Below are 266,144 nucleotides of genomic sequence, written 5' to 3' on the forward strand. Positions count from 1 at the left end.
ATCGATGATTTCTGTGTTGTTTACTAGGATTTCTCTGGCGATGGTTTGGTTGTGGGAAGAGATTATATGTTCCTTAATGGAGCCTTGTTGTTTATGCATCGTTAAACGCCTAGAAAGAGATGTTGTTGTCTTGCCTATATACTGGTTTTTTTGGAGCTTACAGTCCCCAAGTGGGCATTTGAAGGCATAGACGACGTTGGTCTCTTTTAAAGCGTTCTGCTTTGTGTCTGGAGAGTTTCTCATGAGTAGGCTGGCCGTTTTTCTGGTTTTATAGTAAATCGTCAGTTGTATCCTCTGATTTTTGTCTGTAGGAATAACGTTTCTATTAACAATATCTTTCAGGACCCTTTCCTCTGTTTTATGAGCTGTGGAAAAGAAGTTCCTGTAAAATAGTCTAATAGGGGGTATAGGTGTTGTGTTAGTTGTCTCTTCAGAGGTTGCATGGCGCTTCACATTCCTTCTTATGATGTCTTCGACGAAACCATTGGAGAAGCCGTTGTTGACTAGGACCTGCCTTACCCTACAGAGTTCTTCGTCGACTTGCTTCCATTCTGAGCTGTGGCTTTGAGCACGGTCGACATATGCGTTAACAACACTAGTGTTGTTAACGCATATGTCGACCATATGTCGCATATGTCGACGCATATGTCGCATATATGGGTAGCTGGTGGTGGTGGTGGTGGTGGTGGTGGTACCTCAAGGAGCACGGGTGTACTCATGTGGGATGATGGTGGTGGTGGTGGTGGTGGTGGTGGTGGTGGTGCTGGCACCATCACCACCACCACACTGCCACCCCTGGCACCACCACCACCACACTGCCACCCCTGGCACCACCACCACCTCACTGCCATCCCTGGCACCACCACCACCACCACACCGCCTCCCCTGGCACCACCACCATAACGACACTGCCCCCCATGGCACCACCATGACACTGCTACCCCTGGCACCACCACCCCACTGCCACCCATGGCACCACCATAACACTGCCACCGCTGGCACCACCACCACCACCAAACTGCCACCCATGGCACCACCACCACCACGACACTGCCCCCCATGGCACCACCTTGACACTGCCACCCTTGGCACCACCACCACCTCCACACCGCCACCCATGGCACCACCATGACACTGCCACCCCTGGCACCACCACTACCACCACCTCACTGCCACCCCAGGCACCTTCACAACCACACTGCCACCCATTGTACCACCACCACCACCACCACACGGCAACCCCTGTGACCACCAATCCACCACACAGCCACCCCTGGTAACACCACCACCACACTGGCACCCCTGGCACCACCACCATCACGACACTGCCACCCCTGGCCTCACCACCACCACCACCACACTGCCACCCCTGGCACCACCACGACACTGCCACCCCTGGCACCAATACGACACTACCACCCCTGGCACCACCACCACTACTCTGACGCCCCTGGCACCACCAACACCACACTGCTACCACTGGCACCACCACACTGCCACCTCTGGCACAACCACCACCACACTGCCACCACTGGCACTACCACCTAAACCACCACACTGCCACTCCTGGCACCACCACCACCACCACCACGACACTGCCACCCCTGGGACCACCACGACACTGCCCCCCTAGCACCAACCACACTGCCACCCCTGCACCACCACCACCACACTGACGCCCCTGGCACCACCAACACCACACTGCCACCACTGGCACCACCACACTGCCACCTCTGGCACCAGCAACACCACACTGCCACAAATGGCACCACCACACTGCCACCTCTGGCACCACCACCACACTGCCACCACTGGCACCACCACCCCCACACCCCCACCACCACACTGCCACCCCTGGCACCACCACCTCATTGCCACCCCGGCCACCACCACCACCTCACTGCCATCCCTGGCACCACCACCACCACCACACTGACTCCCCTATCACCACCACCACAACGACACTGCTCCCCATGGCACCACCATGACACTGCCACCCATTGGCACCACCACCACCACCACACTGCCACCCATGGAACCACCATAACACTGCCACCCCTGGCACCACCACCACCACCACACTGCCACCCATGGAACCACCACCACCACGACACTGCCCCCCATGGCACCACCAAGACACTGCCACCCTTGGCACCACCACCACCTCCACACTGCCACCCATGGCACCACCATGACACTGCCACCCCTGGCACCACCACTACCACCACCTCACGGCCACCCCTGGCACTTCCACCACCACACTGCCACCCATGGTACCATCACCACCACCACCACACTGTCACCACTGGCACCACCACCACACGGCAACCCCTGTGACCACCACTCCACCACACAGCCACCCCTGGTAACACCACCACCACACTGGCACCCCTGGCACCACCACCATCACGACACTGCCTCCCCTGGCACCACCACCATAACGACACTGCCATCCCTGGGACCACCACGACACTGCCACCCCTGGTACCACCACCATAACGACACTGCCACCTCTGGCACCAACCACACTGCCACTCCTGGCACCACCACCAACACAACACTGCCACCACTGGTACCACCACACTGCCACCTCTGGCACAACCACCACCACACTGCCACCACTGGCACCACCACCCCAACCACCACACTGCCACCCCTGGCACCACCACCACCACGACACTACCACCCCTGGCACCATGACCACCACACTGCCACCTCAGGCAAAACCACCACCACACTGCTACCACTGGCACCACCACCCCAACCACCACACTGCCACCCCTGGCACCACCACCTCACTGCCACCCCGGCCACCACCACCACCTCACTGCCATCCCTGGCACCACCACCACCACCACACTGCCTCCCCTATCACCACCACCACAACGACACCGCCCCCCATGGCACCACCATGACACTGCCACCCCTGGCACCACCACCACACTGCCACCTCTGGCACCACCACCACACTGCCACCCATGGAACCACCATAACACTGCCACCCCTGGCACCACCACCACCACCACACTGCCACCCATGGCACCACCACCACCACGACTCTGCCCCCATGGCACCACCATGACACTGCCACCCTTGGCACCACCACCACCTCCACACTGCCACCCATGGCACCACCATGACACTGCCACCCCTGGCACTTCCACCACCACACTGCCACACATGGTACCACCACCACCACCACCACCACACTGCCACCACTGGCACCACCACCATCACCACCACACGGCAACCCCTGTGACCACCACTCCACCACACAGCCACCCCTGGTAACACCACCACCACACTGTCACCCCTGGCACAACCACGACACTGCCACCCCTGGCACCACCACCATAACGACACTGCCCCCCTGGGACCACCACGACACTGCCACCCCTGGCACCAACCACACTGCCACCCCTGGCACCCCCACCATAACGACACTGCCACCCCTGGCACCAACCACACTGCCACTCCTGGCACCACCACCATAACGACACTGCCACCCCTGGGACCACCACGACACTGCCACCCCTGGCACCAACCACACTGCCACTCCTGGCACCACCACCACCACTCTAACGCCCCTGGCACCACCAACACCACACTGCCACCACTGGCACCACCACACTGCCACCTCTGGCACAACCACCACCACACTGCCACCACTGGCACCACCACACTGCCACCTCTGGCACAACCACCACCACACTGCTACCACTGGCACCACCACCCCAACCACCACACTGCCACCCCTGGCACCACCACCACCACGACACTACCACCCCTGGCACCATCACCACCACACTGCCACCCCTGGCACCACCACCACCACAATGCCACCCCTGGCACCATCACCACCACCACACTGCCACCCCTGGCACCACCACCACCACACTGCCACCCCTGGCACCACCACCTCACTGCCACCTCTGCCACCACCACCACCTCACTGCCATCCCTGGCACCACCACCACCACCACACTGCCACCCTTGGGACCACCACCACCACCACAATGCCACCCCTGGCACCATCACCACCACCACACTGCCACCACTGGCACCACCATCACCACACTGCCACCCCTGGCACCACCACCACCACCACAATGCCACCCCTGGCACCATCACCACCACCACACTGCCACCCCTGGCACCACCATCACCACACTGCCACCCCTGGCACCACCACCTCACTGCCACCCCGGCCACCACCACCACCTCACTGCCATCCCTGGCACCACCACCACCACCACACTGCCTCCCCTATCACCACCACAACAACGACACTGCCCCTAATGGCACCACCATGACACTGCCACCCCTGGAACCACCACCACCACCACCACACTGCCACCACCACCACCACTACCACACTGCCACCCCTGGCACCACCACCAAACTGCCACCCATGGAACCACCATAACACTGTCACCCTTGGCACCACCACCACCACTACACTGCCACCCATGGCACCACCACGACACTGCCCCCCATGGCACCACCATGACACTGCCACCCTTGGCACCACCACCACCTCCACACTGCCACCCATGGCACCACCATGACACTGCCACCCCTGGCACTTCCACCACCACACTGCCACCCATGGTACCACCACCACCACCACCACCACACTGCCACCACTGGCACCACCACCATCACCACCACACGGCAACCCCTGTGACCACCACTCCACCACACAGCCACCCCTGGTAACACCACCACCACACTGTCACCCCTGGCACCACCACGACACTGCCACCCCTGGCACCACCACCATAACGACACTGCCACCCCTGGGACCACCACGACACTGCCACCCCTGGCACCAACCACACTGCCACCCCTGGCACCACCACCATAACGACACTGCCACCCCTGGCACCAACCACACTGCCACCCCTGGCACCACCACCATAACGACACTGCCACCCCTGGGACCACCACGACACTGCCACCCCTGGCACCAACCACACTGCCACCCCTGGCACCACCACCACACTGCCACCCCTGGCACCACCACCTCACTGCCACCCTTGCCACCACCACCACCTCACTGCCATCCCTGGCACCACCACCACCACCACACTGCCACCCCTGACACCACCACCACAACGACACTGCCCCCCCATGGCACCACCATGACACTCCCACCCCTGGCACCACCACCACCACCACACTGCCACCTATGGCACCACCATGACACTGCCACCCCTGACACCACCACCACCACCACACTGCCACCCATGGCACCACCATGACACTGCCACCCCTGGCACCACCACTACCACCACCTAACTGCCACCCCCGGGCACCTCCACCACCACTCTGCCACCCATGGTACCACCACCACCACCACGACACTGTCACACCTGGCACCACCACTACCACGACACTTCCACCCCTGGCACCACCACACCGCCACCCCTGGCACCATCACCACCACACTGCCACCCCTGGCACCATCACCACCACACTGCCACCCCTGGGTCCACCACCACCACCACCACACTGCCACCCCTGGCATCACCACCACCACCACACTGCCACCCTTGGATCCACCACCACCACCACCACACTGCCACCCCTGGCATCACCACCACCACCACACTGCAACCTCTGTGACCACCATCACACAGCCACCCCTGGCACCACCACCACACAGCCACCCCTGGCACCATCACCACCACACTGCCACCCCTGGCACCACCACCACCACACTGCCACCCCTGGCACCACCACGAGACTGCCACCCCTGGCACCACCACCACCACCACGACACTGCCACCCCTGGGACCACCACGATACTGCCACCCCTGGGACCACCACCAGCACACTGCCACCCCTGGAACCACCACACTGCCACCCCTAGCATAACCACCATCAAACTGCCACCCCTGGATCCACCACCACTACCACCAAACTGCCACCCCTGGATCCACCACAACACTGCCACCCCTGGCCCCACCACCACAATGCCACCCCTGGCACCATCACTACCACCACACTGCCACCCCTGGCACCACCACCAAAACGACACTGCCACCCCTCGCACCACCACCACCCCCACCAAACTGCCACCCCTGGCACCACCACGACCACCACCACACTGCCACCAATGGCACCACCACCACCACGACACTGCCACACCTGGCACCACCACACTGCCACCCCTGGCACCACCACCACCACGACACTGCCACACCTGGCACCACCACCACCACGACACTGCCACTCCTGGCACCACCACACTGCCACCCCTGGCACCAGCACGGCCACCCCTGGCACCACCACGGCCACCCCTGGCACCACCACCACTAACACTGCCACCCCTGGCAACACCACAACGCCACCCCTGGCACCACCATCAAACTGCCACCCCTTGAACCACAACAATGCCACCCATGGCACCACAACCACACTGCCAACCCTGGCACCACCACAAATGACATCAACACCATCAAACTGCCACCCCTGACACCACACTGTCACCCCTAGTATCACACCACCACCGCTGGCACCACCACCACCATGCTGTCACCCCTGGCACCACCACCACCACACTGCCACCGCGGGCACCACCACCACCACACTGCCACCGCTGGCACCACCACCACCACACCGCCACCCCTAGCACCACCACCACCACACTGCCACCCCTGGCACCACCACCACCACACTGCCACCCCTGGCACCACCACCACACTGCCACCCCTAGCACCACCACCACCACACTGCCACCCCTGGCACCACCACCACAACCACCACACTGCCACCCCTGGCACCACCACCACCACATTGCCACCCTTGGCACCACCACCACCACACTGCCACCCCTGGCACCACCACCACCACACTGCGAATTCTGGCACCACCACCAACACCTCACTGCCAGCCGTAGCACCACCACCACCACCACCGCACTGCCACCCCTGGCACCACCAACACCACGACACTGCCACCCCCTGGCACAACCACCATCACGACACTGCCACCCCTGGCACAACCACCACTACCATCACCACCTTGCTACCCCTGGCACCACTACCACCTCGACACTGCCAACCCTGGCACCAACACCACCACGACACTGCCACCCCTGGCACCACCACCAACACGACACTGCCACCCCTGGCACCACCACACTGCCACCCCCTGGCACCATCACCACCACCACCACACTGCAACCCCTGGAACCATCACCACCACCACCACACTGCCACCCCTGGCACCACCCCCCACACAGCGACCACTGGCACCGCCACACTGCCACCCCTGGCACCACCACCACCGCCACACTGCCACCCATGGCACCACCACCACCACGACACTGCCCCCCTGGCACCACCACCACCACACTGCCACCCCTGGCACCACCCCCCACACAGCGACCACTGGCACCGCCACACTACCACCCCTGACACCACCACCACTACCACACTGCCACCCATGGCACCACCATGACACTGCCACCCCTGGCACAACCACTACCACCCCTGGCACCACCACTACCACCACCTCACTGCCACACCTGGCACCTCCACCATCACACTGCCACCCATGGTACCACCACCACCACCACCACCACACTGCCACCACTGGCACCACCACCACCACACGGCAACCCGCGTGACCACCACCACCACCACCACACAGCCACCCCTGGTACCACCACCATCACATTGCCACCCCTGGCACCACCACCATAACGACACTGCCACCCCTGGCCTCAACACCACCACCACCATACTACCACCCCTGACACCACCACGACACTGCCACCCCTGGCACCACCACCACCACGACACTGCCACCCCTGGGACCACCACGATACTGCCACCCCTGGGACCACCACGACACTGCCACCCCTGGGACCACCACGACACTGCCACCCCTGGGACCACCACGACACTGCCACCCCTGGGACCACCACGACACTGCCACCCCTGGCACCAACCACACTGCCAGTCCTGGCACCACCAACTCCACACTGCTACCACTGGCACCACCACACTGCCACCACTGGCACCACCACCACCACACTGCCACCACTGGCACCACCACCACCACACTGCCACCACTGGCACCACCACCCCCACCACCACACTGCCACCCCTGGCACCACCACCACCACACTGCCACCTCTGGCACCACCACCACCACACTGCCACCACTGGCACCACCACCCCAACCACCACACTGCCACCCCTGGCACCACCACCACCACAATGCCAACCCTGGCACCACCACCTTACTGCCTCCCCTGCCACCACCACCACCTCACTGCCATCCCTGGCACCACCACCACCACAACACTGCCACCCCTGGCACCACCACCACAACGACACTGCCCCCCATGGCACCACGATGACACTGCAACCCCTGGCACCACCACCACCACACTGCCAACCATGGCCCCACCATGACACTGCCACCCCTGGCACCACCACTACCACCACCTCACTGCCACCCCTGGCACCTCCACCACCACATTGCCACCCATGGTACCACCACCACCACCACGACACTGTCACACCTGGCACCACCACTACCACGACACTTCCACCCCTGGAACCATCACCACCACACTGCCACCCCTGGATCCACCACCACCACCACCACACTGCAACCCCTGGCACCACCACCACCACCACACTGCCACTCCTGGATTCACCACCACCACCACACAGCCACCCCTGGCACCACTACCACACAGCCACCCCTGGTACCACCACCACCACACTGCCACCCCTGGCACCACCACCACCACACTGCGAATTCTGGCACCACCACCAACACCTCACTGCCAGCCGTAGCACCACCACCACCACCACCACCGCACTGCCACCCCTGGCACCACCAACACCACGACACTGCCACCCCCTGGCACAACCACCATCACGACACTGCCACCCCTGGCACAACCACCACTACCATCACCACCTTGCTACCCCTGGCACCACTACCACCTCGACACTGCCAACCCTGGCACCAACACCACCACGACACTGCCACCCCTGGCACCACCACACTGCCACCCCTGGCACCACCACCAACACGACACTGCCACCCCTGGCACCACCACACTGCCACCCCCTGGCACCATCACCACCACCACCACACTGCAACCCCTGGAACCATCACCACCACCACCACACTGCCACCCCTGGCACCACCCCCCACACAGCGACCACTGGCATCGCCACACTGCCACCCCTGGCACCACCACCACCGCCACACTGCCACCCATGGCACCACCACCACCACGACACTGCCCCCCTGGCACCACCACCACCACACTGCCACCCCTGGCACCACCCCCCACACAGCGACCACTGGCACCGCCACACTACCACCCCTGACACCACAACCACCACCACACTGCCACCCATGGCACCACCATGACACTGCCACCCCTGGCACAACCACTACCACCCCTGGCACCACCACTACCACCACCTCACTGCCACACCTGGCTCCTCCACCATCACACTGCCACCCATGGTACCACCACCACCACCACCACCACACTGCCACCACTGGCACCACCACCACCACACGGCAACCCGCGTGACCACCACCACCACCACCACACAGCCACCCCTGGTACCACCACCATCACACTGCCACCCCTGGCACCACCACCATAACGACACTGCCACCCCTGGCCTCAACACCACCACCACCATACTACCACCCCTGACACCACCACGACACTGCCACCCCTGGCACCACCACCACCACGACACTGCCACCCCTGGGACCACCACGATACTGCCACCCCTGGGACCACCACGACACTGCCACCCCTGGGACCACCACGACACTGCCACCCCTGGGACCACCACGACACTGCCACCCCTGGGACCACCACGACACTGCCACCCCTGGCACCAACCACACTGCCAGTCCTGGCACCACCAACTCCACACTGCTACCACTGGCACCACCACACTGCCACCACTGGCACCACCACCACCACACTGCCACCACTGGCACCACCACCACCACACTGCCACCACTGGCACCACCACCCCCACCACCACACTGCCACCCCTGGCACCACCACCACCACACTGCCACCTCTGGCACCACCACCACCACACTGCCACCACTGGCACCACCACCCCAACCACCACACTGCCACCCCTGGCACCACCACCACCACAATGCCAACCCTGGCACCACCACCTTACTGCCTCCCCTGCCACCACCACCACCTCACTGCCATCCCTGGCACCACCACCACCACAACACTGCCACCCCTGGCACCACCACCACAACGACACTGCCCCCCATGGCACCACGATGACACTGCAACCCCTGGCACCACCACCACCACACTGCCAACCATGGCCCCACCATGACACTGCCACCCCTGGCACCACCACTACCACCACCTCACTGCCACCCCTGGCACCTCCACCACCACATTGCCACCCATGGTACCACCACCACCACCACGACACTGTCACACCTGGCACCACCACTACCACGACACTTCCACCCCTGGAACCATCACCACCACACTGCCACCCCTGGATCCACCACCACCACCACCACACTGCAACCCCTGGCACCACCACCACCACCACACTGCCACTCCTGGATTCACCACCACCACCACACAGCCACCCCTGGCACCACTACCACACAGCCACCCCTGGTACCACCACCACCACACTGCCACCCTTTGGCACCACCAGCATCACGACACTGCCACCCCTGGCACCACCACACTGCCACCCCTGGCACCACCACCACCACAACCACCACCACCACACTGCCACCCCTGGCACCACCACGACACTGCCAACCCTGGCACCACCATCACCACCACGACACTGCCACACCTGGGACCACCACGACACTGCCACCCCTGGCACCACCACCATCACACTGCCACCCCTGGCACGACCACCACCACACTGCCACTTCTGGCACCATCACCACCACACTGCCACCCCTGGAACCACCATCGCCAGACTGCCACCCCTGGCACCACCACACTGCCACCCTTGGCACCACCACACTGCCACCCTTGGCACCACCACTACCACACTGCCACCCTTGGCACCACCACACTGCCACCCCTGGCACCAGCACCACCACACTGCCACCCCTGGAACCACCACCACCACACTGCCACCCCTGGAACCACCACCACCACACTGCCACCACTGGAACGACCACCCCCACCACCACACTGCCACCCCTGGCACCACCACACTGCCACCCCTGGCACCACCACCACACTGCCACCACTGGCACCACCACCACCACACTACAACCCCTGTGACCACCACCACCACCACTCAGCCACATCTAGTACTACCACCACCACACTGCCACCACTAGCACCACCACCATCACGACACTGCCTCCCCTGGCATCACCACCACCACCACCACACTGCCACCCCTGGCACCACCACGACACTGCCACCCCTGACACCACCACCACTACCACCACGACACTGTCACCCCTGGGACAACCACGACTCTGCCATCCCTGGCACCACCACTACCACCACCTCACTGCCACCCCAGGCACCTCCACCACCACACTGCCACCCATGGTACCACCACCACCACCACCACCACACTGCCACCACTGGCACCACCACCACCACACGTTAACCCCTGTGACCACCACTCCACCACACAGCCACACCTGGTAACACCACCACCACACTGGCAACCCTGGCACCACCACCATCACGACACTGCCACCCCTGCCCTCACCACCACCACCACCACACTGCCACCCCTGGCACCACCACGACACTGCCACCCCTGGCACCAACCACACTGCCACTCCTGGCACCACCACCACCACCACTCTGACGCCTCTGGCACCACCAACACCACACTGCCACCACTGGCACCACCACCCCAACCACCACACTGCCACCCCTGGCACCACCACCACAACGACACTGCCACTCCTGGGACCACCACGACACTGCCACTCCTGGGACCACCACGACACTGCCCCCCCTAGCACCAACCACACTGCCACCCCTGGCACCACCACGACACTGCCACCCCTGGCACCAACCACACTGCCACTCCTGGCACCACCACACTGACGCCCCTGGCACCACCAACACCACACTGCCACCACTGGCACCACCACACTGCCACCTCTGGCACCAGCAACACCACACTGCCACCACCACCACCACACTGCCACCTCTGGCACTACCACCACAACACTTCCACCACTGGCTCCACCACTCCCACCACCACACTGCCACCCCTGGCACCACCACCACCACGTCACTACCACCCTTGGCACCACCACCACCACCACAATGCCATACCTGGCACCATCATCACCACCACACTGCCACCCCATGCACCACCACCACCACCACACTGCCACCCCTGGCACCATCACCACCACCTCACTGCCACCCCTGCCACCACCACCACCTCCCTGCCATCCCTGGCACCACCACCACCACACTGCCTCCCCTGGCACCACCACCACAACGACACTGCCCCCCATGGCACCACCATGACACTGCCACCCCTGGCACCACCACCACACTGCCACCCATGGCACCACCATAACACTGCCACCCCTGCCGCCACCACCACCACCACCATGAAACTGCCACCCCTGGCACCACCACTACCACCACCTCACTGCCACCCCTGGCACCTCCACCACCACACTGCCACCCCTGGCACCACCACACTGCCACCCCTGGCACCACCACTACCACCACCACACGGCAACCCCTGTGACCACCACTCTACCACACAGCCACCGCTGGTAACACCACCACCACACTGGCACCCCTGGCACCACCATCATCACGACACTGCCACCCCTGGCCTCACCACCACCACAACGACACTGCCACCCCTGGCACCACCACTAACACTGCCACCCCTGGCACCACCACGACACTGCCACCCCTGGCACCACCACGACACTGCCACCCCTGGCACCACCACGACACTGCCACCCCTGGCACCACCACCACCACGACACTGCCACCCCTGGCACCACCACGGCCACCCCTGGCACCACCACCACTAACACTGCCACCCCTGGCAACACCACGGCCACCCCTGGCACCACCACCACTAACACTGCCACCCCTGGCAACACCACAACGCCACCCCTGGCACCACCATCAAACTGCCACCCCTTGAACCACAACAATGCCACCCAAGGCACCACTACCACACTGCCAACCCTGGCACCACCACAAATGACATCAACACCATGAAACTGCTACCCCTGACACCACACTGTCACCCCTAGTATCACACCACCACCGCTGGCACCACCACCACCATGCTGTCACCCCTGGCACCACAACCACCATACTGCCACCGCGGGCACCACCACCACCACACTGCCACCCCTGGCTCGATCACCACCACACTGCTACTTCTGGCACGACCACCACCACACTGCCACCCCTGGCACCACCACCACTACCACACTGCCAGCCGTAGCACCACCTCCACCACCACCACCACCGCACTGCCACCCCTGGCACCACCACGACCACGACACTGCCACCCCTGGCACACCACCACCACGACACTGCCACCCCTGGCACCACCACCACCACACTGCCACCCCTGGCACCACCACCACCACGACACTGCCACCCCTGGCACCATCACCACTACCACCACACTGCAACCCCTGGCACCATCACCACCACCACCACACTGCAACCCCTGACACCACCCCCCACACTGCGACCACTGGCACCGCCACACTGCCACCCCTGGCACCACCACCCCCACCATCACCATACTGCCACCGCTGGCATCACCACCACCACAATGCCACCCCTGGCACGTGTCGTGACGCTGAACCCCGGTTCATTCCGAACACAGCGATTATACGACACATAACACCTTGCCTCAGCAACCGTTACTACCACCTATACTCCTACACACACCAGACCCTTGAGGCGTACCACTAGGTTTGTACTGGAACACAATGAGTGAACATATGGAAGGTATTTAAAGACCGTCGGGTTTTGTCATTTAATTACAAAGAATTGAATCTGACAAATAATAACATATTAACATTATTAGGTCAATACACTGCCAATACCCATAGACCACTCGACCTCCGTGATCACCACACACACTCGTAACTTCCGCCTAAGTCCCTAATACGGAATGATTACTACAACGCTCCACACCCGGTTAGTCTTACATTCAATACTCACATACTGCAGACTTAACTTGGTCACTAAGATCACAACAGGCTCTCGCATAGCTGTCTGCTACACTTCGCTGCTGCCACAAACGGAGACCTCGGAGGACTTGCTAGTTCAACTTCCACAACCAGACTGACTCCAGCCAACCATGGCCTCAATCATTTCACCACGCCTCTCGAGGAAGGTATAATCCGATTAACCTTATCCCTAGAGCGGTAATCTTGTTCCTAGAAGCCTGACGAAGAATAATTCCTCTTTCCAGAAATTATTAATTTGGCTAAACAGCTTCGGTCTTAATCCATTGACCTTTCTTAGATATGTGATCCATAGTCTGTCTACTTACATGTACTTCCAATCATCATTCGTTAAGTGTTGTAGTAATGATCCTCTAGCTAATAATTCCTACTAACTTGTTGATTACAACACACGACCACCACCACACTGCCACCCCTGGAACCACCATCGCCACACTGCCACGCCTGGCACCACCACACTTCCACCCTTGGCACCACCACCACCACACTGCCACCCTTGGCACCACCACTACCACACTGCCACCCTTGGCACCACCACACAGCCACCCCTGGCACCACCACCACCACACTGCCACCCCTGGAACCACCATCGCCACACTGCCACGCCTGGCACCACCACACTTCCACCCTTGGCACCACCACCACCACACTGCCACCCTTGGCACCACCACTACCACACTGCCACCCTTGGCACCACCACACTGCCACCCCTGGCACCACCACCACCACACTGCCACCCCTGGAACCACCACCACCACACTGCCACCCCTGGCACCACCACACTGCCACCCCTGGCACCACCACTACCACACTGGCACCACTGGCACCACCACCCCCACCACAACACTGCCACCACTGTGACCACCACCACCACCACTCAGCCACCCCTAGTACCACCACCACCACACTGCCACCCCTAGCACCACCACCATCACGACACTGCCACCCCTGGCATCACCACTACCACCACCTCACTGCCACCCCTGGCACCTCCACCACCACACTGCCACCCATGGTACCACCACACTGCCACCACTGGCACCACCACCACTACCACCACACGGCAACCCCAGTGACCACCACTCCACCACACTGCCACCCCTGGCACCACCACTACACTGCCACCCCTGGGACCACCACGACACTGCCACCTCTGGCACCAACCACACTGCCGCTCCTGGCACCACCACCACCACTCTGACGCCCCTGGCACCACCAACACCACACTGCCACCACTGGCCCCACCACACTGCCACCTCTGGCACAACCACCACAACACTGCCACCACTGGCACCACCACCCCAACCACCACACTGCCACCCCTGGCACCACCACCACCACCATCACGACACTGCCACCCCTGGGACCACCACGACACTGCCACCCCTGGCACCAACCACACTGCCACCCCTGGCACCACCACCACCACACTGACGCCCCTGGCACCACCAACACCACACTGCCACCTCTGGCACCAGCAACACCACACTGCCACCACCACCACCACACTGCCACCTCTGGCACCACCACCACCACACTTCCACCACTGGCACCACCACCCCCACCACCACACTGCCACCCTTGGCACCACCACCACCACACTGCCACCCTTGGCACCACCACTACCACACTGCCACCCTTGGCACCACCACACTGCCACCCATGGCACCACCACCACCACCACAATGCCACCCCTGGCACCACCACCACCACCACAATGCCACCCCTGGCTCCATTACCACCACCACACTGCCACCTTTGGCACCACCACCACCACACTGCCATCCCTGGCACCACCACCTCACTGCCACCCTTGCCACCACCACCACCTCACTGCCATCCCTGGCACCACTACCACCACCACACTGCCTTCCCTGGCACCACCACCACAGCGACACTGCCCCCCCATGGCACCACCATGACACTGCCACTTCTGCCACCACCACCACACTGCCACCCATGGAATCCACCACCACAACGACACTGCCCCCATGGCACCACCATGACACTGCCACCCTTGGCACCACCACTATTACCACCTCACTGCCACCCCTGGCACCACCACGACACTGCCACCCCTGGCATCACCACCACCACTACCACACTGCCACCCCTGGCACCACCACGACACTGCCACCCCTGGCATCACCACCACCACTACCACACTGCCACCCCTGGCACCACCACGACACTGCCACCCCTAGCACCACCACTACCACCACCGCACTGTCACCCCTGGCACCTCCACCACCACACTGCCACCCATGGAACCACCACCACCACCACCACACTGCCACCACTGGCACCACCACCACCACCACCACACGGCAACCCCTGTGACCACCACTCCACCACACAGCCACCTTTGGTAACACCACCACCACACTGGCACCCCTGGCACTACCACCATCACGACACAGCCACCCCTGGCCTCACCACCACCACAACGACATTGCCACTCCTGGGACCACCACGACACTGCCACCCCTGGCACCAACCACACTGCCACTCCTGGCACCACCACCACCACTCCGACGCCCCTGGCACCACCAACACCACACTGCCACCACTGGCACCACCACACTGCCACCTCTGGCACAACCACCACCACACTGCCACTTCTGGCACCACCACCACCACGACACTGCCACCCCTGGCACCACCACCACGACACTGCCACCCCTGGCACCACCACCATCACACTGCCACCCCTGGCACCTTGATCACCACCACTACAATGCCACCCCTGGCACCATCACCACCACCACACTGCCACCCCTGGAACCACCACCACCACACTGCCACCCGTGGCACCACCACCTCACTGCCAACCCTGCCACCACCACCACCTCACTGCCATCCCTGGCACCACCACCACCACCACACTGCCACTACTGGCACCACCACCACAACGACACTGCCCCCCATGGCACCACCATGACACTGCCACCCCTGGCACCACCACTATTACCACCTCACTGCCACCCCTGGCACCACCACGACACTGCCACCCCTGGCATCACCACCACCACTACCACACTGCCACCCCTGGCACCACCACGACACTGCCACCCCTAGCACCACCACCACCACCACCACGACACTGCCACCCCTGGGACAACCACGACACTGCCACCCCTGGCACCAACCACACTGCCACCCCTGGCACCACCACCACCACACTGACGCCCCTGGCACCACCAACACCACACTGCCACCACTGGCACCACCACACTGCCACCTCTGGCACCAGCAACTCCACACTGCCACCACTGGCACCACCACACTGCCACCTCTTGCACCACCACCACCACACTGCCACCACTGGCACCACCCCCCCACCACCAAACTGCCACCCCTGGCACCACCACCACCACGACACTACCACCCCTGGCACCACCACCACCATAACACTGCCACCCCTGGCACCAAAACCACCACAACAATGCCACCCCTGGCACCACCACCACCACCACAATGCTACCCCTGGCACCATCACCACCACCACACTGCCACCCCTGGCACCACCATTACCACACTGCCACCCCTGGCACCACCATTACCACACTGCCACCCCTGGCACCACCACCACCACCACACTGCAAATTCTGGCACCACCACCACCACCTCACTGCCAGCCGTAGCACCACCACCACCACCACCGCACTGCCACCCCTGGCACCACCACGACCACGACACTGACACCCCTGGCACACCACCACCACGACACTGCCACCCCTGGATCCACCACCACCATACTGCCACCCCTGGCACCACCACCACCACGACACTGCCACCCCAGGCACCACCACACTGCCCCCCCTGGCACAACCACCACCACGACACTGCCCCCCCTGGCACCATCACCACCATCGCGACACTGCCACCCCTGGCATCACCACCACCACCACCACACTGCCACCCCTGGCACCACCACGACACTGCCACCCCTGGCACCACCACGACATGCCACCCCTGGCACCACCACCACTACAACCACCACACTGCCACCCCTGGGACAACCACGACTCTGCCACCCCTGTCACCACCACTACCACCACCTCACTGCCACCCCTGGCACCTCCACCACCACACTGCCACCCATGGTACCACCACACTGCCACCACTGGCACCACCACCACTACCACCACACGGCAACCCCAGTGACCACCACTCCACCACACTGCCACCCCTGGCACCACCACTACACTGCCACCACCGGGAACACCACGACACTGCCACCTCTGGCACCAACCACACTGCCGCTCCTGGCACCACCACCACCACTCTGACGCCCCTGGCACCACCAACACCACACTGCCACCACTGGCCCCACCACACTGCCACCTCTGGCACAACCACCACCACACTGCCACCACTGGCACCACCACCCCAACCACCACACTGCCACCCCTGGCACCAACACCACCACCATCACGACACTGCCACTCCTGGGACCACCACGACACTGCCACCCCTGGCACCAACCACACTGCCACCCCTGGCACCACCACCACCACACTGACGCCCCTGGCACCACCAACACCGCACTGCCACCTCTGGCACCAGCAACACCACACTGCCACCACCACCACCACACTGCCACCTCTGGCACCACCACCACCACACTTCCACCACTGGCACCACCACCCCCACCACCACACTGCCACCCTTGGCACCACCACCACCACACTGCCACCCTTGGCACCACCACTACCACACTGCCACCCTTGGCACCACCACACTGCCACCCCTGGCACCACCACCACCACCACAATGCCACCCCTGGCACCACCACCACCACCACAATGCCACCCCTGGCACCATTACCACCACCACACTGCCACCCTTGGCACCACCACCACCACACTGCCATCCCTGGCACCACCACCTCACTGCCACCCTTGCCACCACCACCACCTAACTGCCATCCCTGGCACCACTACCACCACCACACTGCCTTCCCTGGCACCACCACCACAACGACACTGCCCCCCCATGGCACCACCATGACACTGCCACTTCTGCCACTACCACCACACTGCCACCCATGGTACCACCACCACAACGACACTGCCCCCATGGCACCACCATGACACTGCCACCCTTGGCACCACCACCACCTCTACACTGCCACCCATGGCACCACCATGACACTGCCACCCCTGGCACCACCACTACCACCACCGCACTGTCACCCCTGGCACCTCCACCACCACACTGCCACCCATGGTACCACCACCACCACACTGCCACCACTGGCACCACCACCACCACCACCACACGGCAACCCCTGTGACCACCACTCCACCACACAGCCACCCCTGGTAACACCACCACAACGACATTGCCACCCCTGGCACCACCACGACACTGCCACCCCTGGCACCACCACCACCACGACACTGCCACCCCTGGGACCACCACGACACTGCCACCCCTGGCACCAACCACACTGCCACTCCTGGCACCACCACCACCACTCCGACGCCCCTGGCACCACCAACACCACACTGCCACCACTGGCACCACCACAGTGCCACCTCTGGCACAACCACCACCACACTGCCACCACTGGCACCACCACCCCAACCACCACACTGCCACCCCTGGCACCACCACCACCACGACACTACCACTTCTGGCACCACCACCACCACGACACTGCCACCCCTGGCACCACCACCACGACACTGCCACCCCTGGCACCACCACACTGCCACCCCTGGCACCTTCACCACCACTACAATGCCACCCCTGGCACCATCACCACCACCACACTGCCACCCCTGGAACCACCACCACCACACTGCCACCCGTGGCACCACCACCTCACTGCCAACCCTGCCACCACCACCACCTCACTGCCATCCCTGGCACCACCACCACCACCACACTGCCACTCCTGGCACCACCACCACAACGACACTGCCCCCCATGGCACCACCATGACACTGCCACCCCTGGCACCACCACTATTACCACCTCACTGCCACCCCTGGCACCTCCACCACCACCACGACACTGTCACACCTGGCACCACCACTACCACGACACTTCCACCCCTGGCACCACCACACTGCCACCCCTGGCACCATCACCACCACACTGCCACCCCTGGATCCACCACCACCACCACCACACTGCAACCCCTGGCATCACCACCACCACCACACTGCCACCCCAGTATCCACCACCACCACCACACTGCAACCCCTGGCACCACCACCACACAGCCATCCCTGGTACCACCACCACCACACTGCCACCCTTTGGCACCACCACCATCACGACACTGCTTTTCCTGCACCACCACACTGCCACCCCTGGCACCACCTCCACCACCACCACCACCACCATACTGCCACCCCTGGCACCACCACGACACTGCCACCCCTGGCACCACCACCACCACACTGCCACCCCTGGAACCACCCATGGCACCACCACACTGCCACCCCTAGCATAACCACCACCACACTGCCACCCCTGGATCCACCACCACCACCACCAAGCTGCCACCCCTTGATCCACCACAACACTGCCACCCCTGGCCCCACCACCACAATGCCACCCCTGGCACCATCACTACCACGACACTGCCACCCCTGGCACCACCACCACCACGACACTGCCACCCCTCGCACCACCAAAACCCCCACCAAACTGCCACCCCTGGCGCCACCACGACCACCACCACACTGCCACCCCTGGGACCACCACCACCACCACGACACTGCCACACCTGGCACCACCACCACCACGACACTGCCACCTCTGGCACCACCACACTGCCACCCCTGGCACCACCACGGCCACCCCTGGCACCACCACCACTAACACTGCCACCCCTGGCACCACCACACGGCCACCCCTGGCACCACCACGGCCACCCCTGGCACCACCACCACTAACACTGCCACCCCTGGCAACACCACGGCCACCCCTGGCACCACCACCACTAACACTGCCACCCCTGGCAACACCACGGCCACCCCTGGCACCACCACCACTAACACTGCCACCCCTGGCAAGACCACAACGCCACCCCTGGCACCACCACACTGCCACCCCTGGCACCACCACGGCCACCCCTGGCACCACCACCACTAACACTGCCACCCCTGGCAACACCACGGCCACCCCTGGCACCACCATCACTAACACTGCCACCCCTGGGAAGACCACAACGCCACCCCTGGCACCACCATCAAACTGCCACCCCTTGAACCACAACAATGCCACCCATGTCACCACTACCACACTGCCAACCCTGGCACCACCACAAATGACATCAACACCATCAAACTGCCACCCCTGACACCACACTGTCATCCCTAGTATCACACCACCACCGCTGGCACCATCACCACCAGACTGCCACCCCTGGCACCACCACCACCACGACACTGCCCCACATGGCACCACCATGACACTGCAACCCCTGGCACCACCACCACACTGCCACCCATGGCACCACCATGACACTGCCAACCCTGGCACCACCACTACCACCACCTCACTGCCACCCCTGGCACCTCCACCACCACATTGCCACCCATGGTTCCACCACCACCACCACATTGCCACCCATGGTACCACCACCACCACCACGACACTGTCACACCTGGCACCACCACTACCACGACACTTCCACCCCTGGCACCACGACACTTCCTCCCTTGGCACCACCACACTGCCACCCCTGGCACCATCACCACCACACTGCCACCCCTGGATCCACCACCACCACCACCACACTGCAACCCCTTGGCACCACCACCACCACCACACTGCCACTCCTGTATTCACCACCACCACCACACTGCAACCTCTGTGACCACCACCACCACACTGCAACCCCTGGCACCACCACCACCACCACACTGCCACCCCTGGATTCACCACCACCACCACACTGCAACCTCTGTGACCACCACCACCACACTGCCACCCTTTGGCACCACCACCATCACGACACTGCCCCCCCTGGCACCACCACACTGCCACCCCTGGCACCACCACCACCACGACACTGCCACCCCTGGCACCACCACCACCACGACACTGCCACCCCTGGGACCACCACGACACTGCCACCCCTGGCACCAACCACACTGCCACTCCTGGCACCACCACCACTACTCTGAAGCCCCTGGCACTACCAACACCACACTGCCACCACTGGCACCACCACACTGCCAACTCTAGCACAACCACCACCACACTTCCACCACTGGCACCACCACCACAACCACCACACTGCCACCCCTGGCACCACCACCACCACCACCACGACACTGCCACCCCTGGGACCACCACGACACTGCCACCCCTGGCACCAACCACACTGCCACCCCTGGCTCCACCACCACCACACTGACGCCCCTGGCACCACCTACACCACGCTGCCACCACTGGCACCACCACACTGCCACCTCTGGCACAACCACCACCACACTGCCACCACTGGCACTACCACCCCAACCACCACACTGCCACCCCTGGCCCCACCACCACGACACTGCCACCCCTGGGACCACCACGACACTGCCACCCCTAGCACCAACCACACTGCCACCCCTGGCTCCACCACCACCACAGTGACGCCCCTGGCACCACCAACACCACACTGCCACAACTGGCACCACCACACTGCCACCTCTGGCACCACCACCACCACACTGCAACCACTGGCACCACCACCCCCACCACCACACTGCCACCCCTGGCACCACCACCACCACGACACTACCACCCCTGGCACCACCACCACCACAACACTGCCACCCCTGGCACCACCACCACAATGCCACCCCTGGCACCACCACCACCACCACAATGCCACCCCTGGTACCATCACCACCACCACACTGCCACCCTTGGCACCACCACCACCACACTGCCACTCCTGACACCACCACCTCACTGCCACCCCTGCCACCACCACCACCTCTCTGCAACCCCTGGCATCACCACCACCACCACACTGCCACCCCTGTATCCACCACCACCACCACACTGCCCCCCATGGCACCACCATGACACTGCCACCCCTGGCACCACCACCACCACCACACTGCCACCCATGGCACCACCATAACACTGCCACCCCTGGCACCACCACCACCACACTGCCACCCATGGCACCACCACCACCACGACACTGCCCCCCATGGCACCACCATGACACTGCCACCCTTGGCACCACCACCACCTCTACACTGCCACCCATGGCACCACCGTGACACTGCCACCCCTGGCACCACCACTACCACCACCTCACTGCCACCCCTGGCACCTCCACCACCACACTGCCACCCATGGTACCACCACCACCACCACCACACTGCCACCACTGGCACCACCACCACCACCACCACATGGCAACCCCTGTGACCACCACTCCACCACACAGCCACTCCTGGTAACACCACCACCACACTGGCACCCCTGGCACCACCACCATCACGACACTGCCACCCCTGGCCTCACCACCACCACCACGACACTGCCACCCCTGGCACCACCACGACACTGCCACCCCTGGCACCACCACCACCACGACACTGCCACCCCTGGGACCACCACGACACTGCCACCCCTGGAACCAACCACACTGCCACTCCTGGCACCACCACCACCACTCTGACGCCCCTGGCACCACCAACACCACACTGCCACCACTGGCACCACCACACTGCCACCTCTGGCACAACCACCACCACACTGCCACCACTGGCACCACCACCCTAACCACCACACTGCCACCCCTGGCACCACCACCACCACGACACTACCATCCCTGGCACCACCACCACCACGACACTGCCACCCCTGGCACCACCACCACCACACTGCCACCCCTGGCACCACCACCACCGCCACAATGCCATCCCTGGCACCATCACCACCACCACACTGCCACTCCTGGCACCACCACCACCACACTGCCACCCTTGGCACCACCACCTCACTGCCACCCCTGCCACCACCACCACCTCACTGCCATCCCTGGCACCACCACCACCACCACACTGCCACTCCTGGCACCACCACCACAACGACACTGCCCCCCATGGCACCACCATGACACTGCCACTTCTGGCACCACCACCACCACACTGCCACCCCTGGCACCACCACCTCACTGCCACCCCTGCCACCACCACCACGACACTGTCACCCCTGGCACCACCACCACCTCACTGTCATCCCTGGCACCACCACCCCCACCACACTGCCACTCCTGGCACCACCACCACAACGACACTGCCCCCTATGGCACCACCATAACACTGCCACCCCTGGCACCACCACCACCAACACACTGCCACCCCTGGCACCACCACCACCACGACACTGCCTCCCATGGCACCACCATGACAATGCCACCCCTGGCACCACCACTACCACTACCTCACTGCCACCCCTGGCACCTCCACCACCACACTGCCACCCATGGTACCACCACCACCACCACCACACTGCCTCCACTGGCACCACCACCACCACCACCACCACATGGCAACCCCTGTGACCACCACTCCACCACACAGCCACCCCTGGTAACACCACCACCACACTGGCACCCCTGGCACCACCACCATCACGACACTGCCACCCCTGGCCTCACCACCACCACCACGACACTGCCACCCCTGGCACCACCACGACACTGCCACCCCTGGCACCACCACCACCACGACACTGCCACCCCTGGGACCACCACGACACTGCCACCCCTTGCACCAACCACACTGCCACTCCTGGCACCACCACCACCACTCTGACGCCCCTGGCACCACCAACACCACACTGCCACCACTGGCACCACCACACTGCCACCTCTGGCACAACCACCACCACACTGCCACCACTGGCACCACCACCCTAACCACCACACTGCCACCCCTGGCACCACCACCACCACGACACTACCATCCCTGGCACCACCACCACCACGACACTGCCACCCCTGGCACCACCACCACCACACTGCCACCTCTGGCACCACCACCACCGCCACAATGCCATCCCTGGCACCATCACCACCACCACACTGCCACTCCTGGCACCACCACCACCACCACCACACTGCCACCCTTGGCACCACCACCTCACTGCCACCCCTGCCACCACCACCACCTCACTGCCATCCCTGGCACCACCACCACCACCACACTGCCACTCCTGGCACCACCACCACAACGACACTGCCCCCCATGGCACCACCATGACACTGCCACTTCTGGCACCACCACCACCACACTGCCACCCCTGGCACCACCACCTCACTGTCACCCCTGCCACCACCACCACGACACTTCCACCCCTGGCACCACCACCACCTCACTGCCATCCCTGGCACCACCACCCCCACCACACTGCCACTCCTGGCACCACCACCACAACGACACTGCCCCCTATGGCACCACCATAACACAGCCACCCCTGGCACCACCACCACCAACACACTGCCACCCCTGGCACCACCACCACCACGACACTGCCTCCCATGGCACCACCATGACAATGCCACCCCTGGCACCACCACTACCACCACCTCACTGCCACCCCTGGCACCTCCACCACCACACTGCCACCCATGGTACCACCACCACCACCACGACACTGTCACACCTGGCACCACCACTACCACGACACTTCCACCCCTGGCACCACCACACTGCCACCCCTGGCACCATCACCACCACACTGCCACCCCTGGATCCACCACCACCACCACCACCCTGCAACCCCTGGCATCACCACCACCACCACACTGCCACCCCTGTATCCACCACCACCACCACACTGCAACCCCTGGCACCACCACCACACAGCCACCCCTGGAACTAAAACCACCACACTGCCCCCCTTTGGCACCACCACCATCACGACACTGCCTTTCCTGGCACCACCACACTGTCATCCCTGGCACTACCACCACCACCACTACCACGACACTGCCACCCCTGGGACCACCACGACACTGCCACCCCTGGCACCACCACCACCACACTGCCACCCCTGGAACCACCATCGCCACACTGCCACCCCTGGCACCACTACATTGCCACCCCTAGCATAACCACCACCACACTGCCACCCCTTGATCCACCACCACCACCACCAAACTGCCACCCCTGGATCCACCACAACACTGCCACCCCTGGCCGCACCACCACAATGCCACCCCTGGCACCATTACTACCACCACACTGCCACCCCTGACACCACCACCACCACGACACTGCCACCCCTCGCACCACCACCACCCCCACCAAACTGCCACCCCTGGCACCACCACGACCACCACCACACTGCTACCCCTGGCACCTCCACCACCACGACACTGCCACACCTGCCACCACCACCACCACGACACTGCCACCCCTGGCACCACCACACTGCCACCCCTGGCACCACCACGGCCACCCCTGGCACCACCACGGCCACCCCTGGCACCACCACCACTAACACTGCCACCCCTGGCAACACCACAACGCCACCCCTGGCACCACCATCAAACTGCCACCCCTTGAACCACAACAATGCCACCCATGGCACCACTACCACACTGCCAACCCTGGCACCACCACAAATGACATCAACACCATCAAACTGCCACCCCTGACACCACACTGTCACCCCTAGTATCACACCACCACCGCTGGCACCACCACCACCACACTGCCACCCCTGGCACCACCACCACCAACACACTGCCACCCCTGGCACCACCACCACAACCACCACACTGCCACCCCTGGCACCACCTCCACCACACTGCCACCCCTGGCACCACCACCACCATACTGCCACCTATGGCACCACCATGACACTACCACCCCTGGCACCACCACTACCACCACCACACTGCCACCCCTGGCACCTCCACCACCACATTGCCACCCATGGTACCACCACCACCACCACGACACTGTCACACCTGGCACCACCACTACCACGACACTTCCACCCCTGGCACCTTCCCTGAGTATCGTATAGTAACAGAAGGTCGAAATTGTATGTTCTTTGGCTGCTATGGGGTCCGTAAGTTCGTGCATGACGTTATCATTCCCTGTTCGCCCGTGGCGTACGCCCCAGGGGCCAGTAGGGCTCACGGGGCAGGATGCGCGAGTTGCGGCAAATATATTTTTGTTCAATTTCTGTGCACAGTTCCAAATACATTTTATATGTTTTTACGTGCCAATCCTATGTATAATGAACATGTACACAATATTATGGCAGTAGAACATCCGTACTGTTCGAAGACACTGTGTTACGTGCATGAGACGTGTACACATATCCGACACATATTTCCATTGTATCACGCTAATTTATGTATATATACAGGTTATTTATACACTATCACACACTATATACATTCACCATCAACACACTCAGAACTCTGCGAGTGTCAGCTACCACACCCTCACTCCTCCAGCATCCAGTCTCTCCCTCTCTCCTCTAACATCTTACTCGCCAACATTGCTCCTCCCACCATACTGTTATTGTTTGTATTACACTATTTACACATGTTATGTATACCTATCTACATATTTTATTCATCAGAACAATGCAAGTAAGCCGGCATTGTGCTCAAACTTTATGGTGGCCACCATACACTGCATGAGAAATCACTCAGCAGCCAGCAGACGACGCTATGATTATGTCACCTCCCTCACCAAAATAGCTCCTCCTAACATACTCCTGTTGCTGTTACTGAACTATATACACACATTGTATATACCTATGTACAAAAGTGTTCACCATAGCAAACCACTAAGCTAGTATGATGAGCAAAACCGAGTGGCTGCCACATAGCGAAGCTACCTCGATTCTCTCTCTCGCTCCCTCACCACAATTCCTCCTCCAACAATACTATGCACAGTGCGTATTATCACAACAATCTTGCTGTTATCACAATACTGGACACTAAATCCTGTAAATACATAATTGACCACAAATTTATTTTGTAAAGGAACCTAAGAAATCGTTTGAAGATTCCTAGATGGACGAAATAATGCTGTGGCTAGTGCTGTGAACATCGTAAATAGCATTGAATCACTAATATTTGAACATTGTACACAGTCATTATCACACTCTGGCTCTTCTGAAATACTATCGTGGCTAAATAATGCAAGTTATATATATATATTTTGACATTATTAAGCGATGCTATGGTCACAAGCTGAACAGCAGTGCTGTGAGATCATGCTGCATGCGCAGGCCTTGGTTGCTCACTCACTACTGAGGCTCTCACATCCAGGAATGTGGACCACGATTTTTTTAAAGATGGCATCTGTTTACAAGAGCCCTGAGGAAGCTGATGTGAACCCCATGTAGCCGTGGAGGTTTTGAATGGAACGTGAAAAATACAAATACCCGGGGCACGTAGCGCACCGCAAACATGGGTCTGCAGGTAAGTTGAGCAGTTAAAGGGTGAATGATTGCCTGTAAACTGGGCCTTTTCTAACTCAAAGACTACAAGATGTTTTGTTACGGTTTCGCTCTGGAATTTACGCTTACTCATCTGACATGAGTAAGGCCTCTTTGAGAGTAGGTTTACTAGGTAGGAAGACTGATTTTTACAAAATTTTTCTGGGTAAAAGAACCTCAGGATCCTAACAGTGAAATCATCACGTATTATTGGTTTGCGTCATTTCTATTCGGAGCCACATCTTCACCATTTTTGCTCCAAGCAACTTTGGATACTCATTTGAAGAAATCTAATAGCCCCTACACGACTGAAACTAGCAAAAACCTATATGTCGATAACTTCCAGGGAACCACTAATGATGAAAACAAATTAATGGAAATTTATCATGAGGCTAACCGCAAATTACTGGGAGCCAATATGCCTTTCCAGTTGTGCGCCTCTAATCATCAACTGAATAAAATCTTCAAGAAAGAATTTCCCGAGTATCAAGTATCCCTTAAGTTGAAAGTTCTAGGTATGGAATGGAATACTTCCACTGACGAAGTTAAATATTAAGTCTGTGGAAACTAATAATTATCCCTTAACCATGAGAAAGTTACTCTCATATGTCAGTAAACCCTTTGACCCTTTAGGCTTGCTTAGTCCAATTTTAATTAAGGGCAGACTCCTCATGCAGGAGTGCCTGCAGATTTATCTGGGTTGGGATGATCCGTTGCCATATGATATACAAGACAAATGCAGCAATTAACTACAGATTTTAACAAATTTAGTATTCTAAAATTCCCTCGTAATGCTTTAGGACAAAATTTACCCACAAATTTGAATGTGTTCTGCGATGCCTCAGGCAAAGCATATGGCGCAGTATCCTCTTTAGTTAACACTCGTCAATCATTTCTACTTACTTCTAAGGCTAGAGTGGCCCCAATTAAAAAGAGGTCTTTACCCCAAATGGAGTTAACTGCTTTATTAGTAGGCGTAAGACTGGCTCATTGCCTGATCAAGACACTCAGTAATATTCACTTTGGTATGATAGTAGTGTGGTCAGACAATGAGGCAATCTTGCAATGGGTAAAAAACAATGACAACAAAACTCCCTATGTCAGTAACAGAGTTAGGGAAATACGAGAACTAGCAGCTGACTACAAATTGATACATGTCCCTACCAAGCACAATCCAGCTGACTATTTATAGGTTTAACGTTAAAACAACTAGTTAAAATGGAGAGAGAGGCGCCCTAGCTCCGTGGGTGAGGACGTGTTGCCTGACCTCTCTGGTAGTTGGTGGTTACTTGCTGATTTGATCGTCAAGGGTTGTGGGCGTCTCTGCCCTCCCTGCAGTTGCCGCTTGGCTGGTGTTGACGTGGCACGTTTTGCAATGGGTGGCCATCTTTCCCTTGTTGTGAGAGTGAACTCCGTGTGCCTAGAGTTTACTGGCCGTGCTGCTAAACTAAGTGCTTAAGAATTCCTGCAGTTGAACTTGGCATGTGTGACATGCTCCATGTCCCGGTGGATTACATCTATGGTGTTGAGCTGGTGACTGCTCACTGTGTCATTATCAAGTTTGTAGGGATGGCGCAGTACCGTGCATTTCTCTGGCTATACGAGGGGCGTACCTTGCAGCTGCAGGATGGTGCCGGCTCTGTGACCATTACAGACCGTAGTGGTGCCCTGACGTATGTGAGTATACATGGGGCGCCCTTGGAGTTTTCCAAGGACCTGCTCCGGAGGTACTTCCAGTGGTATGGAGCTGTCGTCAGTGTGCGACTGCACATGCTGTGCTTGGGAAAGTTTATGGATATGCGGACCAACATTCATACCCTCGGGATGCGCCTGCGGACAGACATTCCATCTTCAGTCCGGCTTCTGGGATTCTATGTCTGGATGTATTATGCCTGGCAATCACGGACATGTTTTCAGTGTGGCCTGTTTGGGCATCAGGATGCTGGGTGCTCTGAGGCTGTGGTCGCTCCAGTAAACCTGTTCCGAGAAAAGGATTTCCCGCCGCTCCCTTGTGGAGGGAGACTCCGTGGGTGAGGCTGTGGACGTCCCATTCGCTGATGTGGCTACCCCTGCGTTGCCTGACGCATCTCCTGATGTTGCGGACCCTCCTCCGGGTGTTGTGGTGCCATCTGCTGATCTTCTTGCTCCGGTCACTGTCCCAACTGCTCCCGTGGGTCTTATGGGTGGTCTCTTCTTCGTCGGCGCCCTCCTCTTCCTCGTCTCCTGCTGCTGTGCCTGGCTCTGGGCCCTCACCTTTTGTCCCGACTGTGCTGGACACTGGGGTGGCGGCGGAGTCTCCTGCTGTGTGTGGCCCGGTTTCCCCTGCGGTTGAAGCTGCAGCAGTTCTGCGTCGAGCATCGGTTCGCCTGGCTTGTGAGGCCCGTGTTTCTGGGTCCACCTCCGGCTCTGATGATGTATGGCCGGGAGCCCAAGCACTCCCAGCGTTCATCTTCTGCCTAGGCGGATGTCGGTGACTCCAGTGACTGTGAGTCTTCGGGTGTCGATGGGGTGGTTCTGGGTGCGTCGCATTCTCCGCCGTTGGTGGTGGCGGAGGTCCATGTTTCCGCTGATACCGGTGCCTGTGTATCTGATGTGTCTTATGTTTTTTCTCCACCAGGAGGCTCTTCTCAGTGGGGGGGTGGTGGCTTTACCTGCTGCGGATGGTGCTGCTGCTGGTGCGGGCTGTGTCCTGGTGGTGAAGTTAAAGAAGGATGCTCACCGACAAGGGTCCCTGCAGGTGCCTGGTTGTGTGGACGTTGCCGTGGGAGCCCCTGTGGTGTTGCCCTCTGCCCCGAGGGTGTACGTTGAGGTTCTGGAGAATGTGTTGCCGGCATCTGTGATGCCGCCGGATCACTGGTGTAGGATTGCCCGGTTTCCAGTGGCAAAGACTGTGGAGGCCTTTCGTGCTCCGAGGCTTCACTTAGTGAGGGGGCATGTGGGATCCACTCGCCTTATCCGTAGCACCATTTGGGTCCCCTGATTGCAGGTGTTTGTTTCTGAGGTTCCGGATGCTATGCAATCCCCAGTAGATACGAACGAATGTTCGGAGTGGTTGATCTGGGAGGCGTTCAATGTGAGATTTCCGAGGGACCAGTTTCCGGTAATGTACGTGCGTTGATGTACTGTCTCTGTGCTTGTTTGTGTGGTGTTAAGTGTCCCTCTGGCTGCTTGCCTGACCCTGCCTGTTTTTGTTCCTATTATTATGTATTGCTGTTTGTTGTTTTTATCCATGTTTATGTGTTTCCTTTATTGTTTCATTTCCTGCTATTTATTCATGTGTTTTATTGTCATTTTGTGCTCGTGCCTTTCTTATTGTTCATTACAGGGCCGGTAGATTTTCTATGCATTGTCTTGTTCATGTGCTTAGGTTGTTTGGTTGGGGATTTGGGTGTTTTGTCTTGCAATTTTGTCTTGTAATTTTGTATTGTGCATTTGTGTTGTCTGTATCCATTTGTATATACAGCATTTGTATACTGTATGTCTTGCTTTGTGCTTGTCATGTATGTTGTTGTCTTGATGGCCGGTGCCTTTGTGTATTGTTCTGTTTAGTGTCTGGGCATTTGGTTTGATTCAGATAATTACAACATACTAAGGTGTGGAGGACGTCTGCCTCATGCAGAAATTGACTTAGAAACAAAGAATCCTATACTTCTACCACATCACAACTAAACATATAGTTTTACATCACCATACTCATGGTACATTGCACCGTGGAGTGATAAACACTCTCACTGATCTACGACAGAAATTCTGGCTTCCTCAAGGTTGTCAAACTGTCAAATCCCTTAATAAATCTTGTGTCATCTGCATGAGGTATGATGGTCGAGTGTGTTCTTACCCAGGACCTCCACCACTTCCTAAAGAACGAGTTGTCCACCTTCGTCCCTTTGAGACCACAGGTGTAGATAATACAGCAGCACTTATTTTAACAGGCACCCCAAATAAAATTCAGGTGAAAGCCTATGTATGCCTCTTCACATGTGCAACCACATGAGGCCTATACTTAGAAGTAACTTCTGACACGAGTGCAGAAGTGTTCCTACAAGCCTTTCATAGCGTTGCTGCACGTCGATCCTTCCCAAAACAAATGATCTCTGATAATGGATCTAATTTTGTGGCAGGAGAAGCATGTTTAAGAGACAATGCCACTGGAAATTCATACCTAACGAGCACCGCGGCAAGGAGGATTTTATGAGCGCATGGTAGGCACTGGGAAGAAATGCTTAAGGAAAACTCTACACAGACAGAAAATTTGCCTAATCGAGTTGCAAACCCTTGTCACAGAAATAGAGGCACGTGTCAACAACAGACCATTAACCTATCTTTCAGATGATTTCTCCCAGAGAGAACCCCTGAGTCCCTCTCATCTTATTTATGGTAGACTTCTGAGTCCCTTAATGTCTCTAGAGGATGAGGATCCAGAAGACCCTTCATGTGTTGGAGGAAGTGACTTAGTGGAAAGTTACAAACATCTTTCATGAGTGATAGGAAAGTGGAATGACGTGATGACTCGTGAATATCTCACTGCTCTGAGAGAGTATCATTATGGAGCTGCAAGCCCATATAATAAGCTTCAACTAAAACCAGGTGATCTAGTCCTAGTTGACAGTGATGGACCCAGGTCAGATTGGCCTTTAGGCAAAATTGTTGATGTTCATCCTGATTACAAAGGCACCTTAAGAATAGTTAGGGTACAATATCGAGGCACTACCACCCTAAAAACTTTAGAAAAATCTAGTACCCCTAGATTTAGTAGAACATGAATGTTCTACAGAGATAACTTTACCCCAAGTTTCAGAGGACAGTGCTTATGTCCACCAGAGCAAACGTCCATCTAGAGTGGCAGCTCAACAATGTAAGTGCTCTTCGTCTCCTGCTTTCTCATTGTCAATCTTCCTTTGTAGTTGTCCTTGACTCTCATAGTGCCCTCATGGTTCTCAGGTCCTTTAATCAGTTTCACCCAGTGGTTGTCGAGAATCAGCATTGGCTGTTTCTTATTCACAGTAAATTTAAGTCAGTTGGGTTTTGCTGAGATACTAGCCATATTGGTGTCTGGATGCTGCCGCTAGGGAAGCTGCCCGCTCTTGTACCATCTCTCGAAAAGGTATTGCTTATTCCGACTTTTACCCAGTTATTCATTCTTCCATCCTTTCCCGTTGGCAGGCTTGTTGGTCTTCTGTTACTGGTAACAAACTGCGTACTCTTTAGAGTTGTGTTTCTTCATGGCCGTCCTCCTACCACCGTAACCGGCGATGGGAAATGGCTCTGGCAAAATTGTGTATTAGCCATACTCGCTTAATTCATGGTCACTTAATGGAGCGCCGCCCTGCTCCTTATTTTCCAAATTGCATTGTCCCTCTTACGGTTGTGCATATCCTTGTTGAATGTCCTGACTTCCAGGACGAGCGTGTGTCTTGTGTGACCGTCCCCCTGCGATCGCTTGTCCCCTCGATAGAATTCTTGGTGATTCGGATACTTTTGATATCGTTCGCCTTATGAGTTTCTGTTCTCGAATTGCCATCCTTGGTGATATTTAGCGCCCTCTGAATATTCCGCACAATTGATGGTGCTACATAGCCTTTCTGGTTTGGTGCCTTGTTTTGATAATTACTTACTTACTCAACAATGTAAGGTAAAGCTTAAACAGTACTTTGATTCAGCCTAAGTGCAGACAATTCATCATTTGTGTTTGAGGTGATCATGATGATTCAGTGATGAGTAATGTCTAGTAACTCAACAGTTACAAGTCATAGTGACCCTATCTTGAGATGATTTCGGGGCTTTTAGTGTCCCCGCGGCCCGGTCCTCGACCAGGCCTCCACCCCCAGGAAGCAGCCCGTGACAGCTGACTAACACCCAGGTACCTATTTTACTGCTAGGTAACAGGGGCATAGGGTGAAAGAAACTCTGCCCATTGTTTCTCGCCGGCGCCTGGGATCGAACCCAGGACCACAGGATCACAAGTCCAGCGTGCTGTCCGCTCGGCCGACCGGCTCCCTAGACAGAGACCTCACTATGGATTCGAAGTCTCCTTGATCTTGAATGACATAACAATTTTATATTCTCAACAGTTATTTCATGTTCCCTAAAGACTTAGTCACATCTGTTCAACAGATACGGGACATCCGTTATGTGCATACTAACGTAATAACCTACTAACCCCATGAATATAACTTCAGGGTAGAGAGACAGGTACATCAGTACTAAGACATGAACTGCGACCCGAGTTCTCCCCCCCCCCCCTGGAGTTATGTTGGAAATATCCAACACTTATTTCTCATATTTAGTACTTCGATAAATGATCCTTGTACTAACAATTATAATTTACTAATAATTTAATCAATAGAGTATCAATATTAATTCCTTTCCTACTGTATAATAACTGTGCCAAATATTTCCTACTTCGCATGGTGATGTCATGTCAGCCAGCTCACTGAGAGAAAGATAACGTCTACATTTCAGAGAATTATGTTAAATTTTTCCTTCATTTCAGCATTCTTCCTTAAGAATTTTTAGCTGATACTATATTTACCAGAGATCGAATAATATAGTGTTTTTAGCTAAGGATCACTATATAACAGTATCTACTGTTATCACCTAGATTCATTGAGAAAGGAATTCTCCTATCATCTTTTCATTTATATGAACTTCGTTTCATATTTATTCCCATGCTGCGAGAATTCAATTAATATTAACTCTTTTAATAATTAACCCTATCCTTATAATTTTGCATGGTTGAAGAAATAATAGGAGTAAAATTCTCCATATCAACTCTCCGTGCTATTGCACATGCGTTTTACACCAGCCTGTATTTATGTCATCCTTGCAGCTGCAGATGGCTCGGCTCCCACATCAATCAGACACTCTGCTCGGCGAGAATTATAACAACAAGTCTTACTAATAGTTACTAATAGCACACATGGACTCGGAATAAAAATTTAGTCCCATGCTAGATCGAATCCTCGTTTTCATTCAGATATAGGTGCTAAATAACATTGGAATAGGCCAATCTTAAATTGAATCCGTCTTTCAGCTTGTGCCATAGTGCCAAGAAGAGAGATAGCCTATGCCCCAACGCATGATCCAGGACAGCCTGTTTCGACAAGTATTTTGGACGTGACTGCCCAAACACTTACATCTATTTCAGCCATACAGCTAAGCTGTTCTTTATGTTAAATATTAGTAGATTACTAACATTTATTTAGTTATTGATCTTCAATATAACGTCAGATATTTACTAACACTTCTCAAATTTAAAAGGTGATTTATTACTATACATGAATATTTTTATCTCATAAATTTGCTATGTAGTAGTATTGAATTTATGGTGCTTTTAACGCATTAGTTAATTTGCACTACATTAACCCCCAAAGAATGTGGAGAGAGTCGACTCAATATTTTAATGTTATCTACAGTTCACTTAATGTTCTCATACTATATTATTAATTATGAGGTGATCCATAAGCACTGGTTCTCAGATTCATTTTCAATCTTTCTTTATTTTATTTTCCCCTTTTATTAAAAAAATGGTGGACCTTCACAGCTATCGAAATCTCATTTTATTATTAGTAATTACTGAGTCAGATTTTCCCACAGATGGAGGTGTGAAGGTGGAGGGTAGTGGGAGGGGGGGGGGAATGGTTTGGAGGTGTACAGGAGCAACCCGTTCTCACACTTTCGTATAGTCAATATTGACTTATTAAATCGTGCATATGTGACATACTAAACATACTAGTTTACCTTGAAAAGCTTCATAGAAAACACCGACCTTACCTAACCTTCTTAGTATGTTAAAATAAGCATCTTATTGCTTTGTAATTACAATTATTACTTAACCTATACCTATAATAGGTTAAGTAATAATTGTAATTACGAAGCAATAAGATACTTATCTTAACATACTAAGAAAGTTAGGTAAGGTCTGTGTTTTCTATGTAGCTTTTCAAGGTAAACTAGTATGTTTAGTATGTCACATATGCACGTATTTAATCAGTCAATAATGACTGTAAGAAAGTGCGAGAACGGGTTGACAGGAGTGGGGGATGGTGGTTGGTAGTTTGAAAGTGGTGGGTAGTGGAGGGTGGTGGTGGTTGGTGGTTTGAATGTGGAGGAAAGTGGATGTTGGTAGTTGGTGGTGTGAGGTGGGGGTATGGGGGGATAGTGGCTGGTGGTGTGAAGATGGAGGGTAGGGGGGGGGTGATTTGTAGTGGGAAGGTGGAGGGTAATGTAGGGTAGTGGTTGGTGGTGAGAAGGTGTAAGGTATTGGTTGATGATGGCTGGTGGTGTGAAGGTGGTGGTTGGTGATATGAAGGTGGAGGTTGGTGGTGTGACGGTAGAGGATAGTAGAGGGTGGTGGCTGGTTGAGTGAAGGTGGAGGGTAGTGGGGGATGGTGGGTTAAGGTGGAGGGTAGGGGAGGGTGATGACTGGGAGTGTGAAGGTGTAGTGTAGTGGTGTGAAAGTAGAGGGAAGTGGGGGATGGTGGTTGGTGGTGTGAAGGTGGTGGGTAAAAGGGGATGGTGGTTGGTGGTGTGAAAGTGGTGGGTAGTGAGGGATGATGGTTTGTGGTGTGAAAGTGAAAGGTATTGGGGGATGGTGGTAGGTGGTGTGAAGGTGGAGAGTGGTGGTTAGTGGTGTCAGTAACGCTAGCCGTGCACTGCAGCGCGGGTGCACTTGGACTAGATTTGGCAACCCGTATCTGAAACATTCCATGTTTGGGCTCACTGGAAAGCCTAAGTCATCAGCCTTCGGAATATGTTACAATGGTAGCACATCTGTAAATTTGTGGAAAGAGTTAAGAGCGAGGAGAAGCTTTATTGTGAAGAGTTGAGCAAGACAGAGAAGTGGGCGAGAAGGCATGAGGTGTGAGGTACCCACCAACCGTTGCCCGCTCTGTTAACATTGCAATGCAAGCGGCCATCTTAGAAGTCGCCCTGCTGGCCATACAACCTCGCCTGTGATTGGCCAAGGAGGTTTGCCGCTGTATGCCTTTCTGTGATATGTTCGTTTGAGGAAGACCAGGAAGCCGGTCCTCCTCAAACGAACCAGTGGGGAGTGGGGGGGGGGGTGAATTGTTTGAATCCTGGCCCGGTTCCACATGTGAGCCATTCTACTTCCAGCCTCCGCCTGTGTTCGACAAATTCTTTGCTCAGTTGGCGAGCTGAGTAAAGGCGTCGTGGCGGTAGCTGATAGTACATCTCCACTTCTCGATCAACTATGATGTGGATCTGTGGCCGAGCAGAATCCGGGAACTCGTCGAAGTTGCATGGGAGAGAGACAGGGAGTGTATTGGAAAGAATCATGGGAAGTGGGTAAAATTTCATACGAGTAGGCAATGGACTCGTAAATCCCCATCCCATTGATATATCAGACGGTCTGATCTCCTGCTAGTGTTTTGCAGCGGAAGTATGAATGGGAGAATATTTTGCCAGTGATCAGGGGCAATTTTCCTATAGAAATTCATGGGAATTTCGAGAGAAAGATGTACATTAGTGTTTGCCGCCATCTTGTTCGAACGCCACGCTTAACCCGGTGGTGGTACGAAGCCGCCGTATGTGAGAGAGGGAACGAAATGCGCCAAACCACGTGAAACTCCATTGTGCGGGGCTACACCTAGCCAGCTTTGCTGCCTTGAGGGGTGACCAGCCACCTGCAAGCTTGTATGGGTCGTATTCTAGTAGGTTAGAGCACCGAGAGTGTTATTTACGAGTGTTCTGCAGTAATTGTCATTGCAACTGGCATGTATTGTAAATTACCATGAGCTGTGATTTATTATTGTCGTGGGTGAACTCGTCATTGAGACGAGTACTTGGTGTTATATTGTCCTGTATATTTGATGGTCATCGTAGTCCAGTATTCAGTGAGGTGATTGTGAGTCAATTAATGGAACGTAACCAAGGGAACACCCATTGCATATAGAGAAATTGTTCTATGACAATTTGAGTAATGTCAGATACGTTTGGGTTAATTATTTTCCAAGGAACAGCTATTTTGGTCTGTCAGGGAGCCTAGCCAAGCCAGACAAGAATTGTATGAATTCCGGGAGGGCAGAATTTTGCGTCTTAGTACTGTCTGTTGCATATTATCTGTCAGTTGGACAGGTAATTAAAGGGTTCCAGGAAGTAAAGGTAATTAACGCTGATCAGGATTGCAGAAGGCCTATTGGCCCATACGAGGCAGCTCCTATTTATAACCACCCAATCCCACTCATATACTTGTCCAACCCGCTCTTGAAACAATCGAGGGACCCCACCTCCACCACGTTACGCGGTAATTGGTTCCACAAATCAACAACCCTGTTACTGAACCAGTATTTACCCAAGTCTTTCCTAAATCTAAACTTATCCAATTTATACCCATTGTTTCGTGTTCTGTCTTGTGTTGATACTTTTAATACCCTATTAATATCCCCTGTGTTATGTCCATTCATCCACTTGTAAACCTCTATCATGTCACCCCTAACTCTTCGCCTTTCTAGTGAATGCAACTTAAGCTTTGTTAATCTTTCTTCATATGAAAGATTTCTAATTTGGGGAATTAACTTAGTCATCCTACGCTGGACACGTTCAAGTGAATTTATATCCATTCTATAATATGGCGACCAAAACTGAACTGCATAATCTAAATGGGGCCTAGCTAGAGCAAGACATAGCTTGAGAACCACACCAGGTGTCTTGTTACTAACGCTGCGATTAATAAATCCAAGTGTCCGATTTGCCTTATTACGAACATTTATGCATTGATCCTTTTGTTTTAAATTCTTGCTAATCATAACTCCCAGATCCCTTTCGCAATCCGACTTCGCAATCTCAACACCATCTAGCTCGTATCTTGTAACTCTATCATCATTACCTAGCCTCAGAACTTTACATTTATCAGCATTAATCTGCATTTGCCAATCATTTGACCATTTCAAAATCCTATCTAGATCAACTTGAAGTGATAGTGAGTCCTCCTCCGAATTAATTTCCCTACCGATTTTCGTATCATCGGCAAATTTGCAAATGTTGCTACTCAAACCTGAATCTAAATCATTTATATATATTATAAACAACAGAGGTCCCAGGACAGAGCCCTGAGGTACTCCACTAACAACATTATCCCACTCTGACTTAACCCCATTTATACTAACTCTCTGTTTCCTTTGGAATAGCCATGCTCTAATCCAAGTTAATATAGCACCCCCAATATCATGAGCTTCTATTTTTTTAATTAGTCTTTCATCTGGCACTGTATCAAAAGCTTTGCTAAATCAAGGTACACAACATCACAATCCTTACCACTATCAACTGCCTCAACTATGCTGGAATAAAAAGTTAGCAAATTTGTTAAACATGAACGGCCATTTGTAAAACCATGTTGCGACTCATTTATTAATTTATGTTTTTCAAGATGGAGATGAATTGTATTTGCAATTATTGATTCGAGTAACTTTCCCACAATAGACGTTAGGCTAATTGGCCGATAGTTTGACGCAAGTGATCTATCTCCTTTCTTAAAAATTGGTACCACATTAGCTACCTTCCATGACTCTGACACTCTGCCTGACTATTGATTTATTAAATATGGAAGACAGTGGCTCGGAAAGCTCCTCTTTGCATTCTTTAAACACGCTGGCAAACACTTCATCCGGCCCTGGGGATTTGTTTGGTTTTAGTTTTTCTAATTCTTTAATTACATCCTCCCTGGTAACTGCTAAACTAGTCAACCTGTCCTCATCCCCACCAACATAGACTTGTTCGGCTGAAGGCATATTGTTAAGTTCTTCTTTAGTAAATACAGATATAAAATATTTGTTAAAAATACTACTCATCTCTTTGTCATTATCCGTTATTTGACCTGTCTCAGATTTTAATGGACCTATCCTTTCCCTAGTCTTAGTTCGATATAACTGAAAAACCCTTTAGGATTTGACTTTGCTTGCTCTGCTATGCGAACTTCATAGTTTCTTTTTGCTTTCCTAATCTCTTTTTTAACAATTCTAACCAGTTGTATGAATTCCTGTTCTAACCTGACTTCCCCATTCTTAATCTTTTTGTACCAAGCTCTCTTTTTACCTATAAGATTCTTTAAATTATTTGTTATCCACTTTGGGTCATTAGTATTCGATCTATTCAATTTGTATGGTATACTACGTTCCTGTGCTTTGTTTAGAATATTCTTAAATAAGTTATATATTAAATCCACATCGAAATCCCCTTTTACGTCACCTGTCGCTGGGTTCCCATACCCCATACCCAAGACTTTCCAATCTATTTGACCCAAAAAATTTCTTAGGCTATTAAAATCAGCTTTTCGAAAATCTGGCACTTTAACAGAATTTTCTCCTACAGGTCTATTCCATTCTATGCTAAATCTGATTACTTTGTGATCACTGTTCCCTAGCTCACTCCCTATTTCGATGTCATTAATTTGTGTTTCCCTGTTAGTTAACACTAAATCTAAAATATTATTTTCCCGCGTTGGTTCCTTAATGTGTTGCGTAAGAAAGCAATCGTCATTTAATTCTTGAAAATCTTCTGCTTCACTATTCCCTGTTTTGTTCACCCAGTTTATTCCACTAAAATTAAAGTCACCCATGACATAAATACTGTTAGATCTGTCGTGACGCTGAACCCCGGTTCATTCCGAACACAGCGATTACACAACACATAACACCTTGCCTCAGCAACCGTTACTACCACCTATACTCCTACACACACCAGACCCTTGAGGCGTACCACTCGGTTTGTACTGGAACACAATGAATGAACATATGGAAGGTATTTAAAGGCCGTCGGGTTTTGTCATTTAATTACAAAGAATAGACTCTGACAAATAAATACATATTAACATACTCTATTAGGTCAATACACTTCCAATACCCATAGACCACTTGACCTCCGCGATCACCACCCACACTTGTAACTTCCGCCTAAGTCCCTAATACGGAATGATTACTAAAACGCTCCACTCCCGGTTAGTCTTTCATTCAATACTCACATACTGCAGACTTAACTTCGTCACTAAGATCACAACAGGCTCTCGCATAGCTGTCTGCTACACTTCGCTGCTGCCGCAAACGGAGACCTCGGAGGACTTGCCAGTTCAACTCCCACAACAAGACTGACTCCAGTCAGCCATGGCTGCAAACATTTCACCCTGCCTCTCAAGGAAGGTATAATCCGATTAACTAGAGAGGTAACCTTGATCCTAGAAGCCTGACGAAGAATAATTCCTCTTTCCAGGAATTATTAATTTGGCTAAACAGCTTCGGTCTTAATCCATTGACCTTTCTTAGATATGTGATCCATAGTCTGTCTACTTACATGTACTTCCAATCATCATTCGTTAAGTGTTGTAGTAATGATCCTCTAGCTAATAATTCCTACTAACTTGTGGATTACAACACCACTCCCCTCCTTAAACACGCATATGTCCCCATATGCATCTTGCACTAATGGAACCATTGCAATGGTTCCATTAGTGCAAGGACCTGGAGGATGCACCCACCATATGTGTACAACTAAAAAATCATCCAAAAAGTTCATCATACACACGATGAAATAAATTAAAAATTTTCCCAGACATGGCTCACAACACTTCTCCAACATATACATTATATTCACATCATAGCACAGGTAAAATAGTCTGTAATAATTTTTCGCATCTCCAACAATGCACATATACCTAAACTGCTGACATATAATTACATACAAACATAACCATAAAATTACATTGACCAGAATGCTGGCACTTAAACAGAAATGACACTAGTCATTAATATATACACAACACATAAATATCTAAGGTTCTTCATCCTTAGTAACAAGTTAATTATAATTTAACATCTTGCCCTGTACTGTTGACATAAGGGCTTACAATGATCACACAATGTTTCACTGGCCTCCTCCACAATTGGCAGCATCACTTCTCTTGTCTTCGTGTCCCATGGTTGCTAGGTCATAGATCCTCCATGACCCAGATAAAACCCAGGCTGTCCAGCCTGGTGAATGTTGTCAATGTCCCATCGTTGCTCTGAGCTAACGTGATCCTGGCCTCCAGAGGAACGGAGATTCCTACCCCAGGGTCATGTTCCCTTGGGTCTGTGCTGACGTCTCGTTCCAGGGCACCAATCCCAGAACGCTGTAGATACCCTACAGCTCTCTGGTCATCCTTCCTTGCTGTGCTCACCACAGCTGTAGCACATTACTCTAGGCCCATCTGCCCAGAGTGTGTCCACCTGTATTCACACCTTCCCGACCGCTGTACCTGCAAAATATTCCCTCGGAGCCCCCTGGCTCGATCCCATTATTACATAACCCCCTCGGCTCCTTACTCTCTCCCCGTATATAGCCTGAGCGCAGCTGCAAAACCATTGCAGCTGGCCCTTATCCCTGCTTTGATGTCAGGGGGCGAATTTCGCCTATAACGTCACGTTGGCTTCCCTTCCTCCCCCTTTTTTTCTAGAATTACTGAGTGTAGCCTCATGGCTTCCCTTCTACTCTACCTGAAGCTCTGTGACATGATCCCGGGGGACCTTCTCAAGCCTAACACTCAGTAATGGTGCCAATGAGGTAATATACAGTATGCACATGCACATACATTATCACAATAAATACCTCATTAAAATAATTTCCAACTAATGTCACTAAAGCATCATACTGCCACTGGCTCGCCTCTAGCGAGATTCCTGTAACAACTTAATTAATGAGAAATTAGTATATCTACTTGGCTCGCCCACTGCAACCACCAACACCTGAAATTTTTAAATTCTACATTGTAATCTTATCCATAAGACTTATCCACTCCGACTTAATTAATGAAAATTTTAATGAAAAAAATGAAATTTTTATTAGTCTTTTATGAGTCTTGCTAGATGTATCGGCTTGGCTCGCCTACTGCAGCCACCAACTCGGCAATTATCCACATTTCATCTTATCCATAAGACTTACCCACTCCGACACACCATCACCTCTGGTCATCCCAACCACTGATGACCTCATTATAACGCCACACATCCCCACAACCACTTCCTGCGTCCTAACGCACCGACCTTGCTACGCCAATACTCACCTTACCGACCACTACCTGGCGCCCCTGCGCCACCATATACTCCACAACACCACACTCCATACCAGGCGTCCAAACGCCACTACACTACACCACCCAATGGCGTCCCCAACGCCCTCAACACAACACCCGGCGTCCCCAACGCCCTCAACACAACACACGGCGTCCCCAACGCCCTCAACACAACACACGGCGTCCCCAACGCCATCAACACAACACACGGCGTCCCCAACGCCATCAACACAACACACGGCGTCCCCAACGCCATCAACACAACACACGGCGTCCCCAACGCCATCAACACAACACACGGCGTCCCCAACGCCATCAACACAACACACGGCGTCCCCAACGCCATCAACACACGGCGTTAAAATTACCAGTAATGCTACACCTAATCGCTACAATGCCAACAATGTCATGCACTATACTACATCCATAATATCAACAGTCAAAACATGCACAATTCACTACAGTAAATACTATGCATTACGCTGGCGTTTAATAAGCCACTACACGTGCATTACACTACAAAACCCGGCGTACTAATGCCAATACACAACCGTGCACTACACTCGGCGTACAAACGCCAATACACAACCATGCACTACTCCCGGCGTCCAAACGCCAATACACACTGCGTCGCCACCTCTGGACGCCACACACCCCCACCGACGGGACACGCTCCCCGTGTCCCAGGTAACACTCTCCATAATGCTACCTGCACCCACTAAAAATCTCCATGGCCCTCTCCAGGGTACACTAGACGGCGAACCCCAGACGTCAAATTATGCGTCGCTCGCTATGCCTAGGAGTTCACAATTCACTGCGCTTATTTTCTGTATCTACACCTGACAACGCCGGAACTCGCACAGTAATTTAGGTAATATTTCATTATCCTTAAAATATTCGATTTACACGTTACATGAAATTTAATTAACTTTAAATTACGTAGTTTTCACGCTTAATTTCACCTTAGCAACGGTTTCTCACTATTTCTGCCTTACCAACGATATAAAACAAGCTCCAAGGTGCGGCTTGCTTGGCCCGCACATGGCCGCACATGGCCCACGCTGGCCCACATTCACCCGCGCTAGTTTACCTCGCCACGCTGTACAATCCGCACTACGAACACTGTATAATCTGCACTACGAACACTGTATAATCCGCACTACGAACACTGTATAATCCGCACTACGAACACTGTATAATCCGCACTACGAACACTGTATAATCCGCACTATGAACACTGTATAATCCGCACTACGAACACTGTATAATCCGCACTACAAACACTGTATAATCTGCACTACGAACACTGCACTTGTTTTGGATCCCGATGCTTCAGTGGTCCAGACTTGCCTCTTAGCCGTCTCTCGTTGCGGGAATCTGGAAAGAAAGAAATAAACCCCACATGTGCCCCATAATGGCCTAGTCCCTTTAATTAACTAACTCCTCTGACCTGGTCTCACCTGACCCTTCTTTCCTCCGTCTAGTAACCACCATTCTCACCACAACCCGACGTCTACCATTTCCCGAACATTCCCTCACCAACTAAACCAGAACCACACTTCCTTCATCTCGCACAGTGTTCCAAAACCTGTTTGCGCTGCCACCAAATATGTCGTCTAACAATTCCCTAACATTCCCTCATCAACCTAACCAGGAACACTATGAGAGGATATATCGAAGTTATTTAAAGGCCGTCGGATTTTGTCATTTAATTACAAAGAATAGACTCTGACAAATAAATACATATTAACATACTCTATTAGGTCAATACACTTCCAATACCCATAGACCACTTGTCCTCCGCGATCACCACCCACACTCGTAACTTCCGCCTAAGTCCCTAAAACGAAATAATTACTAAAACGCTCCACTCCCGGTTAGTCTTTCATTCAATACTCACATACTGCAGACTTAACTTCGTCACTAAGATCACAACAGGCTCTCGCATAGTTGTCTGCTACACTTCACTGCTGCCACAAACGGAGACCTCGGAGGACTTGCCAGTTACATCCCACAACAAGACTGACTCCAGTCAGCCATGGCCGCAAACATTTCACTCCGCCTCTCAAGGAAGGTATAATCCGATTAACCTTATCCCTAGAGCGGTAACCTTGATCCTAGAAGCCTGACGAAGAATAATTCCTCTTTCCAGGAATTATTAATTTGGCTAAACAGCTTCGGTCTTAATCCATTGACCTTTCTTAGATATGTGATCCATAGTCTGTCTACTTACATGTACTTCCAATCATCATTCGTTAAGTGTTGTAGTAATGATCCTCTAGCTAATAATTCCTACTAACTTGTGGATTACAACAGATCTAGATGCTCTAGATATTTCATTCCATAGATGCTTTGCTTCTATTCTGTCTAAATTTGGTGGCCTATATATAACTCCTATTATAATATTATTTGCTTTTTCGTTTAATTCTATCCAAATAGTTTCTGTGTGTGGCTCAGTTTTGATTCCCTCTTTGAGGCTACATTTCAAATTGTCCCTAACATATATGGCTACTCCCCCTCCTCGTCTAATATATCTATCTGTGTGAAATAGTTTAAATCCATTTATCTGATATTCAGCTAATAGTTCTCTATTTTCTACATTCATCCACGTTTCGGTAAGTGCAATAATATCTATTTTTTCTGTGCAGACAAGAGCATTTAATTCATTAATTTTATTTCTTAGACTTCTACTGTTAGTGTAATATATCCTAAGTGAATTGTTATTTTGAGGCCCTTTTCTTTCCCTGATCATTTTGCCAATTCTTTTCTCCCACGAACACATACTTTTATTACCTCCTTCCTCCAAATCAATTCCCATACCACTATCTACTAACAGTTTAAACCCAAACAAACACCTCTAACCACTGGTTCCAACGAGTTCGCAACAGCAACAACCCCAGTCCTCGATAGATGCACCCCATCACGAGCATACATTTCATTTCTTCCATAGAAGTGTTCCCAGTTGTCTATGAAAGATATTGCATTTGATTTGCAATATCTTTCCAGCCGGCAATTGACACCAAGTGCCCTCGACATCCATTCATTTCCCACTCCCTTTCTTGGAAGAATGCCACATATGATCGGGATTCCTCCCTTGCTCCTAACTAATTCAATGGCTGTCCTGAATCTCTGTATTAGTTCCTCACTCCTAACTCGCCCAACAACATTAAAACAAATTATACCCCCATATCTATGTAGAATTTTCCAAAGCTGCAATCAGCTGATTCCGGCTGAATAAAAGTCAAGAAACTGAACAATTATTTACGCATATGTGTTCCTTCTGCAATGACACTTTGATTCAATAATATAAACAGTGGAAACCCATATGTCGATGTCTGAAGTGTACTATTAAGACGTAAAATAACGTCGGTAACGTCTTATTAGATAATATGACAGAGGAGGATATCGTGACTTGTATGCCGAGATTATGCATCGATAGGAAGGTAGACGGCACGCGCGTCACATGCTCTGCTTGAACCATACTGAGAACGTCCCGAGAAGCTCGCCACTTAGCATCGCGACAATTTGGGATCATCCGTGCAATAATGAATCCCAGACGTTGCTGCCTGCTTCATCTAGCATTGGGACACCCCATCCGGTCGGATTAGCTTTAATCTAATTGTTTTTATGGCAATAATAACATTCCCTATGTCCGACCGTTAGGACATAGGAACATCAAACAAACCTAGTAAGTTTAATTCTGTATATCAGTTGATCCCTTCTATTGAAATTAGTAGTGATGTGTAAAATTCAATAGAAATTACATAATATGTTCTTCACAGCGTGGAGGTATATCTACGAGGGCGGTCATCTGAACCTGTGAATCATGTGTCCACGACGCCATCCCGATGAGACAGGATCTAACTAATTTCGGGAGGCTGTCAGATGCACTTTCCATTACCTGCTCGATAGCTAAGCAGATGAACGTTTAGTTATGATAATGTAGTTAGTTTACTAAATCCATAACCATTATTTACTTATACAATTTATTATTGAAATTATGCAAACATTAAGTTCACTTGGAAGATTTAGCAGTATTAAATCTACTGCCCAAATTTTGTGAAAGTGGAAATATCCAACTAACCATTAAACTTCATACAGTCCACTCATTGAATATATAATTAATTTATGACTACAATAAGCTATATGTGGAAACATTTTCCACACACACGAACAGTCCATCACAGACACGTAAACAGAGCAAAATACAATGTACAAACAGGAAACAAATTATACAAATATGTTACACAAAATACAAAAGCATAATACAACCTCAAAACAAAGGCACAAAACCATAAACCTGAAGGGCCCACAACAAATATTGTAAACAAAGAAAACCCAAACACAAAGATACATAAAAAAAGAAACACAGCAAACACATAATAGACGCCATGTTCAACACGGACATGCAAACAGAGCATAGGACAATTAAAACACATAAAATACATATGATTTAAAAAACAGTACAATACCAAGACAAACGTACAAAACTACAACCCTTAAGGGCCTCAGCAGAGACAAAAAGGAGAGGTGGAAGCAAGGACGCCACGCCAACCCCTTTTTTCTATAGCCCATACTTCTCCGGAAAGTCTGCCACCGGAAACGCTTTCTGCCACAGTACGCTTCCCAAAAGAGCCACCTATCCGGATGAACAGGTTCACGTGGGCATGACATATAATCCGGAACATTGGACATAAAGGCACTATGTGGATCTCGTTAGAGATCCACATGGTAAAGGAGCACACAGGGACCGGCTTCACCCGGCCCACAGACAGGGTGTCAGGGCAACAGTACAAAGCATGGCACCTGCTGACGACGCAACCTCATTGCTCCCCCAGAGGGGGGTCGGCAATATGGGAGGCTGCACCACAAGGGGCAACACCACAGTGGACACAACATGCACATCATCCACGGGTCCGTGCACAGGCACAGATCACCTATGGTGTGTTTCCTTCTTAAAGACCACCCCAAGCTCAGAGCCGCACTATCCACCGCACCATCTGCCACAGGAGGAGGGACCACCTCCCACTGCAGGGGGACCTACCGCAGGAGAAGACAAAGAGGCCAACCCGGAGCCACCCGCATCGGCGCCAGCAGCAGTATGTGAACCTCTGCCACCACCATCGTAGTCCGCACCTCATCCCCAGGAACTGCAGAACTACAATCATCAAAGTCCCCCACATCTGCCTAGGCAGAAGGAGAGGAATGCCACGAGTGCTTGGGATCTGACATGACGACGTCAGAGCCGGAGGCAGAACCAAAAGCATGGGAAGCACAGGGAGGGCGAACTTACACACGGCACAAGACCGCAGCTGCTGCAACGACATGGGTAACTGGCCCTCAGCTCAGCATGAGGCCCCGACTGCACACCAGCACCCAGCACGGGAGGTGAAAGCAGCAGGGACACAAAAACAGGATCCACAGGACAACACACATTGGGGAAGGCGCTCAAGACTTATCCATAGCAGCATTGGCAACATCATCAGCAGCAGCACACACAACTTCCGACTGCACACCAGCCGCCGAACACACACACCAGGCAACAGCATAGCATCCTGAGCTCGAACCTCGTCAGGAGCAGGTCCGCCAACCGACACCCGGTGAGGCACGAAATTCCCGGGCACTTGCTCAGCGCCATGCACTGGACCCTCATTGTCAACTTGCGACGGAAATCCTCCTCACGAAAGAGATTCACGAGCTTGACAAAATCCGCTGAGCATCCAGCAGCCAGGTCTCCCGCCAATCCGCAGCAGAAGCACGTGGAAGGCTGCCGTGCATAGTACACATGGATATAATAGTCCAAAAACTTCACGGAAGATGGGATGTCTGAATTCAGCCGCATCCCCAGTCTGGATACTAGTTCATAAACCCTGGAGCTTCCCAGAGGAATCAGATTCAATCGCACACTCATGATACTGCCAAACTGCCCAAAGTACCGCTTCAGCAGCTCCTCCAGGAATTCAAGCGGCGCACCATGAACACTGACGTAGGTGATTGCACCACTCCGGTTGGAGATAACCACCGAACCAGTAGCGTCTGGCAGTTGAAACGACCGCCCCTCATAGCGGCGTTCAAACACCCTGTAATCTTCTGCGGCAGCAAATTTCATGTTTTCATGCAATTTGATTTCATTTCATGGTGTGTTTTTAATTTCATGTTTTCCATGGTATGCATATTGCTATATACAGTTGTTTTTTGTTTCGTGCTATGTTATAATAAAATTGTTTGTTCCTGTATGTGCTTCTGTGTGTTATGTTTTGTTTTAGTCACTTACCCTATTTTGTTTTGTCAAGATTATTGTTCAAATTTGGTGCTTTGGCGCCTTATTTTATATTGAACTTATTCTCTCTTCTATTAATAAAAAGAAAAACAACTAGATGAGCAGGTTGTGAACCTCCCCCCACTACAGCCTGTGCCAACACCCAGTAGGGGTGGTGGGTGGTGCTGTGAAGGTGGAAAGTTGTGGGGGATGATGGTATGTGTGTGAAGGTGGTGAGTAGTGGGGGATGGTGGTTGGTGATGTGAAGGTGGAGGGTGGTGGTTGGTGGTGTGAAGGTGGAGGGAGGTGTTAAGGGGTAGGGTAGAGGTGCGAGGTGTGAAAGTGGGGGGATGGTGGTGGTGTGAAGGTAGAGGGGTAGTTGGGATGGTGGTTGGTGGTTTCATGATGGAGGGTAGTAGAGGATGGTGGCTGGTGGTGTGAAGGTGGGAGATAGTGGAGGGTGGTGGTTTGTGGTGTGAAGGTGGAGGGTAGTGGGGGTGGTGGGTTGGTGGTGTGAAGGTGAAGGGTAGTAGGGGATGGTGGATGGTAGTGTGAAGGTGGAGAGTAGTGGACGGTGGTGGTTAGTGGTGTGAAAGTGGAAGGATGTGGGCGATGGTGATTGGTGGAGGGTAGGTGGGATGGTGGTTGGTAGTGTGGAGGGAGGAGGGTAGAGGAGGGTGGTGGTTGGTGGTGTGAAGGTGAAGGGATGTGGGGGATGGTGGTTGGTGGTGTGAAGGTGGAGGGTAGTAGCGGTGGTGGTTGGTGTTGTAAAGGTGGAAGGTAATGGGTGATGATGGGTGATGGTTTGAAGGTGGAGGATGGTGGTTGAGAGTCGACGGTGGAGGGTAGCTGTGGATGGTGGTTGTTGGGGTAAATGTAGAGGGTAGTGGGTGATGGTTGGTAGTGTGAAGGTGGAGGATAGTGGAAGATGGTAGTTGGTGGTGTGAAGGTGGATTGTAGTGGTGGTTGGTGGTGTGAGTGTGGAGGGTAGTGGATGGTAGTGGTTGGTGTGAAAGTGGATGGTAGTGGAGGGTGGTAAGGAGGAGGTGTGAGGGTGGAGGGTGGTGTGAAGGTGGAGGGTAGTGGTTAGTGGTGTGAAAGTGGAGGTATAGAGGGATGGTGGCTGGAGGTGTGAAGGTGGAGTGTAGTTGGGATGGTTGTGTGTGGGTTAAGATGGAGGGTGGTGGTTGGTGGTTTGAAAGTGGAGGGTAATACGGGATGGTGGTTGATGGTGTGAAGTTGGAGGGTAGTGGATGGTGGTGGTTGGGGGAAAAACTCTCCAACAAATAATCTGATATAATAGTAAAGTAAATAAGTGGTTTAAATAAATATTAGAGAAGTGGACTGTAAAAACTTCTAAACGTTATGTGGATTATTTCCCCTGCCCCCCTCCGTGGTGCCTCCTTGCCGTGGTGAGGGGCTCAGGTACACCTCCCTGGGACCGGTGTGGGTTGCCTTTGCCCCCTCTTTGGGTGGTGTACGTGCAGAAGGACACCACGTAGGGGCCTTGTGAGCCATCGGACCACCGCTGGAGTAGTCGCCTGTGAGGAGCCGCCCTGAGTGGATGGTTGGGTGTCCAGGGGTCTTAGCATTAGTGTGGGATAATGGAAGATGTAGTAGGACTCCCCTGTTGAAAAGGGGGAGCACCGCTGGGGACGACGCACCCTTCCTGCACTGGCCTGCGCTCGGCCTCCCTGGCTGCCCTGGTAAGTGGTATCCCTTGGTTCCAGGCCCCATTCTTTGGATATTGATTTGCTGCATGGATAACGACTCGACTTCTCTTACCCAGGCTCATGGGGTGGGCGACCAGGCCCCTGAGTCCGACCGTCCTGGAAGACCGGGATCTGTAGCTCCTACTACAGGACCCGGTTTAGGCCCAGACCGTACTCTTCCTCCCTGCTCCCATCCCTCCTCAGTGGTTGGGGCGAGCCCCAAGCCTGCTGTGGTGACCGCCTCGTCCCCTTGCACGGCTCCATCTCTTATTGTGACTATTGCACCTTTTGACCCATCTCTCTCTAAAGGTTCTCATCGCTGTCCCTGCCACAGCCACTCTTGTATGCTCCCTTCCCATACTAATTCGTCCCATGCTTTGTTTGGTCCTGCTACGTGGACTAAGTACTTTGACCTCCATCCTTTAGATTCAACTCCTCCTGACGATTTTTCCCTTCTTAGGCGTCTTGGCGATTCCGTAGATGCCTCTGTTACCTTCAGCCCCACCCGTCTTGGTATCCGTGTCGTTGCTGCTCATTCTCAGGATGCGGCCACCCATTTGGCCGCCTTATCCTGCCTTGGCAAGACCCCTGTTCGGGTCTCAAGGAACGCTCAGTTGAATGCCAGTGTTGGCACTGTTCTCCTTCCGCACCCTGTTGCGACCGGTGTTAGGAATCTAAAGTACTGCCATGAGGATATCAAGCATATCCTCGAGGCCCAGGGTTATTCTGTCCTCCAGGTGGATACGTTTACTCGTCCCCCTCGTGGTCATCGCCGTCTGCCCCTTCGGGTTGTGAAGGATACCTTTGATGGTAGGACCCTTCCGCCCTCTGTCATTCTTGCTGGTGACAGATGCTCTGTTCAGGAGTATATTCCATCTCCTCGGCTCTGCAATAAGTACTGGAGGTTTGGGCATGGTGCCCTCAAATGCTCTAGTCCTGTCTCTCTCTGTCCCATGTGTGGGGGCGAGTGTCACTCTAAGTTGGAATGCACTTCTCTCCAGGCCCGCTACCTCAATTGCGGTGAGGCGCACCCTACCTTCTCTAGCGCGTGTATAAGCTACAAACTTGAGGCAGCCATCCTCAACTTGAAGCACCGGGACCGTTTTTCTTTTACTGAGGCTCGGCACCAAGTTCATTGTCTCCCCTCTTTCGCTTGCGTCTCCTATGCTCGCGTCGTGCGCTCTTCCTCTCCTCGTCCTTCCCGCTTTCCTCAGACTCACAACCGTTTCCAAGTCATAGACCTGGACATGCCCACCACCACCTCCCCTGTTTCCCTCCGTTCTGTCCCATAGGGTCCCCCCCTCCTGGATCTCTGTCTAAGGCTCCCCTTATTTCTACCCAGTCTGTCATGTCTCCTGTGTCTACTTACTCCTCTCCCTCTGGTCCTCCTTCCCGTCATTCTCCTCCATCTCTTGGCTTTCCACGCCGCCTGACTGTGCGGGCTGATGTCCATCGCTCTCCTGGTGGTAGTGTTGTTCGCTCTCGCTCTTCTTCTCCTATCGAGAAGCTAGAGTCTGTTGCCCAGTACATTGCTGCTGGGACGCCTGTCTCTTTGAGTCAGAAGAGGAAACCTGACTCCCCTCTTTCCTCCTCCCTGGTAGGTAAGAAGGCTTCTCTTTCTTCTTTGCCCCCTATCTCTGATTCTATCATTTCTTCCCCTCCCGCTTCGATGGTGGAGCCCCTTGTTCCAACTGTGGGGGTTTCTTTAGCCCCCGGTTCCATCTCGGTTACTGCCCTTGCTGAGGTGCACTCCCCTCTTTCTGCCCCTCTTCCTCTTCCTCCTCCTCCTCTTCCTTCTCCTCCTCCAGACCCTGCTCGTCCACCTCTGGTCTGTCCTCCCGCTTCTTTCCCTCCTTCTCTACTCAGTTTACCCATGCCGGTCGGCCAAGCGGACAGCACACTGGACTTGTGATCCTGTGGTCTCGGGTTCGATCCCGGGCGCCGGCGAGAAACAATGGGCAGAGTTTCTTTCACCCTATGCCCCTGTTACCTAGCAGTAAAATAGGTACCTGGTTGTTAGTCAGCTGTCAAGAGCTGCTTCCTGGGGGTGGAGGTCTGGTCGAGGACCGGGCCGCGGGGACACTAAAGCCCCGAAATCATCTCAAGATAACCTCAAGATAACGAGTATATCCACTAACATTCATTGAAAGGGGTCGACTCATTAGGGGGAAACACACTTACTGGAGTTTTTTGATGGATCTAGCGTCTTAATAATTGGAAACACAGGATTACAGCCATAAAACGTGAAAAATGGTTACTCATCGAACTGGGCACGGTGTCCTCAATGACAGATGAAGCCAGCAGGAAAATCTGGAAATGATAATGCTTGGATGATCCGTATAATAGACGATGATAATTTCTAGCTTTGGGACACCAATCAAAGATGGCTTCTCCTCGGCCAAGTCTCTAGGCAAGTGGCAAGTGGCGCGCGCACCACCAGGTTCCCTGACTGTGCAAGAGCTCGGCATATAAGTCACTAGATTTTATTCTGGTTTACCATCTGATTAAAACATTGCCGACGTTATTTAACGTCATAATAACGCACTCTAAGTGTCAACAGATGATTTTTCGCAGTATGTATTATTGAACCGAAGTGTCGTTAGATAAACAACGAATATATATAGATAATATTCCGTTCATGACTTGTACCGAGCTGGAATCCTATGATCGCAGCTATGGATAACTTTAACTAGAAACAGAGATATAATTTGCTCTAATGAATTAAATCAAATTCCAATCGATATTACTTAGTAATTCCGGGACATCCATAATGGATGTCCCGGATCTGCGTAACAAGCATGAACATAAGTCATTAATCTATCATCGTTGGTACATCTGTTTAGTGGTTAAAGTATTAATCATCATGTCCTTTAAGATCAAGGAGACTCCTAGTTCTTCAGTGAGGTCAGGGTCTAGGGGTCGCTGTGAATTGTAACTGGTCGAGTTACTAGACACTAACTCATCATTGGGGGAATCATAAGATCAAATCAATCCCAGACGAGGAATTGTCTGCACTGATGCAGAATGAAATATTAACAAAGTTTGTACTGTTGTGCAGTAGTCCTTACGGACGGTAATTTTAGATAACTTCTTAATATTACTAAGCTTCTAGCATAATAAATTTATTTTATCTTACTAGGGGGTTAGTATTTGGGGTGTCGGAATTTTCCGACAGTGGTTGGTTGTGTGAAGGTGGGGGATAGTGGAGGGTGGTGGTTGGTGGCGTGAAGGTGGAGAGTAGGGGGATGGTGGTTGGTGGTGTGAAGGGGGTGGGTAGTGGAGGGGGGCGCTGACGACTTTTGTTTGAACCACAAAGCCGTAAATGCTTTACCTACTTACTGCAAATACAAATAATCGCTAACAGAACCTAAACATCTAACCTAACCTAACCAATGCCTAAATATGCATAATTTAATAAATTATATATTAATTTATATATGAGAAAATTTATGTTTAGAATGAACAGAATGTAAAATAATTATGAATGCATCTTTGGGGTCGATCTCTGGAATGAATGGACTTAGTCTGAGAATGGGTTTCTAAGGGGAAGTGAAGCCTAGCTCTTTAATCCTCGCCTTTTCGGGGCTTGTTGCACTTGTTCCATTACTGTTTAACTATTCTCACGTTCACATTATTTGTCGGATCTTGTCTTGATCCTGTTTGAATAGAGGCGGCCTCTGTAATTTCTTCTTCTTTTAGTCCATTCCACATGTTGCCAACACATACAGGGTATGAGTAAGACCTTATCTTTCTTCTACTAATTTGTCTTTTCAACTTCAACTTATGTCCTCTTGGTCTTTCTCTTGATTTTTACTCTTTGAAAAAGCATGTGTAAGAAGAACTGAGCATGTTTAAAGATAGCTTCTAGTGGTTCAATATATTTATCAATGTGGGCGTTGAGCGCGGGTGTACTTAGTGCATGGTGGCCAGCCAGCCAGCCAGCAGTCATGCTGGGCGTTGGTTAGTGTGTAGTGTGATTGTAGCGGAGAGAGTCATGTCTGTCTATCTGCTGCCTCTCCTCTGTGTCCTGGTGGGCTGGTCGGCCGCCTTCCCGGAGGTCACCATGCACCACACAGAGGAGTTGGACTTGACACCTAACGTCATCCTCCCGGAGGCCACCATGGGCTACACGGAGGAGTTGGACTTGACAACTAACGTCATCCTCCCGGAGGCCACCATGGGCCACACGGAGGAGTTGGACTTGACAGCTAACGTCATATTTAACCAGATTGCTATACACCAGCTGCAGGAGGAGCAGCGAGGCGTCCAGGAAGGTGAGAATAAGAGCAAAGTTATGTACACAGTTCCTTATCACTTAATTAATGAGTAAGTAAACCAAATATCTGCTGCTTATATAAAAACATCACCATAAGGCACCAGTATACAAGCTCTAGGGCTGAATACATCATAGAAACACACGTAAGGATATGATCTTAATAGTAGCAATTGTTTACAGGTGTGAGAAGTATGCTGATGGTGATAGCCAACATGACTGAAGGTAAGGAGTCATATATAGAGTAAACGTGTCGATGTTTCTATGTCTATCAGTTTCGTCACTCGATTCAAGTCTGTTTGACTTCACTCAAGATTTTAGGCACAGAAAAGTGTACAATAAGATAATTGTTTAAATAATATTCTCTAGTTCCTGGTGCCATTATATCTCCATTTTGTTGAAGAATCTTGGGAATTAAACACTTTCATGCATTAGTCGCGATCCTGGTCGTCAATTCTTTTTCTTACGGTTACGCGACAGTGACTACTCATGGAGTCGCGAGAAAAAATATTTGTATAAAATCCAGTTATTATCCGATCAACTTGGGGATAGTTTACAAATGTTTGCCATGAAATTTACGTTTTCTCTAATAGCCGAACAGCTTATTAAAGAGAACGGCGTGGCAGTGAATCATCGTGGTAAAACAATTGTATTATTGACACCACGAGTATAATCGACGTAGTTTTTATATATGTTGCCGGTCGAACGCATCCTTATGTGACCTTTAATACTTATGTTCTTATAGAACATTCTTTTGTGAACATATTGGAACAAAAATGAAATACATACATCGAAAAATAATGTCAGGACAGTGAATTGAATATACATATAGGTATGTTCTTATAGACAATTCTATTGCGAACACAGTGATACCAAATTTAAATACGTACGCCTACAATTAGTGTCAGGACAGTCAAAAGAGTATACACTTTTCGGTCTTACCGCTTAGGCGCGCGAAACGCCGATAGCACATAGGGTAAGTTTTTTTCAGAACTCAGTGGGCACGAAAGTGTATTAAGTAGTCAGTCTTGTCGCCTTCAGCATCAAGCACAGCCTGTCATTCACAGACGATAGTACCTATAGTCACTACAGATGGACGTACACAGTACCTATAGTCACTATGGAAGGACAAGCATTGTACCAATAGTCACTATGGATGGACGAGCACCGTACCTACTGTCCCTCTATATGGATGTACATAGTACCTATAGTCATTATGAATGGACGTACATAGTATCCATAGTCACTATGGATGGACAAGCATAGTACCTATAGTCACTATGAATGGACGAGCACCGTACCTATTGTCACTATGGATGGGCGACCATAGCACAATCTTCCTCCCATCTGTTGTCAGAATTCCATGTATGAAGCTTGTGCTCTCATTAGTAACCCGATTTCCCAGGTCTTCAAACTTCCATTTCCGCCTTATTAGGAGTGCCACTCCCCCTCCCTGTCTGCGTCCTTTCTTTTCTTATCACCTGGTAGCCCTCTGGAAAGATTGCATCCGAGATCATGTCATTTATTTTAGTTTCCACTATTGCAACTATGTCAGGATCTGCCACACTCACTCTTTCTTTTATCTCTTCTGCTTCATTACATACCCCATCAACATTGGTGCACCAAACCTTGAGATTCTTCATGGAAACTCTGGTACCAGAGGTCGCCCTTTCTCTGGGATCTGGGGAGATCTGGGGGGTGAATGGGGGCTGGGGGGGATCTGGGAGGTGTCTGGGGAGTGAATCGGCTCTGGAGGGGCGCTTAGCATTGATGAAGGTAGGTAGGAAAGTCTGGGGTAGGGCCTAGGTAGGTAGGTCTGGAGTAATAAAGGCATGCTGGGTTTGAAGATTAGGGAGGGTCTGAGAGGCATAGAGGGGTTGAGAGGGAGCAAAAGGTTGAGAGTTAAATAGAGGTTGAGAGGTTGGGGGGGGAGAAGGATAGAGGGGGTGGGGGAAGAGGGGCGGATGGAACATGGATAATGACAGTGGGAGGGAGGTTGTATTAGTCAGGGGGGAACTCAGGGGTAGATGTGGGCATTGGAGCAGAAGGGGGGAAAAGGGAAATGAAGGAATTGTGGGTTGTCCCCCGTCCCCCACGGGGGGGGGGGTGTCCCCTGTCCCCCACGGGGGGGGGTGTCCATGTGTCCCCCTCGCAAGGGTAAGGCGGTCACATGGTAGAAGAGGGGATGAGGAGGGGTGAGGGTTGGGCGGGTTTTGGGGGTTGACGGGATGAGGGCTGGGCAGGTTTTGGGGGTTGAGGGGATGAGGGCTGGGCAGGTTTTGGGGGTTGAGGGGATGAGGGCTGGGCAGGTTTTGGGGGTTGAGGGGATGAGGGCTGGGCGGGTTTTGGGAGTTGAGGAGATGAGGGGGTCCTTGGAATGTAGGATGAAGCAGATGGATTCGAATACAATGGGGTCAGAGGGGTCTGGGGAGGTGTTTGGGAGATAAGCAGTGGGAGGGAGGGCTGATTTGGGGAGGGTGTGACCTGGGAAGCAGGCGTCGGCTCGTTAGCACGGGGTGAGGCACAGGGTTGGTTAGCTCTGGGGTGGGTAACTACGCTCAAATTTGACGAGGTGTGTTGAGGACGGCTCGCCTTGTGAGCTATGTGCTCATCTTTGGTCATGTATTTGTCAATATATATGTTGTACTAGTTTTTGCTATTTCTGATTAAGTGCCTGTGTTGCAGTATGTAGTCCACAGCCTCCTTGGTAGTGAACTGTACCAGGACAGGTAGTTTCATGTTACAGTTGTACGCCCCCATGCGGAAGTGGATTCCCACCTCATTCCCTGCCACTTCGGCTCTGATATCGCTCAAGATACCCTGTTACTCAAAATCTTCAATCTCCATCCTTTCCTTCCTTGATGATGCCTTGGCTTCAAGTAATCCATGGATTATGATTGACCTCCTCCTCAGTGAAGGGTCGTGCTGGTGGCCCCGCTCTTGCTTACCCCCACCCCTCCCACACTCACTACTCCATTCCCCTTCACTCCCCCTTCCCTTGCCATGCTACCCTTATTCCTGCCAAATTCAGTTGTAAGCCTAGTTATCTCACTTTCCCATGCTACTCTGCTCTTACTGATTTCTTCTTGAATATAGTCCATAAATTCTCGTTTTTGTCTCTGAACCTCATCCTGTATCTTATTAAAGATTTCACTTTTAATCCCCTGGATTAGATCATCTATCCAAACATCCCTCTTCTCTACAAATTTCCCAATCATTTTCTCCACAAACATATCCTCTTCTTCAATCATAATACTTCTGGACCTAGACACCCTTCCTGACCTAGATATTGATATAATCTAACCTTACTCACAGGGGGTTCCAATTACCTTACCGACCTGCTAAACACAAAATAGGTGAGTTAGTCTCCAAGCGTCTTACCACGTGGTGAAGGAAGGGTTGCCGCCAGGGGTGAGGTCACTGTCGGTCACAAGTTGAGGCTGTGAGGTCACAGTCAGTGTGAGGTCAGCTCCACTCTTAACACTGCCAATATTCGTTCAACAACTATTTTCAATTAAGCTAATTCTACTATATTTCTTCACTACCTTATAGTTTTAGTAAAAAAAAGGTTTTTCATTCACTCGTATATACTTTTCCACTTCGAAGTAGCCTGGTCACCCCTCCCACTGCACTAGTGACCAAAGAGGTCCCATACCCACGTCCGCTAGAACGACGGTCACAACACAACACGTGTGTGTGTGTGTGTGTGTGTGTGTATGTGTGCAGGTGTACAGGTTCCTGAGCCTACTGTGCTCTATCATATCTACACTTGAAACTGTGTATGGAGTCAGCCTCCACCACATCACTTCCTAATGCATTCCATTTGTCAACCACTCTGACACTAAAAAAGTTCTTTCTAATATCTCTGTGGCTCATTTGGGAACTCAGTTTTCACTTGTGTTCCCTAGTGTGTGTGCCTCTTGTGTTAAAAGCCTGTCTTTATCTACCCTGTCGATTCCCTTGAGAATCTTGAATGTGGTGATCATGTCCCCCCTAACTCTTCTGTCTTCCAACGAAGTGAGGTTTAATTCCCGTAGTCTCTCCTCGTAGCTCATACCTCTCAGCTCGGGTACTAGTCTGGTGGCAAACCTTTGAACCTTTTCCAGTTTAATCTTATGCTTGACTAGATATGGACTCCATGCTGGAGCCGCATACTCTAGGATTGGTCTGACATATGTGGTATATAATGTTCTGAAAGATTCCTTACACAAGTTTCTAAAGGCCGTTCTTAAGTTAGCCAACCTGCCATATGCTGCTGATGTTATCCTCTTGATATGAGCTTCAGGAGACAGGTCTGGCATGATATCAACCCCCAGGTCTTTCTCTCTCTCTGACTATTGAAGTATTTCATCTCCCAAATGATACCTTGTATCTGGTCTCCTGCTTCCTACCCCTATCTTCATTACATTACATTTGCTTGGGTTAAACACTAACAACCATTTGTTCGACCATTCCTGCAGCTTGTCCAGGTCTTCTTGACGCCTCAAGCTGTCCTCCTCTGTCTTAATCCTTCTCATAATTTTGGCGTCGTCAGCAAACATTGAGAGGAATGAGTCTATACACTCTGGGAGATCATTTACGAATATCAGAAACAGGATAGGTCCGAGTACAGAGCCCTGTGGGACTCAACTGGTGACTTCACGCCAATCTGAGGTCTCACCCCTCTGGTGTGTGTGTGTGTGTGTGTGCAGGTGTACAGGTTCCTGAGCCTACTGTGCTCTATCATATCTACACTTGAAACTGTGTATGGAGTCAGCCTCCACCACATCACTTCCTGATGCATTCCATTTGTCAACCACTCTGACACTAAAAAAGTTCTTTCTAATATCTCTGTGGCTCATTTGGGCACTCAGTTTTCACCTGTGTTCCCTAGTGCGTGTGCCTCTTGTGTTAAAAGCCTGTCTTTATCTACCCTGTCGATTCCCTTGAGAATCTTGAATGTGGTGATCATGTCCCCCCTAACTCTTCTGTCTTCCAACGAAGTGAGGTTTAATTCCCGTAGTCTCTCCTCGTAGCTCATACCTCTCAGCTTGGGTACTAGTCTGGTGGCAAACCTTTGAACCTTTTCCAGTTTAATCTTATGCTTGACTAGATATGGACTCCATGCTGGAGCCGCATACTCTAGGATTGGTCTGACATATGTGGTATATAATGTTCTGAAAGATTCCTTACACAAGTTTCTAAAGGCCGTTCTTAAGTTAGCCAACCTGCCATATGCTGTTGATGTTATCCTCTTGATATGAGCTTCAGGAGACAGGTCTGGCATGATATCAACCCCCAGGTCTTTCTCTCTCTCTGACTATTGAAGTATTTCATCTCCCAAATGATACCTTGTATCTGGTCTCCTGCTTCCTACCCCTATCTTCATTACATTACATTTGCTTGGGTTAAACACTAACAACCATTTGTTCGACCATTCCTGCAGCTTGTCCAGGTCTTCTTGACGCCTCAAGCTGTCCTCCTCTGTCTTAATCCTTCTCATAATTTTGGCGTCGTCAGCAAACATTGAGAGGAATGAGTCTATACACTCTGGGAGATCATTTACGTATATCAGAAACAGGATAGGTCCGAGTGCAGAGCCCTGTGGGACTCAACTGGTGACTTCACGCCAATCTGAGGTCTCACCCCTCTGGTGTGTGTGTGTGTGTGTGTGTGTGTGTGTGTGTGTGTGTGTGTGTGTGTGTGTGTGTGTGTGTGTGTGTGTACTCACCTAGTTGTACTCACCTAGTTGTGTTTGGGGGGTTGAGCTCTGGCTCTTTGGTCCCGCCTTTCAACTGTCAATCAACAGGTGTACAGATTCCTGAGCCAATTGGGCTCTATGATATCTACACTTGAAACTGTGTATGGAGTCAGCCTCCACCACATCACTTCCTAATGCATTCCATTTGTCAACCACTCTGACACTAAAAAAGTTTTCTTTCTAATATCTCTGTGGCTCATTTGGGCGCTTAGTTTCCACCTGTGTCCCCTTGTGCGTGTGCCCCTTGTGTTAAATAGCCTGTCTTCATCTACGCAATCAATTCCCTTCAGAATCTTGAATGTGGTGATCATGTCCCCCCCAACTCTTCTGTCTTCCAGCGAAGTGAGGTTTAATTCCCGTAGTCTCTCTTCGTAGCTCATACCTCTCAGCTCGGGTACTAGTCTGGTGGCAAACCATTGAGCCTTTTCCAGTTGTCTTATCCTTGACTAGATATGGACTCCATGCTGGGGCTCCATACTCCAGGATTGGCCTGACATATATGGTATACAAAGTTCTGAATAATTCTTTACACAAGTTTCTGAATGCCGTTCGTATGTTGGCCAGCCTGGCATATGCCACTGATGTTAAGCTCTTGATATGGCCTGCAGGAGACAGGTCTGGCGTGAAATCAACTCCCAAGTCTTTTTCTTTCTCTGACTCCTGAAGAATTTCCTCTCCAAGATGATACCTTGTATCTGGTCTCCTGCTCCCTACACTTATCTTCATTACATTACATTTGGTTGGGTTAAACTCTTACAACCATTTGTTCGACCATTCCTTCAGTTTGTCTAGGTCTTCTTGAAGCCTCAAACAGTCCTCTTCTGTCTTAATCCTTCTCATAATTTTGGCATCGTCAGCAAACATTGAGAGAAATGAGTCTATACCCTCCGGGAGATCATTTGCATATATCAGAAACAGGATAGAACCGAGTACAGAGCCCTGTGGGACTCCACTGGCGATTTTACGCCAATCTGAGGACTCACCCCCTGACCGAAATTCTCCGCTTCCTATTGCTTAGGTACTCCCTCATCCACTGGAGTTCCTTACCAGATACTCCTGCCTGTCTCTCCAGCTAATGTACCAGCCTCTTATGCGGAACTGTGTCAAAGGCTTTCTGGCAATCTAAGAAAATGCAGTCCGCCCAGCCCTCTCTTTCTAGCTTAATCTTTGTCACCTGGTAGTAGAATTCTATTAAGTCTGTCAGACAAGATTTACCCTCACTGAACCCATGTTGGCGATTTGTCATGAAGTCCCTTCTATCCATATGTGCTACCAGGTTTTTTCTCACGATCTTCTCCATCACCTTGCATGGTACACAAGTCAAGGACACTGGTCTGTAGTTCAGTGCCTCTTGCCTGTCGCCCTTTTTGTATATTGGGACCACATTCGCCGTCTTCCATATTTCTGGTAGGTCTCCCGTCTCCAGTGACCTACTTTACACCATGGAGAGTGGCAAGCAAAGTGCCTCTGCACACTCTTTCAGTACCCATGGCGAGATCTCGTCTGGACAAACGGCCTTTCTAACATCCAGATCCAGCAGGTGTCTCTTGACCTCCTCTCTCGTAATTTCAAACTCTTCTAAGGTCGCCTGGTTTACTTCCCTTTCTCCTAGCACAGTGACCTCACCTTGTTCTGATGTGAAGACCTCTTGGAACCTCTTGTTGAGTTCATCACACACCTCTTTGTCATTCTCTGTATACCTGTCCTCGCCTGTTCTAAGTTTCACTACCTGTTCTTTCACTGTTGTTTTCCTCCTGATGTTACTGTGGAGTAGGTTTAGTTTGGTCTTGGCTTTGTTTGCTATATCATTTTCATAACTTTTCTCTGCTTCTCTTCTCTTTCTTGTCTGGTGATCTGTTATTCCAGAAGTTCCTCCACGCCCTTTTGTACAGTTACTTTGCTTTCAAACATGCCCTATTAAACCCTTGGATTCTCTTATTGCTTCTCGGATTGCGTGCATAGGTTGAGCTCTGGTGCTTCCGGCCTGCCTCCCAACTGTAAATCATTTGTTACTAATCACAAACTAATTTTTTTTTCTCCACACACACACACACACACACACACACACACACACACACACACACACACACACACACACACACACACACACACACACACACACACACACACACAATTGGGAATCAAGGAATCCCCATAGAGGGGACGAAACGTGGGGAGCAAAATTAGTAGATGTTATAGACAGGAATTTCCTGACACAACATGTGAAGGAAGACACAAGGGAAAGAGGAGGAGATGCACCGAGCCTATTAGACCTGATTTTCACCCAGAACGTAGAAGATATCGAGAATTTAGAGCATGAAATACCTCTAGGGGCCAGTGACCATTGTGTCCTAGTCTTTGACTACATGATGGAATTCAAACTTATGACCATGGGACAAGAGATCTGGGAAAGGAGAGCTGACTACAGGAAAGGGGACTATATGAGGATAAGGGACTATCTGGGTGAAGTGCAGTGGGAGGAAGAAATTAGAGGAAAAACAGTCCAAGATATGATGGACCTAGTCATACAGAAATGCCAGGAGGCCGAAGAGAGATTTATACCAACGGTAAAGGGAAAAAATAAGAAGGAATATAATAACCCATGGTTTAATAGACAGTGTCAGGAAGCAAAAATGGCCAGCAGACGGGAGTGGAGGAAGTACAGAAGACAAAGAACAGAGGACAACAGAAGCAGATACAACAGAGCTAGGAACGATTACATTAACATAAGACGAACATCGGAAAGGGACTATGAGAACGATATTGCAATCAAAGCGAAAAAACAACCTAAGTTACTACACAGTCATATAAGAAGAAAAATGTCGGTGAACGACCAAGTGACAAGACTAAGGAAGACAGAGGGGGCATATACTGAAAGTGACAAGGAAATCTGCGAGGCACTGAATGCCAGTTTCCATGGAGTGTTCACTACCGAGCCTGAGCAGCTCCCATTGTTGGAAGGGGTTACCCTAGATGAAAGACTATCAGATATAGAGGTGACAGCAGAGGAGGTAATGAAACAGTTGACAACTCTAGATGCAACTAAAGCAGTTGGACCAGACAAAGTATCACCGTGGATACTAAAAGAAGCAGCACAGGCCCTCAGCGTGCCTCTGGCAATGATCTTTAATGAGTCACTTATGTCAGGAGAATTGCCCAGTTGCTGGAAGAAGGCAAATGTCGTTCCGATCTTCAAGAAAGGAGATAGGGAGGAGGCACTTAACTACAGACCTGTATCACTGACAAGCATCCCCTGTAAAATACTGGAAAGAATAATTAGGCTGCGACTGGTTGCACACCTGGAGAACATTAGGTTTGTGAACAAACATCAACATGGGTTCTGGACAGAGAAATCGTGCCTAACAAACCTTCTGGAATTCTATGATAAAATAACGAGGATAAGACAGGACAGAGATGGTTGGGCAGACTGCATATTTCTGGACTGCCAAAAAGCCTTTGATACAGTACCGCACATGAGACTGCTGTTCAAGCTCGAGAGGCAGGCGGGGGTGGGGGGAAAGGTCCTAGAATGGATAAGGAACTATCTAACAGGAAGGAGCCAAAGAGTTACGGTAAGGGGCGAGAAGTCGGACTGGCGAACAGTAACAAGTGGAGTACCACAAGGATCGGTGCTGGGACCAATTCTATTTCTTGTATATGTTAACGACATGTTTACAGGCGTAGAGTCCTACATGTCGATGTTTGCGGATGATGCAAAGTTGATGAGAAGAGTTGTGACAGATGAGGATTGCAGGATCCTCCAAGAGGACCTGAACAGATTGCAGAGATGGTCAGAGAAATGGCTACTAGAATTCAACACGAGCAAATGTAAAGTTATGGAAATGGGACTAGGAGATAGGAGACCAAAGGGACAGTACACAATGAAGGGGAACAGCCTACCTGTAACGACGCGTGAAAGAGACCTGAGGGTGGACGTAACACCTAATCTATCTCCTGAGGCACATATTAATAGGATAACGACAGCAGCGTACTCTACACTGGAAAAAGTTAGAACATCATTCAGAAACCTAAGTAAGGAGGCATTTAGGGCGCTTTACACTGCCTACGTAAGGCCAGTCTTAGAGTATGCCGCCTCATCATGGAGTCCCCATCTGAAGAAGCATATAATGAAACTGGAAAAGGTTCAGAGGTTTGCAACGAGACTCGTCCCAGAGCTACGAGGGATGGGGTATGAAGAGCGCCTGAGGGAACTGTGCCTTACGACACTAGAAAGAAGAAGGGAGAGGGGGGACATGATAGGAACGTATAAGATACTCAGAGGAATTGACAGAGTGGACATAGAAAAAATGTTCACACGGAATAGTAACAGAACGAGAGGACATGGATGGAAGCTTCAAACTCAGATGAGTCACAGAGATGTTAGGAAGTTTTCTTTTAGCGTGAGAGTAGTGGGGAAATGGAATGCACTTCAGGAACAGGTTGTGGAAGCAAATACTATTCATAATTTTAAAACCAGGTATGATAGGGAAATAGGACAGGAGTCATTGCTGTAAACAACCGATGCTCGAAAGGCGGGATCCAAGAGTCAATGCTCGATCCTGCAGACACAACTAGGTGAGTACAACTAGGTGAGTACACACACACACACACACACACACACACACAGCGCCTCCCTCCTCTGCATAGAAAACCCCCCTACCCCAAACCCTCCCTGCCCCCACTCAAATGTTCAGCCAAATCTCCCTCCCCCCACACCCAATCCCCACCCTTCTACCCTTCCCCTCCTCCCGAGTCCTCCCTCCCCCCCTTTCCTTCCCGTCCTCCCTCCCCTTTCACCCCATACCCTCCCTGTCCCTCCCCCTTCACTGGATCCCCCGCCCCTCATCCTTGTATCCTCTGAGACCCTGTTATCCACCTCACAGGTCCTCACACCCATGGAACAGCCTCCCCCACCAGCAGAACACTCACCAAGGAGGCGATTTGAGAAGGGACAGAAAAAAGTGAGCCTCAAAGCGATGTACACTAACATAGATGGAATTACAAATAAAGCAAATGAGCTTGGAGAACTGGTACTAGAGGAAAACCCAGACATAATAGCCCTCACAGAAACAAAGATCACGAAAACGATAACAAATGCAGTGTTCCCACAGGACTATTATGTTATGAGGAAAGAGAGGGAAGGAAGAGGTGGGGGTGGTGTAGCTCTGCTGGTAAGAAAAGGCTGGGATTTTGAGGAGATGGATATTCAGGGCTGTGAAGGTTTCAGTGACTACATAGCAGGTACTGTAACAAATGGAGGGAAAAAAATTATAGTCGCAGTCATATATAATCCACCACCAAATGACAGAAGACCTAGACAGGAATATGATAGAAACAACATGGCCACCATTAACATAATAGAAAGAGCAGCTTCTGTTGCTAGCAGGAATGGATCTGGACTACTAATTATGGGAGACTTCAACCATGGGAAGATAGATTGGAGGAACAGAGACCCGCATGGAGGACCAGAAACATGGAGAGCTAAGCTGCTGGACGTGGCAACAAGAAACTTTCTAAGCCAGCACACCAAAGAACCAACAAGAATGAGAGGAGAAGATGAACCAGCAATGCTTGATTTGATATTTACCCTAAATGAATGGGATATAAGGGAAGTTAAGATGGAAGCGCCCTTGGGAATGAGTGACCACAGTGTATTGAACTTTGAGTACCTGGTAGAGCTAGGACTTATCTCCCCCCAAAAAAGAACTAGGAATAAAAAGGCTGGCATACCGAAAGGGGAATTATGAACAGATGAGAAGTTTCCTAAGTGAAATACCTTGGGACACAGACCCCAGAGACAAGTCTGTACAGGGTATGATGGACTATGTTACCCAAAAGTGTCAGGAGGCAGTAAACAGGTTCATCCCGGCCCAAAGGGAAAAATCCGAGAAGCAACAGAAGAATCCATGGTATAATAGGGCATGTATGGAAGCGAAGAAACTGAACAAAAAGGCGTGGAGGAACTTCCGGAATAACAGAACACCAGAAAGCAGAGAGAGATACCAGAGAACCAGGAATGAGTACGTCAGGGTGAGAAGAGAAGCAGAGAAAAATTTTAAAAATGATATAGCAAACAAAGCCAAGACCGAACCAAAGCTACTCCACAGTCACATCAGAAGGAAAACAACAGTGAAAGAACAGGTATTGAAACTTAGAACAGGCGAGGACAGGTATACAGAGAATGACAGAGAGGTGTGTGAGGAACTCAACAAGAGGTTCCAGGAGGTCTTCACAATAGAACATGGTGAGGTCACTGTGCTAGGAGAAAGGGAGGTAAACAGGCCGCCTTGGAGGAGTTCGAAATTATGAGAGAGGAGGTCAAGAGACACCTGCTGGATCTGGATGTTAGAAAGGCTGTTGGTCCAGATGGGATCTCACCATGGGTACTGAAAGACTGTGCAGAGGCACTTTGCTTGCCACTCTCCATAGTGTATAGTAAGTCACTAGAGATGGGAGACCTACCAGAAATATGGAAGACGGCGAATGTGGTCCCAATATACAAAAAGGGCGACAGACAAGAGGCACTGAACTACAGGCCAGTGTCCTTGACTTGTATACCATGCAAGGTGATGGAGAAGATCGTGAGAAAAAACCTGGTAACACATCTGGAGAGAAGGGACTTCGTGACAAATCGCCAACATGGATTCAGGGAGGGTAAATCTTACCTTACAGGCTTGATAGAATTCTACGATCAGGTGACACAGATTAAGCAAGAAAGAGAGGGCTGGGCGGACGGCATTTTCTTGGATTGTCGGAAAGCCTTTGACACAGTACCGCATAAGAGGCTGGTACATAAGCTGGAGAGACAGGCAGGTGTAGCTGGTAAGGTGCTCCAGTGGATAAGGGAGTATCTAAGCAATAGGAAGCAGAGAGTTACGGTGAGGGGTGAGACCTCCGATTGGCGTGAAGTCACCAGTGGAGTCCCACAGGGCTCTGTACTCGGTCCTATCTTGTTTCTGATATATGTAAATGATCTCCCGGAGGGTATCGATTCATTTCTCTCAATGTTTGCGGACGATGCTAAAATTATGAGAAGGATTAAAACAGAAGAGGACTTTTTGAGGCTTCAAGAAGACCTAGACAAGCTGAAGGAATGGTCGATCAAATGGTTGTTAGAGTTTAACCCAACCAAATGTAATGTAATGAAGATAGGTGTAGGGAGCAGGAGGCCAGATACAAGGTATCATCTGGGAGAGGAAATTCTTCAGGAGTCAGAGAAGGAAAATGACTTGGGGGTTGATATCACGCCAGACCTGTCTCCTGCAGCACATATCAAGCGGATAACATCAGCGGCATATGCCAGGCTGGCCAACATACGAACGGCATTCAGAAACTTGTGTAAAGAATCATTCAGAACTTTGTATACCACATATGTCAGGCCAATCCTGGAGTATGCAGCCCCAGCATGGAGTCCATATCTAGTCAAGGATAAGACTAAACTGGAAAAGGTTCAAAGGTTTGCCACCAGACTAGTACCCGAGCTTAGAGGTATGAGCTACGAGGAGAGACTACGGGAATTAAACCTCACTTCGCTGGAAGACAGAAGAGTTAGGGGGGACATGATCACCACATTCAAGATTCTGAAGGGGATTGATAGGGTAGATAAAGACAGTCTATTTAACACAAGGGGAACACGCACAAGGGGACACAGGTGGAAACTGAGTGCCCAAATGAGCCACAGAGATATTAGAAAGAACTTTTTTAGTGTCAGAGTGGTTGACAAATGGAATGCATTAGGAAGTAATGTGGTGGAGGCTGACTCCATACACAGTTTCAAGTGTAGATATGACAGAGCCCGATAGGCTCAGGAATCTGTACACCTGTTGATTGACGGTTGAGAGGCGGGACCAAAGAGCCAGAGCTCAACCCCCGCAAACACAACTAGGTGAGTACAACTAGGTGAGTACACACACACACACCTGGAGCACCTGGCGCGAAAGAACTTTGTAACACAGCATCAACATGGATTCAGGGATGGCAGGTCCTGCCTCACAGGGTTACTTGAATTCTACGACCAGGCAACAAAAATAAGGCAAGAAAGAGAAGGGTGGGCAGACTGCATATTTTTGGATTGTCAGAAAGCCTTTGACACAGTGCCACACAAGAGGCTAGTGAAAAAACTGGAGATGCAGGCTGGAGTGAAAGGGAAGGTACTCCATTGGATACAGGAGTACCTAAGTAACAGGAGACAACGAGTCAGTGTGAGGGGTGAGGTCTCAGATTGGCGAGACGTTACGAGTGGAGTACCGCAGGGGTCAGTCCTTGGACCTATACTGTTTCTGATATATGTAAATGATCTTCCAGAGGGTATAGAATCGTTTCTCTCAATGTTTGCCAATGATCAAAAATTATGAGGAGGATTGAAACTGAGGACGATAGTAGGAGGCTACAAGATGACCTAGACAGACTGAGTGAATGGTCCAACAAATGGCTGTTGAAGTTCAACCCGGGTAAATGCAAAGTAATGAAAGTAGGTGGTGGAAATAGGAGGCCAAACACAGGATACAGAATAGGAGATGAAGTACTTAATGAAACGAACAGAGATAAAGATCTTGGAGATGATATCACACCAAACCTGTCTCCTGAAGCCCACATAAAAAGAATAACGTCTGCGGCATATGCGAGGCTGGCTAACATCAGAACAGCGTTCAGGATCCTGTGTAAGGAATCATTCAGAATCTTGTACACCACATATGTAAGACCAATCCTGGAGTATGCGGGCCCAGCATGGAGCCCGTACCTTGTCAAGCACAAGACGAAGCTGGAAAAAGTCCAAAGGTATGCCACTAGACTAGTCCCAGAACTAAGAGGCATGAGTTACGAGGAAAGGCTGCGGGAAATGCGCCTTACGACACTGGAAGACAGACGAGTAAGAGGAGACATGATCACAACCTACAAAATCCTCAGAGGAATCGACCGGGTAAACAAGGATAAACTATTCAACACTGGTGGGACGCGAACAAGGGGACACAGGTGGAAACTGGGTACCCACATGAGCCACAGAGACGTTAGAAGGAACTTTTTCAGTATCAGAGTAGTTAACGGATGGAATGCATTAGGCAGTGATGTGGTGGAGGCTGACTCCATACACAGTTTTAAATGTAGATATGATAGAGCCCAGTAGGCTCAGGAATCTGTACACCAGTTGATTGACAGTTGACAGGCGGGACCAAAGAGCCAAAGCTCAACCCCCGCAAGCACAAATAGGTGAGTACAAATAGGTGAGTACACACACACACACATTAGACTCATTCCTCTCAATGTTTGCTGACGACGCCAAAATTATGAGAAGGATTAAGACAGAGGAGGACAGCTTGAGGCTTCAAGAAGACCTGGACAAGCTGCAGGAATGGTCGAACAAATGGATGTTAGAGTTTAACCCAAGCAAATGTAATGTAATGAAGATAGGAGTAGGAAGCAGGAGACCAGATACAAGGTATCACTTGGGAGATGAAATACTTCAAGAGTCAGAGAGAGAGAAAGACCTGGGGGTTGATATCACGCCAGACCTGTCCCCTGAAGCTCATATCAAGAGGATAACATCAGCAGCATATGCCAGGTTGGCTAACATAAGAACGGCCTTTGGAAACTTGTGTAAGGAATCTTTCAGAACATTATATACCACATCTGTCAGACCAATCCTGGAGTATGCGGCTCCAGCATGGAGTCCATATCTAGTCAAGCATAAGAGCAAACTGGAAAAGGTTCAAAGGTTTGCCACCAGACTAGTACCCGAGCTGAGAGGTATGAGCTACGAGGAGAGACTACGGGAATTGAACCTCACTTCGTTGGAAGACAGAAGAGTTAGGGGGGACATGATCACCACATTCAAGATTCTCAAGGGAATCGACAGGGTTGATAAAGATAGGCTATTTAACACAAGGGGCACACGCACTAGGGGACACAGGTGGAAACTGAGTGCCCAAATGAGCCACAGAGATATTAGAAAGAACTTTTTTAGTGTCAGAGTGGTTGACAAATGTAATACATTAGGAAGCAATGTGGTGGAGGCTGACTCCATACACAGTTTCAAGTGTAGATATGATAGAGCCCAATAGGCTCAGGAACCTGTACACCTGTTGATTGACGGTTGAGAGGCGGGACCAAAGAGCCAGAGCTCAACCCCCGCAAGCACAACTAGGTGAGTACAACTAGGTGAGTACATGGGGCCTCGTAGCCTGGTGGATAGCGCGCAGGATTCGTAATTCTGTGGCGCGGGTTCGATTCCCGCACGAGGCAGAAACAAATAGGCAAAGTTTCTTTCACCCTGAATGCCCCTGTTACCTAGCAGTAAATAGGTACCTGGGAGTTAGTCAGCTGTCACGGGCTGCTTCCTGGGGTGTGTGTGTGTGTGTGTGTGTGGTGTGGAGAAAAAAAAAAAAGTAGTTAGTAAACAGTTGATTGACAGTTGAGAGGCGGGCCGAAAGAGCAAAGCTCAACCCCCGTAAAAACACAACTAGTAAACACAAAACACAACTAGTAAACACATATACACTCACACACACAATTCCAATCTACTAAAGTGGAAGCAGGGAAGACCCCCTTAATTATAGACCTGTATCATTGACAAGTGTAATAGTCAAAATATTGGAAAAAATAATTAAAACTAAATGGGTTTTAGTTTTTGGGATCTTTGTCTAGATCTTCAAGAAGATCTAGACAAACTGAAAGAATGGTCGAACAAATGGTTGTTAGAGTTTAACCAAAGCAAATGAAATGTAATGAAGATAGGTGTAGGGAGCAGGACGGCAGATACAAGGTATCATCTAGGAGATGAAATTCTTCAAGAGTCAGAGAGAGAAAAAGACTTGGGGGTTGATATCATGCCAGACCTGTCTCCTGCAGCCCATATCAAGAGGAAAACATCAGAGGTATATGCCAGGCTGGCCAACTTAAGAACGGCATTCAGAAACTTGTGTAAGGAATCATTCAGAACTTTGTATACCACATATGTTAGGCCAATCCTGGAGTATGCAGCCCCAGCATGGAGTCCATATCTAGTCAAGGATAAAACCAAACTGGAAAAGGTTCAAAGGTTTGCCACCAGACTAGTACCCGAGTTGAGAGGTATGAGCTACGGGGAGAGACTACGGGAATTAAACCTCACTTTGCCGGAAGACAGAAGAGTTAGGGGAGACATGATTACCACATTCAAGATTCTCAAAGGAATTGATAGGGTAGATAAAGACATTCTATTTAATACAAGGGGCACATGCACTTGGGGACACAGGTAGAAACTGAGTGCCCAAATGAGCCACAGAGAAATTGGAAAGAACTTTTTTTTAGTGTCAGAATGGTTGACAAATGGAATGCATTAGGGAGTGATGTGGTGGAGGCTGACTCCATACACAGTTTCAAGTGTAAATATGACATAGCCCAATAGGCTCAGGAACCTGTAGACCTTTTTAATGACGGTTGAGAGGTTGGACCAAAGAGCTAAAGCTCAACCCCCGCAAGCAAAACTAGGTGAGTACAACTAGGTGAGTACACACACACACACACACACACACACACACACACACACACACACACACACACACACACACACACACACACACACACACACACACACACAGAGGCGGGACCAAAGAGCCAGAGCTCAACCCCCGCAAGCACAATTAGGTGAGTACAATTAGGTGAGTACACACGCACGCACACACACACACAAGGCAGGCAAGCAGGAAGGTCAGCACCCACTACTCCTGCCCCCCCCCCCTTCACACACACACTCAAGTACGCACACACATTGTCCACCATAGGGCTTTTGACACCTATGTAACTAGATTGACTAGTGATCAGAGTATATACGAAACCTCTCTCTCACCCTCCTCCTCCCAATTCTCCTACCTGTTCTCTCCCTTCTTCCTCTCTGGACAGACTCCTTTCCTCCCTCTCTCTCTTCCTATCTGTTTCTCCCTAACTTCCCTCCCTCTCTCTTTCCCTCCTCTGTTCCATCTTTTCCTCCCCCCCTCCCACCTCCCTAATATACACACACAAATACACAGACACTCATACTCCTACCCCTCTCTTACCTTTTCCCTCCCCCCCATCTCACTCTCTAATAACACTCCAACCACTTTTCCACACATATATATATATATATATATATATATATATATATATATATATATATATATATATATATATATATATATATATATATATATATATATTTATATATATATATATATATATATATATATATATATATATATATATATATATATATATATATATATATATATATATATATATATATATATATATATATATATATATATATACCACCTTTGGCTGGAAGAAGGGGGACCCATAGCCTCGGAGGAAACCACACATAACGCATTGGAGGGAATGTAGGTCCCCTCCAATACAGTTTCTGTGTGCTTTTCTCCTACCACCCCCTTCCTTTTTTTTTTTCCTTTATTGTGTATTTAAAGGTTACAAAACATACAAGACAAATGCCTAAAGGTTATGGATCTCTTGAAGCTCCTCCGCTTCTGGACAGGAACCGAGGACGCAGCAAGCATTTCCCCTCTGGATCGCCACACTGAGACGCTGAAATAAAAAACTGGAAGCCCTTGGGTCTCTGGTGACGTCAATGAGCTTGGAACCCAATTCCTTGAGAAATCCCAAGGCACTCTTGCCCCAGGGGCCATGCGTCTCAGACGCTATGGGAACAAAGAGGTATTGACCTTCCAGTCGCCTGTACTTGAGTGATTTTGCTGTTTCCCTGTGGTTGGCCGCCCCACCTGCTTGATCAGCTCCGAAGTGTACATAGGTGTCAGCCAGGGTGGATACACATGTGTAGTCCCACACCAACTGTCTACCCTCCTTCCATGGGCATATGGTGATGCCATCAGGGCGAAGTGCGGGGAAATCCGGGTTTTGGACCCCTAGGATGCGAGGTTCTCTCTCCGCTGGGCACCCAGCTGAGACGAGGCTTCTCTTGATGATGTCATTGACCTCGTTGTGTCTTGCATGCCAGCCCTTTGTGCTTCCGCAATGCAACCCATGCAGTCCGTATTGGTCTGCTTCCACCCTGTTGCAAATACACTTGTATTCAGTGTGAATTGGGGCACCAAGGCGGAGGGCCACTGCTACACGAAGGGATTCTGGATCTAGGCGCGTGCCCATTGCTGACATGGGTACTGCCAGGAGGAAGTCTCCTGCATGGGGGGCACGCACTGCTCTGAGGCGGGCTTTCTCCTTGTCTGATGTTGCGACGCTGAGCATGGCATCAGCTACTTTTTCCACTAGAGGGTGGTCCCAGCCGGACTGTTTGTGTTGTTTTGTTGGCTCTATAATGGTTGCTGGGGCTGCAAGAACATCCCACTGATTTGAACATTCAGTGAAAGCAGGATCGTGTATTCCTGCTGAATCTCTCAGGGTTGCAGGTAAAATATCTCTGATGAGGTCGTGCGATGCATGAGAGGAGGAAAGGAAGGCTGGTAGAGCAATTTGGGAGGCTGTGCGGACACCAAGGCCGCCGAGTCTTACAGGAAGGGTTGCTTGCTCCCACTGAGAGTCGTCCAATGGCAGGTTCAGGACTTTCACCAGCATGGACCTCAGAAGGGTGTCATACACATTTAACTTAGGGCTGCTGTAGGATGGAGAACATCTCAGAAAGTAGGTCAACTTAGGGAGAGACAGGCATCTTGTAAGGAGAAAGAGAGCATCATGGGCATCAATCTTGTCAATCCTGTCCTGCATTCTCTTTAGGTCAGTGATTTTTGCAACCAGGACCTCCTCGATTGCTCGTGGGCCAATGGGGGCACCCAGGAGAGTGCAGTCCGGTGGCTCGACAACGAGAATGTCTGGAAGAACATTTTGTATTTGCCCAGTGATGTCTGGGTTGCGGGAGATTATTTCACATTTGGATGCATAATTGAGAATGAGGCCTAAGGCTGCTCCCTGCTCCTGGATTTTCCTTATATCCTCCAAAATGGTTTCCGGAGTTCCAGCTAGAGTGCCATCATCCAGGTACCAGATGTTTAGCTCGCTTGTCAGACTATCAGTGACCTCTTTGATAGCTAGGCAGAAAAGGAGGGGGGCTAAGGGGTCACCTTGTTGGACACCTTCACAGGAGTTTATTTCATGCTCCCCAAAAAGAAGCTTAGAGTCCCCACTGTAGCACGATCGGATGAATGGGTAAAGGGGACGGAAATGGTTGTGTACAGCCCTGAGGACAGCGTCTCGTCTGACTTGATTGAAGGCATTTTTGAAGTCAAGCTTTACTAGTGCCTTCTGGTCCGGGAAATCAACAATGTAAGCCCGCGCTGCATGTGCTGCAGCTTCACAACCTAGGGGAATCCCAAACCCGAGCTGATGAGGTTTCAGCAAGGTGGCTGCTTCCTGGCTGATAGATCTCACTGCAGCCTTAGCTACAAGGCGTCGGATATATATATGTATATATATATATATATATATATATATATATATATATATATATATATATATATATATATATATATATATATATATATATATATATATATATATATATATATATATATATATATATATATATATATATATATATATATATTATTAAATATGACCGAAAAAGTAAGATTAATAATTCTAACACGAATTTTCTCTATCTTTCGTACATTTCTTTTCACTGTTGGTGGTAAGTTAAAAATCAATTCTCCAAAATTCATTTTTATTTCTAGTCTGACGCGACACTTGAGCTCGTTTCGTAAAACTTATTACATTTTCAAAGACTTTAGTTTACACATACACAACTGAATAGAACTTACACATCTCCGATTTGTTTATATCTACATTTAAGTGAGGTGGATGGGGTGAGGTGGCATTAATAGGGTATTAATTTCATCAACACAAGACAGAACACGAAACAATGGGTATTGAATGGAAGTAATTATAGAAAGCCTATTGGTCCATATTTCTTGATGCTTCTATATTGGAGCGGAGTATTGAAGTGGGTAGAATATAGTTGTGCATTAATTGGCTGTTGATTGCTGGTGTTGACTTCTTGATGTGTAGTGCCTCGCAGACGTCAAGCCGCCTGCTATCGCTGTATCTATCGATGATTTCTGTGTTGTTTGCTAAGATTTCTCTGGTGATGGTTTGTTTGTGGAAAGAGATTATATGTTCCTTAATGGAGCCCTGTTGCTTATGCATCGTTAAACGCCTGGAAAGAGATGTTGTTGTCCTGCCTATATACTGTTTTTTTAGGCTTACACTCCCCAAGAGGGCATTTGAAGGCATAGACGACGTTGGTCTCTTTTAAAGCGTTCCGCTTTGTGTCTGGAGAGTTTCTCATGAGTAGGCTGGCCGTTTTCCTGGTTTTATAGTAAATCGTCAGTTGTATCTTCTGATTTTTGTCTGTAGGGATAACGTTTCTACTGACAATATCTTTCAGGACCCTTTCCTCCGTTTTATGGACTGTGGAAAAGAAGTTCCTGTAAAATAGTCTAATAGGGGGTATAGGTGTTGTGTTAGTTGTCTCTTCAGAGGTTGCATGGCGTTTGACTTTCCTTCTTATGATGTCTTCCACGAAACCATTGGAGAAGCTGTTGTTAACTAGGACCTGCCTTACCCTACAGAGTTCTTCGTCGACTTGCTTCCATTCTGAGCTGTGGCTGAGGGCACGGTCGACATAAGCGTTAACAACACTCCTCTTGTACCTGTCCGGGCAGTCACTGTTGGCATTTAGGCACATTCCTATGTTTGTTTCCTTAGTGTAGACTGCAGTGTGGAAATCTCCGCTCCTTTCCATGACTGTTACATCTAGAAAGGGCAGCTTCCCATCCTTCTCCATCTCGTAAGTGAAACGCAAAACAGAATTCTGCTCAAATGCCTCCTTCAGCTCCTGCAGATGTCTGACATCAGGTACCTGTGTAAAAATGTCGTCAACATACCTGCAGTATATGGCCGGTTTCAATTTCATGTCGACTAAGACTTTTTGCTCCATGGTACCCATGTAGAAGTTTGCAAACAGGACACCTAGGGGAGAACCCATGGCGACCCCATCTACTTGCTTATACATGTGTCCATCAGGGCTCAAGAAGGGTGCCTCTTTAGTACAAGCTTGGAGTAGTTTCCTTAGACTGTTTTCTGGTATGTCAAGAGGAGTACAGGCCGGATCATGGTACACTCTGTCGGCTATCATCCCGATTGTTTCATCCACAGGTACGTTGGTAAACAGAGATTCTACATCCAACGAGGCTCTTATCCCTGTGGCCCGTGTACCCCGCAGCAAGACAACAAATTCCTTTGGAGACTTCAGGCTGAAGGCGCAAGGGACATAAGGAGTCAGCAAGCCGTTGAGTCGTTTCGCCAGTCTGTACGTGGGTGTGGGTATCTGGCTGATGATTGGCCGAAGTGGGTTTCCAGGCTTGTGTGTCTTGACATTTCCATACGCATATCCAGGTTTATATTCCCAATTATCATTGGCAGGTGGAGTCCAGATTTCGCGCAGTTGTGGCTAAAATGCTTTGATAAAGACTGGGTTATAATTCTAGGGAGCTAAATATTATTACTTTCTTGTCTTACGATGATAAACGAGAAATGGAGATGATTTTAGTTCTCTCCATGGAATTCACGCGTGACGTTAAATTTATTACTGGATAACAGTTGTTACTGGAAACTCTCGATTTGGCATTATTTGGGAGTTATGTTATCGGTAAATAATTATCACACGGAATACTGCTGATTTTAGAGAATCACACTCAATTCTCTAACACACTGGATATAAATGTGTTGAACTTGGTAGAATCTGACGCAATACTGGCGTTTGGTTACGTAAGAATTCCAGCATTATTGTACAGATACAATTATTAGTTCATGTGAACACTACTGTTAGTTAATTTTAGTTACTACAGTAATTAGTATATTTTAGTAATAGTTAATAATAATACAACAGTATTGTATTAGTGTTGGAAATTTCCAACAATGAGGGATAGTAGTGTACATAAGGGCCAGTAGTATACATTAGGGCCTGTAGTGTACATGAGAGCCATGAGTGTACATGAGGGTCTGTAGTGTACACGAGAACCTGTAGTGTACACGAAGGCCAGTAATGTACATGAGGGCCAGTAATGTACATGAGGGCACGTAGTGTACTTGAGGGTTTGTAGTGAACATGAGGGCCTTTAGTGTACATGTGGGCCTGTAGTGTACATGAGGGCCAGAAGTGTACATGAGGGCCAGTAGTGTACTTGAGGGTCTGTAGTGTACATGAGGGCCTGTAGTGTACATCAGGGCAAGTAGTGTACATGATAGCCAGTAGTGTACATGAGACCCAGTAGTGTACATGAGGGTCTGTAGTGTATATGAGAGCCTGCAGTGTATATGAGGACCAGTCCTGTACAACAGAGTCAATAAAGTATATGTAGGCTATTAATTTACACCTGCGCCAGTAATGTACATGAGGGCCAGAAGTGTAAATGAGGGCCAGTTGTGTACATGAGGGCCAGTAGTGTACATAAGGGCAAGTAGTGTACATGAGGGCCTGTGGTGTACATGAGGGCCATTAGTGAACGTGAGAGCCTGTAGTGTACGTGAGGGCCAGTAGTGTACATGAGGGCCAGTAGTGTGCATGAGGGTCTGTAGTCTACACGAGAGCCAGTAGTGTACACGAAGGCCAGTAGTGTACATGAGGGCCTGTAGTGTACACGATGGCCTGCAATGTACATGAGGGCCGGTAATGTACATGATGGTCTCTAGTGTATATGATGGTTTGTAGTGTTCATGAGGGCCAATAGTGTACATGAGGGCCTGTAGTGTACATGAGGGTACGTAGTGTACACGTGTGCCAGTAGTGTACTTAAGGGTCAATAGTGTACATGAGGGCCAGTAGTGTACATGAGGGCTTTTAGGGTACATGAGGGCCTGTAGTGTACATGACGGCCAGAAGTGTACATGAGTGCCAGGAGTGTACATGAGGGTCTGTAGTGTACATGAGATCCAGTTGTGTACATGAGGGCCAATAGCGTACATGAGGGCCAGTAGTGTAAATGAAGGTCTGTAGTGTACACGAGGACCTGTAGTGTACATGAAAGCATGTAGTGCACATGTGGGCAAGTAGTGTACTTGAGGGTCTGTAGTGTGCACGAGGGCTAGTAGTATACATGAGGGCTAGTTGTGTACATGAGAGCCTGTAGTGTACATGAGGGACTGTAGTGTTCATGAACGCCAGTAGTGTACATGAGGGTCTGTAGTGTACATAGGGCCAGTAGTGTACATGAGGACCCGAAGTGTACATGAAGCCCTATAGTGTACATGAGGGCCAGTAATGTACATGAGGACCAGCAGTGTACATGAGGGACTGTAGTGTATATGAGGGACTGTAGTGTACATGAGGGCCAGTAATGTACATTAGGGCCAGTAGTGTACATGAGGACCATAAGTGTACATGTGGGCCATTAGTGTACATAAGAGTTTGTAGTGTACATTTGGGCCAGGAGTGTACATGAAGGCAAGTAATGTACAGGAGGGTCTGTAGTGTTCATTATGGCCTGTAGTGTACATGAGGACCAGTAGTGTACATGAAGGTCTTTAGTGTACATGAGGGCCGGTAGTGTACACTAGGGCCAGAAGTGTACATGAGGGCCTGAAGGGTACACGTGGGCCTGTAGTGTACATGAGGACCAGTAGTGTACATGAGGGCCAGTAGTGTATATTAGTGCCAGTAGTGAACATCAGGCCTGTAGTATGCATGACGCCCAGTAGTGTACATGAGGACCTGTAGCATACCCGAGGATCAGAAGTGTACATGAAGGCCAGTAGAGTACATGAGGGCCAGCAGTGTACATGAGGGCCTGTAGTGTACAGTAGTGTTCATGAGGGCCAGTAGTGTACATGAAAGCACGTAGTGTAAATGAGGGCCAGTTGTGTACATGACGGCCAGTAGTGTAAATGAGGGAATGTAGTGTACAAAAGGGCCTGTAGTGATCATAAGGGCCAGTAGTGTACATAAGGGTCAGTAATGTTCATGAAGGCTTGTAGTGTATATGAAGGCTAGTAGTGAACATGTGGGCCAAAAGTGTACATGAGGGTCTGTAGTGTCTATAAGGGCCAGAAGTGTACATGAGGGCCTGTAGTGTACATGAGGACAAATAGTGAACATGAGAGCCTGTATTGTACACTAGGACTTGTAGTGTACCTGGGGACTTGTAGTGTACATGAGGGCCTGTAGTGTACATAAGGGCCTGTAGTGTACATGAGGGCCAGAAGTGTACTTGAGGGCCAGTAGTCTACTTGAGGGTCTGTAGTGTACATGAGGGCCTGTAGTGTACATGAGGGCCAGTAGTGTACATGATAGCCAGTAGTGTACATGAGGGCCAGTAGTGTACATGAGGGACTATAGTGTATATGAGTGCCTGCCTTGTATATGAGGTCCAGTACTCTGCAACAGGGTCAATAAAGTACCTGAGGGCCATTAATTTACACCAGCGCCAGTAATGTACATGAGGGCCAGACGTTTAAATGAGGGCCAGTAGTGTACATGAGTACATGAGGGCCTGTAGTGTACATGAGGGCCAGGAGCATATATTTGGGCCTGTAGTGTACATGAGGGTCAATAGTGTACATGAGGGCCAGTAATAGTGTACATGAGGGCCAGTAGTGTATATGAGGGGCCAATAGTGTAAATGAAGACCTGTAGTGTAAATGAGGGCCTGTCGTGTGCATGAGGGCCAGTAGAATAAATGAGGGTGTGTAGTGAACATGAAGGCCAGTAGTGTACATGAGGGCCCGTAGCGAACATGAGGCCTGAAGTGTACATGAGGGCCAGAAGTGTACATGAAGGTCTGTAGTGAACATTAGAGTCTGAAGTGTACACGAGGTCTAGTTGTGTACATGAGGGTCTGCGGTGTAAATGAGGCCTGTAGTGTACATGAGGGTCTGTTGTGTGCATGAGGGCCAGTAATGTACATTAGAGCCTGTAGTGTAAGTGAGGGACAGTAGTGTACTTGAGTGCCTGTAGTGTACATGAGGGTCTGCAGAGTACATATGGGCCAGTAGTGTACAATTGGGTCTGTAGTGTACATGAGAGTCAATAGTGTACAGAAGGGCCAGTAGTGTACATGAGGGTCAGAAGTGTTCAAGAGGGCCTGTAGTGTACTTAAGAGTCAAAAGTGTACAAGAAGGCCAGAAGTGTTGTCGGAAAATCCGACACCAACTACTAATATCAATGCAATTGCAGATAATATTGCTGCATTGTATACACAAGTTAACCCATAGAAAATGTAGCTTGTAGTGGAATTTTCCGTCAATAGAAAACAGGATATCATTGCCACATACTATTATAAATTCACCAGCTATTCTGCTGGGAATTATTCTTAAATACATTAGCCTTTGGACTTTACCATCATAAAAACATCTCATTTTAATTAACTTAATTATTAGTATCAAATTAAAGTAAATGTGACCCTTCTATCAGTTACTGACATCTGGACAAAGTAAGTCAGTAGCGTCAGTAGTAAGGGAGTGGTCAGCCATTGTTGTTAAGACCAGAGGCGCACGGGAGTAAACGGCTCCTATCATTTCTCTTGGACGAAGTGTAGTGGAGATCATATTAGTGCTCTGCCATCATCAACACGCTGTCAACAATAATCAAGGGAAGTGTTCTGCCGAAACCCGTTTATCTAATCATTTTTGGCCATTAATGTCAGTAGATAGGGCGCACCGGTTAGAATGTGAACAGCCTCTTAATAAAAGGTAATTAAGCTTTGGTCTTTATTTTATCAATTATACAGTGTTTTCTCTGATATAGCTGTCATATATTAGGATTCTGGCTTTATAGCTAGCGTCCTTTGACAGGTCAAGAGGAGGAAGCGAGCTTTGTGTATCAGTTACTGGGTGACGGAAGCTGCCTCACACGAGGAAATTTGGTGTCTACATCCTAGTTATATCTGGTGGACTAAGCCTGCTGTATAATAAGATAAGGAACCTCCACAATGTATACTAATATATGTAGTTTAATACTGCAGTGGATTGGCTGCATATATATAAATTCAATATAACCCCCCCCCCTAACGTGTAGTGGATCGATTTGTGAGATTATTGCAGAAATACAGTCCACTTAACATCATACAAATTGCTATCGAAATATATAAATTAACGTAATATAAATTCATATAAATTAAATAAATATAAATCTCACAGGTCAGTTCCCACATTATTTGGTCCTTCGAACCTAGATTATTTGGTCCTTTGAACCAATACATAGTACAGAACCGTTTCGAATCTTCCCACATTATTTGGTCATCTTCGAGCCGGATGACAGGTTATTTGGTCATCTTAGTACCAGTTGAACCAGCTAACCAGTAGATTCATTAAATACACTGGTACTAGTGCAGTGTGATTTATACAATTACAATTCAAAGCCAGTCAAAGCTCGAGCTAGCCCACGAACCCCTCAGCTGAGTCCAGCTTCATCAGCAGTTTCAAGGTCACCTACAGATTTGGTGGGTTCTTATTCCATAACAGCGCATATATTGAAGCCAGCCAAATTAGTGGTTGTGTCCTCGCAAGATTTCGTGGTGTTAATTTCGCGAGAGATTATCCACGAATTTTGTGGAGTTAATTTCGCGAGGTCACTAATAATATTTAATACTTCTTGATAATATTAGAAGTTTCATAGAGGCTAATTAATAAGAGGCTATTATCAATAATTGTGTATATTATTTCTCCAAAATAGAGAATTATTTAATATATATTGCACTAGTGTTCACAATATAATATTTACCAATTGCCAACCCACAACAGGGTAGGATATACATTGACTAGTGTTTATAGATAACCTAGTCCCCTATTACCATTGACTAGTTGACCTATTTATTATTCATCCTAGTCCCATTATTACCATAGTCTAGTTGTACTATATTAAACAACCTAGCACCATTAATGAATGGTGCAGACCCTATTTTGGGTGTAATTTTTATCAACTCGAGTTGAGTTGTGTATATATAATAATTTACTTATGATCATTACACCTTTGAGTAATTAATTAGTGTCTATACCATCCTAGGGTGATATAGAAGAGCTAACCTAAAGGTACTTCCAGTGACACTGGTTTATCACTCAAATCATTAGTGTGTATGATTGTATATATATAATGTGTATTAATTTTAATTGCTAACCTCTAGTAGAGGTAGGATTACAGCCTAGTGATAGCAGAATTTTACCCTAGGCTACCATCAGTACTTGTTCAGTATCATGAGCAACCCAAGTACAAGCCCCACAAGGCTTAACCAACTAGCCAGTATGGATAATGCAGGGAGAATGAAAAGAACCCTTGCAGGTCTTAAAGGCCACTTAAGAAGACAGATCAAGAAATGTGAAGATTTGTCACAACAATCTCAAGTTGATTATGCTGACCTGGAAAGCTATTATCAAGCAGCTGCAGGTAAATGTGAGGAAATCAAATGCCAAATAGCTCTCCGTGTGGGGACAGACTACTACCATCGATTCATCGGTAGCCCTACTAAATATCAGGGCATAACCATGTTAAATTCTGCAGGAGGCAAATTACTCTCAGGCCCAGTATCAACCTTGAAGAGACCTATAGCTGCAGATAAATAATACCAGTAGAAATCTAAATTTGTCAGCTGATTATATTTCTCCAGTAGCATTATACTAAGGAGATTACAGCTGACTATAGTAACAGAGGTTGATGTTAATATCATCATTTAAAGCTGAAGATGTGTTCATGAGGCCTCAGTGGCAAATCAGTGAACAGTAGCCTAAACAGCTACAAATCACTGCGACCAATGTCACTGAACCCACTGCAGTCTCAGAACCATTCTTTAATGATGGGCTATTCAATCCTCTAAATCAATTAACTAAATTAAACCCCAATAAATCTGACGACTGATTTTTATACATTTATTATTTAATCAAGATGAATTCCATGGGCCTCAATGTATATATATCAGTGACCAGTTACCTGAACAAGCTTCAAGTTATATCTAATGTCACTGATTTCACTGCAGTCCCTGAATCATACCTGACTGTAGTCCTTGATCACATCCAATCTTTTGGGTTGAATAATATGTATTTAGGCTTGGATTTTAGCCTTTCAAGAATTAACAGGGAAATTAAATCGCATTAGACTTCTAACCCCTGCAACTCTAGTACGGGACATCTGTCCTGTATGAACAGACACACAAATGTGTGATTACTAACTACTAACATCAAATTAGTAGCTTGTAGTGGAATTTTCCATCAATACAAAAAATGGGATATCATTGCCACATACTATTATAAATTCACCAGCTGTTCTGCTGGTTCTTAAATACATTAGTCTTTGGACTTTACCATTGTTACGTACCCTTATAAGATACGAAAGTGAATATATTAATATGTACATTTATAATTGTATGTAAATTACAAGCATGTATATTATTATACTTATGTTCTATACAAATGCACATTCATGTTACAGTGTTGGCGTTAGGCCCAGCGTATCGTGGGAATGATTGTTTATTTCTTTGTGTGATCAGTTTTCCCACGGGAACTAATAATTTATATGTGATCATAAGTGGGTAACAGTGAAATAATAATTGAGTGAACTGTATCTGGCAAATTGTCGTGGGATCGTCCGTTGCTGGGGTGTGCATGCCATTATGCTATTCTGTATGCATATTTTAATTACTATGTAAAGAACTATTACCTTTTGTTTGTGTATATAAAAATGTACTAATTATTCCTTAAGTTAGTTTAAGATTACTCTTGTCACAATGTAGTGCTCCATTGTTGAGATATTAATAATTGTAACTTTGGCAATTTATTCGCGGGGCGAGGCAATCTCTTTTGATTCTCGCGTGATCTTGTTTAGTAGCTGAGCAGAAGCCAGGGAGAGAACAACATTTTGGAGATAAGTCATTCTTTTGTTCTATAATAGCCATACTTATATATTATTAATTTAATGTCTGGAAGTACAGTGATATTTTTAATGTGATATATATTGTGACCATATAATCATCTGTTTGCTTTTGAGATTTATTTAATATAATATTATATATGTATCTTAGTCTTTATTCTTCAGTCCTATGAAGATTCTACTTTATGCTCATTACCTGTCAAGGGGTTATACTGGGGATTCGCTATTGAGAACAGCAGTTGCGTCGTATCCCTAGACTTATTAAAGTTGGCTGCTGTAGGATCACGAGCCTTAACGTACGATAGGTAACAAAGAGTTATGGGGGCCTGTCCGGGAGATATTGTCCCATTTTTAACTTAACTATGCTAATCTAACCTTGCCTTCCTAGGTACCAGTGTCAAGTGTCTCTGTGTGTTTATTAAGAACTATTCCATGTGCCAAGCAAGCCTTCCTGTGTGTCAAGTAACAACGTTTCACGATTTTGAGGTAAGTCATCCTATATATTTTGTTTGTGCAGTGAGGCCAAGCGAATTTTCAGTGTGGTGACAATTTTACAGTGAAGTGTAGTGCAGTGCCATTGTGTTTAATTATTGTTGTGAATTAAGTGCCAAGTGTTAGTAACGATGGAGGAGAAAGTTGCAGCGTTGGTGGCTCACCCAGACTTTGAAGGGATTCAGAACCTTAAAAAGACTGAGTTAATACAAATGGCAAATCATTTGGATTTGACCGCCAGCAATAGAATGGTTAAAGCCCAAATATTGAAAGTCATTGTGACGCATTTTGTTGAGAATGGGGAGTTAGATGACGAAATTCTAGAGGAGTTAAGAGAGGAGTCGAGTGATCAGATGACGTTAAAGCGTCTTGAGTTAGAAGCTCGCCAATTAGAGCTTGAAGCTCAAAAAGAACAGAAAATATTAGAGGCTGAAGCTCAGCAAAGGGAGCTGGAGACTAGGCGTTTAGAAATTGCGGCACAAAACCAGAGAGGTTTAATTGAGTTGCAACTTGAAGCCACAAAGAAGCAACAAGCCGAGGAACAAACTAGGCAATTAGAGATTCAACAACAAATGGCTAACACTAACTTCAGGCTTGAATCACAGCGTATGGCAGCTGGGCATGGAAATACTAGTAATGTTTCAACAAATAGTGATAATAATCCCATCAGGATGAATAAGTATATAGAGTTGCCCAAGTTCAATGAGGAAGATCCTGAGGTTTTCTTTGCACATTTTAATAAAATTGCCATCAGTATGAACTGGCCAAGGGATCAGTGGGTAGCCATTATGCAGTCTCAATTCAAGGGGCGTAGTCAGGAGGTTTTCACATCCTTACCTGACTCTCATAGTTTTGATTATGACTTTGTAAAGAAAAGCATCCTCAATGCATACCAACTAAATCCAGAGGCACACAGGCAAAAGTTCAGGAACCTAAGGAGAATCAAGGATCAGACAATAGCCGATTTTACTCGTCAGAAGACGAATTTTTGCAACAGATGGTTAAAGTCACTTGCAGTCACTGATTTTGATGCTCTAAAGAATCTTCTCATAATGGAAGAAGTATTGTCCTGTCTTCCAGACCAGTTGTCTATTTTTATGGCGGAACAAAAGAATGTAACCGATATTGATGAGCTGTCAAAGCTCGCGGATGAGCATGAGTTGCTGACTAAGGCCCCGTTTATGGCCACTTCACCTAAGTCTAGTCGTAGAGTAAATTTCAATGCTCACCGTACTCCTTATCAGTATAAGTCTCCTCCTGGTGCGACAGTTACTCCCGTGAACTCTTCTCTTACTAACCCTAAGATGGTTACTCCATTGCCCGGATCATCTAAGCCTAGTAATGCTAATTCTAAACCGGCAGTTGGTTATACCAGTGTGTCCACTGTCAAACATTGTACCCATTGTAAGAGAAGGGGGCATGTGATTTCTTCATGTTTTAGTTTGCATCCTGAACTCCGACCAACTGGTCTTATTATGAGTAAAGGAGTGCAACCTATTAATTCTTCATGTATTACAGTCAGTCCCAATTGGATGGCTGAATTCAAACCCTATATGTCCACAGGTACCTTATTATGTACTAATGGTAGACATAAGACTGTTCAATTACTCCGTGATACTGGAGCTTCACAGTCTCTTATTACCCAGAAGGTACTTGATGATGTTGACACCCGAGATCTGGGTGAAGTTGTGCTTCTCCAGGGTATTGCCGGTAGTGTGCAACCAGTGTCCTTATTGCAAGTTAACCTTGATTCTAAATATACTTCAGGATGGTGTAATGTTGGTGTAAGTAAACAACTGCCCATTCCTGGGGTAGACATTATTCTAGGTAATGATTTTGGCAACCAAATGGTTGTAGGGCCCAAGTGTCCCATCATGTTAACTAAACCCCATAATGTATTAGCTCAACCGGAAGCAGATGATGATATTATTTACCCTGCTTGTGTTGTTACTAGATCAATGGGAAAAACAGGTGAGAGTAATCCTGTCTTCACTAAGGTTGCTGATCCCAAGACCAGGACCCCTTCAGTAAAGGAGTGGGAGGTGGATCTTGAGGATTCTTTTATGACTCGACTGGATGATGAGAGTGAGGCCGTAGTAGAAGCCCCGCCGAACCTAAATCACAAGGAAAGTGAAGGTGAGGAGGCTGAACTATCTGTACCTTGCCCGCTTGTCTCCAGTGTGCCAGTTGTCGAGAGTGAGGCCGAAGTAGCTATGACTCCATTTTATTCTGATCAATCGGGAAAAGAGATCAAGCTACTAGGTTCTTGCCCGCTCGCTGCTGAGTCTGAGTCATTGCCCTTAAGTGTTGTACAGACTACTGATCCTAGTTTAAATAAGTGTATTTCTGAGGCTCCTGATAATATTGATGCATTGGAGGAAGGGACGGGTTTCTTCTTCAAGGATCGACTTCTGATGAGAAGGTGGAGACCAAAGGGAACTCCCTCTTCAGAGGATTGTGAGATTAGAACCCAACTCGTTGTCCCCAATGATTATCGTAGGCAGGTCCTGCAGGCTGCACATGATGACCCCATGGGAGGTCATCAAGGTATCACGAATATGTACCATAAGATAAGTAAATATTTTTTCTGGCCAAAGTTAAAGAAAGACGTGGTCAGATATTGTCATAACTGTATACCCTGTCAAATTGTTGGTAAACCAAATCAATCTGTACCTAGAGCACCATTGCAACCTATTGTAGTTCCTGATGAACCATTTACTCATGTTGTAATTGATTGTGTGGGTCCTTTACCTAAGACTAAATCGGGTAACATGTTTTTGTTCACTCTCATGTGTATGACTACTAGATTTCCTGAAGCTTATGCTCTACGGAATACCAAGGCTCATAATCTCATCAAGTGTCTTGAAAGATTCTTTTCGTTGTTTGGAATGCCTAGAGTTATTCAGAGTGATAATGGGGGAAATTTTGTTTCTAAAGTTTTCAGAACTTTTTGCGAATCCCGAGGGATTCGGCACAAATTGTCCAGTCCATATCATCCACAAAGCCAAGGTGGACTTGAACGTTTCCACCAGACTTTGAAACAAATGCTAAAGACAACCGGAGAAACTCATCCACGTAATTGGGATGAGAATCTCCCCTTTGTGTTGTTTGCTGCTAGAGAAGGGCTACAAGAGTCATTGGGCTGTTCACCCTTTGAACTAGTGTTTGGTCACCCAGTAAGAGGTCCTCTTAAAATGCTACAAGAAAAGTTGTTGGGAGATGTCTCTGTTCATCAGAGCGGATTGTACTTGAGCGAGGTCAAGGCTAAGTTGTGTCGGGCTCGTGAGTTGGCGAAAGAACATCTGGGAAGGACTCAACAAGCCATGAAAGTACGATATGACAAGAAGTTCAAAGCTAAGCTAAGGTCGTTTGATGTCGGAGATTTGGTGTTGGTGTTGAAACCTCGTATGGGGACTTCCATGTCCCATAAGTTCGCAGGACCCTACCAAGTGGTAGACAAGGTGGGAGACCTAACTTATAAACTAATTAACCCTAATCTTTCAGAACCCCAAATGACTGTGCACATTAACAGATTAAAAGCTTATGTTGGACCTGGTGTAGTAGCTTGTTTTAGTCGGGAAGAGTTACCACCTGAGGATAATTGTAGTGAGGGACATGTTGTTAATATCCCACTTCTCAGTTCCAGTTCCAATGGCAGGGAGATGCTATGTCATTTACAGGAGGAACAACGTGATGAGTTCCAGGTTCTGCTGGACAACCATACATCTCTGTTTGGGGAGGTTCCTACCCAGACCCACCTCATCACACACGACATTCAGCTCCTGGACAGCCCCCCCATTCGACAACATCCGTACCGAGTGAATCCCGAAAAGAGGAAAATTATGCAAGCAGAAGTGGAATATCTGCTCCAGCATGATTTCATTCGGCCAAGTCAAAGTACTTGGAGTTCTCCGTGTTTGTTAGTGCCAAAACCAGATGGAACCTGGAGATTGTGCGTGGATTACAGGAAACTGAACAAGAACACTACAGTGGACGTTTTTCCTTTACCCTTGTTGGAAGAATGTATAGAGTCCATAGGTCATGCCGAATATGTAAGTAAGCTTGATTTGTCAAAAGGGTATTATCAAATTCCATTAACAGAGTATGCTAGAGAGGTTACTGCTTTTGTTACACCTGATGGTGCGTATGAATTTAATGTCATGCCATTCGGTTTGAGAAATGCACCTGCTACTTTTCAAAGACTTATGAATTTCTTACTCAAGGATGTGCCAGATTGTAGGGCCTACCTTGATGACATTGTTTTGTACAGTAAGAATTGGGCCGATCATCTCTTAGGCCTTAAGAACTTGTTTACAGTGTTAGAAAACGCAAAGTTAACCATAAATATGAATAAGTGTAGTTGGGCAAAAGGTACGATAACTTATCTTGGCCACGAGGTAGGCCAAGGTAAGATTATCCCCTTACAAGATAAGATTCAAGCCATTGTGGACTACCCAGTGTTGACCAATAAGAAAGGAGTCCAACGGTTTATTGGTATGTGTGCATACTATAGGCGTTATTGTAGGAATTTTTCAACAGTAGCTGCTCCTTTGACAAACTTGTTACGCAAGCAAGTAAAGTTTCAGTGGACACAAGATTGTCAGAATGCTTTTCAGAACCTAAAGGGCATATTGTCCACCTCACCTATTCTTGCTAGTCCCCAATTTGATAAACCATTTATATTACACATTGATGCGTCAGATGTTGGAATAGGTGCTGTGCTTATTCAAGTTGGTTTAGACCAGATTGAGCATCCTGTGTATTACTATTCCAGAAAATTTAATGCAGCTCAGAGAAATTATTCCGTGGTAGAAAAGGAGGCGTTGGGTCTTATATTGTCAATCAAGAAGTTTGAGATTTACTTATCAGGAAATAAAGTGTTAGTATTTACAGACCACAACCCCCTTATCTTTATAAATATGATGAAAGTCAAGAACCAACGAATTCTGCGCTGGTCATTGTTTTTGCAGGAATTTAATGTAGAAATCAAACATATTCCAGGCAGACAAAATGTTATTGCTGATGCTTTGTCAAGAAGTTTTGATGTACCATAAATGAAATGTTTCTTTTTACCTAACATTTTTACTTCTGAAAAAATGCCATTGATCTTCAATCCATTGCATTTTTTTTTCTTGGAGGTGGAAGTGTTACGTACCCTTATAAGATACGAAAGTGAATATATTAATATGTACATTTATAATTGTATGTAAATTACAAGCATGTATATTATTATACTTATGTTCTATACAAATGCACATTCATGTTACAGTGTTGGCGTTAGGCCCAGCGTATCGTGGGAATGATTGTTTATTTCTTTGTGTGATCAGTTTTCCCACGGGAACTAATAATTTATATGTGATCATAAGTGGGTAACAGTGAAATAATAATTGAGTGAACTGTATCTGGCAAATTGTCGTGGGATCGTCCGTTGCTGGGGTGTGCATGCCATTATGCTATTCTGTATGCATATTTTAATTACTATGTAAAGAACTATTACCTTTTGTTTGTGTATATAAAAATGTACTAATTATTCCTTAAGTTAGTTTAAGATTACTCTTGTCACAATGTAGTGCTCCATTGTTGAGATATTAATAATTGTAACTTTGGCAATTTATTCGCGGGGCGAGGCAATCTCTTTTGATTCTCGCGTGATCTTGTTTAGTAGCTGAGCAGAAGCCAGGGAGAGAACAACATTTTGGAGATAAGTCATTCTTTTGTTCTATAATAGCCATACTTATATATTATTAATTTAATGTCTGGAAGTACAGTGATATTTTTAATGTGATATATATTGTGACCATATAATCATCTGTTTGCTTTTGAGATTTATTTAATATAATATTATATATGTATCTTAGTCTTTATTCTTCAGTCCTATGAAGATTCTACTTTATGCTCATTACCTGTCAAGGGGTTATACTGGGGATTCGCTATTGAGAACAGCAGTTGCGTCGTATCCCTAGACTTATTAAAGTTGGCTGCTGTAGGATCACGAGCCTTAACGTACGATAGGTAACAACCATCATAAAAACATCTCATTCTAATTAACTTAATTAATAGTATCAAATTAAAGTAAATGTGACCCTTCTATCAGTTACTGACATCTGGACAAAGTAGGCCAGTAGCGTCAGTAGTGAGGGAGTGGTCAGCCATTGTTGTTAAGACCAGAGGCGCATGGGAGTAAACAGCTCCTATCATTTCTCTTGGACGAAGTGTAGTGGAGATCATATTAGTGCTCTGCCATCATCAACACGCTGTCACCAATAATCATGGGAAGTGTTCTGCCGAAACCCGTTTATCTAATCATTTTTGGCCATTAATGTCAGTAGATAGGGCGCACCGGTTAGAATGTGAACAGCCTCTTAATAAAAGATAATTAAGCCTTGGTCTATATTTTATCAATTATACAGTGTTTTCTCTGATAAAGCTGTCATATATTAGGATTCTAACTTTATAGCTAGCGCCCTTTGACAGGTCAAGAGGAGGAAGCAAGCTTTGTGTATGAGTTACTGGGTGACGGAAGCTGCCTCAAACGAGGAAATTTGGTGTCTACATCCTAGTTATATCTGGTGGACTAAGCCTGCTGTATAATAAGATAAGGAACCTCCTCAATGTATACTAATATATGTAGTTTAATACTGTAGTGGATTGGCTGCATATATATAAATTCAATATAACCCCCCCCCCCTAATGTGTAGTGGATCGATTTGTGAGATTATTGCAGAAATACAGTCCACTTAACATCATACAAATTGCTATCGAAATATATAAATTAACGTCAATATAAATTCTATATAAATTCATAAAAATTAAATAAATATAAAACTCACAGGTCGGTTCCCACAAGTGTACATGAGGGTCGATAGTGTTCATGTAGGCCTGTAATGCACATGAGGGCCAGGTGTGTACATGAGGGCCAGTAGTGTACATGAGGGCCTGTAGTGTTCAAGAGGCCCTATAGTGAACATGAGGGTCTGTAGAGAACATGAGGGTCAGTAGTGTACATGATGGCCAGTAGTGTACATGAGGGTCAGTAGTATACATGAGGGCCTGAAGTGTACATGAGGGACACTAGTGTAAATGAGGGCCCCGTAGTGTACATGACGGCCATTAGTGTATATGATGGACCAGTAGTGTACATGCGGGCCTGTGTTGTGCATAAGGGCCAGAAGTGTACATGAGGGCCTCTAGTGTACATGAGAGCCAGTAGTGTACATTAGGGTCTGTAGTTTACATGAGGGTCTTTAGCGTACATGAGGGCTTGTAGTGTAAATGAGGGTCTGCAGTGTACATGAGGGCTGGTAGTGTACATGCGGTCTGTAGTGTAGATGAGGGCCAGTAGTGCACATGAGGGCCTAAAGTCTACATGACGGCAGATAGTGTACATGAGAGCCAGTAGTGTACATGAAGGTCTGTGGTGTACATGAGGGCCTTAATGTATATTAGGGGCCAGTATTGTACCTGAATGTCTGTAGTGAACATGAGGGTCAATAGTGTACATGAGGGTCTTTAGTGTAAATGAGGGTCAGTGGTATTCATGAGGGACTGTAGTGTATATGAGGGCCAGTAGTGAACATGAGGGTCTGTAGAGTACATGCGGGTCAGTAGTGTTCATGAGAGTCCGTAGTGTACATGAGGGCCTGTAGTGTATACGAGGGTCTGTGGCATACACAGGGCCAATTGTGTACATGTGGACCTATAGCGTACACGAGGGCCAGTAGTGTATATGCGGGCCAGTATTGTACATGAGGGCCTGAAGTGTACATGAGGGTCTGTAGTGTACATAGAGCCAGTAGTGTACATGAGGACCTGTAGTGTACCTGAAGCCCTGTAGTGTACATGAGGCCCAGTAGTGTACATGAGGCCCAGTAGTGTACATGAGGACGTGAAGGGTACACGAGGATCAGATGTTTACATGAAGGCCAGTAGAGTACATGAGGACCAGAAATGAACATGAGGGCCTGTAGTGTACACTAGTGCCTTTAGTGTACATGAGAGCCGGAAGTGTTCATGAGGGCCAGAAGTGTACATAAAGGCCCGTAGGTTACATAAGGGCCAGTTGTGTTCATGATGGCCAGTAGTGTAAATGAGGGCCTGAAGTGTACATAAGGGCCTATAGTGTACACGAGGGCCAGTAGTGTACAAAAGGGCCAGTAATGTTCATGAATGTTTGTAGTGTACATGAAGGCCAGTAGTGAACATGAGGGCCAGAAGTGTACATGAGGGTCTGTAGTGTACATAAGGGTCAGTAGTGTACATGAGAGCTTGTAGTGTACATGAGGAACAGCAGTGTCTATGAGGACCAGTAGTGACGTTGAGGATCTGTAGGGTACATGAGGGCCAGTAATGTACATGAGGGCTTATAGTATATATGAGGCCCAATAGTGTACATGAGTGCCAGTAGTGTAAATGAGGGCCTGTGGTGTACATGAGGGCCAATAGTGATCATGAGAGCCTGAAGTGTTCAAGAGGACCTGTAGTGTACATGAGGGACAATAGTGTGCATGAGAGCCAGTAATGTATATGAGGGCCAGTAGTGTAAATGAAGACCTGTACTGTACAAATAAAGGTCTGTAGTGTACACGAGAGCCAGTAGTGTACACGAAGGCCAGGAGAGTATATGAGGGCCAATAGTGTACATGAGGGTCTGTATTGTCCACGAGGGCCTGTAGTGTACATGGGGGCCCGTAGTGTACATGAGGGTCTGTAGTGTGCATGAAGGTTTGTAGTGTTCATGAGGGCCAGTATTGTACATGAGGGTTTTTAGGGTACATTAGGGCCCGTAGTGTGCATGAGGGCCAGTAGTGTACATGAGGGTCTGTAGTGTACATGAGAGTCAGTAGTGAACATGAGGGCCAGTAGTGTACATGAGGGCCAGTAGTGTACATGAGGGTCTGTAGTGTACACGTGGACCTGTAGTGTACATGAGGGCCAGTACTGTACAAGCGGGACAGTAGTGTATATTAGGGCCAGTAGTGAACATGAAGCCTGTAGTGTACATAGGGGCCTGTAGTGTACATGAGGGCCAGTAGTGTATGTAAGGGTCAGTAATGTTTATGAAGGTTTATAGCCAGTAGTGTACATGAGGGGCCTGTAATGAATATGTGGGGGTGTGGCGTACGTGAGGGTCAGTACTGAACATGAGGGCCAGTAGTATACATGAGGGCCAGTAGTGTACATGAGTGCCAGTATTGTATATGAGGGACTGTAGTGTACATAAGGGCCAGTAGTGTACATAAGGGCCAGTAGTATACATGAGAGCCAGTAGTGTAAATGAGTGCCAGTATTGTATATGAGGGCCTGTAGTGTATATAAGGGCCAGCAGTGTACATGAGGGCCTGTGGTGTACATGATGGCCAATAGTGAACATGAGAGCCTGTAGTGTACACGAAGACCTGTAGTGTACCTGAGGGCTAGTACTGTACATGAGGGCCAGTAGTGTATAAGAGGCTCTGTAATGTACACGAGAGCCAGTAGTGTACACGAAGGCCAGTACTGTACATGAGGGCCTGTAGTGTACACAAGGGCCTGTAGTGCACATGAGGGCCAGTAGTGTACATGAGGGCCTGCAGTGTACATGAGGGCAAATTGTGTACATGAGGGCCAGTAGTGTATATGAGGGCCAATAGTGAACATGAAGGCCTGTAGTGTACATGAGGGCCTGTATTGTACATGAGGGCCAGTAGCGTACATGAGGGCCAGTATTGTAAATAAGAGCCTGTAGTGTACATGATGACATGTAGTGTATAAGAGGGCAAGTAGTGAATTTGAGGGGCCAATAGTGTACATGAAGACCTGTAGTGTATATGAGGGCCAGTAGTGTACTTGAGGGCCAGTAGTGTACCTGAGGGACAGTAGTGTACATAAGGGCCAATAGTGTACATGAGGGCCTGTAGTGTATACGAGGGCCTGTTATGTGCCTGAGGGTCAGTAGTGTACATAAGGTCCAGTAGTGTACATAAGGGTCTGTTGTGTACATGAGGGATAGTAGTGTACACGAGGGCCAGTAGTGTATATGAGAGCCTGTGATGTACCCGGGGGCAGTAGTGTACATGAGAGCTAGTAGTGTACATGAATGCCAGTAGTGTACATTAAAGTCTGAAGTATACATAAGAGCCTGTAGTGTAAATGAAGGTCTGTAGTCTACATGTGGCCCAATAGTGTACGTGAGAGCCAGTAGTGTCCATGAGAACCTGTAGTGTACATGTGGGCCTGTAGCGTACGTGAGGGCCAGTGTACATGAAGGGCTGTAGTGTATATGAGGTCCTATCGAGAACATGTGGGGCAATAGTGCATATGAGGGGCAATAGTGTACCTGAAGGCCTGTATTGTACGGACCTGTAGTGTACATGATGGTCAGTAGTGTACATGAGGGCCAGTAGTGTACATTAGGGTGTGTAGTGTACACGAGGGCCCGTAGTGTACATGAGGGTCTGTAGTGTACATGATGGCCAGTAATATACATAAGGCCAGTTGTGTACATGAGAGTCTGTAGTGTACATAAGAACCAATAGCGTACATGAAGGTCAGTAGTGTACATGAGGACCAGTAGTGTACATTAGGGTCTGTAGTGTATACAAAATGGTTTATAATGTACATGAGGGCTAGTAATGTACATGAGGGCCGTAAGTGTAAATGAGGGCCAGTAGTGTACATGAATGCCAGTAGTGTACAATAAAGTCTGAAGTATACATAAGGGCCTGTAGTGTAAACGAAGGTCTGTAGTCTACATGTGGCCCAATAGTGTACGTGAGGGCCAGTAGTGTCCATGAAAACCTGTAGTGTACATGTGGGCCTGTAGCGTACGTGAGGGCCAGTGTACATGAAGGTCTGTAGTGAATATGAGGGCCTATCGAGAACATGAGGGCCAATAGTGTATATGAGGGCCAATAGTGTATATGAGGGCCAATAGTGTACCTGAAAGCCTGTATTGTACGGACCTGTAGTGTACATGAGGATCAGTAATGTACATGAGGGCCAGTAGTGTACATGAGGGACCTATAGTGTACGTGAGGGTCTGTAGTGTACAAGAGGTTCTGTAGTGTACATGAGGGCCTATGGTGTACATGAGGGCTTGTTGAGTACATGACGGTTTGTAGTGTACATGAGGACCAGTAGTGTACATGAGGGCCAGTAGTGTACATGAGGGCCAATAGTGTACATGAGGGACAGTAGTGTACATAAGGGTCTGTAGTGTACACGATTACCTGTAGTGTATATGATCGCCAGTAGTGCATATGAAGGTCTGTAGTGTATATGAGGGTCAGTAGCGTACGTGAGGGGCAGTAGTGTACATGAGTGCCAGTGGTGTACATGAGGGCCAGTAGTGTACTTGAGGGTCTGTATTGTACACGAGCGCCTGTAGTGTACACGAGGGCTAGTAGTGCATATGAGGGTATGTAGTGTTCAAAAGGGGCAGTATTGTATATGAGGGCCATTTGTGGGCATGAGGGTTGAAGTGTACATGAGAGTCTGTAGTGTACATGAGAACCAGTAGTGACAGGAGGGCCTTTAGTGTATATAAGGGCCAGTAGTCTAAATGAGGGCCAGTAGTGTACATGAGAACCAGTAGTGACATGAGGGCCAGTAGTGTACATGAGGGCCAGTAGTGTACATGAGAACCAGTAGTGACATGAGGGCCAGTAGTGTACATGAGGGCCAGTAGTGTACATTAGGGTCTGTAGTGTACATGAGGGCCAGTAGTGTACATTAGGGTCTGTAGTGTACATGAGGGCCAGTAGTGTACATTAGGGTCGGTAGTGTACATAAAGGGCAATATTGGATATGAGTGGCAGTAGTGAACATGAGGTCCTGTAGTGTACTTGAGGGCCTGTAGTTTGCTTGTTTTGCAGTAAAGTACAGGAAGGCCAGAAGTGTACATGAGGGCGAGTAGTGTACATGAGGGCCTGTAATGTACATGAGGGCTAGTAGTGTTAATGAAGGCCAGTAGTATATATGAGGGCCTGTAGTGTACATGAGGGCCTGTAATGTACATGAGGGCTAGTAGTGTTAATGAAGGCCAGTAGTATATATGAGGGCCTGTAGTGTACATGAGGGCCAGGTGCTTACATGATGGCTTGTTGTGAACATGAGGGCCTGTAGTGTACATGAAGGTTTGTAATATACATGAGAGTCTGTAGTGTTCACGAAGGCAAGTAGTGTACATGAGGGCCTGTAGTGTACATAAGAGCCAGTAGCATACGTGAGCGTCAGTAGTGTACATGAGGGCCTGTAGTGTACATGAGGGCTTAAAGTATATTTGAGGGCCAGTAGTGTAAATGAGGGCCTATAGTGTACATGAGAATCAGAAGTGTTCATGAAGGCCAGTAGAGTACATTAGGACCAGTAGTCTACATGAGGGTCTGTAGTGTACACTAAGGCCTTTAGTGTACATGAGGGCCCGTAGTGTACATGAGGGTGTGTAGTGTACATGAGGGCCTGTAGTGTACATGAGGGCCAGTAGTGTATATGTGGGCGAGTGTACTTAAGGGTCTATAGTGTACATGCGGGCCAGAAGTGTACATGACGGCTTTTAGGGTACATGAGGGCCTGTAGTGTACATGAGGGCCTGTATTGTAATGACCTGTAGTGTACATGAGGGTCAGTAGTGTACATGAGGGCCAGTAGTGTACATTAGGGTGTGTAGTGTACACGAGGGCCTGTACTGTACGTGAGGGCCCGCAGCGTACATGAGGGTCAGTAGTGTACATGAGAACCAATAGTGTACATGAAGGTCAGTAGTGTACATGAGGACCAGTATTATACATGAGGGTCTGTAGTGTACACGAGGGCCTGCAGTGTTCATGAGGGCAAGTAGTGTACATGAGGGTCTGTAGTGTACATGAGGGCCAGTAGTGTACATGAGGGCCTTTAGTGTAAATAAAGGCCTGTAGTCTACATGTTGCCCAATAGTGTACGTGAGATCCTGTAGTGTACATGTTGGCCTGAAGCGTACGTGAGGGCCAGTAGTGTATATGAGGGCCAATAGTGTACATGAAGGCATGTAGTGTATACGAGGGCGTTTTGTGTGCCTGAGGGCTAGTAGTGTACATAAAGGCCAGTAGTGTACATGAGGGTCTGTTGTGTACATAAGGGCCAGTAGTGTACACGAGGGCCAGTTGTGTATATGAGGGCCTGTGATGTACACGGGGGCAGTATTGTACATGAGAGCCAGTAGTGTACATGAGGGCCGGTAGAGTACATGAGGGCCAGTAGTGTTCATGAGGGGCCTCTAGTGTACATGAGGGTCTGTAGTGTACAACAGGGCCGTTAATGTACATGAGGGCCTGTTGTGTACATGAAGGCATTTTGTGTCCATGAAGGCCAGTAATGTACATGAGGGCCAGTTGTGTACATGAGGGTGTGTAGTGTACATGAGAGCCAGTAGCGTACATGATGGCTAGTTGTGTACATGAGGACCAGTAGAATCCTTGAGGGTCTGTAGTGTACACGAGGGCCTGTAGTGTACATGAGGGCCAGTAGTGTACATGAGGGTCTGTAGTGTACATGAGGGTCTGAAGAGTACATGAGGGCCAGTAGTGTACATGAGGTTGTGTAGTGTACATGAGGGCTAGTATTATACTTGAGGGTCTGTAGGGAGAATGAGAGGCAGCAGTGTACATGAGGGCTAGTAGTATACATGAGGGTCTGGAGTGTATATGAGGGCCTGAATTGTATATCAATACCTGTAGTGTAAAAGAGCACCAGTGGTATACAAAAGGGTTTGTAATGTACATGAGGGACAGTAATGTACATGAGGGCCATAAGTGTAAATGAGGGCCAGTAGTGTACATGAAGGCCAGTAGTGTACATTATTGTCTGAAGTGTACATAACGGCCTTTAGTGTAAATGAAGGCCTGTAGTCTACATGTTGCCCAATAGTGTACGTGAGGGCCAGTAGTGTACATGAGAACCTGTAGTGTACATGTGGGCTTGTAGCGTACGTGAGGGCCAGTGTACATGTAGGCCTGTAGTAAATATGAGCGTCTATAGAGTACATGAGGGCCAGTAGTGTTTATGAGGGCCAATAGTGTACATGAAGGCTTGTAGTGTACATGAGGGCCCGTATTGTACAAGAGGGCCAGTAGTGTACATGAGGGCCAGTATTGTAAATGAGAGCCTGTAGTGTACTTGATGACATGTAGTGTATAAGAGGGCCAGTAGTGAATTTGAGGGCCAATAGTGTACATGAAGACCTGTAGTGTATATGAGGGCCAGTAGTGTACTTGAGGGCCAGTAGTGTACATGAGGGCCAATAGTGTACATGAGGGCCTGTAGTGTATACAAGGGCCTGTTGTGTGCCTGAGGGTCAGTAGCGTACATAAGGGCCAGTAGTGTACATGAAGGTCTGTAGTGTACACGAGAGCCAGTAGTGTACACGAAGGCCAGTAGTGTATATGAAGGCCAATAAAGTACATGAGGGTCTGAATTGTACACGAGGGCCTGTAGTGTACATGAGGGCCCGTAGGGTACATGAGGGTGTGTAGTGTACATGAGGGTCTGTAGTGTTCATGAAGGGCAGTAGTGTACATGAGACCCTGTAGTGTAAATGAGGGCCAGTAGTGTATATGTGGGCCAGTGTATTTAAGGGTCTATAGTGTACATGCGGGCCAGTAGTTTTCATGAGGGCTTTAGGGTACATGAGGCCCTGTAGTGTACATGAGGGCCAGTAGTGTGCATGAGGGCCAGTATTGTACAGGAGGGTCTGTAGTGTACATGAGAGTCAGTAATGTGCTTGAGGGCCAGTAGTGTACATGAGGGCCAGTAGTGTACATGAGGGATCTAGTGTACACGTGGACCTGTAGTGTACATGAGGACCAGTACTGTACATGAGGGACAGTAGTTTATATTAGGGCCAGTAGTGAACATGAGGCCTGTAGTGTACATGAGGCCCTTACATTAGGACATGTAAGGTACACGAGGATCAGAAGTGTACATGAAGGCCAGTAGAGTACATGAGGACCAGTAGTGTACATGAAGGTTTGTAGTGTACACTAGGGCCTTTAGTGTACATGAGGGCCTTTCGTGTACATGATGGCCAGTAGGTTAAATGAGGGCCTGTCGTGTACATAGGGGCCTGTTGTGTACATGACGGCCCGTACAGTGTACATAAGGACCCGTAATGTTTATGAAGGCTTGTAGTGTACATGAAGGCCAATGTTGAACATGAGGGCCAGATGTGTACATGCGGGGCAGGAGTGTCCATGAGGGCCAGTAGTGACCTTGAGTGTCTGTAGTGTACATGAGTGCCAGTAATGTACATGCTGGCCAGTAGTGTACATGAGGGGCCTGTAATAAATATGTGGGCCTGTAGCGTACGTGAGGGTCAGTACTGAACATGAGGGCCTGTAGTATACATGAGGGCCAGTAGTGTACATAAGTGCCGGTATTGTATATGAGGGCCTGTAGTGTACATAAGGGCCAGTAGTGTACATGAGGGCCTGTGGTGTACATGATGGCCAATAGTGAACATGAAAGCCCGTATTGTACACGAAGACCTATAGTGTACCTGAGGGGTAGTAGTAGTGTACATGTGGGCCAGTAGTGTATAAGAGGGTCTGTAATGTACACGAGAGCGTACACGTAGGCCAGTAGTGTACATGAGGGCCTGTAGTGTACACGAAGGCCTGTAGTGCACATGAGGGCCAGTAGTGTACATGAGGGCCTGAAGTGTACATGAGGGCAAATTGTGTACATGAGGGGCAGTAGTGTATATGAGGGCCAAAAGTGTACATTAGGGTGTGTAGTGTACACGAGGGCCTGTATTGTACGTGAGGGCCTGTAGTGTACATGAGGGTCTGTAGTGTACATTAGGGTGTGTAGTGTACACGAGGGCCTGTATTGTACGTGAGGGCCTGTAGTGTACATGAGGGTCTGTAGTGTACATGAGGGCCAGTAATGTACATGAGGGCCAGTTGTGTACATGAGAGTCTGTAGTATACATGAGAACCAGTAGTGTAAATGAAGGCAATGAGGGCAAGTAGTGTACATGAGGGTCTGTAGTGTATATGAGGGTCTGTAGTGTACATGAGGGCTAGTAGTATACTTGAGGGCCTGTAGGGAAAATGAGGGGCAGCAGTGTACATGAGGGCTAGTAGTATACAAGAGGGTCTGTAGTGTGCATGAGGGCCAGTAGTGTTCATGAGGGCCAGTAGTGTACATGAGGGTTTGGAGTGTATATGAGGGCCTGAATTGTATATGAGAACCTGTAGTGTAAAAAAGGACCAGTGGTATACAAAAGGGTTTGTAATGTACATGAGGGCCTGAAATGTACATAAGGGCCAGTAGTGTCAATGAGGGCCAAACGTGTACGTGAAGGCCCGTAGTGTACATGAGGGCCTGTAGCATGAGAGCTACAGGCCTTTTAGCACTCATGGCCTACAGGCCTACCGGCATGAGTGCATGTACACTCATGCCAGTAGTGTACATGAGGATCTTTGGTGTACATGAGTGCCAATAGTGAACCTGAGAGCCTGTAGTGTACATTAGGACCTGTAGTGTACCTGAGGGCCAGTAGCGTACATGAGGGCCAGTAGTGTACATGAAGGTCTGTAGTGTACACGAGAGCCAGAAGTGTACACGAAAGCCAGTAGTGTATATGAGGGCCAATAGTGTACATGAGGGTCTGTATTGTATTCGAGGGCCTGTAGTGTACGTGAGGGTTCGTAGTGTACATGAGGGTGTGTAGTGTACAAGAGGGTCTGTAGTGTTCATGAGGGCCAGTAATGCACATGAGGGCTTGTAGTGTACATGAGGGCTAGTAGTGCATATGTGGTCCAATGTACTTAAGGGTCTATAGTGTACATGCGGGCCAGAAGTGTACATGAGGGCTTTTAGGGTGCATGAGGGCCTGTAGTGTACATGAGGGCCAGTAGTGTACATGAGGGCCAGTAGTGTACATGAGGGTCTGTAGCGTACACGTGGACCTGTAGTGTACATGAGGGCCAGTACTGTACATGAGGGACAGTAGTGTATATTAGGGCCAGTAGTGAACATGAGGCGTGTAGTGTACATGAGGCCCAGAAGTGTACATTAGGACATGTAAGGTACACGAGGATCAGAAGTGTACATGAAGGCCAGTAGAGTACATGAGGATAAGTAGTGTTCAAGAGAGCCAGCAGTGTACATGAGAGTCTTTTGTGTACATGATGGCCAGTAGTGTAAATAAGGGCCTGTAGTGTACATAGGAGCCTGTAGTGTACATGAGGGGCATTAGTGTACATAAGGGCCAGTATTGTTTATGAAGGCTTGTAGTGTACATGAAGGCCAGTAGTGAACATGAGGGCCAGATGTGTACATGAGGGGCAAGAGTGTCCATGAAGGCCAGTAGTGACCTTGAGTGTCTGTAGTGTACATGAGTGCCAGTAATGTACATGCTGGCCATTAGTGTACATGAGGGCCCTGTAATAAATATGTGGGCCTGTAGCGTACGTGAGGGTCAGTACTGTACATGAGGGCCAGTAGTATACATGAGGGCCAGTAGTGTACATGAGTGCCAGTATTGTAAATGACGGCCTGTAGTGAACATAAGGGCCAGTAGTGTACATGAGGGCCTGTGGTGTACATGATGGCCAATAGTGAACATGGGAGCCTATAGTGTACACGAAGACCTGTAGTGTATCTGAGGGGTAATAGTATACATGAGGGCCAGTAGTGTATAAGAGGATCTGTAATGTACACGAGAGCCAGTAGTGTAAACGTAGGCCAGTAGTGTACATGAGAGCCTGCAGTGTACACGAGCGCCTGTAGTGCACATGAGGGCCAGTAGTGTACATGAGGGCCTGCAGTGTACGATAGGTTGTGCAGTGTACACGAGGGCCTGTATTGTACGTGAGGGCCCGTAGTGTACATGAGGGCCAGTTATGTACATGAGGGCCAGTTGTGTACATGAGAGTCTGTAGTGTACATGAGAACCAGTAGTGTACATGAAGGCCAGTAGTGTACATGATGACCAGTAGTGTACATGAGGGTCTGTAGTGTACATGAGGGCTAGTAGTATACTTGAGGGTCTGTATGGAAAATGAGGGGCAGCAGTGTACATGAGGGCTAGTAGTATACAAGAGGGTCTGTAGTATGTATGAGGGCCAGTAGTGTTCATGAGGGCCAGTAGTGTACATGAGCGTCTGGAGTGTATATGAGGACCAGAATTGTATATGAGAACCTGTAATGTAAAGGAGGACCAGTGGTATACAAAAGGGTTTGTAATGTACATGAGGGACAGCAATGTACATGAGGGCCATATGTGTAAATGAGGGCCATATGTGTACATGAAGGCCAGTAGTGTACATTAAAGTCTGAAGTGTACATAAGGGCCTTTAGTGTAAATGAAGGCCTGTAGTCTACATGTTGCCCAGTAGTGTACGTGAGCGCCAGTAGTGTACATGAGAACCTTGAGTACACATGTGGGCCTGTAGCGTACGTGAGGGCCAGTGTACATGAAGGCCTGTAGTAAACATGAGGGTCTATAGAGTACATGAGGGCCAGTAGTATATATGAGGGCCAATAGTGTACATGAAGGCCTGTAGTCTACATGAGGGCCTTTATTGTACATGGGGGCCAGTAGTGTACATGAGGGCCAGCATTGTAAATGAGAGCCTGTAGTGTACATGATGACATGTAGTATATAAGAGGGCCAGTAGTGAATTTGAGGGCCAATAGTGTACATGAAGACCTGTAGTGTATATGAGGGCCAGTAGTGTACTTGAGGGCCAGTAGTGTACATGAGGGCCAATAGTGTACATGAGGGCCTGTAGTGTATACGACGGTCTGTTGTGTACCTGAGGGCCAGTAGTGTACATAAGGGCCAGTAGTGAACATGAGGGTCTGTTGTATACATGAGGGCCAGTAGTGTAGAATAGGGCCAGTAGTGTATATGAGGCCTGTGATGTACACGAGAGCCTGTAGTGTACATGAGAGCCAGTAGTGTACATGAGAGCCGGTAGTGAACATGAGAGCCAGCAGTGTACATGAGGGGCCTCTAGTGTACATGAGGGTCTATAGTGTACAACAGGGCCATAAATGTACATGAGAGCCTGTTGAGTACATGAGAGCTTGTTGTGTCCATGAAGCCCAGTAATGTACATGAGGGCCAGTTGTGTACATGAGGGTGTGTAGTGTACATGACAGCCAGTAGTGTACATGAAGGCCAGTTGTGTACATGGGGACCAAAAGTATACATGAGGGTCTGTAGTGTACACGAGGGTCTGTAGTGTACATGAGGGCCAGTAGTGTACTTGAGGGCCTGTAAGAAAAATGAGGGGCAGCAGTGTACATGAGGGCTAGTAGTATACTTGAGGGCATGTAGGGAAAATGAGGGGCAGCAGTGTACATGAGGGCTAGTAGTATACTTGAGGGTCTGGAGTGTATATGAGGGCCTGAGTTGCATATGAGAACCAGCAGTGTAAAAAAGACCAGTGGTATTCAAAAGAGTTAGTAATGTACATGAGGGCCAGTAATGTACATGAGGGCCGTAAGTGTAAATGAGGGCCAGTAGTGTACATTAAAGTCTGAAGTGTACATAAGGGCCTGTAGTGTAAATGAAGGTCTGTAGTCTACATGTGGCCCAATAGTGTACGTAAGGGCCAGTAGTGTCCATGAGAACCTGTAGTGTACATGTGGGCCTGCAGCGTACGTGAGGGCCAGTTTACATGAAGGCCTGTAGTGTATATGAGGGCCTATCGAGTACATGAGGGCCAGTAGTGTATATGAGGGCCAATAGTGTACATGAAGGCCTGTATTGTAGATGAGGGCCTGTATTGTACATTAGGGCTAGTAGTGTTCATGAGGGCCAGTATTGTAAATGAGGGCCTGTAGTGTCCATGATGACATGTAGTGTATAAGAGGTCCAGCAGTGTACATTAGGGTCTGTAGTGTACAAGAGGGCCTGTAGTGTATAATAGGGCATGTAGTGTATACGAGGGCCAGTAGTGAATTTGAAATCCAATAGTGTACATGAAGGCCTGTAGTGTATAAGAGGGCCAGTAGTGTACTTGAGGGTCTGTAGTGTATACGAGGGCCTGTTGTGTGCCTGAGGGCCAGTAGTGTACATGAGGGTCTGTTGTGTACATGAGGGTCTGTTGTGTACATGAGGGCCAATAGTGTACACGAGGGCCAGTAGTTTATATGAGGGCCGGTATTGTACACGAGGGCCTGTAATGTACATGAGAGCTAGTAGTGTACATTAGGGCCGGTAGTGTACATGAGGGCCAGTAGTGTACATAAGGGGCCTCTAGTGTACATGAGGGCTTGTTGTGTCTATGAGGGCCAGTTGTGTACATGAGAGTCTGTAGTGTACATGAGAGTTAGTAGTGTACATGAAGGCCAGTAGTGTACATGAGGATCAGTAGTGTACTTGAGGGTCTGTAGTGTACATGAGGGCCAGTAGTGCATATAAGTGCCAGTGTTGTACATGAGGGCCAGTAGTGTACATGAGGGTCTGTATTGTACATGAGGGCCAGCAGTGTGCATGAGGGCCTGTAGTGTTCATGAGGGTCTGTAGTGTACATGAGGGACCTGAAAAGAACATGAAGGCCTGTATTGTACATGAGGGCCTGTATTGTATATGAGGGCTTGTAGTGTACATGAGGGCCAGTATTGTAAATGAGGGCCTGTAGTGTACATGATGATATGTAGTGTACATTAGCGTCTGTAGTGTACATGAGGGCCAGTATTTATATAAGGGCCAGTAGTGTATATAGGGGCATGTAGTGTTAATGAGGGCCAGTGGTGTACGTGAGGGATCTGTAGTGTACATGAGGGTCAGTAGTGTACATGAGGGCCAGTAGTGTACATGAGTGACCTGTAGTGTACGTGAGGATGTGTAGTGTACAAGAGGTTATGTTATGTACAAGAAAGCCTATGGTGTACATGAGGGCTTTTTGTGTACATGAGGGTTTGTAGTGTGTATGAGGGCCAGTAGTGTACATGAGGGCCAGTAGTGTACATGAGGGTCTGTTTTGTACATGAGGGCCAACTAGTGTACATGAGAGCCAATAGTGTACATGAGGGCCAGTAGTGTACATGAGGGTCTGTAGTGTACATGAGTGTCAGTAGCTTACATGAGGGGCAGTAGTGTACATGAGTGCCAGTGTTGTACATGAGGGCCAGTAGTGTACTTGTGGGTCTGTATTGTACATGAAGGCCTGTAATGTACATGAGGATCTGTATTGTACACTAGTGCCTGTAGTGTACATGAGGGCCAGTAGTGTATATGAGGGTGTGTAGTGTTCATGAGGGGCAGTATTGTATATGAGGGCCTTTTGTGGGCATGAGGGTTGAAGTGTACATGAGAGTCTGTAGTGTACATGAGGACCAGTAGTGAAATGAGGGCCTTTAATGCACATAAGGGCCAGTTGTGTACATGGGGGCCAGTAGTGTACATGAGAACCAGTAGTGACATGAGGGCCTTTAGTATTCATAAGCGCCAGTAGTATACATGAGATTCAGTAGTGTTCATGAGGGCCAGTAGTGTACATGAGAATCTGTAGTGTACATGAGGGCAAGTAGTGAACATCAGGGTCTGTAGTGTACATGAAGGGCAGTATTGGATATGAGTGACAGTAGTAGTCTGTAGTGTACATGAGGGCCAAGTAGTGAACATGAGGGCCTGTAGTGTACATGAGGGCCTGTAGTTTGCATGTTTTCCAATAGTGTACAAGAAGGCCAGAAGTGTACATGAGTGAGAGTAGTGTACATGAGGGCCTGTAATGTACATGAGGGCTAGTAGTATTCATGAGTGCCAGTAGTATATATGAGGGCCAGTAGTGTAAATGAGTGCCAGTAGTGTACATCAGGGCCTGTAGTGTACATAAAAGCCTGTAGTGCACATGAGGTCCAGTAGTGTTCATGAGAGCTTGAATTCTACATGAGGGCCAGTAGTGAACATGAGGGCAGGAAGTGTACATGAGGGTCTGTAGAGTACATAAAGGCCAGTAGTGTACATGAGGGTCTGTAGAGTACATAAAGGCCAGTAGTGTACATGAGGGTCTGTAGGGAAAATGAGGGGCAGTAGTGTACATGAGGGCCTGTAGTGTACATCAGAGCCTGTAGTGTCCATGAGGGCCAGTAGTGTACATGAGGGTCTGGAGTGTATATGAGGGCCTGTAGTGTATGTGAGAACCAGAAGTGTACATGAGGACCAGTGGTGTACAAAAGGGTTTGAAATGTACATGTCGGCCAGTAATGTACATGAGGGTAAGAAGTGTAAATGAGGCCCAGTAGTGTACATGATGGTCAGTAGGGTACATTATGGTCTGTAGTGTACATGAGGGCCAGTAGTGTACATGAGGGGCCAATGGTATACATTGAGGGCCTGTAGTGTACACGAGGGCCTGTAGTGTACATGAGGGCTAGAAGTGTACATGAGGGTCTTAAGTGTTTACGAGGGCCAGTAGTGTACACGATCGCCAGTAGTGTACATGAGGGCTTGTAGAGTACACAAGGGCCAGTAGTGTACATGAGAGCCTGTGGTGTATATGAGGGCTTGTTGTGTACCTGACGGTCTGTAGTGTACATGAGGGCCAAAGGTGTACATTGAAGGCCTGTAGTCTACACGAGGGCCTGTAGTGTACATGAGGGCTAGTAGTGTACATGAGGGTCTGAAGTGAACACGAGGGCCAGTAGTGTACACGATCGTCAGTAGTGTACATGAGGGTCTGTAGTGGCCACAAGGGCCAGTAGTGTACATGAGGGCCTGTGGTGTACATAAGGGCTTGTTGTGTACATGACTGTCTGCAGTGTACATGAGGGCCTGTAGATTACATGAGGGCCAGTAGTGTATATGAGGGTCTGTAGATGCACATGAGGGCCAGCTAGTAGTGTACATGAGGGTCAGTAGTGTACATGCATGAGAGCCAGTGGTATACATGCAGGCCAGTAGTGTACTTGACGATCTGTATGGTACATGTGGGCCTGTATTGTACATGAGGGTCTGTAGTGTGCACGAGTGCCTGTAGTGTACATTATTGCCAGTAGTGTATATGAGGGTGCATAGGTTTCATGAGGGCTGTAGTGTACATGAAAGTCTGTAGTGTACACGAGAGGCCTGTATTGTACATGAGGGCCAGTAGTGTAATTGAGGGCCAGTAATGTACATGAGGGCCTGTAGTATACATGTGAGCCAGTAGTGTACATGAGAGTCTCTAGTGTTCATGAGGCCCTGTAATATACATGAGGGCCAGTAGTGTAAATGAGGGCCAGTAGTGTACATGATGGTCTGTAGTGTACATGAAGGTCAATAGTGTACATGAGGGCCAGTAGTGTACATGAGGGTCTGTGGTGTACATAAGGGCCAATAGTGTAGATTAGGGCTAGTAGTGTACATTATGGTCAGTGGTATACACGAGGGCCTGTAGTATGCATGAGAGCCAATAGTGTACATGTGGCCCTGTAGTGTACATGAGGGCCATTAGTGTACATGAGAGGCCAGTAGTGTACATAAGGACCAGTAGTATACATTAAGGCAAGTATTGTACATGAAGGACAATAGTGTTCATGAGGGCCAGTAGTGTACATGAGGGCCAGTAATGTACATGAGGGCTTGGAGTGTACGTAAGGACCTGTAGTGTACATGAGGGTCAGTAGTGTACATGAGGGTTTGTAATGTACATGAGGGCCAGTAGTGAACAGGAGGGCCAGAAGTGTACATGATGGCCTGTAGTGTACTTGAGGGCTAGTAGTTTACATGAGGGCCTGCAGTGTACATGAGGGCCTGTAGTGTACATGAGGGTCTGTAGTGCACATGAGGGCTAGTAGCGTATATGAAGGCCTGTAATGTACATGAGGGTCTGTAGTATACATGAGGGTCTGTAGTGTTCATGAGGGCTAGTAGCGTATATGAGGGCCAGTAGTGTACATGAGGGCCAGTAGTGTACATGAGGGCCAGTAGTGTACATGAGGGCCAGTAGCGTACATGAGGGCCTGTAGTGTACATAAGGGCCTGTAGTGTACATTAGGTCCAGTAGTGTACATGAGGGCTTGTAATGTACATGAGGGCCAGTAGTGAACATGAGGGCCAGAAGTGTACATGAGGGTCTGGAGTGTATATGAGAGCCTGTAGTGTATATGAGAACCAGAAGTGTACATGAGGACCAGTGGTGTACAAAAGGGATTGTAATGTACATGAGGGCCAATAATGTACATGAGGGCCAATAATGTACATGAGGGCCAATAATGTACATGAGGGCCAATAATGTACATGAGGGCCAGAAGTGTAAATGAGGGCCAGTAGTGTACATGATGGCCAGTAGTGTACATTAAGGTATGTAATGTACATGACGGCCAGTTGTGTACCTTAAGGTATGTAGTGTACATGACGGCCAGTTGTGTACATGAGGGCCTGTAGTGGAAGTGAAGGCTTGTAGTGTACATGAGGCCCAGTAGTGTACATGAGGGCCTGTAGTGTACATGTCTGCCTGTAGCGTACGTGAGGGCCAGTAGTGTACATGTGGAACTGTAGTGTATATGAGGGCCAATAGTGTACATGAGGGTCAGTAGTGTAAATTAGGGCCGGTAGTGTATAAGAGGGCCAAGAGTATACTTGAGGGCCAATAGTTTACATGAAGGCTTGTAGTGTATAGAAGCGCCAGTAGTGTACATGAGGGCCAATGGTGTACATTGAGGGCCTGTAGTGTACACGAGGGCCTGTAGTGTACATGAAGGCCAGTGGTGTACATGAGGGTCTGAAGTGTACACGAGGGTAACTTGTGCTCACGATGGCCAGTAGTGTACATGAGGGCCTGTAGTGTACACGAGGGCCTGTAATGTACTTGAGGGCCAGTAGTATACATTAGGACCAGTAGTGTTCATGAGGGCGAGTAGTGTACATGAGGGCCAGTAGTGTACATGAGGGCCAGTAGTGTACATGAGGGCCTGTAGTGTTTATGAGGGCATGTAGTGTACATGAGTGCCAGTAGTGTACATGTAGGCCTGTTGTGTTCATGAGGGCCAGTAGTGTATTTGAGGGCCAGTAGTGTATTTGAGGGCCTGTAATAATTGCCCTCTAGATCACCTCAGAATCTGTTATGTACTTCAGAGTCTCTTGAGCATCTTCGCACCCTTAGAGCACTTCAGTGTCTGAAGTGTACTTTACAGCCTGCAAAGCACTTCAGATTTTGGTGAATAGCTTACAGTCTGAAGAGTACAACAGGGTCTGAACCGAGTATCAGGACTTGTATATCACTTCATGTTATGCAGAGTATATCAGGGCATAGCTTGTACTTTAGTCTGTAGAACATCTTTGGTTCACTGTCTGGCGAGAACTTCAGATTCAGGAGAGCTCTTCAATCTGGAGTGCACTTTTGGGTATGGATTGTGTTTTATGGTCTAAAGAGCACTTCAAGGTCAGTGGAGCATTTCACGATCTGGAGATCTCTTCGGGGTCTCTTGCGTACTTCTGGGCTTTTAGAGCACTTTATGGTCTGCTGTGCATATTAGGGTTTGGTGTGTTCTTTAGAGTCTGTAGAGCACTTCATGGTCTGAAGAGCACTTCAGGGTTTGGAGTGTATTTCAAGGCCTCTAGAGTATTTAAGGGTCTGAAGATTACTTCATGGTTTTGTCAGAACTTCAGGGTCTGGAGCATACTTCGTGGCGTGTTGAGCACTTAAGGGTCTGGAGAGAACTTCAATGTCCTGAGCTCACTTCAGGGCCTGTAGACTACTTCAGGGTCAGCAGAGCACTGCAGGGTTTGGAGAGTATGTTAGGACCTGTAAAGTACTTAAGGGTCTTGAGAGTACTTCAGGGCTTGGATTGCACTGCAGGGTCTGGAGAACCCTTCACTGCCAGACGTGCACTCATTAAAAATGTAAACATGGTAAAATTGGATTGTTTCGAGATAAATAATTGTTCTATAAATGCTGAAAAAGTGCCTGATAATTCAGTATTAAGACGTGAAGCAATATCAGTGTAGCTGCAAGTTTTTATGTTCAGAATTTATGTATAAAATTTTAGGATGATTAGATTTTCAAAATTTAGAACTGATATTAAAAAATTATAGCTAATATTTGATGTGTTGGCAGGTGTGAAGGAGAGGGAGAACGCCACCCGCCGCCTCCTGGACACTCTGGACCAGCTGGAGTGGGTCAACAAGGCTCACCAAGCTGACAACCTCAAGCTGGAGGAGGAAAACACTCGCCTAAATACAGCGATTCATTTGCTCGAGGAGGACAACAGAAAGACTAAGAACGAAGTGCAGCTTGCTCAGGAGGAGATTGTTCTATTAAAGTCCCAGATCCGTCAAGTGGAGGAGGACTCCAGGCTGGTCAAGGAGGATAACATTAAGACTAAGAACGAAGTGCGCCTTGCTCAGGAGGAAAATATTCAATTAAAATCCCAGATCCGTCAAGTGGAAGAGGACTCGAGGCTGGTCAAGGAGGAGATCATTCTGGTCGAGGAGGAAAACAGGAAGACTAAGAATGATGTTCGTTTATCACAGGAGGAGAATCGCCTCGTAAGGGCCGAGCTACGCCAAGTGGAGGAGGACGCGAGGCAGGTCAAGGAGAGGATCCGAGAGTTGGAGTTAGCGGAGACCCAAGCCCAGGATATGAACAATGCGGCAAAGACCAGGGTAGCTGAGCTAGAGAGGGAGATCAAACTACTGCAAGAGACGAATAATAAGACAGAGGGAGAGAAGAGACATGTTGAGGACCAACTTTCACTCTTGGAGAAGGAGAAGAGAGATGTTGAGGACCAACTCTCACTCTTGGAGAAGGAGAAGAGAGATGTTGATAGCCAACTCTTACTCTTGGAAGAACAGGTCATGGTCCTGCAAACATCAATTGCAGCTCTAGAGGAAGACAAAGAAGGACAAGCACAGAAAATCAACAGAGTGGAAAGCGAGAAAAACAGAACTGAAGTCAAGAGTCGCTTGATGGAAGAGGAGCACCAGGAGTGCAAGAGGAATGTTACTGAACTTTCCGCCAGGTAAACTGTGCTATTTGACCTGTACACAGATATAGCATCACAGTGTCTTCCCTACATTTGATGTTGTACTTAGAGAAATAGTTGGAGGATTCTTGTGGAGATATATTGTGAGAAAAATGCAAAGGGAACAAATAGAGGGAAGGAAGGAACATATTCTTTGTAACTAGGTTTGTAAGTATTATAGAATATTTATTAAAAAACAAAATGTAATTTGAACTGTGAATATTTTTCTTCTCGGACCGTTTTAGTTTTAGTTGTGGAAGACTTAGTTTTGTATGTGGTGTTAAAGCTTCTGAGTACGTCCAGTTACTTGACTGTTGACTAATATATTCCCTATTCCCAGGTTACTGTCAGCGAGGGACTGTGCGGAGCTGTACTGTAAGGGAGCACGGCAGGATGGCGTCTATCTCATCATTCCCGGCAGGTAAACACACACAAGATTTGTCAGACTACATTACATTTTGACATTCTCCTGTTGCTACAGTTTCCTTAAGGAAGATGGTTAGTACTGATCCTGAGGCTCTATATTTGTATTCAACCTGTCCCCTCATCTAATACATTGCAATTTTAATGGAATCAACAAATTCATTAAAATTGCAGAGTTTCAGTAAAAATTAGAGCACCATAATACTGACGTCTTATGAACATCAGTCACGATAAGTTAAGAAAGATTGCTCAGATTTGAACGTTTATGGATAGGTGAAAAAATTTGAGAATGTAATGCCTAATGTCCAGGCTCTAGCTGGTGACCATTGTCTCTCTTGATCACCAATCACCAGATGGTGAAGATTGTCTCTGATGATCACCAGGAACCATGTGAGGAAAATTGTCTCTCTTGATCACAAGGAACCAGGTGGTGAAGATTGTCTCTCATGATCACCAGGAACCAGGTTGTGATGATTGTCTTTGATGATCACCAGGAACCATGTGAGGAAAATTGTCTCTCTTGATCACCAGGAACAAGGTGGTGAAGATTGACTCTGATGATCACCAGGAACCATGTGAGGAAAATTGTCTCTCTTGATCATCAGGAACCAGGTGGTGAAGATTGTCTCTCCTGATCACCAGGAACTAGGTGGGAAAGATTGACTCTCCAGATCACCAGGAACCAGGTGGGAAAGATTGACTCTCCTGATCACCAGGAACCAGGTGGGAAAGATTGACCCTCCTGATCACCAGGAACTAGGTGTTGAAGATTGTCTCTCTTGATCACCAGAATCGTTCAGGACCTTGTATACCACTCATGTTAGATCAGTCCTGGAATAAGCAACTCCAGCCTAGGAGTCCATACCTAGTTAAACACAAGACAAAATTAGAGAAGATTCAGCAGAATGTCACCAGACTCGTCCCTGAATTGAGAGGAATGAGCTACGAGGAAAGGCTAAAGGAGATGAACCTCACGTCCCTGGAAAACAGAAGAGAAAAGGGAGACATGATAACCACCTACAAAATTCTTAAGGGAATTGACAGAATGGACTGAGACAAAATCTTCATCATGGGTGCAACACAAACAAGGGGACACAGGTGGAAACTTAGTATCCAGATGAGCCACAGAAACGTTAGAAAGAATTTTTTCAGTGTCAGAGTAGTTAATAAATGGAATGCATTAAGTGGCTTGATAGCTGGTTTCCTCGTTGATGTGAGACCATTGACGACAGGGTTTCCCACAAACCGTACTTGACACGGTGGTACTCGCAGGAGGGCGTGCTGTATGTATAACCGACACACGCACACACTCTGGCACTGGCGGTGAGTAAGGGTGGTGACGTCACGTGGTACAGTGAGGGCGGCAGCGGCGGGCTACTCGCTTGGGACAAAGTGGCGGTTGGCGGCAGATTTTATTGGACTATGCTGGTACACTTGTGGTAAAGTCACACACAGGTTACTTAGGCGGAGGCACTGCCTTAGTTCACTCTAAGTCACTCACAACGATCTCCACTTGTGTCTAGGGGTTACCTGATACCAGTCTGTTTCTCTCTGGTGATTTTTCCACTAGGCTTCTAAACAATATATCACAATTGCAATTCCGGGCAAATGTTGGTATATCGAAGAGACGCTGAGTTTAACTTTCGGTGAAGAATAGACAGTGTTCAGTCTATTGGCCGATAGACAGAATAGGACACGTCCTCTGTGTAAGGGCTCCCTCACGAGAATGCTCTTGCAAGAGGCTGCCGGGCATCTCGTGGGACACTCCACAAAGAGTTACAATTTGACCAATGGCGTTGCAGCAAATGAGCGGGAACCAGTTATATTGATCGTTCGATGATCAGTAGGAGAGGTGACGTCATGACCACATCAGAGCTGTTATTCTCCATTGCGCTGGTAGAAGTTGACCTCAGGGGTCAGACTATCGCCACGCAGGCATCTCTCCTTTCTCTCATGCTTCGCACCAGCCAATGTACTCACTGACCCTTTGTGGCAAGTATGCTTAACTTCCCTGTATCTACTTCCTGCCTGGACATACGGCGGCCTCCGTATTATAAACGTGTTTCTAGTTATGTGGGCATTCTGTAGATACCCAACATGCCAGTATATTTTCCAGGGATAACAGGGATAGGGCTTGTGCACTAAGAACGGTGCACTGTGCACTGCAATGAGCCATTCAAGTCAGAGCCATTCAAGATACTCCCAGCTGTGGGAGAATCTTCAGATACCATATTCACACATCACCCCCCAACAAAAGACCGAGTTCCACATAGTGGTGCTCATTCCACCTCACACCGCTGACACACGTGCACATACTGAGTTCACGTGGTGTGGCTGGGTCGAGCGGACCCCATTTTCTATACTGCTAAGCGAGGCGAGTCCTCGTCTACACTATTTCCTTCTGTTAAGTGAGGAATTTCTTCAGTCACCAGGTCACATTTGGCTATCTGTTCAGGTCTTGAGCAGACACTGTGGTCGGATCGAGCTTATGCTCTAGGTCATCTCAACGCCTCGAAACCCTGAGTGGCTCTAGTCTGTCCACTGCCTCTCTCCACCTGAGTCATGCCTGAAACATCAGAGGCACACTGGGAACCAGTGTCCAGTGATTCGCGTTCCCATTTCCTCGCTCCTGTCTCCGTCGTTCGACGTCTCGTTAATCACCCCTGACCTACTCAACCAGTCAGCACTTGAATGTGAACTGTTGAAGGAACAACACCCAACGCATTATTCAAGGGTTTGCGTTTTTAAGCGTGCCGATGTGGCTGAGGGGTTGATGATCTACTTGAAACGTGAAACGCTTACCATAGAGATACTGGTAGAATTTCCTTACTCCCACGACAGCAGCAAGGAGCTCCTTTTCTACAGTGGAGTACTTATGCTCAGAATCGCTCAATTTACGACTGGAGTACGCAACTGGCCAGATTTCACCGTCGTACTCTTGCATGAGTACAGCACCAATACCTGTATTAGAGGCATCTGTCCGAAGGATGTAATCCCTGGTAGAATCTGGTAGTCTAAGGATGGGTGCTTCAGTTAGCTTCTTCTAGAGCGTTGAGAATGCTGAGTTCTCCATTTCTGTCCAACATACTCTAACAGGTGCATTCTTCAAAGGTTAGATTAGTTAGCGGAGTTGCTATAGACGTGAAATTGGGAATGAAAGTTCTGTAGTACCCTGCAAGTCCCAGGAATGACTTAACCTGTGTCTTGGTGGCGGGTGGAGCTGCTTCACTGATCTTGGTGATCTTCTCAGGCAGCGGCCTAGTGAACCCTCCTCATATCACGTGACCAAGGTACCTGACCTCCTTGCACCCCAACTCACACTTATTGGGGTTTGCAACCATTCCTACTTCTTGTAGTCTTGCCAACACCTGCTTTAGCAAGCTCAGATGTTCTTCCCACGAAGCAGAGTGGGTGAGCATATCGTCCACGAACACTTCTCCTCCAGTAATTCCCCTCAAGACCTTGCGCATAGTTCTGTTGAACACGGCCGGGGCGTTCACCAGTCCAAACGGAAGAACTATAAACTAGAAGAGACCTTCGCTTGTCATGAAGGCAGTGCAGCGCTTACTGTCTTCATCTAATGGAATCTGCCATAATCCTTTTGTCAGATCGAGCTTGGAGAAATAGCAACTGGAAGCTAACCTCGAGAAGATCTCATTCTGATTGAACATCGGTTCAGTATCAAACTCTATGATGGAGTTCAACTTCCTGAAGTCGAGGCAGATGCGCACACCTCCCCCAGGCTTCTTCATTAACACCTTCGGGCTTGAGTACAATGAGGTCGGCTTCTCTATTACTCCCGCATTAATCATAGATGCCAGTTCTTCTCTCACCTGTGGTACAAGGTGATGAGGAACAGGATATGGTTTTGTTCGTACCGCTTGCTGCTCTGGCAAAGGTAATCGGTAACCCTCTACCTTTGCCACTTTAGTGACGTCAGAGAGTACCTCCTTGTACTCTGATACCAGTCGATACCCTTGGGTAAATACTGGTTCGGTAACAGGGTTGTTGATTTTTGGAACCAATTACCGAGTAACGTGGTGGAGATGGGGTCCCTCGATTGTTTCAAGCGCGGATTGGACAAGTATGAGTGGAATTGGCTAGTTATAGATAGGAGCTGCCTCGTATGGGCCTATAGGCCTTCTGCAGTTGCCTTTGTTCTTATGTTCTTATGAGTAACCCGATCGACTTGATCTTCAGACAGCTGAACATCAACCTTAACATCTCGGTGTGTCTCCTGCTGCTGTTGATTGAAGAGACCTGGCTGACCTACCTCCTCGTCGGCGGTTATCACTGAGACACCGGCGATCGTTGCTGAGAGCAGAGGGTGGTCAATCGGCCCTGTCGATGTCGAGCCCCGCGGTACCTCTCCTCTTCTTACGTCTTACATGCTTCTTCGGCTTTGCAGATCCATCTACAGGAGGGTCCTCGTAGCGTTTGAGCATGTCGACGTGGTACTTCTTCCTGGCACCATCGACGTCTAGCACGTAGTTTAACGAGTGCGAACACTCCACTACTGTGAATGGGCCCTTCCACTGCAGCAAGAGCTTGTTCTTGCTGGTGGGAAGTAACAAAAGTACCTTGTCACCTACATTGAACTTGCGTTCTTTTGCTTTTTTCACCTTTGCAGACACTCCCTGAATGTCTCGTAATTTCAAAGATTTTTCTGGGCGAGTAGGCTTGTTGCTCTCTGACCTCGTAGTGACAGCTGCCACGAGCGAGTTACCTGTTAATGGAGTTGCTGTCGCTTCAACCAGAGGTTTTGCTTCTTTCTCCATTACTTCACAGCTTGCCTACTCTCCCTTATTCTTCAGCTGGGTGAGGGTGTGGTCACTCCCTGTGACGACACCCTCGGGCGAGTCACCCTTGGCATCAGCTAACTGAGAGCGACTGCACACAGCTGAGTCAGTGTCCTCACTTTCCCCCATTTTCTTCGAGGGTGAACTCGGGCAATCAGATATTCCCGGAACATTTCTCAATAAAAGTCCATATACAGCACGTTCCTGTTGAACGGCACGGATTTTACCTTTTATGTAAGGTGTGTTAACCCACACATACGCCTCCACCATCTCATTAGCATAGCCATTTGGGAATTTGACATAGATATGTCTACCTGTCTCAGATCCTGGCTTTACTAGGCTTTTCTTACCATGTGGGTAATGGCGCCTTTGTCACGGAAGATTTTCGCCGATTTTCCGTTAACATTTCCGTTCACCACCTCAAGGGTCCAAGCTAGTGAATCCTTTTCAATGTTGGGATGTTCTTACCACTTGAGCTCACACCTGCTATGTAACCTGATTTCGGTTTTGCCTTGCAATCAGCTGCCCGATGACCTGGCTTACCATAGTTGTAACACTTGTACACATGCTTGATGAAGGAGCTTCCCTGCTCCCCGACACACCAGTCTTAGGCTTAGCTCTCTCGCCAGTACCTGTAGCATGATGCTTCTCGTTCGGCTTCATCCCTTTCACCTGTCTCCTGGCCCCAGCCCACAGATCAGCTTGCTTGGCCATAGAAAGATTTGACACAATTTCCTGCTCTTTAAGCTTGATGCGCACAGACAATTTACATGCTTCTAAGAACTGTTCACGAATCATCAGTTGATAGAACTCCATGCTCCCAGGAGCAGTCTCCATGAGTTCACAGTAACGGTTTAGGCTTGATTCTAACCGCTGTAACATTAGCACATATGTCTCCCCTTTCTGCAATTCAGCTCTACGGAAATTCTCTAGCATCCGGTCTGCAGTGATGCCAAAACCGTTCAGCAGCACTGTTGTCAATGCCTCGTAATCTCCGCTCTGGTGCGGACCCAGACTGTGGTAGATAGTTAGTGCCCTACCCTTTAACAATGCACTAAGAGCGAGTGCCCACTTTGATCTTTCCCACCTGCAATCAGCGGCGTGACCTTCGAAATGCTTGATGTATGCATCCATCGAGTCGCCCCTTTCATCGAAGTTAGCTAGTTTAGGTAGTTTGACAGTCTTACCTTGTTCATCGTTAGTCTCTGTTGAACGACCACTTGTCTGGTCATCCTGCCTCGCTTGTAACTGCATGAGAGCTATGCGTTCAGTACTCTCTCTGTTCTGCTGATCAGTCCAGCGTTTGTTTTCTCTCTCTCTTGCTGCTCAGTCCAGAGTTTACTTTCTCTGTCCTGCTGATCAGTCCAGAGTTTGTTTTCTCTCTCTCTTGCTGATCAGTCCAGAGTTTACTTTCTCTGTCCTGCTGATCAGTCCAGAGTTTGTTTTCTCTCTCTCTTGCTGCTCAGTCCAGAGTTTGCTTTCTCTGTCCTGCTGATCAGTCCAGAGTTTCATAACTTGCTCTGCTACTTTATTCCTTTCGAATCCCAACTCCCTAACTTGGCTACGGTATTCCTTTAAGGTGAATAATTGCGAGCCTGTAATACCTACTCTTTGAGTTGGTGTCGTCCACAAGGACCTTTTGGGCTGAGATTCTTCCCCATAGAATCCCCCCCAACGGAGTATTTAAAAGGCTAGATTCCCGCGTGACTCCGTTTTCTTCCACAGCGCTCGTGATACTAGTGACATCATTCTCGGTGACGTCAACCACAGGGGTCTCTACCTCCAAGTTGTCTCTCACTGGGGTCTCTCCCACTGTGTTATCTCTCACCCGGGTCTCACCAATGATAGCCTCATCCAGTGTGATGAGATTCGTGCACGCCACCTCAGTACTACCCTGCAAATGTCCTTGTAGCGTCACCTCTTCCACGGCCCCTCATGTGCTGCTCCACTCGTTCCTTACACTCTAGCTCAGTAAGAGTGTCGTAGTCGTCAGGTCTATGAGCGGTCAAGGCAACGTGAAGATACAGGTAGAGCTGTTTGTACTCTCCACACTCAGACATACTGGTGGTGTGTGTACCTAACAGGGCCTTAAACGTCCTCTGAATACTGCTCGACACTTTTGAAGTTTCAGGGAAAAGTTAAGTGTGAAATTTTACTTTACAACCTAGCTCATAGGTTCCAACTAAGCCAATCACGTTGGGCGCCAGATGTGGGGGTTTTATTTTTTGCTTTCCAGACTGCAATGCATACGTCGCCAATGTACATGTGGCAGACACTTCACGAAGCTGTCGGAATTAGCAGAGGAAATACGAGTGCAACCGTACAGGGCCTGGGAGCAAGGTCGAGTTAGAGTCTTTGAGGGTCTCTTCTCAGACTAGTCTAACCTGGTCCTGCTCCACGTTGATCGTTGGAATCTCTTCAATGATTTAACACTTAAAGGGACCCCTAGGGTCCTCATCACATTTATAGATTAGTGAATATAGGCAACTCGGTGTTGAAGACACCTAGAACTGAAGGCTTGAGTAAATACTTGGCAGTATTCAGAAGTGGTTCAACGGAAACACCGCATAAAGCTTAACAGTAGTTTATTTACTAACTTACCCACTAATACAAAGGGTGCTTGAATTACTTTAGATTGGTGTCAAAAAGGCTATGGTTGCATTAGCGAGACTCCTGACGTCTGGCTAAAGAACTCGGATCCACTCGTGGAAAAATACCTAACTTAACACAGTTGACAACCAATCATTAACACGGCAACCTAACTGCCGGTATGCAAAGGGATCACAAGAGTTCCAACCGGATACTCGGGTAATGATGATATGCAATAAACACAATGGCACTGTCAATGGGACAGGCAATAACATGCACAATAATAATATCACACAATACTAAATGTGTGGCGTATGTGAAGCTCACATTCACAGACGAGTGTAATGCAGTGATACCACACAGATAAACACGCATACACCGTCGATTCATCAATAACCTGTTACAGTTATGAAAGGTGAGAACTGTGGTTGATGCTCAGATCAACACAGAAAGACACAGCAAAACAATGACAAGATCTTGTACTTACAGGTATGGTACCTCTCTTTATTCACTCACTCACTCAGGCGCATTTATGCAAGCACTCGTAGGTGGCCTGATAGCTGGTTTCCTCGTTGACGTGAGACCATTGATGACAGGGGTTTCCCACAACCCGTACTCGACACAGGGGTACTCTCAGGAGGGCGTGCTGTATGTATAACCGACACATGCACACACTCTGGCATTGGTGGTGAGTAAGGGTGGTGACGTGACGTAGTACAGTGAGGGCAGCGGCGGCGGGCTACACGCTCGGGACAAAGTGGCGGCTGGCGGCTGATTTTATTGTACCATGCAGGTACACTTGTGGTAAAGGCACACACAGGTTACTTAGGCAGCGGCACTGCCTTAGTTCACTCCAGGTCACTCACAGACGATCTCCACTTGTCACTAGGGGTTACCTGATACTAGTCTGTTTTTGCTCTGGTGATTTTTCCACTAGGCTTCTAAACAATATATTACAGTTGCGAATCCAGGCGAGCGTTGGTATATCGAAGAGACACTGAGTTTAACTTGACGGTGAGTATTCGTTTGCCTTGTTCGGGTCGAAGGTAGACACAGTAGTCGCTTCTGTATATTTATTGAGTGAGGCAAACAGGTGTATAACTAACCAGCCGAGGTCCACCTACTCTGAGTCTGTGAGGAGAACTGAGGCTGCTGGGAGTATCGCTGATGCTCCTCTGTCTGGCATGACGTCAGAGGCCTACTTGCCTGTGATTGGTTACATTTCAACTAACATAGAATTTGAGTATAACACAGCTCGGACACGCTACCAAGTCGACGTCCCTTGTCGACAAGCTCTGGCTAGCTATATAGTTACAATGATACTGAAAGGACCTCGGTGGCATGCAATAATGGCTTACATGTGAAATTTGCATACTAAAACATTGAAAGAAGATCAGGTGTGCGTAATACTAACAACTCTGCATATGCACCAAAAAAAAATTCATCATAATAGGTGAAAATCATGGTAACAATGCTTTGATTAAACCAGAGTATTAAGAGCATGTGGATGTCTACTGATCAGATATGAACAATACAACTCAAGGTATTGCCTAAACAAAATTATTAGTATGTGTCAATGGCATGTGCTTGAAAACCATACAAAATTAAACAATTATTACATTAATGGAACAAAGTTCTGACCCAACAACCACAAATGAATTTTAAGATTAGATAATGATTTTTTTTTCTCTGAAATATACAATATATTTACAAGACCAATGTACAATATTTTAATGTGCCATATATTTACAAGCTATATACAAGACCTGGATCAAGAAGACTAACAACTGCGTGATAGCAGTCAGGATTCACTGGCCTCAATGTGATTGCTAGAACATTAATGAACTCTTATGACAAGCACTGTAAAAATACAAATGGTAGTAGACTTAACAATGGCATCTAATTTATAACAAAATAAAGTTGAGAAAAACTATACATTATATATAATGGTAATAATAAGACACATGTGGTAGAAATACTGCAAATGATTTTTTTTTTTCAAAACAAACAGAATAACTGTAGAGTGCACTCAATTATAAATTCTGCGGATATCTACACCTAGCTCATCCAGAGCACTATACAACTCTGGCTCTGACTGAAGGTCCGGAACAGATGAAACTTCATGTGACAAACTATCATCTTGAGAGATATCCTCGTTAACATCTAGCCAATGGACATGTGGTGAGTGCACGGTTGAAACGAGAGGTCTAGATCTAAGATTATAGGTGCTAGTATGGGGTTGCTGAACATCAAGTGGTCTGTCAACCACAGAAGGTGGTGTCCGAGTAGGAGTATCTGTCTGGGTAAGTTCATTGTCATCTTCCTCATCAGTCTCGTCAACAGTCATTTTAGCTAACTTCATGTGGTCTAAATGTTCATTTATATACTCTCCTGTTAACAAGTTCTTAAGTCTGTATTTGTTACCTTTATTAATAAGCTCGATTACCTTATATGGACCCAAAAATTTCTTAGTTAACTTGTACATAGGACCAGACCTGTGTTGGTTAAGTATCATTACTACATATCCAATAGTTATTTTACTGGGTTTAACTCGTGCATTCCTTGCTAGAGTGAACTCGGCTGTAGCTTTGGACAGTTGTTCTCGTATTTTCTTGAATACTAATTGCATCTGTCTACGCTTCACCTGAACAAAGTCATCTACGATATATAAGGGAGTAGAAGGTACGTTAATCAATTCATTAGGGAGGATCTTATCTGTACCATAGAGAATAGCGTGAGGTGTGTCACCTGTAGAAACATTAATTGAAGAATTTATAGCAGACTGAATTAAGGGTATAAAATCATCCCAACTGTTGTTATCAAAATTCAACGTGACTCTCAATGCATCTAACACTTTCCTGTTAGTACGTTCGGCTAGTCCAGGGGTCTCCAAACTATACAATACAATACAATACAATTTTATTTAGGTAAGGTACATACATACAATAAATATTTACAAGGATTGTTTAACTTATAGGTATAGCTAGTACATACAATGCCTAAAGCCACTATTACGCAAAGCGTTTCGGGCATGATAAACTTAAATGACAAGCTTAATACTAACTTTAATACAAACTAACTTAATACAAACTTTTCAATGTAAGGGCCACATTATATATTTCCCATATTTATGCGGGCCGGAGGAATAAAAAATGAAAAAAAAACAAAAAACAAATCAGTGCCAGTAATTTAATTTCCTCAAATATTAAAGTATAAACATGGAAAAATTAAAACATATCTTTTTGGAAAAAAATCAGGGTAAACTAAATAGATTCCTGCCTTTAGTTTTATGCAACCAAATTAGTGTGACGAATGATACTGTCGTTTTGACTTCAAAATTTCATTAAAATCAGGTTCCAGATTAGATGAGCCAATTGTAAGAATTGATTTCAAGTGATCATCAGACAAATTTGCTCGATAGTTAGATTTCACATACTTCATTTTGGAAAAAGTTTGTTCACACAAGTATGTTGAACCAAAAATGGACACAAAACTACAAGCAAACTTTATAAAATTTGGAAACTGATCTGGCTGCAGGCATTTATAAAACTCAATCAGATTTCCTTCTCTATACTTATCTTTCAGTCTGTCATCTGCCTGGAGATCAATAATTTCCATTTGAAATTGAGTTGGAAGATTTTCAGCATTGCAGTCAAATGGATTATGAAAGAGCCTGATTTCATTTGCTTTGGCATCAAGGTCAGCAAATCGCTTCTGAAACTGTTTTTTCAAATCTGAAATTATTTCATTTGCAAATGAAAAAGGAAATTCAACTTTACTTTCTGCATGAAATTTTTCACAACATGGAAAATGAGCAAAATTCTTAACCTTCACCTGGCCTTCAAGTAGCGCAAGTTTTGCTCTGAATGCCTTGACATGAACAAAGTAGTCACTGATCAAATTTGTTTTGCCTTGCAATTTCAGATTCAAGTTATTCATATGACCTGTCATATCTGCAAAAAATGCCAATTTCCAAATCCATTCACATTCTGATAATAATGGCTGAGGTTTATTTTTCTCTGTGAGAAATAAATCAATTTCTAATCTGAGCTCAAAGAAATGCAGCAAAACCTTTCCACAACTAAGCCATCTAACTGCTGTATAATAAGGCAAGTTAACAAACTCTGCATCAATTTCTTTCAAGAAATCACGGAACTGGCGATGGTTGAGTGCATGAGATCTAATGAAATTAGCCACAGAAACAACAGGTTTCATGACACAAGACATATCAACATATTTTAGGCACAATGCTTGTTGATGGATAAGGCAATGCAGAAAAATGGGTTTTGAGAATCCTCCAACCTCACAAGCTGTTGTAATTTGCCCAACCAAACCCTTCTTTGTCCCAGACATATTCTTTCCTCCATCAATTGTCACACTGCACTTATTTCCATTCTAGGTTATATTCTGTCATAGTTTTACTTACTTCATTGAAAATGTCCTCTCCAGTTGTTGTGGTGTGCATGCTGTGAACTGATGCTAATTCTTGGCTCACATTAAATTCACTATCAACGCCACGAATGAATACTAAGAGCTGATTAGTATCACACACATCAGTTGATTCATCCAACGCAAGAGAATACCAACAAAATCTTTTTGTTTTTTCCTTTATTTGCCGAATTATGTCGCCTCCTAAATCTTCAATTCTACGAGCAAAAGTATTTGACCCAAGACTTATCATTTTGAAGAGGTTTACTTTTTCTGGACATACCTCTCCTGCTGCTTCCACTATACACTCTTTTATGATACTACCATCAGTGAAAGGTTTTCCTTTTTTAGCCAACACATAGGCAGCTTTGTAACTGGCTCTAGTTGAATTTTCATTTTCAGATTTTTTCTTACTGAAAACAGCTTGTTGAGAATGCAGACTGTGCTGAAATGATTCAAACTTTTTAGTGCGTTCAGCTCCTGTGATGTGAGAATAACTTGAGCCATGTTTAGATTCATAGTGCCGACGAATATTGTATTCCTTCAGAACAGCAACACTGTCTCTACATATTATGCAAAAAGCTTTATCATTTGCTATCACAAAAAAGTACTTTATCTTCCATTCGTCATTGAACCGACGGCACTCACTGTCCACTTTTCTTTATCTTTTCCATATCTGAAAACATAAGGGTAAAATAAATGAAATAAATTCTACAGGAAAAAACAGCTTGTATGTGGTGTTAAAAAGCATAGCATATTATTATAAAGTGGTAAATATTATGGCAACAGCTTTTGTTGATAAACTTAATGGTTACCATTTTAACTATTTTAAACATGCAATATTTTTGGCTACAATAGTATTATTGCTATTTTGTATAACTAAGATAAAGGCATTGTCAAAGTACAGAGAAAAGAATATTGTACAGTGTTTGTGCTCCCTGAAACGGAAGCAGCGAAGCCCCACTCGCCCTCCATCCCCACAATATACAGTTATACACAACTGATTGGTTGTAATGTACAACACATACCTACCAGTATTAGTATCTGTGCGTCACACTATCGAGAGAGAGGAAAACTGACTCGGGTTGAGCGCCACCAGTCAGCAGCCCCAGCTTTGAATAATTCTGCGATGCCATTCGTACGATAATTATTTTTTCAAGGCCACCACACAGGGATTTGTTTGGAGGGCCGGATGAAATTATGTGGCGGGCCGGATGTGGCCCGCGGGCCATAGTTTGGAGACCCCTGGGCTAGTCCATTACTTGCTGGGTGATAAGGCATGATGCTACATTTTTTGATGTTATGTAAATCACACAAGCAAGTTAAAATACTATTACTGAATTCTGGACCATTATCTGAAAGGATTACTTTAGGCATACTATATCTACAAATTATTTGGTCATGGAATGCACTGGCTATAGTTTCTGCTGTTTTGTTCGGGATAGGAACTAGTTGGCAAAACCGTGAAAAATTATCGACAATTACAAGCAAATGTTTGTTCCCTTTCTCTGTTTCCGCAAAATTTTTCAATAAATCCATCGATATTCGTTCCCAAGGAGCTTTAGTTGCTGGGTACACCTGAATTGGATTAGGTCCTGAAACATGTCCCTTGTGCTGTAAACAAGTTAAACATCTGTCAACATAATGAGCAATCTCCTTAGCCATTTTTGGCCAAAAATACTTCAATCGACCTTGTTGGAGTGTACGATCCTTTCCTGGATGTGCACTTGCAGGAGCATCATGGATAATTTTTAACACAGTTGGTACCAAGACAGCTGGAACAACTAACTGACAACATTTCCTCGGGGGTGTCCCTAGCTTTACTACTCTACACAGTAAATTGTCCAACATAACTAGTTCTTTCAATGGTACTGGCGGTTTATGAATCAGGAGAGTGTCTTGCTTAGTCAAAAATTTAATGACGGGTGCCCATATGGGGTCTTGTCTTTGTTCCGTTTCTACTACTGTAGCATCTAATGCTGGGTAATTTAACTGAATCGCAGCTACGTGTCGAGAAAACGCATCGGCTACAACATTTTGCTTTCCTGGAATATATCCAAATGTGGGATTGAATTCTTGAATTGTGAGCAAATATCTAGCAAACTTTCCAACTGGATTCTTATTTTTGAACAAGGAAATTAATGGTTGGTGATCTGTAAGAACATGAACTGGGTAATTATAAATTGTATCCTTGAAATGTTTAAGTGCCCAAACAACTGCCAAGGCTTCTCGTTCTGTTGCGCTATAATTTTTCTCTTCTTTAGATAATGTGCGGCTAGCATAAGCTATTGCGTGGTCATATATCTACATTAATTTTAACTCCAATAAAAAAAAATTGACGTCATACGTAATGAAATGGGTAGCTTTATCATTTCATAAGAAAAAAATTAAAGAAAATATATTAATTAAAGAAAACTTGGCTTATTAGGCAAATCGGGCCTTGCATAGTAGGCTGAGAAGTGCGTTCTGGCTACTAGGTACGACATATATATATATATATATATATATATATATATATATATATATATATATATATATATATATATATATATATATATATATATATATATATATATATTACCACTCACCACTATAATACCACTAGACCACTCACGGGGCCCCAGCAGTGGCTTGAATTGTTTAACTGATTTTCTGTCTGCCTTTAAAAGAGTGTGATCTCTCCCACAGGAATGGACGGCTGGTGTCTGCCTGGTGTGACATGACTACAGACGGAGGTGAGTAATCTCTTCGAAGGGGGGTGCGGGAGACCGGTGTCTGCCTTTTGTGACGTGACTACTAACGGGGTCAGTTGTCTCTACAACAGAGCAGGGCGCCTGGTGTCTGCCTTGTGTGACGTGACTACTGACTAGGGTCGTTTGTCTCTCCGACAGGGAAAGGCGGCTGTTGTCTGCCTGGTGTGACGTGACTACTGACGGAGGTCAGTTGTCTCCCTAACAGGGAGGGGTACCTGGTATCTGCTTGGTGTAACATGACTACTGACGATGGACAGTCGTCTCTCCAACAAGGAGGGGCGTCTGGTATCTGCTTGGTGTAACGTGACTACTGACGATGGTCAATCGTCTCTCCAACAGGAAGAGGCGGCTTGTGTCTGCCTGGTTTGACGTGACTACTGACGGAGGTCAGTTGTCTCTCTAAAGGGAGGGGCGGCTGGTGTCTTCCTGGTGTAACATGACTACTGACGAGGGTCAGTTGTCTCTCCGACAGGGAGTTGGGGGCTCGTGTCTGCCTGGTGTGACGTGACTACTGACGGAGGTCGGTTGTCTCTCCAACAGGGATGGTCGCTTTTGGTGTAACTAGTTTGATGTGACTACTGACGGGGGTCACTTATCTCTCCAACAAGAAGGGGTGGCTGGTGTGCCGTGACAACTGACAGTGGTCAGCTGCCTCACCTCCCGAAGTTTTTTTTCTTTTTGCAGGGATATTCCTGCGCGGGCCCTAAGCCTCTGGCTGGCCCACTAAGTGTTGTTTGTTTCTGTTTTACTTGGGCGGAGTATGAGTCACAACGCACCCCTAGGGGATCCCAGCAAGATCGGAAACATGTCTCCTGTTGGGTTTCCTGCCTCTAAATTGTGGCTCCGTGGTGGGTGTGGGGGCACATTCGTGAATGAACATCGAACCTCTCGTTTTACGTCGCATTCTGTTCCTCTTATACCTTCTCGGGCATGGGGTAGGCGACCAAACCCGCGACTCAGACTGTGTTGGAAGACGGGGCTCTGTAGCCCCCGCTGCATTTGGGGGGGATTCATCCTCCTCTGACCCTCCTGACTACTCCCCTTGGCTCTCCTCCCTCCTCTGTGGTTGGGTCGTGCCACAAGCCCTCAGTGATGACCACCTCGTCCCCTGGCACAGCTCAATCTCTGTCTGGGGTTCCCCTTCTTTCTACCCAATTGGTCTTGTCTCCTGTGTCTTCTTCCTCGTCTCCCTCCGTTCCTTCTTTCCATTGTGGGCTGATGTCCATTATTATCCCAACGGCCATCGTGTTGTTTGCTCTCGTTTTGCTTCTCTTGTTGAGACGCTGTTGCCCAGTACATTGTTGCTGGGACGCCAGTCTCTTTGAGTCAGAAGCGAGAGCCTGGCTCTTCTACTTCCTCCTCCCTGGCGGGTAAGAAGGCTTTGCTTTCTTCCTCGCCTCCTACCTCTGCCTCTCTCACTTCATCCCCTCCCGTTTCGGTGGTTGCACCCCTTGTTCCTGCTATGGAGGTTTCTTTGGCCCCCGCTTCCCTCTCGGCTGCTGCCCTTGCTGATGTGCACTCCCTGGTTTCTGCCCATCCTGCTGCTGTTCTTGACACTCGGTTGTCCATCCCCCTTCTCTTCCTCCTCCGGATCCTGCTCGTCCGCCTCTGGTCGGTCCTCCTGCTCCCTTCCCTCCATCCTTATTCAGTTTACCCATGCCTCCTAACCCTGACTTCGCTAATCCTGATCCTGCGCTTCTTTAACGTGCTGTGTTCCTTTTTCACCTTTGTTTCTTCATTGTCCTCTGTTGCTGTTCTTTCTCTTCTTGTCGATGTCTATTCGTCAGTGGAATATTCGCGGATATTACGCCAATTTCCATGAACTCAAACTTCTGATTTCACAGTTTTCGCCCCTTTGTGTCTGTGTCCAGGAACCGATGCTTGGTGCTCGTCCTGGTCGCTTCCGTGGCCGTTCCTTTCACTCCCCACCCCCCGGCTTTTGCTGGGGCCCGTTTCTCTTCTGCTCTCTTGATTTGTTCTGATGTTCTCTTCGTCCCCCTACTTCTTCCGCCGCCTCTCCAATGTTCTGCTGCACGTATCTTTGCGCGTAAATGGTACACAGTTTGTTTCATTTACCTTCCCCCCCAAATGAACCGCTTTCTCTTCACGATCTTAAACACCTCCTGGATTCCATGCCAGACACTGTGCTCCTGGGTGATTTTAATTGTTGACATACCCTCTGGGGTGATGTTAGCCTTCTCTAACCGTTCATCCTTTATTCTTCCCCGTCTCTTCTGAATTCTGGTGAGCCTAATCATTTGAACTCTCAGATTCGCACCCTTTCCTGTCTTGATCTTTCTCTCTGCTCGTCGTCTCTTTACTTGGATTTCACGTAGAGAGTTCTTGATGACTTCCATGGCAGTGATCATTTCTCCATCCTTGTTTCCTTAAACTCATTTCACCCTCCCCTCTCCTCTCCCTAGGTGGCAGTTTGCTAAGGCAGACTTGAACCTATATTTCTTCCATGCTGCTCTCTCTGACCTCTAACTTCTGTCTCTCCCTCATGCCCCCCCTACTTTTTCATGACACCATCTTCGACGCTCTATTCCTCGCTCTTCCTTTTAGGGACCGCGGAAGTGCGTTCCCTGGTGGAATGTGGACTGTGCTTGGGCAGTCCGCGGTAAGCGTGCAGCCTGGAAGAGACACCGCCGACTGCAGACGGCTGATTCTTTTCTTCTGTTTCGGTAGGCGAGTGCAGTGTCCTGTAGGGCCATCCACACAGCTAAGCGTGAGTGTTGGAAGTATTATGTTTCTACCATTACGTCCGAAACTCCTCTGCTGCAGATCTGGAAGCGTGTCCGCAAGATAGCGAGTAAGTTCGATCCCGATGTCTCGCTGGTCCTGCACCTCTATGGTACGCTTGTGGCGGACCTTTTGCAGGTCGCGACCGAACTGTGTACCACTTTTCTTCTGTTAGCTCTGGTTCTCATCTTCCTCAATCCTACTTTCTTTGTAAACCTGTCCTTGAATCTCGTCCTTTAGATTTCTGCACTCATCTCAGACTTCCCTATAACGATCCCTTTTCTCTCTCTGAACTTCAGTCTACCCTGGCCCTCCGCAGTTCTTCGGCGGCGGGCTCCGATGGCATTCATTATGAGATGCTTTGCCATCTCCCTTTGTGCATGTCTCAGTATATATGAATCTATATAATCGGGTCTGGGAGTCGTCGTCAGCCCCTGAGGACTGGCTCGATGCCGTTGTCCTCCCTGTTCGGAAACCAGGGTCTCTGGGGACATCCCCTAAGGACTTTCGCCCTATTGCCTTCACAAGCTGTGTTTCCAAACTCTTTGAACGTATGGTTAACGTTCGTCTAATGTGGTTCTTAGAACACTATCACCACCTCTCTATTTCTTAATTTGGTTTTCGCAAGTGCTGCAGCACAGTAGATGTCCTTTTGAACTTGGAGGTCTATAGTTGTACTGCTTTTGCTAAGAAGACCTCTGATGTTTCTGTTCTTTTTGACCTGAAAAAACTTTATGACACCACTTTGGCGATGTCATATTCCCAAATTCATTCTTTTAGCCTTCATGGTAATCTAACTCTCTTTCTCCAAAGCTTCCTCTCTCGTTGTTCCTTTCGACTGAGGCTTGGTACCACAGGCTCTGCCTCTTTTCAGCAATATGAGGGTGTGCCGCAAGGAACTATTCTGAGCACAACACTTTTTTTTCTGCTTGCCCTCAATGGTCTTCTTTCCTCTCTTCCTTCTGGCGTCTTCTCCGCTCTCTTCAAATCGACGATCTTACCCATTGCTGTCGGGGTGATGATTCGCCTCTCCTTCAACAGTGGCTTCAACTTGCGATTGATGCCAGGTCGTCTTGGGCCACCAATCATGGTTTCAGGTTCTCTCCGTCTAAGACTTGTATTATGACATTTACTTGGATGCATGTCGTTCTTCGTCCTTCTTTGTCGCATTATGGTCTCCCCCTTGTGTACAAGGATTCTGCTAAGCTTTTGGGGTTATTCTTTGAAACTCGTTTGTCTTAATCGCCCCATATCTCTTACCTCCGAGTTGAATGATCTAAGGCCCTAAACCTCTTTAAGGTTTTGTCCCATACTTCTTGGGGAGTGGATAGGCGCATGTTTCTTTATTTGCACTCCTCTCTCGTCCTGTCTGAACTCGATTATGATTGCCCTGCATACTCTTCTGCTTCTCCTTCTACTCTTCACCGTCTTGATGCTTTGCACCATATTGGGTTGCGTCTCAGCTCTGGTGCCTTTCGTTCGACTCCCGCCCTCAATTTGTATGTTGATACTGGCTTTATCTCTCCAGGACCGCCGTGATCGCTACTGTCTTCGCTATCTTGCGCGGTCCTTGCAACATCCTTCCTCTCGCCTCTGTCATGCTCTAACTTTTACCCTCCTGTGGTTCTTGTTCCTCATCACCAACTCCCTCTTTCTGTCCGGTTATCTCGCTTACAGGATTCTCTTTCAGTTCCTATTTCTAATATTTCTCCTCATGTTGTTCGTTCCTTGCCCCCCATTGAGAATCCCCCTGCCGAAGTTTTGTATATCCTTAACTCGCATCATTAAAGCTTTTACCCATCCTATGGTTGTGAAATGCCTTTTCCTTGAGCACTTTTCTTCACTTTTATGTGTCGCCTACCTCCGGAGACTAGCATTCTTCACTGCAGATCTTTGTGCTAATTTCTATGATCTTCGTCTCCTGCTTTCTCGTTGTCACTCTTCCTTTGTAGTTGTCGTTGACTCTCGTAGTGCCCTCATTACTCTCGGGTCCTTTAATCCGGTTCATCTAGTGGTTGTCGAGATTCAGCATTGGCTGTTTCTTATTTCCAGTAAATTTAAGTAAGTTGAGTTTTGCTGGGTTCCCAGCCATATTGGCGTGTCTTTAAATGAGGGTGCGGATGCTGCCACTAGGGAAGCTATCCGCTCTTGTCCCATCTCCCATAAGGTATTCTTTATTCCGACTTTTACCCAGTTATTCATTCCTCCATACTTACCCGTTGGCAAGATTGTTGGTTTTCTGTTACTGGTAACAAACTGTGTACTCTTAAGAGTAGCGTATCATCCTGGCCGTCCTCCTACCACTGTAACCGGCGATGGGAAACGGCTCTGGCGATGTTGCGTATTGGCCATATGTGCTTAACTCACGGTCCCTCAATGGAGCGCCGCCTTGCTCCTTATTGTCCAATTACATTGTCCCTCTTAGAGTCGTGCATATTCTTGTTGAATGTCCTAAATTGCAGGACGAGCGTGTGTCTTGTTTTCCGACCATCAATTGCTGTGGCGTGTCCCTCGATAGGATTCTTGGTGAATTGGACACTTTTGATCTCGTTCGCCTGATGCGTTTCTGTTCTCGTATGGGCATCCTTCGTGAAATTTAGTGCACTCTGTTACGGCCCTCTCGGGACACAACGGGGTTCTTACTCTGATATTGTTAGAGTTATATCCGACCCCAAGCCAGTAGTGGCTTTCAAGGAATGAGATCCGTGACGCAATAAACTTAACAGGGGAAGGGAAAGAAAGTTAAGAACTTAAGACTATAATTTTCACCATCACCAAATAAATAATATATAAAATAGTGCACAGGGGGAGGGGTATTAACACTGTACAAGGGAATTGTCTTCGTACTGAAGAATCGCACAATCGTCTTCTCCTGAAGACTCTGGTTAAACTCTCTCAGTGCTGAGTCCTCGGTGCTTTCGTGGCCACACAACGAATCCTCTGAGAAGTTGAGCCTACCCTGGCCACAGGTCAGCCAAAACACAGGTCCACTGGGGGCACCGCCGTGGAGGCCGTCAACCACACGTCCAGCTGGTCTGCTGGCAGGTTCCGGATCAGCAAGGCTGGTCAGGCCACTCCACGAACGATATAAGGGGAACGCCCTAGACAGGAGCCTTGTGTGACACCACAAATCACTCTCCTGTCTTCAATACCCCAGTGGATGATCGTCTCCAACAGTCGGTCCCGGGTAATCCTTTTACTGCCACTCCACTGGCAGGGTAACACACCACAGTGTTCTTCCGGGGAAACGACTTCACAACTGCTGCAGCAAAGTACAATTTATGGAGACGGCTGCCTTGGGTAGACTGACTCAACTTCCATCACAGCAGTCCCAGGTCGACTCTGTAAGCAGACACGTCATCAATAACAGGGACACACTAAGGCACCTCACTTACAGGCTCAGACACAAACGCCCACCTATCCACTCCATAGATGGCGCAGGTGTCTGAGCACCACCTCACCAGAGGTCAGCAGCGGCTGTGTTGAGCGCTGAACAGGACTGGAAACTGGCCCATGTGGCTAGTACATGTTGTCCTCACCAGGTGTCGTCGTCCATTTGGTGGGGGTTTCGGGAGCTGACCCACAGATGGCGCGATCGTCACTGCTCCGTGCTCGGACGCTGGATCCGGGTTCGTAACACACTCCTATTATTTTGCACATTCGATGGTGGTAAATAGCCTTCCTGGTATGGTGCCTTCTTTTGATAATTACTTACTTACTTATTCTATGGTTATCAACCCAGTACCTATATATATATCATCAAGTTTGCATTACAGCACCACTGGAGAAAGCCAGTGTGAAGTGCTTAGTACTATGATATTCGGTCAAAACATCTTTTTACATTCATCCTTAATTACCAGTTTGGACTCTTCTGAGAGTCTCAACTGCAGGGTCTGGACTGGGCGTTGGTCATCTGTTAGAACAGTGTCCAGTTCGAGGAAGAAGGCCTATTCCATCATCCTTCATCTATATAAATAAAAATGGAAATGTTCGTTTGTTCAAAATCGCTAATCTCCGAAAGTTCTTCACCGATTGCCTTGAAATTTTCACACGACGTTCCCTTCGTATCCGAGCGGGTTTTTATATACATACTATATAGATGGCACGTTTGTAACAGGAAAAAACATGTTTTTTTATAAGCTGTTCTTTTTGGGTGTTTTTCATGTGAGGGAAATCTTCGAAACCTCTTTACCAATTGCTTTGAAATTTTGACACAACATTGCATTCGAATAAGCAAATGCTTTAATATACCTACTATACACATGCCTCCCCTGTGACAGCAAAAAACATGCGTTTCTGGAAAAACAGCGCCATCTGTAGGACATAAGAATAACACACGCTGTAATCTCCGAAAGTTCTTCACCGATTGCTTTGAAATTTTGACATAACGTTCCATTCGAATACGTGCGTGTTTTTCCATACCTACTATTTAGATGCCACTCCTGTGACAGATAAAACCATGCGTTTCTGGAAAAACAGCACCATCTGTTGCACGTAAGAGCAACACACGATATACAAAATATGTTACTTCTCACACAATGCATTTCAATGTTTCCGAATGCATTGATAAATTGAATTTTCATAGATTTTGATTTATTTTCATTTTGATTTAATTATTTTGTGTGACACTGAGTTGGAATTGAGCTGTGTTGTTTACCATACTGTTCATTTCGTGGGTAAAGCTTATTTGTTTCTTTTTTCATATATTTCATTTCGTTTTTTAAGTGTTCATCTTATTTTTCAGTGCAATTGGTGGGGAAATTGAGCTGTGTCGATTGATCTACGTTTGAATTGAAATGTTTTGTTAGTATTTTTTGTTTTTGTTTTTAAAACAAGAAAATGGACAGCGCGTTTATTTCACAGCTGCAAATGAACAGCAAGCAGCTATGAATCCACTGGCTACAACGTTAACTGCTTCTTCACGTTATGTCAAAATGACATGTTTGCGAAAACACTGCTGTATTCGGAAGTGCCTACGTATTACACATGGAATGCCAGTAGAAAATCATTTGAACGACGTAAACGAGGAGACCGAGTCGACGGACAACCTGTCATATTCAAATAAACTACGATAGGCAGACTGTACACCGTGCATCCCAATCAGGATGAATGCTTCATTCTTCGCATGCTGTTGGTAAATGTGCCCGGTCCAACGTCTTTCCAGCCATTGAGATTTGTCAACATCGTAACACATGCCACGTCCCGTAGTGCGTGTCAAGCTCGGAACTAATTGGAGAACGACCGACACTGGGATGTCTGCATTTATGACGCGTCTAACACGTCACATCCAAATCAAATTCGTGCATTGTTTGGAATCACATTGGCCGCCTGCTCTCCTTCATCTCCAACAGAGTTATGGGAGAAATATAAATCGCACATGGCTGAAGATATTATCCATCGAATACGAAGGAAAATTCAAATATGATCATGGATTTGACAGCAGAAATCCACAACGAAGCGTTGATAATGATTAAAGATTTGTGCTTAGAAATCGCGAACAAAGTTCTAAATCAATTGGAAATGACATCACTGAATTGATCTGCTGCTGCTTCGTTCGATGTAGAATTGCATCGTGAACAAGATTACAATACGCGTGAATTGTTGTCGAATATGCAATCAAATATTCTAAAGCTAACGCTTGAGGCGAAAAAGGCATTTACAATAAAATAATTAAAACTGTCAATAACGGGTTTGGAGAAAACTTCTTAGATGCGCCAGGAGGAACTGTAAATCCTTCCTAATTAGATTAATTCTGGCATCATTTCGATCCCAAAATGGCATAACCTTAGCTCTTGCATCGTCCAGAACAGCTGCAACAGTGTTACCAGGTGGAAAAACTGCTACCTCGATTTGAAATTGCCATTGAACATGCAATTCTTTGAAACTCCCACGTGCAATATTTCCAAAGCATCCGGCATGGGAAAAGTATTGCAGAAAATTAATCTTATTGTTTGGGATGAATGCATAATGGCCCACAAAATATCACTCGAGGCTCTTGATCGATCATTGAAAGATTTGCGTGGAAACATCAGACCATTTGGGAACGCATTAATATTGCTTGTAGGAGATTTCAGGCAAACATTACCTGTGATTCCTCGATACAAGTCCGTCGACACTGTTGAGGAAGCAGATGAATCTATTAGTTATCCAACAGAATTTTTAATTCACTCGATCTGCCAGGGATACCATCACACGTACGGAAATTGAAAATCAGCGTGCCAATTATCATTTTGCGAAATATCAATCAGCTAAACTCTTTGCAACGCCATGTGCCTTGCAGTAAAAAAATTAATCAGCAACATCGTAGAAGCAACAATCTTGACAAGACCTTTTAAAGGTGAAACCTCAGTTCCTCGCAAATCAGTGATTCCAACAGATATGCCATTTCAATTTAAGATATTGTAATTTCCAATTCGATTGCCATCTGCAATCACCATCAACAAAGCTCCGGGGGCCAATCATTAGAATTGTGCAGTTTATATCTAGACACGGAATGCTTCTGATAGGGACAATTATATGTTGCGTGTTCTAGAGTCGGCAAACCAGACAATCTCTACATCTCCACAGACAATGGAACAACAAAAAATATTGTATACTCAAGCATTGTGAAATTAAAATATTAGAAACGTGCTCTTTCTCTTTTCTGTCTTTATCATTTAACCAAACTGAGCCACAGCAACACATGGCGGTTACAACTAGTTGTAAATAATTTTGAAAAATTCATGAGCATATCTCATATATGCCTTCTCTCAGTAGGTGATGTTATTTAAATCAAGGGCTGACATTAGCATGTGCAGGGATCCCTTATCTAACAGATCTCCAGGGAACCTGCATTACTCTGAGAGACTGTACCTATGTCTGACACGGTGCTACATTGCGCTGAGGCTGCTGCTGACTTGGGCTAATGCAGTAATTGACCTGATTCATTGATCATTCCATGAGACAGTCTATCACCTGCTCTGAAGGGACAGTCTCTTTCTGAAGGGTACGTCAGGGTTAAACATATTTTGGCCTGGCCACTTTCATGATTTTTAATGACAACTGTGGCCATACTTGCTTGCTTAATGACAACGGTGAGCATATTTGCTTGCTTAGTGACCACGGTGGGCATACGTGCTTGCATAATGCTTAGAGAACATACTTTTTTTTGAATGGTTCTTGAAGAGACTCAGACAATAGCTTGGGGCCTGGTTAGGAAACCGGAGGAGCAGGAGGAGACCTGATCAGAGACCGGGGCCACGGGGACCTGGACAACCGGAATCAACACAAGGTAACTGTAAGGTAGGGTAATTTGCATGACACTTACTATTTATATGAATAGTCATGGCAATAGGAGGATCACGTTAATTTTACTGTGAAAGATACAGTGCCCAGTTGCAACCTATACTACCTGGCTCCCTTCTAAGCAGATAAACAATACCTGAATCTTTAATAAAAAAAAAATCCATTATACTTAATATCACCAGGAAGTAGTCAGTTATCTACCACAGTACATGCATGTGGGTGGGGTCTACCTCCATCTCTGTCAAAATATCACAGTGCATTGTGAGGGGATGGTTCACCAGCTCACTTACACTAGATCCACATGCCTGTGGAAGCCAGTACACTTGCTAAGTGCACTTGTTAAGTGTCTTGCACTAAATTTGGTAACCAGTATCCGAATCATCTTGTGTTTGGGCTCATATGAGAGCCCCAGTCATCAGCATTCCAGAAATGTTACCGTGACCAGGGTAGCACGTCTATGGACAGAGATATAGCAATAGCATCTTTTCATTGTAAGCTTGGAGGGAGATAAGTTCATGCAGGAACAGCCTGGCTGCATGGTAGTGCGAGCGTGGGCTAACCGCCAGCCACTTGACTCGCCATCATGGCAACAGCTGCCATCTTAAGCAAACATCTTGAGTCACCATGTTGGAGCGGCCATCTTGGAGTTGCCCTAGGGCCATGCAACACCGTCTCTGATTGGCTGAGAGGGGTATGCATCTGTGTGCCTCCCTCTGATTGGTTCTTTTGAGGCAGAGCCCGGGAAGCCGGTGTTCCTGCCCCAAAGCATCATTCTGCTCCAGTCACCACCACAACCTGACGTCTCTCTCTTGCCCATTTGGTCAAATTGAGCAAGACGACATCGTGGTGACTGCCTACTCTGCTACTCCACCTGCTTCCTCATCTACTTCAACGACCGCAGCGGAATCCGGCCGCCTTCGTAGTTTGAGAGGAAGAAAGACCCATTAACGGTACGTCGTTATTTATCTGTCCGGAAGTACCGGCACTCGATTGACTCGTGGGAAAAGTAATGTCATTTTAGAATAACGTAAACGTGGTGATTAGCATTCTTAATCACCTGAATTGGTCTGAGTATGGAAGGCTCAGACGGAATTCATACTTTATTATAAATTGCTGAGCCAGTGTGAAAGGTTGCATATTTAATTGATTATTTATTGATCTTGAAGATAGTAATTAATTGTTCTAAAGATAATCACAAGTGATTACCGTTCTCTTAGCATGTTGGTCATTGTAAATCAGAGTTAACTATCAGTGAGTGATAGTAACCGATAACGTAAAATAACGTAAATTAACGTAACTAGTAAAGAGAGTAATCCACTGTCTGGAAGTACAGGGATTAATGGGATTTTCTCAATGAATATTCGATGGGAAGAGTGTTTGTGTAATTTCCGTGTTACTAGTGACAGTTGTAATAGTTATTAAATTAACGTAAATGATATTTTGTTATTAACGTAAATCAAATTGTTATTGATAGTTGATCGCCAGTGGGACGGAGTGTTAATGTAAGGATTAATTGTGGAAGGAGTTGCCAGTGCACCCATTAGTCATTGATGTCATTGATAGGCAACTGATTTGATAGCATTACAACTGCTATTGCAGGTGTAGACTGCACAGAGGCGTAGAACAGTTAGGAGGTTACTGGAGACGTGTCTCAGAACCTACTGTCTCATAGTTGTAGGTGTGATTATAGATCTGTGTCTTGCTTGCTTGATTGATTCCTCTGTGTTCACGCCTTATGTTCGAGTTAGTTCATTATGCAGTCCGAGGTGCTGGTGTCTAGCTGTCATTGATAGTGTCACAGGAAGGATTTCGAGTAACGTCATTGATATTTCTTTTATTTTTTTGTTGTAATAGTTAGTACTTAATTGAATAAACTAAGTTGTTATGTTGAACACTCTTTTCGTTACACCCCACACATATATATTGCCCTTCAAGTGTACTGTCACACTCGACTATTAAATTGCGACTGATTCTTAAGTTTTTGGACTAAATATATGGCACTACACAACAATAAATTATTGTTGTGAGTACCCAAGACTACTCATTAGATTCGCTTCGGTGAATGGCGAAGGTCAACGGCCTAAGTGGAGGGATTTTCAACTTTTTGGGGTCTCGGCATTTGCTCGCGCCTATTCAATTGTTCGTAAATGGTCCCAGAGTGAGGAATGAGCTGCTTACTACACTGGTGTGTTAGCTTAGCAAGTCCTTCCTCAGGCGACCTAACTAAATATCACGACAGGAATAAAGGTTAAAAGAACTAAAAAATATTTTTAGAAGTTTTACGAGTTCAATTCCTCATTATCCATGCTCTTATTCTTTTTTATAATAAGTGTCACTTGACTTCCGATGTCCAGAAATGTGATCAGCCTTCTACCACTCACCTTCATCTCAAAGGCTGTCCCTCCCTTCCTCTCTGGGGGATCTTATCTCACTGCTTCGCCACGTAACTTGTAATTTCATTGGGTCATTTCTCCACTGGCGCTCATCTGGTTAATACTGATGCCTCTCCTCTGGCTTTCCTGTGTCTGTCTCCTAAGGATTATATTTGGGCCAGCCTTATTGTGCTCAGTTTCGTGCCTACCTTCTGCGTTAATGTATAGGGAGTGATGGGTTTCACCTCGGAGGCTAGCCTGCTGTTGAATTTTTCCCCAAGTTGGACGTTCTTTACGTACATTCCAACAAGCTGTTAAAATCCATGTTAACATTTACAACCGACACATGAGCTCAAAATGTACCTAGATATTGCGTCATTTGGTCCTATCTCAAACTAGCCAGATATTGGCTGGCGGCCTCCTGTGACTTGGTCAATGTAACATTTCTGAAGTGCTAGTATGAAATCCGGCAAAGTCTGCATACTTCTAAACCTTCCACTTTCATTAACTGTTAACTTGGGTATAGTGAAATTGTTTTTAGTTTTTATATTTTAAATAGTTTTTACTATTCTTCGTGTGAAATATTAAAAAGATTGTTGTGTTATTTGGCTTTGATAGTTCATATTTTGCAAGGAAAGACAGCCTATATTAACCTGACTGGTAATTGTAATTGCCTAACTGGTAATTTTATTTGCTTGGCTAACAATTATATTAGCATGGCTGTCAATTGCATAAACATATCTGACAATTATATTCAAATTCAAATTTGTATTCAAAAGATTGTGTGTACAAGAAACAAGAGTAATGTACAATTGTAGGGACAAGAGTTTCACATAACAATAAAGCCACACACTAGAAAGTGAACAGACGACGACGTTTCAGTCCGTCCTGGACCATTATCAAGTTGATTGTGATAATGGTCCAGGATGGACCGAATGTCGTGTCTGTTTAATTTCTAGTGTGTGGTTTGGTCAACTTTTTCAGCGACGTTATTGTGACTCTTCATCTGCAATAAAGCCACTATTACATAAAGCATTTTGGGCAAAATTTAAACTAATTAGATACAAATAATTTTAGATATGATGGGGTAAAGACAATAATAAAGCAGAAGTTAACAAAACTGAGAAAGTTAAAGAAAAATAACAAATGAATACAATAAAAAGTGATCCTTAATGATAACTGGCATACACTATTACATTATGGAGACTGTAGCTCTAGCAACAGTAGTTTTATTTATTTATTTATACAGAAGAAGGTTGTGAGAGTAGATATCAGTGTTCTTACATTCTTGCAAAGCCACTAACACATATAGTGGTTCGAGCAGGTCTTAAGCTAAGAAATAAAAATTTAATAGGTACATTGTGAAAATCCGTAGGAGCCATGATGAGAATTCGAACCTATGCGGTGGCTGTTCCCAGGCACATGATCTAGACAACTAGGCCACGAAATGGTTAAGACGGTTGAAACCTAGGACATTACTGCACCCTTAAGGATTCCTGAGGCTTCCACTTAATCCGAACCACAGTTTCACACATTCCCCCCCCCCCCCCCCATTCATACTGGCTCTGTAATCTTGGAGTTTTCTACCTATGGCACTCATCTTCCAATACACAGAGAGTAATCACACTGTCGTGATGAAAAATCCGTGGTCTCTGAACATATAATTCATTGTAATTTTTATAATTTATTGCATCTGGGGACAGGAAGCCATACACGTTAGGCCTTAATCGAGGTCCCCCAACCCCCAGGTAGTAATACTGACCCCCACCTAGGATGCAACCCCACAATGAGCTGACTAACTCCTGAATACCTACTTACTGCTAGGTGAATGTGCATTAATTGAGAGGAAATGTGCCCAACCATTTTTGTCCCGCTCAGGATTTGAACCCAGAATTCTCGATTGTGCGTCGAAAATGAACCCAACTGTTCTTCCTGGGCCTATTTAATATTAATTAAATAATATTAACCATGTCATTGCCTAGTTGTCTAGAGTGTGTGCCTGGGAACACTCAGGCATAGGTTCGAACCCTCATCACAGCTCCTATGGATTTTTTCACTGATCCATCACGATAGTGTGATTACTTTCTGTGTAATAGGTACATTGTAGCAACGTATGAATTTATCGTAATTACTACAATATAAATTGATGGTAGTGATTACACTGGTGAAGTTGTACATCTTAAATACTGAAATAGGGAGAGTAAGTAGCACAAAATACAGTGTTAGTCTGAAACACAACTTAGGAAACTATGAAAATGAAAAATAGGTACGTTTTGTTTTTACTTCTGAATAAAGCACTGGTTCTACGGATTTTTAATTCATTAATGTTTGCACAGAATTAGTCTGACTCTCGGGATATCAAAGATATATTTATTTCTAGTGTGGTGCTCATGTGTTCTATTACATCTATTACATTTTTCTCTTGTTTGAAACTCAAGGAAGAGTTTCAGTTCAGGGTTAGCATTTAGGAACAAGGTTTTGTATTTGCAAATAGTTCAAGTGCATGTGTGGAGTGTATGTTTAGCAAGTTTAAGGATTTAAAGAGAGGGGCTGTGTGTTGTCTGCAGACATAATTTGTTATAGTTCTGATAGTGGATATTTGCTGGGTGATGATGGGCTTGAGGTAATTTGCAGTGGTTGAACCCCATGCACAGATACTACACGTTAGATAGGGATAGATTAGCGAGCAGTATAGTAAAAGGAGAGCAGAGTAGGGGAACATAATATCTGATTTTAGAAAGTATACCGACAGTTCCTGAGACTTTTTTGCTATGTGCAGTATGTGAGTGCAAAAATTTAGCATCTCGTCTATGTATAGACAAAGGAACTTTCAGTTGTTTGTAAAGCTAATGTTAACATTTTCTCTCTGAAAGAGAATTTGGTTTGATGAATTTCTTCCAAATAAAATGTAGTGGGTCTTGTCTATATTTAGTTTGAATTTGTTGATTGATATACAAGTGTGGACCTTTTTTAATTAGTTATTTACAATATTATTTTGTGCATGGGTTGGGGTCTGAATAGATGAAGGTAGTATTATCAGCAAACAGTATATGTTTCAGGACATTATAGACTTCTGTAAATCATTGATGTATATAAGAAATAGGAGAGGTCATACGATGCTGCACTGTGGCACTCCTATGGTAAATGGTAGAGTAGGGGTTATCTTGAGATGATTTCGGGGCTTTAGTGTCCCCGCGGCCCGGTCCTCGATCAGGCCTCCACCCCCAGGAAGTAGCCCGTGACAGCTGACTAACACCCAGGTACCTATTGTACTGCTAGGTAACAGGGGCATAGGGTGAAAGAAACTCTGCCCATTGTTTCTCGCCGGGGCCCGGGATCTAACCCGGGACCACAGGATCACAAGTCCAGCATGCTGTCCGCTGGGCCAACCGGCTCCCCTTGGGGAGCCGGTTCTACGCCTCTAGGGGAGGTAAAACTAATAATAATTATTGTTTGTGTTGGATGACAGGACACCGGAGTGTATTTAAATATGTTAGATTGATATTGAGGTCCCCCCAAGGTTGAATTCCTAACCTCCTCAGGATGCAACCCCACAACAAACTCACTAACTCCTGAATACCTACTAACTGCTAGGAGAACAGCTTCTTCAAAATGTTGCCTCGGGTGACTTATCATTTTCACAAGCCCCAAAGTGGGTGCCAGATGTGATAGTATTACTTATTTACTTTACAGTGATAATTAGGAGGTGAGGGCAAACAACTAGGTCTTTAGCTCCTCAATTGAGTTATCGATCTAGAATGTAGCAAATGGGTTCTCACACCAAATTCAATATTTAGTGTTTGAAGCTGTGGGCTTAATCCCAGAGTTAAAACCTTTTAAATTCAAGACTACAGAAGTAGCTGTAGCAGAGGAAAATAACGGGAGAGTACTCATCATAGGTTGTTGACCAAAAACACTTTTGCAGCAAAACTATTTTTTCAACAAACATATTTACTAATACACGGGAATAACAACTTGTGGAGTGCCACTCCACAGCTAAACAATACCAGTTGCAGCAGGACGTGGTCCAACCACACTCTCCGAAAATCTCATGACCTAGTATTTGGCCCTCTTGCATGGGCAAGAAAAAACAAAGTGAACTAATTGAACACTAGTGCACACTCGGACTCAATTGCACCCATCTCTTGCAGTTGCAACAAACAATGATGCAATTCAAAACAATAAAAATTACCAATGAAATAATTCAACACTTGTCTCTAATACAATCTTCAATTTAATTAATTACGTAATCTCTTGTCCCTTGAACTGCAATCAAATCAAATATACAACAAATTTATTACATTAATCCTTCTGTCAAACCGATAGTAACAGTCAATGAGTAATTACGTTAACACTCACAAAAAAAGTATTAAATCAATTCATTAATTATTATGTTAACACTTTGTCACTAAGGACAACACCAGTCAAATTAATAACTCTTTACTTAAATCCCCTGTGACCAAGAGTGTTAACCAAGATGAATAATTATACTCAACACTTTACGATAACACAGAAAAGTACAATAATGTGATGACACAACACAATAATCAATGAGCAACAAAATAATAATATATAGGATATCACATCCATTAAACACAAAACGTTTTGAAAACTTTCATATAAGTGTTCCCATAGGTGTATGAATAACTTGCATTGAAAATGGTGCAGGAGCATTTGAGAAAATTTTACTCCAAAAATCGAAACATATAGGTTTTATAATATACGGTTTTTCTAAAACTCTTTTATTCCTAATGTATTACAAATAATTTTTACATTTAAATATAAAATTAATGGTCTTTTTTGTAAGTTTCATTAGTTAATTGTGAATTATATTTAATGGCTGTATGAAACATTCAAAATACATTTAATTATTCTATATGATCAGATAAAATTAGTTTTCATTATTTTGCTAAAAATCGCTCTTTTAACACAATTTGACTCCTTATGTATTCCAATAAACATTAATATCATGTTTAAATATAAAATTGATCTATTATTCTATAAAATAATTTATATAAATTGCAAGTGTTGTTGACTGAGGTGTGAAACATTCTTAAAACTTTTTGTTGTCTTATATATATTGACGTGTGCTTATTAACTATCTAAAGAAAAGGGGGATGAGGACAGGGAGGAGTAAGAGAAGGGGATGAGGGCCTGGCCCGTATACACTTAGGCCCACAGAGTTGCTATGACCTGTTAGGACACTGGATTATACAGGCATGTCCTTCATAGACGAATGATATGTTCATCTTCATAAAATACAGCAAAAAAAATAAAGAATCAGATAATAATGTTTTAAATAACTTTATCTCTGATTTTACTACTGAATTAAATTAATATTATAAAGTGATCAATGGTTGGTGGAGGCAGCGACTATTGTCATGAGGCGCTCACCAGGGAACGGTCAGTACCCAGCAGACCACTACCATGGTAGGCTTGTGTGCAGTCACACCATCACCCACTTCCTTGTTCTTCCTCTTCCTTCTCTTACCCCCTCCTGTTCCCCTTCCTTCTCTTACCCATCCCTCTTCCCCCTTCCTTCTCTTACCCATCCTCTCTTCCCATTCTTTCTCTTAACACCCCCTCTTCCCCTTCCTTCATTCTCTTACCACTCCCCTTCCTTCTCTCATCCCTCCCCTCTTCCTCCTCCTCATCCCCCTCCCTCTCCCCCTCTTTATCCCCCTTCTCATACTCCTCCCCTCTTTGCCCTCTTCTTTCCATTCCTCCTCATGCTCCTTCTCTTACCCCTCCCCTCTTCCTCCTCCTCCTCTTCCCCTTCATCCCCCCTTCTCTTTCCCTTCCTTCTCATCCCCCCATCTCTTACCCCTCCCCTTCTCTTCTCCTTCCTCTACATTCCCTGTTCTCTTTCCCCTCCGCCTCCCCATCCCCCTTCTCTTACCCCTCCCCCTCCTCTTTCCCCTTCTCTTTCCCCTCCCCTCTTCCCTTTCCTCTTAATCCCATCCTCTTACCCCCTCCCTTCTTTCCCCTCCTCTTCCCTGCCGTCCTCCTCATCCTCATTCTTCTTCTCTTACCCCTCCCCTCTTCATCCCCCCTTCTCTTACCCCTCCCCCTCATCTTCCCCTTACTCCTCATCCCCTTCTCTTATCCCTCCCCTTTTTCCACCCCTTCTCTTACCCCTCCCCTCTTTCCCTCCTCTTCCCCTTCCTCCTCCTACTCCTCGCCTTCCTTCTCCTCCTTCCTCCTCGCCCTCATCGTCCTCCTTCCTCACCCTCCTCCTCCTCCTCTTCCTTCCTCCTTGCCCTCCTCGTCTTCCTTCCTCCTTGCCCTCTTCCTCCTTCCTCTTCAGCCTCCTTCTCACTTCTTCCTCCTCTTCCTTCCTCCACACCACATCCTCCTTCCTCCTCGCCCTCCTCCTCCTTCCTCCTCGTCCTCCTCCTTAATCCTCGCCCTCCTCCTCCTCCTTCCTCGACCTCATCCTTCTCCTTCCTCCTCGCCTCATCCTCCTTCTCCCTCCTCGCCCTCCTTCTCCTCCTCACTCTCCTCTGTCTCCTTCCTCCTTCCTCCTCTTTCCTCCTCGCCTTTCTCATCCTCCTCCTCCATGCCATCATCCTCCTTCCTCCTCGCCCTCATCCTCCTCCTTCCTCCTTGCCCTCATCCTCCTCCTTCCTCCTCACCCTCATCTTCCTCCTTCCTCCTCGCCCTCCCCCGGAAACAATTTTAAGTTTCCACAACGTTTCTGGAAAGTGTTAGAAGGGATTGGAAACGTTTGTTTTCAAGCATCTCATACGCTATTTTGTGTAGATTTAAATACGTTTCCAAAACTTATAACCATGTAACCTAATTTGAAACTTTTTGACATCTTTTGTACCCTAATTTTAAACTTTGTGACACCTTTTATAAAGTGTTTAAAGTTAAAATGTTAAAATAAGAATAAAATAAGAAATGTAAAATATAAAAATGTATTTCTACATTTAGTAAAATAAAGGATCGTAATAAAGATTTGTTCATAATTTTTATTAATTTTTCTATTGTAGTAGCATAGTGTAGGGGCGTGGTGTAGCAGTTTGGAGTAGTAACGTAGTGTAGTAGCGTGGTGTCGTAGCCTGATGTAGTAGTGTGGTGTAGTGGAGGGGGAAGAGGGGAGGGGTAAGAGAAGGGGAATGAGGAGGAAGGGGAAGAGGAGTGGGGTAAGAGAAAGGGGATAAGGATGAATGGGAAGAGGAGGGGGAGGGGTAAGAGAAGAGGAATGAGGAGGAAGGGGAAGAGGGGAGAGATAAGAGAAGGGAGATGAGGAGGAAAGGAAGAGGAGGGGGAGGGGTAAGAGAAGGGGAAGGAAGAGGAAGGGGAAGAGGAGGGGGAAAATGGGAGGAGGAATGGGAAGAGGGAAGGGGGATGAGCAGTAAGGGGAAGAAGAGGGGAGAGATAAGAGAAGGGGGATGAAAAGGAAAGGAAGAGGAGGGGGGAGAGGTAAGAGAAAGGGAAGAAGGAGGAAGGGGAAGAGGTGGGGGATGAGGAGGAAGGAAAAGAGGAGGGGTAAGAGATGGGGGATGAGGAAGAAGGGTGAAGAGGTGAGGGAAGAGGGAAGGGGCAAGAGAAAGGGAAATAGAAGGGAGGGGTAAAAGAAGGGGAATGAGGAGGAAGGGGAAGAGGGGAGATATAAGAGAAGGGGAATGAGGAGGAAAGGAAGAGAAGGGGAGGGGTAAGAGAAGGGGAATGAAGAGGACGGGTAAGAGAAAGGGGATGAGGATGAAGGGGAAGAGGAATGGAGGGGTAAGAGAAGAGGGATATGAGGAGGAGGAAGAGGGGTAAGAGAATGGATGATAAGGAAGAAGGGGAAGAGGGGAGGGGTAAGAGAAGGAGGAAGAAGAGGGGATGGGGTAAGAGAAGGAGGATGAGGAAGGGTAATAGAAGGGGGATGAGAAAGGGGGAGGGGTAATAGCAGAGTGGTAAGGAGGGGGAGGGGTAAGAGAAGGTGGATGAGGAGGAGGGGGAAGAGTGGAGGGGGAAAAGGGGATGAGGAGGACGGGGAATAGGAGGGAGGAGAAAGAGAAGGGGTGTCGTGACGCTGAACCCCGGTTCATTCCGAACACAGCGATTACACGACACATAACACCTTGCCTCAGCAACCGTTACTACCACCATGTACTTCTACACACGCCAGACCCTTGAGGCGTACCACTAGGTTTGTACTGGAACACAATGAGTGAACATATGGAAGGTATTTAAAGGCCGTCGGGTTTTGTCATTTAATTACAAGAATAGACTCTGACAAATAATAACATTAACATACTCTATTAGGTAAATACACTTCCAATACCCATAGACCACTTGATCTCCGCGGTCACCACTTGCACTCGTAACTTCCGCCTAAGTCCCTAATACGGAATGATTACTACATCGCTCCACACCCGGTTAGTCTTTCATTCAATACTCACATACTGCAGACTTAACTTCGTCACTAAGATCACATCAGGTTCTCACATAGCTGTCTGCTACACTTCGCTGCTACCACGACGGAGATCCAGAAGACTTCTCAGTTCCACTCCCACAATCAGACTGACTTTAGCCAACCATGGCCTCAAACATTTCACCACGCCTCTCAAGGAAGGTACAATCCGATTAACCTTATCCCTAGAAGCCTGAATCCTCTTTCCAGGAATTATTAATTTGGCTAAGCAGCTGCGGTCTTAATCCCTTGACCTTTCTTAGATATGTGATCCATAGTCTGTCTACTTAACATGTACTTCCAATCATCATTCTTTAAGTGTTGTAGTAATGATCCTCTAGCTAATAATCCCTACTAACTTGTGGATTACAACACCACTCCCCTCCTTAAACATGCATATGTCCCCATATGCATCATTGCAAAGGTTCCATTGGTGCAAGGACCTGGAGGATGCACCCACCATATATGTACAACTAAAAATTCATCCAATAAGTTCATCATGCACACGATGAACTAAATTAAAAAGTTCCCCGACATGATTCACAACACTTCTACAACATATACATTATATTCACATCACAGCACAGGTAAAATAGTCTGTAATATTTTTTCCCATCTCCAACAATGCACATATACCTAAACTGCTGATATATAATTACATACAAACATAACCATAAAATTACATGGACCAGAATGCTGGCCCTTAAACAGAAATGATCTAGTAATTAATATATACACAACACATATATATCTAAGGTTCTTCATCCTTAGTAACAAATTAATAACAATTTAACATCTTGCCCTGTACTGTTGACATAAGGGCTTACAATGATGACACAATGTTTCCCTGGCCTCCTCCACAATTGGCAGCATCACTTCTCTTGTCTTCGTGTCTCATGGTTGCTAGGTCATAGATCCTCCATGACCCAGACAAAAAGACAGACCCAGGCTGTCCAGCCTGGTGAATGTTGTCAATGTCCCATCGTTGCTCTGAGCTAACGTGATCCTGGCCTCCAGAGCAACGGAGATTCCTACCCCAGGGTCATGTTCCCTCGGGTCTATGCTGCCGTCTCGTTCCAGGGCACCAACCCCAGAACGATGTAGATACCTCACAGCTCTCTGGTCATTCTTCCTTGCTGTACTCGCCAAAGCTGTAGCACATTACTCTAGGCCCATCTGCCCAGAGTGTGTCCACCTGTATTCACACCTTCCCGACCGCTGTACCTGCAAAATATTCCCTCGGAGCCACCTGGCTCGATCCAATTATTACATGACACCCCCTCGGCTCCTTACTCTCTCCCCGTATATAGCCTGAGCGCAGCTTCAAAGCCATTGCAGCTGGCCCTTATCCCTGCTTTGATGTCAGGGGGCGAATTTCGCCTATAACGTCACGTTGGCTTCACTTCCTCCCCCTTTTTTTTCTAGAATTACTGAGTGTAGCCTCATGGCTTCCCTTCTACTCTACCTGAAGCTCTGTGACATGATCCCGGGGGACCTTCTCAAGCCAAACACTCAGTAATGGTGCCGATGAGGTAATATACAGTATATACATGCACATACATTATCACAATAAATACCTCATTAAAATAATTTCACAACTAATGTCACTAAAGCATCATACTGCCACTGGCTCGCCTCTAGCGAGATTCCTGTAACAACTTAATTAATGAGAAATTAGTATATCTATTTGGCTCATCCACTGCAACAACCAACACCTGAAATTTGAAATTCTACCTTATAATCTTATCCATAAGACTTACCCACTCCGACTTAATTAATGAAAATTTTAATGAAAATAATGAATTTTTATTAGTCTTTTATGAATCTTGCTAGAGATATCGACTTGGCTCGCCTACTGCAGCCACCAACTCCTGCAATTATCCGCATTTCATCTTGTCCATAAGACTTACCCACTCCGACACACCATCTCCTCTGGTCATCCCAACCACTGATGACCTTAATTAATATAACGCCACACATCCCCACAACCACTTCCTGCGTCCTAACGCACCGACCTTGCTACGCCAATACTCACCTTACCGACCACTAAATGGTGCCCCTGCGCCACCATATACTCCACAACACCACACACCATACCAGGCGTCCAAACGCCACCACACTACACCACCCAGTTGCGTCCCCAACGCCATCAACACACCACCCGGCGTCCCCAACGCCATCAACATAACACCCGGTGTCCCCAACGCCATCAACACAACACCCCTGTTCTCTGGGAATCCTTTAATTACCTGACCCACACTCATCAGGTATAATTTCTTGTGTAGTGGCCACCCACCACACACTACCACCTGCGTTAACATACTTCAACGCTAATGTCTACAATACACCCGGTGTTACAACAACCAGTAACGCTACACATGCTGCACCTTGGTGCTACAATGCCAACAATGTCATGCACTATACTACATCCATAATATCAACAGTCAAAACATGCACATTTCACTACAGTAAACACTATGCATTACGCTGGCGTTTAATAAGCCACTACACGTGCATTACACTACACACCCCGGCGTACAAACGCCAATACACAACCATGCACTACACTTGGCGTCCAAACGCCAATACACAACCATGCACTACTCACGGCGTCCAAACGCCAATACACACTGCGTCGCCACGTCCCAACGTCACACACCCCCACCAACGGGACACGCTCCCCATGTCCCACGGTAACATTCTCCATAATGCTACCTGCACCCACAAAAAATCTCCATGGACCTCTCCAGGGTACACTAGACGTCGAACTCCAGACGTCAAATTACGCGTCGCTCGCTATTCCTAGGCGGCCACAATTCACTGCGCCTATTTTCTGTATCTACGTCTGACAACGTCGGAACTCGAGTAGTACTTTAGGTAATATTTCATTATCCTTAAAATATTCGATTTACACTTTACATGAAATTTAATTAACTTTCAATTTCGTAGTTTTCACGCTTAATTTCACCTTAGCAACGGTTTCTCACTATTTCCGACATACCAACGATATGTAACCAGCTCCATGGTGCGGCCCGCTCGGCCCACGCTTGGCCTGCATATGGCCCACGCTGGTCCACATTCACCCGCGCTGGTTTCCCTGGCCAATCAGTATAATTCGCGCTATGAACACTGCACTTGTTTTGGATCCCAATGATTCAGTGATCCAGACTTGCATCTTAGCCGTCTCTCGCTGCGGGAATCTGGAAAGAAAGAAATAAACCCCACATGTGCCCCACAATGGCCTAGTCCCTTTAATTAACTCCTCTGACCTGGTCTCACCTGACCTTTCTGTCCTCCGTCTAGTAACCACCGTTCTCACCACAACCCGACGTCTACCATTTCCCGAACATTCCCTCACCAACCAAACCAGGAACACAATGAGTGAACATATGGAAGGTATTTAAAGGCCGTCGGGTTTTGTCATTTAATTACAAGAATAGACTCTGACAAATAATAACATATTAACATACTCTAATAGGTAAATACACTTCCAATACCCATAGACCACTTGACCTCTGCGGTCATCATCTTTCGTTAAGTGTTGTAGTAATGATCCTCTAGCTAATAATCCCTACTAACTTGTGGATTACAACAGGGGAATGAGGAGGAAGGGGAAGAGGAGGGGGAAGTGGGGAAGGGTAAGAGAAGGGGGATGAGGAGGAAGGGCAAGAGGAGTGGGAAGAAGAGAGGGGTAAGTGAAAGGGGATAAAAAAGGGGAAGTGGAAGGGAAAAGGTAAGAGAAGGGGCATGAGGTGGAAGGGGAAGAGGATGGGGGAGAGGTAAGAGAAGGGGGTGAGGAGGAAGGGGTAGAGGAGGGGGAAGAAGGGAGGGGGTAAGAGAAAGGGGAAAGAGAAGGGGGTAGGGGTAAGAGAAAGGGAAAGAGAAGGGGGTAGGGGTAAGAGAAGGGAGAGATGGGAGGGGAAAGAGAAGAAAGGGGAAGAGGAGGGGGAGAGGGGGAGGGGTAAGAGAAGGAAGGGGAAGAGCGGGGGAGAGGGGAGGGGTAAAAGAAGGAAGGAGAAGAGGGGAGGGGTAAGAGAAGGAAGGGGAGAGAGAGGAGGGTTAGAGAAGGAAGGGGAAGAGGGGAAGGGTAAGAGAAGGAAGGGGAAGAGGGGAGGGGTAAGAGAAGGAATGGGAAGAGGGGAGGGGTAAGAGATGGAAGGGGAAGAGAGGAGGGGCAAGAGAAAGAAGGGAAAGAGGGGAGGGGTATGAGCAGGAAGGGGAGGAGGAGGGGGGAGAAGGGAGGGGTAAGAGAAGGAAGGGGGCGAGGGAAGTAGTAAGAGAAGGTTAGGGGAAGAGGAGAGGGGTAAGAGACGGAATGGGAAGAGAAGGGGGAGAGGGGAGGGGAATGAGAAGGAAGGGGAAGAGAAGGAAAGGGAAGAGAAGGAAGGGGGAAGAGTAGGGGGAGGGGGTGAAGGTGTCATTATCTGCAGGTATAATCAGTGAACCACCCAGGTGATGGTCAGCTGGGTACTGACCATCACTGAATGTTAATCTTCTTGTTTGATAAACTGTTCACTTGATGCAGTTAATAAGAATACGTTAATTTATAAGACAACAAAAAGTTATTAGAACGTTTTACACCTCAATCAAGCAACATTTACAATTTATATAAAATATTTTAGGGAATAATACATAAATTTAAATATGATATTAGTGTTTAGTGAAATGCATAAGGAGTCAAATTGTTTTGAAAGAGTGATTTTTAGCAAAATTATGAAAACTAATTTTATCTGATCATAGAATAACTAAATGTATATTGAATGTTTCATACAGCTATTATATATCATTCACAATTTAGTAATGAATTTTACAAAAAACACCATAAATTTTATATTTAAACATGTAAAAACTATTTGTAATACATTAGGAACGAATAGTTTTTACAAAAACAGTATATTATAAAACCTATATGTTTTGATTTTTGGATGAAAAGTTTCTCAAATGCTCCTGCACCATTCTCAATGCAAGTTTATTCATATACCTATGGGAACACGTAGATGAAAGATCTCAACACGTTTTGTGTTTGCTGGGTCCTCCTCCTTCCTCCTCCCCTTCCTACTCCTCCTTCCTCCTCACCCTCCTCCTCCTCCTTTATCCTCGCCCTCCTACCTCCGTGCCGTCATCCTCCTCCTTCCTCCTTGCCCTCATCCTACTCCTTCCCTCCTCGCCCTCCTCCTTCCTTCTTCCTCCTCACCCTCCTCTTCACCCTCCTCCTCCTCCTTCTTCCTCCTCGCCCATCTCCTCCCTCCTTTCCCTCCTCCTCACCTTCTTCTCCTTCTCCTTCCTCCTCACCCTCCTCCTCCTCCTTCCTCCTCACCCTCCTCCTCCTTCCTCCTCGCCCTTCTCCTCCTCCTCCGCCTTCCTCCTCGCCCTCCTCCTCTTCCCTCCTTGCCCTCCTCCTCCTCCTTCCCCTTGGCCTTCCACCTCCTCTTCCTTCCCCTTTGCCTTTCACCTCCTCCTCCTTCTTCCTCTTTCCTTCTTCTTGCTCTTTCTCCTTCCTCTTCCTCCACCTCCTTCCTACTTGCCTACCTCCTTCTCCTCCTCCTTCCTCTTCGCCCTCCTCCTCCTTCCTCCTCACCCTCCTCCTTCCTCCTCACCCTCATCCTCCTCCTCCTCCCTCCTCCTCCTACTTCTTCCTCCTGGCCCTCCTCCTCTTTCTCCTTCCTCTTCTCCCTTCTCCTCCTCCTTCCTCCTCACCCTCCTTGCCCTACTCACCCACCTCCTTCTCCTTCCTCCCTGCTTCTCCTCCTCCTTCCTTCTTGCTCTCCTCCTCCTCCTCCTCTCCTCCTCCCTCCTTGCCCTCCTCCTCTTCCCTCCTTCCTCCTCTACTACTACACCACACAACTATATGATGCTACTACACTAGGCTACTACACCAGGCTACTACACCACACCAATACACCAAGCTAAAACACCTGGCTTCTACACCATGCTACTACACCATGCTACTCCACAAGGCTACTACACCACGCTACTATACCACACTGCTACATCATGCTACTACGTTACACTACTACACCATGCTACTACGTTAAGCTACTACACCACGCAACTACACCACGCTACTACACCATGCTACTACACCAGGCTACTACACCTTGCTACTACACCAGGCTACTATACCAGGCTACTAGACCAGGCTGCTGCACCACAACACTACACCACGCTACTACTCCAGGCTACTACACCAGGCCACTATACCACACTACTACAAATGAAAAATTAATAAAAATGATGAACCAACCTTTATTATGATTCTTTTTTATTTACTAAATGTAGACATATATTTTTAATTTTTCCATTTCCTGCTTTATTCGTATTGTAACATTTTAACTCTAAACACTTTATAAAAGGTGTCACAAAGTTTCAAAGGTACGTAGGGTTTTCGTTATAAGTTTTGGAAACCTATTTAAAACCACACAAAATAACGTATCTAATGCATAAAAAACAAACATTTCCACAACTTTCTAACACTTTCCAGGAACGTTTTGGAAACTTAAATTGTTTCCTGGGATAGACACAACAATCAATTATTAAAGTAGTAGAAATAGAGACTATGACCGACTGCTTTGCTTTTTCCAACGATCAGTCATAGCATGGGGGTGGGAGGGAGGTTGAATTTTTCCCCAAGCCGGTCATAGCATCGGTGAGGTTTCCATTTTTCCCAAAGGTCGGTCATAGCATCATGAGGGGGGAGGGGGCATTTTTCTTGATGACCGGTCATATAGCATCAGGGGTGTTTTCAAATTTTTTCCCGACATTCGGTCAATGGCATAAAATGTCTTTTCATTTTTTCATATTGTTTATCAACTGCTCCCTCCAATCATATATAATTCCCGAGAAGGGCAGAATTAAAATGATTAGTACACTCAATGACTTACTCTTACACTGATGTCTGGAATGGATAAAATGCAAGGTATCACAATGACACAGAAATCAATATTTCTGAATTAATAATAATAACACCATTCAATTTAAATGAACAAAAGTACAATAGATACTAAATGTGTTTTCGTGTGTAAAAACTTATACCTAAGACAGTGATACCCCAGACTAAACGCTACGCAAGATAGTGACAGATACAGTGTCATGCTGATAACTGAACTGACAATGGGCTTATTGTTCCCTTGACCGGTTTAACTCACACTTGTTACAGGTGATAACGAGATAACTGCAAGTTGGACAGTTGATCCTAGATCACCACAAAGAAATGCTAGAAACAAGATAAATATATGTACTCACTTTAAAGACCAGCCTGTTACACACCTTGGGCATACATACAACGTTGAACTGTAGATGCTCTGATGAAATACTCCAGCAATTTCTGCACGTAGTAACATGCAAGTAACAACGAAACACAGGTTAACAGGTGTAGACAACTCAAGTAATGACCGCACGTGGTTAACATGCAAATAACACATGGGGTACATTAGGTGGCACATGCAGGCTGATAGAACAGGTTCACTATGGTCACGCATGGCGCAACAACAAGCAGGGTGGTGGGCGACAGCTGCACACATTTATTTTATTGATATATAAAAAATCAAAGTATAAAAACAGGCAACAAATGCAAAACAACACATGAAAACAAACAATCGAGCTTATACATGAAACACAAAGCAAACACCATGAAATAGATATAATGTACACACAAGAGGGCACAGTAAAACACACAGGACACAAGTAAAGACAAACCCACAAAAAGCATGGGACAGAGAATGCATACAGTACACAACAAAGAAATGACATAAGTACAATAACAAAAATGTACAAGACAAAATTTACACAAACTGTACCAAAAATTTACATAAAGCCAACCACCTCTACAGAAATGGGAGGAAAACAGAATACAAGCTTGGGCATTCATTTTTTTACACAAAAAACTAAATACAAAACAGTCAGTACATGAAGAACCGCATGGAATACAAAAATTCGTGCCAATACATAAAACAACGAAGCAAAACTCATGAAACAGACATAATATAAGCACAAGAGGGCTCAGGAAAGCGTACATGATACAAGCAAAGACACAACCACAAACAGCATGGAACAGAAAATACCCACATTGCACAACAAAGATATGACATAAGTACATAAAATAAGTTACAATAAGTCAATGTACATAAAGCCAGCTACCCCTAGAACAAAAAGGGAAGGAATACAGAAACTATGCACAGGCAGTCTGACCGTGCACACAGAGGAGAAGAACAGGACACAAATGAAGACACCAATTACAAATGAGCAGTAAACCCAAACAATACACAGAAGAACATAACTAGCATAAAATATGTAAAAAAATAAAGCAATGACAAGGAAAATTACATATTCCCACACACACAAGCCACACAACAACCACACGGAAAAGCAACACACCCACACAACCCACAACCACACCACCGCACACCAACACGCCCTGCCACCCCAACATACGGGGTGTGAGCAAAGCAGAACAAGCCCAAACACACCCAACCAAGCAGATGCCCACACAGGAGCCAGGAAAGAACCACACCCACACCAACTCGAATCCCAAAGCAATGGGGAGGACAAGGACACAGATCATCAAGACACTTCCAACCCCAGATGGCCCCATGGGTGGAACACTACAACTCACCACAGGAGTAGCACCCGCAACACCAGGTTCAAACACCCGCCACACCCCCGAGGACGAACTGACAGTTATAGAGGAACGAGGACACCTCTGAAGTTTCATGGAGCCAACAGCATGCGACGAATCGCTCCGAGCCTCCCACGCCACCACCCAGGTGACCTCCTCTGCCCCCGCCACCTCGGAACCCCACAACACAATCAACGCCTGTCTCACCGCAGAATCCCCGCCTCCGGCAGAAGAGGAAGAATGGAGGGACGAACACCTGCCAAATCCACACCACACAAAGCACCGACTCTCTTCCCAGGGGGGCCCCTGCTATGCGACCGATCCTGTGGAGCGTGTTTATTGCGAGGGGCAGGGGAACACAACGCCTCCACAGGAAGCGCACCATCAGCAGTGGCAGAGGGGCGCACCAAGCACCGGCACCGGGAGAACCATCGGCAACACAGCCAGGAGACATGGGGCCCATAACACACTCAGCCTCGGATAGCACACCGCCCCCTGCTCAAGGCTCACCCTCCGCCTCCACACCAACTCTGGCTAACGTCACACGGACACTCGGAGCGTGAAGCACGTCCGCAACCAACGTTACCTGTGCACATGGAGCAGGAACCACCTGCTCTGTGTGCACAACCGCAGGGCCAACCGGAAGGCAGGCTCAGCAGAACCAGGCGAGGATGCAGGCACAGCAGGTGAAGAGACCCCACCAGGCACATCCACAGAGCGCTGACCGATTGGGGACGCGCCACACACTGGCAAACTCGGAAAATCGTCCTCATGAAATACCTACGGGGCCTCAGTGCGAGGAGCACTGCAGCTAGCAGTGAAGTGACCCTCCGCATATCAGAAGCAGGAGCGCGTCTGTCCCTTGTGAGACCCTCACGGAGAATCCACAAACCGAGACCTGGAATGGAATAGCCCCAGTGAGCTTCATGCGCAACGTACAGCACCCATACGTATCCACTGCAGCTGTCCTAACCCGCATAAGGGCAAACCGATGCCCTGACACCTCACCAAATTTCGTAAACACAGCACACAGCTCTGTCTCAGGTAAGTTCACAGGCACACCGTGAATTCTCACAAAAGTCAACTGCCCTCACAGATCAGAGACCTCCACAGTCACAGCTGAAGTGAGAATCGGAAGCGTCTTCGAAGCCCAACGGCGCACAAATGTCAGGTAAACAAGGAAAGTGTGAAACATCACCTCGACATAAGTAGGTGAAAGCTTTTCCAGTCCAAGGATATGGAAGACATCCACATCGAGCACGTCCTGGAGGGCGACCTCCACAAGGGGCCAGTCGAAGGGAGCAGAAAAATCTAGCCGTATAGTATCCACACGGCAAACATTGCCACCACCAGCCGCTGCCGCCCCGGCGAGCAGGTGCACCACAACTCCAAACACCGTAACACCACTCAGCAGCGTCGATCAACAACTGACAGCGCAGGCCTAGATGTCTGCTCCCTCCTTTGTTGGAGCAGCGATTTCCTCAGCTACAAACATGGTGGTAATGGCGAGTGCTAAAGTCTTGGGGTAGCACTCATGGTAGGCATGTAAAACACTAAGTCCTAAAAATAACCGAAAATACAGTTATCTCCCTCCGTGAAATTAACAGCAACAATGTGGAATCAATGCTTTTCACTCTAACCCTTCTCTCAAGGCAATAGGCTCACGAATGCTCACGATTATCACAGATTGTATCACTAGGCAGTCAAGTTGCTTCTGTAGTGATCAAGTGGTGGGTACTCTCTTTCTCTCTCTCTCTCATCATAAATTAGTCGTATCTAAGGTAAATCTCAACTATTGCGAACCTGCTTCTGCTGCGAAATGCGCTAGATGAAATTAGATGGATACAGAGATATCAATTAATGTCGCTTTAGGAGGAAAGTCTAGCTGTGGCCGGCAGCTTCGAAATTCATGTCTTGACAGACAGGCTTCAAGAAAGAGGAGGGTGCTATGGTGTAGGGTGCTCCACAGCTCCCTTCCACAATCCTCCTAGATATATGAAACTAGCCAATCAGGCACCAGCCACTGAGGCCTATCCAATCATTGCAGTCCCCTCCGGGTGGCGAGAGGCCGTGATGTCCTAACTACGTCATGGGAAAGGCCTAATCACACAAGGAATGGTTGATCTAGCTGGGCCCATCCTTACCATGACACTCAAAGTACCACTTGACTCTGATTTTGGATTTTAACTCCTTGGAGTTAACTAGTTGTTGTACATATTCCTCCTTGCTGTCATTGCTAAATGGTTAAGCACACGACGGCCTTCGTGATAGCAATAGCTTCCTGTTGACATAAGCTAAACAATGATATCCAACAAGACAAAGCTGAGTCCGGCATTAGCCAAACTTGACCTAGTGCACACCCTCTGTGCGTTCGTGAGAATTCAAATGTCACTGTGCACTCACTGTACACACATTAAGACAGCTGGCACAATCTATTCTCTCACATCAACCTACAACTAAAGAAAATAATTCGACTGGAGGTGAAGGATGGCTCCACCCACAACCACGCTAGCTTAATGTGCGCCAGTAAATTTTCAACTACCATACCAGAGAGCACAGAGTTGAGTGTCAGGGTGGTGGGTGAGTCGTCGTTTTCTAAAACTCCAGACCAGAGGGTTCCTTGTCTAGACTTTCTGTTGTCTCACCTGTGGGGGTTGCTGCTTGACCGAGAGTGAGTGTCATGGTCAGCTCTATCTCTGGGTCCAGGCCGGCTCGACGCCTAGTAACCTTTCCTATCACTAGGCTCATCCCATTACTGCCTCCAGTTTGTGTCAGGCCGGACTTACAACACACTGGGGATTGGTTTCCGTCGAGATAGTAATCATTTACCCTCTTGTTGTTTGTTGCTTTTAGTTGATCCTTTCATTTGGGTTGAATTGAAGTTCATTTGGGAAGAGCTGACAGCTCTTCATAACGTTTCAACATATTTATATGGTACCTCTTCTTTACTCTATTCACCCACAAGACGTAGGTTAGCGAGTGAACACACTCGGCGATCGTGAACGAACCATTCCACTGCAGCAGGAGCTTGTTACTAATTGTGGGGAGTAGTAAGAGTACCTTATCTCCCACAATCAATTTTCGTTCACTAGTTTTCTTATCGTACGTGCTTCTCTGATAATCCTTGGCTTTGGCGAGTTCCTCCTGAGCTAGCTTCAGGGTGCAATTTTCATCTTCCCACAAATTTTTCAACACCTGTAGGAGCTACTTTACAGTGCGACCATAAAGTAGTTCAAATATCAAGAAGCGGGTGCTAGCCTGAAGTACTTCTCTAAAGGCAAACAAAACTGCGTTAAAGTATCTCGACCATTCTATGAGCTGTTCTATGAACATCCTTCTCAACATGCGTTTTAGTGTTTCCTTGAAACGTTTCACCAATCCGTTTCCCATGGCATGATAGGGCGTGGTGAATGATGCTCTCAACATTAGCAGATGCCCTATTTCTGTCATAATTTCACTGGTGAAATGCATCCCACGGTCGCTATGAAATTACTCAGGAATACCGAGATGACTGAAAAATCCTATCAGCGCCTCTGTTTCCGTGGCCGTCTCGGTGTTCTTCAAGGGGGCCGTCTCTAGGTACTGTGTTGTGTGATCTACCATCATCAAAATGTACCTGCTTCCGTCCGATGCTCTAGGATCGATCGGATCAATCAGATCAACGCTGACCATCGTGAAGGGCTAGTCGATAACATGGAAGGGTAGAAGCTTCCTGGGCTTCACTCTTCCTCTATCTGCTGTACGTTGATAGGTGTCACTGGAATCAGTGTAACATTGTACATCACCCATCATTCCTCGCTAATAGAATGGGAACTGGACGTTCATTTGTCTTGGCATGACCCATATGACCTCCCATCACTCCCTGATGCCCCAGGTGCACCGGTCAGTCGGTGCATCTGCTGGAGTACGATCACCTGTTCCCAGGAGTGATGAGGCATTTCTACTTTATGTACCAGTTTTCCATTCACCTTTAGTAACGATACTTGCATTCGTTCTGTTGAAAGTCTCTCCTCTGCTGCATGCTCCCTCAAGTTACTGAGCATAGGGATTTTTCCCAGTGCTTCCTGAAATTCTTAAGCCATCACTCCCTTAATAGAGTTCAACATCAACGGCTTGATGGGATGAGGCAGCCGCATGCTCATTGAACGGGTTGTGACAGCAACTATGAGCGACCGACCACAGTCGTGAGTGACAGCCGCATCGCCTGTCGCTAGTTGGTTTCCTTTCTGCTGATGCTTTTCTTCAGTTCTCCGAGTAGAGGTCGAAGAACTGACTACATCCCAGGGCATCCCATGGCCTGGGATGTAGTTAGGGGTGGCTGGGTCAGCTGACTCTGGTCGGTTCCACATTCCAAAGTTCCCTTGGGCGCATCCGATCCCACAATCGTCGTCACCTATAAATCAACACAACAAAGTTCCCTGTTTTCTGTCCAGTGGAAGTGGAGAGCAGACTAGCCTGATCTGTTACTCCTCGAGTATTTCCTAGTTACAAACCATAGACAGCTCGTTCGTTTTGTACAGCCCGTATTTTCCCTTGTACATACTGTGTGTCAACAAGAAGGAAAACATCCACCATGTCCTCGATGGATACATCTCAGAGTGGACGCGGATACGGCATCTTGTTTCACTTCGGGGGCTGATCAAACTCCTTACTTTTTTGTTGTGGCTCCCCTATCTCGGAACAATCTAGTACAATTGCCATTTACCAGACCATTCCCTGTTTCCAGCGTATGTTCTAGAGAATTCATTCCCCTTAATGAACTGACCCCTGTAATTTGGACATTCGTTTCCTTTCTCATTTCTGCAGTGTTTCTCCTTTTCTCAGCTGCCTTATGACCGAGCAGTCTATAATTACAACATCTCTGTCCGTGTCTCTGGGTTGCTGGTTGCTCGTCCTTGACATATTGTTCTCTGGCTTCGCTCCTCTGCCACCGGCTTCAGTGAAACGTTTTACACTCAGCGGCATTTCCTTTGTAGATCTGCGGGCTTCAGCCCAGAGAACAGTTTGTTTCGCCACAGTATTTGACCCTAAAACACTCTCCTTGGCGCTTCACGTGGAGAGCTGGCTCACATGCAACCAGAGACTGCTCCCATAAGCTCATAAAATGGTCCCTGTTCTAGGACGAACTTCATTAAATCACAAAACCTTGTGAGACTTAATTCCAGCCTTTGCAATATTTACATGTACGTTTTTCCAGAACGTAACTTTATTCGATGAAAATTTCCCATCATAGTGTCTGCAGAAATACCAAAGTCCTTAAATTATGGTGATCTTCAAAGCATCATATTCACTGTGCTGGTGATGTCTTAATATATGATAAATTTTCAAAGCACGGCCCTTTAACAAGGTGGACAGCGCTCCAGCCCACAATGAGTTGTTCCATGCTGCGTCGGAAGCAATTCATTCAAATCATCTGATGTTTGCATCTATCTAGTTGATTTTCTCATCAAAGTGTTCCATGCGCGGCATCTTGATATTTATACCTTACTCCACAGCTTGTTATGTTGTAGGGTTATGCGCTTGAGCACAATGTCTTGCTTGTTCTTGCAAGACGGCCATGCGCTCACTGCTCAGCCTACCATGTTGTGCATTCCACATGCCGGCAACGTAACTGGCTTTTTCATCTCCTTTGAGATTTGTGCCCTCGGCCTGATCTCTAAGGTTTTCGATAGTGAACTCCCACTGGGGTACATACTCGCCCTGCTGGAGGGTGATTCACTTAATTGTCTGATAGCTGACAAACTTTCCCTTCCTCGGAAGGATTCTCCTTGAATATCATGAGAGGTTCCCCTCTCAATATTCCGGGGTGTGACAGCTGGGGCACCCTTTGACACACTATCCTGTTGTCCTCCCCAGGGGTTTCTTCCTCCCCTTCATCGCTGTCAGCGACTTCATCAACCATGACAAAGCTGCTAATCAGTGGACCGGATTCGTTCCAAGTGCTGTCCTGCAACATACGTTGCACCCTATCTAGGTATCTGCACACCTTCATCTGACATTACTCCTCCATGAGGGTGTGTTACGGTATCGACACCTTCGTCTGAGTGGGGAGTGGCGATTTCGGTGCCATCTATGGAACTGCACTCCAACTCCCAGGTATTAGGTGAGATGCTGACAACGCCATCTGATGGCGGCGGTGTGGCGTCGGTGAATGCCTCCTGTTTCATAACTCAATTAAAAGGTGAGGTCGATGATGACGACCTCTGGTAGTTGGCGTAATTTCTAGGTTGTGAAAGTAATTACAATTTCAGTTTCCCGGTGGAAGGGTGTTATCCTAAGGTCACTCAGTATACTGTTTTTCTAGCTAAGGACGTTTTATATTCACAGAGGTGACGTAAGGAGGCAATTGTGCTGAGGAGGGCAGTTCACCTTGGGCAGTCCAGAACTCTTGACTTGGTCCTGTGAGAGGACAAAGTAGCTACCGACGGTAGTAGCAGTGTGTTAGCTGCTGGATTTATGTAGTGTTGTATGGACCGATATACCCGGGAATTGGCCAAAAAGAGTTACGAGACGACAGTAGCAGCACTGTTGAGAAGTGCTGCTAGTGTGTTGTTAGAGACTTCTGCCAGGGTGTTAGCTACCCCTGTACATAATTATTTGAGACTCCTGTCAGCTTGCGGCTGAAGCCCTCTACAAGTCTGTTTCTGGAGAGCAGATGTGGAGTATTTGGACATCATGACGATACGGTGTGTGGACTGGTCCATGTTGAGGCCACAGTGATAGCTGGTGATAGCCATTAAGTGTGGACGACGTGTACCTGGACATAGAGGACTTGCCGGGATTTGATGAACGTTGTCGTTCAATTGAGTGTTCTGAGTGAAAGCGACACAGTGTAAATATGTGTAATAATAGAGATATAATATATGTATTGGTGAAGGGGATAATATACTGGTGAAGGTGTAATTGTGTATTATCCCCCTCCCCTTTAATCTTTGCATTACTACTTGCCACCACCAGTTCTTGAATGCTTACCATCGACTTGGGATAGGATCAAGAAAAAGAGGTTATAAAACACATTGCAGAAAGAACCCAAATATTGGCCCAAGCTGGCCATAACATAATTGGCATCCCCAGTGGGATCCGACTTCACGTCAGGTATGTTTGATAGAATTCGGAAAGTAATTAGTGCATTCCCTTGTTTAGATTTCCCCTTTTTTGTGTACAAGTGTTCAGTGGAGTTTTCGGTGTTTGGAATCAAAGCAGTGTTACAAGATTGTGCACAACGTTGCGAAAGTGAACAATGGCCGAGAAAAAGACCATTGACACTCTGAACGATGTACAGGAGTTCCTAAACCAGGAGGACTGCCTTCCCAAGTTCAAACATCTAGGTAAACCTGAGCTGGTTTTAATAAATGATTAAGGTGAGAGATCGTGACAAGCGTGTGGAAATCCTCTCAAAGGTATATAGGCATTTAAAACCTTCCGGTAAGCAAGAAAGAGAAGAGCAGAGTAAAGGAGACAGTGTTGTGGCTTCCATTGAAAAGGAAAACCAAGGAAGTGATAGTGAGAGTGACCAAGATGAGCTTACTATAAGCCTCTTAACAGTGAAAATGCGGGAGTTAGTGATAAATTGTGAAGTAGAGTGGAAAAAGTTACAACTAGAAGAAAATGAAAGGGAAGAAAAAAATAAAGAAAGAGAAAGGGAAATGGAAATAAAACGTGAAATCGAAGTGAGACGGTTGGAGAGGGAAATGTAAGTGAAACTCTTGGAATTAGAAGAAAGGGAGAGAGAAAGGCAACACGAATTGGAAGTGCTATGAATAAGTGGTAGAACGAAAACCCAGTGATTTCGACCCAGTGCAGAACGTTAAAATGGTGCCTAAATTCAACGAGAAGGAAGTGTCAAAGTTCTTTGCTGCGTTCAAGAAGGTAGCTGCATCATTAGACTGGCCAAGAGACAATTGGACCATTATGATCCCATCCGTGCTGACTGGGAAAAGCCCAAACAGCGTACTCCTCACTGTCGGTAGGTGACTAGTAATTATGACGCTGTCAAGGTGGTGCTCTTGGCTTACCAATTGGTGCCTGAAGTATATAAGTAGAAGTTTGGCAACCTTAAGAAGACATCGGAGTTTGCGTGTATTAAGGAGCGACTGTTTTACGAATTGTGAACGTCTCGGAAGTTGGAGACCAAAGAACAATTGGAACGACTCTTCTTATTAGAGGACTTCAGAGAATGTTTGTCTGGTGATCTGAAGACACTTGGAAGAGCAACAAGTAGAGACCTTGGGTGCAGCAGCCACCTTGCCAGAAGAATATATTCTAACCCATAGGCCCTCAAGAGCTACTCAAAGCTATTTTTTAAATATAAGCTGGAAGAGGAAAGAACCGTCCCACATTGTGCCATGAGGACACCCCCCAGGTAGTCAAGGACGGACTTGTGCAAGTAGTCCAAAAGGAATTAGTCCTAGGAGGGACATAGTGTGTTGGACCTGCGGGCAGAAAGGGCACATAGCTGTTAAGTGTCGAGGCAGGACAGGTAACGACCCGCATAGGAAGGTTATGCTGGTGAGTTGTATGACACCACCAGTGGACACCCAGTCTCTAGCGATGAAGAGAGAGAAGCCAGGATTGTTTTCCCCTTACACATCGACATCGAGAGGGTATGTATCGAGTGTCAGACAGGCAGGTCTGTAATGATTCTCAGAGATAGTGGAGCAGCCCAGTCACTGATTTTCAGGAACTCATTACCCAAGGAAGTACGTACTGATGGGAAACTGTTATTTTAGATGGGTTTCCCACGACGTGGTTCGTTGCTCCCTTAGTAGAGGTATATTTGGAATCGCCATATTTCAATGGCACATGTGCTTTCGCAGTAGTGGACCTCCTTCCTATAGAGGGGATAGAGGTCATACTGGCTAACGACTTAGCTTTGGGTTTGGAGAGGAACCATTCCATGGTTGTGGACCACCCAGTAGAAGTGGTAAGACCTGTAGTAGCAGTGCAAACCAGATCCCAGACACAGTTGAGATTAAATGACTTGTTTAACCCTATACCTACTCCTAAGGTTGCCGATAGCACTCCACCAAACTCTCCTGACTCTAGCCCCAAACTGAAGCACTGGGCTAGAGCGACATGGATAACTGAGCAAGAGAAGACACCACACGTGCAAGCACCCACAAATACCCTAGAGTCTGGTACAATGGCGGGTAACCTGTAATTGCGGAATAAGGTGCGGTGCTCACAGAACCAACCAAGAACTCCTCAAACTTCAGAGGTATGTGCACCTATTGTAGAACCCCCAATGTTCCAAACCAGACTGATGGAAACAGCCCATTATGGACATTGCAGGCTTGTGAAAGTTATTCATCGTTTAGACAAATGTTTCTTATGTGTTTGAATTTTCCTCATGTTTGCAATGAGAGAGGTGACCATGGACCAGTGGACGGACAAGCAGGGATAGAACATGTAAGCATGGTAGAGTGGTATCAGGGACAGGACTTTTGCCCCATGATGATTGTTGTGGAAGGACGAAGAGACCATGAAGTAATTGAGGATGTTGGTAGTCAAATAAATGGTGTAACGAGTGACAGGTCAAGGCAGTTGATGTTCCTTGTATAACTAGTGGGCCTGGTGCCACCACTGTAAAGAGTGTTGGCAGTCCTGAAGTTAGAAGAGTGAATGTACTCTTCATTAGTGTACAAGGCAGTCACCGTGGTAACACCACGAACCTAGTCCTCGGTCCAAACACTGGTATAAATCTCCAGGCTGTACCTGGTAGCCGGAATAATAAATTTCCTGTATTCGAGAATCCTGTCTCCCTGGGGGACCACCAGATTGGTTATGGAAACGCCTTCTGTATACAGCTACCAGCGGTACCACGGTTCAGGGAGGTGTTAGCAGTTCGCCTCAGTTTTTCGATCTTCTTCAGAGCATCTGTTCTTACATTAACCAAGTCGTGCAATGTGGCTGCACTATAGACAAGCTACTCAGATCATTACATGTGGTCTTGGTGTTCACTTTGGTCAAGACATCTCTAATAACACAGTTCCTAGAGCAGGACTTTCATCTGATATTGGTCATCTATCTGCATATGTCTGATTGGTTTAATTCAGACATACTAATTGGGTTTATTTTCTTTTAGAAATCAAACTAAATTCTTTTTGGTGGGAAGGTGTTATGGTATCGACACCATCATCGGAGAGGGGAGTGGTGATTTCGGTGCCATCTATGGATCTGCACTCCAACTCCTAGGTATTAGGCGAGACGCTCACAAAGCCATCTAATGGCGGTGGTGTGGCATCAGTGAATGGCTTCTGTTTCATACCTCAGTTAAAAGGTGAGGTCGATGATGATCATCATCATCTCTGGTGAGTGGTATAACGATATCAACGCCATCTAGGTTGTGAAAGCAATCACAATTTTAGTTCCCCAGTGGAAGGGTGTTATCCTAAGGTCACCCAGTATACTGTCTGTCTAGCTAATGACATTTTATGTTCACAGAGGTGACATAAGGAGGCAATTGTATTGAGATAGGCAGTTCACCTTGGGCAGTCTAGTAGTCTTGACTTAGTCCTGTGAGAGGACAAAGTGGCTGTTGTCGGTAGTAGCAGTGTGTTAGCTGCTGGATATATGTAGTGTTGTATGGACCGACATACCTGAGAATTGGTCATGAAGAGTTATGAGAAAACAGTAATGTGCCTGTTGAGAAGTGCTTCTAATGTGTTGTATTATAGTGTGTGGGTTCGTGGTGTTGTCGTGTTGTTCCTTCTTTACGGACAACCCAACCCACAACTCGGTAGAGTGCTTATACCTCACTAGGAGATCACACTAGGCGCTTCTGGCTCTTGGAGTGGGGCTCAACGTCACACGTTTAGGGGATGTGGCTCCAACACTCCAACAGCCTTGTTGTCACATGCACACACCCACTCGAGCCGCTGTGACTCCCCACTCTCTCCTTATGTGATATGATCTCCTCAATCCCCTTTGACTTAATAATTTTCCATCCTACCCTGTCCACAGCGGTGGTTCTTGGTTCTCTCTCTCTCTCTCTCTCTCTCTCTCTCTCTCTCTCTCTCTCTCTCTCTCTCTCTCTCTCTCTCTCTCTCTCTCTCTCTCTCTCTCTCTCCCTTTACTATTTCCTGGGAAGCCTCACTAGGACAAGGTCAAACGCCAGTAAATTGGAATACATTTACTGGACAAAGCACATACACAATACATACACACATACAATAATACTGAATCCTATACTCTATACTATTACAATCAGGTTGCACTCCAACACCATCAGAACTCTATCATCAGCTTATCAAGTGGTATCCTATCTCCTGGTTCACCACCTGATACTATCAACCTCCTCAAGTAGATCAAGTCTACATACACTGTTGCACTATCAGCAAGAGAATATATATATATATATATATATATATATATATATATATATATATATATATATATATATATATATATATATATATATATATATATATATATATAAACGTGTACAAGGAAAATCAGCATGTGAATGCAATAACATATCAGTATAAATGTTCCTTGATACACAACAGTGGTCAATCGATCACCCTATTAGTCCTAGAACACATACATCTGTAGGTAATCCAGCCTACGTCTGTAACTCTAGGCTTCAGTATAAACACTTCTTGGTACAAAAATGGCAAACTATCACTCGCCTTTCACTGCGTCTTACACGCTAAAGACAAACACTCTATCAACTCCCTACAAGTGATCATTTAGAACTTCCCTTCCACATCTGGAAGTTCACTACCCTGATATCTTCAGGTTCTTCCGGGCTTAACTACCAGGATCCTCTGCAGCTCCTCCAGGCTGCTACCATGAAGTTTCCTTGAACAACTATGGTGCTACACTACTTCTACTAGGGTCCTCCACAGCTCTCCAGGCTGCTACACCATGAAGTTTCCTCGAACAACTATGGTGCTTCACCACCTCTACAGAAGCATGTGACACTCCTCTTCACTGCTTCCCCTCACAGCTTGAGGTCTTCTCCTCCATTACCTTGGAGTCTCATCAACTACTCCCTCTGTGCTCAACCCGTTCTCACACAAGACAGCACATATATGACTTAATGCTTAAAGTCAATATGTTGAATATGAATTAGTAAATATGTGATATATTCCCAGTTACTTTTTTTCCAAGGCCCAAACTCTTCCTCACGTACCAACTTGCGTCTCACAGTACCCGTCCGTCAACCTAGATAGCAGAATAGTCGTGATTGGTTCAATTATAAGGAAAATTGTACTTTTCAGGTCCCACATGGGTTGTGAAATTTACCTACTATTGTCCATGCTCTTAGAATATTATAGATCAGCTACTTCCTATTGAAGGTTCGTAGTTTTGTTTTGAGAAATATTAGTTGTTCTTAGTAAATTATAATAAGCACTAAAAATTATTACATAGAATAACAGTCCTTCACCAATCAATATTATATACCATAGATGGTGCTTTACAAATCTTTAAAGGATGTTTTGTAGGAACGCTAACAGAAAACGATGGTTCATTGGAATGTCTATGGGGTAAACTACTCTAAACAGGATGGTATTGTGTCTACTATACCAACTACAGGATCGGTATATTGTCCACTACCACCTGTTAGGTGAGTAAGGGGTGCAATACCACCCACAGGATGGGTATGAGGGTCACATCCACCCAGAGGATGAGTATGGGGATCACATCCACCCACAGGAAGGGTATGGGGTCCAATACCACCCACAGGATGAGTATGGCGTCCACTACAACCCACAGGATGGGTATGGGGCTCCAACCACCCATAGAATGGGTATGGGGCTCCAACCACCCATAAAATGGGTATGGGGTCCAATAACACCCACTGGATGTGTATATGGCGTCCATTGCCGCGCGTCGAGCTCGAAAACCGCAGCATTTATCTCAGAACCATGCCTATTTCACGCAGATTCCTTAATAAACGTAAAAGTTTTATATGTCACAAGAAAGATAGAAATATAAGCTTCATTCTAAATACCTTACCATGGGCATATTTAAATTTAAACCGAAGATACGTGTACTTTTATAATAGCCGAGCTCCGACCCCGGACAGATCGATCGACCGAGCAACTCTCTCTCAGAACAATGTTTATTTCACGTGAATTCGTTAGTAAACATATATGTTTTATATGTCTCAAGAAAGACAGACATATAAGCTTCACTTTAAACACTTTACTATAGACATATTTAAAGTTCTAATGAAGATTATTGTATTTTAAAAATTACGGAGCTCCCACCCCGTACAGACTGAACGACAGAGCAACTCTCTCTCAGATCAATGTTTATTTCACGTAAATTCGTTAATAAACACAAATGTTTTATAAGTCTTAAGCAAGATAGAAATAAGAGCTTCATTTCAAATACATTACAATAGACATATTTATAGCTCAAGTGAAGATACATATGTTTTTATAGTAGCGCTCAGTAGCTTGTCGGGCATGGAGTGCAGACGCCTACGCACTTGCCGATATATTGTATAATTAACAAAGATACGCTAATAAAGCCTAAAATCTTATATGCCTCCAGAAAGACCGATATATGAACATTATTATAATTGCACCAAATGAAATATATCATGTTCGAGAACAAAGATATATCAATTTTAAATTAAGTTTCGACTCTCTCTCGGGTGAGAGAGATGGGGCGACTCTCGCCCCATCTATTGGAGATTCTGTGCACTAAATACCCAAAGCTACTCAAACCCTCCTAGCATTATTTAAGTAATGAAGTAATATGGTATATTTACTCACTATAATGTGGGTGCTGAATGCAGAACATGAGAAAACATATATTTACTCCAAACTAATATAATTTCATTATGAAATAAGTAGCATCAAAGGAAGTCGATGGTCCAAGCAGCAATGTTGTGGAGCGACTTATCCAAGATATATCGTTGTTTGGAAAGTGTTTGTTGGCATATCCAGTTGTCGCACTTCTCTGCTCAAATTATCACAAATTTAAATTATAATGTTAACAAGTAGAATACGTATTTTTAATAAAATCTAACATAACTAGCCAGAAAACATTTAACATTAATTAAAAAATATATGTTTGGAAGGTAAATCGACTTCATAGGACAATGGTTTTGTTATATATACTCGTTATTCGTTGACATGCGTTCGCTACTTAAACTACCATGTACTGTACTTATGTAAAATCTCCCATGTCTCTTCGCTCATCTCACCGAACCCTACAGGCTCTGTGATATATTGTTTAATTAATTGAGATTCACAAATAAAGCTAATAATTGTATATGTTATCAAAAAGGCAGAGCTTAGTTTAGTTCAATTATTATGCACTCCATACCCATCCTATGGACGATAGTGGAGTGTTACAGAGGCACATAATGGGCTCAGGGAATGAGCCCCACAATTCATATAGCCAAGCAAGTTATAATCTTGATAAGCTAGTTACAAAAGTCAATACACATTGTCACATCAACAATGGGCTCAAGACCGACCACAAGTACAGTTTATAATTTAAGCAACTGACATATATGGAGGGCTAGTGTCACAATTGATATGTTTATCCTACACATAACCCCCTCTCCCCCATCCAATGGGCAGCGGTGGATAGGTTACAATCAAGTTTTTTTTTTGCGTTTTATTCAGAGATTAGGTCTTATTAGGTGAGGAAAGATATTCATATTTTAAAGAAGGTTTCTTGGCTGATGCTCTCCATTGATGGAAAATATACAACCTTTTGAAAATCAATGTTAGTTTGATCTAGATATTGTAATTAACGAAAGTATTTATGTCATCAGAAAGGTAGAAATATAGGATACATTTAAAATCCTTTGTCATAAATATAACTGAAGTGAAAACGAAGATATATGCGTTTTGATAGTTACTTGATGGCTTGCTCTGAGAGTGTGAAGCCCTGCACACCAGCCAATAAATTGTATAATTAGTTTCCATATATTTTAATTAATCTTAAAAATCTATATGTCAGAAGAAAGGAAGATGTAGTCGTTAATGTGACAACATTTAAAAATATATATCTCTTAAGTTAAATAAATAATACCACCTTATCGCCGGTGTCCGGACACATGAAAATTACCTAGGTATCAGTATCCAGCCAGGCGGGGATCACAGGCTGCACAATACTGATAAATTATATAATGCACTACTTGTGGTCCATCTCGAACCCATTTATGATTTGACGACTTATAGTGAATTTTGTAACTAGCTCATTAAGATTGTATCTTGCTTAGCTAAATGAATTGTGGGGTTCGGTCCATTCATTTTCTTTCTTTATTATGCACCCCATAATACCCATCCTGTGGGCGGTGGTGTAAAGGATTACAGAGGCACATAATCGGTTCAGGAACTGAACCCTCTAGTTCATTTAGCTAAGCAAATAACAATCTTTTGACGCTAGTTACAAAATTATTAATGTACACATACTTATGCATACATGTACATATACATACGTATACATATATAAATACACATACATATTTAATCACCCACACAAATACACACATCAGTAATTTTTTGTGTCACAAGTGATTCAACAAGAGGCTCACAACAGTCACTATACAAGGCACTTTACATTTATGAGGAGTCGCACAGTTACTAGTCTTGCTGCACACCCACCCAACTGGGCGGCAGCTTTACAGTCATGTACTCCACACCCACCCAACTGGGCGGCAGCTTTACAGTCATGTGCTCCACACCCACCCAACTGGGCGGCAGCTTTACAGTCATGTGCTCCACACCCACCCAACTGGGCGGCAGCTTTACAGTTACCTGGTGCTATTCTTCACCTATATCTTTTTCTGGTTAATCCCTATTTACATTATGCAGTTCAGGTTTCGTCGCCATACTATAGTTTTTAGTTTAGTTAATTTATCACATAATGGGTTCAGGGACTGAACACACAATTTATTTATCTAAGCAAGTTACAATCTTGAGGAGCTAGCCACAAAATTCATAACACATCGTCACATCAACAACATGTGTTCGAGATCGACCACAAGTACAATTTCTAAATTAAGCAAATGCTATATGTGGAGAGCTAGTGTCACAATTGATATGTTTGTCCTGCACATTTCCACAGTAGTTTGCTTGGGTTTGCTTGGGTACATAGACAAGAGACTGAACTTCAGCACCCACATACAACACATAAAGGGATGCTCTGAAAGAGAGAGAGAGAGGGAGAGTAAAAATATCCACTGAGGTCTGATTAAGTCCTTTTGGGGACCTTAATCATTAGGACGTTCAATGATTAACGCAAAGTGAGGCGTATTCAGATGGTATATTGACAACATTCAGCATATCTCATAATGACCTAGTAGTACTTGGTGCACAAATACCTTTTCCAAAGGAATCGCAAAACATAATTAAACACAACTGTACCGTACAGTGTTATATATTTATTTCAGTTTGAACAATTTTTAACATTAAAGGATAAATCCTTTAATTGGTTGAAATTGGTTTTAATATTCGAAATCTAATTTGTTGATGTTAAATAATATAAGGTTCAAATTTATTAAGATACATACTTTAAAAACTATTTCTATTTGAAATTTAAATAACATTAAAAGAGTACAGAATATAACAAATACCGACTATATAAAAGACCTGATAGTTGCAGCACTTAATTATGCTATTGTAACATATTGAAAGTAATAACATTATTTGATTCAGCAAAGCATTTGGTAAGGTTATAATAATAATAATAATAATAATAATAATAATAATAATAATAATGTATTAATTAAGTATTTTAAATTATAATTTACAACTTGCTAGCGCACAAGAAACAAATCCACGAATCATCATTACATTCTGTAACACCTACACATGATCCATGGTGCCAAATATTGCAACGTTCACAGCATACCATCAGCTTCAAATCATTTGGCTTTCTGCAAATGCAGTACACTTCCATCGAGCATGACCGGATGATTCGTTTTCTTCTCAGTGTCTGAGCTGCAGGGAATGAGATGAGACACTTTCCTTTAAAGTTCTCTTGAAGATGTTGTCTCATTCTGCATATCATACGAGGTTCACCGGATCTACACCACTTGCAAGTGATGCAGCAAACGCCACTGCATATACCCCACTCATACTTGAGTCCTTGTGTCTGCTGACATTCATTATATTGCATATCAGCTTATCATCCTGGCAATTAGCAAGAGCATACAAGATAACTTCAGTAGATTTGGATGGTAATTTATGCCTGGTGTCGTATATGTTAATTTGTCCAGTTACTCCAATGTTGGAAACGGTGGCCCAGTGACAACCATCAACTTGGATAATTTGAATAAATTCACCAATTGTAACTGGCCAGGAGAGGTCCCGCTACCACGCTGGGTCATGAAGGCCTTCTAGGCTTGGCACAGTTTGTTTGATGAGGTCACATGCAGATTTTATATGAAGGTCAGAGAGCTGTACATTTGTTCCAATGTTCATTATCTCGTCATTTGTTAAATAATTTAACATTGTCGAATGTGAAGCACTGTTATCACTCTCCTTATTGTTGCATTGGTGTGAGGAGTGGCAGTGATTGGTTCAGTTTATTTTTTTTTTTAAATAGGGACATAAATTTGTACTGCAGATACCAGTACAGTTGCACCGTTTCTTTATATATTTTATACTTGGGTTAGCAAGGCGAGACGCTTCTCTTAACGTGATACTGTTGGTATCAAATAGAAATAGTTTTTAAAGTATGTATCTTAATAAATTTGAACCTTATATTATCAACATCAACATATTATATTATATAACATCAACAAATTAGATTTCGAATGTTAAAACCAATTTCAACCAATTAAAGGATTTATCCTTTTTAAAGGATTTAATTAAAGGATTTGACACAAAAATCAGTATGAAAATTACCTCGGCTGAGGATATTGAAAAACTTCAAGCTGATATTATTAAAGTTTTCGACTGGGCATCAGAAAATAACATGATGTTTAACAGTGATAAATTCCAGGTACTCAGGTACGGTAAAAATGAGGACCTTAAACATAATACAGAGTACAAAACACAATCAAATGTACCCATAGTAGGAAAACAGCATGTAAAGGATTTGGGAATAATAATGTCTGACGACCTAACGTTTAAGAAGCATAACCAAGCAAATATTGCGACAGCCAGAAAAATGATAGGATAGATTACGAGAACTTTCAAATCCAGGGATCCCATCACAATGGTTGTACTCTTCAAGTCACTTGTGTTGTCCCGTCTTGAGTACTGCTCAGTACTCACTTCCCCCTTCAGAGCAGGAGAGATTGCTGAAATAGAGGGAATACAGAGAACATATACGGCACGCATAGACGCAATAAAGCACCTAAATTATTGGGATCGTCTCAAAGCCCTCCAAATGTACTCACTAGAAAGAAGACGAGAGAGATATCAAATAATATACACCTGGAAGATACTGGAGGGCCAAGTACCAAATCTACACAGTAAAATAACAACGTACTGGAGTGAACGATATGGAAGAAAATGTAGAATAGAACCAGTGAAGAGCAGAGGTGCCATAGGCACAATCAGAGAACACTGTATAAACATCAGAGGTCCGCGGTTGTTCAACGTCCTCCCAGCAAGCATAAGAAATATTGCCGGAACAACCGGGGACATTTTCAAGAGGAAACTAGATTTATTCCTCCAAGGAGTGCCGGACCAACCGGGCTGTGGTGGGTATGTGGGCCTGCGGGCCGCTCCAAGCAACAGCCTAGTGGACCAAACTCTCACAAGTCAAGCCTGGCCTCGGGCCGGGCTTGGGGAGTAGAAGAACTCCCAGAACCCCATCAACCAGGTATCCTTTAATGTTAAAAATTGTTCAAATTGAAATAAATATTTAACACTGTACAGTACAGTTGTGTTTGCCTGCCACAGCCTGCCACAGCCTTGAGAGCACGGAGCCTCTCTCTACATTGGCGACCCAGTCTGGCTAAACATTGCGGTACAGTAGAACCTCAAGACCAAGGTATTTGTATCTGGTAACTAGTCGAGCAGAGAGCCATCATCCAACTGCATTTTGCGATCGGCCCCACCCCGTCTGGGTGGGTGTCGGTTCAGGATCTTTGTTTTCTCTACTGAGATGACTAAGCATAGTTCCTGACATGTGGACAATACAGAGTTCAGAACATTTTGGGTGTTGGTATACCCATTGGTGTGGATCAGTATATCATCCACATAGCTAATGATGTGTTCGCTGGACCTTCTAGTTACAAAGTTTAAAAGTGCACTGATTAACACATTGAACAGAGTAGGACTGAGGACACCTCCCTGTGGAGTGCCAAGTTCAAAAAATCTCGTTACACTCCTATGCCCATGGAACAGTACAGATGACTTCCTATTGGATAGATAGCCTCTTATCCACCGTAGAAGCCATCCTCCAACATTTATTTTAGCAAGTTCTCTCAGAATGACGTGTGGGTTAGCAATGTCAAAGGCTGACTTAAGATCTAGGAAAGTGGTGTATGACCTATCAGTATGCAGGGTGAGGAATGTGGTAATACAGTGATGTACACTCTTTCCATGCATAAAGCCATATATCTGGGGAGACAACATATTAATAATTTTGTAAAGGAGACGGTTGAGAACCATCCTCTCAAGACACTTATAGAAACAACTAGTGAGGGAGATTGGGCGAAAAGCACTCGGCTGGTGAGGTTTAGGAATGGGAATAATAACACTGTTGGTCCATGACTTAGGAAGCTCCCCAGTTACATAGCTCATATTATACAATTGAAGAAAGGTATTCCCTGGAACTAGCAGAAGCATATGCAGTATGCCGTCAGTAACTCCATCCTCCCCGGGTGATGTAGCTTTGCCTTTATGTAGAGCAGAATCTAGTTCGTATTCAGTAAAAGCATGTCACAGTCATCCTCTTGATGAAGCATGAAGTCAAGGAGCCTTGCCCTATCAGTATATCTATCATTTAATTCATTCTGTGTGGGTAGAGGAAGACTGTCAAAGCTGGAAGTCGTGGCCCAAGCATCAACAAGCTCATTTGCTCTGTGCAGAGGATTAGGGTACGAGATCTCTGCAGCATTTTTCCCTTTGATCTTGTTGATATCCTTCCATGCCCGACTTAGTGGCGTGTGAGAATTGAGACCACGGACAAAAGTTTCCCAGTCTATCTGCCTCAGCTCCACCATACGTTCCCTGGCCTTAGCCAGAGCCGCTTGAAAGAGCCGAAGCATTTCAGCAGTGCGGGTCCTTCTACAAGCTAGTCCAATTATTCTGGCAGTGCGTTTTAGTGTCAGCAATTTAGAATCATTATAATAAACATAAGTGCTATGACCAGTGTAATTTGGGTTACGTGGCCTGGACGATGGATCAAGTGATTCTATAAACTGGTTGATAGTACCTGTGAGCTCATTGTTAAAATCTTCAACTGATGAAGGCTCAGATGAACTGCACCATTCTGACACATGAGCAACAAGATTGTCTCGCTGATTGATGGGCACAGCCAGCCTCTTCCGCTTGAACACTCCACCAGGGAGGATAGAACTGCCAATGCTTACAGTGGCTAATATGGCCAGATGATCAGACGCCATAACTGGCACTATTGACGAGGCGCACACGGTGTGGGAGACGTTGACACCGAGACATAGATCAAGAATACCTCCGTAGATATGCGTTGGTTCAAGGTCACCCACAATCTGTGCATCATCGTGGCTACCTAATAGTGACACCAGTTGGTTGCCGTTACGATTACTGAACTGCGAATTACCAATATTCCTATGTCTAGCGTTATAATCACCTCTAATGATGGTAGGCTCAGTCTGAATACAGATAGGAAGGTCAGCATAATTAAAGTTACAAGGAGTCGATTATTTAGTACATAGTTGTTTTTCTCTTTAATTGGATGATAGAGGGGGAGTCTTTAACGTGATTGGGAATACATACATACATACATACATACATACATACATACATACATACATACATACATACATACATACATACATACATACATACATACATACATACATTCATACATGCATACATACATACATACATACATACATACATACATACATACATACATACATACATACATACATACATACATACATGCATACATACATACATACATACATACATACATACATGCATGCATGCATACATACATACATACATACATACATACATACATACATACATACATACATACATACATACATGCATACATACATGCATGCATGCGTACATACATACATCCATCCATCTATCCATTCATACATGCATACATACATACATACATACATACATACATACATACATACATACATACATACATACATACATACATACATACATACACGTCCAGCCAGCATATAGCTATTTCGGGACAAAATCCAATACAGTTTATATTGGTGAAACGCCACTGTGATGAGGAGTTGAAATATCACAGGAACTGTAGGTTAATGTGTGACATAAGTGAGGTTAGATGAGGCATCTACAAGCATCAGCTGGAGGCTGATGGAGTGTTGTGGAGGCTGGTGGTACTATGTCCAGATGTTGGAGGGTGGATTTGACTCTCCCACCCTCCCTCCCCCCCACCTCCACACAATGACCGCAGTACGTCTAAGGTTACTTTCCACTCTCGCTTACCAAGGGTATAACCCCCGCCCCTCCCAACACACACACATGCATCAGATTCTTAACTTACAATATTTATGATTTACCAATTTATATTACTACACTGACTGTCAATTTCACAATATTGTATAAACTTTGATGAATCGCTCGTCTATGGGTCATCCAATAATGTTAGCAGACTTCTAGATGTTACCACTGCTAGGTTTAGGCTCAGCTACAAGTACCTCTGGAAGTTTGTAACATCTGATGATCTAGATTTGACTAAATGTAAACTCTGTCAGCAGAACCATTCGCATACTTTGCGTCATTATATAATGGAATGTGAAAAATCGCGGAATTTAAAGATAACAACATCAATAGTGTCCATGAAATGTGTAAGTACTTCATTCATAATGATGTGCTGCTCGAAATCTTAGCGAAGTATCCAAAATTTGCTTACTGTAGGTAATGCATACACATGACTGTAAAGCTGCCGCCCAGTTGGGTGGGTGTGGAGCACATGACTGTAAAGCTGCCGCCCAGTTGGGTGGGTGTGGAGCACATGACTGTAAAGCTGCCGCCCAGTTGGGAGAGTGTGGAGCACATGACTGTAAAGCTGCCGCCCAGTTGGGTGGGTGTGGAGCACATGACTGTAAAGCTGCCGCCCAGTTGGGTGGGTGTGCAGCACATGACTGTAAAGCTGCCGCCCAGTTGGGTGGGTGTGGAGCACATGACTGTAAAGCTGCCGCCCAGTTGGGTGGGTGTGCTGCAAGACTAGTAACTGTGTGACTCACCATAAATGTAAAGTGCCTTGTATAGTGACTGTTGTGAGCCTCTTGTTGAATCACTTGTGGCACAAAAGATTACTGATGTGTGTATTTGTGGTGGTGATTAAATATGTATGTGTATGTATATATGTATACGTATGAATATGTACATGTATGCATAAGTATGTGTACATTAATAATTTTGTAACTAGCGTCAAACGTCAAAAGATTGTTATTTGCTTAGCTAAACGAACTAGAGGGTTCAGTTCCTGAACCGATTATGTGCCTCTGTAATCCTTTACACCACCGCCCACGGGATGTGTATTATGGGGTCCATAATAAAGAAAGAAAATGAATGGACCGAACCCCACAATTCATTTAGCTAAGCAAGTTACAATCTTAATGAGCTAGTTACAAAATTCACTATAAGTCGTCACATCATAAATGGGTTCGAGATCGACCACAAGTAGTGCATTACATAAATTTATCAGTATTGTGCAGCCTGTGATCCCCGCCTGGCTGGATACTGATACCTAGGTAATTTTCATGTGTCCGGACACCGGCGATAAGGTGGTATTATTTATTTAACTTAAGATATATATATTTTTAAATGTTGTCACATTAACGGCTACATCTTCCTTTCTTCTGACATATAGATTTTTAAGATTAATTAAAATATATGGAAACTAATTATACAATTTATTGGCTGGTGTGCAGGGCTTCACACTCTCAGAGCAAGCCATCAAGTAACTATCAAAACGCATATATCTTCGTTTTCACTTCAGTTATATTTATGACAAAGGATTTTAAATGTAGCCTATATTTCTACCTTTCAGATGACATAAATACTTTCGTTAATTACAATATCTAGATCAAACTAACATTGATTTTCAAAAGGTTGTATATTTTCCATCAATGGAGAGCATCAGCCAAGAAGCCTTCTTTAAAATATGAATATCTTTCCTCACCCAATAAGATCTAATCTCTGAATAAAACGCAAAAAACGACTTGATTGTAACCTATCCACCGCTGCCCATTGGATGGGGGAGAGGGGGTTATGTGTAGGATAAACATATCAATTGTGACACTAGCCCTCCATATATGTCAGTTGCTTAAATTATAAACTGTACTTGTGGTCGGTCTCGAGCCCATTGTTGATGTGACAATGTGTATTGACTTTTGTAACTAGCTTATCAAGATTATAACTTGCTTGGCTATATGAATTGTGGGGCTCATTCCCTGAGCCCATTATGTGCCTCTGTAACACTCCACTATCGTCCATAGGATGGGTATGGAGTGCATAATAAATGAACTAAACTAAGCTCTGCCTTTTTGATAACATATACAATTATTAGCTTTATTTGTGAATCTCAATTAATTAAACAATATATCACAGAGCCTGTAGGGTTCGGTGAGATGAGCGAAGAGACATGGGAGATTTTACATAAGTACAGTACATGGTAGTTTAAGTAGCGAACGCATGTCAACGAATAACGAGTATATATAACAAAACCATTGTCCTATGAAGTCGATTTAACTTCCAAACATATATTTTTTAATTAATGTTAAATGTTTTCTGGCTAGTTATGTTAGATTTTATTAAAAATACGTATTCTACTTGTTAACATTATAATTTAAATTTGTGATAATTTGAGCAGAGAAGTGCGACAACTGGATATGCCAACAAACACTTTCCAAACAACGATATATCTTGGATAAGTCGCTCCACAACATTGCTGCTTGGACCATCGACTTCCTTTGATGCTACTTATTTCATAATGAAATTATATTAGTTTGGAGTAAATATATGTTTTCTCATGTTCTGCATTCAGCACCCACATTATAGTGAGTAAATATACCATATTACTTCATTACTTAAATAATGCTAGGAGGGTTTGAGTAGCTTTGGGTATTTAGTGCACAGAATCTCCAATAGATGGGGCGAGAGTCGCCCCATCTCTCTCACCCGAGAGAGAGTCGAAACTTAATTTAAAATTGATATATCTTTGTTCTCGAACATGATATATTTCATTTGGTGCAATTATAATAATGTTCATATATCGGTCTTTCTGGAGGCATATAAGATTTTAGGCTTTATTAGCGTATCTTTGTTAATTATACAATATATCGGCAAGTGCGTAGGCGTCTGCACTCCATGCCCGACAAGCTACTGAGCACTACTATAAAAACATATGTATCTTCACTTGAGCTATAAATATGTCTATTGTAATGTATTTAAAATGAAGCTCTTATTTCTATCTTGCTTAAGACTTATAAAACATTTGTGTTTATTAACGAATTTACGTGAAATAAACATTGATCTGAGAGAGAGTTGCTCTGTCGTTCAGTCTGTACGGGGTGGGAGCTCCGTAATTTTTAAAATACAATAATCTTCATTAGAAATTTAAATATGTCTATAGTAAAGTGTTTAAAGTGAAGCTTATATGTCTGTCTTTCTTGAGACATATAAAACATATATGTTTACTAACGAATTCACGTGAAATAAACATTGTTCTGAGAGAGAGTTGCTCGGTCGATCGATCTGTCCGGGGTCGGAGCTCGGCTATTATAAAAGTACACGTATCTTCGGTTTAAATTTAAATATGCCCATGGTAAGGTATTTAGAATGAAGCTTATATTTCTATCTTTCTTGTGACATATAAAACTTTTACGTTTATTAAGGAATCTGCGTGAAATAGGCATGGTTCTGAGATGAATGCTGCGGTTTTCGAGCTCGACGCGCGGCAATGGACGCCATATACACATCCAGTGGGTGTTATTGGACCCCATACCCATTTTATGGGTGGTTGGAGCCCCATACCCATTCTATGGGTGGTTGGAGCCCATACCCATCCTGTGGGTTGTAGTGGACGCCATACTCATCCTGTGGGTGGTATTGGACCCCATACCCTTCCTGTGGGTGGATGTGATCCCCATACTCATCCTCTGGGTGGATGTGACCCTCATACCCATCCTGTGGGTGGTATTGCACCCCTTACTCACCTAACAGGTGGTAGTGGACAATATACCGATCCTGTAGTTGGTATAGTAGACACAATACCATCCTGTTTAGAGTAGTTTACCCCATAGACATTCCAATGAAACATCGTTTTCTGTTAGCGTTCCTACAAAACATCCTTTAAAGATTTGTAAAGCACCAACTATGGTATATAATATTGATTGGTGAAGGACTGTTATTCTATGTAATAATTTTTAGTGCTTATTATAATTTACTAAGAACAACTAATATTTCTCAAAACAAAACTACGAACCTTCAATACGAAGTAGCTGATCTATAATATTCTAAGAGCATGGACAATAGTAGGTAAATTTCACAACCCACGTGGGACCTGAAAAATACAATTTTCCTTATAATTGAACCAATCACGACTATTCTGCTATCTAGGTTGACGGACGGGTACTGTGAGACGCAAGTTGGTACGTGAGGAAGAGTTTGAGCCTTGGAAAAAAAAGTTACTGGGAATATATCACATATTTACTAATTCATATTCAACATATTGACTTTAAGCATTAAGTCATATATGTGCTGTCTTGTGTGAGAACGGGTTGCTGTGCTGGCTTCGAAGTTCTCAGCAATTTCTTCCCCAAAGACAAACCTGCAACCCATTGACACGCCAATAAAAATGTTTCCCCTTAAACACATAAACAAAAATAACCACACAATATGTTTGCCTCCAACATCTCTCTGCTCTCTACATGCAGTGAGAGTGGACTCCCCCATTGGGCTGGTCCATGCTCCACCTTGCCCGGCGGGCCTCACTCTGGGAGGGTCCTCAGCCGCCAGGAGCTGGGCCTCTCAGTCACCTGCCAGCGCTCAGAGGAGACGGATGTCGCTCTGTGTTCCTCCCTCTCCACGCTCTTATTTTAGGCTTTCTGCCTTATCAAAACATGTCTAACTTATCAATAAACATTGCTACTGTCGCTGGGCACACAACCAACTAGAAGCAATCACTATGAACTGACTTAAATCGTGCTTACCACAGATTGTCTGGTCGAGGGCTCTCCTCCCTCTGACAGAGCCTGGTCAGGGCGCTTCCACAGCCCACGAAAATGTCTCTGGGCGGCTTAATACTGTCCTCGCCGTCCAGGACTTGAGACAACAACGTTCCCAGCTCAATTCCACAGCTGGCACGTCTGCACACTTCTCTTCTCTTGGAGATATATCACTAGAGGTTCCTTTCTGACGGGAGCTCAGACAGAGCGCGGCTTTCCCCTGCGATGTTTGGCCTCAAGTGAGGGTCAAAGCCCTCCAGAAGTGAGCCTCACGCCTCCAGCAAAATATCCACATCTCCTAACCAGTCATTTATCTGTTTTCTTATTCACTGCCCATAATCTTGAATTGTTCATTAAATCCAACAAACTATTTTACATCTGTGTTATCGCCTCTATATTTCCTACACTTTCTAGTTTGGTTAGGCTTGTTGAATAACTCTCAAGGGGGAGACTCGTTTCTCCTGTAGGCTAAGATCCTAACAGTTGTTAGAGACTTCTGCCAGGGGGTTAGCTACCCCTGTATGAAATTATTTGAGACCCCTGTCAGCTGGTGGTTGAAGTCCTCAGCCAGTGTGTTTCTGGAGAGCAGATGTTGTGTATTGGGACATTTTGACGATATGGTGTGTGGACTAGCACGTGTTGAGGAAGGTGAACTCGCCGGTGATTTCCAGTACGTGTGGACGACGTGTACCTGGATGTAGTGGACTTGTCCGGATTTGATGAATACTGCCCTTCTTTAGAGTGTCCTGAGTGAAAGCAACAGTGTAAATATGTTTAGTAATACTTGGAGATATAATATATATATATGGTTGAAGGTGGTAATATATTGGAGAAGGTGTAATTGTTTATTGTTATCCGCCCCCTTTATTCTGAACATTACTAATTGCAATCACCAGTTCTTGAAAGCTTACAATCAACTTGGGGTGGGATCAAGATGATGGAGAGGTTATAAAACATGTTAACAGGAAGAGCCCAGTTACTGGCCCAAGCTGGCTGTAACAGGGGTGTCATAATCATCCTGCACACAACCATATACAGCAATATAATTCTCTAATTACTTGACCTTGAAAGTCACAATATCAGACATACTTCTGATGTATTCACCTAGGTGTGCTAGAAAGGAGTTGAGATCTGCTCTCTTGGCCCTCCTCTCAATTGTCAATCAACTGACCTCCCCCCCCCCTCCACACACACACACACAATGAGGAATTGACACTGTAGACAAATATGGATTACTAAACACGGGTGGCACACCCACAAGGGAACACAGGGGGAAGCTGATTACCCAAATGATGCCACAGAGACGTTAGAAAGAACTTTTCCAGTGTCAGAGTAGTTAGTAAAATGAATGCACTAGGAAGTAATGTGGTTGAGGCTGGCTGCATATACAGTTTCAAGTGTAGATATGATTGAGCCCAGTAGGCTCAGGAATCTGTACACCTGTTGATTGACGGTTGAGAGGCAAGACCAAAGAGCCAGAGCTTAACTCCCGCAAGCACAACAAGGTGAGTACACACCCAAGCACCTATGAAGCAGCCCCTAACAGCTGTCTAACTTTCAGGTACCTATTTACTGCTAAGTAACAGGTGCATCAGGGTGAAGGAAACTCTGCCCATTTGTTTCAACCATCGCCGGGGTGTGTGTGTGTGTGTTCAGCCATGTGTTTGTGTGTGTGTGTTCAGCCATGTGTGTGTGTGTGTGTTCAGCCATGTGTGTGTGTGTGTGTGTGTTCAGCCATGTGTGTGTGTGTGTGTGTTCAGCCATGTGTGTGTGTGTGTGTGTGTGTTCAGCCATGTGTGTGTGTGTGTTCAGCCATGCGTGTGTGTGTGTGTGTGTGTGTGCCTAGCAGTGACGATAGTGAAACTCTTTTCTAAGAACTACTTGCTACTCAAGAACTGCAACAATTTCAAAGTTTCCTTTTTTCTACTTGCTCTTGCAACTTTAACTTGAGTCTAAGCTCATAGGCTCAACTTTAGCTTCATAAGTTGGGCGCCAGATGTGAATAATCCAAATTTTTATTGTACATGTTGGGTGCCAGGTGTGAAATGTTGCCTAGTTTGCCTTATCACTTTCACAAGCCCCAGAGTGGGAGAGAGATGTGATATTATTCCTTATTTATTTTACAATGATAATAAGGAGGTGAGAGCAAACGCCAAGGTCCAATTACTTGGCCTCCAATCACGAGCTCCTCAATTGAGTAATCAATCTAGAGGTAGCAAGTGGGTTCTCACTCCAAATTTGGTATTTAGCGTTAGAAGCTGTGGGCTTAATCCCAGTGCTTAAATCTGTTAAATTCAAGACTTCAGAAGTAGCTGTAGCTGTGGAAAAAAATCTCGGCTGGAATTTGTTTATTTAATGTTGATTAAATTATTTACTTTTTATTTATTTATTTCTTGAATATTTATTTATAATCCACGTGGACTGCATTGTCTTAGTGGACTGTTTGATTCTATTACTGTCTGTGGTGTTTGTGTGTTCCTGAGGAAGTCTTGGTTGTAGGGTTGATATAAAGCCATTGCATGGTTACTGACTTTAATACTTATAAACGATTACATGACTAGTAGCTACCAAGCTTGGCGGGCGTCCTGTACGCTCTTGTTTACCTCTCTCTACTGGCGTCTGAGCCGCAGCACATACAAACGGATGGTACCATTTTCTATGAACATGACATCCCTCCTTTTCTTTAAAAAGAATGAATACAGGATGTCTACCATGCTTGTAGCACAAAGCAAAGTTATTAACACAAAGTGAGTTATTAACATATCAAGAGATATTGCTTACATTTAACATTAATTAAGCACACAAAGAATTTAAACAACTTAATCTTTACCACACAGGATTTCAATGTTAAAAATACAAATGCAATGTTAAACAAAAATGAAAGAAACTGTAATACAAAGTTACAAAATATTGAATGAGAGATCTGCATTATTCTAACAATATTAAATATAGTTTAGCATAAAAAGTAAATACTCTGCATTACATGGGAACACAATTAATCATCGAATCGTGTAGGGCGTTTAACATGACGTATAGGACGAGAGCCCTTAAATACAAGAATATCCCTTGATGAATTGTTTGTTGGGTTATAGCTCATTTTTTCTTTTTCCTTTGTACGACTTTGCACTTCATCATTTTCTACACTAGTTGGAATCACTTTGAAATAAGCCATATTACGTGTTATATTATGATCTCTATTACTTGCTGTTACCATAGTTCCTTTTACACTAATCACTTTATATAGTTTTGTATGATATGGCATATCTAGCTTTCCCTCTTTTTTCTTTTTAACGAGAACAGTATCTCCAACCTTTATGAATTGTTCCTTTGCACGTTGATCATGAGCAATTTTCATTTTGCCCTTGGCTAGTGCATCCTTCTGAGCGAGACGTTTATCCGTTACCTCGGCTGGCATGACGGGTAGTGCGATTCTCATAGGACGTCCAAATATAAGTTCACCAGGCGACTTGCCCAGTGTTCCATGCGGTGTTGCACGGTAGTTCCTGAGAAAAAAGCATACATAGCTTGTTTCCAGGATTGCCCTTCAGCATGAGCACAGCGTACAGCTTTCATGAGAGGTTGCATGAATTTCTCGACTTCTCCATTTGCTTGAGGATGTAGTTGCATCACACGGCGGTTTTTGAATCCAATATGCTCAGCAAAGTTTACGAAGTCTTGTCCATTGAATGGCGGTCCATTGTCCATCTTGACAACTTCAGGAATGCCAAAGTTTGAAAAGATCTTGTCGAGTTTCGGGATGACAGCGTTTGCAGATGTGGAAGTGATGATTTCTACTTCTGGATAACGTGAGTGATAATCAATGACTACCATCAAGTACTCTCCAGTTGGTAGCGGTCCGCAGAAGTCCATCGATACTTCCGTCCATGGTGCAGCAGGTAGTGGTGAAGGTTGTAGAGGTGTTGGTCTTGAAGTATCCACTGCAGCTTGGGAAGGGACACAGGCATCATGCATGTCCTTTGCTTGAAGATCAATGCCAGGAAACCATACCTTTTCTCGTAGCAGCTGTTTGGTCCTTACAAGACCATGGTGTCCTTGATGTGCAAGCTTCAGAGCACGTTGCTGGAGAACTGCTGGAATGACGATAAAAGTACCTCGCAGCACGGTGTCACGTTGTTGAGTAACACTTAATTCTGTCTGGATGTGTTCAAGTGCTTTGAATGCATCTTGGTCAACTCCTGAGGGTGGGATGCGTGGAAACTTTTCCTTAGTCAATGTATGCACTGTTGCTTGCAGAGTTGGGTCTTCTAGGGTTGCAGTACGGATTTCATCAAGAGTGAGAGCCTTAGGGACTGCATCACAGGTTACAGAGTGTACATATTCCTCGGCAACTTGCTGATGCTTGGTGATGGTGAAACTGTTGGCAGGATGTCGACTGATGTAATCAGCGGGATTGCCTGCACCTGGCTTGTATTTCACCGTAAAGTTGTATGGGTGCAGACGAAGAGCCCATCTCTCAATGCGAGCTGGTGGTTTGGACTTTGGATTATTGAAGATGGTCTCCAACGGTTTGTGGTCAGTGACTATCGTGGTGAAGGGTGCACCAAGCAGATACACATTGAAGAGTTCACAGCCCCATGCAAGAGCAAGAGCTTCCTTCTCTGTCTGACTGTATCGTTGCTCAACATCTGTGAGAGAACGGCTGGCGTAGGCAATTACTACTCTTGAATCTGGATGACCAGGTTTGTGTTGGGCTAAAACAGCACCTAAACCAACAGGACTAGAATCCACCGTTAACTCAGTGTCCATTGATGGATCAAAGTATGCAGCAGTCGCATTCTCTACTAGTGCATCTTTCACAGCATCAAATGCATTTTCCTCGATATCGCTCCAGTACCATGGTGCATTTTTCTTCAGGAGCTCACATAGAGGCTTCGTAATGGTAGCAAAATCTGGAATGAAGCGAGAACAGTAGTTTGCCATTCCCAGAAAACTATGTATTTCAGTGGATGTTGAAGGGGGTGCATCTTTCTTGATATCTGCAACTTTCTTAGGATCTGGAGACAAACCTTTGTCACTAAGTACATGTCCAAAGAATTAAATTTTATGTTGATTGAACTCGCACATTGCTCGGCTTAGCGTCAGATTTTTGTCTCGTAGGCGTTGCAATGTTGTACGAAGAGCTTTGTTTTGTTCAGCTTGGGTACGGCCATAAACAATGATGTCATCAGACATGTTGTCAGCATTAGGTATATCTTGCAATACCTGGCTGATGATGTGCTGGAATACCTCAGCAGCACTGTTAATACCAAAACTCAGGCGCTTGTACCTACACAGACCTCGATGTGTCGTAAACGTTGTGATGAATCGACTCTCATCATCAAGTTCAAGCTGATGATAGCCCTTGTTTAAATCTAACTTGCTGAATACAGTTGCACCATTCAAGCGGTAGATCATATCATCTACAGTGGGTGTAGGATGGCGTTCACGCATTATTGCCTTGTTGGGAACACGCATGTCCACACAAATGCGTATCTCATCTGGATTCTTCGGCTTTGGTAGAGTGACAATTGGGCTTACCCATGGTGTTGGGCCTGTTACTGGTTCAATGTTCGATCAGCCTATCGAGTTCGGCATCAACTTTCTTGCGAGTATGGAATGACTGTCGGCGATGTGGTTGGGCAACTGGAATTACATCTGGGTTGATATGCAGATGTACTTTGCTATCAGTATAACAACCTATGGATTCAAAACGATCAGAAAATTCAGCAACAATAGCATCAACATTGTTTGCAGATTCCACTGCTACAGCATTAGAAAGCTGAGTAGCCCCAATTTGGTTAAAGTCTTGTTACTGAGTAGACTCCTTTGCATTCCTAACTACATGGAATGTAGTAGTGAGCATTGCATTCTTTGACTTAATCTCTGCAGTGAAAGTTCCAATCACTGGCAAGGCTACCTTTTGAAGCATAGGCAGTGGCTTTGCCATTATAGTTTTCAAGCTTTGGGAACTGTTTTTTAAATTTCTCATAGTGGCACTCAGCAATGGTGTCAATGTTTGATCCAGTGTCAATAAGAACTTTGAGACAAATGCCAGCAATGTATACTATAGTCTCTGGGTTGTTTGGAAGATCATTCCATTCTGTGATTGCTTGTACTCCATAAGTGTACTCACATTCACTGTCATCTGAGACTGGCTGTAATGACATGTTGTCTTGTATATTATTAACATTTTGGATATGAGGTGCAATATTGCGTTTATCACCTCGACCTCTATGACTTGATCCTCGTACAGTGCTTTTATTCACCGACTGTGGTTTCTTTAGTGCGGAACGACACATAGCACCAAAATAACCTAGTTTTCCACACTCATAGCACTTCTTACCTTGAGCAGGACAAATATTATCTTGGTGTGGGTAGTTTCCTCCACAATTGTAACATTTATTGTTGACACCCTCTTATGTGGGTAGTTGTGACTGCTTGAGTCTTGATCCTTGACCCCATTTGTGATGTGGTTCTCGGCTCAATTTGCTGTTAGGTTTGCCATGATATCTTTTATGATCCTGGTGTTCTCCCTGAACCTTACGTACCTCATCACTATTAGTAACAGTAGCAGAACCATTGTTGGCACTGCACTCCATGACATGAGCATCACGGGCAGCATCTTCCATTAGACGAGCAATATCCAGTATCTTGTTAAGAGAACTTTCATCATCAACAAGTTCTATAGCTCTTCGATGGAGACGTGTAGATGTGCATGTTTCAATTATTTGCTGTTTGATTTCTTTGTCAACATCAGCAAACTCACAATGGGCTGCTAAACCCTGCAGACGTGTATGGTATTGATCTACGGTTTCATTAGAGAGTTGTTTTGCTCTCCTGAAATGCATAATTTCCATTGCAGTATTTTGTCTTGGTTTGAAGTGCTCAGTTAATTTGGCTTTGGCAGTGTCATAATCTTTGGCACCACCAGTGTCTTTCAGTGTGTCAAAGATGTCACAAACTCGATCCCCTACATAATGAAGTAGAAAGGCACGCTTTCTTTCAGCACTTTTGATGTCAGAAACTATCAAAAAAATTTCAAACCTTTTAAGCCATTTGACCCACCTCTGTGACAGGTTTGTCTGGTCACAGTCAGGATCAAAGGCAGGAAACTGAGGTATATTTGCCATTTTTACTGAATAAATGAAAACTTATCACTTAAATGTTCCTCAGAATGCTAAACACTTACTGCACTGTATTTGTTAGTTAAGAATTCACTGTAATTACTTTAATTTTGCAAAGCACACAAGCATTTTAATGCAAAAGTTCACAACGGTGCACAGTATAGCAGCAACTGACTTCTTATCTAGCCTTGTGTACATGTGGTGTTGTTCCTACCTACAGCTGCACAGCATTTGTCTGCAGTTGGCACAGCAGTTGGTATAACAGTTGTCAGCAATGTTGTTGTTTGATGAGTTTTCAGCACTATCAACACAGCATAGTTCACAGCATGATGAATTTTATAGCGCGAAGCGTCGTTTCGTATACAACATCGAGTTTTGTACATAGCATCAAAGGGTCGTTTCGTACACGGCATCGGCAGATATCCAGATTCCTCAGTACACAGCTTCAGTCAGCACATAGCATTGGTTAGCATATAGCTTGGGTTAGCACACAGCACTGGATAGCACACAGCATCGGTTAGCACACAGCATTGGTTAGCACACAGCATCGGGTATAGTGCTCACAGACAGCTCGACTTCCTCCTCCGGGCAGCATGCTTCTTCCTTGTGTTTTAAGCTGAACAAATACCTGCGTTCACAGTTCATCCTCGTCGCCAGTGTGGTGTTTGTGTGTAGCTGAGGAAGTCTTGGTTGTAAGGTTGTAAGGATGATGTAAAGCCATTGCTCGGTTACTGACTTTAATACTTATAAACGATTACATGACTAGTAGCTACCAAGCTTGGCAGGCGTCCTGTATGCTCTTGTTTACCTCTCTCTGCTGGCGTCTGAGCCGCAGCACATACAAACGGATGGTATCGTTTTCTATGAACATGACACTGTCCTGCTTCGCAAACTTTGGGGGGTTTATTTTATAATATCATAATCAAAATTAATTGATTGCTTTAATTACAATACTAAGGGTTAGTCTACTAACTAATAATGGGTTATTTATAAATGGAAGTACAGCTTAGCTGTTATGTAGAATATTGCTTATTTAATAAGCAATACACATGTCCTGATCAAATAATCCGCTTTGTAGCGTGGTCGATTAAATATGGCATCAGGGCATGTTTCGTGTAGAACCATCGTCTCTTGGTCAATCTAATATGGCGTCAGGGCGTGTTTTGTGTGGAACCAATGATAGTCCCGGTAGTAGTCGGATTTGTTCTCGATGCACAATCGAGAATTCCGGGTTCGAATCCCATGCAGGACAGAAATAGTTGTGGACATATCCTTTCACATAATGCGCTGTTCTCCCAGCACCATGTAGGGACTAAGGAATTAGTCAGCTTGTTCTAGGTGTGCATCCTATGCGGGTCAGTAATTCGACCTTCAGGGGAAACGGAGACCTAGATAAAACCCTAACGTGCATGAATACACTCTATCTAGTGTATGAATACAGAATCTATCTAGTAAGAGGTTAAAACAGACATACGGTACTTCTCAGCAAGCGGTGAGGTGACTACACAGCTTGACTCAACGTAACTCGTGGTATTCGATGATTGGTAGCTCTGTAAAGCTGGTGTCTCGGGGAGACGTTTTTTTAATGGGTACTCTCATGCCAGTTCTCGTGCAAGTGGCATCACTCCCCCCTCAACGCTTGCACGCCTTCTTAAACGGTTCGAGTTTAATTTCGTCAAGAATGACATTTATTTAAGATTTTGATTGTAAATGATTCTATGAGATGTGAGGAGGTGTTTTTTTATCATTTACAGTCAGCTGCTTGTTTTAAGATTATTTTATAGATAGAGAAATGTTGACGTGGCAAAGGTCCCATTTTTGAAGAGAAGCCATGAAATTAAAATTTCTTTGAATGATTCGCAAAGCTATTTTTGGGTTAATTAATGTCACTATTTGCCTAACAGGATTACATTTGCTTCATATGTTAGGTGTTACTATTTAGTGTTGGAATTTCCGAATGTAACAGAGCAAAATTACGGAAATAAGTAGAAGAGCATATCATTACTCATCAAAGGTAGTTGACCGAAAGACACTTTTGCAACAATAACAGTTTATTCAACAAACTTACTTATTAATGAACGGCAATAACAACGTTACGTTATGTTAATTCCCGAGGGTAATTTTACAGCAAAACATTGTCAGTTACAACACGGCTCAGTCCCACCACTTTGTCTGGAATTTACGATTATGCAATTTCCAGTGCAGCAGGAATTAATCCCATCACACTCGGCAGGTGGTGGGGATTAACATGTCTTGGGCACTCTTGCCTGGGCAAGAACAACAACAATGAACTAACTGAACATTGGTGTACACTCGGACTCGATCTCTTGCAGCAGCAAACAATTAAACAATTAAAAGAATGAAACAATCAAAACAAAACAATTAAAGTAATCATAACAGAGAGAGACTTTTCACAAACACAATATCCCATAACTCAAATTAGTTACGTTAATTAACAAACGTCCCTCCCAGCAAACAATTTCAAGTTTCCACAACGTTCCTGGAAAGTGATTGAAAGGATTGGAAACATTTGTTTTCACGAATTAGATACGTTATTTTGTGTGGAATTAAATAGGTTTCCAAGACTTTTAACCAAAACCGACGTACCTAACCCTTATTTGAAACATTGTGGCCCCTTTCGTACCCTAATTTGAAACTTTGTGACCCCTTTTGTACCCAATTTAAAACTTTATGACACCTTTTATGAAGTGTTTCAAGTTAAAATGCTCATATATGAATAAGATAGGAAATGTAAAAATATTAAAATATATTTCTACATTTGGTAAAATAAAGCATCATAATAGAGGTGGGTTCATAATTTTTATTCATTTATCACTTGTAGTAGTATAGTGTGTAGTGGTGTGGTGTAGTAGCGTGGTGTAGTGGTGTGGGGTAGTGGCGTGGTGTAGTAGTCTGGTGTAGTGGTGTGGTGTAGTGGTGTGGTGTAGTGGTGTGGTGTAGTAGCGTGGTGTAGTGGTGTGGGGTAGTGGCGTGGTGTAGTGGTGTGGGGTAGTGGCGTGGTGTAGTGGCATGGTGTAGTAGTCTGGTGTAGTGGTGTGGTGTAGTAGCCTGGTGTAGTAGCCTGGTGTAGTATCGTGGTGTAGTAGCCTTGTGTAGTAGCCTGGTGTGGTGGCGTGGTTTAGTGGCGTGGTGTAGTGGCGAGGTGTAGTAGCCTGGAGTAGTGGCGTGGTGCAGTGGCATAGTGTAGTCTAGTGGCGTGGTGCAGTGGCTTAGTGTAGTCTAGTGGCGTGGTGCAGTGGCATGTAGTACCCTGGAATAGTGATGTGCTGTAGTACCATGGTGTAGTAGCCTGGTGTAGTGACGTGGTGTAGTGGTGTGGTGTAGTGGCGTGTAGTAGCCAGGAATAGTGGTGTGCTGTAGTACCATGGTGTTGTAGCCTGGTGTAGTGACGTGGTATAGTGGTGTGGTGTAGTGGCATGTAGTAGCCAGGAATAGTGGTGTGCTGTAGTACCATGGTGTTGTAGCCTGGTGTAGTGACATGGTGTAGTTGTGTGATGCAGTGGCGTGGTATAGTAGCCTGGTGTAGTAGCCTGGTGTAGTACTGTATGTAGTAACCTGGTGTTGTGGCATGGTGTAGTAGCCTGGTGTAGTAGCCTGATGTAGTGACGTGGTGTGGTGGCATGGTGTAGTGACGTGGTGTAGTGGTGTGCTGTAGTGACGTGGTGTGGTGGCATGGTGTAGTGACGTGGTGTAGTGGTGTGCTGTAGTGACGTGGTGTGGTGGCATGGTGTAGTGGCGTGTGGTAGTAGCGTGGTGTAGTGGTGTGGTGTAGTGATGTGATGTATTAGTGTTGTGTAGTAGCCTGGTGTACTGGCGTGGTGTAGTGGCAAGTAATAGCCTGGAATAGTGGAATTCTGTAGTACCATGGTGTAGTAGCCTGGAGTAGTGGCATGGTCTAATAGCCTGGTGTAGTGGCATGGTGTAGTGGCATGGTATAGTAGCCTGGTGTAGTAGCCTGGTGTAGTGGCGTGGTGTAGTGGCGTGGTGTAGTGGCATGGTGTAGTCTAGTGGTGTGGTGTAGTGGTGTGATGCAGTGGCATGGTTTAGTAGCCTCGTGTAGTGGCATGGTGTAGTAGCCTGGAATTGTGGCGTGCTGTAGTACCATGGTGTAGTAGCCTGGTGTAGTAGTGTAGTGGCTTGGTGTGGTGTAGTAGGGCATGTAGTGGTGTGTAGGGGTGTGTAGCGGCGTGTAGGGGCCTGTAGGGTTGAATAATGGCGTGTAGGGTTGTGTAGGGGCGAGTAGGGGTGTTTAGGGGCGTGTAATGGCGTATAGTGGCGTGAAGGGGCGTGTAGGGTTGTGTAGTCGCGTGTAGGGTTGTGTAGTGGCATGTAGGGTTGTATAGTGGCGTGTAGGGGCGTGTAGTGGCGTGTAGGGGCGTGTAGGGGCGTGTAGTGGCGTCTAGGGGCGTGTAGTGGCGTGTAGTGACGTGTAGGGTGTGTGTTGGTGTGTGTTGACGTGGTGTAGTAGCAAATAGTTGTGTAGTGGCGTGCAGGGTTGTGTTGTGGCGTGTAGGGTTGTGTAATGGCGTGTAGGGTTGTGTAGTGGCGTGCAGGGTTGTGTAGTGGCGTGTAGGGTTGTGTAGTGGCGTGTAGGGTTGTGTAGTGGCGTGTAGGGTTGTGTAATGGCGTGTAGGGTTGTGTAATGGCGTGTAGGGTTGTGTAATGGCGTGTAGGGTTGTGTAATGGCGTGTTGGGTTGTGTAGTGGCGTGTAGGGTTGTGTAATGGCGTGTAGGGTTGTGTAATGGCGTGTAGGGTTGTGTAGTGGCGTGTAGGGTTGTGTAGTGGCGTGCAGGGTTGTGTAGTGGCGTGCAGTGGCGTGTATTGGCGTGTAGGATTGTGTAATGGCGTTTAGGGTTGTGTAATGGCGTGTAGGGTTGTGTAGTGGCGTGTAAGGGTGTGTAGGGGCGTGTAGGGGCGTGAAGTGGCGTGTAGGGTTGTGTAGTGGCGACTAGGGTTGTGTAGGGGCGTGTAGGGACGTGTACTGCCGTGTAGGAGCAGCAACCACGTGTTCACAAGACCAGGCCTAATGGCAGACTGCAGCCTTTGGGGGGGGGGGGAGTAGTGGCGGGGTTCGAAATCTCAAACTATACCTCAATATTATAGCATCTGAATTCAGAAATATTTCCATCAATTTTTTAATTTTTAAACCCGTAATAATATTAATCCATTGACATATCTTATTTCTTTGCTGCCTATTTACGACGTTTTTTGATATTTACAACATTTCGTTTCTTAATTTGAAAGCTCTCGTGAGTGTTCAGACAGGGTCACCCACCGCGACAACTGTTACGGTCCTGACTACACCCTCCTCCTCCTCATCCCCCCTTCTCTTACCCTTCCCCCTCCTACCCCCCCTTCTCTAACCCCTTCCCCCTCTTCATCCCTTTTCTCTTTCCCCCTCCTTTTCATCCCCCCTTCTCTTACCCCCCCTTCTCTTACCCCCCCTTCTCTTACCCCTCCCCCCTCCTCATCCCCTTTCTCTTTCCTCCTCCTGAATTCCTCCTCGAGCTCCTCCATTTTCTACTATTCCTCCTCCTTCCTCTTTGCCCTCCTCTTCCTTCCTCCTCATCCTCCTCCTCCTCCTCCCTCCTCGCCCGCCTCCTCCTTCCTCCTTGCCCTCATCCTCCTTCCTCCTCACCCTCCTCCTCCTTCCCCATCGCCCTCCTCCTCCTTATTCTGTTCCTTACTCCTCGCCCTCCTCCTCCTCCTTCATTGCCCGGCCTCTTCCTCCTTGCCCTCCTCCTCCTTCCTCCTCTCCCTCCTCCTCCTTCCTCCTCGCCCTCCTCCTCCTTCCTCCTCGCCCTCCTACTCCTCCTTCCTCCTCCTCCCTAAGTGCATTATTAATGCACCTCCATACTCCCCTTCCCCTCCTCTTCCTTGACTTCTGTAGTTCTGAAGTGTTTGTGAGTTGTACTCACCTACATGCACTCCCCTAGTTGCTGTCATGCAGTTGTACTCACCTACATGCACTCCCCTAGTTGCTGTCATGCAGTTGTACTCACCTACATGCACTCCCCTAGTTGCTGTCATGCAGTTGAACTCACCTACATGCACTCCCCTAGTTGCTGTCATGCAGTTGTACTCACCTACATGCACTCCCCTAGTTGCTGTCATGCAGTTGTACTCACCTTCATGCACTCCCCTAGTTGCTGTCATGCAGTTGTACTCACCTACATGCACTCCCCTAGTTGCTGTCATGCAGTTGTACTCACCTACATGCACTCCCCTAGTTGCTGTCATGCAGTTGTACTCACCTACATGCACTCCCCTAGTTGCTGTCATGCAGTTGTACTCACCTACATGCACTCCCCTAGTTGCTGTCATGCAGTTGTACTCACCTACATGCACTCCCCTAGTTGCTGTCATGCAGTTGTACTCACCTACATGCACTCCCCTAGTTGCTGTCATGCAGTTGTACTCACCTACTTGTATTCACCTAACAGTGCTCACCAAGTTATAAACACTACATGTACTCTCCTAGTTGTTCTTGTGTATTTGTACTTACCTACTTGTATTCATCTAGCAGTATTCACCATGTTGTTCTCACCTACATGCACTCCCCTAGTCGTTCTCATGCAGTTGTACTCACCTACATGTATCCATCTAGCAGTGTTCACGAAGGGGTACTCACCTAGCTACATGTACTCTCCTAGTTTCACTCATGTTGTTGTACTTGCCTAGTTGTACTCACCTATTTGTACTTCAGTAATATTTAATGTAAAATCTACTATAATACAGATGCATGTGATAAAGAGGTATTTTGATGTACTCTAATTTTTTATTTGAAAAAAATGGTAGATTAAGAGTTGCGTGTGTCTTTCATACTCCTATGCAGCAACATTTTCCATTTATGTTGATGTATTATGCATAAAGTACCAAAATATAATTTAAACATAAAAACAGTATTACTCATAATAATAAAGATCATAATAAAAAGTAAATGTTTCGCACACCTATCATACAACTACATCACAAAATTCACAATTTATATGTATAATGTACATAAATTTAATATTTAAACATGAACAAAATATTTTTTTAATAAACAAAGGTGAAACAAATGTAAGAAAAGGCAGCATTTGCAATATTACATAAAGAAATACTTTTACCATTCTTGGGTTACAGGTTGCTCATGGGTTTGTTGAACCACACATGAAACTTATCTCTCCCCAAAACCATGATGAAACTTTGGTGAAAGTTTCCAAAACGTTTTGTGTTTGCTGGGCTTGGACGGTAAGCAAATCAAGAAAGTTAATTAATTCTGTTAATGATTCTGTCACACAGACAAGAACACTCAAATTGCAATCAATCAAATCAAATACAAATTACTTAATTACATTAATTACTGTCATCCAGTGAGCTAATCAAAGACAATTTACGTTAAGTACAATCTCTCACTCTCTCTCTCTCACTCAGCTAATCAAACAAAACAGTAACTCCTTATGCTAATTACTGTCACCAAGACATTCAACAATTAGTGGGTAATTACTCTGTCACATAGACATTCAGTCAACCAAGATGAATTTCATTAACTATGCTATCATACAGACAGCTGTAAGAAGATATAATTAACACTTTAATAAACTCGCTAACTGTGACGGATCTCGGCGCCATCTATGATACAGGTTCAGAACTATAACAATTGACCCTCCCATTAATCATAGTTTCCCATCTTCTAGTCTGCTGTGCTGGAAGGTGATGAGCTACCAGGGATGGGCCATGGAAGTCTGTGAAGCTGAGAGAGTGGAAGAGTTCTTGGGTCGACCTTGAGGTGGTAGCCAGTGGGGCTAGTTGAGTGCTGTGGACTTTGCTGATTGAACGTACTAGCAAGTTCGCTAAGGATAGTGAGCACTTGAAGATGTCTTAATAACACCTGCTAGTATGAGGGCTAATGGTGTGGTGAAGACCTCGTCAGTGGAATACAAGGTGTCCGTCATCTTTGAAGCTAGTTAGCTTTAACGCTAGCCTTTATGAAAAATGCAAAACAGTACAACACAACACAACACAATCTATATAAATAAAAATGGAAATGTTCGTTCGTTCAAAATAGCTAATCTCCGAAAGTTCTTCACCGATTGCTTTGAAATTTTCACATAATGTTCCAATCGTATCCGGCCAGGTTTTATATACATACTATATAGATGTCACGTCTGTGATGGTCAAAAAACATGTTTTTTTTTTTTTTAAATTGTGTGTTTAACCCTTACACTGCACAGAGGTCCTGGGACATTTACACCCCTGTGCGCAAGAAAAAAAAAATTCAAATTTTTTTTTTCGTCTTCTAAACATGTTAATTTAATTCTCCTGAGCATGGGAAAAATAATAAAAAAGTTCTATTATACATACCAATGACACAATTGAGCCGAGAAGTTGGCCGATGACGTCACAGAACGTGAGCGCTCAAGGGTGCTGCGTCAGCCAGCTGTCACTCTTGGCCGCTCACGCGGCCCGAGTTGCCGCGAATTTATTTTCGCGTAATTATTTACAGTATTCTTGGGTCATTTTACACAAACTTTTTTCACTAGTATTGTTCCAATTATTAGCAATAGACGTTGTATTATAATAAAAATGGTATAAACTCACTAGGCGCTCATATATTAGTGTCACAAGTATGCCCACCAAAATGGTATAATTTACAGGAAATATTCAATGTATTTGGGTTTTTTTCAATATAAACACAAAAATTAACTTGATATGTACATTTATTTACCAAAGAATTACACATTTAGTACTCCAGGAGACTGTGATACTGTGCAAAACAGTCGATATGGCACAGAGGGACGGCACACGCTTCGCACCATGTAAACACCAATTTACGTTTCTGTGGCCTCAATTTGGTACTGGAACACACAACACACCGACGCTGGCCTGCTGCACGAGCTCCAGTTGGTGGTAATTTCTTGATTTGATGTATCAGAAAGGCCTCCCTGTAAGCGAGCCTGGGTGCAGGAGCATGGTTCAGTATTGGGTCTCGAATGGGTCTTTGTATGCCAGGTGTGTTCTTGCCAAATTTACCTAGCAACTGTTTCACAACTTGAAAACTGAACGAACGGAAATATGGTTTTCTACCTGTCTTCACAAGAAACATGTAACTGTTCAGCATTGTTACGTCAATAAGGTGGAAAATCATTTTCTTTTTCCACTTCACTGTTTTCCGTACACACTCTACAGCACCCACCATCATGTCACATTTATCAACTAAACGCATGCTGATGTTGTAGTCCATCACACAATCTGGCTTATATATTATTTGCTTTGTTGTTTGCTTCACCTTGCCACTGTCTACCATTGTACCAGGGTGAATGGTGGTCAACATGTTCACTTCACGTCTGTCTTTCCACCGCACTGAAAGCATTGCACCACTTTTTCTTACCTCGCAATCCCCAACTTGCATAGCAGTGTCAAACACAGGCATTTCCTTTCGTTTTGGCTTTACTGTTCCACACACTCCAGTCTTATTATCAAGCAAGAATTTCGTTAGCAAGGGACTGGTATAATAGTTATCTGTGTACAATATGTGGCCCTTGTTCAGATATGGTGCAGCAGTGCCTTCACCACACTACCTGAGAAGCCATGTTCGTCATTAGCAGGAATATCTACATTTGTGGCTGAATAAAGTATCATGTGTAACACCATTCCTGATTCACAGTCACAGAGCACAAAGAATTTCAGTCCAAATCGGTGACGTTTTGAGGGAATATACTGCTTGAAGGCAGCACGTCCTTTGAAAAGCACAAGGGATTCATCAATAACCAGCTTCTGAGCTGGTACGTAGTAATCTCGGAACTTTCCAATCAGGTCATTTAGCACGTGCCTCACCCTCCAAAGCCTATCATCCTGTGTCTCGTCTGCATTATTTGCAAAATGAATGCACCGTAGGATCAACAGAAATCTGTCTCGGGACATATATTTCCCAAACAATGGTGTTGGAACAGAGTTGTCTTTGCTCCAATAATCTGAAATTACGTGTTTCACACAATGTTTCATCAACATGCAAATTGCGAAAAACACATACATCTCACCAACAGTTGTCTCTTTCCAACGCTGTAGTCGTGAAAATTCTGAAACTTCCTCACCTTCGATGAGATCGGCCGCAAGTCTGTTCGTTTCGTGAACAATGTGTTCCATTAGCGGCTCATCGAAATATGCAGTAAAGAAGTCCATTTCACACATTTCGTTACCAGTATCAGGAAAAAGATCAGTAATTCCCACATCTCTGTTATCAAAGTCGGGAATTTGTGGAACAAAATCTTCCCCATCACTCGACACACAAACCTGCTACCTTCCGAGAGCCATTAGCTGCACCATGGCGAGGAATCCGGGGACCAGGAGCTGAAGCAGGCATTATAACAGTAGGGGCAGGAACGGTAGATGAGGAAAAAGATTTGGAACATGAGGGAATTTGTTCCTCATTGTCGCCATATTGTCCCATGCGGCGGCGCTTGGCTGGGCGGGCAGCTGATGCGGCGAAACTTGTACTGGCACTAGCAGCTGGGGTAAAACTATTCTCCGATTCTTCATCACTAAAGCCTGAGAAAGATTCACTTGTTTCAGACTCGTCAATCATATCATAAACGTGCAGTGGTATAGATGAACGACGTGCTTGGGCGCGAGGTGGTGTTGAGTGGTGTTGAGTAGTAGCCTCCTGAGGCATCCTCACCCTCGTGGCACCCACATGTTCACCCTCACTATCCGTTGTTTCGATTTCTTCAGGCTGGGTGTAATCTTCATCTATATCTGAGTCGTCAATATCAGATTCGTCAACGTCCTTGAACAATTCATCTGCAATTTCGTCTTCAGTTAAGGACTACGCGGCGCGGTGCGCTGAGTGAGGTCGCACGCTGGGTTGTGATGCGCTCGCCATGGTGTCTGGCCACTAACTAAGGCCTGTGAAACAAAGGAGGCCTGCTCTAGATTTTTTTTCAAAAAGGCGTCTGTTTACAATCGCCCCTGGCTACGGTATGGGTGACCCCTTTACACCGCGGGATGTTTGAATCGTGCCTGGCACCCTTTGGCGTATATATACGCCATGCGCAAGGTGGGACATGCAACCCGTTCTCGCAAATTCGTAAAGTCAATATTGACTTATTAACTACGTGCATAGGTGATATACTAAACATAATAGATACCCTTAAAAAGATTCATAGAAAACACCGACCTTACCTAACCTTGTTAGTATTTTAAGATAAGCATCTTATTGCTTCGTAATTACAATTATTACTTAACCTATACCTATTATAGGTTAGGTAATAATTGTAATTACGAAGCAATAAGATGCTTATCTTAAGATACTAACAAGGTTAGGTAAGGATGGTGTTTTCTATGAATCTTTTTAAGGGTATCTATTATGTTAAGTATGTCACCTATGCACATATTTAATAAGTCAATATTGACTTATTAAATTTGCGAGAACGGGTTGGGACATGTTACTCATGGCGTATATATACGCCATGCGCAGTTTAAGGGTTAATGTGTTTTTCAGGTGAGGGAAATCTTTGAAACCTCTTTACCGATTGCTTTGAAATTTTGACACAACATTGCATTCAAATAGGCACGTCTTTTTATATATCTACTATATACATGCCTCACCTGTGACAGGAAAAAACATTTTTTTTTTTAAACAGCACCATCTGTTGGATGTAAGAGCAACACATGCTGTAATCTCTGAAAGTTCTTGATTGATTGCTTTGATATTTTGAGAAAACGTTGCATTGGAATAGGCACGTCTTTTTATATAACTAATATACAGATGCCACCCCTGTGACAGGTAAAAACATGCGTTTTTGAAAAACAACGCCATCTGTTGCACATAATAGCAACATGTATGCTATACTAAATATGTCACGAATTCCATTTCAATGTTTTCGATTGAATTGATAATCTTTATTTTCATGGATTTCGATTTATTTTATTTTATTGAATTATTTTGAATGACATTGTGTTGGAATTGAGCTGTGTTGTTTACCATACCGTTCATTTCGTATATATAAGTATAGATGCCAAACCTGTGACAGATAAAACTATGCTTATCTTGAAAAACAGTGCTCTCTGTTGCATGTAAGAACAATACACATGCTATACTAAATATGTTACAATTCCATTTCAATGTTTCTGATTGTACTGATAAATTAATTTGTCAAATATTTTGATTTATTTTCATTTTGATTTAATATTTTGTGTGAATTGCATTGGAATTGAGCTGTATTGTTTACCATACCATTCATTTTGTGAGTATAGTTTTTTTTTTAATATTTTCATTTCATTTTTTAACTGTTTTTCTTGTATTTCAGTGATGGGAACATCAGATCACTTGATGTTCCCAATTTTCTGATGGGAACATCAGACTATTTGGGAAGGCATCGGACGAGGGAGTGGGGATGATGAGGAGATGGAAGTGAGAGATGGTGGTGAGGACAAGGGGACAAGGGATGGGGTAATGGTAGGGAGGGACAAGGGGGTGGGGAAGTTTGCGATGGTGGGCACGAGGGGATGGGAGAATGGAGAATGGTGGGGAGGACAAAGGGACAGGGGTTTGGGGCTTGGTGGGAAAGAAGAGGGGATTGTGGAGTGGGGAATGGTGGGAGAGGATGAGGGAACAGTGGAGTGGGTAATGGTTGGGAGGCCGAGGAGACGGGTGAGGGGAGAATGGTGGGGTGGACTGGGGGTACAGGGAAGGTTGCCGTGGCCGGGTACTGCTAGTAATGAATAACTAATATTTGAGTAATACTTTAATTAATATCACTATTGTAGCACTTCCGGTTAGCTCTTATCACCATCATTTGGTATACTAACATTCGGTAGTAGTTAATGGTACACGCATTAGTGAGAATTACACAATTATTACATGAATAGATCCCACCCTGTTCAGGGTCAACACGATGTTAACTAATATATACACACCAGTACTGTCTAACACAGGACTAGTTGAAATAATTCCTTTCCTAGGAAATTAACTAATTAACTTAGGCTGAATTTGTACATAGCTTAAAAAATACAATTACAGTTTAAAATCCGACCCCTTTAGGATTGGCATAAATACAAGAATGGTGCATTAATGTGTATATTAGTGCTGTGTTTTTTTGGGGGGGAGGGGTAATTTTTTATATATATAAATAATATGTGTGAACTTATAAAATACATGTGAAAAATGGTAAATATATATAGTTAAATTTGGCTTGCTAGCCACAATCTTCTATGGTAGTTGATAGTATCAACTAATTTGTCGAGCACATGTTTCCTGGACTCTCTAGAGAGGTGTACGCCATCTTGGGCAAATCTCTGTTGACATGGTCTGGCTGTAAAGTGAATATAAGTGACGTCCAGCCTTGCTTTTTTTCTCAGCCGAAAATTTATATATATAGCAGAAAGCTGATAGTATTCAGGGTTCACTCCCCAACGGTTATCATTCCTTAGTTGGCGAGGTTCCACTAATGTGAACACGACAGAATTGCTAATTACTTTAAGTAAATTAATAATGTTTTTTAAATGATTAATTATTTCAGGTGGGTGACAAGTGGGATGGCATGTAAATCTAGTTCATCTAGTATAGATTTAACATTGCTTATAATTGGTCCAGTTCGAAGTTGACTATAAAGGATCGACTGAGAACTGGTATAAATTTTAATATTAATTATGGTTGATATGGTTGATCTGGTTCAGTGGACCAAAAAGGATGTGGAAAAATCTGACTCTGTAATTAATAATAATGAAATGAGATTTCGATAGCTGTGAAGGACCACCCTTTATTTATATTAAAAAACTAGCGTTGATTGTAATGAAACGGGTTTTTCTGGGTGACCTGGAAACTCCCCGGAGCTTATCCAGGCTGATATGCTAAAGTCAGACTTTGGCATCAGTCATGTGTATGGAGTTCTGTGGGCCTGCCGGGGACCACAAGCCAGAATCTGGCCCCCTCAGAGAGGCATGTGGAGCAATGCCTATAGAAACCCCCATGTGGCTGGAAGCATTCTATGTCTATTTTTATTGTCTATTCTATTCTATTTGCTACCATAAGCCGGTCAAGTGGATAGAGCTCTTCAAAAAGAAACGAGCATGACGTCACACGTCGCTGCTGTCTGTGCAGTTCCCTCCTTCCCGGGAGGGGGAAGGGGTAGACCCAGACCCCTCACGCCGGCTATCCACCTTCAGTTCTGAGGCTGGATGTCAAAACATGAAAAACTGGTGACCTGGGGAAGGGAGGGATGCCGAGAAGCCTCCAGGTCTCACCCAGAAAATGGTGTTTCATTACATTCAACGCTGGTTTTCTGGGGGAAGGCCTTTCGGCTCCCCCGAGCTAACTACCCACACAGGAAAAATAGAGGGACTTACCTGGGAGGCGGTCACTGCTCACTCCTCAACTTGAAGTCAGGACAACTGGCTGCAACCGCTGTCCCTAAGCGACACATATCCGACTAGGCCCAGGAATGTTAACGAGATATCGAGCAGTCATGACCCTGTTCATCAGCCAAAACCCCCACGCTTGAATGTCAACCCAGTCCATATTGCCAAAAACGGCAGCATGAGCAGTGAACTTGCGAACGCCATGGGCCCGGGGATAGACCTCAGGCTGGCTAGCCTTAATAATCCTGCAGACGACCTAGGAGACCCGCATCCGCGAACAGGGAAGAAGGGAAACCGGATCAACCCAAAGTGTGTCCCCCAGACACAGAAGCCATGGCATGCAAATAACGACGGAGGGCCGCAACCGGACACAAAACATGATGCACCCCCGGCCTGACCAACCAACCATCAACAACCCAAGGACCTCTCCAGAAAGCAGCAGTCACATTCTTTGCCAGAAAAGGAGATGGCTGCAGACGAACAAACGTATCGCCACGACCAAAAGAGCAGAAAACCCTGCGCCAGAGGAGAGCATGAAACTCACCAACCCGACCCCAGAGACCAATGCCAACAGAAAGAGAGCCCTCAAGAAGCAATCCTGAACCGAAGGGACCACAACAAACTGTGGAGAAGAAAGAAAAGAGAGCACTCTGTCCAATGACCAGGATGGCTCAGGCGGCGCATGAACAGGCTAGAGGTGAAACAACACACGAGACAGCTTGCGAAACGGTGCAGACATAACAACAAAACCGAAAGCCAGCTGAAGCAGCTCCACCAGTGCCGGGCGATATGAGCCGACAGTGTTAGGCATAAGATGACGGTTCTGGAACAACTGAGAGAGAAATGACAACACAACTCTAACAGACAGCGAAGCATAACGACGAAGACGCAAAAAAAATGAAAGGACCCCCCAGGAAACTTCATACTGCCGTCGAGAAGATGCCCACAGGTGGGACACTAATAAGGAAGCCACAGTGATCACCATAGAAATGATGATAATCTCAAGGAAAAAATACCAAGCGAAGACTCGAGGAGAAGATCGAACCAGCCACTCGATGCGCTGGTCCGATCTGCTGGAAATGGCGGAGCCACGGAAAAACCTCAGGGTTTGGACACCGAGAAAGCAGCGCCTGAAACCACGGCTGGGCCAGCCACCACGGGGCAATGAGAACTACTCTCCCCTGGTAAGTCTCCAAGTGAGTCAGGACCTGGAGCAACAGCTGAACCAGGGGAAAGAGGTACAGGATCCCCCACCTCGACCAGTCCTGCCGAAAGGCAACGTTTTGGCCGTCCGTCAAGACGTTGGACACTCCCCGCACATGAACAGCCAAGAGGGCTAAACCCCAAAAACTCAGCAGACGAGTCACCCGAAGCGACCAGTGCCAAAGAGCCAAGGACTGCATCGAACCCCCCCCCCCCCCAGTTCAGACAAGGAACTACTGAGGAGCAGTTCGAATAGAGCCGGACCGTCAATACGAGGGGCGACCCGAACCCTCCAAAGAGCAAATCACACTGCCACGAACTCCCGCACTGTGCTGTGGGCTCGATGGAAGGACGTACCCCACCGTCCCTGGCCAGCCTGGTGAGCACTGGTCACAAAGCCCCAGCCACGAGATGATGCATCCATGAACTCATCAAGTGAGGGGCTCGGGCAGGCACCAAAGCACTGAACCCCGAAAAACCCAAAGAGGAAGCTGGCGACGCAACAGCCTACGTAAGGCCAACGGGGTTCGAACCCAGTGATTGCGAGAGAGGTAGAAGGGACGTCCCCAAAGGAACCAGAACAGCCGACGAAGCCAAACCTGACCCGGCGAGTAGACCACCATTGCAAAGTTCAGACCCTTGAGAAACCAGCAGGTGACCCTGGGAGCCCCCCCCCCCCCAGAAACAGGCGCATGTGGAACCGCAACCGTAGGAGAAACTCCGGAGGAAGAGATAAGGAAGTGGTCAGAGAGTCCCGTACAAGACCCAGCCAGGTCCGAATCTGGGAGGGAACCAAATGAGACTACCTCCAGTTCACCAAGAACCCGAACTCGGCGAGCTGGGAAAGAACCAAGTACCTGACTAGCAAACAAGAGGACCGGTTGGGAGCCCAAACCAGCTACCCGTCGAGTAGGCCAACACCCGAACACCGAAGAGACGCAGATGGACCACGACGACCCGGGTAAGGCGCGTGAACATGCGAGGAGCCAGGTTCAACCCGAACGGGAGACAACAAACGCGGGAACTCTGACGCCCCATAACAAAACCGAGCCTGTCCCTGAAACGCACATGAATTGGGGTGTGCCGATAAGCGTCCTGAATGTCCAGGGACACCATCCAAGAGCCCAGTGCCAACAGGAGCCGAACCTGGGACAGCGTAGTCATTCAAAAGGAGAGGCAATGAACCCAGGGGTTCAGACGGGACAAATCCAAAATGAACCTCAGGCGCGTACAGTCCCGTTTCGGCACTGGGAACAGATGGGAAACCATTCTGAGGGACGTCGTCGTTCCGACCACGCTTACGTGCACCCACTCCAAGGCGACTCAACAGAGGGCAGGGGAAGAGGCCTACCCCTCTTGCCCCGAAGCCCTTGAAGGAGGAGGGGCCACCCAACGCCACCTCAAGCCGAAGGATACGACCCGAAACGCCCACAAATCGTGGGACAAGGCGTGAGCGAACAGTGCAACCCTCCCCCCCCCCTCCTCCAATCAATGAGACGAACCGCAAAAGGGCCGGCGCCTCTTCCGAGACCCCGAACCTTGCACAGAGTGAACACCGTGCTGACCAGACGAAGGTGGGACCGAAGGCGGAGCCGGACCAGAACCTGGCACCAGTGGCCTACCACGACGATAGGAACCACGAGCCCTGGACCAACCTCTCCAGAAAGGCCCCCCAAGGACCACCCCGGATAACCAACAAGTCAGACATAGGATGACAAGTAGCCGAAGGAGCCTGAATATACTGCACCACAGCAGAATCCTCAAAAAGCAGAGGACAAAAAGGGGAGGACATCCTAAGTGCCAGGGCCCAGGCCGATTCCAGAGGAGGCAACCACCCCCTGCCGACATGCGAGCTGGGAAGCATAAAAACAACGAAACTGCATCCTGCAAGATCGGCGTAAAGAGCTTCAACAAGGCAGCCCTAGAGCGAGCCGCTGAGCCCAAGGCACCAGACCCAGGAACGGCCCCAATCATCCCCACATCCTCCGTAAGCCTGTCAAAAGACAGCACTAGGAGAATAAAGAAACGCAAGGGCGAAACCAAAAGGCCACGGGCGCGCAAGTCCTCAGCAACCTGCGTCGCCGAAAGAGAGGGAATCTGCACATGGAGCAGCTGTACGCCAACATCCAAGGGAGGGTCGGGGCAAACAAGCACTCATTGAGGCGCTCAAGGTCGCCCCCCAGGAAAATCTGAATCATTGTCGAAGCCTCACACCACTTAAGCATGCCTGAACGACAGAAGGAATGCCAAGCCTTTAAAGCAAACATAGGACTGTCCACCAGCCAGGACAACTCCGGAACCTCGTAACAAACCCAGAAAGGGAATGATGGCCCAAACCTGAATGAAGACGGATCCATAAGTGAGGAATAATCCGGGTCGCACAGGAGGTAAGCCAATAGGGCCGCCTTTACCGCAGACGGTTGGATGCGATAAAACCAAAAACCTCCGGAAGGATAGAACCGACGCACCCGGGGGACATGGAACCGAACCCGGAGAGGGACAGACACCAGATCCAACTCATACCCAGAGCGAGGAAATGAGAACCCCACTCCTTGTAACGGTAAGCAATGCTTAGAGGGCAGCAAAACCCAGGCGGGGTCCAGTGGGGCCCAAGGCCCCGAAGTCAGCCCCAGGATCCTCCTCCACAAGACCCAGGGCCAAGTCATCCCCCAACGCACTGGCCTCAACAGAAAAAGCCGGCACAGCCGCGTAAGCCGGATGGAAGGAGGGCCCACTGGTCAGACCCGGAGGCTGCCGCAGGAAGATTGGACTTGAATGCTTCCGTCGCCACACCAGAAGGGGCATCCCCCGAGACTGCCCGAGTCACAAGACCATGTAAACCCTACCCCGACCACGAAACCCTCAGACGCTTCGGGAATCCCAGGCAGGATACTGCTAACCGACGCCCAAAACTACCAAGGAACTTTATAAAGGGGAACCTCAGGAACGTGTACACTCACGGGGACCTATCAGGGGGCACCACCAGAAAAAACCGTATCAGGTCATATACTAAGGGGCAAGCAAGGCAGAACCCCCACTAGGAAAAAACAAAACCCGCAAGAGGATAACGTACCCAAAGGAACAGAGCCGGCCACTTTGAATGGTGAAAACAAGCTGCACAGCACCCTGTGCCCCGTACCAGTGCAAACTGCCTCTTACCCTTATATAAGGAGATATCTAAGATAGGGAGACAAAACACCCAAATGGCGGCCGAGAAACCGAGCAGTTAAACAGCCCAGCAGAGGCAGGACCCAAGGAACTTGTGGAAACTAACCCCAAGTCCCTAGGGCAGTACTTACAGGGCACCTAGGGAAGCTAACCATAGGCACATGCAACCCGAGTACTGTAGAATAACTCTTGGCGCTCGCACCCCTGGAAGACAGTCACCACACTCGAAGCACAGTGCTGAAAGACCACTGGAACCAGAGCACATGACCTCTGCCTCTAGCATCAGCCTTACAACTGAAGGGTGGATAGCCTGCTAGAGGGGTCTGGGGCTCGCTCTTCCCCCACCCGGGGAGTGGGGTGCTGCGCAGACAGCTGCTCGGCGACGAGCAGCTGCTGCGCAGCACCCTGGGTTAGACAGCTGCTCGTCATCCTCGCTTGCTCGTTTCTTGTTCGGATTTTGGTAGCATATTTTACCAGAATAGGGGTTTGTTTTGGGATGCTTACCTTTCTGGGTGCCTGATCCGGTCGATGGCAAACATAGAATGCTTCCAACAACACGGAGGTTCTATAGGCCATTGCTCCCCATGCCTCTCTGTGGGGACCAGGTTCTGGCTCATGGTCCCCGGAAGCCCACAGAACTCCATACACATGACTGATGCAGAAGTCTGGCATTAGCCCAGATAAGCTCTGGGGAGCCTCCAGGGAGACGAAGGGGCTCCTCCCAGAAAAAGGAAAATAAAATAAAGAAAAATTGAAAATGATTCTGAGAACCAGTGCTTATCTCCTAATAATTAATATAATATGAGAACATTGGTTCCAAGGGTTGTTATAGCCGAGGGGAAGGGTTGTAGAGATAAGCTCCCACAGCCTGTAAAGTGCCCCTGATGGCGTGCGTCTCAAATAGCCTCTGACAACCAAGTCCAGCTCCTGGCCTGAACGTGTGGCTTAGCCTCTAGGCCTGGCGGAACTGTTTCTACCAACAGGAGAAGGGGCGAAGGCGGGTCTCTGGCGCCTTAAAACCAGTTGCTTCAGGCAGATGGGACTCGTTAGCCTGGAAAGGCAGCTCATCTAGGGGAAAGGAAAACCCCCTAATTCAAACCTCTGCTGTCTTGTGGCTAAACTTACTCATGGGAAAGACTTCGGGAGTCAACCCTGAGGAAAAATCCGGAGTCGGAGTCCCTAAGGCAGTTTGCAGCTGTTTACAGCTACATTCTGACAACTCCTGCGACGACACTGGTGCCAAGCATATCGGCGCCTGCCCTTCCCTTGGAACACATCGGTGGCGTGGAGAGGGTGGATCTGCTGCATGGGCAACAGCTGATCCTCCATAATTACTGCCCAGGCCTGTGCCCTGGAGAGGACACTCTAGCATCGCCTTGGCGATGGCTCAACACGGGAAGTGACAGTTACCGGTGATAAGCCTACCACTCAATTGGCGTAGAGTAAGGCGCCAGGGGTTGCTTCCGTCGGTAGGAGAAATCATCCGATTTCATAGGACAGCTACCACCCGCCTCAAGCTGGGCAGCCCCCAGCCAATAAGGTGCTGTCCCGCCACGGTCCGCCTGCTCCACTGGGTGCGTGGGGCTTAGGCCACAATCCAATAAGCGGATCGTCAACCCATGCACCAGGCAAAAGAAAACAAACACAGAGCCACCCAGCTCTAAAACTGGGCACATGGAATGTAAGGACCATGACACCGGGTTTCTCGGAAGATCTACTGGAAGTGAACGTCGCCCGCAAGACAGCTGTGATCAACAATGAACTGCGCAGGCTCCAGATGGACATAGTCGCCCTGCAGGAGACACGTCTGCCCGCAACCGGCAGCATACGGGAGAAGGACTTTACCTTCTTCTGGCAGGGCAAACCACCAGAAGAGGTAAGGGAGCATGGCGTTGGCTTTGCCATCAGGAACAGGTTGTTAGGGTCCATAGTACCGCCTATGGAGGGGTCTGCAAGGATCATCAAACTTCAGCTTCATACAGCAGTAGGAATGGTCATCCTCATCAATGCCTATGCACCAACACTGACCTCCTCTACCGAAGCGAAGGACAAGTTCTATGATGACCTCGGCCTAGCTCTGAGACATACTTCAACAAGAGCCAGTCTTCCTCCTGGGAGATTTTAATGCAAGAGTTGGTTCTGATCACAGCTCTTTGCCTTCCTGCCTGGGCCAGTTTGGATTTGGGAAGATGAATGAGAATGGGCAGCGCCTCTTGGAGTTCTGCTGCCGTCATGATCTCTGCATCACAAATTCCTTCTTCGACACCAAGCCCCAGCATAAGGTTTCCCAGGTCTACGCATTGGCACCAACTCGACCTAGTGTTTACGGGGCGTAACAATCTAAGAAATGTCAAATTGACCCGCAGCTTCCAGAGTGCAGATTGCGACACCGACCACTCTCTCGTCGTTTGCAGAGTAAAGTTCCAGCCCCGGAAAATTCACAGAGCAAAGAAGGAGCGAAGACCACGCATTAACGTAAACAGGACCCGTAACCTTCACTTGGTGGAGGAATTTACTGCGGCGCTGGTAAATGCCCTTCCTGTACCACCCTGCGATAGCGCAAGTGAGAGGTGGTTACATCTCAGGGGCACTATTTTCAACACTACCATGTCCACCTTCGGTAAGAGGCAGAACAAGTCAACAGATTGGTTCGACGCCAGTGCAGAGGAACTGTTACCCCTCGTAGAGAAAAAGAGACGAGCTTTCTCATCCTACAAAAACCTGCCCTAAGAAAGGAACCTACAGGCCCTCCGTACTGCCCGCAGTAGAGTTCAACAAACTGCGAGACGTTGTGCTAACGATTACTGGCTTCGACTCTGTTCCAGCATCCAGACTGCGCCCACTGTCGGCAACATAAGAGGCATGTACGAAGGGATCAAACAGGCATCAGGCCCTACACAAAACCGGACGGCTCCTCTAAAGTCAGCCACTGGAGAGATCATTAAAGACCGTGATCAACAGATAAATCGCTGGGTGGAACATTACTCCGAACTCTACTCCAGAGAGAACGTGGTCAGCGTAGAGGCTTTGGATGCAGTTGAATGCCTGCCCATTATGGAAGAACTTGATCTAGAACCAACTGTGGAAGAAGTTGAGAAAGCAGTGGATTTGCTTTCCTCAGGGAAGGCCCCGGGAGACGACGGGATTCCGCCTTAAGTTCTCAAGTGCGCTCGTGGAACACTTAAATCTCAGCTTCATGAACTTCTATGCCAGTGCTGGAGGGAGGGCTCGGTTCCACAAGACATGAGAGATGCAAACATCATCACTCTCTACAAAATATAGGTGACAGAAGTGATGTAAACAACTATCGCGACATATCCCTCCTTAGCGTCGTTGGCAAACTCTTCGCTAGGGTCGTTTTGGTCAGGCTTCAGATTCTTGTCGAAAGAGTGTACCTCGAGTCACAGTGTGGTTTCCGAGCAGAGAGGTCGACCACTGACATGGTGTTCTCCCTGAGACAGCTTCAAGAAAAGTGCAGGGAGCAGAGAAAAGCCTTGTACGATGCCTTCATTGACTTTACAAAGGCCTTCGACCTCGTGAGTAGGGACGGACTCTTCAAGATCTTGGCCAAAATTGGCTGTCCACCCATCCTACTCAGCATAGTACAATCGTTCCACAAGGACATGAAGGGGACAGTCGTGTACTACGGCTCAACTTTTGAACCATTCAACATTAACAGTGGTGTTAAACAGGGGTGTGTTCTTGCTCCAACCCTGTTCGGCATCTTCTTCGCGATCCTCGTCAAGCATGCCTTTGGAACAACCACATAAGGCATCTATCTCCGTACAAGATCTGATGGAAAGCTCTATAATCTATCCAGACTCCGAGCAAAGACAAAAGTACAGATACGAATCCTCAGCGAGTTCCTCTTCGCCGACGACGCAGCGATCACCACACACACAGCAGAAGGCCTGCAGCAGCTACTCAACCGCTTTGCCGCAGCTTGTTCCGCATTCGGCCTGACAGTCAGCCTGAAGAAGACACAGGTGGTGGGACAAGATGTCAATGAGCTACCCTGTATAAATATAGAAGACTATGTGCCACAGCAGGCGCTGCATCCAACTACACTACAACAACTAGACACCCAGGGCACAACTCCATAACCCCACGGGATTGACGGATGCCTACTACTACTTATGAGAACATTAAGTGAACTGTAGATAACATTAAAATATTGAGTCGACTCACTCCACATTCTTCTGTGGGGTTAATGCAGTGCAAATTAGCTAATGAGTTAAAAGCACCATTAATTCAATAGTACTGCATATCAAATTTATGAGATAAAAATATTCATGTATAGTAATAAATCACATGGCAAATTTATGAAATGGTAGTAAACACCTAGTAAAAAAATCTACTAATATTTAACATAAAGAAGAGCTTTGCTGTATTGCAGTGCTCCTGCTGCTGTCCTCTAATTCTGCTGGACGCTTTTTCCTTTTGTTACGTTTTTCTCCACCCCCCCCACCCCCCTCTTCCCCTTTCTCGATGTCATTTCCCGCTGACTTTGTGCCTGTTTTGATCATTCTTGTGGCCTACTTTTGTTTAGACGCCTAAGTGTTTGATGAGTGTTATGATCTCAGCCTGCAGGAGAAACGAGTCTCCCTTCTTGAGAGTTATTCAGCAAGCCTGACCTAACTAGAAGGTCTAGCAAATATTGAGGTGATAACCCATATGAAAATGGCTGGTTGGATATGTAAAACAATTTAAGATTATGGGCAGTAAGTAAGGAAATAGATAAATGACTGGCTAGGAGATGTGGACATTTTGCTGGAGGCGTGAGGCTCGCTTCCGGAGGACCTTGACCTCACTTGAGTGCCAGACATCGCAGGGGGAAGCCGCGCTCCGTTTGAGCTCCCGCCAGAAGGGAACCCCTAGTGATATATCTCTAAGAGAAGAGAAGTGTGCAGACGTGCCAGCTGTGGAATTGAGCTGAGAACGTTGTGGTGTCAAGTCTTGGACGGCGAGGAGAGTTTAATAAGCTGCTCAGAGGCATTTTCGTGGGCTGTGTGGAGCGCCCTGACCAGACGCCGTCAGAGGGAAAGCGCCCTCGATCAGTTAATCTGTGGTAAGCACGATATACGCCAGTTCATAGTGATTGCTTACAGTTGGTCGTGTGCCCAGCGACAGTAGCGATGTTTATTTATAAGTTAGACATGTTTTAATAAGGCAGAAAGCCTGAAATAAGAGAGTGAAGAGGGAGGAGCGCGGAGCGACGTCCGCCCCCTCTGAGCGCTGGCGGACGACTGAGGGAGCCTGGCTCCGGATGTAGGAAGACCCTCCCAGCGAGTGAGGACCGCAGCCAGGCGAGGTGGAGTATGGACCCGCCCAAAACGGGGGAGTCCACTCTCACTGTATGTAGAGAACAGATAGAGGTTTGAGGCAAACATATTGTGTGAATATTTTTTGTTTATGTGTTAAAGGGGAACATTTTATTGGAGTGTCGATGGGTTGCAGGTTTGTCTTTTGGGGAAGAAGTTGCTGAGAACTTCGAAGCCAGCAGATGAAGTAGCTGATGAGACTCCAAGGTAGCGGAGCAGAGGACCTCGAGCTGTGAGGAGAAGCAGCAGTGAAGAGGAGTGTCACGTGCTTCTGCAGAGGTGGAGAAGCACCATAGTTGCTCGGGGAAACTTCATGGTGTAGCAGCCAAGAGAGCTGTGGAGGACCCTAGCAGAAGGGTGAAGCACCGTAGTTACTCAAGGAAACTTCATGATAGCAGCCTGGAGGAGCTGCAGAGGATCCTGGTAGTGAAGCCCGGAAGAACCTAAGGATATTAGGGTTGTGAACTTCCAGAGGTGGAAGGGGAAGTTCTGGTGGATTACTTGTAGGGAATTGATAGTGTTTGGTTGTCATTAGCGTGCAAGACGCAGTGAGAGGTGAGTGACTGTTTGCATTCTTATGTCAAGGAGTGATTTATTCTGAAGCTTAGAGTTGCAGTCGTAGGCTTGATTACCTACAGATATATGTGCTCGAGGACTGACAGTGATCGATTAATCATTGTTGTGTATCAATGAACATTTGTACTGATATATGTTATTGCATTCAAATGCTGGTTTTCTATATATACATTATCTTGCTGATAGTGCAACAGTGTATGTAGGCTTGACCAACTTGAGGAGGTTAATAGTATCAGGTGGTGAACCAGGAGATAGGATACCACTTGATAAGCTGATAATAGAGTTCTGATGGTGTTGGAGTGCAACCTGATTGTGATATTATAGAGTATAGGATTCATTATTATTATATGTGTGTATGTATCGTGTATGTGCTTTGTCCAGTAAATGTGTCAAAATTTGCTGGTGTTTGCCCTTGTCCTAGTGAGGCTTCCCAGGAAGTAGTGAAGAAGGAGAGAGAGAGAGAAAGAACCAAGAACCACTGCTGTGGACAGGGTAAGAGGTAATACTAGTAAGTCATAGGGGATTGAGGAGATCATATCTCATAAGGAGAGAGTGGGGAGTCACAGCGGCTCGAGTGGGTGTGTGCACGTGACAACGAGGCTAAGTGTTGGAGCCGCATCCCCTAAACGTGTGACGTTGAGCCCCTCTCCAAGAGCCAGAAGCGCCAAGGGTGATCTCCTAGTATAAGCACTCTGCCGAGTTGTGGGTTGGGTTGTCCATAGAGAAGGATCGACGACGACAACACCAACCAACCCACAGTCTATAATATGAGGCATACTCATGCACCCGTAGAACTGTAGTACCCAACGTCTCGAGCAAGGGGAACCTTTTATTGTCAATCCCTCTCTCGTCACTGAACCCGATCTCGACGGGCTGACGATTCTTAAGGTGGCGTTTGTAGGGTGTATACTCACGACGCACCCCTAGGGGGCCCCGGCATGATCGGCGATAGCTTCTTGTTGGGTGTCCTGCCTATAAGTGTGGCTCCATGGTGGGTGTGGGAGCACATTCGTGAATGAAAGTGTTACTTCTCGTCTTTATGTCTGTGAATGTTCCTCTTGTACCTTGTACCCACTCGGCTCGTGGGGTGGGTGACCAAGCCCCCGAGTCGGACTGTATTGGAAGACTGGGCTCTGTATCTCCTGCTGCATTGGGCCCCAACCTTGCTCCTCCTTTGGCCCTCCTGACTACTCCCCTCGGCTCCACTCCCTCCTCTGTGGTTGGGTCGAGCCACAAGCCCCCAGTGGTGACCACCTCGTCCACTAGCACGGCTCAGTTTCTCGTTGTGACTACTGCACCTTTTATCTCCTCTCTCTCTGGGGGTTCTCAACGCCGTCCGTGCCACGGCTGCACTCGCTCGATTCCTTCCCGTACGGATGAGTATCAAGCCTTTTTTGGTCTTTCTTCGTGGGCCAAATACTTTGATCTCCCTCTTGATTCTATGCCTCCTGAAGATTTCTCCCTCATAGGCATCCGTAAATGCCTGTTACCTTCAACCCCCACCAGTCTCGGTACACGAGTCGTTGCTGCTCCTTCTCAGGATGCAGCCTCCCGCTTGGCTGCCTTATCCTGCCTTGGTGAGACCCCTGTCCGGGTCTCCAAGAACGCTCGGTTGAATGCCAGTGTTGGCACTATACTCCTCTCGCCCCATGTTGTAACTAGTGTTCGGAATCTACAGGACTGACACGATGATAATCGGCATATCCTCGAAGCCCAGGGCCATTCTGTCCTCCAGGTAGACATGTTTACTCGTCCCCCTCGTGATCGTCGCCGTCAGCCCCTTCGGGTTGTGAAGATTACCTCTGGTGGTAGGACCCTTCTGCCCTCTGTCATTCTTGCTGGTGCCAGGTGTTGTGTCTAGGAGTACATTCCCTCTCCTCGAGTCTGTAATACTATGGGCTCACCATAGCTCATGGTACTTGGAACTTTGTTCAAGGTAGCGAATCTTTAACAACAACAGCAACTCTGCATTAAGTGCTGGAGGTTTGGGCATGGAGTCCTCCGCTGCTCCAGTACTGTCTCTCTCTGTCCTATTTGTGGGGACGAGGGTCATTCTAAGTCGGAGTGCACTTCTTCCCAGGCTCGCTGCCTCAATTGCGGTGAGGCCCACCCTGCCTTCTCCCGCGCGTGTGTGTGCATTACAAGCATGAGGCGGCCGTTCTCAACTTGAAGTACGGGGAACGTTTGTCATTTCTTGAGGCGAGGCGTCAAGTTCGCCTTACACTAACGTCTCTTATGCTCGCGTGTTGTGCTCTTCCTCTCCTCATCCTTCCCGTCTTCCTCGGTCTCAAAACCGTTTCCTGGCCTTAAACCCAGACATGCCCACCGCCGCCACTTCTGTTCCTTTGAGTTCTGTACCAAAGGGTCCCCCTCATGGCTCTCTGTCTGGGGGTTCCCCTTCTTTCTACCCAGTCTGTCGTGTCTCCTGTGTCTTCTTCCTCGTCTTCCTCCGATCCTCCTTCCCGTCTTTCTCCTCAGCCTTTTGGCTCTCCTCGCCTCCTGCCAGTGCGAGCTGATGTCCATCACTCTCCCAACGGCCATCGTGTCTGCTCTCGTTCTGCTTCTCCTGTTGAGATGCTAGAATCTGTTGCCCATTTCGTTGTTGCTGGGACACCTGTCTCTTTGAGTCAGAAGTGTAAGCCAGGCTCCTCCCCTTCCTCCTCCCCTACAGGGAAGAAGGCTTCGCTTTCTTCCTGGCCCCCTACTTCTGACTCTCTCACTCCTTTCCCCTCCCGTTTCGGAGGTTGCGCCCCCTGTTCCTGCTATGGGGGTTTCTTTGGGTCCCCGCTTCCCTCTCGGTTGCTGCCCTTGCTGAGGTGCGCTCCCCTCTTTCTGGTCGTCCTCCTTCTGCTGCTGTCCTTGACTGCTCCTCTCGGTTGTCTCCTCCTCCTCCTCCGGACCCCGCCCGTCCGCCCCTGGTCTGTTCTCCCGCTTCCTTCCCTCTGTCTTTGCTCAGTTTACCCATGCCCCCTAACCCTGACTTTGCTGACCCTGACCTTCTTTAACGTGCTTTGTTCCTCTTTCGCCTTTGTTTCTTCCTTGTTCTCTGTTGCTGTCCTTTCTCTTCTCTTCGATGTCAATTCTTCAATGGAACGTTCGGGGTTATTGCGCCAATTTCCTTGAACTCCAACTTCTGATTCTCGCGGTTTTCGCCCCTTTGTGTCTGTCTCCAAGAGCCGATGCTTGGTGCTCGTCCTGGTCGCTTTCGTGGCTATTCCTTTCTCTCCCCCCCCTCCCCCCAGGTGTTGCTGGGGCTCCTAACTCTTCTGCTCTCTTGATTTGCTCTGATGTTCCCTTACTTTTTCCTTCGCCTCTCCATTGTTCTGCTGCTCGTATCTTTGTGAGGAAATGGTACACGGTTTGTTCCATTTATCTCCCCCCGAGTGCCCCACTTTCTCTTCCTGATCTTAAACACCTACTGGACTCCTTTCCGGAGCCTGTGCTCCTGCTGGGTGATTTCAATTGTCGACATACCCTTTGGGGTGATGTTCTGATAAACACTCGAGGTCGCCTTTTTGAGCCGTTCATCCTCTCTTCTTCCCTGTCTCTTCTGAATTCTGGTGAGCCCACTCATTTGGACTCTCTGAGTCACTCCTTTTCCTGTCTTGATCTTTCTCTTTACATGTCTTCCCTTTACTTAGATTTCGAGTGGCGGGTTCTTGATGACCTCCATGGCAGTGACCATTTTCCCATCCTTGTTTCCTTTTTCTCTTTTCACCCTCCCCTCTCCTTCCCTAGGTGTTGGTTTGTCGAGGCTGACTGGCCCCTCTTTACTGTCCGTGCTTCTATCTCCGACATTTAAATTCTGCATCTCTCTCGTGCCCTCCTCCTTTTTTATGAAACCGTTTTCGACGCTGCCCTCCGCTCTATTCTTCGCTCTTCCTCTCGGGGAACGCGGAAGTGCGTTCCCTGGTGGAATGTGTACTATGCTCGGGCTGTCTGCTGTAAGCGTGCTGCCTGGAAGAGACATCGTCGCTGGCAGACGCCCGAATCTTTTGTTTTGTTTTGGAAAGCAAGTGTGGTGGCTCATAGGACCATCCGTACAGCTAAACGTGCATGTTGGATGTCTTATGTCTCCACCATCACGTCTGAAACTCCTCTCCTGCTGATCTGGAAGCGTATCCGCAAGATAGTGGGTAAGTTCGTTCCTGATATGTCCCCGCTCCTTTAAGTCGGTGGTACTCTTGTGGCGGACCCGTTGCAGGTCGAGACTGAATTGGGTTCCCACTTTTCGTCTGTTAGCTCTGGTTCTCATCTCCCCCATTCCTTCCTTCTTCGTAAGCACCTTCTTGAATCTCGTCCCTTGGATTTCTGTACCTATCTCTGCCTTCCCTATAACGATCCCTTCTCTATTTCTGACCTCGTCTGCCCTGGCCCTCTGCGGTTCTACAGCAGCAGGCTCCGATGGCATTCATTATGAGATGCTTCGACTTCTCCCTCCGTGCTTGTCTCAGTATTTACTGAGTCTGTTTAATCGGGTCTGGGAGTCGTCGTTAGTCTCTGAGAACTGGTTCGATGCTGTTGTTCTCCTTGGTCGGAAACCAGGGTCTCTCGGGTCTTCCCCCAAGCACTTCCGCCCTATTGCCCTCACGAATTGTGTCTGCAAGCTCTTTGAACATATGGTTAACGTTCGTCTGATGTGGTTCTTAGAGCAATATCACCTCCTTTCCCCTTTTCAATTTGGTTTTCGCAAATGCTGCAGCACTACAAATGTCCTGGTGAACATGGAGGTCTATATTCGTATTGCTTTTGCTGCGAAGACCTCCGTCGTTGCCGGCTTTTTTGACCTGGAAAAGGCTTACGACACTACTTGGTAGTATCATATTCTGTCCCAACTTCATTCTTTTGGCCTTCATAGGACTCTCTCTCTCTTCCTCCAAAATTTCTTCCCTCGTCGTTCCTTTCGAGTGAGGCTTGGTACCACTCTCTCTGCCCCTTTTCGGCAATATGAGGGTGTGCCCCAAGGTAATTATCTGAGAACTACTCATTTTCTTGTTGCTCTCAAGAAGCGTTCTTTCCTCACTTCTTTCTGGCGTCTTCTCCACTCTCTATGTAGACGATCTTACCCTTTGCTGTAGGGGTGATGATTCGCCTCTCCTTCAACAGCGGCTTCAACTTGCGATTGATGCCGTGTCGTCTTGGGCCACCGATCATGGATTCAGGTTCTCTGCATCTAAGACTTGTGCTATGACTTTTACTCGAAAGTGTGTCATTCTTCGTCCCTCTTTGTCTCTTTATGGGCATACCCTTGTGTACAAGGATTTCTCTAAGCTTCTGGGGTTAATCTTTGACACTCGTTTGTCTTGGTCATCCCATATCTCTTACCTCCGTGCTGAATGCTCTAAGGCCCTTTCCGTCCTTAAGGTTTTGTCCCATACTTTATTTTTTTTAGGCGTACGCTCCTTTCTCTACATTCCTCACTCGTCCTGTCTAAACTCGATTATGATTGCCCTGCTTACTCGTCCGCTTCTCTTTTTACTCTTCGCCGTCTTGATGCTTTGCACCATTCTTGGTTTCGCCTCAGCTCTGGTGCCTTTCGTTCGACTGCCGCCCTCAGCTTGTATGTTGACACTGGTTTCCTATCTCTCCAGGACTGCCGTGATCTCTACTGTCTTCGCTATCTGGTGCGGTCCTTGCAACATCCTTCCTCTCGCCTCTGTCGTGCTTTGACTTTTACCCCTCCTGTAGGCCCTGTTCCTCTTCACCATATCCCTCTTTCTGTCCGGCTATCTCGCTTACAGGTCTCTTTCCATTCGTCTTTCTTATATTTCTCGTATTGTTTCTTCCTTGCCCCCGTGAAGGGTCCCCCCTTCCGAAATTTTGTACATCCTTGCCCGCATTACTAAAGCTTTTACTCCTCCTACGGTTCTGAAACGCCTTTTTCTTGAGCACTTTTCTTCACACTCCCGCTCCGTTTCCGTCTTCACCGTTGGGTCTAAGTCCGTGGACGGAGTGGGCTACTCCGTTGTTTTTCCTGACTGCACTTATATGTGTCGCCTTCTTTTGGAGACTGGCATCTTCACAGCAGAGCTTTATGCTATTCTCCATACTCTCCTTCTCCTGTTTTCTCGTTTTCAATCCTCCTTTGTGATTGTCGTTGACTCTTGTAGTGCCCTCATGGCTCTCGGGTCCTTTAATCCTGTCCATCCCATTGTCATCGAGATTCAACATTGGCTGTTTCTTGTCTCTAGTAAATTTAAATCCATGGTGTTTTGCTTGGTTCGCAGCCATGTTGGTGTTTCTTTAAATGAGGGTGCGGATGTTGCCGCTAGAGAGGCTATCCGCTCTTGTCCCATTTCCTGTAAAGGTATTCCTTCTTCCAACCTTTATCAGGTTATTCATTCCTCCGTCCTTGCCTGTTGGAAGGGTTGTTGGTCTTCTGTTGTTGGTAACAAACTGCATACTCTTAAGCGTTGTGAGTCCCCGTGGTCTTCCTTCTGCCACCGTAATCCCGGCTGTGGGAAATGGTTGCGTTTAGGTAATACTCGTTTATCTCATGGTCACTTAATGGAGCGCCGCCCGGCTCTTTATTGTCGAAATTGCGTTGTCCCTCTTACCGTTGTGCATATTCTTGTTGAATGCCCTGATTTCCAGGACGAGCGTGTCTTGCTTTCTGACCGCCCCTCGCTGTTACTAATTGTCCCTCGATAGAATTCTTGGTGACTCAGATACTTTTCATATCGTTCACCTTATGCGTTTCTGTTCTCGTATTGGCATCCTTGGTGATATTTAGCGTCCTCTGATTATTCCGCACATTTGATGGTGCTACATAGCCTTCCCGGTTTGGTGCCTTCTTTTGATAATTACTTATTTAGCTGTATTGCAGAAATAGATGTAAGCATTTGGGCAGTCTTGTCAAGAATACTTCTCGAAACAGGCGTTCCTGGAACACACATTGGGGCATAGACTATCTCCCTTCTTGACACAATGGCACAAATTTTTGTTATTTCGAGTCCATGCGGCCTAACAACGAGCGTCCTACAAGTTCGATGTACTGTGATCACAATCTACGAACTATTAGTAAGACATATCATGATAATGCTCGCCGAGCCGAATGTCTGATTGATGTGAGAGTTGATATGGAGAATTTTTCTCCTATTATTTCTTCAAGTATGTGAGATAATAAGGATAGGGTTTATTATTAAGAGAGTTAATTTAATTCTCACAGGATAAGAATTAATATGAAACAAAGTTCATATAAATTGAAAAGGTTATAGGAGAATTCTTTTCTCCATGAATCTAGGTGATAACAATAGATACTGTTTTATAGTGATGCTCAGCTAATCACGCTATACCATTCGATCATGGTAAATATAGCACTAGCTAATAATTCTTAATGAAGAATGTTGAAATAAAGGTCGAAGTGAACACAATTCTCTAAAATGTAGACGTTATCTTTCTCTCGGTGGCTGATGCTACATCGACAAGCAAAGTAGGAAAGATTTGGTGCAGTTATTACACAATAGGAAAGGAATTAATATTGCTACTCTACTGATTAGTATTATTAGTAAATTATAATTGTTAGTACAAGGATGATTTATCGAAGTACTATAAATGAAAAATAAGTGTTGGATATTTCCAAGAATGGGAAACATTGGTGACACTACCAGTACCACTATCACCTACCATGGGAAACACCGGTGACACTACCAGCACCACTATTGTGGGGGAGGTTTTAATTCTACAGAAGAATAATACTAAATATTTCGAAGGACCAATATTTATATAAAAATGAGAGAACCAGTGGCTTATTGATCTCCAATAATAATGCATAAATTAAATCACATAAATTTAACGCAATGAATATTTATATTAATTCAGAACTAAATCCATACACCCTACAACTTGGGGACAAATAATATGAACTTAATATATTTCTAATAATAAATAAATCATTCTAACATTAAATTCACTGAAAATAAGTCTATTAGCTAACTACAAAATGTAACAAGAAAACAGCTTAGTTGTCAGAGGTGAATGTGGATAACATCCGACAGCGACAACCCGTTTATTCTTGTCCGAGTCAGCAGTATTCTAGAAACATGTGAACATGTAAGTAGAAACTCGTCTCTCTTGCAGTTAATTCCATGTTGAAAGGCAAATCTTATTTAATTTCCACGTCAAATCATCTACTCATACATTTAATCGCAGAATCTAAATGGGTTTGGGGATCAAGAAATGCACTCACATGGGTTTGGATGTTGTCGTGTGGCGTAACGGCAGGGGACCAATGTTCACAAGTTATAATGGCCAATATGAAATTGTAAACTCACACAGAAATCACAATAGCGTGATGCATCATATGAACAAATCCACAAGGGCCGTGATGAGGATTCTCGTCACGGCCCTTGTGGATTTGTTCATGAAATTGTAAAGATACATATTCCCTGCCAAACGCAGTGACCACAAATAATAGAAGCTGCAGAATCAATCAGGAGCTCGCAGGTAACCAGATGCTCCTAAATTCGACGGATGATAATGGGCTAGCTTCTGAACACCTCAAAACTATGAGGGCTCTCGCGTGAAGTCTCTCCTCCTCTCTCTCCTCCATATAGTGGAGGAGAAAAAGGAGTGATCCATTAATAAATAGAAACTATTCCCTGAGGCTGGCTGGCTGATGCAACACGGCCATGATTCTAGGAAGAAATCGGGCGCTACTACATCTCAGTTAAATAATTTTAATATCACTACTCTACTGGTTAGTAGTGTTAGTAAATTATAATGCCTAGTACAAGAGTTACCTATTAACGTAAACACTGGTGACACTACCAGCACCACTATCAACCATAATGGTGACACTACCAGCACCACTATCACCCACCATGGTGACACAACCAGCACCACTATCATCCAACATTGGAAACACTGGTGACACTACCAGCACCACTATCACCCACCATGGTGACACTACCAGCACCACTATCACCCACCATGGGAAACACTGGTAACACTACCAGCACCACTATCACCCACCATGGTGACACTACCAGCACCACTATCACCCACCATGGTGACACTACCAGCACCACTATCACCCACCATGGGAAACACTGGTGACACTATCAGTGTCATTTTGAAATTTGAGCAATGCCTTAATTTCTGTTAATTGTTAGAATTGGGAGATGAAATTATGACACTTCATCATTAATTAATTTATTATGGTATTTTTCCTTATACTAATATAAGCAAAGTGTTTTAGAAAGTCTTCAGGTGTTATGCGGCATGATGAACCTGACAAACACTTGTTCTTCAGGAGGATGGACGGTGTTCCTCCAGAGAGACAAGAGTTGTTCCTGCGGTGAACTTCACCAGAGACTGGGAGGCCTACAGGACCGGCTTTGGTAACGTCTCCACAGAGTATTGGTTAGGTAAGTGGAAATACTGAGGTTATAATAATAATAATAATAATAATAATAATAATAATATTTTATTTAGGAAAAGTATATACATAGATGCAGAGTTACAAACATTCTGATTGATTTATAGATAGAGCTAATACATACAATACCTACAGCCACTAGTACGCATAGTGTTTCGGGCAAACGCAGGTTGGTACTCTCTGGTGTCTTCCCACCATCATATCTCCTGAAGACTCACTCACTCACTCACTCTTACTCAATCATTCACTGTCATTTTTACATTTATTCTCACCAGAATTCAGTCACTTGCCTCCCAACAAACATTTTCCCGTTTTCAAAACGTTTACAAACGACATTTCTTGTTTTAATCATGTTTTAATTAAATTACATTTTATTCACGTTTTTAGAGAATTTATTAAAACTATCTAAAATGTAAGGCCATAACGTTTAAGAAAACTATTTTAATTATCATATGATGTTTTAGAGCAAAGATTTTTTAAACGTTAATGCTAATTATTAATTATTGGAATTATTAGGTATAATTATCTCTATTGCGTTTGGAGAGAGAGAGAGAGAGAGAGAGAGAGAGAGAAAACAGATGCAGAAAGAGAGAAAAACAGAGATAGGAAGGAAAAGGGAGAAGGAGAGAGATGCGGAGAGAGATGCAGAGAGAGTAAGAGAGAGAGAGAGAGAGGGAGAGAGAGAGAGAGAGAAAACAGATGCAGAAAGAGAGAAAAACAGAGATAGGAAGGAAAAGGGAGAAGGAGAGAGATGCGGAGAGAGATGCAGAGAGAGTAAGAGAGAGAGAGAGAGAGAGGGAGGGAGAGAGAGAGAGAGAGAGAGAGAGAGAGAGGGAGTGTTACGGCCCTCTCGGGACGCAACGGGGTTCTTACTCTGATGTAGTTAGAGGAAGATATATATCCGGCCCCAAGCCAGTAGAGGCTATCAAGGGATGCGATCCGTGACGCAAGTAACTTAAAGGGAGTAGGGAAAGAAAGGTAAGAACTTAATATAATATAATATAACCTTCACCATTTAAATATATTAAAGTAAAACGTACACAAGGGGGAAGGGTATTAACACTTTACAAAGGGGATCAACACTGTAGTCTTCTGCTGGAGACTATGGATCCTCGAAGCTAGGTGCTGAGTCCGCGGTGCTTTCTTCGTGGCCTCAAGACGTGTCCTCTGAGAACGCCGAGTCTACCCTGGCCACAGGTCAGCCAAAACACAGGTCCACTGGGGGCACCGTCGTGGAGGCCGTCAACCACACGTCCAGCAGGTCTGCCGGCAGGTACTGAGCCACCAAGGCTGGTACGGCCACTCCACGAACGATAAAAGGGGTACGCCCTAGACAGGAGTCTCGTGTGATATCACCAATCACCCTCCTGTCCTCAATACCCCAGTGGATTATCGTCTCCAACCGTCGGTCCCGGGTAAATCCTTCCACTGCCACTCCACTGGCAGGCTTAACACACCACAGTGTTCTTCCGGGGGGACGACGTCACAACAGCTGCAGCAAACTTTACAGTATGGAGACTGGCTGCCTCGGGTAGACTGACTCCACCTTCAACACAGTGGTCCCAGGTCGACTCTGTAAACAGACACGTCATCAATAACTGGGACACTAATACACCACACTCACAGGCTCAGATACAAACGCTCGACATATCCACTCCATAGATGGCGCTGTCTTCGGAGCACCACCTCACCAGAGGTCAGGAGCGGCGGTGTTGAGCGCTGAACCAGACGGGAAACTGGTCCTCGAGGCCAGTACACGCTGTCCTCACTAGGTGTCGTCGTTCGTTTGGCGGGGGTTTCGGGAGCTGACCCACAGATGGCGTGTTTGTCACTGCTCCAGGCTAGGACGCTGGATCCGGGTTCGTAACAGGGAGAAACGAGAGAGAGAGAGAGAGAGAGAGAGAGAGAGAGAGAGAGAGAGAGAGAGAGAGAGAGAGAGAGAGAGAGAGAGAGAGAGAGAGAGAGAGAGAGAGAGAGAGAGAGAGAGAGAGAGAGAGAGCTGAGAAAAGGAGTGAGAGAGAGAGAGGAGAGAAGTAGAGTGAGAGAGAGGAGACTGAGAAGGAGACAGAGAAAGAGAGAGAGGAGACAGATGGAGAGTGAGAAGGAAAGAGACCAAGAAAGAGAGAGGGGGGAGGGGGAGATACCTAGAAATACAGAGAGAGAGAAGGAGCGAGATTTTGGAAGAGAGAGAAGAAGAGACCGATTCAGGGAAAATACGAAAGAGATAGAGAAGATCGAGTGGAAGAGAGAGAGAGAGAGAGAGAGAGAGAGAGAGAGAGAGAGAGAGAGACAGACAGACAGACAGACAGACAGACAGACAGACAGACAGACAGACAGACAGACAGACAGACAGACAGACAGACAGACAGAGAGAGAGAGAGAGAGAGAGAGAGAGAGAGAGAGAGAGAGGGAGGGAGGGATAGAGAGAGAGGGAGAGAGAGTCTATGAGAGAGAAGGATAAAGACAGAAAGATAGGAAGAGAGAAAGAGACAGACAGAAAAGAAGAGAGACAGAAGCAGATAGAAAAGAAGAGAGACAGAAGCAGATAAAAAAAAAATAACATACGGAGAGAGGGAAGATCGAAAAAGCGAGATTGAGTGAGACAGAGAGAGAAATAGACACACACAAAGGAAAAGATACAGAAAGAGATACAAGGAGACAAACAGAGACGGAATTAGTAGAGAGGCAGGCAGAAGGAGAGAAACAGAGACAGAGAAGGAGAGAGAAAAAGTGTCAGAGAAATACAGAGAGAGAAAGAGAGACATACAGAGAGAGAAAGAGAAACATACAGAGGAGAGAAAGAAGGAGAGACGAATAGAGGAGAGAGAGAAATAGACACAGAGGAGACAAAAACAGGCAGATAGGAGACAGACAGACAGACAGACAGACAGACAGACAGACAGACAGACAGACAGACAGACAGACAGACAGACAGACAGACAGACAGACAGACAGACAGAGATAGAAAAGGAGAGAGACGTAGAGAAACAGGAGAGCCAGAAAAAGGAGAGAAAAAGAGATGAAACAGAAGGAGAGGAACGACTATTATTTGATCAATAGTATTGTTTTATAAAAGGCCGATCTGTTGTAGATCTCTTGCTAAATCTCTCCACTAAGTGGCATCATTAACTGGATTTGTCCAAGACCAGCTGTGTTATTTCTCTAGACATAGCAGCAGCCTATGATCGGGTTTGGCACTCTGGATTAATAATGAAGCTTCAAGCACTAGGCATGTCAGGCTCCATCTTAGAGATAATAAAAGACTACTTTCAAGAACGGACTCTAAGGGAAGTCCTCAATGGAGCAGAAAGCAAAAGCCACTTAATTGGCGCCAGCGTTTCACAGGGTAGTTTGCTTGGCCCTCTGCTGTGGCATGTTAATTTCAACGATAAACTTCATATCATTCATGAAGCTCAAGTTTATGCTGATGACTGCACCCTAAACTTCACATACAGAAATTAAGAAAGGCCAAGTGCTGCAAGAATCATCAATCACCGACTTTCACAGATTTATACCTGGAGTAGGAGATGGCAGGTTACATTTGCGGCTGAGAAGGCACCAGCGATGATGATAATTAGACTGCACATGGCAAATCGGACAGGATTGCAAAATGGGTGGCAAAACCCTAGAGTTCACAGATGAAATGTGAACTCTAGGAATGAAGTTCGACTCTTCGATGACAAAGAATAGCCACGTGCTAAATCTAGCTCAAAAGGCAGCCAGGAAACTTACAGCCCTACGGCGCATCTAACTCCTTCTTGACAGCAAGGGATGCAAAACCTTATATGAAGCACTAGTTCGCTCTCATCTAGAGCAAGCACTCCGTTCCTGGATCGTCTGCCCCCATCATTCATCAGACTGTTGGACAAAATGGAGAGTCAGGCATGAAGGCTCATCTCTAGTCTTGACCAAGTTGGTGGGCACGGTCTAAACATCAGAGCCTGCAACGCCGTCGTGACATTGGTGGTCTTACTGTTATGTACAAGGCCAACATACTCAAAGTTCCGCACCTGGCCCAACTCCGTGGAATACCAGTAGTTGCAACCAGTAGCACTTGGCTAAAAACCTTAAATAGTCTCGTGCTGGAGCTGCCTTTTTCAAGAACATCACTCCATCAGCGATCATTCATTCCTAGGCTGATTCGAATCTGGAACTTGTTCACTCAACAGGATGATACACGGTAGATCAGGTCAACTCATCACATGAAGACTCTGACACACAGTTGCCTACAGGTTCATCCTGTTTCTTATATGATTGTTTCCTAATGGTGTTAATGAATAAAGGCTATTCCTACTGATGCATATAACAGGCTCATGAAATAAAATGGCCTTTAGGAATAGGTTCCAACATAAATGAGGTTGGATAACAGCCCTTGCTTGCACTTTCACCAGTTTCCTTATGATAGCTATTTTATGATAGTTCCCTGTGTGATAGTTTCAAAGTACATTCTCATGAAATAAATGAGTTTCAAGGAACAGGCTTCAGATGAGCTGAGGTAGGATAACAGCTATTGCTTGCAGTTTCACTAGGTACGTCATTTGACAACCCATATGAAGCCTAGTTTTAGTTAAAAGAGAGAGAGAGAGGTAGATATGCAAAGAAAGACAGACAGAGAGATCAACAGCAAGACAGATTGGTAGAGAAACAGAGGGGAGAGAGACACAGTGAAAGAGACAAAGAGATGGAAAGAAAAATACAGATACAGAGTAGCAGAGAGAGAGAGACAGGGGGGACAGACACAATGAAATAGATAGAGATATGTTTTCGCAGAGATATTCCTGCGCGGGGCCCTAAGCCTCTGACTGACCCACTAAGTGTTGCTTGTTTCTGTTTCAATTGGGCGGAGTATACGTATTTATGACTCGTATGGTCGCTTCAGTAAGATTTTGCCATATGTGTTTAACAACTTCTTCTGCCCTGTTGAATCAAAGTTGAAATCTTAATGGATTTGTAACTCTGCACTGTGTTAGGTATTGTTCCGGTGGTCTGTCTGGCACTAGATAGAGAGATGAACATAGCCAGACAGATACAAGGAGAGAAAGATGGAGTAGTAGAGAGACAGAGAGGGTGAGACACAGTGAATGCGACAGAGAGATAAAAGGTTAGAGTGGAGATTCGGGTTGAGGTGCTGGCCGACCCACAGCGAGATAGAGACTGATGGGAACTGGCCTAGCCAGTCACAGCCCATCCGGTCTTGACCACAAACACTATTGTATTACACTAACTCTCCGTACAGGCCTACCAAAACTCCTCCAAACACCTATACAGTATTGTGTTACACTCACTCTCCCTACAGTCCCACCACAACTCCTCCAAACACTTATACAGTACTGTAGGCGATGAGTCACAATAACGTGGCTAAATTATGTTGACCATGTTACGTACTCCTAGCTGGATACGTATATAAATTTAAATAAACTTATTTTGTTCCATTTCATCATTACCTGTATATGTAAATATATTATATTTTTGTAAATTATCGTGTGGTGTGGCAATATCAGTGGGGACAGGAGCGCGGTTGCTCTTCACACGTCTAATACCTGTTAGATTCGGGAAATTAGAATTGCTGGACCTGTTCAGTTATGGGAGTTCCAGATGTCACTTTTAATATTTATATATATGTTAATTTACTGTAATTAAGCAGGTGGCATTGTAACATATATTTTGAAAGTAACAATTATATTTTATTTGCATTCTTATGTATTTTGAGAACAAGTGGTTGTTCAATTAGTTTTAAATATTAAAAAGTCTTTATTTTCCATCCCTCATCCTGGATGAGGCAGACGGGAGAGAATTATGGGTAGAGATGGCGCGAGAGTCAGAAGCTTCAAGGGACCAGGAGGGATAACATGTGGGAGTTAAGTCTGAGAGTTCCTGTTGTGTCATTAGTAGATATATAGTCTGGGAGAAACAGTATTTCTGATTTTGTTATATAATTGATCTTGTCCATCTGTACTTGACATAATTTTGATTATATTGTTAATATATATATTAAAATTTATATGTATATTTCTTCAGTCCTAAAGAAGAAATTTCACTAAGTGCCTGTTATCAATCATGGGGTTACACTGGTGACCCGCTTTAGACAACAATAGTTGTAGTAACCCTAGACATTTAAAGTTTGGCTGTTGTAGGGTCACGAGCCGTAACGAACGATTGGTAACAGACCAGACCACACACTAGAAGGTGAAGGGACAACGACGTTTCGGTCCTTCCTGGACCATTCTCAAGTCGATTGGGAATGTATTATACTCACTCTCCCTACAGTCCCACCAAAACTCCTCCATATACCTAACAGTATTAGATTGACTGTAGGGAGAGTGAGTGTAATACAATACTGTATAGGTGTATGGAGGAGATTGGATGAGAATGTAGGAAGTGAAAGTGTAATACAGTACAGTTTAGGTGTATGAAGGAGTTTTGGTGAGACTGTAGGGAGTGAGTGTAATACAATACTGTATAGGTGTATGACGGAGTTTTGGTGGGACTGTAGGGAGAGTGAGTGTAATACAGTACTGTATAGGTGTATGGAGGAGATTTTGGGGAACTGTAGGGAGAGTGAGTGTAATACAATACTGTATAGGTGTATGGAGGAGGGACGGAGGACTATATTACCATCTGTGACAGTGACGGAGGGCTATATTACCATCTGTGACAGTGACGGAGGGCTATATTACCATCTGTGACAGTGACCGAGGGCTAAATTACCCTCTGTGACAGGGACGGAGGACTATATTACCATCTGTGACAGGGACGGAGGGCTATATTACCATCTGTGACAGGGACGGAGGGCTATATTACCATCTGTGACAGTGACGGAGGGCTATATTACCCTCTGCGACAGGGACGGAGGACTATATTACCATCTGTGACAGGGACGGAGGGCTATATTACCATCTGTGACAGGGACGGAGGGCTATATTACCATCTGTGACAGGGACGGAGGGCTTTATTACCATCTGTGACAGGGACGGAGGGCTATATTACCATCTGTGACAGGGACGGAGGGCTATATTACCATCTGTGACAGGGACGGAGGGCTATATTACCATCTGTGACAAGGACGGAGGACTATATTACCATCTGTGACAGGGACGGACTACTATATTACCATCTGTGACAAGGACGGAGGGCTATATTACCATCTGTGACAAGGACGGAGGGCTATATTACCATCTGTGACTGGGATGGAGGACTATATTACCCTCTGTGACACCCCAATACTCCCATGCCTTCGTAACGGGAATACCATGGAAAACAGAACTCAGAGCAAAGACTGTTCAGGATTTGATGGACTACGTCACCCAAAAGAGTCATGGAATTTGTAGATATACCTGCCAATAAGAAGAAAAATGAAAAGCAACAGAAGAATCCATGGTTCAGTCAGGAATGTAAGGTAGCGATGCAATTGAGTTCAAGAACATGGAGAAACTACAGGAATAACAGAACACCAGAGAGCAGAGAGAGATACCAGAGGGTCACGAATGAGTACCTCAGAGTGAGGAGAGAAGCAGAGTCAGCATAAAAATGACATTGCGAGTAGAGCCAAGACCCAACCAAAACTGCTCCTCAACCATATCAGGAGGAAAACAGCCGTGAAAGAACAAGTGATGAAACTGAGAAAGGAGAACAGATACACAGAGAATGACAGAAAGGTGTGTGAAGAACTCAACAAGAGATTCCGGAAGTCTTCACAATTGAGCAAGAAGAAGTCCCTGCACTAAATGAGGAAGCGATAAACCAAGCAACCTTGGATGAATTTGACCTCACCAATGATGAGGTCAAAGGGAATCTGTTGGAGCTGAATGTGACAAAGGCTGTTGGGCCTGACTGAATCTCACCCTTGATATTAAAAGAGGGTGCAGAATCAATTAGTGTGCCACTTTCAATTTAATATAACAGCTTATTGGAAACGGGAGATCTATCGGAAAGCTGAAAGACATTAATATAATCCTTATATACAAAAAGGGTGATAGGCAAGAGGTACTGAACTACAGACCAGAATTAAGACAGGTGAAGATAGACAGAGACTACAGGACGACCTGCACAAACTGGAGGAATGATCTATAAAATGGCTTACTAAAGTTTAACTCAGGGAAAGTGTAAAGTAATGAAATTAGGCGAAGGGAACAGGTGGCCGAACACAAGGTACCATCTGGGAGGTGAAATCCTGCAGGAGTCAAAGATCTGGGTGTTGATATCACACCGAACTTGTCCCCATAAGCCCAAATCATAAGGATGTCCAAAATAAGCCCCTTGTCCCCTATAAGCCCAAATCATAAGGGTGTCATCAGCGGTGTATGCTAGATTGGCCAACATAAGAACTGCATTTAGAAACTTGTGTAAGGAATCATTCTGAACCTTGTATACCCCTTTTGTCAGGAAAGTCCTTGAGTATGCAGCTCCAGCCTGGAGTCCATACCTAGTTAAAAGCAAAAGAAAGTTAGAGAAGATTAAAAAATATGCCACAGGAGTAGTCTCAGAACTGAGAGGTATGAGCTACGAGGAGATCCTACTGGAACACTACCTCACGTCCGTGGAAGACAGAAGAGTAAGTAAGTAATTATCAAAAGAAGGCACCAAACTGGAAAGGCTATGTAGCACCATAAAATGTGCGGAATAATCAGAGGGCACTAAATATCACCAAGGATGTCAATATGGGAACAGAAACGCATAAGGCGACCAATATCAAAAGTATCCGATTCACCAAGAATTCCATCAAGGGACAAGTCACTGTGAGGGATGGTAGAAAAAAAAACACATGCTCGCCCTGGAAGTCAGGACATTCAAGAAGGATATGCATGACTGTAAGTGGGACAATGCAATTTGGGCAATATGGAGCAGTGCGGTGCTCCATTAAGTGACCGTGAGTCAAGCATGTATGGCCAATACACAACCTCGCAAGAGCCGTTTCCCATCGCCGGTTACGGTGGTAGGAGGATGGCCACAAGGACACACTACTTTTAAGAGCACGCAGTTTGTTACCGGTAAAAGAAGACCAACAATCCTGCCTACAGGTAAGGATGGAGGAGTGAATAACTGGGTTAAAGTCGGAATAAGAAATACCTTTACAGGAGATAGGACAGGAGTGGACAGCTTCTCTAGCAGCAGCATCCGCACGCTCATTTAAAGAGACTCCAATATGGCTTGGAACCGAACAAAACTCAACTGACTTAAATTTACTGGAAATAAGAAACGGCGAATGCTAAATCTCGACAACCACTGGATGAACCGGGTTAAAGGAGCCGTGAGCCATGAGGGCATTACGAGAGTCAACGACAATTACAAAGGAAGATTGACACGAAAAAGCAGGAGACGAAGAGCATAAAGAATAGCATAATGTTCCGCTGAGTAGATGCTAGTCTCTGGAGGTAGGCGACACATATAAGTGCTGTCAGAAAAAATAACAGAGTAGCCTACACCGTTCGCAGACTTAGACCCATCGGTGAAGATGGAAACGGAGCGGGAGAGCGAAGAAAATTGCTCAAGGAAAAGGAGTTTCAGAACTGTAGGAGGGGTAAAAGCTTTAGTGATGCGGGTTATGGACGTATAAAACTTTGGAATGGGGACTCTCCACAGGGGCAAGGAAGGAACAACACAAGGAGAAATATTAGAAATACAAAATGAAAGAGAATCCTGTAAGCGAGATAACTGGACAGAAAGAAGGTGGTTGGGAAGAGGAACAGGAACCTCCAGAGGGGTAAAAGTTAATGCACGACAAAGGCGAGAGGAAGGATGTTGCAAGTACCGCCCAAGATAGCGAAGACAGTAGCGATCACGGCGGTCCTGGAGAGATTGGAAGCCAGTGTCAACATACAAGCTGTGGACGGGAGTCGAACGAAAGTTATCCCAGTATGGTGCAAAGCATCAAGACAGCGAAGAGTTGAAGGGGGAAACAGCCAAGAAAGCAGGGCAACCATAATCGAGTTTAGACAGGACGAGAGAGGAATGTAAAGCAAGGAAAGTGCGCCTATCCGCTCCCTAAGAAGTATGGGACAATACCAAAAGGAGGGTAAGAGCCTTAGAGCATTCAACTCGGGGGTAAGAGATATGGGGCGACCAAGACAAACGAGTGTCAAACATTAACCACAAAAGTTAAACGGAATCCTTGTACACAATGGGATGACCATATAGCGACAAAGAAGGACAAAGAACGACACGCTTCCGATTAAAAGTCATAGCACACGTCTTAGACGTAGAGAACCTGAAGCCATGATCGGTGGCTCAAGACGACACGGCATCAATCGCAAGTTGAAGCCGCCGTTGAAGAAGATGCGAATTGCATTTGTAGATTTGCTTCCAAATAAGATGTAGTAGGTCTTTTCTATGTTAAGTGTTAGTTTGTTGGTTGACATCCATAAGTGGACTTTTTTTAGTTCATTATTAACAACATTATTTAGTGTATGTGGGTTGGGGTTAGAGTAGATGAGGGTAGTATCATCAGCAAACAAAATAGGTTTCAGAATGTTAGAGACATTAGGCAGATCATTGATGTATATAAGAAATAGGAGAGGTCCCAAGATGCTGCCCTGTGGCACTCCAACGGTAATTGGTAGAGTGGGAGAGGTTATATTATTGATGGCTACACATTGGTATCTATCACTAAGATAGGATTGGATATAGTCCAGTGCATGGCCTCGGATTCCATAATGATGGAGCTTACGTAAGAGGTAATTGTGATTAACAGTATCAAAGGCCTTTCTCAGGTCAATGAAGAGTCCAATCGGAAACTCATTTTTGTCAAGGGCTGAGTAAATTATATCAAGGAGACTAATAACTGCATCGTTGGTACTCCTTTGGGAACGGAAGCCAAACTGACAGGGGCTAAGAATGTCGAATTTTACGAGATAGGAGTAGAGCTGTTTGTAGATAATTTTTTTCAAATATTTTTGATAGTATGGGTAGTTTGATATTGGTCTATAATTGTTTATGTCTGCCGGATTACCTCCTTTATGAACTGGCGTTACTCTTCCTTTTTTAAGGATATTAGGGAAGGTATGACACTCAAAAGATTTGTTGAACAGCAGAGCTATAGGTATCACAAGAGCATGGGAGGCGGTCTTGTATATAATGGATGGGAATTCACTGATGTTCCCAGCTTTGGTTTTTAGTGAGTGTATGATGGACACAACATCTGTCGGGCTGACTGGTGAAAGGAGAAGAGAGTTTGGATAGCTGCCTGAGAGATATGTGTCTGAGTCGGTGGGATTTTACTGGCAAGGTTAGCACCAACCGATGAAAAGAAGCTATTAAATTCATTCACCATTTCTAAATCAGATGACGGTGTAAGGCCATCCTTAGAGAGTGTTATCTGGTTGTGGGAGTGTTGTTTAGTTCCTAAGATATTAGAGATGGTATTCCATGTGCTTTACATGTTGCCTTTTGCTTCTTTGAATCTAGTCTCATAATATGAAAGTTTAGCTTTTCTTATGATACTGGTAAGCACTGATGAGTACCTTTTAACTACTTCCTTTGTAACAAGGCCACTCCTAAATTTCTTTTCATATTCATGTTTTTTATTGATTGATTTAATTATGCCACTTGTGCGCCACGGGTTATTTTTTCTTTTATCACTTACTTGTTTGGTAAGGAGGGGGACAGTGAGTGTTGTAGAGGCTTAGAGTTTTGGAGAGAAAGAGGTTAGTTAATGAGTTTATATCCTGTGTATTATTAAATTCAGATTCCCAGTTGATATTGTGAAATGCACTAGAGAGATTGCCTAAAGCTGATTCCCTGTGTAAACTGAATGAGAGTTTCTTGCTTTCTGGGGGTGTTATGTCCATATTTGCTATGAGGAAGGTAGGATAGTGGTCAGTTGTTGTCATAGATCACCCCAGATGTAAGGAGAGCTGTTATATTAGTCCATAAGTGATCCAGGGTAGTGGCAGATGTTTGAGTGACTCGGGTGGGCTTGGTGATTGTGGGAATTAGCATACAGGAGTGCATGCTGTTACGGTATTAATCAACTTGAGGGTTGTTTTGAAGACCCAGCTCAATATTGAAATCACTTCCCAGAATGATGTGATTTTTGTTGAGATTGTTATTTATGATAAGATTCCTTATGTTGTCTGAGAATGAGGCTATGTTGGTATTAGGAAATCTATTGATGGCACCAGTAGTCAGGGAGAATTTAAGGGATTTATTGGAGAACTTGGCAAAGGTATATTCACAATAGTCGTCTCTATCACTAATGACACTATTGCTGAGGAAGGTATCTTCGTAATATATTGCTGTGCTACGTCCTTTTTTATTAGGCCTGCAGTTATGAATGGCTTTATATCCAGCTAAATTGTAGAGTTGGGTATAGTCATTACTTAGCCAAGTTTCTGTTAAAATGATGAATGATAATTTAGTACCTAGTGCTGTGAGTAGTGCATTTATATCATCAAAATGTTTACCAAGTGACCTAACATTTTGGTTGTAAACTGATAAGCAGGTGCTATTTAGGAGTTTGCTTTTTTGCAAGATTTGCTGTGTAATACCTGCAATAATAATGATCAATGTGCTGATTTGTGGGGGTATGGGACAGAAGATTTCGATCAGGATGAATATCAGTAAGCATATAGATACAATAATGTCACGATACAATAAGATAAGCAATTACAGGAACAGTTAAATACTAAATCTGCTGTAAATAGAAAGTAATTATAGCAAAACACAACAATAAACGTAGGTACACAAAAAATAGAAACAATTAGAAGTAAAGATCCCCGTAGATAGCCAGGAAGGATACAGTAGTTAGGTTAAGAGAGAAGAAAAAATCAGTAGACTGACAAGAATAATATATAGCAAAAAAATTAAGAGACAAATAATAATCGTAAAGTAAAAATTATCTTAAAAATAAATTATTTAATATAGCTTAGTTGTGAACCTATAATTTGTATGAACTTAAGAAAACAAAATGAGCTCAATAATTAATTACAATAAATGATGTATAAATCAAATTACAATTAAATTTAAAAATTAAAAAAAATAACAGGGTAAGATTATATTTATGAGCCAGATTTTACTAAGACACTGAGGTAAATGCTTACATAAATGCTAAGTCTGCTATAATTAGAGAATAATTATAGCAAAACACAACAATAAATGCAAGTATACAAAAGAATTGAAACAATTAGAAGTAGAATAAAGATCACTAGAGAGCCATGAAGGATACACAAGTTTGGTGGAGAGAACAAAAAATCAGTAGAGACTGTCAAGATGAATATATAAAAAAATTGACAAATGATAATTGTAAAGTAAGATAATCTTAAAGATAATTAATTTTATTTAGCTTAGTTTTTAACCTATAATTAGTCTGAACTTAATTAAGAGAACAATATGAGATCAATAGTTAATTTCAATAAATTACATAAATCAGTACAATTAAATTTAAAATTTAAAAAGAATAGGGTAAGATTAGATTTAAGAGTAAAATTTTACAATGATACTGAGGTAGATGCTTGCATAAGTGCATGGAGACTTGACTGATTACTTAGGAAATTATATGAATGAGAGAACATTAGGTAAATGGTAAGGCAGAGACAGCACCTTGGACAAAGTTAGATTAAGTTAGGTTAGGCTCAGGCACTCAAAGAGTTATTTTAAGTATTGGCATTGGTCGGGTTCAGGTTTCAGATGTACCATAATCACTAAAGAAGGCCAGTAGTTGTTGGTCACACTTTATTTCATATCTTTTTCCTGCACTTTCCTTCTTTGCAATGATCGTTCCATTCCTAGTGTAGCACTTCTTGATAAGACCAGGGTTTAGTTTGCGAATTTTACGCAGCCTAAAAAGGAGGGATCCACGCTGCTTTGTAAGGCACTCATTTATATAGAGGTTGGTTTTTTACTTAGCAGCTGATTGTATGAGGTCAAACTTAACAGAGGGATTTGCAAGTTTGATGAGCATTCTCCTACTGTTACGGGAACTGTTTTTATCTATCCTGATCGCTGATTTGATATCAACATTGACTTTGATCTTTGAATTAATTAGGGTGTGGGCTATGTTACAACAATTCTCACCTTGTTGTTTATCAGGTAGATTAGTAGAGCTAATTATCAGGGAGTCATGAAGTTGTTGCTGCTCTTGGTCATCTTCGGAAGCTGCCTGGTGAATCTGAAGGAGATTGATTTGTTTTTCCAGCTTTTGAAGGAAGTCACTTTGAGCTGAGTTGGTTTCCTCGGCCTGAATCTTATGTATTTTATCCATTGCGTCATTTGCAGCAGTTTGTAAGTTGAGAATTTCTTGGTTGTTGTTCGTCGACGATTCAAGGAGGCGGTCTATGGTTTGTTGTTGTTGGGTGACTGGCTTGGAGGGCCGAAACAGCTTCAGATTGCAGGAGCACTATATTATATAACAATATGAATAGCCAAATTTCTGTGAATCCCCTACCATGTTGGAATCTGTGGAAATGAATGAGCAAATGTGCTGGCTGCTGAAGGAAACCATATTGGTTTCATTTTGGATACAAATATCCATGGAGATTCAGAATGGAAACAATTTTAGTTGAACATGCAGAGGAGTTTAAGAACCTGTGGTGAGAGTGATGGACACAGCCTTTACAACTATACTTCAGAGAATGTAAACATCTAAGAGTCATTAGATATATGTGTAAAATAATAAACCCTACATTGTTTGAGTTAGGGAAAATGCCATTTATCATATAGATACTGTTCTTAAAGATTCCCACATTTTGCACCTGCAAGATAACACAAGATTTTAAGGGTTGACGAATGTTAATCTTAAAAACATTATATAAGATCAATATATAAGACAAGACAAATTAAAAGCCAATATATAAGACAACAAAAAGTTTTCAGAATGTTTCACACCACTTTCCAGCAACAATTACAATTTATATAAATTATTTTATGGAATAATACATAAATTTTATATTTAAACATGATATTAGTGTTTAGTGGAATGCATAAGGAGTCAAATTGCGTTAAAAAGAGCGATTTTTAGAAAATTTGGAAAAAGATTCTTTTTTCTGATCATAGAATAACTAAATGCATTTTGAAGGTTTCATTCAGCCATTAAATATCATTCACAATTTATTAATGAATTTGACAAAAAACACCATCAATTTTATATTTAAACATGTAAAAACTATTTGTTATACATTAGGAACAAAATAGTTCTAGAAATTTTTTTTATTATAAAACCTATGTGTTTGGATTTTTGGATTAAAAGTTTCTCAAATTCTCTCCTGCACCATTCTCAATGCAAGTTATTCCTACACCTATAGGAAGAGATATGTGAAGGTTTGGAAACGTTTTGTGTTTGCTGGGCTAGGGATGGAGAGCTATATTACCATCTGCGACAGGGATGGAGGGCTATATTACCATCTGTGACAGGGACGGAGGGGTATATTACCATCTGTGACAGGGACAGAGGACTATATTACCATCTGTGACAGGGACGGAGGGGTATATTACCATCTGTGACAGGGACGGAGGGGTATATTACCATCTGTGACAGGGACAGAGGACTATATTACCATCTGTGACAGGGACGGAGGGCTATATTACCATCTGTGACAGGGACGGAGGGCTATATTACCATCTGTGACAGGGACGGAGGGCTATATTACCATCTGTGACAGTGACGGAGGGCTTTATTACCATCTGTGACAGGGACGGAGGGCTATATTACCATCTGTGACAGGGACAGAGGGCTATATTACCATCTGTGACAGGGACAGAGAGCTATATTACCATCTGTGACAGGGACGGAGGGCTATATTGCCATCTGTGACAGTGACGGAGGGCTATATTACCATCTGTGACAGGGATGGAGGGCTATATTACCATCTGTGACAGGGACAGAGGGCTTTATAACCATCTGTGACAGGGACGGAGGCACTGCACCAGCTGACGCAGCCCTCGCGCCAGACACTGCATCTGGCTGCCTACAATGAAATTGGATTGTGGAGGTCATGGCACATCGAACACAGCTGGGCACGGTGGGGCATCTTCAGCATCAACAGCGAGAGTACCCAGTAAGTCTTGCTCCTTCCCTCTGTTCTTACTGTTGCTTCTGTTGTTACTGTTGCTGGTGCTGCTGTTGTTACTGTTGCTGGTGCTGCTGTTGTTACTGTTACTGGTGCTGCTGCTGCTGTTGTTACTGTTGCTGCTGTTGTTACTGTTGCTGCTGTTGTTGCTAGCACTGCTGTTCTTACTGTTTCTGCTGTTGTCACTGTTGCTGCTGTTGTTACTGTTGCTGTTACTGCTGCTGCTGTTTTTGGCGTTGCTGTTGTTGTTACTGTTATCGCTGTTGCTGGTGTTGTTACTATTGCTGGTGTTGTTGACGGTGCGGCGCTGTTCCTTGTTCTGCTGCCGCTGTTGTTACTGTTGCTGCTGTTGTTACTGTTGTTGCTGTTGTTACTGTTGCTGCTGCTGTTTTTGGTGCTTTTGTTGTTACTATTGCTTCTGTTGTTACTGTTGTTGGTACTGTTGTTGTTACTAGTGGTGATGTTGTTAATGTTGCTGGTGCTGCTGTTATTACCATTGTTGCTGTTGTCACTGTTGTTGGTGCTGTTGTTGGTACTAGTGGTCTTGTTGCTACTGTTGCTGCTGCTGCTGTTTTTACTCTTACTGGTGCATCTGTTGTTACTGGTGATACTGTTGTTAATGTTGCTGGTGCTGGTGCGGCTGCTGTTCCTTGTGCTGATGTTGTTCCTACTGTTGCTGATTTTGTTACTGGTGCCGCTGTTATTACTGTTGCTGCTGTTGTTACTGTTGATGCTACTATTGTTGGTGCTGCTGTTGTTACTATTGCTGCTGTTGTTACTGTTGTTGGTACTGTTGTTCTTTCTAGTGGTCCTATTGTTACTGTTGTTGGTGCTGCTGTTTTTACTCCTACTGGTGCATCTGCTGTTACTGGTGATGCTGTTGTTACTGTTGTTGGTGCTACTGTTGTTGGTGCTGCTGCTGTTACTGCTACTGCTGTTCTTGATGTTCCTGCTGTTGTTCCTGATGCTGCTGTTGTTACTGTTGCTGCTGTTGTTACTGTTGCTGCTAGTGTTACTGTTGCTTTTGTTACTATTGCTGCGGTTATTACTGTTGCTGCTGTCGTTACTGTTGCTGCTGGTGTTACTGTTGCTGTTGTTACTGTTGCTGCGGTTGTTACTGTTTCTAATGTTATTACTGGTGCTGTTGTGTTACTGGTGCTGTTGTGTTACTGGTACTGATGCTGTTGTTGTTACTGTTGCTGCTGTTGTTACTTTTGCTGCTGTTGTTGCTGTTGCTGCTGTTGTTGCTGAGGCTGCTGTTGTTACTGTTGCTGCTATTGTCACTGTTGCTGCTGTTGTTACTGTTGCTGCTGCTGTTACTGCTGCTGCTGTTGTTGCTGGTGCTGCTGTTGTTACAGTTACTGTTGCTGCTGTTGTTACTGTTGCTGCTGCTGTTACTGTTGCTGGTGCTGCTGCTGTGGTAACTGTTACTGTTAATGTTGCTGATTGTGTTACTCTTGCTGCTGTTGTTACAGTTGCTGCTGTTGTTTGCTACTGTTACTGCTGCTGCTGTTGTTACTTTTTTGGTGCTGCTGTTGATACTGTTACTGGTGATGCTGTTGTTACTGTTGCAGGTGTTTCTGTTGTTACTGTTACTGGTGCTGCTGGTATTACTGTTACTTGTCCTGCATTTGTTACTGTTACTGTACTGCTGATATTACTGTTACTGGTGCTGCTGTTGTTACTGTTAATGGTGGTGCTGTAGTTATTACTGGTGGTGCTGTATGTTACCTATCGTTCGTTACGGCTCGTGACCCTACAGCAGCCAAGCTTTAATTACGTCTAGGGATACCACTGCTGCTCTCTAAAGCGCGTCACCAGTTTAACCCCTTGATAAGTAATGAGCACATAAATAAAACTCTTCCTTTAGGACTGAAGAATAGATACGAAATATTATATAGATATATATTCAAGACAGTATAATATAAAAACACAGATGGTTAAGTTAACTTATAGTACAAATGAAAGTATTGTCATATCACTAAATATAACAAATAAAATATGGCACAAAATGAATGTAAAGACTTATCTCCCACATGTTACTCTCCTGGTCCCGTATCAGCTACTGAACTCTCGCTCTGGCGCTACCCACATTCTCACCTCCCGTCTGCCTCATCCCAGGATGAGGGATGGAAACTAAGGACTTTTTAATATTTTAAACTAATTGAACAACCACTTGTTCTCAAAACACATAAGAATGCAAATTACAGATAATAGTTACTTACAAAATATATAAGTACAATGCCACCTGTTTAATTACAGAATATAAACAATTATATATACTAAATAAAAGTGACATCTGGAACTCTCAACTGAACAGGTCCAGCTTTCCCGTATCAATCAGGTAATAGACGTGTGCAAAGGCAACCGCGCTCCTGTCCACTGACGCTGCCACACCACACGACAATTTACCAAAACACAATGTGTGTACATATACAGGCAATGATAAAATAAAACAAAATGCTATTTCAAATTTATATACGTATTCTGCTAGGAGTACGTAACACTTCCACCTCCAAGAAAAAAAATGCAATAGATTGAAGATCAATGGCATTTTTTCAAAGTAAAATGTATGACTCTTGAGATTTATGGTATTAATTCCACCAAACATGTATAAGTAATAAGAACACATTTCTGGACAAAATGAAAACACTCCAAATATAGTCTTATAGGAAACTCAGAAATTTCAGTCCTATGACTATGTTCTACATATGTGTCACTGGAGTATGCAAATTTATCTCTCCAAGGTACTATCTCATTTATTTCACTTTGTTTCAGATCATATTTCACACTCCTATCTACAACAGTATCATTAGTAGCATGAATAGAATTTTCAATAAAGGTAGCTGCATTCACACAGTTATCATGGCCATTTAGCTTTTCATTTGTTTCTACTATTTCTCCAAGATCAGTTTCATTTTTCCATGTGATTCCTTTTCCACATGGTGAATTTTTCCAAGACAGCCTCCATTTTCCATTACTCCCTTTTTCTGGAGCTGAACTGCTTAATTGAAGCTGACTGGATGTTGAGTAGATTTGGGACTTCTCCTGGGTATGCTCTGACACAGACATCTGCTCTTCATCACTCTTGATCCTCTGTGGAACACATACTCTCGCCCAATGGATACTAAAATTAGAGAAATTAGCATTAAACCTCACAATTATGCATAAGACTTTCCCCTTCATAGAACCTTCCGAAACACAAGACACCGACTTAGCAAACCTTTGACCTTCAAAGCAAGAAATACAACCCAAGATAAGTGCAAAGACTACCTGATCGAACTGACTCAGATGATCCATAAGGAACACAGAAATCAATTGCCTCATAACTCTGTCATAACGATCAGTGAAAGAAAACAGGCATATGCCTAGGCACCATATCTCAATCAGAACTCCGAAGACAAGTTCACACCCTCTGATGGTGAACTTGAACACAACACACACTTTCATCAACCGTCTAGTCTTCCAAAAGACTAAATAAAACATGCCGAAAACTTTACAACCCTCACCATCACTTCCCAAGTGATTTACGTCTGATGACAACCAATCAACCAAGAGGTTTAAGGGTCTTAACATCTTGAAGATGGACAGCAGATTACCTGGGAAACACCCAAGGATAATCTGTAACCCTTCACAATGATTAACTCTAGGTAGGATAACCTTATCCCCCAACTTGAAATACACACCTGGAGCCTCAAACATCTGCTCCCCAGTATGATTTAATCCTTCACCCACAATATGATTCTGAAAATCAACTCCAATATGACTCTGAAAGTCAACACCACACTTGAGTGGAACATACACTTTTATCACTCGTGCATCAAAATTTACTGGATCTGAATATAGAGACACTGCTCTAGCATAACTCACCACTTCCTCAGAACTACTGGGTGCACAACCTACTTGAGTAAACTCTCTCTGCTCAACCACAAGGCTTGACAAAGATGTCCCACAGTCCATTACTTCACAAGAAAATGGCTCCTGCAGAATAAAAGTAGATTTCAACATCCTACACACACTCTGACTCAATGTACACAATGAGAAATACTTACTCCACATAGAATAAGAATCACAACTCTGCAACTTAGATCCAAATGCTACTTTACCACTCTTAATGATTTTACCAAAATTTCCTCCCATGACTTCTGGAGCTGCTTGGAGTACTGTCTGCTCACAATCAATAATATCACTACCAAGCTGGGTCACATCCTCACAGACAACTGAAGAGGGAGGCTCAATGGGTCTCCATCTACTCAACAGAAGCTGATCCTCTGGCTGCTTTCCCACACTCTCCAAAACTGGATCTACAGTACAGACTGTCTCCTTGCTTCTCTCTGAAATCTTAGGGTCAGTTCTACTCAAAGCACATAAATGAAGGGAATCTGAAACGAGCGGGCAAGTAACAGGTAGTTTGACCTCCTCCCCTATTATATCACCTTGACTAGGGTGAGGCGGGGCCTCTACAACGGACTTACTCTCGACAACTGATTCTAAACTTGGAGTGAGCGGGAATACTTCTGCCAACCCGACATCTTGTCCTAAACCATTCACTTGGCTGGAATACAGAGTCGTGGCTTTTAAGTTTCTCTCAACTCCTGGCACAACGTTCGTAGTGAGCGGGCAAGACAATGATACATGGACATCCTTTCCCAATTTATTGGAATAAAGCAGAGTCATAGTATCAGGCTTACTCTCAACAACTAAATCGGCCACACAGGAATCTGGAACAACCACATCCCACTTCTCCACTGAAGGGGTACTGGTTACTGGAACAAATGCTTGAGTAACAACATCAGAACTGACAACTGGATTTATATTAGTACTGACATCAGCACAGGTAGAATGGACAAAACCATCTTCTACAACAGGTTCATTCATAGAACTAACTTCAGCACAGGCAGAATAAACATGGTCTGCAACTGGCTGTTTACACAAACGGGGATCATTCTCACCCACAACATGATTTATGGCCACATCATTACCCAATATAACATCCACACCTGGGATGGGCAACTGTGTACTAACACCCACAGTGCATAAACGTGGTGTAATGGTGGATCTGAAATTAATGTCTATTAGAGGTACAGTTTTACATCCTGCAACACTCTGAAGAACAACAAACTTTCCTGTCTCTTTCTTTTCAACATCAGAAAGAATACTGGATGAAATTATGGTTTGGGAAGCACCTGTATCACGAAGAATAACCACTGGCTTCCACTTCCCATTAATACACAAAACTTCACCTGAAGACATATATGGTGAATACTGTTTCACCCAATTGGGGTTTACAGTTACATGTTTATTAGTAAGTTTATTTTGCACACCTCTGCAATAAATGAGACCAGTTGGTCGTAACTCAGGGTGCAATATAAAACATGAATGAATTCCATGGCCTTTTCTCTTACAATGGGAACTGGACCTTACAGTGGACACACTGGTAGAACCAACTGTAGGTTTATAAATAACCTTATTATTATTTGACATTCCTGACAATGAAGTAGCAGGGTTAGGTTTTGTAAGAGAAGAGCTCATGGGAGTAACTGGAGTACTAGGACGGGATGGATTCTGATAAGGAGTTCGGTGAGCATTATAATTTACTCTACGACTAGACTTAGGTGAAGTGGCCGTAAACTGGGCCTTAGTCAACAACTCATGCTCATCCGCGAGCTTTGACAGCTCATAAATGTCTGTTACATTCTTTTGTTCTGCCATAAAAGTAGACAACTGGTCTGGGAGACATGACAATACTTCTTCCATTATAAGAAGATTCTTTAAAGCATCAAAGTCAGTGACTGAAAGTGACTTTAACCATCTGTTACAAAAATTCGTCTTCTGACGAGTAAAATCTGCTATTGTCTGATCACTTGTCCTCCTTAGATTTCTAAACTTTTGCCTGTGTGCCTCTGGATTTAACTGGTAAGCATTTAAGATGCTTTTCTTTACAAATTTATAATCAAAACTATGAGCGTCAGGTAGGGATGTGAAAACCTCCTGACTACGCCCCTTAAATTGAGACTGCATTATGGCTACCCACTGATCCCTTGGCCAGTTCATACTGATGGCAATTTTATAAAAATGTGCAAAGAAAACCTCAGGATCCTCCTCATTGAACTTTGGTAACTCTATATACTTATGCGTCCTTATGGGATATTATCACTATTTATTGAAACATTACTAGTATTTCCATGCCCAGCTGCCATACGCTGTGATTCAAGCCTGAAGTTAGTGTCAGCCATTTGTTGTTGAATCTCTAATTGCCTAGTTTGTTCCTCGGCTTGTTGCTTTTTTGTGGCTTCTATTTGCAACTGTGCCTCAATTTCTAAACGTCTAGTCTCAAGCTCCCTCTGCTGAGCTTCAAGTTCTAATATTCTCTGTTCTTTTTGAGCTTCAAGCTCTAACTGTTTCTGTTCCTTTTGAGCTTCAAATTCTCTTTGACGAGCTTCAGCCTCTAATATTCTCTGTTCTTTTTGAGCTTCAAGCTTAGCATTGGCTATTTGCGCTTCTAACTCAAGACGCTTTAATGTCATCTGATCACTCGACTCCTCTTTTAACTCTTCTAGAATTTCTTCATCTAACTCTCCATTCTCAACAAAATGTGTCACAATGACTTTCAATATTTGGGCTTTAACCATTCTATTGTTGGCGGTCAAATCCAACTGATTTGCCATTTGTATTAACTCAGTCTTTTTAAGGCTCTGAATCCTTTCAAAGTCTGGGTGAGCCACCAACGCTGCAACTTTCTCCTCCATCGTTACTAACACTTGGCACTTGATTCACAACAATAATTAAAAACAATGGCACTTCACTACACTTCACTGTAAAATTGTCACCACACTGAAAATTCGCTTGGCCTCACTGCACAAACAAAATATATAGGATGACTTACCTCAAAATCGTGAAACGTTGTTACTTGACACACAGGAAGGCTTGCTTGGCACATGGAATAGTTCTTAAGAAACACACAGACACTTGACACAATGGTACCTAGGAAGGCAAGGTTAGATTAGCATAATTAAGGTTAAGTGGGAACAATATTTCCCGGCACAGGCCCCCATAACTCTTTGTTACCTATCGTTCGTTACGGCTCATGACCCTACAGCAGCAAGCTTTAATTACGTCTAGGGATACCACTGCTGCTCTCTAAAGCGCGTCACCAGTATAACCCCTTGATAAGTAATGAGCACATAAATAAAACTCTTCCTTTAGGACTGAAGAATAGATACGAAATATTATATAGATATATATTCAAGACAGTATAATATAAAAACACAGATGGTTAAGTTAACTTATAGTACAAATGAAAGTATTGTCATATCACTAAATATAACAAATAAAATATGGCACAAAATGAATGTAAAGACTTATCTCCCACATGTTACTCTCCTGGTCCCGTATCAGCTACTGAACTCTCGCTCTGGCGCTACCCACATTCTCACCTCCCGTCTGCCTCATCCCAGGATGAGGGATGGAAACTAAGGACTTTTTAATATTTTAAACTAATTGAACAACCACTTGTTCTCAAAACACATAAGAATGCAAATTACAGATAATAGTTACTTACAAAATATATAAGTACAATGCCACCTGTTTAATTACAGAATATAAACAATTATATATACTAAATAAAAGTGACATCTGGAACTCTCAACTGAACAGGTCCAGCTTTCCCGTATCAATCAGGTAATAGACGTGTGCAAAGGCAACCGCGCTCCTGTCCACTGACGCTGCCACACCACACGACAATTTACCAAAACACAATGTGTGTACATATACAGGCAATGATAAAATAAAACAAAATGCTATTTCAAATTTATATACGTATTCTGCTAGGAGTACGTAACACTGTAGTTGTTAGTGTTGCTGGTGCTGTTGTTGTTACTGTTGCTGGAATTGTTCTGTTGCTGTTGTTGTTACTGTTGCTGGTGTTGTTACTTTTGCTGGTGATGCTGTTGTTACTGTTTCTGGTGCTACTGTTGTTACTCTTCCTGGTGCTGCTGATGTTACTGTTGCTGGTGGTGCTGTATTTACTGTTGCTGGTAGTGCTGTTGTTATTGTTGCTTTTGCTGCTGTTGATACTGTTCCTGGTGCTGCTGTTGTTACTGTTGCTGGTGGTGCTGTTGTTACTGTTGCTTGTAGTGTTGTTTTTATTGTTGCTGGTGCTGCTGTTGACACTGTTACTGGTGTTGCTGTTGTTACTGTTTGCTGGTGTTGCTGTTGTTACTGTTGCTGGTGCTGCTGTTGATGCTGTTTCTGACGCTGTTTTTGTTTCTGTTACTGGTGCTGCTGTTGTTACTGTTACTGGTTCTGCTGTTGTTACTGTCACTGGTGCTGCTGTTGTTACTGTTGCTCGTTTTGCTGTTGTTACTGTTGTTGGAAGTGCTGTTGTTATTATTGCTGGGGTTGCTGTTGATACTGTTACTGGAATTGCTGTTGTTACTGTTACTGCTGCTGATGTTGTTACTGTTTTTGGTGCTGCTGTTGTTACTGTTACTGATGATGCTGTTGTTACTGTTGCGGGTGCTGCTGTTAATACTGTTCATGGTGTTGCTGTTTTTACTGTTGCTGGTGCTGCTGTTGTTATTGTTGCTGGTCGAGCTGTTGTTAATGGTATTGGTGCTGCTGTTGATACTGTTGCTGTTGCTGTTATTGTTACTGTTGCTGTTGATGTTACTGTCAATGGGGCTGCTGGTGGTTACTGTTACTTGCGCTGTTGTTATTACTATTACTCTGGGTTCTGTTGTTAATGTTGTTGGTCTGCTGTTGTTACTGTTGCTGTTGTTACTTTTGCTGGTGCTGCTGTTGTAATTGTTGCTGGTGCTATTCTTATTGTTGCTCGTGCTGTTGTTGTTAATGTCACTGTTACTGTTGCTGCTGTTGTTACTGTTGCTGATGATGCTGTTGTTACTGTTGCTGATGGTGCTGTTGTTATTGTTCCTGGTGCTGCTGTTGTTACTGTTTCTGGTGGTGCTGGTGTTACTGTTGCTGGTGCTGCTGTTGTTACTGTTACTGGAGTTGTTACTGTTGCTGAGATGCTGTTGATACTGTTAATAGTGCTGCGGTTCTTATTGTTCATGGTGCTACTCTTGTTACTGTTGCTGGTGGTGCTGTTGTTACTGTTACTGGTGCTGTTGTTATTACCGTTACTGGTGCTGCTGTTTTTTACTGTTCTTTGTGCTGCTGTTGTTAATGTTGCTGGTGCTGCTGTTGTTAATGTTGCTGGTGGTGCTGTTGTAATGTTGCTGGTGGTGCTGTTGTTACTGTTGCTTGTAGTGCTGTTGTTATTGTGGCTGGTGCGTGCTGCTGTTGTTAATGTTGCTGGTGCTGCTGTTGTTAATGTTGCTGGTGCTGCTGTTGTTAATGTTGCTGGTGGTGCTGTTGTTACTGTTGCTTGTAGTGCTGTTGTTATTGTGGCTGGTGCGTGCTGCTGTTGTTAATGTTGCTGGTGGTGCTGTTGTTACTGTTGCTTGTAGTGCTGTTGTTATTGTGGCTGGTGCGTGCTGCTGTTGTTAATTTTATTGATGCTGATGTTATTGCTGTTGCTGGTACTGCTGTTGTTACTGGTGCTCCGGTTTTTAATGTTACTGGTGCTGCTATTGGTACTGTTGCTAGTGGTGCTGTTGTTACTGTTGCTTGTAGTGCTGTGGTTATTGTTGCTGGTGCTGCTGATGTTATTATTGCTGTTGCTGCTGTTATTACTCTTGCTGGTACAGCCGTTGTTACTGTTGCTGGTGACGTTGTTGTTACTGTTACTTCTGCTGCTGTTGGTACTGTTACTGGAGCTGCTAGTATTACTGTTACATGACTTCCTGTTGTTGTTACTGTTACTGGTTTTGCTGCTGTGGTTTCTGTTGCTGGTGCTGCTGTTGTTACTGTTACCTGTGCTGCTGTTGTTTCTGTTGTTGGTGCTGCTGTTGGTACTCCTACTGGCGCTGCTGTTGTTACTGTTACTGGTGCTGTTATTATTACTGTTACTGGTGTTGCTGTTATTACTTTTACTGGTGCTGCTGTTTGATGGTGCTGCTGCTATTACTGTTACTGTTGCTGCTGTTGTTACTGATATTGGTGCTGTTTTTTCTGTTCCTATTGCTGCTGGTATTACTTTTATTGGTGCTGCTCTTGTTACTGTTATTGGTGGTGCTGTTGTTACTGTTACTGGTGCTGCTGTTGTTACTGTTGCTGTTGTTATTACTGTTACTGTTGCTGCTGTTGTTACAGCTGCTTGTGCTGCTTTTGTTACTGTTTCTGTTGTTGTTACTGTCATTGGTGCTGTTGTTATTACTGTTGCTGCTGTTGTTACTGTCATTGGTGCTGTTATTATTACTGTTGCTGCTGTTTTTTCCGTTACTGGTGCTTGTGTTGCTGTTATTACTGTTGCTTGTGATGCTGTTGCTACTATATTCAGTGACCTGGACAAACTGGTGGAATGGTGTAGAAAATGGCAACAAAAGTTAAAATCAACAAAGTGTAAAGTAATGAAATTAGGCGATGGGAGCATGAGGCTGAACACAAAGTACCATAAGAACATATGAACATAAGAACAAAGGCAACTGCAGAAGGCCTAATGGCCCATACGAGGCAGCTCCTATTTATAACCACTCAATCCCACTCATATACATCTCCAACCCACGCTTGAAACAATTGAGGGACCCCACCTCCACCACGTTACGCGGCAATTGGTTCCACAAATCAACAACCCTGTTACTGAACCAGTATTTACCCAAGTCTTTCCTAAATTTAAACTTATCCAATTTATACCCATTGTTTCGTGTTCTGTCTTGTGTTGATACTTTTCATACCCTATTAATATCTCCTTTGTTATGTCTCTTCATCCACTTGTAAACCTCTATCATGTCACCCCTAACTCTTCACCTTTCCAGTGAATGCAACTTAAGCTTTGTTAATCTTTCTTCATATGAAAGATTTCTAATTTGGGGAATTAACTTAGTCATCCTACGCTGGACACGTTCAAGTGAATTTATATCCATTCTATAGTACGGTGACCAAAACTGAACTGCATAATCTAAATGGGGCCTAACTAGAGCAAGATATAGCTGAAGAACCACACCAGGTGTCTTGTTACTAACGCTTCGATTAATACATCCCAGTGTCCTATTTGCCTTATTACGAACATTCATGCATTGATCCTTTTGTTTTAAATTCTTACTAATCATAACTCCCAGATCCCTTTCGCAATCCGACTTCGCAATCTCAACACCATCTAGCTCATATCTTGTAACTCTATCATCATTACCTAGCCTCAGAACTTTACATTTATCAGCTTTAAACTGCATTTGCCAATCCTTTGACCATTTCAAAACCCTATTTAGATCAACTTGAAGAGATAGTGAGTCTTCTTCCGTATTAATTTCCCTACCGATTTTTGTATCATCGGCAAATTTGCAAATGTTGCTACTCAAACCTGAATCTAAATCATTTATATATATTATAAACAACAGAGGTCCCAGGACAGAGCCTTGAGGCACTCCACTTACAACATTTTCCCACTCTGACTTGACTCCATTTATATTAACTCTGTTTCCTTTGGTATAGCCATGCCCTAATCCAGCTTAATATAGCACCCCCAATACCATGAGCCTCTATCTTTTTAATCGGTCTTTCATGTGGCACTGTATCAAAAGCTTTGCTAAAGTCAAGGTACACAACATCACAATCCTTATCATTATCAACTGCCTCAACTATGCTAGAATAAAAGATAACAAATTTGTTAAACATGAATGGCCATTTATAAAACCATGTTGTGACTCAATTATTAATTTATGTTTTTCAAGATGAAGACGAATTTTATTTGCAATTATAGATTCGAGTAACTTTCCCACAATAGATGTTAGGCTAATTGGTCGATAGTTTGACGCAAATGATCTATCTCCTTTCTTAAAAACTGGTATCACATTAGCAACTTTCCATAACTCTGGCACTCTGCCTGACTCTATTGATATATTAAATATGGTAGACAGTGGGTCGCAAAGCTCCTCTTTGCATTCTTTAAGCACCCTGGCAAACACTTCATCCGGCCCTGGGGATTTGTTTGGTTTGAGTTTAACTATTTGTTTAATTACATCCTCCCTGGTAACTGCTAAACTAGTCAACCTGTCCTCATCCCCACCCACATAGACTTGTTCGGCTGAAGGCATATTGTTAAGTTCCTCTTTAGTAAATACAGATATAAAATATTTATTAAAAATACTACTCATCTCTTCATCATTACCTGTTATTTGACCTGTCTCAGTTTTTAATGGACCTATCCTTTCCCTAATCTTTGTCCGGTATAATTGGAAAAACCCTTTAGGATTTGTTTTGCTTGCTCTGCTATGCGAACTTCATAGTTTCTTTTTGCTTTCCTTATCTCTTTTTTAGTATTTCTAACCAGTTGTACAAATTCCTGTTCTAAACAGACTTCCCCATTCTTAATCCTTTTGTACCACGCTCTCTTTTTACCTATAAGGTTCTTCACATCCTTTGTTATCCACTTTGGATCATTAGTATTCGATCTATTAAATTTATATGGTATACTACATTCCTGGGCTTTGCTTAGAACATTTTTAAATAGGTTATATTTTGAATCCACATCGAAAACCCCTTTTACGTCACTTATCGCTGGTTCACGTCTAGCTCCAATACCGGCCACAACCATACCAAGACTTTCCAATCTAATTTGACCCAAAAAATTTCTTAGGCTATTGAAATCAGCTTTTCGAAAATCAGGCACTTTAACAGAATTTTCTCCTGCAGATCTATTCCATTCAATGCTCAATCTGATTTCTTAATGATCACTGTTCCCTAGCTCACTCCCAATTACGATGTCCTTAATTTGTGTTTCCCTGTTAGTTAACACTAAATCTAAAATATTATTTCCCCGCGTTGGTTCCTTAATGTGTTGCGTAAGAAAGCAATCGTCAATTAATTCTAGAAAATCTTCTGCTTCATTATTCCCTGTTTTGTTCAACCAGTTTATTCCACTAAAATTAAAGTCACCCATGACATAAATACTGTTAGATCTAGATGCTCTAGATATCACCAATACCAGCTCCGGGGTAGCAAACCCCGGAGCTGGTACCATCTGGGATGTGAAATCCTGAAGAGTCAAATAGTGAGAAAAATCTGGGGGTTGATATCACACTGAACCTGTCCCCAGACATCGAAAGGATATCATCAGCAGCATATGCTAGATTGGCTAACATAAGAACTGCCTTTAAAAACTTGTGTGAGGAAGCGTTCAAGGACCCTTTATACCACTTATGTCAGACCATCCTGAGTATGCAGGACTGGTCTGCACCAATCCTGCACCTGCACCCCTCCACAACACCACCCACACCACCCCTCCACCACCACCACCAACACAACCCCTGTAGCATCATCATCCACACCACCCTTTCACCACCCACATTACCCCTCTTCCCCCACTACCCCTGCAGCATTACCACCCTCTGCAGCATTACCACCCACACTTGCCCATCCATCCCTCCACCCCTGCAGCATCTCAACCCACAGTACTCCTTCACCACCCACACTACCCCTCCACCCCCCCCACCATCCCTGCAGCATCACCATCCACACCACCCATCCACCAGCCACACCATCCACACCACCCCTACACTACCCACACAACACCTCCACCACCCACACCACCCCTCCACCACTGCAACCCACATCACCCCCTCCACCGCTGCCACCCACACCACTCCTCCACCTCCTACACAACCCACATCACTCCTCCACCACGGCTTCCAACACCACCCCTCCACTACTGCCACCACCCCTCCACCTTCACCACTGACACCACCCTTCCACCACAGCCACCAACACTACCCGCCCACCATCACAACCCACACCACCCCTCTACCACCACCACCCACACCACCCCTCCACCTTCACCACCCACTCCACCCCTCCACCACCACCACCCACACCACCCCTCCACCATCACCACCCAGACCACCCCTCCACCATCATCACTCCTCCTCCTCCTTCACCACCCACATCACCCCACCACCACTGTTTCCCACACAACGCTTCCAACACTACCACCCCTCCACCAATGCCACCCACACTACCCCTCCACCTTCACAACCAATACCACCCCTATACCATCACCACTCATCCAAAACTGCCACACACACCACCCTTCCACCACTACCACCCCAACCCATTCTCGCACCTCCGTATAGTCAAGTGTGCTATTATATGAAGTGCAGTAGGTCTATTCCCAAATAATAACCCTTTTCTTCTCCATTTATAGGCGTCAATAATGTAACTCCATTAATATTCAGGTCCTATTTATTCCCCTTATCAAGAAGCTTATATATATAGTGTCCGGCCAAAGATCGTTTATTGAGCATAGGAATGAAATCCATTCATATGAAACAAAGGGGAGCAACACAGAGCGTAAAGTAATGTGTATCTTAGAGTTCGCCCCTGTTACCTGTATTTACCCAGGTCTTTTCCTAAATCTGTAACTTATCCAATTTACTCCCATTTTTTCCTGTTCTGTCACGTGTTTATAGTATTAATAGCCAATTAATATCCCCCTTTATTATGTCCATTCAGCCACACATCTATCATGTCGCCCCTATTTCTTTGCCTTTCTAGATAATGTAATTTAAGCTTTGTCAATCTTTTTTCTTTAAGGACCGTTTATTAGGCATAGGGCGAATAAAAATGAAAACCCACTATAAGTCATTTGTATGAAAACAGCCCCACCCCCCCCAAGCAGGCATGGTAACTTCAATGCGAGTTCAGTAGTAATCCAATATTGGTGCATAAATGCATAAATATATATGCACATTTATTTATTTATTTATTTATTTATGCATATACAAGAATGTACATAAGGAATGTGAGGATACAAATATGGTAATTACAGTCTTGTAAAGCCACTAGCACGTGCAGCGTTTCGGGCAGGTCCTTAATCTAAGAAAATTTTAAGGAGGTAAATACTTGCAAAATTTATAGACAAAAAAAAGATAACAGTTACATGAAATGTAAAAAAGAAGATGAGAGAAAATTGTAGGTACAGTATATTAAAGCACATAGGTAGCTAAGATTGATTGCAATGACAGCTTGAATGGTAGTTGACAAAAATTGGTAGGCACAATACAGCAGAAACAATATAAGATTGATTGCAATGACAGCTTGAATGGTAGTTGACAAAAATTGGTAGTCACAATACAGCATATGGCTAGCACATAAAAGAAGACAGCAATGAACACAATGATAAGGTTGTTTGATATTACATAAAAATTAGGAGATTGGGTAACACTAGGTACAGAGCAAATTTAAAGCTCAGTGTAGGAAACTAAGAAGATGAAGTTAGGTACTTTTTGATTTTGCATTTAAATAAGGCAAAAGTTTTACAGTTTTTCAAATCATTAGGGAGTGAGTTACATAGACAATTAATATCCCCCTTTATTATGTCCATTCAGCCACATTCAGCCACATGCATTGAATGAGTGCACAGCTTTTAGTACATGCGGTTACTAGGAGGGTCACACATTAGTGCAAACTCGTAATCGCTCTCAATGCCTCAACTGTACTCTGTGTTTCATCAGAGGCGATATTCGGATACCTATGCTCGTATTATCGCTCATATTTTCTGATATTTAATTCATAAGCTCGAACAAAGCAACCTGACCTAACCTATTATATAACAAACAAATACATTCAACAGACCAGTTGTTGTTTAGCGACGTCACGAAAAGCGACCTCAGTATAGGGATAGAGTATTTGCTCCCATTAGCATAGTGTTAAAGCACCACTGCAACCTGGCTTTTCAAACTGTGTGTGACGTCACCAGATAGGGAATGTAGAGTCAGCGTTCTACTTGCACATGTACTGTATATGATGTTTTTATTAAAAAATGACTAGACTATCCATCCCCACCTAACCTAATCAGAGGTTTGAGAATATCCATTTTTTGTCATTCATAACTGTAATCATTATGCAGTGATAAGTTCAAAACTAAAATAGTTGGCCAAATGTCGTACCGTAATTTGAGCGAGATCGTACGTCTGGCAACATGACAGGAAAGACGACCTGGCGGCCATTCCCAAGTCAATGGATCAGTTTAACTCAAGCCCTCACAGCTAGCACAAGAAGCCACCACCGCTCCTCGACATTTCATCAAACCTCTGTATTATCTAACAAGAATACGCAACTATTGAAACTTGTCCTTTCTGCAATAACCCAAAGCAGGAGAAATTGCATTCGTGCCGTGTTAAGTGTGTAATGTGTCATATTTCATATATGGCAAACTTTCGTCGTGAGTGTGTTATTTTATGTTCTCAGTGTGAAGATAAATCTCGTGGACATCTTGAGGTTATCTTGAGATGATTTCGGGGCTTTTTTTTTAGTGTCTCCCGCGGCCCAGTCCTCGACCAGGCCTCCACCCCCAGGAAGCAGCCCGTGACAGCTGACTAACACCCAGGTACCTATTGTACTGCTAGGTAACAGGGGCATAGGGTGAAAGAAACTCTGCCCATTGTTTCTCGCCGGCGCCTGGGATCGAACCCAGGACCACAGGATCACAAATCCAGCGTGCTGTCTGCTCGGCCGACCGGCTCCCTTGACATTATGACAAGATCAGCACCATCTGCTCTAAGGTGTTTTGCACCAGCCGTGAGTATTATTAAAAATATTATTATTATTGACTGCATATATAGTGATAGTAGACGTTTTTGTTTACATGTGTTATAGATAGATAGTTCATTTCCAATTAATAACCGTGGTGATTGATGTTGATAATCGAATAAATTATAATTATTTCCATTATTTATTTAAACAATATATAATCGGCAGGATATATCCCTGAAGCATATCTATTTTGCATGTATTTGGAGGAGGAAGACACCCACATGCAATCTCCTAGCAGGTCTGATTCAGAGGTTTTAGAAGCTTCTCTGCCTGAAAGTACTCAATATGAAAGAGTCTCTTAATTTTTTTTTACCATTATTCTCCATTATTTATGCCTGTTGTGGTATTACAAATATAACATTAACATTAGCTATTAATAGGAACATTAATTTAAATAATTTTTTTTAGGCTCACCAGCTCAGCAGATCGTTAAGGAGGGGGATTATCCTCGTGGAGGAGGAAGAGGTGTTAGAGAGCCTAGCACTAGTCAAGCTCATACTCCGCCATTAGAAGATTGCAAAAACAGCAGGAAGAGCCCAGATTGTATATATCATTCTCAATAATTATTTTATTTCCAAATCGTTTCATTATTTATTTATAAACTATCCTACATTAAATTTATATTAGTTACTAGCCGTACCCGGCCACGCGTTGCTGTGGCTTAGCAACGCATGTGCGTTGCTGAGCAACAGTAATGTTTCCCTCTCTCCCATTCCTCCCCACCATTCCCTCCTCTCCCGTCCCATCGTCTTCCAAACCATTTCTCACTCAATTTTTCTATGCATTCCCAAATGATCTGACTTTCCCATCAGAAAATTGGGAACATCAAATGATCTGATGTTCCCATCACTGAAATATAAGAAAAGCAGTTAAAAAAACTGCATGAAAAAAAAATAAAATAAAATAAACTATACTCACAAAATGAATTGTATTGTAAACAACACAGCTCAATAGAAAGGCAATGTCACACAAAATAATTACATCATATTGAAAATAAATTGAAATCTGAAATTTCAATTGATCAATGCAGTCGGAAACAATGAAATGGAATCGTAACATATTTTGTATAGCGTGTGTTGCTGTTATGTGCAAAAGATGGCGCTGTTTCTTAAAAAAACACGTTTTCTCGTCACAGGGTGGCGTCTATATAATTGGTATATAAAAACACGTGCACATTCAAATGGAATGTTGTGTCAAAATTTCAAAGCAATCAACGAAGAACTTTTGGAGATTGTAGCGTGTGCTGCTCTTATGTCCAACAGATGACATTGTTTTTAAAAAAAAACATGTTTTTCCCTGTCACAGGTGAGGCATATATATAGCAGATATATAAAAACACATGCCTATTCGAATGCAACTTTGTGTCAAAATTTCAAAGCAATCGGTAAAGAGGTTTTGAAGAATTTCCCTCACATAAAAAACAGTTTAAAAAAAAAAGCATATCTTCTTCCATCACAGAAGTCGCATCTATATAGTATGCATATAAAAACTTGCTCGGATGCAAATGGAACATTGTGTGAAAATTTCAATGCAATCGGTGAATAATTTTAGGAGATTAGCGATTTTGAGCACACGAACATTTACATTTACATGCATATAGATAGCATGTGTGTTGCTCTTACATGCAACAGATGGCGCTGTTTGTCAGGAAAAGATTAGTTTTACATGTCACAGGTGTGGCATCTATACTTATACTTACGAAATGAATGGTATAGTAAACAACACAGCTTAATTCCAACACAATGTCTCAAAAAAACAAAAACAATATCGAAATCTATGAAAATAAAATTTATCAATGCAATCGGAAACATTGAAATGAAATTCGTGACATATTTAGTATAGCCTGCATGTTGCTATTATGTGCAACAGATGGCGCTTTTTTTCAAAAACTCATGTTTTTACCTGTCACAGGGGTGACATCTATATAGTAGGTATATAAAAAGATGCGCCTATTCAAATGCAACGATGTGTCAAAATTTCAAAGCAATCAGCAAAGAACTTTCGGAGATTATAGCGTGTGTTACTCTTACGTCTAACAGATGGCGCGGTTTTTCAAAAACAGCATTTTTTTCCTGTCACAGGTGAGGCATATATATGGTATATATATATAAAAAGACACGCCTATTTGAATGCAACGTTGTGTCAAAATTTCAAAGCAATCGGTAAAGAGGTTTCGATGATTTCCCTCACATGAAAAACACATGAAAAAAAGTTTTTCAGAAAAAGCATGTTTTTTTTTTACCGTCACACACCTGACATCTATATAGTATGTATATATAAACCTGCTCGGATGCGAATGGAACATTGTGTGAAAATTTCAAAGTAATCGGTGAAGAACTTTCGGAGATTAGCGAATTTGAACAAACGAACATTTCCATTTTTATTTATATAGATTGAGGGTTTCTTGCAAGCCAGTGAATGCAAGGTGTCTCTGTATTTCTTCAATTTGACTAAGTTTCTTTTTAACCGGAAGCCTATTTTTCAGAAAACTTTTGAAAATCTCTGACAAGCAATGAATGTGTTTTTTTTAAACTGAGCAATCAATTTTTTCCTGGGTGAGGAATTAAGTTTCCTCAGCAAGGTCACCAACTCTCTGTACTTGTATACAAATGGCTTCCTCATATCTTCAACATATCATCAGCGTCAATCCTCTGAGTCATAGCCTTCATACCTTACTTTATACTATAATTTATTTTTTAACCTTACTTTATACTGTAGTCCACTGATCAAATGAAGAGTCGTAGCCTTCGTACCTTACTTTATACTGTAATATATTATTGGTTAATGTACGTTTACATACCACCTTCTCTATATTAAAAGCAGCTGGTTAGGGTTAATTCTTCCTTATAAAATCCACCGTCAATAGGCTTGTTATTCAAATCTTGTAAAAAATATAGTGGGATAGGCTGACTTTTATCGATACGAATGAATTCAGAAAATTTCTTTTGTGTTTTGTTTAGCATATCCTTTCTTGAATGTCGAAATTCTGTTGGAGAGAGTAATGCGAACTGTGTCCCCGACAGCTAGTAGAGAACTAAGACCTGCTCTAGGTTTGTCCTTACTTTTATACATGAGATTGAACTGTTTCTTTATATCTTGTGGACGAGATAAAGCATGAACATCAACTGGAGCCGGACCACCTAACCCTCGGTGGGGTGATGTGTTACATGCCTTTATGATATCGGGCAATATTGGCAGATATCTCGAGGTATTGCGCACAGTCATATATTTATAAGTCTTGGTTTTTCATGGTACGTATAAAGTGTTCGGCGATGGCGGCTCTTGTTTCTTGTGAAAATCCGCTATACAGTTTAATATTTTTAGCTGCTAGCATTCGTTACATATGAGAATTATAAAATTCACCCCCTCGATCTGTATTATTTTTACGTATTCCTTGGAAATATGAGGATTCCAATATGTTTTTCAGAGCTTTACTCACAGTCTGCCCGTCTTTGCGTTTCAGAGGTGCGACTTGCGCATACCGTGAAAAAATATCGACACAGACAAGTATATATTTGACATCATCATTATGTTTAGCTAATAATCCCATTTCTGCTAGCCTGCTAAATCACAGGGTAGATATATGCGGAGTTTAGGACTCCGCCATCGCCGAACACTTTATACGTACCATGAAAAACCAAGACTTATAAATATATGACTGTGCGCAATACCTCGAGATATCTGCCAATATTGCCCGATATCATAAAGGCATGTAACACATCACCCCACCGAGGGTTAGGTGGTCCGGCTCCAGTTGATGTTCATGCTTTATCTCGTCCACAAGATATAAAGAAACAGTTCAATCTCATGTATAAAAGTAAGGACAAACCTAGAGCAGGTCTTAGTTCTCTACTAGCTGTCGGGGACACAGTTCGCATTACTCTCTCCAACAGAATTTCGACATTCAAGAAAGGAAATGCTAAACAAAACACAAAAGAAATTTTCTGAATTCATTCGTATCGATAAAAGTCAGCCTATCCCACTATATTTTTTACAAGATTTGAATAACAAGCCTATTGACGGTGGATTTTATAAGGAAGAATTAACCCTAACCAGCTGCTTTTAATATAGAGAAGGTGGTATGTAAACGTACATTAACCAATAATATATTACAGTATAAAGTAAGGTACGAAGGCTACGACTCATCATTTGATCAGTGGACTACAGTATAAAGTAAGGTTAAAAAATAAATTATAGTATAAAGTAAGGTATGAAGGCTATGACTCATCAGAGGATTGACGCTGATGATATGTTGAAGATATGAGGAAGCCATTTGTATACAAGTACAGAGAGTTGGTGACCTTGCTGAGGAAACTTAATTCCTCACCCAGGAAAAAATTGATTGCTCAGTTTAAAAAAAACACATATTCATTGCTTGTCAGAGATTTTCAAAAGTTTTCTGAAAAATAGGCTTCCGGTTAAAAAGAAAGTTATAGTCAAATTGAAGAAATACAGAGACACCTTGCATTCACTGGCTTGCAAGAAACCCTCAATCTATAAATAAAAATGGAAATGTTCGTTTGTTCAAATTCGCTAATCTCCGAAAGTTCTTCACCGATTACTTTGAAATTTTCACACAATGTTCCATTCGCATCCGAGCAGGTTATATATACATACTATATAGATGTCAGGTGTGTGACGGTAAAAAAACATGCTTTTTCTGAAAAACTTTTTTTCATGTGTTTTTCATGTGAGGGAAATCATCGAAACCTCTTTACCGATTGCTTTGAAATTTTGACACAACGTTGCATTCAAATAGGCGTGTCTTTATATATATATATATATATATATATATATATACCATATATATGCCTCACCTGTGACAGGAAAAAACATGCTGTTTTTGAAAAACCGCGCCATCTGTTGGACGTAAGAGTAACACACGCTATAATCTCCGAAAGTTCTTTGCTGATTGCTTTGAAATTTTGACACATCGTTGCATTCGAATAGGCGCATCTTTTTATATACCTACTATATAGATGTCACCCCTGTGACAGGTAAAAACATGAATTTTGGAAAAAAAGCGCCATCTGTTGCACATAATAGCAACATGCAGGCTATACTAAATATGTCACGAATTCCATTTCAATGTTTCCAATTGCATTGATAAATTTTATTTTCATAGATTTCGATATTGTTTTTGTTTTTTTGTGACATTGTGTTTGAATTAAGCTGTGTTGTTTACTATACCATTCATTCCGTAAGTATAAGTATAGATGCCACACCTGTGACATGTAAAACTATGCTTTTCTTGACAAACAGCGCCATCTGTTGCATGTAAGAGCAACACACCATGCTATCTATATAAATATAAATGTAAATGTTCGTTTGTTCATAATCACTAATCCCCTAAAATTCTTCACCGATTGCATTGAAATTTTCACACAATGTTCCATTCGCATCCGAGCAGGTTTTTATGTACATACTATATAGATGCGACGTCTGTGATGGAAGAAGACATTCTTTTTTTTTTTTTAAACTGTTTTTCTTGTGTTTTTCATGTGAGGGAAATTCTTCAAAACCTCTATACTTAGAAATGAAATTTCAAAGTTTTGTTTCAAATTTCAAAGAAATTTGGTTTGAAATTTTGACACAAAGTTGCATTCTAATAGGTGCATGTTCTTATATATCTATTATATACATGCCTTACCTGTGACAGGGAAAAAGTATGCTTTTTTTGAAAAACAACGTCACCTGTTGGATGTAAGAGCAACACATGCTACAATCTTTGAAAGTTCTTCATTGATTGCTTTGAAATTTTGACACAACGTTCCATTCGAATGTGCACTTGTTTTTATATACCTATTATATAGACGTCACGCCTGTGACAGGAGAAAACTTGTTTTTTTTAAGAAACAGCGCCATCTTTTGCACATAACAGCAACACAAGCTATACAAAACATTACGATTCCATTTCAATGTTTCCGACTGCATTGACCAATTGAATTTTTTAGATTTCAATATATTTTCATTACAATGTAATTATTTTGTGTGGCATTGCCTTTCTATTGAGCTGTGTTGTTTACAATACAATTCATTTTGTGAGTATAGTTTAGTGTATTTATTTTTTTGTCATGCAGTTTTTTTTAACTGCTTTTCTTATATTTCAGTGATGGGAACATTGGATCATTTGATGTTCCCAATTTTCTGATGGGAAAGTCAGATCATTTGGGAATGCTTAGGAATATTGAGTGAGAAATGGTTGGGAAGACGATGGGACGGGAGAGGAGGGAATGGTGGGGATGAATGGGAGACAGGAAAACGTTACTATTGCTCAGCAATGCAAATGCGTTGCTAAACCACAGCAACGCGTGGCCGGGTACAACTATTCTATGTAAATAAAAATGGAAATGTTCGTTTGTGCATAATCGCTAATCTCCGAAAGTTCTTTAACGATTGCTTTGAAATTTTCACACAATGTTCCATTCGCATCTGCCCATTGTGCGATAAACACCATCAATACGTTCGATATGGCTAACACAGTCACTGAGAGGGGTGTCGACGACATACATGCAGACTTTGTTATACAAGCCCCTTGGGAATCTCTGCCAGCAGACTTTAAGATTATGACTCTTGAAGGAAAGAAGAACCAGACACATCCTCATCTGCTCCGTAACATTGCACAGATGCATATAGAAGCAATCATGGCATCCGACAGCTTCACTTACTTCACGGATGGGTCAGTAGACCAGCAGGGACAAGAAACCGGAGCTGCAGTTAAAGCAGGAAACTCTGTATATAGTTGGGGGCTCTCAAATGGGTGTTCGACTTTGCAAACAGAGATGCTAGCAATTCAAAAGGCTTTGGAACATGCTCTTGCTGAACACGACAACATGTTATCATCCATACAGATTCGAGAACCGCCATTGAAACCTTGCAACAAGAACACATATGTGATAACATCCATCTGATCACAAATGTCTTGTCATTCATGCACACACTCAAACGACAAGGCTGACGGGTACTATCAACTGGGTGCCAAGTCATGTGGGACTAATAGGAAATGACATTGCAGACGAAGCTGCAAAACTTGCTACTAAGAGGGGAAAGTGGACTTTACATCCCACAGAGTCTATCCCAGATGAAGAAAGTAATTCGAAACAGAGCAATGCGAATGATGTACAGTGACCACACCACAGCAGTTGCAACATCAGGATCTGCAGGTTGGTACAAGAATTCAACCAACTACGAACCACTTAGTTTGATGAAAGGGGCAGTAGAACAACAGAAGTGCACTTACATCGCATCAGGCTTGGATACCCATGTGCATGGGAAATAGGCTTACAGGTTCCGGAAGATGAGAGGAAATGTCATCACTGTGGAGGATTGCCCGACAGACCACTGGAAACATTATCTAACACAGTGCACAGTTACAAACCGTTCAGATTTCACCTTAGATTCAACAGAGCAGAGGAAGTTGTTAAACACATATGGCAAAATCTTACTGAAGCGACATACGAGTCATGAATACTCATCCTCCGCCAAGTAAAACAGAAACAAGCATCACTTCGTGGGCCAGCCAGAGGCTTAGGGCCCGCACAGGATTATCCCTGCTAAAAAGAGAGAAAAAAAAATCGCATACGCGCAGGTTTAATATACCTACTATATAGATGTCACGTTTGTGACATTAAAAATCGTGCATTTTTGGGAAAATTTGTGTTTTTCATGTGCGTGAATTCTTTGAAACCTTTTTACCGATTTCTTTGAAATTTTGACACAACGTTGCATTCGAATAGGCACGTCTTTTTATATATCAACTATATACATGCCTCACCTGTGACAGGAAAAAACATGTTTTAAAAAAAAAAATAGTGCCATCTGTTGGATGTAAGAGCAACACATGCTGTAATCTCCGAAAGTTCTTCACCAATTGATTTGAAATTTGACACATCGTTGCATTCGAATATCACGTCTTTTTATATACCTAGTATGTAGATGCCACCCCGTGACAGGTAAAAATATGCATGTTTGAAAAACAGCTCATTCTGTTACACATAGTAGCAACATGCACGCTATACTAAATACGTCACGAATTCCATTGCAATGTTTCTGATTGCATTGATAAATTTTATTTTCCTAGACTTCAATTTATTTGTATTTTTATTGAATTAATTTGTGTGACTGTGTTGGAATGAGCTGTGTTGTTTACCATACCGGTCATTTCGTAAGAATAAGTATAGATGCATCACCTGTGGCAGGTAGAAATAAGCTTTTCTTGAAAAACAATGCCATCTGTGCATGTAAGAGCAACACACACATGCTATACTAAATACGTTACAATTCCATTTCAATGTTTCTGATGGCATTGATAATTAAAATTTTCATACATTTTTAATATTTCATTTTGACTTAATTATTTCTGTGAATTACATTGGAACTGAGCCTTGTTTACCATACCGTTCATTTTGTGAGTATAGTTCATATTTTATTTGTTCATGTTTTCATTCATTTTTTAACTGTTTTTTATATTTCAGTGATGGGAACATCAGATCACTTGATGTTTCAAATTTCTGATGGGAACATGAGACATTTGGGGAGGCATTGGTGAGGGAGTGGGGAATGGTGGAGGTGACGAGGGACAAGGGAGGAGGTAATGGTGGGGAAGGAGAAGGTGACGGGATAGTTTGGGAAGGTGGGACGAGGGGATGAGG

General features: G+C 45.7%; 1 protein-coding gene and 1 long non-coding RNA gene across 2 annotated transcripts; both read left to right on the plus strand.

The window, feature by feature from the left end:
* Positions 1-55,698: 55,698 nt before the first annotated feature.
* Positions 55,699-240,831, plus strand: LOC123772752 (golgin subfamily A member 6-like protein 4). Its single transcript, XM_045766121.2, has 7 exons — positions 55,699-55,995; positions 56,178-56,219; positions 112,090-112,993; positions 113,337-113,417; positions 127,924-127,970; positions 224,723-224,837; positions 240,687-240,831. The coding sequence occupies exons 1-6, from the start codon at positions 55,716-55,718 to the stop codon at positions 224,812-224,814; spliced, it is 1,446 nt and encodes a 481-aa protein (XP_045622077.2). The 5' UTR covers positions 55,699-55,715; the 3' UTR covers positions 224,815-224,837; positions 240,687-240,831.
* Positions 240,832-256,945: 16,114 nt separating this feature from the next.
* Positions 256,946-258,075, plus strand: LOC138351536 (uncharacterized). The gene is made up of 2 exons (XR_011222495.1): positions 256,946-257,478; positions 257,902-258,075. It is a non-coding gene; the product is annotated as an uncharacterized lncRNA (long non-coding RNA).
* The last annotated feature ends 8,069 nt before the right edge of the window (positions 258,076-266,144 follow it).

The sequence above is a fragment of the Procambarus clarkii genome, chromosome 50 (assembly GCF_040958095.1).
Source record: "Procambarus clarkii isolate CNS0578487 chromosome 50, FALCON_Pclarkii_2.0, whole genome shotgun sequence".
NCBI lineage: Eukaryota > Metazoa > Arthropoda > Malacostraca > Decapoda > Cambaridae > Procambarus > Procambarus clarkii.

Excerpts from the sequence above, each read along its gene's own strand:
- LOC123772752 (XM_045766121.2), top strand. The coding sequence starts at position 55,716 with ATGTCTGTCTATCTGCTGCCTCTCCTCTGTGTCCTGGTGGGCTGGTCG. Across the intron at positions 55,996-56,177 it reads GCAGCGAGGCGTCCAGGAAG|GTGTGAGAAGTATGCTGATG; the intron begins GTGAGAATAAGA and ends AATTGTTTACAG. Across the intron at positions 112,994-113,336 it reads GTTACTGAACTTTCCGCCAG|GTTACTGTCAGCGAGGGACT; the intron begins GTAAACTGTGCT and ends CCCTATTCCCAG.